The 270710-nt window shown below is 48.4% G+C and overlaps 13 protein-coding genes, 2 long non-coding RNA genes and 2 pseudogenes across 57 annotated transcripts; 6 read left to right on the top strand and 11 right to left on the bottom strand.

The window, feature by feature from the left end:
• Nucleotides 1-4035: 4035 nt before the first annotated feature.
• On the top strand, nt 4036-26726 carry LOC137229455 (GTPase IMAP family member 4-like). 2 transcript variants are annotated; one of them, XM_067747395.1, is made up of 4 exons: nt 4036-4387; nt 21315-21413; nt 22500-22553; nt 24992-26726. In XM_067747395.1, exons 3-4 carry the CDS (start codon nt 22514-22516, stop codon nt 25915-25917), a joined length of 966 nt encoding a protein of 321 aa, XP_067603496.1. In that variant the 5' UTR covers nt 4036-4387; nt 21315-21413; nt 22500-22513; the 3' UTR covers nt 25918-26726. The 2 variants fall into 2 exon arrangements, with proteins under 2 accessions (XP_067603496.1, XP_067603497.1); XM_067747396.1 differs by lacking the exon at nt 4036-4387 and adding an exon at nt 19580-19627.
• Nucleotides 26727-38142: 11416 nt separating this feature from the next.
• GIMAP6 (GTPase, IMAP family member 6) lies at nt 38143-45187 on the bottom strand. Of its 2 annotated transcripts, none has more exons than XM_067747394.1 (3): nt 44862-45187; nt 42724-42805; nt 38143-40430 (listed from the first exon to the last, which is right to left on the bottom strand). In XM_067747394.1, exons 1-3 carry the CDS (start codon nt 45021-45023, stop codon nt 39637-39639), a joined length of 1038 nt encoding a protein of 345 aa, XP_067603495.1. In that variant the 5' UTR covers nt 45024-45187; the 3' UTR covers nt 38143-39636. The 2 variants fall into 2 exon arrangements, with proteins under 2 accessions (XP_067603495.1, XP_067603494.1); XM_067747393.1 differs by having other exon boundaries at nt 42724-42808; nt 44862-45180.
• A 13793-nt stretch (nt 45188-58980) lies between these two features.
• On the top strand, nt 58981-59674 carry LOC137228676 (GTPase IMAP family member 7-like; annotated as a pseudogene).
• A 15265-nt stretch (nt 59675-74939) lies between these two features.
• On the top strand, nt 74940-80191 carry GIMAP2 (GTPase, IMAP family member 2). Of its 10 annotated transcripts, none has more exons than XR_010945686.1 (4): nt 75007-75035; nt 75920-75955; nt 76097-76307; nt 76967-77105. XR_010945686.1 is itself a non-coding variant. In XM_067747384.1 (3 exons), the coding sequence occupies exons 2-3, from the start codon at nt 75928-75930 to the stop codon at nt 77926-77928; spliced, it is 990 nt and encodes a 329-aa protein (XP_067603485.1). In that variant the 5' UTR covers nt 74940-75035; nt 75920-75927; the 3' UTR covers nt 77929-80191. The 10 variants fall into 10 exon arrangements, 8 of the variants coding, with proteins under 8 accessions (XP_067603485.1, XP_067603483.1, XP_067603482.1 ...); XR_010945685.1 differs by lacking the exon at nt 75007-75035 and adding an exon at nt 75058-75650; XM_067747384.1 differs by lacking the exon at nt 76097-76307 and having other exon boundaries at nt 74940-75035; nt 76967-80191.
• A 7754-nt stretch (nt 80192-87945) lies between these two features.
• LOC137229452 (GTPase IMAP family member 5-like) lies at nt 87946-103101 on the top strand. Of its 7 annotated transcripts, none has more exons than XM_067747386.1 (5): nt 87946-88153; nt 90623-90671; nt 92853-93044; nt 98635-98683; nt 100598-103101. In XM_067747386.1, exons 2-5 carry the CDS (start codon nt 90654-90656, stop codon nt 101482-101484), a joined length of 1146 nt encoding a protein of 381 aa, XP_067603487.1. In that variant the 5' UTR covers nt 87946-88153; nt 90623-90653; the 3' UTR covers nt 101485-103101. The 7 variants fall into 7 exon arrangements, with proteins under 7 accessions (XP_067603487.1, XP_067603488.1, XP_067603489.1 ...); XM_067747390.1 differs by lacking the exons at nt 87946-88153; nt 90623-90671; nt 92853-93044 and adding exons at nt 94621-94690; nt 96420-96487; nt 96555-96636; XM_067747387.1 differs by lacking the exon at nt 92853-93044 and having other exon boundaries at nt 87947-88153.
• Nucleotides 103102-107569: 4468 nt separating this feature from the next.
• Nucleotides 107570-109090, top strand: LOC137228754 (ubiquitin-conjugating enzyme E2 C pseudogene; annotated as a pseudogene).
• Nucleotides 109091-114815: 5725 nt separating this feature from the next.
• Nucleotides 114816-126808, bottom strand: GIMAP8 (GTPase, IMAP family member 8). Its single transcript, XM_067747377.1, has 6 exons — nt 126413-126808; nt 125801-125986; nt 123490-124150; nt 121817-121862; nt 118946-119572; nt 114816-117234 (listed from the first exon to the last, which is right to left on the bottom strand). The coding sequence occupies exons 3-6, from the start codon at nt 124099-124101 to the stop codon at nt 116558-116560; spliced, it is 1962 nt and encodes a 653-aa protein (XP_067603478.1). The 5' UTR covers nt 124102-124150; nt 125801-125986; nt 126413-126808; the 3' UTR covers nt 114816-116557.
• An 8897-nt stretch (nt 126809-135705) lies between these two features.
• On the bottom strand, nt 135706-146506 carry LOC137228675 (uncharacterized). Its single transcript, XR_010945333.1, has 3 exons — nt 146227-146506; nt 136381-136571; nt 135706-135907 (listed from the first exon to the last, which is right to left on the bottom strand). It is a non-coding gene; the product is annotated as an uncharacterized lncRNA (long non-coding RNA).
• A 2553-nt stretch (nt 146507-149059) lies between these two features.
• LOC137229448 (zinc finger protein 22) lies at nt 149060-159361 on the bottom strand. Of its 9 annotated transcripts, XM_067747367.1 has the most exons (4): nt 154736-154888; nt 154312-154459; nt 151490-152377; nt 149060-149803 (listed from the first exon to the last, which is right to left on the bottom strand). In XM_067747367.1, the coding sequence occupies exon 3, from the start codon at nt 152347-152349 to the stop codon at nt 151738-151740; it is 612 nt and encodes a 203-aa protein (XP_067603468.1). In that variant the 5' UTR covers nt 152350-152377; nt 154312-154459; nt 154736-154888; the 3' UTR covers nt 149060-149803; nt 151490-151737. The 9 variants fall into 9 exon arrangements, with proteins under 9 accessions (XP_067603468.1, XP_067603474.1, XP_067603471.1 ...); XM_067747373.1 differs by lacking the exons at nt 154312-154459; nt 154736-154888 and adding an exon at nt 159246-159361; XM_067747370.1 differs by lacking the exons at nt 154312-154459; nt 154736-154888 and adding an exon at nt 158813-159114.
• Nucleotides 159362-161586: 2225 nt separating this feature from the next.
• Nucleotides 161587-181854, bottom strand: ZNF775 (zinc finger protein 775). Of its 2 annotated transcripts, XM_067747364.1 has the most exons (4): nt 181760-181830; nt 171717-171797; nt 170280-170452; nt 161587-164312 (listed from the first exon to the last, which is right to left on the bottom strand). In XM_067747364.1, exons 3-4 carry the CDS (start codon nt 170332-170334, stop codon nt 162790-162792), a joined length of 1578 nt encoding a protein of 525 aa, XP_067603465.1. In that variant the 5' UTR covers nt 170335-170452; nt 171717-171797; nt 181760-181830; the 3' UTR covers nt 161587-162789. The 2 variants fall into 2 exon arrangements, with proteins under 2 accessions (XP_067603465.1, XP_067603466.1); XM_067747365.1 differs by lacking the exon at nt 170280-170452 and having other exon boundaries at nt 161589-164312; nt 181760-181854.
• Nucleotides 181855-185468: 3614 nt separating this feature from the next.
• REPIN1 (replication initiator 1) lies at nt 185469-191309 on the bottom strand. 7 transcript variants are annotated; one of them, XM_067747358.1, is made up of 3 exons: nt 191187-191309; nt 189796-189981; nt 185469-188247 (listed from the first exon to the last, which is right to left on the bottom strand). In XM_067747358.1, exons 2-3 carry the CDS (start codon nt 189938-189940, stop codon nt 186533-186535), a joined length of 1860 nt encoding a protein of 619 aa, XP_067603459.1. In that variant the 5' UTR covers nt 189941-189981; nt 191187-191309; the 3' UTR covers nt 185469-186532. The 7 variants fall into 7 exon arrangements, with proteins under 7 accessions (XP_067603459.1, XP_067603456.1, XP_067603453.1 ...); XM_067747355.1 differs by lacking the exon at nt 191187-191309 and adding an exon at nt 190958-190975; XM_067747352.1 differs by lacking the exon at nt 191187-191309 and adding an exon at nt 190654-190847 and having other exon boundaries at nt 185469-188244.
• Nucleotides 191310-204366: 13057 nt separating this feature from the next.
• On the bottom strand, nt 204367-224096 carry LRRC61 (leucine rich repeat containing 61). Of its 2 annotated transcripts, XR_010945683.1 has the most exons (5): nt 223931-224096; nt 221593-221745; nt 221018-221170; nt 210936-211172; nt 204367-208350 (listed from the first exon to the last, which is right to left on the bottom strand). XR_010945683.1 is itself a non-coding variant. In XM_067747360.1 (3 exons), the coding sequence occupies exon 3, from the start codon at nt 211009-211011 to the stop codon at nt 210235-210237; it is 777 nt and encodes a 258-aa protein (XP_067603461.1). In that variant the 5' UTR covers nt 211012-211172; nt 221593-221745; nt 223931-224093; the 3' UTR covers nt 209705-210234. The 2 variants fall into 2 exon arrangements, 1 of the variants encoding a protein (XP_067603461.1); XM_067747360.1 differs by lacking the exons at nt 204367-208350; nt 221018-221170 and having other exon boundaries at nt 209705-211172; nt 223931-224093.
• Nucleotides 207285-209463, top strand: RARRES2 (retinoic acid receptor responder 2). 2 transcript variants are annotated; one of them, XM_067747362.1, is made up of 5 exons: nt 207285-207458; nt 207689-207793; nt 208747-208842; nt 209020-209146; nt 209344-209463. In XM_067747362.1, exons 1-4 carry the CDS (start codon nt 207285-207287, stop codon nt 209134-209136), a joined length of 492 nt encoding a protein of 163 aa, XP_067603463.1. In that variant the 3' UTR covers nt 209137-209146; nt 209344-209463. The 2 variants fall into 2 exon arrangements, with proteins under 2 accessions (XP_067603463.1, XP_067603462.1); XM_067747361.1 differs by having other exon boundaries at nt 209011-209146.
• On the bottom strand, nt 211179-221011 carry LOC137229443 (putative protein ZBED10P). The gene is given in 3 exon segments (XM_067747359.1): nt 211179-214711; nt 216013-216682; nt 216685-221011. Coding segments are annotated over 2 exon segments (780 nt in total). The 5' UTR covers nt 216920-221011; the 3' UTR covers nt 211179-214711; nt 216013-216137.
• A 195-nt stretch (nt 224097-224291) lies between the features above and the next one.
• Nucleotides 224292-229049, bottom strand: LOC137229446 (uncharacterized). The gene is made up of 2 exons (XR_010945684.1): nt 228901-229049; nt 224292-228681 (listed from the first exon to the last, which is right to left on the bottom strand). It is a non-coding gene; the product is annotated as an uncharacterized lncRNA (long non-coding RNA).
• A 3059-nt stretch (nt 229050-232108) lies between these two features.
• ATP6V0E2 (ATPase H+ transporting V0 subunit e2) lies at nt 232109-237438 on the bottom strand. The gene is made up of 4 exons (XM_067747350.1): nt 237189-237438; nt 235353-235400; nt 234179-234296; nt 232109-233773 (listed from the first exon to the last, which is right to left on the bottom strand). The coding sequence occupies exons 1-3, from the start codon at nt 237290-237292 to the stop codon at nt 234203-234205; spliced, it is 246 nt and encodes an 81-aa protein (XP_067603451.1). The 5' UTR covers nt 237293-237438; the 3' UTR covers nt 232109-233773; nt 234179-234202.
• A 130-nt stretch (nt 237439-237568) lies between these two features.
• Nucleotides 237569-270432, bottom strand: ZNF862 (zinc finger protein 862). Of its 9 annotated transcripts, XR_010945682.1 has the most exons (11): nt 270125-270432; nt 267880-267970; nt 263838-263949; nt 262521-262625; nt 260326-261023; nt 258724-258880; nt 245594-245698; nt 242634-244748; nt 240832-241018; nt 240047-240230; nt 237569-239935 (listed from the first exon to the last, which is right to left on the bottom strand). XR_010945682.1 is itself a non-coding variant. In XM_067747341.1 (10 exons), the coding sequence occupies exons 1-10, from the start codon at nt 270430-270432 to the stop codon at nt 240218-240220; spliced, it is 3891 nt and encodes a 1296-aa protein (XP_067603442.1). In that variant the 3' UTR covers nt 237569-240217. The 9 variants fall into 9 exon arrangements, 8 of the variants coding, with proteins under 8 accessions (XP_067603442.1, XP_067603443.1, XP_067603444.1 ...); XM_067747341.1 differs by having other exon boundaries at nt 237569-240230; XM_067747342.1 differs by lacking the exon at nt 267880-267970 and having other exon boundaries at nt 237569-240230; nt 263799-263949; nt 270125-270297.
• Between the last annotated feature and the right edge of the window lie 278 nt (nt 270433-270710).

Raw genomic sequence — 270710 nt, 5'->3', positions numbered from 1 at the left:
AGTGGTTAAGAGTCCGCCTGCCGATGCAGGGGACACGGGTTTGTGCCCCGGTCCGGGAAGATCCCACATGCTGTGGAGAGGCTGGGCCCGTGAGCCATGGCCGCTGAGCCTGTGCGTCCGGAGCCTGTGCTCCGCAGCGGGAGAGGCCACAGCAGAGAGAGGCCCGTGTACCGCAAAAAAAAAAAAAAAAAAAAAGAAGCTACAAATCAGAGACTTGTTTTCCACTGTGGCTTTTAAGTTCAAAGATGACTCCAGCAGAAGGGGCTCCAGAGATGTTGAGTAATGAGCCCCAAGGTCAAAGGAGGCACGTTTGAGACAGAGCCATCATTTGTAAAGTGCTGCATGTATAATCCACGAACGACCAAAAGTTCATTGGAAGGGTAATTTGTTGAACATAGAGGCAAAATCGCATCCTTTCTGGAAGGTATACACACAGAGAAGCCCTTGGTAAGTTCACCCAGCAAGTCTTGAATGAGAGCCAACAAAGCCTGTCCTTACTGAACGCTGACATTTCTCTAATGAGAAAAGCCGCCCTCCAAACTAGAATGGCCTTGGACGTGATCCCTGCCTGGCAAGGAGGCACCCGTGCCATTGTCCAAACAGAATGCAGTGTGTTCCTACTGATGAGACTGTTAATGTATCATCTTTATTGAGTCACATGAGGGCACAAGTGAAGCCCCTGAGTGATCCGACCCCCCTACCTGGGGACCTAGTAAATCAGTGGTTCCGATCATAGGTTCTTGGTAGAAAAAGTTGGTCATTGATTTGGGGAATCATTGTCTTAACCTGCGTTTTCTCTTGCATGTGACTGTATTGTTGCTGTGACATCTGCCACCAATGCAGCCAGGGAGCTACCAAAGGAGCCACCTCCGTGCTAGCGAAAGCCCTCGCTGACCGCCAGGGCGCGTTGCGCGAGCCGCGAGCCTGTGACATCGCGAGAGCGGGTTACGGGGCTTGAGAGTTGGACCTAAGAACTAGACCCAGCCAGTTGGGGGCTCCCCACCTACTCCGCTGTCCGTGGTATGTGTGTTCTGCTTGGCTTCCCCACTCCCAGAAGCCTCCCCAAGGATACAGCCTTGAGTAGAAATTGACACTATCTGGATGCTAGACAGGACCGAACCCACTGAAGGCCTCTGTATAAAGGTTGACGATTCTGGCAGACACGGGTGGAGAGCTATTCTCCTCGTGGCCACTCAGGACAAGCCTTGTAAGTTCCTTGCTTATTAAACCTGCCGGCTGCCCACCTGGAGTGGTCTGCCTCACCGTCGGGTTCAGATGACACCTGGGACGATCCCGAGGACGTTGCAAACCAACTTATATTTTTAAACATCAGTCTCATCTATATTTATAAACAAATATAAAAAATGGAATATCCAAGGCAATTGTTCTCAAAGTTCTCTCTTCTTGTTAAAAAGCATCTCGATTATCCAAAACTCTTCCTAGATTGGGTTGCATTCTCTGAGATTTGCAATCAGCAAGTTGCCATGTTGCAGAATAGGACTTTGTAGGTATTCCCTTTCCACACTGTTGACGTTTAACCTGCCTTCTCACTCTTGGTCCTCTTTACCGTATGTTCCCTGATTGTTTTTTCTTACATAAGTGAACATCTTCTATACTTATTTTATAATTCACACACTATTCCTTTTTTGCTTCTTTTCTGTCCCTTCAAGGAACGCTGAAAGGCCCGGAGGGCAAGGATCTTTACCTTGCTATTGCCTAAAACGGTGCTTGGCACGTAACAGGATCGCAAGAAACACTGAATGAAATATCTCATTTGATATTGAAATATCTCATTTGATATTTCACTGAATGAAATATCTCATTTGATATTTTGCTCTTGTTTGTTTAGAATCGGATTGCTGTATTTGCCTCTACTTCTGCTTTCAGCCTCTCAAGTTTCGTGTTTTAGATTTGGCTCTCCTTTGCAATCCACTCCAAACAATATTTATTTTTGATCGGAAATCTTTGATGTATTTATCGTAGTTATAATTTATGATCTATTTGGATGCATTTGTACTATTTTATTTTTTGCTTTCCACTTGTCCAACCTGTTTCATAGTTTGTTTTTCTTTCTTCTTTGTGCCTTAAGTTGGATTATTTGGTTCTTCTTTTCACATTCTATTTTGTTTTCTACTCAGTTGGAAATTATATACACTCTTCCTAATTTTCTTAGTGGCCACAGCACATATTCTTTTTTCAAAATTTTTAAATTTTTTATACCATTTTTAAGGGTTACATGCCATTTACAGTAATTACAAAATATTGGCTATATTCCTCATACAACACATATTCTTAACAAAGTCTAAAAGGAATCTATATTTTAACCTTCCTCTTATACAACAAATTACTATAGAACATTTAAACTCCGTTCCCACCTTCCACCCCATCTATGCATTATTGTTGTGTATTTTTTTCCTTTTTAAGCCCTAGAAGTTATTACCATTATCTTCTCTCCCTTTCTTTGTCTTTCCTTCCTTCTTTCTTTCCTTCCTTCCTTCCTTCCTTTCTTCTTTCTTTCTTCTTTCTTTTCAACCTCTGATCTACTATCTGATTACTTTCCTCTTGCCTCAAGCACACTCTTTACAAATTCTCTTAGTGAGGTTGTGCTGGCGGCAAGAACTCTCAGTCTTTGTTGTCAATGTGGTTTTGAGAAGCAGACTTTAAATTCTCCAGGGCTGGTGAAATATCCTCAGAGTGACAGCTAGCTGCTGTGCTCCACTTGCCCACCTTCACTTAGTTCCGCGTCTGAGAAAGGTTATTTTCTTGCCTGCTCACCTGTGCTTTTAAGAAAATGTGTGTAATATTTTTCAGTATTGTTAGTTGATTTCAGTGGGAGGATTAGTAATCTAGATATCTGAAAGAGAAGTTGATTTTTATGTTCGGTTAGTCTTTTCCTGGTTTTGTTTCCTGTGTGTATGGCTCCCTGTGGGGTTATTTTTGCTGTTTATCGTTGTCTCTTTCAACTGTCTCTCATATCGCAGTTTTTCGTCAAACAGCAGCTCTCCCTGACTGCCTCTTCGTAGTTTGGAATAAATCATTAGAAAACCTGGAAGTTCCACGTCTGAGTGAGGGTGCCGACTGCAGGCTTCACCTGAGGTGACCGCAGGACAGGCTGTTATGTAGAGGGAATGCAAAATGCCAGAATGCAGAGGATTTTCTCTGGAGATGCTCTAACCTCTAGGCGAGATTCCTTCAATTACCCACTCGGGAAGAGAGACCTTGAAGTGTGAGGTTCTGAATGAGGGGGAAGTGAGGAGATGACTGGATCATGTGTCTCATACTCACTTCTTCCACGAATGCCCTGCTTTCAGCCCTACAGCCCCATCCCCTTGGAGTGGAAATTTCTGAAGCCCACCTCCCCGAGGTGCTTCCGTCAACATCCGCGGGCACCTCAGGACAGCCTCTCTGGGGCCATGTTAGCCGTGGGTGTTCTGCTCCGATGCGTCCTTCCAGAAATCTGTTGAAACCTCTTGTCTCTGATACTTATACTCCTAATTGTCTATGGCATCCTGGTTTTTATTAGGGTTTGCAGAAAGAGAACGTCTGTGGTCGATAACTGATCTCAGTTCATTATCCAGAAAGCTTGGCATATGGCCAGTTTGCTATCTGGATGCTGAAATCCCTGATCTCCTGTTAAATAGAAGTAAAATGTAATGAGAGAGAATGAGCAACATTTACATATATATATTTACACAGAATTATTTGTGGCCATTTACAACTTGGAAATAGAGAAATTCTAAGACAAATTTCAAGTTGCTATTACTTCCAAATGGGCAATGATAAAAAATTGACTTGTTAAGTTTTCTTTATAAAGTTTAGGCTTTTAAAGTGTAGTGGAATAACTGAGGACATGGAAAGGGGACGTGACCCATAGGCCAGAGCCCCTCTGCAAGGCAAGGGGCTGGCACCCCTCGGCAAACCGAGGGCGGGCGAGTAAGCCAGGACTGCAGGCAGTCCTGGAGACTTTGGGCACTGATGCATGAAATGACCTCAGTATAATCAGAACACAAGGAAACGTCCTTGTGCTGCTTCAGTATAATCAGAATGATGGGAACACACGGAGATGTCCTTGTGCCGCTTCTGAGCTCAAGGACGCGTAGCACGGCATGTCTTCAAGAAAGCCCCTTGTTGCTTGTATAAGCGATAGAAGCATATGTTGCTGCTTTGGCATTTCTGGAATGTTAAGAAAACAAGTCTTAAGATGTAAACATAGATAATGCGTAAATAAAAGCTACCACAGCAGGACAGACGGCGCTGTTTTGCCTGAGCGAGAGGCAGCCCTCTACTGCTGTGCTTCGGCACAGTTCATCTCGAGTGATGAGGTTGCTTTCGGAAACCCTGTCATAAGATAAACTGCAACATTTGGCGCCCGAACAGGGACCTGAAGGTAAGTAATCGCGTGATGGCGGGACCGAAGGGGAAATTGGTCCGCTCAGAGCGAAACCTTCGGCAACAGAAGAGTAACTGAAAGGGGGAATTCCCATTCAGTAGAATTTCAATACATTAAACTCCTGAAACAGTTATTACGGAGTTCAGGAGTGAAAGTGAAACCAGAATCTTTTGATGAATTGATGAATTGTTTGCGCTGGTACGTAAATATTGTTACTGGTTTCAACCTACTAGTCATAACCAGTTGAGTTTAAAAGTTTGGAAACAGGTTATGCGAACCTTAAGAAGAGCTCATCAGCATGGAGACCTTATATCTGTCCGTGTTTGGTGTAAATTAATTTCCCTTGCCCTGGAACCATTACAATCTGAAACTGAAAGTAAATATAGGCGCGTCCTCAGCGTCCGAATCCTGCTCGCGATCACTCTGCTGCTTTTCGTACTCTGCCCCGTGAGTCTCCTATAGAGGACCTTCCTCCCCTCCTCCTCCCCTTGTGTCTGAGACAGGAGAGGATTTTTCGGATTCCAGTGATGAAGGGGCTTTTTCTGATGATGATAAAGGTTAGGAGCAAGCTAGCAAACAAAATGAAATGCCACTTTCTCAACAGAATGAGATTTCTGATATACTTTCAAAGTTGGAAAATTTGATGGCTAAATTGGAAGAAAATAAAAACAATGCTACTGAACCCCAACATGTAACTAAAACAGGGAAAGATTATGCTGGGCTTGGATATCCAAATTTAGGATAGGGGCCACTGCTCGAAAATTTGCATTACCATTAGAATGGTTGAAGGATACCCCTATATGGACAGAGCAGTGGCCCTTAACTCAAGAAAAATTACAAGCATTACACCAATTAGTACAAGAACAATTAATAGCAGGACATATTGAAGTATCCACTAGCCCTTGGAATTCACCTGTTTTTATAATCAAGAAAAAATCAGGAAAATGGAGAATGTTGACAGATTTACGAAAAATTAATGAGATTATTCAACCAATGGGGGCATTACAACCTGGAATTCCACCTGCTGCAATGCTCCCTCGCAATTGGGAACTTATGATTATAGATTTGAAAGACTGTTTTTTACTATACCATTACAACCTCAAGATTGTGAAAGATTTGCATTTACTGTACCAGCCTTAAATCAAGAACATGCAGCTCAGAGATTTCAATGGAAAGTTCTCCCTCAGGGGATGTTAAATAGTCCAACTATGTGCCAATTTTTTGTTAATCAGCCTTTGGAGGAATTACTCACATGTATCCTGAGGCACGTAGTCTCCATTATATGGATGACATTCTATTTGCTCATCCCCATCAGCAAACATTACAGCAGATGTTACAACAAGCAGAGTTGAAATTTAAAGAATGGGGTTTACAGATAGCTCCTGAAAAAATTCAAAAATGTGCTCCCCGGCAATTGCTTGGACAAATTGTAACCAATACTCAGATTATTCCTCAGAAAGTACAAATTAGACGAGATTCTCTTGTAACATTAAATGATTTTCAAAAATTACTAGGAGATATTAATTGGTTACATCCTAGCCTAGGAATTCCTACTTATAAGTTACAAAATTTATTTCATACCTTGGAAGGCGATCCAGCATTGAATAGTCACCGTGGTCTTTCTCCCCAGGCGGAACAAGAACTTAAATGGATAGAAAAACATATACATGATGCACAATTGGATCGGATTGAATCTCTGGATCATTTATGACTTATTGTATTTCACACTCCTCATTCCCCTACTGGATTACTACAACAACACAGTAATCTCATAAATTGGATATTTTTAGCTCATAAAGCTCAAAAAACATTACAATCTTATGTACAAAAAATAGCTGATGTTATTATTAAAGGTAGGTTACGATTAAGACAATTATGTGGTCAGGACCCCCATAAACTTATAATCCCTTTTTCAAACAAAAAAATACAAACTCTTTTTCAGCTGGAGGATAACTGGCAAATGGCCTGTGCGCATTATATAGACAAAATACATAATCTTTATCCTTCTGATAAACGTTTACAATTTTTAAAAAAAGACTAATCAGATTTTGACAAAAATAGTTCAATCAGATCCTGTTATAGGACCAACCTTTTTTACTGATGCCAATAAAACAGGAAGAGCAGGATATGCTAACAGTCATGATCAAAAGGTATTATAATCTCCATATGTTTCAGTTCAAAAAGCAGAACTATTTGCTGTAATACTATTGTTACAAGATTATCCAATTGCTCTTCATATAATTACAGACTCACAGTATGTGGAATTTACAGTTAAAAATACTGAGACCGCTTTTATCCCAAATGATGGATCAGAACTGCACTCCTTATTTTTGCAACTACAACAGATACTTAGACTACGTACTGCACCACTTTATATTACTCATACTCGTGCTCATACTCATTTACCCGGCCCATTGGTAGCTGGAAATGATTTTATTGATACTTTAGTGGGTACTGTACAATTAGCTACAGCAGAACATCACAGATATCATACTAATGCCAGAGGATTGAAAAATAAATTTAATCTTACATGGAAACAAGCAAAAATTATTCTCCGTACATGCCCGCAATGTGCTGCCATTAATCAACCTTGTTTGAATATTGGAGTTAACCCTAAAGGCTTATCTGCTAATGCTATCTGACAAATGGATGTAACTCAATATCCTGGTTTTGGAAAGTTAAAATATATTCATCATTCTGTAGATACCTACTCTCATTTCTCATGGGCACCTCCATTATCTCCTGAAAAAGCTGATGCTGTAATAACTCATTTATTAGAAGCTTTTGCTGTTATGGAAATTCCCGACAACATAAAAACCGATAATGCTTCTACATATCTTTCTCAAAAATGTCAAACCTTTTTTGCAACACATAATATACAGCATGTTACAGGCATCCCAGGAAACAGTACGGGACAAGCAGCAGTTTTCAGCTTTATTGAATTTTAATTTGCATAAAATAAAATTCATGCATTTTTTTTCAGTAGATTCAATAATCAGTTAAACAATATTTCTAAGCTTGGTATTGACGTATATATGTGAGCTTATATATGAGCCTGTAATGAGCTTATATATGTGTATACACATTGCAACGAGTATTCATTTTATTTACTTATTATTTAGTTATTTATTTACTTATTTTTACCTTTTGATCCCTTTCACCCACTTCTCCCACTTCCACCTTCAGCCCCCGCCTCTCGCAACCACCATGCTGTTCTCTGTATCTATGAGCCTGGCTTTTAGTTTGTCTAGATTCCACATATAAATGAGTTTGTACACTATTTGTCTTTCTGTCTGATTTATTTCACTTAGCCTAATGCCCTGAGATCTATCCATGCTGTCACAAATGGCATGATTTTCTTCTTTCTTGTGGCTGAATACTATTTGTGTGTGTGTGTATCTCCTTTATTCTTCCAACCATCAGTGGACACGTAGGTTGTCTCCATATCTTAACTATTGTAAATAATGCTGCAATGAACATTGGGGTGCAGATATCTCTACTAGTTAGTGTTTTCATTTTCTTTGGATAAATACCCAGACGTGAGATGGCTGGATCGTATGAAGTTCTATTTTTAATTTTTTTGAGGAACCTCCATTTGGTTTTCCACAGTGGCTGCACCAATTTATATTCCTACCGACATGCATGAGGTTCCCTTTTCTCCACATCCTCACAACACTTGTTATTTCTTGGCTTTTTGATGTAGTCATCCTAACAGGTGTGAGTTCATATCTCATTGTGTTTTCTTTTAATTGGAGTATAGTTAGTGGACACTATTATATAAGTTACAGGTGTACAATATAGTGATTCACAATATGTAAAGGTTATACTCCATTTATAGTTATTATAAAATACTGGCTATAGTCCCTGTTTTGTACAATATATCCTTATATCTCATTTTATACCTACTAGTTTGTACCTTTTAGTCCCCTACCTCTATATTGCCCCTCTCCCCACTGGTAACCACTAGTTTGTTCTCTGTATCTGTGAGTCTGCTTCTTTTTTGTTCTATTCACTAGTTTGTTATAGTTTTTAGAGTCCACATATAAGTGATATTACACAGTATTTGTCTTTCTCTCTCTGACTTATTTCACTTGCATAATACCCTCCAAGTCCATCCATGTTCTTGCAAATGGCAAATTTTCTTTCTTTTTATGGCTCAGTAGTATTGCGTTGTGTCTATATATATACCACATTTTCTTAATCCATTCATCTGTTGATGGACACTTAGGTAGCGTTCATGTCTCGACAATTGTAGATAATGCTGCCGTGAACATCGGGGTGCATGTATCTTTTCAAATTAGTGCTTTTGTTTTTGTTTTGTTTTTTCAGATATATACCCAGGAGTGGAATTGTGGGGTCACATGGTACTTCTATTTTTAGCGTTGAGGGGCCTCCATACTGTTTTCCACAATGGCTGCACCAAGTTACGTACAGGAGGGGTCCCTTTTCCCCACATCTTCACCAACTTCTGTAATTTGTGTTCTTTTTGATGATAGCCATTCTGACAGGTGTGAGGTGATCTCTCATTGTGGTTTTGATTTGCATTTCCCTGGTGATTAATGATGTTGACTATCTTAATGATGTTGGCTATCTGTTTGTCTGCTTTGGGAAACTGTGTATTCAGGTCTTCTGCCTGTTTTTAAATCAAGTTGTTTGTTTTTGATGTTGAGTTGTATGAGCTTCTTCTATATTTTGAACATTAGCCCCTTATGTGTCATATCATTTGCAAATATTTTCTCCCATTCTCTAGGTTGTGTTTTTGTTTTGTTGATGGTTTCCTTTGCTGTGCAAAAGCTTTGAAGTTTAATTAGGTCCCATTTGCTTACTTTTGCTTTTATACTATGTCCTCTGCTTTAGGAGACAGATGCAAAAAAATATAGCTGCGATTTCTGTCAAGAGGGTTCTGCTTATGTCTTCCTCTAGGGATTATATGATATCCAGTCTTACATTTAGGTCTTTAACACAATTTGAGTTTCTTTTTGGATATGGTGTTGGAAAATGTCCTTATGTCACTCTTTTACATGTAGCTGTTTAATTTTCCCAGCACCACTTATTGAAGAGAACGTCTTTTCCCCATTGTATATTCTTGCCTCCTTTGACCATATGTGCATGGGTTTATTTCTGGGCTCTCTGTTCTGTTTCATTAATCTATGTGTCTGTTTTTGTGCCAATACCATATTGTTTTCATTACTGTAGCTTTTTAAATAGTATAGTTTGAAGTCAGGGAGTGTAATTCCTCCAGAACTGTCTTTCTCAAGATTGTTTTGGCTGGACTTCCCTGGTGGTGCAGTGGTTAAGAATCCGCCTGCCAAGGCAGGGGACATGGGGCGTAGCGCCCGCTTGCTGCAACTAGAGAAAGCCCGCACGCAGCAACAAAGACCCAATGCAGCCAAAAATAAATAAAGAGAAATAAATAAAGGAATTTTAAAAAAAGATTGTTTCCACTTCTCTGGGTCTTTTGTGTTTCCATACACATTTTAAAATTATTTGTTCTAGTTCTGTAAAAAATGCCGTTGACATTTTGATAGGGATTGCATTGAATCTGTAGATTGCCTTGGGTAGTACGGTCATTTTAACAATCTTAATTCTTCCAATCCAAGAACACAGTATTATCTTCCATTCTGTTTGTGTCATCTTTAATTTCTTTCATCAGTGTCTTACAGTTTTCAGAGTACATGTATTTTATCTCCTTACGTAGGTTTATTCCTAGGTACTTCATTCTTTTTGATGCAATGGTAAATGGGATTGTGTTCTCAATTTCTCTTTTTGATAGTTCATTGCTAGTGTATAGAAATGCAACAGATTTCTGTGTATTAGTTTTGTATCCTGCAATTTTACTGAATTCATTGATGAGCTCTAATAGTTTTCTGGTGGCGTCTTTAAGATTTTCTATGTATGGTATCATGTCATCTGCAAACAGTGACAGTTTTACTTCTTCCTGTCTGATTTGGATTCCTTTTATTTCTTTTTCTTCTCTGATTCCTGTGGCTAGGACTTCCAAAATTATGTTGAATAAAAGTGGTGAAGGTGGGCATCTTTGTCTTGTTCCTGATCGTAGAGGAAATGCTTTCAGCTTTTCACTGTTGAGTATGATGTTAGCTGTGGGTTTGTCATATATGGCCTTCATTTTGTTGAAGTATGTTTCCTCTATGTCCACTTTCTGGAGACTTTTTATTACGAATGGATGTTGAATTTTATCAAAAGCTTTTTCTGCATCTATTGAGATGATCGTATGATTTGTATTCTTCAGTTTGTTAATGTGGTATAACACACTGATTGATTTGCAGATGTTGAAAAATTCTTGCATCCTGGGATAAATCCCACTTGATCATGGTGTATGATCCTTTTAATGTATTGTTAGATTTGGTTTGCTAATATTTTGTTGAGGATTTTTGCATCTGTTTTCATCAGTGATATTGGCCTGTGGTTTTCTGTTTTGTGATATCTTTGTCTGGTTTTGGTATCAGGGTGATGCTGGCCTCATAGAATGAGTTTGGGGGTGTTCCTCCCTCTGCAGTTTTTTGAAACAGTTGAGAAGGAGAGCTGTTAACTCTTTCATAAACGTTTGGTAGAATTCACTTGTGAAGCTGTCTGGTCCTGGACTTTTGTTTGTTGGGAGTCGTTTAATAACTCCTTCAGTTTCATTACTGGTTATTGGTCTGTTCATATTTTCTGTTTCTTCCTGGTTCAGTCTTTGGAGATTGTACCTTTCTAAGAATTTTTCCATTTCTTCTCTGTTGTTCATTTTATTGGCATATATTGTTGTTCATAGTAGTCTCTTATAATCCTTTGTAACCTTTTATATTTCTGTGGTGTCAGTTGTAACTTCTCCTTTTTCATGTCTGATTTTATTGATTTGGGCCCTCTCCCTTTTTTTCTTGATGATTCTGGCTAAAGGTTTATCAATTTTTTTTATCTTTTCAAAGAACCATTGTTTAGTTTCATTGATCTACTCTATAGTTTTTTAAGTCTATTTTATTTATTTCTGCTCTAATATTTATGATTTCTTTTCTTCTCCTAACTTTACGTCTTGTTTATTCTTCTTTCTTTAATTCCCTTAGTTGTGAGGTGAACTTGTTTATTTGTGATTTTTCTTGTTTCCTAAGGTGAGCTTGCATCATTATAAACTTCCCTCTTAGAACTGCTTTTGCTGTGTCTCATAGGTTTGGGATTGCCATATTTTCATTTTCATTTGTCTCTAGGTATTCTTTTCATTTCCTCTTTGATTTCTTCAGTGATCTATTGGTTTTTAGTAGACTATCATTTAGCCTCCACGTATTTGAGTTTTTTAGTTTCTTTTCTTGTAGTTGATTTCTAGTCTCATAGCATTGTGGTCAGAAATGATGCTTGATATGATTTCAGTTTTCTTAAATTTACCAGGGCTTGTTTTGTGGCCTAGCATGTGATCTAACCTAGGGAATGTTCCATGTGCACTTGAAAAGAATGTGTATTCTGTGGCTTTTGGATGGAACGCTTTCTATATGTCATTGAGTTCATCTGGTCTAATGTGTCATTTAAGGCCAGTGTTTCCTCATTGATTTTCTGTCTGGATGACTTGTCCATTGATATAAGTGGGGGATTAAAGTCCCCTACTATTATTGTGTTACTATCAATTTCTTCCTTTATGTCATTAATATTTGCTTCATGTATTTAGGTGCTACTGTGTTGGGTCCATGTATATTTACAATAATTTTTCTTCTTCTTGGATCAATCCCTTGATCATTATGTATTGTCCTTCTTTGTCTCTTGTAAGAGTCTTTAAAGTCTATTTAAGCTGATATACGTATTGCCACTCTGACTTTCTGTTGATTTCCCTTTGTGTGGAATGACTTTTTCCATCCCCTCACTTTCTTTTCTTTTTTTTTAATTGGTGTATAGTTGTTTTACAATGTTGTGTTAGTTTCTACAGTACAGCAAAGTGGAGTTCCCTGTGCTATACAGCAGGTTCTTATTTGTTATCTATTTTATACATATTAGTGTATATATGTCAATCCCAATCTCCCAATTCATGCCCCCCTCTCCCGCTTTCGCCCCTGAGTTTACATACATTTGTTCTCTACATCCGTGTCTCCATCTCTGCCTTGCAAACCAGTTCATCAGTACCATTTTTCTAGATCCCACATATATGCCTTAATATACGAAATTTGTTTTACTCTTTCTGACTTACTTCACTCTGTATGACAGTCTCTAGGTCCATCCACGTCTCTACAAATGACACAATTTCGTTCCTTTTTATGGCTGAATAATATTCCATTGCATATATGTACCACATCTTCTTTATCCATTCGTTTGTCGATGGACATTTGGGTTGCTTCCGTGACCTGGCTATTGTAAATAGTGTTGCAATGTATATTGGGGTGCATGTGTCTTATTGAATTATGGTTTCTCAGGGTATATGCCCAGTAGTGGGATTGCTGGGTCATATGGTAATTCTATTTGTAGTTTTTTAGGGAACCTCCATACTGTTCTCCATAGTGACTGTATCAATTTACATTCCCACCAACAGTGCAAGAGGTTTCCCTTTTCTCCACACTCTCTCCAGCATTTATTGTTTGTACATTTTCTGATGATGCCCATTCTAACTGGTCTGAGGTGATACCTCATTGTGGTTTTGATTTGCATTTCTCTGATAATTAGTGATGTTGAGCAGCTTTTCATGTGCCTCTTGGCCACTTGTATGTCTTCTTTGGAGAAAGACATTAAGGTCTTTAGGTCTTTATTTAGGTCTTCTGCCCATTTTTGAATTTGGTTTGTTGATATTGAGCTTCATGAGCCATTTATATATTTTGGAGATTAATCCTTTGCCCATTGTGTCATTTGCAAATATTTTCTCCCATTCTGAGAGTTGTCTTTTTGTCTTGTTTATAGTTTCCTTTGCTGTGCAAAAGCTTTTAAGTTTCATTAGGTCCCCTTTCTTTATTATTGTTTTTATTTCCATTAGTCTAGGAGGTGGCTCAAAAAAGATCTTGCTGTGATTTACGTCAAAGAGTGTTCTTCCTACGTTTTCCTCTAAGAGTTTTATAGTGTCCAGTCTTACATTTAGGTCTTTAATCCATTTTGAGTTTATTTTTGTGTATGGTGTTAGGGAGTGTCCTAATTTCATTGTTTTACATGTAGCTGTCCAGTTTTCCCAGCACCACTTATTGAAGAGACTGTCTTTTCTCCATTGTATATCCTTGCCCCCTTTGTCATAGATTAGTTGAGCACAGGTGTGTGGGTTTATCTCTGGGCTTTCTATCCTGTTCCATTGATCTATATTTCTGTTTTGTGCCAGTACCATGTGGTCTTGTTTCTTGTAGCTTTATAGTCTGAAGTCTGATGTCAGGGAGTCAGATTCCTCCAGCTCCGTTTTTTCTTTTTTTTTCCCCTCAAGATTACTTTGACTCTTCGGGTTCTTTTGTGTTTCCATACAAATTTTAAGATTTTTGGTTCTAGTTCTGTAAAAAATGCCGTTGGTAATTTGATTGGGATTGCATTGAATACATAGATTGCTTTGGGTAGTATAGTCATTTTCACAATATTGATTCTTCCAATCCAAGAACATGGTATATCTCTCCATCTGTGTTGTCTTTCACTTCTTTCATCGGTGTCTTATTGCTCTCTAAGTAGAGGTCTTTTACCTCCTTAAGTAGGTTTACTCCTCAATATTTTATACTTTTTGTTGCAGTGGTGAATGGGATTGTCTCCTTGATTTGTCTTTCTGATCTTTTGTTTTTAGTGTATAGGAATGCAGGAGATTTCTGTGTATTAATTTTGAATCCTCAAACTTTACCAGATTCATTGATGAGCTCTAGTAGTTTTCAGGTGGCACCTTTAGGATATTCTATGTATAGTATCACGTCATCTGCCAACAGTGACAGTTTTACTTCTTTTCCAATTTGTATTCATTTTCTTTCTTTTTCTTCTCTGATTGTATTGGCTAGGACTTCCAAAACTATATAGAATAATAGTGGCAAGAGTGGACATCCTTGTCTTGTGCCTGATCTGAGAGGAAATGCTTTCAATTTTTCAACATTGAAAATGATGTTTGCTGTGGGTTTGTTGTATATGGCCTTTATTGTGTTGAGGTAGGTTCCCTCTCTGCCCACTTTCTGGAGAGTTTTTATCATAAATGGATGTTGAATTTTCTCAAAAGCTTTTTCCGCACTTATTGAGTTGATCATATGGTTTTTATTCTTCAGTTTGTCAGTGTGGTGTATCACATTGATTTATTTGTGGATATGGAAAAATCCTTGCATCCTGAGGGATATCCCACTTGATCATGGTGTATAATGCTTTCAATCTATTGTTAGCTTTGGTTTGCTAATATTTTGTTGAGGATTTTTGCCTCTATTTTCATCAGTGATATTGGCCTGTAGTTTTCTGTTTTGTGATATCTTTGTCTGGTTTTGGTATCAGGGCGATGGTGGCCTTGTAGAATGAGTTTGGGGGTGTTCCTCCCTCTGCAATTTTTTGGAAGAGCTTGAGAAGGATAGGTGTTAGCTTTTCTCTAAATGTTTGATAGAGTTCACCTGTGAAGCCATCTGGTCCTGCACTTTTATTTGTTGGAAGATTTTAAATCACAGTTTCAATTTCATTACTTGTGATTGGTCTGTTCATATTTTCTATTTCTTCCTGGTTCAGTCTTGGAAGGTTATAGCTTTCTAAGAATTTGTCCATTTCTTCCAGGTTGTCCATTTTATTGGCATAGAGTTGCTTATAATAATCTCTTATGATGCTTTGTATTTCTGCGGTGTCTGTTGTAACTTCTCCTTTTTCATTTCTAATTTTATTGATTTGAGTCCTCTCCCTCTTTTCTTGATGAATCTGGCTACAGTTTTATAAATTTTGTTTATCTTCTCAAAGACCAGGTTTTAGTTTCATTGATCTTTGCTACTGTTTTCTTTCTTTCTGTTTCATTTATTTCTGCTCTGATCTTTATGGTTTCCTTCCTTCAACTAACGTTGGGTTTTGTTTGTTCTTCTTTCTGTAGTCCCTTTAGGTGTAAGGTTAGATTGTTTATTTGATATTTTTCTTGTTTCTTGAAGTAGGACTGTATTGCTAGAAACTTCCCTCTTAGAACTGCTTTTGCTGAATCCCATAGGTTTTGGATTGTCATGTTTGCATTGTCATTTGTCTCTAGGTATTTTTTCATTTCCTCTTTGTTTTCTTCAGTGATCTCTTGGTTATTTAGTAGCATACTGTTTAGTTTCCATGTGTTTGTGTTTTTTATGTTTCTTTTTTCCCTGTAATTTATTTCTCATTTCATAGTGTTGTGGTCAGAAAGGATGCTTGACACAGTTTCAGTTTTCTTAAATTTACTGAGACTTCATATGTGACCCAAGATGTGATCTATCCTGGAGAATGTTCCATGTGCATTTGAGAAGAAAGTGTAATCTGCTGTTTTCTGATGGAATGTCCTAGAAATGTCAATTAAATCTATCTGGTCTATTTTGTCATTTAAAGCTTGTGTTTCCTTATTAATTTTCTGTTTGGGTGATCTGTCCATTGGTGTAAGTGGGGTGTTAAAGTCCCCCACTATTATTGTGTTACTGTCGATTTTCTCTTTTATAGCTGTTAGCATTTGCCTTATGTATTGAGGTGCTCCTATGTTGGGTGCATATATATTTATAATTGTTATATCTTCTTCTTGGATTGATCCCTTGATCATTGTGTAGTGTCCTTCCTTGTCTCTTGTAACAGTCTTTATTTCAATGTCTATTTTATCTGATATGAGTATTGCTACTCTAGCTTTCTTTTGATTTCCATTTGCATGGAGTATCTTTTTCCATCCCCTCACTTTCAGTCTGTATGTGTCCCTAGGTCTGAAGTGGGTCTCTTGTAGACAGCATATATAGGGGTCTTGTTTTTGTATCCATTCATCCAGTCTGTGTCTTTTGGTTGGAGCATTTAATCCATTCATATTTAAGGTAATTATCAATATGTATGTTCCTATTACCATTTTCTTAATTGTTTTGGGTTTGTTTTTGTAGGTCCTCTCCTTCTCTTGTGTTTCCCACTTAGAGAAGTTCCTTTAGCATTTGCTATAGAGCTGGTTTGGTGGTGCTGAATTCTCTTAGCTTTTGCTTGTCTGTAAAGCTTCTGATTTCTCCTTCAAATCTGAATGAGATCCTTGCTGGGTAGAGTATTCTTGGTTGTAGTTTCTTCCTGTCGATGAACTTTAAATATATCGTGCCACTCCCTTCTGGCTTGCAGAGTTTCTGCTGACAAATCAGCTGTTAACCTTATGGGAGTTCCCTTGTGTGTAGTCATCTTTCCCTTGTTGCTTTTAATAATTTTTCTTTGTCTTTAATTTTTGTCAGTTTGGTGACTAAGTGTCTCTGAGTGTTTCTCCTTGTGTTCATCCTGCCTGGGACTCTCTGTGCTTCCTGGACTTGGCTAGCTATTTCCTCTCCCATGTTAAGGAACTTTTCAATGATAATCTTCAAATATTTTCTCAGATCCTTTCTCTGTGTCTTCTCCTTCCGGGACCCCTATAATGTGAATGTTGGCATGTTTAATATTGTTCCAGAGGTCTCTTAGGCCGTCTTCATTTCTTTCCTTTCTTTGTTCTTTATTCTGTTCCGCAGCAGTGATTTCCACCATTCTGTCTTCCAGGTCATTTATCCGTTCTTCTGCCTCAGTTATTCTGCTACTGATTCCTTCTAGTGTACTTTTCATTTCAGTTAATGTATTGTTCATCTCTGTTTGTTTGTTCTTTAATTCTCCTATGTCTTTGTTAAACATTTCTTGCATCTTCTCGATCTTTGCCTCCATTCTTTTTCCGAGGTCCTTGATCATCTTCACTATCTTTATTCTGAATTCTTTTTCTGGAAGGTTGCCTATCTCCACTTCATTTAGTTGTTTTCCTGGGGTTTTATCTTGTTCCTTCATCTGGGACATAGTCCTCTGCCTCTTCATCTTGTCTGTATTTCTGTGAATGTGGTTTTTGTTCCACAGGCTGGCGGATTGTAGTTCTTCTTGCTTCTGTTGTCTGCCCTTTGGTGGATGAATCTATCTAAGAGGCTTGTGCAAGCTTCCTGATGGGAGGGACTCCATCCCCTCACTTTCAGTTGGTGTGTGTCCTTATATCTGACATGAGTCTCTTGTAGACAGTATATATATGGGTCTTATTTTTGTATCCATTCAGCCACTCTGTGTCTTTTGATGGGAGCATTGAGTGCATTTACATTTTAGGCAATTATTGATATGTATGTTCTGACTGCCATTTTTTTAATTGTTTGTGTGTTGTTTTTGTAGGTGTTTTTATAAATTTCTTTTTCTTTTGTCTCTTCTCTTGTGATCTGATTATGATCTTTAGTGTTATGTTTGGATTCCTTTTTCTTTTTTCTCTTTTCCTTTTTCCGTGTGTGTGTGTGGGGTGTGTGTGTGTGTGTGTGTGTGTGTATCTATAATAGATATTTGGTTTGTGGTTACCATGAGGTGTATATATATATATATATATATATATATACGTATATATATATAAGATTGTTTTAAGTTGCTGATCTCTTAATTTCCAATGCATTTTTAAATCCCTGCTTTTGCACTCTCCTCCTCTCATTACTGTTTTTGACATCATATTTGACATCTAATTGCTTTGTGTGTCCCTTAAGTGCTTACTGTGGATATAAATTATTTTACCGCTCTTCTCTTTTAACCTTCCCACAAGCTTCGTGTGTAGATGATTTCCCACCTTTATGTTTGCCTTTACCAATGAACATTTTCTGTTTCGTAATTTTCTGGTTTCCAGTGGTGGCTTTTCCTTTTTCTCCTAGAGAAGTTCCTTTAACATGTGTTATAAAGCTGGTTTGGTGGTGCTGAACTCTTTTCCCTTTTACGTGTCTGTAAAGCTTTTGATCTCTCCATTAAATCTGAACCAGAACCTTGCTGTGAGATCCTTTGTAGGTTTTTCTGGCCCCGTTGGCTGCCAGGCCCTGGCTTGTGCTCTGGCTGCTGGCCTGCTGCTGGGTGGGGCTGGCATTCGGTGCAGCTGGCTGTGGGACCTGTGGTGCTCCAGGGCTGGTGCTGGCCCACTGGTGGGTGGGCCCAGGTTTGGGGTGGCTGCCTGAGTGTGCAGGGCTGGTGCCAGTTTCCTGGTGAGTGGCATTGAGTCCTCTCATGGCTGGCTGTTTGGCTTGCGAGGCTCCGGGACTGGTGCCAATTGGCTGGTGGGCAGGTAAGCCCCTGGCAGGAATAGGCTAGAGGGAAGACTCTAAGAATGGAGAAGACTCCATTCTATGACAGGTGTCCTTGTCATAGAGTAAACTCCCCAAAACAGCTGCTGCCAGAGTCTACGTCGCTAGGGGAGTCCTCCTTGCCTCCTGCCTCTCTGGGAGGCTCTCCAGGATCAGCCAGTGAGTCTGCCCCAGGCTCCTTTGAAATTACTGCTTCTATGCTGGGTCTCAGAGCATGGAGATTTTGTCCGTGCCCTTTAAGAATGGGGTCTCTGTTTCCCACAGCCTTCTTGCTCTCCCACGTGCAAGCCCCTCTGGCCGTAAAAGTCAGATATTTTGGGGACTCGTCATTCTGGTGCAGGATCCCCCAGGCTGGGGAGCCTGAAGTGGGGCCCAGACCCCTCGCTCCTTGGGGAGAACCTTTGTAATTGTAATTATCTTCCCATTTATGTGTCACCTACCTAGGTGTGTGGGCCTTGACTATACCTCTTCCTGTCTGTCTTGTGGTTCCTTCTTTATATCTTTAGTTGTGAGAAATCTTTTCTACTAGTTTTTAGGTCATAATTGCTTTCTAAATAGCTGTAATTTTGGTGTGCCCATAGGAAGAGGTGAGCTCAGGGTTTTCCTACTCCACCATCTTGGCCACACTCTGAGTGGCAACTCTCTGGTTTTGACCCAGTGGTTTTTTCTCAAACTTCACAGCATGACCCATATTTCTTCCCTCCCTATAGAGTCTTTGCATGGTCTGATATGGTAGCAACTAGGCAGATGTGACTATTTAACTTTAAATTAATCAAAATGGAATAAAATTAAAAATTCAATCACACTCATCACATTTCATGAGCTCAATAGCCCATGTGGCTCAGGGCTACCAAACGGAGTCACACAAAACAATCTCATCATTGCAGGAAGTTCTGGTGCTGCTAGGTGATAAGGTGGGCAGGTCTCTTGCATGAGCAAGTTTGGACAGCTCCTCCCCTCACTTCCTCTCTCCTCTTGCTTCTTGATAGCTTAGTGTCACCTCCTGGTTTAGCATTGCTTTCAAAGTCAGAGGAGGGAGCAGGACCCAGAATTCTTTTAGGTAAGGGAATAGGGGTGTTTGTGGGGGTGGGAAGAGAGGGAGGGAAATGTGTGATTTGGTGGAGGGGGGACTTCTCTTCTGGATCTATAGCTTAAAACTCCCTGCAAACTTGCTCTCAGAATATATTTCTCATTGGTTCCTGCTTCCCGTCTTTGCTGATTTTAGGCAGTAATCTGTTTTGAAGGCTGAGCTCTACAAATTGATAACTCTTTCAGCAGTCACTGCTCAGAGGATACTTGTATGAAAAAATGATTGTTTTCACCATTGATAGAATTTATAAGTAAAGTTGAAGCTTTCACGGTTTGTGTTGGCTGAGCAGACAGAATTAGCTGTGTGGGGAGCTGGTGGTGAAAAGAGCACTAGGAGATGTAAGAGGCGCAGTCAGCAGCCCCGTGTCACAAAGCCAGCACACGGTCAGGATCCAAGACTCTCTTACCTAGTTAATGATCTGCTCAGAGCTGCCCCTTTGGACCTTCCTCCTCGGAACAGTCCCGCCGTGGACTTCACCCAGAGTTGGGGAAGGGGAACTTTTAGGAGATAGGAGGAGGGAAATGCCAGCCCATGTTACTATCTACAGTTCAGGAGAATCTGGGGATGCATGGGTGCTTCTTCCTTAGGCAGTAGGAGGAGAATTCAGCCATCCAGTGTCAGTATGGAGAGAAGTTCAGACCTCTGGTTTTACATCAGATTTAGGAGAAAGAGAACAGCATTAAAGAATGCTGAAGAGAAAGTCCACAGACTGAATGGAAACACCATTCTTAATGGTGTTTAAGAAACACCCCAAACCTTTTGTTTTCCTAGTTCTGGTATCTTACTCCTTCTCCTGAAATCAATCACCAACATCAACTATGTGACCAAAGCTGATTTTTTAAAAATTCTGTGATTTCTCCTCCCAGTTTACAAGAAGCTGTTTCCTACTTCCTATTCCTAATCCACTTTCAGAGGAAGTGCCTGTCTTTCTAACAGTGTTTGAAATTTGTATTTGTTGGCTTCCTATCAGACACGCTTTCTTTAACAACTAGCATTTCAGCCTGTCCTACTTAAAATCTGATCTGCTAAGAGTTCTTCAAATGGCTTTCTCCGTTGCCCAACGTTAGTAGGTAGCAATGAAAGAAAACCTTTAAAACGTATTACCGTGTTTCAAGGATGCTAGGTGTTGTTAATAAGGAAAGGATAGGGGACTTCCCTGGCGGCACAGTGGTTAAGCATCTGCCTGCCAATGCAGGGGACACAGGTTCAATCATCGGTCCGGGAAGATCCCACATGCCATGGAGCAACTAAGCCCGTGTGTCACCACTACAAGACCTGAGCTCTAGAGCCCATGAGCCACAACTACTGAGCCCACGTGCCACAACTACCGCAGCACACGTGCCTAGAGCCTGTGCTCCGCAACAAGCGAAGCCCCTGCAATGAGAAGCCCACGCACTGCAATGAAGAGTAGCCCCCGCTCGCCGCAACTAGAGAAAGCCCCCGCACAGCGATGAAGATCCAATGCAGCCAAAAAATAAATTAATTAAGTTTTTAAAAAATAAGGAAAGGATAATCTTTTTCACAAGCCGGATTAGGCTGGACGTAAAGCTCAATCAGAGAGAAGGCAAGAATCAGGGGGATTTGTTTTAATCAATTCATTTATTTAACAAATACTTATTGAGATCCATGCTTTGTCCAACATTGTGCTTGTCCCTAGGGAATAACGGGGCAGACAAGACACAGACGGTTCACCATCACAAAGCTTACAGTCTACGAGGAGACAGTAAAAAAATCAGACGAACAACTTCCTATTGTGGTACGTATTCTGTAGAAACCCTTGGAGTGTGGCTAGCACAAACTCCACACCAGAGCTAACTTGTTGGTTGGTGATGGGGATGGAGAAGCCCTCTCTGGAGAAATAACAGAACACTGTGGCCTCAGGGCTGAGCAGAAATGAGCTGGGCACTGGATGGGTGTGGGAGTGCTCCAGGGAGGGGGAAATATTCCCCAAAGGTCTAGGAGCTGGAGGGAGCTTAGAGGATTCATGGGACATTGAGGAGACCAGTATGGCTCAAGTCTTTTGAAAGAGAGAGAGAGAGTAATTGATCATGCAGGGCCTTTTGGACCATTCCAAGGGTTTTCAACTATTTGAACAATAAAAAGCAAAAGGAATCCATTAGGGAATTTAAGCAAGGAAAAAAAATCAAATTTCAGTTTTAAAAAGCTGTCCGATTATTGAGTGGAGAAGGGATTGAAGATGCAGTATCAGTTGGGAGCCTATTACCTTTACAGTCAAATGACAGTGGGTTGGATTAACATGGAGATGCAGAGAAATGGAGAGTTTTGCATTTTTGGAAGTAAAATCAATAGGATTTGGTGACAGACCGATGAGCAAGTGAGGAAGGAAGTGTTGTGGATGTGACCCCAAGATTCTGCATGAGCCATTTGGGGGTGCCGTTTACTGAAATGGGGACCAGGCTGGGGATGGAGGTCAAGGGCTCCATTTTGTCTGAGTTCTCTGTGAGATGCCCATAAAGTTGCCAACTGGACAAGTTGAATGGGGATTTGACAGTTTGGAACTCTGAGAAGGGTCTAGGCTGCAGGCTACGTACAAATGGCATTCAAAGCAATAATTCACTGAATAGAGTGGGCGAGGGCACCCAGAACCAGTGCCGAGGAAGGCCCTGAAGCACTTACATTTGTGTAAAGAAAAATGAACAATCTGAAAGTGAGACTGAAAACAGAGAATGGAGAAGTATTGGGAAATAGAGGAAGAGAAATCGAGTAGCAAGCAAGTTTATGAAAAGAAAAAGAAACTGTTGGTTACATGAGGTTGACATTTCCAGTTTCCAGTTACTCTCCATTTACCTGAAATGACATAGTTGTTTTTCTTTATTTCCAGGAATTCAAACTACAATGGCAGTCCTTTACCCCAGCAACTCCAGGACCAGCCATGGTGAGAGGCTGCTCGGGGTTAGACCGGCCAGGCTTGGGGGAGGAGGGCTGGGTCTCTCCTGTCCCGTCAGTCAGCCCCCCTCTGCACAAGAGCAAAACATTTTCAACCACATTTCTTATTTTCCCTTCGTTTACTCTGCTCTCTCATTTCTCTCGACCCTCTACGCCTTCTTCTTGTGATGTAGCTAAACAGCTAAGAGGAAGAGAGTTAGAATATCCTGATTGATCCGGACTTGGTGAGGTTTCTTAGGTGCTACTTCCTACAGCGTGGACACACCAGAACAGTGGGCTGTAGCCTCCCTGATTGTTTCTCTGCCCCTCTCTTCAGCCCAAGAGAGGATTGGGAAGGAGGAACGTGGATGTAATTAATTCCTCATTCAGTTCCTTAAATTCCCTGCTGCTGGTGGCCTCACTATAACCAACAAATTCAACAGACTGATCACTCCATTCCTCACATAACCCTGCCTCTACTCCCTTATCCATAGACATTGATTATATCGTTTGAGCTTCTGCTGGTTTAGCAAACCACCCCACAATTTAGGAGCCTAAAACATCAACCGTTTAGCTGGCTCTTGGTTTTCTGGGTCAGTTGGGCAGTCTTTGGGTCTGGATCAACTTGGCTAATCTCAGCCAGACTCACTCATGCATGTGTGGTAGGCTGGTGGTTCAGGATGCAACTGGATAATCTTGGGTAGCCTCATGGACATGTCTGGTAGTCAGCAAGCTCTTGGGCAGACCAGGGGGACAGGGATAACAGGCCCTTGTGTCCCTCATCTAGTAGGCTAGTCCAGGGCAGTCGTAAGGTTCCGAAAAGCAGAAAGAGAAGGCAAACTACAGTAAGTCAGCACTTTTGGAGTCTGCTTGATCATGTTTTCACGATCTTACCGTCCAAAGCAAGTCACGTGGCCCAGTCAGATTCAAGGGTTGGAGAAACGGATCCAGCCTCTTGATGAGAGTAGCTGCAAATCCACATTCCCAAGAGGCATGAGTACAGAGAGGGAATAATTCATGGCTGTGTCTGCCACCTATTGTAGATCGCCGTCCATTTGCTGTCAACACTGGCCAGTTGTTGCAGTGTTGGCACTGGCCCTTGGGGCCTTTTTATCTCGCCAGCCATGATTTTCCTATGTCCTGTCTCTAAGGTCAACCAATGCCCTCAGGATATCCCTAGGTTGGAATCTTCCATTGTGATGCTAACTACATAATAGTCTGAACTCCCATCCACATTTTTCCGTAGGTAATCTTAGCCATCCGTATCCAGTGTTCTCAGCTTTGGGAAATTTACTTCCTTCACCCCAGGATTCTGGTTATCAAATGTGAGAAACTCTGCCTTAGGGATCCAGGGATCAGCAGAAGCTTCACCATAAAGTGTGTGGGAGATGCGGATGAACTACAGATTTTGTGGAAGCCAGAGTGGGAGGTTCTGCGATTTCCCTCTTCTGTTTGATTGATATTTTTAAAAGATTATTCCACTTTACGGAATAGACTGAAAGGGCCAAAGCGGAAGTAGAGAGACCAGTTAGCAGACCACTGAGGCATGGACGGGGATGTAACTTGGGCTAGTATGATGATCTTCAAAATAGAGAGAAGCGAATGGATTTGGAGCCAAGAGAACCTGGTGATGGGTTGGATATGGAAAGAAGGGGAAAGAGAGTAGTCAAGGGTGATGCCTAGATTTTTAGCCTGAGGAACTGGGTGACTGGGGATGAGAGCTCTGAAAACGAATTGGAGTTTGTAACAGTGTCTATAAGGGTGTAAGCGGGATAGTGTATGGATTGTCTCAAAGCAGAAATAGGTAGTTATAACACAGGATTCCTCACGCAGGAATCAGTCTTACATTCAAGGGCCGGCTGGCAGGGTCTGTCTTCTCGGGAAAACAGCCTCTCAAACGTGATTGCCATTTCTCTTCCCGCCGGTCCTGGGTCTATGCCTAACAAATCGGGCAGACTTTGACTTTATAGACACGTTAAAGAGATATGCAGAGACCTGCTGAATACAAACACGGAAAGAGCTATCAGATGACTTGGTATGTTACTTAAGGTTTCAGTTGCTGTGCTCTGCTGCTCTGATTATTAACTTCGAACTTTCCTAGGAAGTAAAATACGCAAGTCAATTTTGTGTTACTTCCTATGTTATCTTATGAAGAACAGCTACCAGTAGCAGCTCAGAGTTCTCTTCTTAACCATTTTGTTTCCTCCTCTGTGGGCCACTTACCTACACAAGGTCACAGTAAGAAGCTCAGGGGGGATGCTGAAAAGTACCTGGGCAGTCCCCAAAGGCTGCAAGAGGAACACGAGCCCGGAAGGCTTTCTATAGACATCCCTTGAGTGCGGAGGACCCTAGCAGGCAACAGAGAAGGGCACCAGTGGGCAGGAGCCTTGCAGGGGAGACGGTTGAAGTTCCTTCTAACACTACGGCTTTTGTTTCCTGTTGTGCCAGGGCTTGGAAACCAAGACCCCAGAGATTCACAACTGAGACTCGTCTTAGTGGGTAAGACTGGGGCAGGAAAAAGTGCAACAGGAAACAGCATCCTCGGAAAGAAAGTGTTTCCTTCGGGCTTTTCTGCAGTATCCATCACCAGGTCCTGTAAGAAAGGAGACAGCACCTGGAACGGGAGGGAAGTCGTCGTTGTGGATACGCCAGGCATCTTTGACACAGAGGTACAGGATGCTGACACTTGCAAGGAGATTGCTCGCTGCATGGCCCTGACCTCCCCAGGGCCTCATGCTCTCCTCCTCGTCATCCCACTGGGCCGGTACACGCCGGAAGAGCAGAAAGCCACGGAAAAGGTCCTGGAAATGTTTGGAGAGAGAGCTAGGAAACACATGATTCTCTTATTCACCCGGAAAGATGCCTTGGAAGGCACCGATTTCCGTGATTACTTAAAGGAAGCTCCAGAAGTCATTCGAGAGCTGATGGACAAGTTCGGAGACCGCTACTGTGTGTTCAACAACAGGGCGACGGGAGCTGAGCAGGAGGACCAGAGGCAGCAGCTGCTGGCCCTGGTTCAGCGCGTGGTCGCAGAGCGCAAAGGCAGGTGCTTCACGAACAACACGTATCAAAAGGTCGAGGAGGAGATTCTGAAACAAATCCTAGTGATACAAGAAAATTACAGAGCAGAGCTAGCGAGACAGAAAGCGCAGATAAGACAGGAGTACGAAGAGAAAATCAGAATGCTGGAGGATGAACTAGAACAGCAAAAGCAAGAGATGCAAATGAGGAGGCAGTTGGCAGAAAGGGAGGCTTTCTGTGCTGCAAGGCAGCAAAATGCCAGACACGAAGTTGAGAATCAGAGCGGGATACTTGAATTCATCTTAGGCCTGTTTAAGGTGGTTTCTTTTGTTTTCTCTCTGTTTAAGAATTAAACATTAAGATCCAACTTCATGAAAATGTGTCTATACTTCCTGCATATTTTCAGCTGGCCCTGCCCCATGTAAGTCAGAGCATTCTCGTTTTTCTGTCTCTCAGACTCTCAGGACTAAGGAGAGTAAAGCTCACTGCTGGGAATTGGTATATGTCGATTGATTTAACAGGGGAGGGACAAACTCTCAATCTGTGAAACTCCAAAGCACAATGTATTGATGCTCCCTAATTGTGAATTCTTTCTCAGAGACACAGAGAGAAGGAATGCAGGAGACCAAAGAAAATGACCCCAAGCTTTCTCTGTTTATCCCTAGTAAATGTTTCTCCTCTAGATTCTTTCTAGATTGGTAGGTAATCTCCCCCTGTGGTTTCGTCTCACTTATTTTACCCTCAGAATCACAGTGATCATCTTAACCTTATAGTTTATGAGAAAGATCAATTCTTTGCATTAGTTAAGCTTATAGATGGAGACGTTTATAGAATTCTTTGTAGATGAATGGAAATTTGTTTACTTACAATTTTACAGAAGGACTCAATTGTTCCTTATCGTCTGCCCATTGACGAACAGAGTTGTCCGGAAGATAGATCTTTCAGAACTCAACTATGTGAAATGCGAGAAAGAGTGAAAGAGATTCAACAGATAAGAGAACAATGTTTGGTATATTCAGATGTATCTGTAGAAACTCTTTGACCAACACCAACCAATTTGCTGAATAACCAGTTCTCTCCTTTTCTTGGGAAACTAACTGCTGTCCCACCCAGTTGAATTGTTTGCTTATTGTTATTATAATAAAACTTTTCTGTTCTCTCATATTTGTACAAAATGGAATCTTTTTTTGGAAAATACTACCACTATTTCTTCTAACAGCACAGGGATGAATTATAGTCTTTTGTAAAAGTTCAAGATGCTTTTGGAAGTAGGCTTGGTCTACCCTCTAGACTTCTCCCTTTCTCCTTTTCCCTGGAAGGTTTCAGCCACATTCTCAACACCTCTGACAGTCAGAGACTACATTGCCCTTGGTCTCATTCATTATGTGTTGATAGAAATTACACGTGACCTACGTTTCTGAGACCTTTGTGGCTTTCCTGATGCAACAATTCTTTTTAATATATGGATAAAAATAGCTAAGTCCCTATCCCTTTTCTACTCTTCTACTGAATACTCTTCACCTAATAATTTCTAGGCTTCCCCAAAGCACTTTTCCATGTTCTACCAACGTGTTCTGGTGGTCATATGTGACCTATGCCAACTCTCCTTGCTCTGTCACCTTAAAATCGTCTTCTCCATGTCCTAACCCATTTTGCTCAAACTAGGGCATATGTCTCTCCATGATTTCCCCCAAACACAAGGAGTTTAGACTGTACACTTAATAAAAATCAGCAAAGGCTCACGCATATGAGAAGCACCGTGCAAAGAAGCACATGACTCCTTTAGAGGTAGTCGCTCTGAGTAGAGAGATTTGGATTCACTCTGCAGAAGGTGGGTGATCTCTGTCTCTACTGTTTTCATCATTGGCGTTGTAGTCAAAATTCTGAGATATGAATTTAATGTGCTATTGTATTACAACCTTCTATTAACAAATATTTAACCAAAGAACCACATACACCTCCCAAGAAAAAGTAAATACAGGCTTAATACGAAGAAAATTCTAACGTCAGTGGTTATTTTCTGTGTAAATGCATTCAATTATTCTTACCCTTGCCTCCGAGTTAATGCTGTAGATGAGACAAAGAAAAAGGTTTTGCTCTTGACTAGCAGTTAGGAAATGAGAAGCCCGTGTGACATATCCTGAGAGCAGTTTTGCCTATTTGCCTCCCAGGGCAGAAGGCAGACAGATTAATGAAACTGTGCATTGTGACTAATACAATAGAAGAATGAAGCATGTTCTCTTCTCTCAAGACTTTTGGGAGTTCATACCTATTCATCTATTTATTAACATTCATTGGTTGTTTGTACTTGGTGGTAGGTTTTATACGAGACACTGAGAATCTAGAGATAAGTAAAACAAAGTCCCTTTTGAGACTGGCTTCATTCACTTAGCGTAATGATCTTGAGAATCATTCAAGCTGTGTGTACCAAGAGCTTGTTCTCCTTTATTGCTGACTACTATTCCATCTTACGGATGTCCCACAGTGTATCACTTCTCCTTTACTTATTCTTATACCCCTAATTGATTGCTCTTGTCAAATTGCATTTGCTAAAACCTCCATTATAATGTTGATTAGTAGTGGGTGGGTATACTTGCTTTCTTCCTGGATACGCCCTCCGTGTTTCCCAATTAGGTAAGTGAGATAGCTGCTGAGCTACAGTAGTACATGTATTTGTGTGTGTGTGTGCACACGCGTGTGTGTGTGTGTAATCATGTTAAACAAGTATCCCCCAATCACTATTTTCTTGAGGGTTTTTATCATGAATGGCTGTTGAATTTCATTAAAGGCTTTTAAAAAATCATCCATGAGAATTATCATGGTGAATGATATGAACAGATTTCCCAATATTGAACCAATTTTTCATTTCTGTTTTCTATCCCTCTTGGTCAGGATGTATCACATGCTTGATGTGTTGGCACCTGTTTGCTAATATTTTATTTAGTATTTTTGTGTTGATATTCACAAGAGATATGGCTCTATAGTTTTATCTTTTTGTACCATCATTATCAGACTTAGGTATCAATGTTATATTTGTTTTCAAAAAGCAATTTGGAAATTTCTCATCGTTTTCGACGCTCTGCAACAATTTAAAGAGCACTGAAACTATCTGGACTTAGAAGGTTTGGAAGAATTTCCATGCATAACAGTCTGTCCCTGGTGCTTACTTTGTGGTGTGGTTCCTTAATAGCTTTCTCTAATTCTTCCATGCACACTGGTCTATCTTCTCTCTCTAGGGACTTCCCTCGCAGTCCAGTGGTTGAGATTTCACGTTCCAATGCAAAGGGTGCAGGTTTGATCCCTGGTTGGGGAGCTAAGATCCCACATGCCTTGGGGCCAAAAAACCAAAACATAAAACAGAAGCAATATTGTAACAAATTTAGTAAAGACTTTTAAAATGGTCCACATCAAAAAACCTTTTAAAAATGTTTTTAAAAATAAATTTGTCTCTAATGGAGATAAGTTTGGTAATCTGCATTTCCCTAGGAAATTATCCATTTCTTCTAGGTTTTCAAATTTATTTGCAAAAAGGTTCTAAATTTTAAAATTGTCTTCAATTTCAATGGTTGTTCCTCTTGTCATTTTGGAAGTTTTATTTGTGCCCTTTTCTCTTTTTCTCCTGAACAAGTTAATGAGTAGTTTGTTAATTTTAAATTTTTTCAATAAACCAGGATTTTGATTTATTAATTAGGTGTATTTTTTTCTCCACTACATTAATTTTTGTCTTTCATACTTGTACTTTCTTTTGGTTTACCTTATTGTACTTTTTCTAGCTTTTTTGGAAGTGAGAATTTAATTCATTTTCTTCTTTTTTTTTAGTTGAAGAAGTTTTTGGTGCAATGCTTTTTACTCTGATCACTTCTTTTTTTTTTTTTTTCTGTACGTGGGCCTCTCACTGCTGTGGCCTCTCCCGTTGTGGAGCACAGCCTCCAGACGCGCAGGCTCAGCGGCCATGGCTCACGGGCCCAGCCACTCCGCGGCATGTGGGATCTTCCCAGACCGGGGCACGAACCCGCGTGCCCTGCATCGGCAGGCGGACTCTCAACCACTGCGCCACCAGGGAAGCCCCTCTGATCACTTCTTTAAATGAAGCCTATAGCTTCTGACATTTAGTATTTTTATTAGTATGATCTGTAAGAAATTCTAAAGCCTCAGTTTGTATTTTTCTTTTCAACAAGAGTTGTTTAATACAAGGTGTTTTCATTTCTCGATGGAAGGACTTTTTTCCAAATGTAATTTCTGGTTTTATCTCATCATGATCAGAAAGTGTTGTTTTTATTATTTCTACTTCATGGAACTCACTGATGTTTGCTAACGTATATTAATATATGATCAATATTTGTGAATGTTCCATGTGCGTTTGAAAAAGGGCGTATTCTCTGATATTACGCAAAAAGAGTGTATTTTCCATAAATCCAAGAGAGCTACTTTGCTCATTATGTTTATTCTTCTATCTCCTTACTTATTTTTTGTCTACTTGATTTGTCTTTTCTGACAAGTTTATATTAAAGTCATATTATTAGGACCTGTTAGTCCATATCTCCTTGCATTTTCTGTACTTTTTGCTTCATATACACAATGGCTATGCTATGTAGTGCGTACATTTTCTTAGGCATTATGTCTCTGATACAGGATTTGTGAGAAAGGATAATGAGATACGGAAATTTTAACTCTATTTTTAATTCCTCTTGAGACAATAGTTGCATTTGCAGAAAAAATGCTTTGAGCGAGCTTGTGGAAATGAGTCCTCTGAGAATATAAGTCAGTTGCTTCTTGTGGAACAATTTGGAATTCACTGGAAACAGCCTACGAGGCAAAACTAAACATATACTACATTTAGGACACAAATAGAAAATGTACCTGTTTAATTTGTCTATAATTTTATACTCTTTCCTAGATCCCATCCATTACTTCTAGGGAAAATATATAACTAAATGTTTACTCTTGTTTAAAAACCAGTCCAATCGGATCTGCTAAAGAGCCGTGTTCAGTCCCCATTTAGGTGACTTAGAGACTCCTTGCAACCATCGTATTTCTTTCCTTCAGTGGGGGATGGGTTTCTTCTGTGACATCGTGATCTGCGGAGAAAGATGGGGTCTCCAAGCCTCAGTCCCTGTCTCCTCTACTTGTTGGGTGACATCCCATGTCTGTCAAGCCTCTGCAGCCCTGCTGGTCCCCAACAAGAAAGTCCACAAGCTGGTGTAAAGTCACCAAGTGAATGAATTTCTCACTCCAGGCAGTGCCCTTTGAGGGTCTCCTGGCTGACTTCACCACAGCTCCTGATGGTCTAAAATCTCTGTGGCTGGTCCGGCAGTGACGCTCATTCAGCCCTGGAATGTAAGCTGGAGGCTATGTCTGGTTGCATGGAAGAGAACTTCACCAAAGCAGCTTAACAAAGGGTTCAATTGTGATACAAGGCGTTTACGGCTGGTAAGTCCAGAGCCCATGTAACTACCCAAAGAACTTGATTTTTTTCTCCACCATTACTTGCAAGTAACTTTTGTCCTCAAAGTGGTAAGACGGCTGCTTCACCTTCAGCCTCATGTCTGAATTGCGGGTGGAAAGAACACAGACACGAGAAGGAGGACAGAATGCCACATCTATTACAGAAGCAAAGGCTACCCAGAAATGTCCACAGAGTTTCTGCTACTACCTCGTGGTCATATGGTTACCCCCAGCTGCAAGAAACACTGTGCAATTCAGTATTTCACACGGGTACGTTGCAGTTATAAGCAAAATTGTAGTTTTGTTAGTGAACAGGAGGGGTAAATGCTAGTAAGCAGATGACTAGCAGCACGTGCCAGAGGCAGCTGGGGCGAGTTTGCTCTACACCTGGCTCTAGAGCGACCTCACTCCCACCCTCGTGGTGAATTCCTTTGCCAATTCCCAACCAGACTTTCCTATAATCCTAAACTCTTGTTCATTCTACATACAAACCAAGAAAGAGAATACAACGTCAGAACTTGAGTCTGGTTCCAAAAGGACAGAGGCTTGTAACATACTAAATATCCTACAGATAAACTTTGGATAAACTACGAAGAATCAAATGCTAGAAAGTACCGGGGAGCAGCCAAACCAGATAGAAACGGAAAGTGTTTCCATCCTTGAGACGAGGACCACATAGGGTGACATCCAGGTTTAAAGGCTTTTCTCAGAGGGTGTTCCCCAGATCCTAGCTCAAGAAGTGACCGGAACTTAACTATCTAATATACCTCTTGTTTCCTGAACTTGGAGACACAAAATTTAGGACACATATCTGATGGCTTGATTCCTCTGCCTTCCTGTTTCCTTTCCCCTATAAGAGGAGCTGTTCTCATCTCTTATCAGCTGGACTTCTACCGTGTAAAATGTTATCGCTTAGTGCCTAAACCTTTTCATGCAAATTGGAAAAGTGATAGAATACAGACCATCCATTCTAGAGAAAATACCCAGCTTGACAAGGTTGTCATCTTTCGACAAAATTCTATTAGTATTTTTAAAAATATTAAAATCTGATTATTCAGGTTTTTTCCTGTATTTTGTGGAGCATTAGCATGCATCAGAGTCGCCCGGAAGACTTGCTAACGTACAAAGTTTCTGAGTCAGTGGACCTGAGAATCTGCATTCCTAACAAGTTCCCTGGCATTGCCGATCTCGCTGCTCCAGGAATATACTTTGAGAGTGATTACACTGGAGCAAATATCCTGTGCTTGAATAAAAAGGGAAAGTCACTTCAATAATTTTCAAGGCATTTCCCCTGCTCCAAATGTTACCAGCTAGAGCCAGGGAGCCAAAGACCCTTCTCCCCTCCAGGATTCTGCAGGAAAACTATACACACAAAGAACTGAATCAAATAAAGCTAAATACCATCTTGTACCAGAATTCTAGGACTCCCTGGTAAACATGAAGTGGAGACCAGAGCAGGGATGAAAAACCTAAGTTAGGAGTCTTCCTTCTTTTCCCTGAAATGGAAGAGAGCTAGTTTCACATAATGGGGCCACCTGACAACCAAAGAGTCATAGTCTGAGAAGGTGAAACCCAAAAAGCAAGACTCCTCTGGACCACCAGAAAGAGGACTTTTTTGGTCTGCTTATAGGATGAAACAAGGAACCAAAAGTGTTGGTCATATCTGATCACAGCAGGTCAAAAGGTTGAGAGGGCCGTTTGTTTCCTGTTTCTGAAAAATGAAACTCATAGCAGGAAGTGGTCTAATGGGTCTAATGGCTCTCCTAACATTCTTAACATCCCCAAACAGGTCAATCCCTCTGCCTTTCGTGAGAGGGAGACCGTTTATGAAGTGTCACTCCAGAGTTTCTCTCTCCTGGGTTCTGGAGGGATTAGCACTTCCTCGTTCCAAGCTAGAGGGAAGGCAGTCGAGTTGATGTAATAACGCCCACTGCTGCCTGTGGGACTCGCCCCATGAGTTTCAAAATCACTAGGAAAGATGCCAAAGCGTACAAGAAGCTTAGTATCCATGGTTATTGTGGAAACCAGCTAAAGAAGTGAATTTTGAGTCTTCATGAAATTGAGTCAAATAGAGAACAGTAGTACACGACTGAGAAAGTAGAGGGAAGCATAAAGAAGTGAGCTCAGGAAATTCCCAGAAAGAACAAGAAAGATTCGGGGCTCTCCATGCTGTGGAAATGTAGCTTGAGCCAAGTTTCACCAACTCTTCAAGGGGTAGGGTGAAAAAATATTTAGTGAGGGCCTCACGTATGCCAGCAAGTTGGTGCAAAGGAGTGAACAGGAAGAGTTAGCTGCCACTCACTACTGAGGGAGTACATGTTGAAATGAAAATTCAAGATAATATTTTAATACTTTGTCCCAGGCATACCCAGCATCAAATAGGTGTAACTCCTATTCGATGTCGCGGATGAGCTAGGAAAGCTTTCCCTAAGGTCAGATGTAAGGTGAATCCTTCCATCTGAATTATTCAGCTGTGCTGAATGCTGTAAACGTGGCACCATTGATTCTTCCTGGGTCCTCTGCATCTCAGGGAAGGAGCCTGGGCCAACGTTCCTTATCATCCCTTTCCCTACAGGTCCGCGTTACAGTCTGCCAATGAGAAGCACTCCCACAAGATTTGGAACTTGCTGGAGAAGGAGCACATGGCAACCATTGCAAATAGACTACGGGAGACGGCGGTGTGTTTCACAGCTCATAGCTGCTGAAAATCACCCAGGTCAGCACACCACCTCGCTCCCCAGGCCAGGGCAAGCCTTTCATTCCTTGGACTAAAAGTTCATCCAACTTTTAGCATGGACATATATACACTACCAAACGTAAAATAGATAGCTAGTGGGAAGCTGCTGCACAGCACAGGGAGATCAGCTCGGTGCTTTGTGACCGCCGAGAGGGGTGGGATACGGAGGGAGGGAGGGAGGGAGACGCAAGAGGGCGGGGATATGGGGATATATGTATACATGTAGCTGATTCACTTTGTTGTACAGCAGAAACTAACCCAACATTGTAAAACAGTTATACTCCAATAAAGATGAAAAGAAGAAAAGAAAAAGAAAGATGTGGATGAAAGTCATACACTCACCAATCTGCTGTAACTAAAGGCAACTTAAAAAAGTTTTTTTTACCATTTTAGAAGGAAAAACAAAAAGTTCATCCTACTTTTAGTACCTAGGTTGGCTTCAGTTTTCCTAACCGAATACTCTGTATAAGTGGAGAGAGATGAAATGTTACTGGAAACAGTCAAGGCAAAATAAAGCAGGATCCAGAAGTGGAGAAGAGCATATGGTCCAGGAATTCTGGGGCGCAGAGTACAAGTGTGAGACTGGAGATGACTGCATGTGCTTCCATCATGAGCAATTTGTGCCAAGTATCTATTAAAATTCTCCTCTGACAGGTTTGAAAGATGTAAAAATATCTATACCCCTAATTTGATTTTTTTTTTTTTTTTTTTTTTTTTTTGCCCTGAGTTTACATCTTTTCCTAGACGTGGGACGACTTTAAGACATACTCAAAGTATCATTCGGATCATGTCTTATGTCACACTTCTCATATAGCTCTAAAGAAAGAGACTTGCAATTTTTCAAACCTTAAATCAATTCATCTTTGATATTATTTTAAAAGTCTTGCCTTCTCTGGGCAATTGTTTGGTGCCTTGATGGAAGGTCTTTCGTGTTTTGCATACTTTAGAATTTTTAGTCTTTTCTTTAAAAATTTGCAGTAAAACTTTCCATAGGGCTTCCCTGGTGGCGCAGTGGTTGACACTCCGCCTGCCGATGCAGGGGACACGTGTTCGTGCCCCGGTCCGGGAAGATCCCACATGCCGCGGAGCAGCTGGGCCCGTGAGCCATGGCCGCTGAGCCTGTGCGTCCGGAGCCTGTGCTCCGCAATGGGAGAGGCCACAACAGTGAGAGGCCCGCGTAACGCAAAACAAACAAACAAACAAACAAACAAAACAACTTTCCATAACCAAAGTAATAAGTTGTTTTCACCATCTCTCCAACTAAAAGTGTTTTTCTTTTTCATGCAGTAATCCAAACTGTTTTACACCTGGCCCAAGTTATAAGCTCAGAGCCTATTAAAAGTTGTCTAGAGGTTTTTGTTGGACATTTAATTCTGCCTTCAGTTGTCAAGTCTGTTTTTGATGGTTGAGAGGAAACATTTTATCAAATCCTGTATGTGTTTGCTGAAAAGGTCTCTAATAGCTTTTTCTTTCTTTTTTGGTTTTGCTACACGGCAGCAAATTGCAGTTGCCACTGTGAATGTTATAACACATCTTCCAGCCTCTTTCTCTCTCCTGTTCCAGTTTTACTACCTGCTTAGTCATCTCCATTCATTCTGCATCAATATCATGCCTTCATTTTAAAGTTTAAATATTGTCCATACTTATTTTTAAATTAAGATTTAACTCAACCCCATTATAAATAAAATAATAAACCGTATTTAAATTTAATGGTCATTATCTACTACAATGTAGACAGGTATCACGATAACTCATGCTGTCTACACAAAGTATTCGAATAAAAGTATTACATCACTGCATTAGGAAGATTGTTCAAAGGGAATCAATCTTCTGACATTGACTAGATCAATGATGTACATATGTTTTCATACTAGAAACAATAAATGTGGCCAAAATTTACATTGCAATACAGCAACAATATGTGATACAACAGTTAGAGTGAAGTGTATTTCTACCCAAACAACAAAGCTGTGTTTCATGGTAAAATAGTTTACAGTGTTTCAGTGTTTAAATTTAAATTAAAACAAATTATCATGAAATAAAAGTTAAAATTCAATTTCTCAGGTACACCAGCTACATTTCAAGTGCTCAATAACCACATATGGCTGGTGGCTACCATATTGGATATTACAATTTCTAGAAAATACTCAAATATTTGGAAATTAAACACATACACCTAAATAATCCATGAGTGAAAAAAGAGATCACAAAGAATATGCAAAATGTTATAAACTGAGTGATAGTGAAAACAGAACACACAAAAATTTGGGAGATGTAGATAAACATGTGTAGAGGGAAATTTTATTGCTTTCTATCCTTATGTTAGAAAAGGAGAATGTTTAATAGTTTACAGGATATTGTCGATAGTATGTTGTAGAGACTCTGGGTATTATTATGGTCTTCTGAATAGTACTGTGTTCGCTCTAGCAGGCACTTAAATTCCTGGCAGATCCCTTTGAACTTGGGAAGGCTTGGCTGTCTACGTCATTAGCGAGGGGCCATTCCAATCTTGCTCTTTTAGGGCAAGTCCCTTAGTCCTGATGTGATTTCACTCCCGTTGGTATTTCAGTGGAATACGTGGTGGACCGGAATCTCAAATTTTGTCTTTGCTGCTGAGGGCAACTGTTGAAATCTCTAACTAGCTCTTTCAGCCTTCCAGAAAAAGTTTCCCCTGGACCCTTCAGAGACTGCCATTCATGGGTCAGCCAAAGACTTGAAGGGAGTTTATATGAAGAATTTCTAATGCTCCCACCCAACCCCCTGTGTGGCTCCTTTTGGGAGTTCTCCATCAATTTCTACCCTCTCTGGCTGCCCCCAAACTCAATCCTCTTACTCTCAGGTCACTGTGAATTTCTGCTTGAGCGATATCCCTGGCTCAGCAAGATGGGGAAGTGCTCTCGGGGGGGGAAAAGCCACATAAAAGTGGCAGCTCGGGCTTCCCTGGTGGCGCAGTCGCCAGGGAAGAGAGTCCGCCTGCCGATGCAGGGGACGCAGGTTCGTGCCCCGGTCCGGGAAGATCCCACATGCCGCGGAGCGGCTGGGCCCGTGAGCCATGGCCGCTGAGCCTGCGCGTCCGGAGCCTGTGCTCCGCAACGGGAGAGGTCACAACAGTGAGAGGCCCGCGTACCGCAAAAAAAAAAAAAGTAGCAGTTGCATGGCCCCTTATGTTAACTGTCAAGTTCCTTATAGTGTCTCCCTGTATTTGGTCACTTTTCCGTATCTTCTAACAGTTGTTTAGAAATTCTCATTATTTTGAATTTTCTACATAGTGTATGAATGTCATTACGGGAGGATTGGGAGCTGGAAGCCTTCCCTGGGGTTTTTAGCCGCTGCTTTGACCCACCAAGGAGGAAGCAACCCACGTGCTCACTGGGCACTTCGGATTCTCCAGATCTGTGTTTTTCATGCTTTGCTCCAGTGTAGAGATATTTTTTGAGAATAATGAATTCCAAAGTTCACTATCTTCACAGCCTTGGCCAAGACAACCCTCTCTCCTCCCCCTGCCCCCACCCTCACCCACACCACTTCTTTCCTATTGGTACACAGACCATGGAGTTTCCAGAACATACCGACACATGCCTTCCCCGTTCTCTGATGCTGAGGGAGTGATGGCATGAAGCAACATCTATCCCTCCTTCTGAAAAGTCGTGGGAGGTATTTTCCCTGATTTTTAGCAATAAAGGAGAGAAAACCCCATATTCGATATAATTTTAAACAATTCCTTTAGAATTTTTAATGAATGACATGTTTTGAGTGGCGCGTCATTTAGAGTCACTGGATGGGTGTCATTTGGTCAGGTGCTTGTATTTTCCATTATGAAATCAATCAAGCCAGCAGAGTTCAAACAAAAGTACCTAAATTAAAGAAATGTATCTTCTTCTCCTGAAGGAAATGCAAATGATTTTAGCTTTTACTTCAATAGCTCTGAAGTCATGAGTCTATTCTCTTAGAAACAAGATGGCCTTAATTCACTTATCCTGGAGGCATTTACCAATTCTCTCAACTTTTTTTGTTTTAGGTTTTTAATGTAACTGAAAGATTTTCTTTTAACATTGTGTAAATTTAAGGTGTGCAGGGTGTATGGCTGCTGTAACAATATTCATCACACCACATTCTTAGAGTACAATGTTACTGTCTACATTCAGTATACTGTACCTTAGATCTCTATGGCTTATTTCGTGCTTGTTACGAGTTTGGACCCTTAAGTACCACCAGTCTTATCCCCTGTGCCCCTACCTCCTGGTAACCACCGTTCTACTCTTTCTTTAAACAGGTTTGACATTTTAGATTCCACATATAAGTGATATATATTACACAGTACTTGTCTTTCTCTAACTTATCTTACTTCCAATCCTCCCAAATTTAATACATAAATGTAAGACAATTCCAACTGGGATCCCAACAAGATTCTTTTATGAAAATTAAACAAAGTGATTTTAACTTTCACACAGAAGAATAAATGCCTGAAAATAACAAAGGAAATACAAAAATGGAGACTGGGGAGGAAATCAGTGTGTCACATTATAATCAAAGCCACTCTAATCAAATCCATGTTTTATTCATGCAGGAGTAGAAAAGTCAGAAGACAAGATCAGAATCGAAAATCCTGACAGAGATCTTAGGGAATATGAAAAATTAACATATGATAAACGTTGCGTTCCAGTTCAGCGGGACGCGGATCACCTGCTTAATAAATGATCTGGCACAAAGGCTATCGTAAGCATACACCAAAATAAGTCTCGTTCTGCCTCGAGACACTTGTCTGAATCTTTTAGCAAAAGAAATGCTTAAGCTTTCTTAGGCGTCCGCTGCATCTGGAGAAGACGACAGCCGCGTGTTGCAGGGCTCTCCCCATCAGCCCGGCAGGCTGTTCCCTAGGACATCTTACATCATTCACCTGCTTCTTTGCTTTGCAGCTTCCCTTTCTTCTCTGCCTCCTCCCATTCTGTGCACCAAAATACCTTGCTGGGGACCCACCTACACACCAAGACACACCCCACCCACACTTTCTCCCCATTCTCAAGGGAGAAGGGAAACAGTTGCAGATGAAGCAGAGGCAGGGCTGAACATCGCCTCTGTTCTCTACAGGCGGACGGCAGGCATCACAAGGGGCAGTAACAGGTGTGTGACCTCCCTAGTCCGAGTCTGCCTCAGGGAAGTGCTCCTCTCTGCCCAAGCCCACTTGGCACCTCCGGGGGCCTCCATGTCCTGCAGCCAGGTCTAGGCTCCATTTCTTGACCAGACCTGGCCCCCTGGATACCCCCACCCCGCTCTGCTCATCATCCCACCAAGAGGTTCCCACGGGGCTCCTTTGCTGCGATTGGGTGGCCTCTTTCAAGAGTGAATAAAAGGGCTGCATCTTCTACCCCTCCCGTTTCTACTTGCTTTCTCCTCCCCAGCCCAGTGCCTGTCCTGCCCCACATGGCACAGGGCCTTAAAAGTCATCATGCCTGCCCCCTTAGCGGGCAAGGACACAGCCCAAGAGATGCAGAGGCACCTGGTCGACATCCCACACTGATTTGCTACATCGACGTTTAAGCGGTGACTCCAGTGGCCAGGATGCTGTGGGAGTTACATGGGCGAATGAGGCACGGGCCTGCCCGCAGGAAGCTGTGGTCCTATCGGTGTTCTATTGCAGACTCGGAATGCCAAGGAGACGTGAGGATGGAGGGGCACAGAGGAGGGAGGGCCCGCGTGTTCTGGAAGGTGTGATGAAGGACCTGCGAACTCAGGAGCCCGCACACCGCTCGCCACCCCAGACCCTGCCCTGGACACTGGGAGGGTCAGTGACCTGTGGGACGGAGAGAGCAAGTGAGGGGCTGGAAGGCAGACTCCGGGGCCGAGGGAGGCTGGCAGGAAGCAGCCGTGGCTGCGTGGAATCCAGCGCGTCTCAGATGGGCAGCCTCCCCAGGAGCTGTGTGTCAGTGTGCCCAGATTCCTTCCGGATGCGACACAGTCCCTGCCACCAGGACTCCTCGCTGCGCCCTTCCTCGGAGCCCTGGCCCTGGGGGACCTGCCCCGCCGGCTCTCGATAGAGCAAAACGTAGCACGGGGACTGACGGTAAGCCTGGTGGCTGTAATAACGGCCTTCGTGTTCCCACAGGATGACTTCGATTTGTTCCATGAGCTCCTTCAGCTGGGCGTCCTGCTCCGCCCCCTGCACCCTGTTGTTGAAGCCACAGTGTCGCCGCTCACACAGGACGTCCAGACTGGCAAGCTCCCGGTTGTCGGTCTCTCGCAGGTACTCCTCCAGGGTGCCGCCGCCCAGGTCTTCCTTCCGCGTGAACACCAGGATGGTGTGGGCCAGGATGCCCGCCCCGAAGAGCTCCTGGAGGCGCCTGACCCCCTCCCGATCCTCCTCGGTGAAGCGGCCCAGCTGCGTCACCAGGAGCACCGCATGGGGCCCCGGCGAGGAGGCGGCAATGACTCCGCAGGGGCCCCAAGCGGTCCCTCGCGGCGCCGCCCTCGGGGACAGGATGTCGGGGGTGTCGAGGACCTCGAGCTCCTTCCCCGCCCACGCTCGGCGCCCCCGCTGGAAGGCCTTGGTCACGGGCCCGGCGCTGACCTTGGACTCGAACACTCTCCGGCCGAGGATGCTGTTTCCTGTTGCGCTTTTCCCGCTTCCGGATTTTCCCACCAGGATAAGCCTCAGCCTCTGCGGGGTCCCTTCATCCTCCCTCAGCCCTGGAAGCATCAAGAGAAGGTGGGAGACCGGGGTTAGAACCCATCCACCCACTCTAGCCTCACCAGGGGCAGAATGTCCGGGGGGCGGGGATCAGGAGCAGGGAAGACCGGCGTCAGCATCTGAGACGTGCCCTAGACTCACATTCTTTCCTTCCCTCTCTCTTTTTGTAACTTTTAGAAAAAAAATTATGGTAGAATATACGTAGCATGAAGTTTACCATTTTTAGGTGTAGCATTAAGTACCTTCATATTGTTGTGCGATCATCACCACTATGCAGCCCAAGAATTTTCCATCTTCCCAAACTGAAGCCCTGTCCCCGTTAAGCGCTAACACCCCATTGCTCCCTCCCGCTAACGCCTGATAGTCCTGTTCTTTCCGTCTCTGTGTGTTTGACTCTTCTACGGACCTCATGTAAGTGGAGTCAGGCAATGTTTGCTCTACTGTGTCTGGCTTATTTCACCTAGCATAATGTTTTCAAGGTTCATCGACGTTGTCACATGTGTCAGAACTTCCCTCCTTTTTAAGGCTGAATAATATTCCACTGTAGGTGTAGACCACATTGTGTTTATTCATATGTGTATATATATATATATATGGACTTTGGGGTTGTTTCCACCTTTTTGCTATTGTCAATATGCTGCCATGAGCCTTGATGCACATATGTTCAACATCTGTTTCCATTCTTTGGGCTATATTCCCAGAGGTGGAATTGCTGGATGATGTGGTAGAAAAGCTACATTTTATGTTTAGGTTTTGAAACTTCTTCTCAGGGTCACCTTTGTGGGAATCATCCCATCATGACCTGGGACCCTGAGCTTCCTCAAGTACCTCTGATTGGAGACCCTTCTCAGGAAGAGTGGTGAAATTGAAAGCACACAGCCTCTGTGTCGGTCCTCTCCCTGACGTGATCGACCACGTCACATTACCTTTAGTTTTCCCAGCGAGGAGTGTTGTGAGGGTGGGTTCTTTTCAGCCTGAGCCCCAGCTCCACAGCACAGCTGCACACTGGGGTCACATTCTTAAGCTACATCCTTGGAGCTGGGGCTGGACATTCTCACCCAGCAGAACGTTCAGAGCCATCAGCTGAGAGAAGCTTTGTCATGCCAATCTAATACTTAGAAACCCAATGTCCAGATGTTTTAGAAACGACCGGAGCTGGAGGGCAGGAAGGGAATTCCCTTCTCGTGGGCTCCCAGGAGCCAGAGCACATAGAGGAGCGCCCAACCCCAGCCGGCTTCCAAGTCTGTTCCACATTGAAGACATTGATGTGTCTCTGTGACAGAGCCCCGGCCTCCTGAAAGTAGGATTGGCACCGCCTCCTTCCAAATCTCCCAGCAACGCGTTTCTGCTGCCTTTCTCCCTTGGCTGCCTGACCCTCCGACCAGTTTTGACTGGATGATATTGGCTCCCTCCAGCTTCCCTCAGGTGGCTTGAAAGGAATTTGAGTGAATGGGTGGGAGTTTCACAGAAGCAGGGAAGGTGCAGTGTTCATCTCCACCCTCCAATGCGAAGCTGGAGGGAGACAGGGGTCTCCTGTCTGGGCAAGCCTGGAGGCGCCCACGTCATTGGACTTTAAAGCCAGATTTTTAAAGTAATGCTTAATCTCGATTGCTGCAAAAAAAGGGAAATCAGGTGTCAGCACTTGTATTGTAATTTTCCTGTGCAGCTTATTAATATGGCTTTCTCTCAATGGCTCAGGTCACTGAAGTTCATATAGTAAAAAAAAATCAGTCCTGTTGAAATGCATGGTGAATCGCAAATCAATTCTTCTGGCCAGGAAAGTGGATGGATTTCCGGCATTCCTATATCCCTAAGTTCTGTGTCCTCAGGCTAGACGGTGAAGTTGAGCCCATGAAAGTGAAGCCCTGACCCTGATGCAACAGCTTTCGTGGGGAGGGAGCCCCTTGGGAAGGCGGAGCCCGGTCCTGGGGGCACCTGAGTGCATCCTGCTTGTTCACTAGTGCTTTGCAGTCCTCGTGACCCTGAGAGCTCTCACACTCGAGCCAGCGAGATGCCCACACGGAGGCCGGGGGCGAGCACATCCTTCCTGAGACCCAGTGAAGGGGCGGCTGGCGCTGTGCGTCACCCCCTCGGCCCACTGCGCCCATCAGGGGCCTTTCCCTCCTATCTGGCCGTGTTGAAGAGAGGCCCAACCCAAACGCCCTTCGATGGCCGCCGGGTGGGCAAATCTCTGGCAGGAGGAGCTCCTGCTGCCTCTCCCAGCGCGCCCTGCACCTACGGGTCCCCCGGCCATGCCTCTCTAAGTTTATGTCTGCTGGAAAGAGGTTTTACCTCCGGACCCGTCTTGTGTAGGATCCTGAGACAGCCCTTCCTCGCGATTCTCCGGGAGAATGAGTTCATAATCTTCTTCTTCCTCCTGAAAAAAGAATCATATGTCTCACTGACTTTTCCACCGAGTTTTAAGAGGCACCTGACTTGTGCCTTTCTCTTGCCAAAAGGAAGTTGTTTGCATTGGTTTGGGGGGGAGAGACGGAGTGAGGGGGAGTCTAAGACACCTTCTACATCCTTTAGGGACCCTGTTTCCTCCTTTCTCCCCCCTGCACTGTGGTCTCCATTTTGGGGTGATTCTGTGATGGAGAGAAAGGATCAGGGATGCATCCTGACAGATACTGTCCTGGGAGCAGTGGCCAGCGTGCCTGGGGGGCGTGAGCAGGAAGTTGCTGGAGGGGCTGGTGAGGGGCTCTTGGGGCCAGATGATCTGTGGGGAGAGCCCAGCAGCAAGGGCCGCAGAGGCCAAGAGCTGGACGGTGAGGAGGGCGGCAGACTCGGACAGGCTCCCTCTCCACGTCGGGCCCAGTCCCGGTCCTGCTGGGGGCCCAGGGGACTCGGCACTCCTCCCCAGGCCAGCAGCTAGGTGGTCGCACCGCCTGGGCCTCAATGTCCCTGGAGGTGTGAGTGCTGGGCCACAACTACATGTTCGTGACATCTCTTCCCTGTAGAAGATTCCAGCACATTTTTTGACCTTCTGTAGAGCGATTCCTAGTCCTCTTTGCGAAGGAGGGCCGTGTCACCCACCCAGGAACTCGCGTCATCCTGAGGAGAGAGCAGCGTATCCTGCCTTCAATCCGTTCCACCCTGCAGACCAACACGGTTCCCTGTTTCAGGGGCCCATCATGTTGTAGCTGCTTGGTAGTCTTTGTGGGATGGGGAGGGAACCGTGTGGCCCCATGACTGTTTTTCTGGAATGTGTAGGACACTCAGAGACAATCACAGTCAGATGACATTCTCCAGATGGAGGCTCTGAGTTGAGGGGATGGTAACTCCGGGGGAACGTCCACAGACATAGCTTTCCCGTCGCCACAGCATCCCCGGGGGGCTAAGGCTCTCTGCTCACCTGGCCCACCGCCTCAGTCCTCGCCAGATCCCAGGGGCTGGCCGGGGACCTGCGGGGCTGTGGCTGCAGGACTGGGGGTTCAGTGATGTCAGCTCTAACGTGCCAGCTGAGAGTGGACCCAGCCCAGGAGGTTTGGTGACTTTCCAGGGAGAGTGACCAGGCCAGGTGAACATCTTCACCCAGACCTGTTCAGCCGCATTCTTGTGAGGACACAGGCTTTTACCTCTCAAAGGGGCCCCCTGTCTTTGCAAAGTGGAGATCCCTCAATCTCTTTGTCCTTGGCGCCCTTACATCACTGGTGGAAGCGGAAGCAGCACTTCACCCAGGAAACCTCCTTCCTCCTCTAGACAGAAGGGTGGTGAGAAGAAGATACAGGCCGGGCCGGGACCAGGGCAGGTGGGTGAGGCAGACCCTGCACTCCACCCTCGCGCCCAGACAGCGCGTCTGCCCGGCCCCTGGCCGCCTCAGCCTACACCCTGCCCAACAGGCATCACATGTGTGCCACGTGCCACAGTGTTTGTCTCCAACACGGAGCAGACACGTCACCTTTGTGAGGTTTCTCAGGAAGGCAGCGAAACTCACAGAAGCGTCTTGCCCAGGAGTAAGCAGTGAGTTCCAGGCAGAGCACAAAGGGTCCAAGGTTCTCCCGACTCTCAGCCCTGGCTCCTCTCATTGTACCTCGGACATGCGTGCGCGCGCGCGCACACACACACACACACACACACACACATACACTCACAAAAGTACGAACACACACAAACATAGCACACACGCCTACACAACACACATGAACATATATGTTCACAAACGCAACACACAAACACATACACAAACACGAACATAAGACACAAACACCACTCACACACATATACTCACAAACGTATAAACATACCTACCACACACACACACAAACATAACACACACAGAAAACACACATATACTCACCTACACACAAAGAGACATACACAAAAACACACTACCCACACCATCCCCACTACACACTCTCAAAGATGACACACACACAAACACAAGTACACATCACACACAGACACAGTCCCCACACACTCGGACTTACCGCCCCGCTGCCCGCTGGGCAGGACGAATGGCCGTGTTCTGTGTCTCCCGGGGTCGGAGGCACTCGTGAATTCTTTGTTTCCCTTTCGAGAGCTGCCATATTGCAGGGTGAATGGAGAAGGTAAAAGAAGGTGTCCCGGGCGTATGAATAGATAGAGGACATAGCTTATAGTTTTTCAGCAAAATGTGACCTGAAAGCTCAGCTCAAAAACTGCCCTTGAAAGTGCAGCCGTGAGCTGTGAGATGAGGGAAGAGGAAGTGGTAGGAACACCCAGGAGGGGCCCTCATGACTCAGAAAGCTCTGCCGGCTGCACTTCCTCTGCAGCCGTGATAACAGCCACAGGAAAAACAACACGCGTATTATGATTTTTATTCTGCACTAGCACAACTAGAACTCAGAGACTTAAAGGAAAGCAGCAGATCTCTCAGAAAATGTTGCGCCGGGGGAATGATTTTTACGGATTTCCTCCCTTTTTTGAGAATTACCCACTTCCTGCAGACATCCTCTGTCCTCCGGGTCATGACAGATATTCATTGTCTCTCTTTCTCCCCCAGGCTCCTCCTTTGGCCACTCCACTGGCTGTCCAGGGTCTCCAGCTTGCTGACCCTACATCTTGGGACTCATCAGCTCCATAATCCCATGGACCAGGAGCCACACGAGCCAATTCTTTATAAGTCTTTCTACATGCGTGTGTGTATATACACACACACACACACACGCACGGCATGCATACATGCACACACACACATATGCACACACACGCCCACACACACATTCTGCGTCTGAAAATTCCCAAATCTGTGTCACATCTGAGTCTGGTCCTAGTGCTTGCTTTGTGTGTTTTCTCCTGCCTTGCAGCAGGCCCTGTAATGTTGCTGAAAGCCAGACATGATATGTCAGATATTAGGAACTGAGGTGAATAGGCCTATGGTGTGAGGTTTGACGTTGATCTGGCTACGAGCTGTGTTTAATGTTTGTTGTAGCTGCTAGAGGCTTCAGTTTCCTCTAGTGCCCTTGTGTTGTCTCCCCCATTGTCTGTGGGTTTCCCTGAAACCCCTTCTTAGAGCTTGTGCCTTGCTGTTCTCTCAGCTTTAATTCACCGTTTTCATACTGGACTCCTGCTAATGTGGGGTAGGGAGTGAAGGAGAGGAAGCATCATGTTGGGATTGAATCTCACTCTTAAAGTGGGTCTGTGTTTTTTGACAGCGGTCCCCAACCTTTTGGCAACAGGAACCGGTGTCATGGAAGCCAATTTTTGCACGGACAGGGAGGGATGGGGTGATGGTTCATGCAGTAATGCCATTGGATGGGGGGATGGTTCAGGCGGTAATGCCATTGGATGGGGGGGATGGTTCAGGCGGTAATGCCATTGGATGGGGGGATGGTTCAGGCGGTAATGCCATTGGATGGGGGGGATGGTTCAGGCGGTAATGCCATTGGATGGGGGGATGGTTCAGGCGGTAATGCCATTGGATGGGGGGATGGTTCAGGCGGTAATGCCATTGGATGGGGGGATGGTTCAGGCGGTAATGCCATTGGATGGGGGGATGGTTCAGGCGGTAATGCCATTGGATGGGGGGATGGTTCAGGCGGTAATGCCATTGGATGGGGGGATGGTTCAGGCGGTAATGCCATTGGATGGGGGGATGGTTCCGGCGGTAATGCAAGCGATGGGGAGCCATGGGGAGCGGCAGGTGAAGCTTCGCTCGCTCGCCCACTGCTCACCTCCTGCTGTGCCACCCGGTTCCTAACAGGCTGTGGACCAGGACCGGTCCATCACCCGGGGGTTGAGAACCCCTGCTTTGGGGTGCCAACAACATTCTGTGTCTTTAGCTGAGTGCTTGTTACTTGGATGTGTTCAGTTTGTGACAACTGACAATTTAGTGAGCTGTAAACATATATGAGCTCTTTCCTCTATTAATACTACACTACGGGGACTTTCCTGGTGGTCCAGTGGTAAAGAATCCACTTTCCAATGCGGGGGACGCGGGTTCCATCTCTGGTCGGGGAACTAAGATCCCACATGCTGCAGGACAACTAAGCCGGTGCACCACAACTACTGAGCTCGCGCACCACACGAGAGAGCCTGCATGCCGCAAACTACAGGGCCCATGTGCCCTGGAGCCCGCGCGCTACAACTAGAGGGAGAAAACCCGCACGCCACAACTAGAGAGAAGCCCGCACTGCAACTAGAGAGAAGTCCAAGCAGATTGCGCACTGTAATGAAAAGATCCCGCATGCCACGACAAAGATCCTGAGTGCCGCAACTAAGACCTGATGCAGCAGCACCCCCCAAAAAATAAGGAAAATAAATAAATAAATATTTTAAAAATATACTATACTGCACAAAAACTTAGAATTGAAAACAAAAAGAAGAAAGTGACTAATGAACACACACAAGATCATAGATCAGAAAATGCAAGTGTATGCAACACGCCTGGAAGGAACGCTATCGTGAAAATGTCAGTACATCCTTCCTAGGTTTACTGATGCATCTAATTCAATGCCGATTTTTTTAAAGGTCCTTGTAATTTTCTTTTTTTATACTGGTTAGGGAAGTTGGTTCTAAAGTACAGATGAAAATACACCTGTAAGTAAAGCCAGCTTCCAGAAGGACTAAAACAATCTCATACGATGGAGTCACCGGGAAATGCCCCGAGCCCTACGTTCCACAACCTGGGTGCCCCCGATGCTAAGCCAGGACCCCTTCTCCCCAATTCTTCCCCGCTTCCCTCCCAACTCAGAGAGGAAGATTACACTGTGTGCTTCGATGGGAATCACTGGCTGAGTTCACCAGGAGCGGATTCTGAGATGAAAATGTGCAGGCGTGAAATTCATTCAGGAGCGCTCTTGGGATCAAAACCTGTGGGGGAGTGAAGGAAGAAGGACTGGGCAGAAGGAGACACTGGGCTGCGATGAGTCACAGCAGAGGCCTCGGTCAACCTTACCAGGAGCTGGAGCTACGATGGCGGCACAGAGCTGTCCCAAACTGGGGCCTTTATACCTCTACATCGACCAGTCAGGAGATGTGACTGCCCTGGGATGGCGGGACGATCTTGCAGGAGCTGAATCTCTTCAGCGGACAGTAATCCTGAGGGAATGCCTCAAGGTTATGGGGAGTGGGTCAGCGGTGAGTTACCCTCCATCAACACTCCTATCAGCTGGGAGGCTGGGGGCTCCAGTCCTGAAATGGCGGTGGGGGTGGATCTCAGTAGCAGACCAGAGCATATACTAATACTGAGGAGCAAAATTTGGGCTCCTCAGTATTTGGGCTCCTCACCAAAATGTCCACTGCTGTAAACATATATGAGCTCTTTCCTCTATTAATACTACACTACGGGGAATTTCCTGGTGGTCCAGTGGTAAAGAATCCACTTTCCAATGCAGGGGACGCGGGTTCCATCTCTGGTCGGGGAACTAAGATCCCACATGCTGCGGGACAACTAAGCCGGTGCACCACAACTACTGAGCTCGCGCACCACACGAGAGAGCCTGCATGCCGCAAACTACAGGGCCCATGTGCCCTGGAGCCCGCGCGCTACAACTAGAGGGAGAAAACCCGCACGCCACAACTAGAGAGAGGGTGTGGAGAAAAGGGAACCCTCCTACCTTGTTCATGGTAATCTAAATTGGTGCAGCCACTATGGAAAACAATATGGAGTTTCCATAAAAAACTAAAAATGGGGTTACCATATGATTCTGCAATCCCAATCCTGGGCATATATCTGGAAAAGACGAAAACTCTAATTTGAAAAGATTCATGCACCCCAATGTTTATAACAGCACGATTTACAATAACCAAGACATGGAAGCAACCTAAATGTTCACCAACAGATGAATGATAAAGACGATGTGGTGTATATATATATAGATAGATAGATAGATATACACAGTGGAATATTACTCAACCATAAAAAAGAATGAAATAATGCCATTTGCAGCAGCGTGGATGGACCTAGAGATTATCATATTAAGTGAAGTAAGTCACAGAAAGATGAATATTATGTGATACCAATTATATGTGGAATCTAAAATACAATTGAACTTATTTACAAAATGGATATAGACTCACAGGCAAAGAAAACAGAGTTACCAGAGGGGATGAGGGGAGGCATAAATTAGGAGTTTGGGATTAGCAGGTGCAAACTACTACATAAAAAATAGATAAACAACAAGGACCTACTGTATAGCACAGGGAACTCTATTCAGTATCTTATAACAACCTATAATGGAAGAGAATCTGAAAATCTGATATATACATCAATTTGGTATACACCTGAAACTAACACAACATTGTAAATCAGCTGTAGTTGTGTTTTTAAAAATTGGGGCCATTTCACAGGGTTTTCTGGAGCCAACACTAAAATCCAAAGCAATGACTAAGATTTTGGGAATCTCAGTAGTACAGCAGGTGCATGGAGGTAAAGGTTTCAGCTAGGCAACCCTGAAGCACCAATCAAATTACCAGGCAACACTTTCTTTTTCTGTTTCAATACAAAATGTTGTCTTCATCGGCTGCACCCGATCCAAGCTTCTGTGGTCAGAGATTTCAGAAGGAGCAAACACACTTTTCTTTAACTGAAAGCAAATACCAGTTCAGATAGTTTTCTTGGAGAGAACTTGAGATCTCATCAATTTTGCAAGAGAATGTGACTGGCCAAGAAGAGGGCCAATGGAGCTTGTGAGTGGGCTGGGGAGAGAGAGGGGCGAGAGGAAAGAGCAACAGATAGGGGGCCTGAGTGAGAGTGGAAGGGTTGTAGGAGGAGAAGCTCAGAGATTTATTTGTGTGATGTCCATACATATCATATTTAATAGGACAGACCTTTTTTTTTCTATGCTTACAAAAGTTTTAGTTGTTATAAGAATTCTTTATGATATAATGTTAGGTATAAAAATCAGGATATAAAATCATTAATATATTACCGTTGAAAAAACAAGGCACACGAAAAAAGGAAAGATGTTCATATTAAATAGCCTCTAATTTGGGAGTAGAACTATATATAATTTTTATTCTCTTCTCAAACTGCTCTCTATTTTACTGAGTTTTCAACAATGTGCCCCGATTTTAATGACAAACATTTATTGCAAAATGTAGACAAAAGGTTAGTGTTTTTATAAAATTTAACACTTAAAAGTTTTTTTCTGGCATGATATATGGAAAATTCTGACTCTGAAGCAAAGGTGCCCAAACTACCCTCCAAGGGCTATATAGAGCCTGCTGCCTGTTTGTAAATAAAGATTCAGTGTAACATTGCTACCTCACCCATCTACTAGTTTACTATGATCTGGGGCTGCTTTTGTGTTCCAACACGAGAGCTGAGTGATTGTGACTGCAAAGTCTAAAATATTTACTGCTGGTAAAAATGGTTACATATTCCCACTTCACATGGTAATATATATATGTATATTGAGGTGCATGAGCTGCTTGTATATTTTGGAGATTAATCCTTTGTCAGTTTCTTTGTTTGCAAATATTTTCTCCCATTCTGAGGGTTGTCTTTTCATCTTATTTATGGTTTACTTTGCTGGGCAAAAGCTTTTAATTAGGGCCCATTTATTTATTTTTGTTTTTATTTTCTTTACTCTAGGAGCTGGGTCAAAAAGGATCTTACTGCGACTTATGTCAAAGAGTGCTCTGCATACGTTTTCTTCTAAGAGTTTTATAGTGTCTGGCCTTACATTTAGGTCTTTAATCCATTTTGAGTTGATTTTTGTGTATGGTGTTAAGAAGTGTTCTAATTTCATTTTTTTACATGTAGCTGTCCAGTTTTCCCAGCACCACTTATTGAAGAGGGTGTCTTTTCTCCAGCATATATTCTTGCCTCCTTTGTCAAAGATAAGGTGACCATAGGTGCATGGGTATATCTCTGGGCTTTCTATCCTGTTTCATTGACCTATATTTCTGTTTCTGTGCCAGTACCATACTGTCTTGATTACTGTAGCTTTGTAGTATTGTCTGAAGTCAGGGAGCCTGATTCCTCCAGCTCCGTTTTTCTTTCTCAAGATTGCTTTGGCTATTCGGGGTCTTTTGTGTTTCCATACAAATTATGAAATTTTTCGTTCTAGTTCTGTGAAAAATGCCATTGGTAGTTTGATAGGGACTTCATTGAATCTGTAGATTGTGTTGCGTAGTATAGTTGTTTTCAGAATGTTGATTCTTCCAATCCAAGAACATGGGATATCTCTCCATCTGTTTGTGTCATCTTTGATTTCTTTCATCAGTGTCTTATAGTTTTCTGCACATGTGTCTTTTGCCTCCTTAGGTAGGTTTATTCTCTTAGGTATTTTATTCTTTTTGTTGCAATGGTCAATGGGATTATTTCCTTGATTTCTCTTTCTGTTCTTTCATTGTTAGCGTATAGGAATCTTTGTTCTACCATCTCCTCTTGGTAGTTTGTTTTCGTTTTTGAGTTTGTGTTCTTATGATAGTGTTTCATAGTGTAAAGCACTTGTGGGAATGTTCTCTACTTTGGGTTACATTCTACTGTGATTGGATTCCATTTTATGTGTCATATACATGTGTGCATGTGTACGTGTGTATAGATGCACACACACATTTTGACTAACTTCTTCCTTTTTCATTTTTTCAGTGGCATTTGCCCAGTTGATGCATTGGGTTTTTTGGGGTTTTTTTTTCATCTTGATAACTTTCTCTTTTCTATTATATAGTATTGTGATCTGTTGGCCTCTTGGTCCTATGGTTCTATAGCCATTGCTATAACTACTACATCATGGTTTTAGATTTTTTTAATTTTATTTTTTTATGATAAGAACATTTAAGGTGAAATCTAACCATAAAAAGGTCTAGAGGTGTCTCAAAAGGTTAAACATAAACATACTATATGATCCAGCAATTCTACTTCTGGGCATTGATCCAAAAAGTTGAAATCAGGATCTTGAAGCAATATTAGCACTTGCATGTTTATTGCAGCACTCTTCCCAATAGCCAAGATGTGGAAACAACCTGAATGTCCATCAACAGATGAGTGCCTAAAAAATTGTGGTATCTATATACAGTGGAATATTATTCAGCCTTAGAAAAGAGGAAAGTCATATGCCATATGAGACAATATGGATGAAATGTGAGGACATTATGCTAAGTGGAGTGAGCCAGTCACAGAAAGACAAATACTGTATAATTCCGTGTATATACAAAATAGTCAAAGTCATAGACTCAGTGAGTGGAATGGTGGTTGCCAGAGGCTGGGGGATGCGTAATGTATTGTACACTTACAATTTTGTTAGGAGGGGCTGACCTTGTCTTAATAGTGCACTTTTTCAGGCTCGCAGACTTTGAGAACAAACTTATGGTTACTGCGGGGAAGGGTGGGGGAAAGGGATATTCAGGGAGTTGGGGATCAACATGTCCACACTGCTATATTTAAAATGGATAACCGACAAGGACCTACCGTATACCACAGGGAACTCTGGTCAATGTTCTGTGGCAGCCTGGATGGGAGGGAAGTTTGGAGGAGAATGGATACGTGTATATGTATGGCTGAGTCCTTTACTGTGCACCTGAAACTATCACAACACTGTTAATCGGCTATACTCCAATATAAAATAAAAAGTTAAAAAAAATAGTGCACTTTTTAGTCGGTGGCTGTTGTGATAGTTTTACCTGGAAACCTGTCGTTTTCCTTTACTAGGTAGTTAGTGTTCCCAAGGCAGACCTTCAGACCTGGAAGGCAATTTAGAGAGCATTCCATTAAATCTACTCTAACTCCCTTTACTCACTGAAAAAGAATCAAATTCCGGAGTACTGGTGACTCTCCAAAAGATTCAAATTCCAGAGAACTGGTGGCTCTCCAAGGCTCGTGGAGGTGGACAAGGAAAGATTAGAACCTTGCCCACTGAACTCTCATCTGGATTCATCCAACACTTCACAAGAAGGAGGCTGTGTCCCTCCAGGTGCAAGGTGTGGGGTGCAGGAGGGGTGCTATAGGGAGACGATTAGCTACTCTGAAGAAAGAATATAACCTGTAAATCCAGCTGAATCTCTAAGTTGCAACGTGTCTCTCAGTCACTCAGTTAAGTTTCTTTCCCGGGTTTTCCTATATTTCAATGCACTTTGTAGCACTACCTTTTTATTGAGTGGCTGCCATGCTCTAGGCAACGTAAGAGATCTTTATAGAGATTTCTATCCTACGAAAGCCTCATGGCAACCCTGCAAGATTGGCTTTATTGTCCCTTTTCATAGCAGAAAGAACTGAACCTCAGGGAGCTGAAGGAATTTTCTAGAAGTGGTGGATCTGGACTCACAGTGTAAGTTGGTTCTTTTCTGAAGCACATGCCTTTTTCACTTTGCAGCCTTTCTTTCACCTGGAGGTCCTCTAGATCTTCCAAGAACCACTGGAGAAACATTTTTAAATGTTTTTTTTTTCCCCTGACTATGACTCCCACCTTTGGCTTCCCAAGGTGGAAGAGAGAGAAAAACGATCTGTGAAATGTGAACCCTCCTCCTTGCCTTCCCTAATGACAGGCTTGCTAACAGTTTACCATTTGGGAAAGAGTGTGGACTATTTTCCCCTGATCCGCCTCTGACCTGATGTAAAGTGTAGAATGATGGGTCCGAGAAGGAACAAGAAGAGGCCGTAGTGTGCAGCGGTTAAGAGTGAGCATGGTAGTCAGACAGCCTTTGACTCAAATTCCTGTTCAGCCCAGTACTTTTTAGCACCATGACCTTGGGCAAGTTTCTCAGTACTTTTGAACCACAGTTTCCTTACCTACAACATTAGAAAAATAATACTACCTTCACCCTAGAATATTTATAAGTAGTAAATATTCCTATGAAACATGCATATCAGAGTGTCTGGAATATAGTATATACTCAGTAGTGGTTGCAAAGGCATACATACATCTTAAACCTTTTGCTATAGAACATTTCAGACATTTACAGAAGAATAGTATAATAAACACCCATATATCTATCACCAAGTTTTGACAAATATCAACTCCTGACCATTCATGTTTCCCGTATATCCCAACCTACTTCCCATCCCAACCCTGGATTATTTTGAAGCAAATACTAGACATTGTATCATTTTACCTGTAAATATTTTAGTATGCATATCTAAAACAGAAAGATGATTTTTTAAAAATATAACCACAGGGCTTCCCTGGTGGCGCAGTGGTTGAGAGTCCGCCTGCCGATGCAGGGGACATGGGTTCACGCCCCGGTCCGGGAAGATCCCACATGCCGCGGAGCGGCTAGGCCCGTGAGCCATGACCACTGAGCCGGCGCGTCCGGAGCCTGTGCTCCGCAACGGGAGAGGCCACAACAGTGAGAGGCCCACGTACCACAAAAAAAAAAAAAAAAAAAAACATAACCACAGTATCAAAGGTACTATAAATCTTGAATTTTATCAAATATCCTCTCATTAGAGTTTAGATTTCAAGGATTATCTCATAATTTATTTACAGTTTAGTTTGCTTGAATCAGGATGGAAAAAGAAAAAAAAAGGTCCTATAAGATGATCCCAGGTCATTTCATGCCTTTCCTGCCTCAGACTTTGAATCAGTCATTTCTCCAAGAATCCCTGGTTTCTTTGAGTAGAAACTGGTCCTGAAGACTATAATCTGGTTGGTCTAATTAGCCCATTACAGACATTCTTCATTTCTGTTACATCGCTTTTTGTTTGTTTTGTTTTGTTTTGTTTTGTTTTGCTCACGGGCCCAGCCGCTCCGCAGCATGTGGGATCTTCCCGGACCAGGGCACAAACCCGTGTCCCCTGCATCGGCAGGTAGACCCTCAACCACTGTGCCACCAGGGAAGCCCTGTTACATCGCTTTTGATCTCAAGCATTTACTTTTGGTTCTTTCTTAGGATTTCCATGTCTCTGCTTACATGGCTCATCTGTTCTTACATTATAGTCCGTGCATATTCATCTTAGTTGTTTTAAATTCCTGGTTTAATAATACCAAGATTTCTGCGTGGACAAAACAATCTTGCCTGCCATTTCTATAAACATGAATGTTGCCCATCAAGCCATCAGCATTGCAGCCCCTGGACAGTGGGCCCTGAGGGGAATTCAGAACAGAGGAAAGCAGGATACTTGCCCTTAGATAGCTAAGATGAATATCAAAGGAATGGTTTCAGTGAGCCCAGACTCTTGCATCTTCCCGGACATAGAATAGCTACATCACTAACTTGAGATGTCTGGTTTTTGTGTGACTAGCAATAACCTCTTGACGTTTGACTACATATTTGTTTTGTTTTGTTTTCAACAAAAACTCCTATATCTCCAGGCTCCTCCACTACCTCTTTGGAACAGTCCCTCAGAACTATCTGAGAGGCTGTCTCCCCGGCTATAGTCCTCAGTAATTCCTCAAACGAAACAGAATTCTCAACTTTTAGGCTGTGCACCTTTGTTCAGTCGACACCTACCATGTCTGGTTCTGATGCTTGCTCTGTCTCTTCAAATTATGTTTTTTGCTCTTTAGTACACCTTGTAACTTTTCTTGTTAGCTGGACATGAAAAAGAACTGCTGTAAAGAAGCCTTTAGTAATGGGGTGACGGGGTGGGGGAGGAGAAGTATTCTATAGTCCTATGATTATATCTCAGTTCTAGTGAGACTTTGCCTCTGGACTGTGGACCTCACAAGTGTTTTTCAGTTTTTTTCTCCCGACTTAGGTGGGACAGTAGGGTTCCAGTGGTCTGGAGGTGGGTATTTCCCTTTTCTGACATGAAAGGCTTAGTGCTGACTGTAGTTGTAGAGTTTTCTTCCTCCAGGTTAGTGAGGCTCTGATAAAACCCCTGCAGGTTAGGCTCTGGTTAACTGGTTTCCCCTGAGGGCAGGCCTTCTTGAGAAGAACAAGATGCTCTGCTCTATTTCAAAATGGTTCCTTTGCCCCTCCCCCTGCAGGAAGCCACAGGGGATTTTTCCCCCCGATATTTACTGTGAGAACCTGGTGGAGCTCTTAGAAGTGAAACTCACAGAAGTGTGGTGACGCCCCCCATGACTGGGTTCTCCTGGAGTTTTAACTCCAGGCTGACCATCGAGTAATTCGTCAATCACAGTTCGGGGCTTCCTGCCCAGCACTGCTGCCCATGGTGAGTCTGGGCTCTGCAAAGCCAGGACTCCCTGCATTTACCTGTCTGTTCTCCAGTCTTGGGGGCAGCAGTTTGCCCTGTGTCCTCAAAGGATCTCTTAAGGATTTAAGAAGAGTTGCTTTTTCAGTCTGTTCAACTTTTCACTTATTCTTAGGATGGAGTAGTGACTTCCAAGCTCCTGACATGTAACTGGAATCTGGAAGTCAAATTTATCAATTGGATTCCATATTGCATCTGTATTTTGTTGTTGTCTAAAACTACAAAGAATTGGGGCTTCCCTGGTGGCGCAGTGGTTAAGAATCCGCCTGCCAATGCAGGAGACACAGGTTCGAGCCCTGGTCTGGGAAGATCCCACATGCCGTGGAGCAACTAAGCCCATGAGCCACAATTACTGAAGCCCGTCCACCCTAGAGCCCGTGCTCCACAACGGGAGAGGCCGCCACGATGAGAGGCCTGCGCACCACAGCGAAGAGTAGCCCCCGCTCGCCGCAACTAGAGAGAGCCCACACGCAGCAACGAAGACCCAACGCAACCAAAAGTAAATAAACAAAATAAAATAAATTAAAAAAAAAAAACCTACAAAGAATTAACTTATTTTCCTGGTAATTGTGAAATCGCTGAGTAATGAAAACATAATAAGGAACCAAATATATAAGTCCAGTGACAAAGCTTGAAGTGAAAAGAGAAAATGGTTACAAATTAACCTGTACTTGGAGTCCTAAGGCCTTATTACTCCCTTCTAATGCAATACGTTAAAAATAATTCTAAGTTGCACTCAATATATTGGATACGTAGGTACAACTCTTATCATTTTTGATAATGATTTAATTTGCCTTAGTTAACTATTTCTAGCTGATAAATATGATCATTGAAAAACCTGATTGCTATGAACGTGTTTACAGAGCAGATATGCATCTGTACTTTGAGTTCAATTTAGAAAAGTTTTCCTCACTCTCGGGTTTTGAAAGAATTTTTCTGTTTTCTTCTAATAGTTCATAGTTTACTATTTTAACAACTATCTGATGCATTTGGAATACTTCTTGGGTTGGTATGAGGAATGAATCCAATTTTAACACTTTTTCAAAAGATTATTCAGTTATTTCAATACTTCTCATTATAAAGTCCATCTGCTCTCCCCTGATATGGGATGTTGCCTTTGTTATACACTAAATTTCCCTATGCCAATGAGTGTTTCTCTAGATTTTCTGATTTTCCCACTGGTCTTTCTATTCATGCACCAATACTCTAAGGGGCTTTACAATATTGTGTACTATCTGGCCTTCCCTGTTGTTCTTTTTCTAATTCTCATTCCTATAATTACTTCTTCTCTTTGCATGGACTGATTTCTCAAATACCATGAGAAAGTGAGTTGAAGATGGTTTTAGTTTTAGTGAGAAAGTATTTCCCCACTGTAAGTTGCTGGCTTTCAGGATGAGTAGAGAAATAGATAAGAAAGTATGTGTCAATTCATATTTTACAGAATGTTTTTACTGAGAATGGCTATTGGTGAGTTATGTTAATAATTTTCCTCTTAATGAACATCCCCCCGCTCTCTAGTTTTCTAGAGTAAATCCCACTTTGTTATACTGTAACCCTTTTAAGAATGTTTCAGATTCTGCTTTTGCTAATATTTTTTTAGGATTTTGTATTGATATTCATAAATGTGATTCATCTGTAGTTTCTGGTAGAATCTTTGTGAGATTTGCAGCTCAAAGTTACATTCACTTAGAAAGAATTTGAAGGTTTACCTTATTTCCCTATATTCTGGGATAATTTAAGTAAAATTGGGATTCTCTGATCGCTGCAGGCTTAATAGAATTCTGCTGTGAAGCCACCTGGGACTTGATAATGTTTTGCGGGGAGCACCTCGACTGCTTTCTCTGTCCATTCTTCCATGATCACTGGTCTACTTCAACTTTATGTCTCTAACGGAGTCAATATTTATAAGCTCTATTTACCTACAATAGATGTACGTAATTTAAAATTTAAGACATTAGCCAATCTATTTTCTCAGCCGATGCAGGATTGTCGTCTAAAATATCAAGCCAGATAACCATCAACCCACTTGAAACACTTTATGTTACTATAGGCCATAAGGGACCCGTTATTGTTTCTAAATAGTAGAGTATTTTTAGAAGAAGAACATCAAATTTATCTTCCATTCTCTGTGCAGTGTAAGAAAATCAGATTAATTTAGCTCTGTGTGGCATACACAAATTTCAGGACAGTTTTCACATGTCTCACCAAAGTGTTGTTTTCCTTCCGTGCCGAGAGTCCCTGCAGTGGGACTGTTTTGCTGTCTCCTCCATCCACACTTTCTTTCTGTTGGTGTCCAGATTGTTAGTGCTTTTTTAAAAAAAAATATTTATTTATTTGTTTGTTTTATTTTTGGCTGCATCGGGCCTTCATTGTGGCACAAGGGATCTTTGCTGCGGCATGCGGACTTCTCTCTAGTTGTGGAGAGCACATGGGATCAGTAGTTGTGGCACGCAGGCTTAGTTGCCTCTCGGCATGTGGGATCTTAGTTCCCAGACGGGGATCGAGCCTGTGTCCCCTGCATTGGAAGGCGGATTCTTAACAACTGGACAACCAGGGAAGTCCCTGTTAGTGCTTTTTAATGAGCATTCTTGCATAGGATAGGATGCTAACTGCTTCCACTGGGATTCCTCAGATTCGGTATCTTAAACGAACTTGGACCTGTTCTACAACAAAATGTATATTATTTTGTTAAATGGAAAAAAACAGTTTAAAAACAACCCAGATTTTAACATGGCAAATGCTGCTTTCATCACAGCAACACAAGAGGGAAATGCGATGGGAATTAGAATAGTAAGTAGAAGATATCAGGGAGAGTAGCCTACGTAAAATACAACTTCACCTGACTTGGAAAAGTTGGAATGATGTATATATACAGGAGAGTAAGAAATAAGGAAGGGCTGGGAATTGTTTCAGCTTTATCTAAATACATTTTTTCGTTCCTTTGTGATCCGTAGCTGAGTTGCCTGCAATCCACAGCCTCTGATGCGGACACAGCCTCTGATGTGGACACAGCCTCTGATGTGGACATGGCTGATGCCCAGGACAATGCTCTGAGGATCCTGCTTGTCGGGAAGACGGGAAGTGGGAAAAGTGTGACGGCAAACACCATCTTCGGGGGAAAAAGTGTTCGACTCTAGGATTTCTGCCAAAGCTGTTAGCAAAACTTGTCAGGAAGCATCCGGGAAATGGAAAGGGAGAGACCTTCTCGGTGTTGACACCCCAGGGCTCTTCGACACCAAGGAGAACCTGAGCACCACCTGCATGGAAATCGCCGCTGTGTCCTCGCCTCCCGCCCCGGGCCTCACGCCAGCGTCTTGGTCGTGCAGCTGGGCTGCTTCACGGAGGAAGAGCAGAAAACCGTGGCGTTGATCAAGGCTGTGTTTGGGGAACCAGCCATGAAGCACATGATCATCTTGTTCACTCGCAAAGAGGAACTGGAGGACCGCGGCCTAAGCGACTTTGTGCGGGGTGCGGATGTAAAGTTACGAAGCATCATTTAGGAGTGTGGAGACCGCTGCTGTACCTTCAGTAACAGGAGTACAGACCGGGCTGAGAAGGAAGCTCAGGTGCGGGAGCTGGTGGAGCTGATAGAGAAGATGGTGCAGAACAACCAGGGGGCTTACTTTTCCGACGCCATATACAAGGACACAGAGGAAAAGCTGAGAAAGTGGGAGGAAGTCTTGAAGAAAATCTACACTGATCAGAAATAGAAATCCAAAAGTGGAAGAGGAGTGTGCTCAGGCATGCAGGAAAAAGAGAGAAAAATTAAATTACTAAAGATGGAATACGAAGAAAAACTAAGAAATGTTAGGGAGGAGGCCCAAAACAATACTTTTAGCCATAAACATGATGGAGATATGAATTTGCTTTTAAAAGTATTTCATTTGTTCAGGAAGTAACTATTTTTTCGCAATTTACTATGGTTAGTGGAGCATCTCTCCAGCTCACTCCCAAGCACTCTCCATGCCTGCCCCTCCCCACAAACACCAAGAAATTCAAGAAATTACAAAATTGCTAAGTTTGAGCCCTTGTTCACTGGGCATGGTTTTAAGACTCAAATGGAAGGAATTTGAAGGCCGAAAGGCATCCTGTACTGAGTGTTGACACTACCTGTGAAGCACATTACACGGGCCCCTTGTGAGCATTTCGTAACTGTCAGTAAATTATCCAGTTACCCCAGCGGCATTGTTCTCTGGTTTCCGAGAGACGAGTTGATAAGTGTTCGTTGTTTCAAGCCACTAAGTTTTGGGGTAATTGGTTACACGGCAGTGGATAACTAGTACAAGATGTATGTTTGTTTATGCATATATAGAAAATATGTCTTTACATACTGGCCACTGCACTTGCCGCTGGGGAAAGAATTTCAGATTCTGGGGATCAGGGTGGGAGGAGACTTACTTTTTACTATAGATCCTTTGATCTATTTCAGTATATTGTTCATTCAACAAACAAACAAAGAGACAAATAATAACATTTGTAATATCCTCCAATAAACAATAATTCCAAAGGCCCATTTCAAAGAACAATTGCCCGAGTCTCCTATTTTTCTCCGCTTTCCTTTTCTAGGTGCCAACTTAAAATTCTCCTGCCTATAAATTCAAACAGCTCTGTGTCAGAAATGTTCCAGTTCCCCCTGCAGATCCACTCTCTTCCCTTTTCGGTCCTTCTTTGGCCGGGGACCACCTCACTGGGCTCCATTGTTCTCTGTCTGTCTCTCAGGCCCCACCAGTGGGGCGGCCAGCAGAGGATCTGTGGGAGCTAGAGAACTAGATGCGGGAATTTGTCTCCTGGATCCCTCTCTAGCTGGTCCGATCTGAGCAGATGCCACCTCCAACCCAAGGCCCAGCCACAGGCATCAGGGGCTCTCAGATCTGACCAGTAAAATATACCCGTGTAGGAGTGTTGTCACGCCAAGCCTGTGGTGTATCTGCAGTAAAACTTTTGACTGTTCTCTGGGGTCACAGCTTGACCTGGGAATGAATTTTAGGTTTCAAAAATGCCCCAGTCTGGTGATTAGGGTCAATGGTAAATCTGTAAGAGGTAGCCATAAAATAAACAGACTAATTCTCTTTTGGCCCCCCTCACTCTAAGGTGCGTGCTACCAGAAGAGTTCCAGATGTATTGTGAGAAGGGGAAAGAGGGTTAGATCGCGTGCCTTAGCTCAAAGGGGGCAGATTTGAGTGTTGGTAATAATCTGACAAAACAACACAAAACCTTGTTAAAATAAAGTAATTGTTGAATATGGATGCATAGTCTCTGGTATGTTTCCTAACACATTGGTCTTGTTTACAGTGGCCTATATTCCTAAAACATTTTAAAGGAATCAAATATTTAAAGGATACAGTTTGGGAAATAGCAAGAAAGTATTTCTTCCCATGGGATTAATAATGTCATTATTTTCTTTCTTTTTTTTAATTTAATTAATTAATTTATTTATGGCTGTGTTGGGTCTTCGTTTCTGTGCAATGCTTTCTCTAGTTGTGGCAAGCAGGGTCCACTCTTCATCGCCGTGCACAGGCCTCTCACTATCGCTGCCTCTCTTGTTCTCTGTGGAGCACAGGCTCCAGACTCGAAGGCTCAGTAATTGTGGCTCACGGGCCCAGTTGCTCCGTGGCATGTGGGATCTTCCCAGACCAGGGCTCGAACCCATGTCCCCTGCATTGGCAGGCAGATTCTCAACCACTGCACCACCAGGGAAGCCCACCATTATTTTCTTTGTTACCTGAAATTCTATAGTTTATTTATCTATCTTTTTTTATTATCCCTTCATCTATATTTTCAAATTTATTGGCATAAATTTATTCATGGAATTCTCTTAAAATTTTTAAAATCTCCTTTGAATATATAGTTACAATCTTTTTTTTAATGCTTAGTATTTTTATCGTGTTCACTCTTTTTTTGATTTTGATCCATATTAGCAGAACTTTATTAGTCACTCAAAGAATCAGCTTTAGTTTTTAAATTTTGATATGCTCATTTGTGCTCATTTATATTTCAATAATTTCTGTTCCTTTCTTTATTATCTCCTTTCTTCTGTGTTCTTTGGTTTTACTCTGCTTTCCTTTTTAATTATTTTGCTTTTTATTTTCAAGTATACATATTTAAGATTATGAATTTCCCTCTAAATACTGCTGTAGCTTAGTCCAAAAGTTTTGATTGTTTCATTGTTATTCAGTTCTCAAAATAGTTTCATTCATTAGGGGAATTACAAACTACTCTGCTCTGATTTCTGATAAAACATGAATTCCTTGAATTCAGATGTACCTTTAAAATTTCAGTGAGAAGTTTATAAATTAGGAGAAGACCTAGATGTAGTTCAAGGATATACACAGTGTGGGAAGGGGTGGAGGGCCTGGTTTATTCACACAACACTGACTTGAACTTCACAGCTGTTCTAACTGGGGTGCTTTCCCTTCAGCCCCTCCTGCAGGGCCAGGGCAGGGTGATGTGCAGAAAGGAAGGGAAGGGGGATTCAAGTCTGAGATTCTCAGAGCCGCCAGCAGGGCCCTGCTCCCTGAAGAGCTATCAGCTGCCTTTTCACCTCACCCGCCCGTCCCATGTAATACAGGCCAGCTTCCTGCTGTTCTCCTCCCCTAGCCCTTGAGCTCTGTTCCATGCATCCTGGGTCCTTACATGTATTGCCGCTTTATTTTATCCTGTATTTATGTCCTGTGGGTGAGACTCATCCGCCTCCCTAGACTGAGGTCTTCTCTTACAAACACCACTGCACAGAGCTGAACACACAGAAGGTGCCTGGTGAAGAGCTGTATGAAGGAATGCGATAAAATGGGATGAAATGGAAACGGGAGGGATAGGGTGGCATGGACAGAGCCAGTCCTGTCTCTGAGCAGAGGCATGACTTTACACTGACTACTGCAGGAAGCACCTTGCTCATGAGGACTGTTTTGTGCTGACACCATGGCCTCAGTGTCCCTTATGAGATATAAACTTGCCCACAAAGAGTAGCCACGGGCAAAATATTGTAAGGTGAGAAATGCTGGTCTTGAGCGTGGATCCTGTTCTCTGGGCTGCCCCCACTGCACCCACGCCCCATCCCTCCCACCTTACAGTCTAACCAGGACCCCTTGCCCGCCACACAGTCCCCCGGGCCTCCTCCCCTCTGACGGCGCCAGGTCCCCAGGACTTCCTGAACTGAGGTTCGAATAAGGTATTAAGGTCCGTTCTTGGCCTCAACATCCAAGTTGCTCTGATCAAAGCCTCAGGACCTCCAGACCAGGCTCCCTCTCTCTTCCAGAGCCATCTCGTTCTAGAAAGGCTACCTCAGGTGCCCTAACAATGGTTTCCACGCCCTCTCTCTTTGGGAACCAGGACACCAAAAGAGAGCTTGTGAGCTCTGGGTTTTCAGGGGTAAAGATTGGGAGATGAAGTGTTGGCATCAGGAACAGAAGTGCAGAAAGGAGGATGAAAAGATAAGCCAGATGTTCTAGAGAGTTCTCCCACAGCTGTTCCTGGTCACAAGCCAAGGTATGGGAGTTCTCATCACAAGCCATGGAACACATTCTACAACGTCCCATTCCATGATCAGTAGTATTCTATCTATTTCCTAAAAATTTCTTCTAATTTGGATTGCTTTCTCCAGGCTTTGGAATCCCCAGATTACCATGTTGGAGAAGATGGTGATGAAGGCAAAGAATATCGACAGTTTTATATCAATATCAACTGTCACCATCATCATCTTTACCACTTTTCTAGTTATCCTTCTCCATGAAGCAATTTATATTTTTGAAAATTCTCTTATCTCCACTGTTTTAATCGTTCTTCCAAGATCCCTGTGATGCGGTCCAATTAGATTTTACAATTTCTGTTAAAATATTAGGAACCTGGGGCTTCCCTGGTGGCGCAGTGGTTGAGAGTCCGCCTGCCGATGCAGGGGACACGGGTTCGTGCCCCGGTCCGGGAAGATCCCACATGCCGCAGAGCGGCTGAGCCCGTGAGCCATGGCCGCTGAGCCTGCGCGTCCGGAGCCTGTGCTCCGCAACGGGAGAGGCCACGGCAGTGAGAGGCCCGCGTACCACAAAAATATATATATATATATTAGGAACCTGAGGTTCGAATGATGTATTAAGGTCAACAGTTTGTTATGGAGTCGATGTCTAGTCCAGGCTTCTCTTTTACATATGTTCTCCTTCATTCTCCAGAAAACAACGAGTACTCTAAATAATATTTGCAACAAGACATTATAGCCAGGAACCAAAGTGATATTGACAAGCTAGCATCCTGCACTAAAACCAGCTGAATAATTATTTTAAAAATTCTTAAATGATAACTCTTCCAAAAATAAATTTAGAAGAACAGACTGGAGTGTTAAAAATAGGATATTTTCACTGTATATTAACCTGGACATTTTCTGTGAGCTAACACGGAAGACGAACCAATGATGCTAAAAAGCTTTCATCAAAAATAAGCCCCTTTAACCCAGACTTTATTATCAGAAGTCCAGATCCGACAGGAAATAATACTGCCAACGGTTTGACTTGAGCCGCCAACACATAGAAACACGTGGCCAATTCAGGGACTAGGTCTTGGATGGTATTGACAATTTGGAGTATTCAGGGGAGTGTAGCAAAGAATATTTTTAAAGTGTATAAAATAACTATACAGAAAATAATGAAGGAACTGAATAAGAGTTTCCAGAAGAAGATACTTGGCGAGGAGGCGGATCTGAAGAAATTTGCGGGCTGTTGATGCGTAAAGCAGAAAACAGACAAAAGGGCTCATATTTCAGGATTTCTCCACCAAAAGGAGAATCTAAATAAGGTGTTCAAAAATGGAAGAGGGTACCATCAGCAAGAGAAGGTTACAGTTGAACGGAGACCTTGTAAAGTTTGATGATTTTAACCATGTGTAAAACAAGGTTAGGTCTTGCGTAAGAGAGTAATGTAAATGAATGCTAATATGTTTCTCATTTTATAGTTGATAATTCTGATTTCAGTCTAGCAGTAAGTCATCTATAGCATTAAGACAATATATGCAGGATTTGAGAGCCAAACTCTTTGATCTGCCCCCTTCACCCTCAAAAGTAACTCTTCTGCAAATATGCTCCAGTGCTTACATTTTTAACTCTTAGGAATCCCTTGCTTAGGGTTTCATTAATTATGACTCCACAAACCCCTGGTTTAGCACATGTGAAATATCTACTAATACAAGATACATGGTTGTAGGGAACGGAGCACGGGTGTCAGGGGGAGAAAGGAACGGGCCTGAGAGAAATGAGTGCGCACGAGAAGGTCAGGTTCGGATCTCTGTTCCAAGTGATAGGAGAGCCGTCTCGCTCACGTGACCCTCAGGAGACCTTATGAAGACATTGCCCCCTCCAGTCAAGCTTGATGTGCAGGCTTGAAGGGTGAGCGGTGAGGTGCTGAATGGGGAAAATTGCACCCCATAGCCCCAACTGGCTACGAAGGATTCTGTTGTCTGGTCTTCTGGTGACATTTACCCATTTTTGCACTGTGTTATCTCATGAGGCTCGAATGAGAAATGGAAAGGACTGTTAACATTTTTAAATGGTTAAACAAGGACAAGAATAAAAACAAACACATACTAAAGGAACAGTTACTGCCCAAAGCGCCAGTAAACAATATCACCCAGAAACGTGGCCGACAGATTCCTTCACTAACTCCTAGCGTGGACAACTGACGGTGAACATGTACCAAACTATGGCCACCTGTTCAGGGATCGCTTGTCTCTGAACCAGCCCTGCAGAGTGACAACTGCGTTCCGACCGGCTCTCTGAGGATCGAGTCAGCTTTGATGGGTTTGTGAGCTGGGGACCGTGCTCCTGGGTGAGCGGGGGTGTCAGGCTCACTGGATATGGTCAGAAGTGTTGGGGAGCTCTAATGTCACAGGCCTTAGATCATTGGCCACAACCCTAATTTTAACCATAAACAAATGAGGCTCAGAGGCCTTATGAGTCTTGCCCATAAACCACAGTGGCAGCCTGATGCCCACAGTCTGCCTCTTCTGACCTCAACCCATGTTCTTTTCACTCTGCTTGTGTATTAACAGGAGACACAAGTCCTGAGGTGACAATGGGAAAGTCCAACACTGAGGGGGTTCACGGGGAAAACCAGCAAAGCCGAGCTGACGGGAAAGTCCTAAAGCCACTCACAGGTATAATGAGTACTGTGGTGACACTCAGAGAGGGAAGGTCTAGTGTATTAGTAGGAAGAGGCGGAGACGATTTTAGGGAAAGGCTAGAAAAAAGCCCTTATATATCTTAATGCAGTAGAACAAGGGCTTTTGGAGTTAATACACTCCCCTCTGTTAACCCCAGTATAGTTCTCCAGGTAGGAATTCAAGTTCCTGTCATTGTGTGTGTGTGTCTCACTGCCAGCGGGTCACATTTATAGGAAAGGGGGCCTTGCAACCATCTCTAACCACCCTAGCTTAACAGTCTACCTGCTGCCTGAAATGTCCTCCATCTCTAGGAAAAGGAAATCATGGCCCAGTGGCCAGAATAAATTACCCTTTGAAGCAAATTCCTCCACAGAGGTGCTAATCCTTAGAAAGGGTAAGACCTGAGAGCAGAAGAGGCTGGGAACAGACTGGGGGCTGAGCGCCACAGTAGTGGTGTGTATGTGTGTGTGTGTGTGTGTGTGTGTGTGTGGGGTGTGTGTGTGTGTTTGTGTGTGTGTATGTGGGGTGTGTGTGTGTGTGTACTTCGGTTGCAGCACTCTCTAAGGAGCAGCCTGGGCAGAGTCTAGAATGGCCTTTCCAGAAAAGCTACTGCCTCTGCTCTACTCTTTGTGACCCTCAGACTCATCAGTTCTGGAATCTGTCAAGACTGGAAACCAGGATTGAAGGGACGTGTGTTCTCCTAATACTGGGTACTTCAGACTCCCTGATGTAGTGGGGTAAGGAACTGCGGTCAGGAGTGTTAAAAAAGACATTGTGAACCTAAATGTCCATCAACAGATGAATGGATAAAAAAGATGTGGTACCTATATACAATGGAATTCCATGTAGCCATAAAATAAAGAATGAAATAATGCCATTTGCAGCAACATGATGGACCTAGAGATTAGCATACTAAGTGAGGTAAACAAGACAGAGAAAGACAAATATACGATATTATGTATATGTAAAATCTAAAAAAAATACAAATAAGCTTATTTACAAAACAGATACAGACTCACAGCCATGGAAAACAAACATGGTTACCAAAGGGGAAAGCAGGGAGGGATAACTTGGGAGTTTGGAATGAACAGATAGACACGACTATATATAAAATAGATAACCAACAAGGACCTACTGTATAGCACAGGAGACTATATTCAGTAGCTTGTAATAACCTATAATGGAAAAGAATCTGAAAAAGAATATATGTGTATGTATAACTGAATCACTTTGCTGTACACCTGAAAACTAAGACAACATTGTAAATCAACTATACTTCAGTTAAAAAAAAAAAAAGACATTGTGCGAGAAAGAAGGAGAGGAAGTGAAAGAGACTGATACTGGGTAACACAGGGTTGGGAGGAGTACGGAAAAAAAGAGGGAAGGAGAGGGAAATGGGAGTTCACGTAGATAGATGGTAACTTCCCTCTTGTCCCAGTTTCACTTCCTTAATTTAATCTCCATGTACCAAATCCAGATTATGCAACTCAGCTTTCTCATGTATCTGTTGCTCAAGAGACCCCCCACTATAGGTCACAGTTCATACTTCTTGGCCTGGAATCGACAGATTTACATCAGGCTTCAGACTTTCTTCGCAGCCCCATCTCCTTCTATTCTGCTACCTTATAAAGGACACAGCCATAGGCTTGGGGTCCTGAAAGTTCCCTTCCCCACTCTGGCCCCAAACTCATTCTCTAAGTAACGTTGTTCAAGTTATTCAATTTTCTGAATCTTATTTTTACTTCTTTAGATGTGGAGATAATAATCTTTACTTCCCAGTGTGGCTGTGAAGTATTAAATGAGAAGAGGATATGAAACACAGTGTTCAGCCAGAAGTAATTACATGGTAGCGTAGTTCGCGCCACCACGTAGCGCAGTTCACCTGTGCACTTTTCCCCACCCATGCAATGCTTACTTCTACCTTCAAACCATCGTTCATGCCATTTCCTCCCACTTGTCTGTTTGTCTCTCCACGTATCCCGTCCTCCCATCCTTTAGAGAAAACCTCCTCTCTGCCCTCCTACACAGCAACTTGAGATCACTGGGCTCCTCTTTTCCACAGGTATCAGTCCTTGTCTTCTCATCAATATACGAGGACACCTGCAGAGATGAAGCCACATTGGTTTCTTCTTTTTTCCCTTACATCGTCCTCTGGCGCATGACAGGCACATCAGAGACACCTGAGTACTTACTGGTTATGTACATGGCCACCGACTCTGATCCCCAGAGTCACGGAAACTACCCCCAGCAGCTACTTTGCAGAATTACTGTGTACGAGGCCAGAGCTGCTCAACGTGCGGGCCAGGAAGCAGCAGCAGCGGCGTGAATTGGAAACTCGTTAGAAATGCAAAGTCTTGGGCTCCCTCCCCAACTTACTGAACCAGAAACTCTGGGAGTCCAGCAATCTGCGCTTTTTCAAACCCTCCAAGTGAGTCTGATGCAAGGTAAAATCCGAGAGCCACTGGGCTGAGGCATTTTCTGTAGAAGGTCTTTCCCCTCGGATTAAATCAGCTAACGGGAGACCATAAGCGGGATAGACAAAGCACATCTGAAACGTAAAGGTTTGGGGTGCGAAAGTCAGCATTGGACCCTCTCATCTGAGATGAACTTAAAAGAAAGAAAATGTAGAAGTGCTTTGGGCAATCAGGAAATGTCCTAGATGTCCTATGTAGGGAGAAAGCCAGAAAGTTAAGGTGCCTCAGACATAACCCCCCTACTTCTGTTTATAGTTGGGTAGAGGGCACATGATGGTAACCCCACTTCAACAATACAGATGATGACAATGCCCTAGGGCAGCAGTCCTCAAAATGAGGTCCTTGGGCTAGTAGCTTTAGTATCACCTGGGAACTTGCTAGAACTCCCACTTTTCAGGCTCCACCCAAATCCTACTAATTCAGAAACTCCAGGGATGTTGCCCTGTGTTTTCCCAAGTTCTTCAGACGATTCCGATGCAGGCTAAGGCTTGGAAACCACGGTGCTAGGTGCTGGGGCTACCTGCTTTACATATATTTTTCCATTTAATTCTGACAATCCTATCAGTAGTTTAAGTTTTTTCCCATTTGAAGATGAAGGAAATTAGAGTCAGATTTGCCTAAGGACACATAGCTGGTTAATGGCCAAACAGGAATTGAAACGGTCAGATTCCAAAACCCCATTGAGTATACGGAGGATGTCTTTTGGTCATCGGTGGTCACTGATGGGTAACTAAAAATGACGGAGAGGTTTGGGGGGACATGTGGAAGACAGGAAGTTAGAACTAGAGCAAATAGAGCCATCTCTACAATTTCAATGGATAATATTTGTAGTGGAATAACTGAGGACATGGAAAGGGGACGTGACCCATAGGCCAGAGCCCCTCTGCAAGGCAAGGGGCTGGCACCCCTCAGCAAACCGAGGGCGGGCGAAGAAGCCAGGACTGCAGGCAGTCCTGGAGACTTTGGGCACTGATGCATGAAATGACCTCAGTATAATCAGAACACAAGGAAACGTCCTTGTGCTGCTTCAGTATAATCAGAATGATGGGAACACACGGAGATGTCCTTGTGCCGCTTCTGAGCTCAAGGACGCGTAGCACGGCATGTCTTCAAGAAAGCCCACTGTTGCTTGTATAAGCGATAGAAGCATATGTTGCTGCTTTGGCATTTCTGGAATGTTAAGAAAACAAGTCTTAAGATGTAAACATAGATAATGCGTAAATAAAAGCTACCACAGCAGGACAGACGGCGCTGTTTTGCCTGAGCGAGAGGCAGCCCTCTACTGCTGTGCTTCGGCACAGTTCATCTCGAGTGATGAGGTTGCTTTCGGAAACCCTGTCATAAGATAAACTGCAACAATATTCAAACCCAGGACCTGGCAGCATGTTAGATCTGAGGTGCCCATCTCTTTTAAAATATCCTACACATCTGAGCGCAATGGGTCATGGGCTACACTAACCGAACCTTCCAGCCTGTACCTGGTGTTTGAGGACCTGAAGCTTTACCTCTTCACTTGAACTACTTCAAGCCCCTTGGGCATCCTTCTAAGTCTCTCCCTGTGTGCTGTTTTCTCGGCCTAAGCAAAGAGCTTTACTCAGAAGAGAGGAGCGACAGTTCAGGGATGGTGGGCTGCAGCTGAGGCATGGCAGAGGGGATTTCAAATCCATTGGATTTGAATCCATTCGATTTCGAATCCATTCTTCACGTAACTCACAATCGGGGCCGTGGCACTACAACCCCAAGTCAATGTCAGAGTGAGTTTCCATTGTTTTGCAAGAAAACATTCAGGATCCAAACTTGACAAATGCCTACTTCAATCTCCAGCCTCATTTCTACACAATCTGACTTCCTGCCTGTAGGTTCTAGCCATCCTTGCCTTCCTTAATACCTGAGAGTGCCGTGCTGTCACTTGCCTTGGAATATGCTGCTACTTATTCCTGGAAACACCTCCAATCCCTTTCCTCACTCCCTTTTCAAGTTCAGCTCAAACAATTTTACTTTTTCTCAGAAGTCTTTCCCAGCTACCCCCCTCCCATTAGTTTAGTTTATCCTTTATACATTCCCAGTGGCACCCTGGCATTTTCCTTCATAACATTCACTATGCTATAGTCTTTGTTTAATGTCAGGCTTGCCTAAGAAAGGAAGAGGTGATGGTGAAGGGTAGTGATGGTAAAAATCTTGTTTTCTTAAAAGATAGAACCAGAATTCTTCTGGAGTGCAGGTATCTATTTGAGAAAAACACCATGGTTGATACGTTTGGAAGGAAAATGAGACCCCAAAACCAGATACAGCTAGAACCAGGCCAATCAACGGGAAAAGAATTTCTTTGTTTTAGAAATGCATAAGATCACTCATGAAGAAATGCAAAAATTAGCTATTATCAAATAGAAGCCAGCAATGACTTAGATGAGAAAGATTAGTCCCAAATATGCAAAGAAGGTTCAACATCAGGAAATATTTTCATATAATTTAATGCATTATAAAGCTATGGAGCAACATAATCCAGTCATCACCTTAGTGTTGGAAGGTAATTTGGTAAAATTCAGCATCTAATAACTGGTTACTTTTTAAATTTCCATCTCAACCTCAAAGCCCACACCTTATTTAACTGGAAGAATTGAGGTATTGCCACAAAAGTTAGAAACAAGTTAAGGAGGCCTACTATACTGGGATTATTGAACATTCTTCTGAATACTAGCCACAGAAAACAAACAGTGGACAAAATTGGATGGTTATTTTCAAAACTCCAAGAGGAAGAGGTAAAACGATCATTTTCGGCCACATAAAGAACTTCTACAAATCAATGTCAGAACGATTAACAACAGAATTTAAACATGAGTAACAAACATATGAGAAGATAATAAAAGAGACATAGTTCTTTAACATACGAAAAATAACTCGACCACATTCATGTTGAGTAACGCATATAAAAATCACATGAATACAAGTTTTCATTGATCAGATTGGCAGATAAAATCATGAACAAGGATATGGGGAAATTAACAAAATGCTGGTGTAACTAGTTTGGTTAAAATTTTTATTGTGGACAATCCAGTAATATCTATCAAAATTACAAATGCATCTACCAATTGTCTAGAAATTCCATTTCTAGGAATCTATTCAGGTGATCCAATCATCTATTGCTATATAACAAATCACTCCAAAACTCAGTGGCATGGGGCTTCCCTGGTGGCGCAGTGGTTGGGAGTCCGCCTGCCAATGCAGGGGACGCGGGTTCATGCCTCGGTCCGGGAAGATCCTGCATGCCGCGGAGCGGCTGGGCCCATGAGCCATGGCCGCTGAGCCTGCGCGTCCGGAGCCTATGCTCCTCAACGGGAGAGGCCACAGCAGTGAGAGTCCCGCATACTGCAAAAAAAACACAAAACTCAGTGGCAAAAGCAGTTTTATTATGCTCGTGATTTTGTGCCTCAGGAAGTCGGGCAGAGCACAGAAGTTCTCCCCTGCCTCTTCTCCACGCAGACTGGGGCTTCAGTTGGTGGGGACACTGGTCTAGCTCCACACCTCTGTGCCTCCCTGCTGGTCAACTGTGTTCCTTGATTCCTCCCTGTTGCATCTTTTGGGGCTGGAATGTTCCAGATGGCTTCTTCACGCCTTCACCAAGGTGACAGCGCTTTACTCCTGGTGGTTTCGATTCCCGAGTTCACCATAGTAATGTAAAGTCAGAGGAATTTAAAGGGATTATTGTCAGCTTGTCCACTGAGAGAGGAAGCAGATCAAAGAGCGGTCACTGTGGCTACTGAGTGGGGGTGACTGTGTGGGACTGAACTGGTGAAGGAGTGGGTAGAACAGTCCACACCTGAGGTATGTCCATGTCCAATTCCAAGGAGCTGACAACTATCTTTACCTCATGGTACGAGATGTTCCACAAGGAGACGATTGTGAGCCATCATTTGAAACCATAGACAAAGCAATGTGAGGGAAGGAAACTCGAAATAGACATCTCTTTGGGTTCCCTTGCTTGCAATATACCTCTTTTTGTAATGTAACACTGCTGATAATTGCATCTTTTAGTGGAATGCTCCTGTTGATGTCTTGTTTGATGTAAAATGTCTTTAAAACTTTTTAACTTAAAATTTTAGCCATTAGGGATTTCCCTGGTTGTCCAGTGGGTAGGACTCCGCAGTCTCAATACAGGGGGCCTGGCTTCAATCCCTGGTTGGGGAACTAGATCCCGCCTGCATGCTGCCACTAAGAGTTCGCATGTCGCGGCTAAAAAGCCCGCATGCCGCAACTGAGACCCAGCACAGCCTAAATAAATATTTAAAAAATTGTTTAGCCATTAATCTTTACAGTTATTCCATGAGATGACCCTTCTTGCAACTCTGAGCATCCTTTGGAAGTAGGTCTTCGGCAGCTAGTCCTTTGCAATGTGAAGCTAACACTTCCTCACACTTTTCAGTAGACAAGTCGCTCAGTCCAGCCTCTTCGAAAAGCTCCAGGTTGGGTCTTTTGTTGTTTGTTTGTTTGTTGGGGTTTGTTCGTTTGTTCACTGAGTTGTTGTTTTGCACCCATCACTTTGGTGAAACTTTGAAAGTCAGGCGTCCGTCGTTCCTTCCCTGCTTCACCAGTTCACCCCACACACTTTCACCTGCACTGAACAGCCATTGTGACTTGTTTTTGATTTCCCTCCACCCTCCACAAAACCTCTTTTCTTTTTCTCTTCTTTTTTTTGCGGTACGTGGGCCTCTCACTGCTGTGGCCTCTCCCGTTGCGGAGCACAGGCTCCGGACGCGCAGGCTCAGCGGCCATGGCTCACGGGCCCAGCCGCTCCGCGGCACGTGGGATCTTCCCGGACCGGGGCACGAACCCGCGTCCCCTGCATTGGCAGGCGGACTCTCAACCACTGCGCCACCAGGGAAGCCCTATTTTGCATTTTTTTAGGAACCTCCATACTGTTCTCCATAGTAGCTATACCGATTTACACTCCTACCACCGCGTGATTTCTCCACATCCTCACAAACACGTCTCTCCTGTCTTTGTGATGATAGCATCCTAACAGGTGTGAGGTGATAGCTCATCGCGGTTTCGATCTGCATTCCCCTGATGATTAGTGATGTTGACACCTTTTCATGGACCTGTTGGCTGTTGTATGTCTTCTCAGAAACAATATCTATTCAGGTCCTTTGCCCATTTTTTAATTGAGTTGTTTGTCAGGATACTTATCCAATAACTTTCTTTTATAAACCAAAAATATTTGGGGTATTCAAAAGAGCAATATTTTAAGCTTTTGTTCTGAAAAAAATGTTTTTATATAGGTACTTTAGTGAATTTTACATGTGATTTAGAAAATCGATGGGCTTTGAATTTGATATTGCATTATATGTGTTTTCATAAAAAACAATAAGAAATAGGTCCCTGTTAGTATTTTGACACAGAATCGTTTGTTTTTAGGAAGAGATTACTGATATTAAGTAGAAGATGCATAGTAAAGGATGTGGAAGAATGCAAAACGGTGATAATAGTTAGTGTGTGACGAAGCAGTGGTGTCCACCCGCGTCCCGGGACTCCACTGCGTTTCCAAACCTCTCCTATAATGAGGTCGGGGCCTATGATTGTTTCTCATCAGTGGTTGGGAGAGAAAGCAAAGTGCACCACTACTAATCTGGGATATTTAAAGGCTATCTAAGTCCCACATTTTCTCTGCCCCTGCTGTGGTGAACGTCATATAAATAAGGGAAAAAAAGCATTTGAGTGATTTCAGCTTTAACCCCTTGGGTCATTCTTCCTGAATGTAGAGACTCAGATTATTATTGTAGACACTGCCTAGATCATTGCTTCCCAGGGGTGCCTCCCTGACATTGCAGAGCTGGACAGGAAGGAAAAGCAGGGAAACCATGAGTGAGTTATTTCCAAATGCACTGATGGACGTGACTGTTACAGTCAGACAGACATGGGCTTCTCCCGGGTTCCCCTTTCTGTACCCTCCCCGCTCTGCACAGTGCCCTGTCCTGTGCCCCTCACACCCACGCTCTTTCTGCCCCCAGCCCAGCGGCACTTGCCTTTAGGACAGTCACTGCTACGGTGTGGATGAGGTGTCATTCCTCCTGGGAGGAGCTGAGGGGTGTTCATTCAGGCAAACCTGTAACTGCGGGGACACAGCCCGGGTGGGAAGGAAACAAATCTGCCAGCATCCCTGGCGCCCCTTTTCTTCCTGTCCAGTTTAAATGATTCAAACATTGTTTTTTTCACTATTGAGAAAAGACAGTCCATGCGACAACAAATTATTCATTAAACTTTGCCATTTTAACTATTTTTAAAAAGAGAATCAGACACAGACGTGTGCTGGGGCTCACTTGCAGTGAGGAAACTCAGTGGAGATTCGAGAGAGGAAGAAGCAGACTAGGTTTCCGGTTTTCTGGTTTGTTTGGTTTTTTTTTTTCTCTTCAAGCTGAACGGGCAAGTCACAGATTTCACTGGGGAGGCTTCTGTTTCTTTCAAAAATAACTCAGGTAAGTCCACACTCAAGAAAGTTCTGCAGTGTTGATTTCTAGTTCCCAGGCTAAAGAAAAATTTTTTTAACAAATTTGCCCTATTTTCAGGGAAACAATTTAGAGTGATGGCATCTGGCTTAAGTGAAGCCACTTTACAGGACCTGTAAACTTCATGGAATTTAGATTACCCATTACTGGCAAAGAGAGCTTCGTTTGCATAGAGCCAATAAAAAGTGCTAACTGGGAAGAATTTGGTCATTAACTCATGCATTTTCTCTGCCTTGTCGCTTGGTACCGGCTGCCAGTTTTAAGAAACGTTTCTCTGAGTAGGAAAAGGAACTAAATGGCAAGGCTTCTACGTGGAAAGAGGAAAATTCAAGTAATTAACGGATCAAATGAAGTGTATTTCTGGTTTAAAGGACAGTGTACTTTTCTGGAGTCGTGTTCTTAATTCATTGAGCCTCTCAGCAAGGACGCAGCATGGAGGGAGGGGCTGGGCGAGCTGGAGAAAGATCGAAAGAAAGAGCAGTCTGAACCTGGGACCCAAGGCAGACCTAGAAAGGACGCAGAGGGAAAGGAAGGTGTGTGGCCACGGAAAGCAAGAGCGGGCGCAGAGGTCCTTCAGGGAGGAGGGTAAGTGGAGGAGAGGTGGGCATGCAGATAAGAAGAAGTAGGTGGGGCGACAAGCCAAGCCCATCTTCTGACTCACTGGGTTGACTCTGAGCAAGTGACTAAACTTCTCTGTAAAATAGAGATAGTACTTCTTTCCACCCACCTCCTCAGCTTTGTGTAGACAAATGAGGCATGGTTGTGAACGTGCTCTAGAAATATAAGGTTCTCTCATGAGTCGTAACTCAAAAATGATAGTTTTTTAATTGGTCTCTGGTCTCTCTGTCCCTCAGGAACTGCCATGGACCGAAAGGAATGCAGTCACTCTGGTAAGAAAGCGACTTCCTCTCTGTGCCTGTTTACCCATCCTGTGCTTATGTTGTATAAAAATCATGCTATACTTTGAAGCAAAGCATAAGTGAGCAGCAGTTTCTTCACTAGAGAGGATCATTTCACAATGTTCATTTCAGTATTTTCCTGGTCTAACCATTTCGCTGGTGGTCGGGACCACACCTCTGCCCAGCCACGGTCAGAGGAGCCGTCTCTGGTCCTGGAACAGTCAGGTTACTTTCCCCACCTGAAGACGGAACCCACTGTCTTGGCTACCCGTCTCTCATCTCCAGAAAATTTGCCTTTTACAGGGCCAGAACTGGATGATATAGGCAAATTTTGAATGACAATGTATGTTTTTAATTCTAACTCATCCTCCAAATATGTTTTTCTAGGAGCCAACATGGCAATGCCCTGCAGACCTAGAGAAATCTAGAGTTTTAAAAATCATTATTTTATTTGATAATAGAGTTAGCTTCTATTTCAGAAATACCATACATTGTGAGAGTATCTTTTCCCAGACTTTTCCTTATCATTAAAAATATTCCATTGGCATGATCAGTGTGGGAATAACGAAGCAAGCTTCTTCTTTTTTTTTTTCCACCTTTGTTTTTTTTAATTGAAATATAGTTGATTTACAGTGCTGTGTTACTTTCAGTTTTACAACAAAATGATTCAGTTACACACACACACACACACACACATACGCATATGAATAGATTTTTAGATTCTTTTCCATTGTAGGTTATTACAAGATATCGAGTATAGTTCCCTGTGCTATACAGTAGGTCCTTGTCGGTTATCCATTTTATATATAGTAGTGTGTATATTTTAATCCCAAACTCCTAATTTATCACTCCGCTGCCTGTTTCCCTTTTGGTAACTGTAAGTCTGTGAGTCTATACCTGTTTTGTAAATGAGTTCATTTGTATCATTTTTTTTAGATTCCACATATAAGCGATATCATACGGTATTTGTCTTTCCCTTCTAAGTAAACTTGCTCTTAGCAGGACCATATACAAAGAGTCAACAAGCTCAACATGCCGGAGGATCAGAGCTGAGAGTCATTCTGGTGGGCAAAACAGGAACCGGCAAAAGTGCTACGGGGAACAGCATCCTCGGGAAGGAAGCATTTGAGTCCAGGCCGAGTGCCCAGTCCTTGACGAAGACTTGCAGTAAAAGTCGGGGAAGCTGGGGAGACAGAGAGATGGTTGTCATTGACACACCAGACATGTTTTCTGGGAAGGGCCCCTCTGAATCCCTGTACAAAGAGGTACAGAAGTGCTACTTACTCTCCGCACCAGGACCTCACGTGCTGCTCCTGGTGACACAGCTGGGCCGATTCACCACGGAGGACCAGCAGGCTGTGCAGAAGGTGAAGGAGATCTTCGGAGAGGATGCCATGAGACACACAATTGTCCTCTTCACCCACAAGGAAGACCTCAAGGGAGGCTCCTTGATGGATTACATCCATGGCTCAGATAACAAAGCCCTAAGCGAGCTGGTGGCTGCGTGTGGGGGGCGAGTGTGTGCCTTTAGTAACCGTGCTAAAGGGAGCAATCGGGATGACCAGGTGAAGGAGCTAATGGACTTAACTGAGAGCCTAGTGATGGCGAAGAGGGGTGGCCACTACAGCAATAGGCTGTACAGCCTAGTAACAGGGTCAGAATGTGCAACTGTGCAGTCAGAGGAAAGATTACAGGACTTCAAAGAGAGCTTTGTAAAGTACACGGAAATTCAGAGACGTTCAGCCATGGCCAAAGCCCTAATCCTAATAGTGATGTGTATTCAGGTGTTTGTCAGATTGCAAACTCTGTTATTTCGTGTCTTGCACGGAATGTGCAATTTCTTTTACCACTTACTGTTTACCATGTGCCATTTATTCTGTCGCTTACTGTTAATTATACCCCAAAAATTAATGGTAATTTTTAGAAAGACCATTAGACGGGAATGCAAGACTCCTATATTATAGTTACAATCAGTGGTTCTCTATCCACTGTCATTTAGTGGGTGAATCACACACTGTACCTCCCTGTAGAACACAGTGCCTGACAGCACCAAACGTTTGAGATTCTGTGAAGTGCTTAAATCTTAACATCATTCTATTTGTCAGTAAACCAAATGATTTTAAAAGTTACTGTTTGTATTGAAATATAGCTTTTAAAACTTTTAAACATAAAATTCCTCTCATTTGCAAATCTCTAAAGTCAGTTTTAGGTCCCTAAAAACTCCTTTTCTTCTTTATACTTACTATTTCTACTGAATATAACAAAAATAACAATAAAATTTCTACTGGGTACAGTACAATAACAAGTAAGCTGTAGAATTCCTGAGATCACATGTCTTTAATTCTGTGCTATGGTTTTATCTTCAGAAGATGGTAAGTGAACACGTGGCTCATTTCTGTAACACAACCAATGCGTGCTCAACAATCACACGTGGACACACTCACACACCAATAGTCTGTTGTATGTGCATCAAATTTGCTTAACATTGAAAGAGGCTCAGCCAGACTTTACCCCTGGTGCCCATTCCCAGTTAGCATTGAAACTCACACAGACGCTTACGCTTCAGACAAGATGGTGGACTGAATAGTTCGGAGCACCATCCTGTTAAACGCAACTAGAATTTTTAAAAATAAACACAGGGCTTCCCTGGTGGCGCAGTGGTTGAGAGTCCGCCTGCCGATGCAGGGGACACGGGTTCGTGCCCCGGTCCGGGAAGATCCCACATGCCGCGGAGCGGCTGGGCCCGTGAGCCATGGCCGCTGAGCCTGCGCGTCCGGAGCCTGTGCTCCGCAACGGGAGAGGCCACAGCAGTGAGAGGCCTGCGTAGCGCAAAAAAATAAATAAATAAAATAAAATAAACACAATCTTTATGACTGATGAGCTCACTAGAAAATTAGGAAAACTCCAAGCATGAAGCAGACAATACACATAAAAAGGATGTGGAGCTAAAAGGGGAGTTGAGAGCCATGAGGACAGGCAAACCCAGAAGGCAAGGTTGACCTACAGACAAACGCCTACATCAATCCCAAGATGAAGAAACTCAACCTTGGATTGTTGGTAAAGTTAGAGAGCTGATTCTGAGGTCTCTGATCCCCAGACCCAAACCTATATTAAACCTTCCCTAATATTATAAATTCTAATATTATAAATTAAATTTAAAGTATTTTTTAACCAAATGTAAAATATTCTGTTTTTTTATTTCTTCTTATGCTCATTTTTGTATGATGTGCTTTTCAAGGAATTTTTCCATTATACTTAAGTAGTTGAATTTATTTGCAGAAACATAAAATATTTTATCATCCCTTTAATATGTACAAGAGCTAAATTATTGGGTTGGCCAAAAAGTCCGTTTGGGAACCCAATACTTGTTCCTCTTCAAATTCTGATATTGGCAATTTATGATTATTTCTTTTTGTTTGATCAGCCTGGCTAGAAGTTTAATTTTATAAGTTTTACAAAAATCTAACTTTGATTTTCTCCTTTATATTTTCTCTGTTCCATGCCATTGAGCACTTTTAAAAATCTCTTTTGCCCAGAATGTTTTAATTTCAAAGAAGTTCAACTCATCAATTTTTTCTTTCATAAATCATGCTTTTAGTGTTTTATCTAAAAAGTCATGACCAAACCCAAGATCTCCTAGATTTCCTCCAGTGTTATCTTCTAGGAATTTTATAGTTTTACATTTTACATTTATATCCATGATCTCTTTTGAATTGATTCTTGTGAAAGGTATAAGGTCTGTGACTAGATTCTTTTTTTTTTTTTGGCATGTGGATGTCCAGCATCATTTATTGAAAAGTCTATGCTTTTACAACCTAAGTGTCCATCAACAGTTGAATGGATAAATAAGATGTGGCACGTATATACAATGGAATATTACTCAGCCATAAAAAGAAATGAAATTGAGTTATTTGTAGTGAGGTGGATGGACCTAGAGTCTGTCATACAGAGTGAAGTAAGTCAGAAAGAGAAACACGAATACCATATGTTAACACATATATATGGAATCTAAGAAAAAAAATGGTCATGAAGAACCTAGGGGCAAGACGGGAATAAAGACATAGACCTACTAAAGAATGGACTTGAGGATACAGGGAGGGGGAAGGGTAAGCTGGGACAAAGTGAGAGAGAGTCATGGACATATATACACTACCAAACGTAAAATAGATAGCTAGTGGGAAGAAGCTGCATAGCACAGGGAGATCAGCTCAGTGCTTTGTGACCACCTAGAGGGGTGGGATAGGGAGGGTGGGAGGGAGGGAGACACAAGAGGGAAGAGATATGGGGATATATGTATATGTATAACTGATTCACTTTGTTATAAAGCAGAAACTAACACACCATTGTAAAGCAATTATACTCCAATAAAGATGAAAAAAAAAAGTCTATGCTTTTAGACAGACTCACAGTTATAGAAAATAAACTACTGGATACAGTGGGGAGAGGGAAGGGGGGTACAAAATAGGGGTATGGGATTAAGAGGTACAAACTATTATGAAGCAAATAGATAAGCAACAAGGATATATTGTACAGCAATGGGAATTATAGCCATTATTTTGTGACAACCTTAAATGGACTATAATCTATAAAATACTGAATCACTATGCTGTACACCTGAAACTAATATAATATTGTAAATCAGCTGTACTTCAATTTCAAAAGTAAAAATAAATAAAAAATTTAAAAAGACTATGCTTCCTCCATTAAATTACCTTTGCTTCTTTGTCAAAGATCAGTTACGTTTAAAATAGCTATAGCTGGGCTTCCCTGGTGGCGCAGTGGTTGAGCGTCCGCCTGCTGATGCAGGGGACGCGGGTTCGTGCCCCGGTCCGGGAAGATCCCACATGCCGGGCAGTGGCCGGGCCCGTGAGCCATGGCCGCTGAGCCTGCGCTTCCAGAGCCTGTGCTCCGCAACGGGAGAGGCCACAACAGTGAGAGGCCCACGTACCGCGAAAAAAAAAAAGAATTTAAAATAGCTATAGCTATGGTTGGATTTACATCTACCTTTACCATCTTGCTCCTGCTTCTTATTTGCCCCATATTTTCTTTTTTTTTTTTTTCTTTTAACAAGTTTATTTTCATGGACGTTGCAGAGAACCCTCAGAAGCTCCTTGCTGTTCTTGCTACTCCTCCTTCAAACCTGGGTCTTCTGTCTCTCCCTCCCCTAAGAGCTGCCTTTGTTGAATGGCGGCTGTGACTCAGACACTAGGCTGGGCACATCATTCCTCATTCCTGTATCGCTTGTTTATTGATGGTGACGGTGTGCCAGACACCGATAGGCACTTTAGATATGCTTTCTCGTTCATCCCACAGGGCAAGCCCTAAGGGACCAGTTATTATTATCCCGTGTGACTAGTCTGGCCTTCTGCAGGGCTTGGGTTGCTGATAAAGTACTGCTCCTGAGCCCCTAGAAGCCGTGCATTATCTGAGTCCCCTCCCCTCCACATGCCCATCTATTTGTCTTCTCAGCCACACAGTAGGATTTTGTTTTATTGGAGTATAATTGCTTTACAATGCTGTGTTAGTTTCTGCTGTAGAACAAAGTGAATCAGCTACATGTATACATATATCCCCTCCCTCTAGAGCCTCCCTCCCACGCACCCCCCCATCCCACCCCTCTAGGTCAGCACAGAGCGCTGAGCTATACAGCAGCTTCCCACTAGCTGTCTACTTTACACATGGTAGTGTATATATGTCAGTGCCACTCTCTCAGTTCGTTCTGCCCTCCCCTTCCCGCACTATGTCCACAAGTCCATTCTCTACATCTACATCTCTATTCCTGCCCTACAAATAGGTTCATCTGTACCATTTTTCTAGAGTCCACATATATGCGTTAATATACGATATTTGTTTTTCTCTTTCTGGCTTACCTCACTCTGTGTGACAGACTCTAGGTCCATCCACGTCTCTACAAATGACCCAGTTTTGTTCCTTTTTATGGCTGAGTAATTCCATTGTAGATCTGTACCACATCTTCTTTATCCATTCATCTGTTGATGGACGTTTAGGTTGCTTCCATGCCCTGGCTATTGTAAATAGTGCTGCAATGAATATTGGGGTGCATGTATCTTTTTGAATTATGGTTTTCTCTGGGTATATGCCTAGTAATGGGATTGCTGGGTCATATGGTAGTTCTATTTTTCGTTTTTTAAGGAACCTCCATACTGTTCTCCAAAGTGGCTGTATCAATTTACATTCCCACCAACAGTGCAAAAGGGTTCCCTTTTCTCCACACCCTCTCCAGCATTTATTGTTTCTAGATTTTTCGATGATGGCCATTCTGACTGCTGTGAGGTGATACCTCATTGTGGTTTTGATTTGCATTTCTTGAATAATTAGTGATGTTGAGCATCTTTTCATGTGTTTGTTGGCCATCTGTATGTCTTCTTTGGAGAAAGAAGTCTACTTAGGTCTTCTGCCCATTTTTTGATTGCATTGTTCTTTTTTTAATATTGAGCTGCATGAGCTGTTTATATATTTAGGAGATTAATCCTTTGTTGATTCGTTTGCAAATATTTTCTCCCAATCTGAGGGTTGTCTTTTCGTTTTGTTTATGGTTTCCTTTCCTGTGCAAAAGCTTTTAAGTTTAATTAGGTCCCACTTATTTATTTTGTTTTTATTTTCATTACCCTAGGAGGTGGGTCAAAAGGATGTTGCTGTGATTTATGTCAAAGAGTGTTCTGCCTATGTTTTCTTCTAAGAGTTTTATAGTGTCTGGCCTTACATTTAGGTCTTTAAGCCATTTTGAGTTTACTTTTGTGTATGGTGTTAAGAAGTGTTCTAATTTCATTCTTTTACATGTAGCTGTCCAGTTTTCCCAGCATCCGTTATTGAAGAGGCTGTCTTTTCTCCATTGCATATGCTTGCCCCCTTTGTCAAAGATGAGGTGACCGTAGGTAGGTGCGTGGGTTTACCTCTGGGCTTTCTGTCCTGTTCCATTGATCTATATTTCTGTTTTTGTGCCAGTACCATACTGTCTTTATTACTGTACTTTTGTAGTATAGTCTGAAGTCAGGGAGCCTGATTCCTCCAGCTCCGTTTTTTTTCCTCAAAATTGCTTTTGCTATTTGGGGTCTTTTGTGTTTCCATACAAATTGTGAAATTTTTGGTTCTAGTTCTGTGAAAAATGCCAGTGGTAATTTGATAGGGATTGCACTGAATCTGTAGATTGCTTTGTTGCCCCATATTTTCATTGTTCCTCTTTTTTTCATTTTTGTGTGTTGATTTTTTCAAAATTATTCCATTTCCTCTCCTCTTTTGGACTTTTTTTTTAAAGTGATTGCTCTCAAACTAAAGTATTTATCCTTAACATATTATTCTCTACCTTGACCTAAGAGTGGACCACTTCAAAGAAGATATTAATATAAGAACCTTATGAAAGTGTACTTGCATCTAATCTCTACCCTTCCTTTGTGATATTGTCATTTTTTGCTTCTCCATATGTTAGAAACCCACAATAGGTTATTAATATTTTGCTTTAGTCTATTTCATTTTTAAGAAACTAAGCAATAATCAAAATAGCAGTCTTTTCATATTTCCCACATATTTAATTTTTCCAGAAAACTTTATTCTTTCCTGTTGATCCAAGTTTCTATCTGGTATCTTTCTCCTTCAGCCTGAAGAATTGTGGGACAAATTTTCTTTGGTTTTCAATCTTAAAATGTCTTTTTTCAATCTTCATTTTTGGAGGGTAGTTTTGCTGGGTCGATCTTTCATTTTCCTTCAGCATTTTAAATATTATTGATATTCCAGTGTTTGCATTATTTCTGATAGGAAAGCAGCCATTATTCTTATATTGTTCCCCTCTGTGTGATGTGTCTGTTTTTCCTCCCCTAGTTAATTTTAAATTATTCCCTCTCTCTCTTTCTCTTTTTTTGGTTTTTGTTTTTAGTAGTTTGACTCTAAAGTGCCTGGATTTGGGGTTTCTTTGTATTTCCCACATACAGTTAAAATTTTTGGATTTATGGGTTGAAGTTTTTCATCAAAATTAAAAAATTTTGGTCATTATTCCTTCAAATATTTTTTCCTACCAGTTCAGTCTTTTCTTCTTCTTGGATTCAATTACATTAGACTGCTTGATACTATCCCAGTGATCACTAGTACTGTGTTTGTTTATTTTTTATATTTTCCTTTTATGCTTTAGTCTCAATAAATTCTCATAGGTCCTTTCTTCAATGTTCAATATGTTATGAGGTCCATCCAATAAATGTTTTCTTTTCCAAATATTTTATGTTCTATTTCCAGAATTAATACTTTTGAGTTTATATTTCTCTCATGAAATTCTTCAATTCTTAACCCATTATATTTATTTTTCTATAAATTCTTTAACACTTTTATGATAGCTATTTTAAAGTCCTAAGTTCCAATGAATGAGTCATCTGTGGTTCTGCTTCTAACGTTTAATCTTTTGATTATGAGCCATATTTTCCTGACTCTTCATATGTCACATAAATTTATATTGCAGACAATAAAACTGGTCTAAAGTTTATGTTTCCCCAGCTTTGGATTATTTCATGGATAGTGCAAGTTCATTTATCTGTCTAGTGATTACTCTGATCACATCATTGGCTCCAATGCTTGAGTTGAAATGAGAATGAGCCAACATGAAATCGATTAAGTTCACTTCAGATTCATACTACACATAACCATCTCCTACCTAAGCAACATTTTATCTAATCAACATTTGAACTGAGAAAGGTGTAAGGCTCTAATCTGAAATGGCTTTACCTCACTAGCAGGGCCTAATGGGATAGAAAAATTTCTCATTATTTTCTTGACCCTTCTCCATTGCTGCTTTCTTAGGAAAAAATATTGCGATGAGAACAGGAAAAGAGTTTTCCAGATAGACAATTTAGCATTGCCTTTAGGATCATACAGATTCCAATCTATTTAGATAACCCACATTGTTGTCAAATGATCATCTGACTTCTCCTCCACTCTGCAAAATCTGTCTGTGACAAGCCAATACCTCCAAATGTTTATATCCACACCAAGTACTTACCCCAGGTATAGAAGGCTCCCCAGCTCTCTCCTCATCTATAAACGGCTCTTTCATATCTAGAATTCAGTTCCTCAGTGCTTCCTTGCTTCTACCATCCTTTGACATAGAGAAGTATATTTTCATTCTGTCCAATTTTTGTTGTCAGTGTGGAAGCTGAGGGCTTTTGAATCTTTCTCCAACTTAACCAGAAGCAAAAATCCCCCATTTTAATGGATTCTTTTTCTTTTCATATTTTCTATAGCTTGTCTTTAATAACAACACACTTTTCAGCTAGCATTCCACTTTTCAAACATTTGTACTGTTTTCCTCTTAATGGTTCCAGAACTAAAAGGCCTCTGGTGTTCTATTCTCAGTCCTTTTTTCTTCATATCCTACACATTTTCTCTGAGTGTTTTTTGTCCATTCTTTTGTTTTCTGGCACGCTGGTATTTATTCAAATATACACCCTCCCAGTCCTTTCTCCTGGTCTTTTATTAACTGAAACTCATCCTAAGTTCTTGCACAAGTCTCCGTTTGTGTTAACATTTGCATCTCTCTCACTCGGAACTTTTATTTTCTATCTTGGGCTCCAGTGTCCCATTGTACATAACATTGGAATATGAAACACACAACATTTTAACTTCTGGTTTGGCTTATGAACTTTCCTCTCCTTTTATGTTATGCTGTCAAACTAGGAAGCTTGCCGTGGTGCTTGTCCTATGAAACTGAATCCTGGATGACACCTACTTCACTGGTACTTCTAACAAGTAAACCTTGGTTGCCACAAACTCTCTCTCTCCCACAAAAAAGAAAGTAGGATCTACATGACACTAAAATAGTCCTTCTAAATGCTGGTGCATAGTGGCACCAACGTCTGTCAGATAGTCAGTGTTTCATTGAAGACGTATTTCCCTATAATCTCCTCTCCTGAGATGCTATTTGGGTAGTTCTTATTCCTTTGTAGCCCTGGGGATGCTGAGAGTTGAGCTCTGGCTATGTCAAGAGAACGCAGGGAGACATCAGGCATGAAGAGTGATCCCAGAAGGTTTGAACTTATTATTCTCTTCTGAAGGTCTGTTCAAGAAGGATGTTTTCCTTCTGCATAATTTTTACTGGATTTATAAGGATAGAGAAGAAAACAATGAATATGCAAATCTGAAAGGAGAAGAAAGAAGTGTGGAAATAGGGAGGAGAGGAAGCAGGAGCCCTGGATGGTTCTGAGACCCAGGAGTCTCAGGGCCTCGGCCTTGGATAGGTTTCCACAACCGATGGCAAGTCGGAGAATACCAGGGGACCAAGCCCAGAGACAATGGCAAGTAACCAAAAGCTAATCTAATCAGAATGCAGAGGGAAATGGAGACAGACAGTTACTTTGGGGTAGGAAAGCGATCCCAGAAAGCACTAGTAGGGCCGTGGGAATGTGAGACAGGGAAGGGAAAGGAGCTGACCCAGGTTGTGTTGATGAGCATCTGACCACTGTAGACAATGATAAGGGGGTTTCCACGACAGACAACTGGGTCTCCGTCCTGCCAGGGACCACAGCAGTTGGTCCAGAATATACCTCAGAATTATCTCACTTGGTGGGCAGTGCACAATTTAATAAGCAAGGAAACCGGGGTATTTATCCACTAACTTCTCACTGTCACAGACTGAGGTCTGCTCCTGGGGACCTCAGCTCTCTGATGAGTTCAGGCTGCTCCGTGCACTAGCCAAGCATCTTCCTGTAACCAGGTGAATCCTCAGGCAGAGAGTCACAACTGGTTGAAGGAAGACACCACATGCACGCATGAGAACACTGAACGGCAAGGAGATGTCAAAGAGGCACTGAAAGCATCTTCATGAAATGTACATGTTGGGTGTGAAAGACTTAGCCAAGACTGGTCTATGTGGCTTGGACCGGGGTGAAGCCAGTGAGGAGACATATGCACCTCAGTCTTCAGGAAGTGCTCACTTCCAGGGCCATTCACCTGTAGGGTTGGCACTTGAGAGACCTTGGTAGTGACTGCCTCCTTCAACTTTGTGCCCTGGACACCAAACTTGCCTCACGCTAGTCCTGGCACTGCTTATCTAGTGGGAGAATGAGAGACTCCTGGCTTCAATGATGCTGAATGGAAACAATGGGAGTGTCAGTAATTCGAGAGATTCTGTACCTGAAACAAAGAATGGAAAATAGTGGAAGTTGGGTCTCTTTCCTACCTGAAAAAATGGGCTGGAAAGAAAGAGATGAAAAAGCAGGTCCCAGTCAGTAGATTAGGGCTCAGGACAGCCCTCCTTCCCACACATAGGGACAGTCAACTCCAGAAAGTTTGAGTTAGGTTGGTGACCTGATCAGTCCTAGGGCCAGTCCTTTTGTAGTCTGTTCACCACACCATTGGCTCTTTTGCTGACCTCACTCTCATGACCCTCTTGAGAGAAGACAGAACAACTAGAACTGGTGACACCAGCACAGAGGAGCAGACTAAGCCTCCTCATAAGGCTAATTCAGGAATTGTGTAAAGGTACCCATCCTCAACATACCGGCTAGCTTCAAGTCCTTCAGTAGCTGAGACTTCCTTGCTCAGATAAAACTCTGCTTCTGGATTTTTCTGACAGACTTGACCCCAGAGGAGCCCTGGCCACATGGATGTCCAGTCAATGGACAGCTGTTGAGAAAAGCTATCATGTTCTTTGTTCTGGGGCAGGAGGCTCTCTGGACTTATTTGATATGGGGGGAAAATGCCTACAGGGTAAAAAGTCACTGAAGATTAGATCACTAAACAGTTCTAGAAGGAGAGTCAGGCCTCGGGGTCCTACAACACCCTTCCCTTCCTCAGGTATGACAAGATATTTGGTATCGAGGGGCCCTGCTGGAGACACACACCACATTAGTCACACCAGGAGGGAGGTTTTGTAAGGGAAATGCTTTAAGCCCACAGTGAATGTTCCTGTCTCTTTAAGTCATCACCACCACCTAACCCTCCCTCTGCGCTTTCCAGAGCTCTGAGTCTCAAAGGTCTGAGACTTCCTCTGTGCACACTGGGAGAAAACAGCCTGCAACACTCACAACCAAGGGGAAAGCAGAGATCAGGGCTTTCTCAGATCACCTGTCAGAGTCTGTCACCAGGAAAAGCGAGCCCCGGCAAGGGACAGGAGCTGCAACCAACCAGAAGGAACATGGCTGTGAGGGCATTTACTGTGTGAGCACCTGGGTTCCACCAGGCACCATGTGGGTAAGTGAAAGCTGGAGTCGTTAAGATGGGGCGTCCGGATTTGTAAAGATGTCACAAGTTTCCAGTAGAGGAAGTTCGAAAGAAGGTTTATGAGCATATTCTCCAGTCTGGAGGGCACACATTCCTGTCTGCTTCCACACTCCCTCCATACAGTGAGAAAAGTGTGCGCTGGAACCACACCTAGGAATAAACTACATTTTAAAAGGCATTCAACATTGCCCAAATGGCATTTTCAGCACAGACAGAAGGTATTTCTGTGGCCCAGAAAGCAGTCTAACTTCAGAGCAAGTTACAATGTGGTGAGTCAGGATACCATCAGAATTCACCCCCCAGATTCTCCCTCTCCCCTCTGTCCCACAGGAGGGGACCCTCCAGAAATTTAAGAGGTCCAGAACTAGGTCTTCAACCCCTCTCCGTGCATGACCCCTTACACGTCTGCTCCCTAATTCAGGTCTCTCCCACGCCAGCTGCAGGGACACCTCAATTTCATCATCTGTACAGTGAAGGGGTCTGAATAAATAGCTCATTTCCAAACTCTGATTTGTGGACTGATTACATCAGATACATCAGGTTCATAAATCGGAATTTCTGAGCATGGTCCCCCCAGAATGGACATTTTTAAAGAACACTCAAGTAATTCTGAAAAACAGCAAATCTGAGAGGCACTAAACTACATGAACTTTGAGTTTTCAGACGATTCCGAATACAGGATTCTACACGTTTTTTTGTTTGTTTGTTTTTTGTTTTTGCGGTACACAGGCCTCTCACTGTTGCGGCCTTTCCCATTGCGGAGCACAGGCTCCGGACGCGCAGGCTCAGCGGCCATGGCTCACGGGCCCAGCCGCTCCGCGACATGTGGGATCTTCCCGGACCGGGGCACGAACCCGTGTCCCCTGCATCGGCAGGCGGACTCTCAACCACTGCGCCACCAGGGAAGCCCAGGATTCTACATGTTTTACGTAGCTCAATAACTAAGAACCATTTGTCGTCCCAGATTGCAGTGGGAGCTCACCTCCTTCTTGAAAATTATTTTAAATGATTTTAACCCCCATTTCAAACGATATGGAAAGTCCAGTCGCCTATTCGAGAGTTCTGTGGATTCCCCATAACCCACTTCCTCATTTCCAGCTTTGACAAGGACATCTTGCTTTAGCTAAATTTTTCTTCTTGGCTCTGAACCTTGTGGACTCTTTCTTCATTTCTGCTCTGGTGTCAATTATGGGAGTTTGTTGATTTCTAGACACAAAATAAACTAATCATATTATGTGATTAGTAAACTTTACAGTAAAGTTTACCTGGGGTAAACTTTACAGAAAGCTTTGGATGGGGTGTAACGGGGGGCGGGGTGACAGGGGTGGGGTGGGTAACGGGGGGTGGGGGCGGCGGCAGGAGAGTTACTGCAGACACACTGAGAGCTTTGGCTTGAGCTCTAGGCAAACCTGCCATGTGAGTCCTTTGGCCAAAGACAGGTTACTCAGCCAACCTCTCCCTTTGTTTTTGCGTCGTTGTTGGTGCCAATAGGGGGAGAACACAGTTACCTGTAGGAACCAGGTGGGTGACATGAAGAGGTAGAATTTGAAACGGACGTTGAAGCACAGACAGGACTCAGGCAGAAATGTGCGGTGGGATGAATGGTCCACAAGGTGGGTTGGAAAAGGCCCTGAAATCTGCTGTTTGTGGAGGGGCTGACTGGGGAGGGGATTAGGTGGGAATGAGCCTGGAGTAGACTGAGGGGAGACTGTGCTGTCGTGTTCAGGCACTCGTGTGATCAGGCAAACTTGACCACAGAACGTTTAATTGTATTAAATAATGTTGGAGTGGGTATTTTACTTCAAAAGCCTCAGGTTTGAGGCAAGAACATGAAGAGCTGGAGGGGAGCATCCCAGTCTCTCCCTATTTAGACATATTAGGACGAGCCAAATCATGTGGTTTTCTGAGAGCAGGAGCTCTCCAGACCAGTTTGGGAAATACGTCTGTTTTCCGATTTCCAAAAACAAAATTCCAAGTTTCTTCTTGTTTGTTTCCCAGGCCAACAACCCTAAGGCAGGTCCTAAGTCAGTGAGCAAACCTTCTTGTTCTCAGGGTTTGACAACCGCCCCACCCCCGGCTGCTGAACCTCCTGGGAAAACTTACTTTCTACCACTTACGTCACTAACATAAAATTACCTGGGAAAATTAATATCTAAAGCTTACTCATCGACATAGAGTATTGTCAAATGCACTCTGCTCCGTGCATTTCAAGGTCCTGAAAGACAAAACAAGCTCGCCAAGTGTTCTCACAGTATCATCCCAGCCCCAGACCAGGCTCTTCCAATGTCTTCCCTAAATTCTGATGCTCGGAGAGGGCAGGAACTATGACATTTTCACTGTGGTGTCACCAGCTCTTTGGATTTTGCCTGACACATTGGAGGTAGTTATACTTATTTGATGAATGAATGATTGAACAAATGGTGTTTGGGACACTTTCAGGGAATCATGAGAGGACAGAAAACAGCAAGAGATGAAGAAAATGACTATGGTAAGAACATGCCTCACAACGCGTGTTTGCCCCCAGGTGTGAGCTCCGGGTAGTAAGGGGGATGGGCTATCTCAACACTGAATGGAGGGAAGCCCCAGAGCTTTCTCGATGCTGGGATGAAACAGCAAGAGCCCTGGGGCTGGCATTTGACCTAGATCTCTGCCCCTGACCTGCTGTGAGATACTGAGTTCTTTGACGAACCTGCACCTCCGTTCCCAAAGTAAAATGAATAAACCTCCTCTGATCTCCACAGAAGGGGCTGTAGACGGAATCCAACTATATACTAGAGGGAACATGATTCACCAGGTAGAAGGTGTTAGGGAACAAGGATGGAGGGTTAACCAGGTATCTTATTAGGCAGCAGGTCTAAGAGAGAGGAGAGGATGAGGAGGGAAAGAGGGAGGGGAGAAGAGATGGTCTCATCTTATCCTCCCAACAGCCCTATGAGGACGGCGCTACATTAATGATCCCATTTGTGCAGGAGAGGTTTAGCACTTAGATTAAGCATCTTCCCAGGGTTACACTGCTGGCCGGGGGTGGGGCTGTGATTCAGACCGAGGGTGTGGGACACCAGACAGCCCTCGTGGCCAGGCCCACTGGCCCTCCTGCCTATCTTCGGTAAGAGGGTATCTGGGGAAGTAAGGCAGAGGCCACTGAAGTTGTCAAAAACGGTCCAGCTCTGCCCAGTGTGGATGACAGATAATTTACAGCCTTTTATTTGAAGAGGAAAGTAATGTACTGAGAGTCAAGTGATTTTCTAAGGGTAAAACATGGCAAATCAGAACTGGAACTTATTTTTCCTTACTGTCCTATAGGAAGAGTTTCCTTAACCAGATACAGAGTCAAAATACCAAAATTTCTCAAAAACTGTCTAAGTGAATATATATGTATATATATTCATATCAACCACATACATCTCCTCTCACCTTTTCTTTGATCTCTTCAAGCTTAAAAATTCCTTGATCGTGTGCTGATGAAGTTTCTTTCATATTTCCATGCCCTGTTGCCTGGATCTGCTCTCATTTTATCTAAAGAGGTTCATATTTGGCTTACTTACGAGAGTTGTTTTTGGCCATGATGAGTTTTTCAAACAGAAGATTTCAAACAATGCATACCCTCTTACATAGTCTTGTACAATATTCAGTATTGTACAATATCCAATATTCTGGTACAATATTCAATATTCAACTGCCTGGCTGGGCAGATGCCACTACTCTTTCCAGAGAATACCCAATGGATTGAATTCCCTAGAAGAGGAATTCCTGTAAGTCCTTGGGGAAGCCAGAGCTAGGCTATGATTCAAGACTCATTTTTTTTTAAGCTTTTTTTAAATTTATTTTAAAAAATTTTTATTGGAGTGTAGTTGCTTTACAATGTTGTGTTAGTTTCTGGTCTACAGCAAAGTGAATCAGTTATGCGTATACATATATCCCCTCTTTTTGTAGATTTCCTTCCCATTTAGGTCACCACAGAACATTGAGTAGAGTTCCCTGTGTTATGCAGTAGGTTCTTACTAGTTATCTATTTTATACATACTAGTGTATATATGTCAATTCCAATCTCCCATTTCATCCCACCCACCCCCATCCCCCCTTGGTATCCATATGTTTGGTCTCTACACCTGTGTCTCTATTTCTGCTTTGCAAATAAGTTCATCTGTACCATTTGTCTAGATTCCACATACAAGCAATATTATACGATATTTGCTTTTTTCTCTTTCTGACTTACTTCACTCTGTATGACAGTCTCTAGGTCTATCCACATCTCTGCAAATGGCATTATTTTGTTCCTTTTTATGGCTGAGTAATATTACATTGTACATATGTGCCACTTCTTCTTTACCCATATTCCTCTGTCTATGGACATTTAGGTTGCTTCCATGTCCTGGCTATGGTAAATAGTGCTGCAATGAATATTGAGGTGCATGTATTTTATCTTTTTGAATTATGGTTTTCTCCAGGTACATGCCCAGTAGTGGGATTGCTGGGTCATATGGTAGTTCTATTTTTAGTTTTTTGCGGAACCTCCATACTGTTCTCCATAGTAGCTGTATCAATTTATATTCCCACCAACAGTGCAAGATGGTTCCCTTTTCTCCACACCCTCTCCAGCATTTATTGTTTGTAGTTTTTTTTTTTTTGGTACGCGGGCCTCTCACTGTTGTGGCCTCTCCCGTTGCAGAGCACAGCCTCCGGACGTGCAGGTTCAGTGGCCATGGCTCACGGGCCCAGCCACTCCGTGGAATGTGGGATCTTCCCGGACTGGGGCACGAACCCGTGTCCCCTGCATCGGCAGGCAGACTCTCAACAACTGCGCCACCAGGGAAGCCCTGTTTGTAGATTTTTTGATGATGGCCACTCTGACTGGTGTGAGGTGATACCTCATTGTAGTTTTGATTTGCATTTCGCTAATAATTAGTGATGTTGAGCATCTTTTCATGTGTTTGTTGGCCATCTGTATGTCTTCTTCAGAGAAATATCCATTTAGGTCTTCCACCCATTTTTTGATTGGGCTGTTTGTTTTTTTGGTACTGAGCTGCAGGAGCTGTTTGTATATTTTGGAGATTAATCCCTTGTCGGTGGCCTCGTTTGCAAATATTTTCTCCTATTCTGAGAGTTGTCTTTTTGTTTTGTTTATGGGTTCCTTTGCTGGGCAAAAGCTTTGAAGTTTCATTAGGCCCCATTTGTTTATTTTTGTTTCCATTACTCTAGGACGTGGGTCAAAAAATATCTTGCTGCAATTTATGTCAAAGAGTGTTGTGCCTGTGTTTTCCTCTGAGAGTTTTACAGTGTCCAGCCTTACACTTAGGCCTGTGATCCATTTTGAGTATATTTCTGTGTGTGGTGTTAGGGCTTTTTTTTTTTTTTTTTCTGCCCCGGGAGCCTTCATCTGATAGTGGCAATGTTTGCCTTTTCTTATACAACTGCATTTGGGCTTGCTTATTCCAGCAATAAAATATTTTGAGATTTTTTCTAAATTTGTCTTTTACCTCTTTTTTTTTTTTTAAGTAGTTGTCTTCCAAAATGATGTAGTGTTCTGTTTTAATTATTATTTGGGGTCTTCATTATTTTTATACCTTACATTCAATCTCCTTCTCGGCCCATTTCTTATTTATTTTATATTTCCTTTCACTCTTTACACCATTAATTTCAGGCACTCCTTTTTACTTTGGAAATAGTGTTAAATCGTGTATATCCCTTGATTTACTACATCTGAAAACACCTAAGATCTATTCTTCCACATGCTGGCGAAATAGCTCATGGGTACGCTGAAGAGAACTGCTTACCACTCCTCAAACATCACACACACACCCCCAAGAAGAGACACCCAACCCCAAGAAACAAAAGACAAGGGTAGTCACTTTCTGCCTCCCAGCCCTGGGGAGTTTCTGGAAAGGAGGAAGGCTCCATTCTAACCTGTTCCACATCTGGGCTCCAGCTTTTCACGAAGGTAGACAAGTCCTCCTTCCTGAAAAGCCAGTGATTCTTTCCTGTACCAAAGAAAATAACTAATTTTCTCAGTAGATCTCTTTGTAGGTGCTTTCACAGGGAGACTCAGGTCAGCGTGGTCTGTGTTAGAGTGAGAGGTACTTGGACTCAACAGGAGAGATGAAACGTTGATCTTCCGGGAATGGTGGCCGGAGAGCACGACACGCCCGCGGAGGCAACAGGGGTCTTTAGCAACGGGGAAACTGGGGGGATTGGGGCCCGTGTTCTTCTCTTTCACGCTCCAAACATCACTTCTTTGCACACGTCTTAAAGAGGAAATGGGAGTGGGCGAGGGGCTCGCGGGCTCCGACAGGAAGCATCCCATTAGGGGGGAAGCACGCTCCGAACTCGCTGCTTTCCGGTTTCCGCAGCAGCAGTTTCGCCCCATCCGGAGGGGGTGTCCCCAACTGCGGGGACAGGGGGCGCACTCCGTCAGCCCCATTTTCCTTCTTGCCCTGCAGCCGTGCCCTGGAACCTTCGGCCGCGCGCTCGCGCCGACCCGCCGGCACCCAGCCCGCAGCGCCGCGCCTGGTAAGGGGAACCCGGCGGGGGTCCCAGCGTCCTGGGTGGAGGCCCGGGGAGGCGGGGCGCGTCCTGGAGGCCGCGGTTGAGTCAGGGCTACTGATTTCTCGTGGGATCTGACACCGGTTACCATACTTCTGGGCTCTCCCATCAGTGAAACGGGGCGCCGATGGTGAGCGTTACGGGCAACCGCGGATTCCTAGCGGGAGGGAAGCGGCTTCGGGAACCGCTCACCCCGCGTTCACGGCCCACAGCTTTCCACAGCGTGGAGGTCTTTTCCGTCTAGTTGCCTACTTCTTAGCTCTTCTGACTTTCATAAGCTTCACGGGGTTTCACAAAGCTTCACTAAGATTCTCAACCCATTTGACAGATGAGTAAACTGAAACTCACCAGGTGCCCGAACTAGGTGGGGCGGACGTCTCAGTTTTAGCTCTTCACTTCCCCGCACCAGCCCCGCCCCATCCCTGACAAGCACCACGCCCCCTGAGGCCTGGGTACCGAGAGTCTATTCCTAGGGGTCCACAGGACAAGTTCGGGGTCATTATGTTCCCGCCCTCATTGAGCCACGTGCTCCAAACGGAACCTCTCAGTGAACATTGTTCCATTGATCTGAAAACCAGCCCATTCTCTCCCAAATACCCACACTTTTCCTACGACACGATGTCGAACTCGACCGCATGGCAGACAGATTCCAGTGTGTACAGGAACCAACCCTTTGCTAAAGCTCCTGTGAGAGCCGCGTTATGAAATGACAACGCTAAACTCTGACACAAGTGATACCAGGAAACAGCGGGAGGGGGCAGATGGGCGAAGGAGAATATGAATCAGGCAGACAGAAAATATTTTTATCTTTCCTAAAACAGCATGAGAGAGCCTGCTTTCCAATGGTTTGATAAAGTAAGGTGCCGTCAAGATAAAATCAGGTTCGTGTAGTGTACAAATCAGGAGGTACATTATATGCTCATTGGCTTCAACCTCCTACCTAAGCTACATCCTCCTGCTGCTCCTGTCAGATACTCTTATAATCTCTGCCCGCATGCTGCCCGCGACTCTCTCACGATTCCTGATCCCACCTGGGGGAAGATTAAAAGGGTTTTCCTTGTGGAGAAGAAATCTGCCTCCACTCCCGATTCTCCCTCTTCTGTCTACTATGTGATTGACACGTGTCACGTTCCTTCGAGTTTAGGATGTTTCCCGATCTTTTCCTAGGCTGATTCTGTCCTTTTAATATTCTGTGACTCATTTTAGCATCTCCATCAATATCCTTTCTGACTAGCCTCTGCACACTTTATTATTTGTTAATATCTGTCCAAAATAATCTACTCCTCGGTGGGACGTGTCTCCCCCGGCAGCCTGAGCCACTCAGAAGACGGTTCAGGAGGGCCGTGCGCGCCTCTGCTAATGTCACCTGGACTTTGACTGGCTTTTGTGAGGTCACAGGGCTCCATTTGGGTCACACTGATCATCCAGCCATGGGAGAACACCAGATTGCTTTAAACTGAAATACTTCCATTCCGAGCAACTTCTGGCCCTGCGATTTTACCTTTGAATAATCTTTTTTTTTTTTTTTGAAAACGTGCACTCAAGATTTTGCAATACAGTTCCCTTTGTTAGTTTTAGGGTAAGCTTCCAGCCTGCCTGCCTCAGTTTATGTCCTGACCATGGATGGCAGCATGGTATGTGGTGTTCCAAGAGGTTCATTGACTGTATCATCTCTTCTCCACCCTGATAAATCTAGGAGAATACACAGGCAAAATGAGCCATGTTTTGGTCTTAGCTCCATGGAAGTTGTGTGATCGTGGGCAGGTCAGTTGAGGCTCAGTTTCCTAATATTTTAATAGAAATTTTAATACCTATCTTGATCACATCATAGGGAATTTAGGAGAACGATTCAAAGAATGGACATGAAAGAAACTTGAAAATTACAAACGGCTGCACAGAGGATTATTACCATGGTAAAGTTATCATCAACATTGTCACCACTGTCGTCATCGTCTTTACCACATCGATATATTGATTCCAATATATAGCAACTGCCGTCTGAAGTAGAAAAGATGTCAGAGGATTTGAGCAGTTTTAGCAAAAGCTGGAGTGTTATTGACCAGAGGCCAGGACAGCGTGTGGGAGAACGTGGTGAGGAAAATGCTCTTCTCTGGGCTTAAGGAAAGGAAAGTGGTGCAGAAGGAAAAGGAAAGGAAGGAAGGAAGTTGCCTTAATAAATTCTGAGCATGTGACAAGGGCTGGTTTCCCTAATGAGGGCCATTTCTAGTCTTCCCTCCTGAGTGAACAGAAGCATGTGAAAGAGGCAGAAATAACAGAATCGACCTGAATAGCAAATGAACTATGAAAACCGTTTTGAATTCAATGTTAATCAATAAACTGCACCTTTAAACCAATTAAGACATCCTAAGATATGCCCATCAGGGTGACCAAAAAATTAAAACCCTAATATCACCAAGCGTAGGTGAAGATTGGGGGGATTCTCACCCATGGCTGCTGCCAGTATGACTTAGCACAAGCTTCTTGGAGTCACATTTGGCAGTATCTTGTCAGGTGGAAACTACATATCCCAGAGCAATCGTCCACGTGCACAAGGAGGCGTGTAGGGGGATTCTTCTGCAGCGTGGTTTGTAGTAGCAAGCACGTATCTTGGCACACCAAGTGTTTGTTAATAAAATTGAGTTGGATAAAATGCTACATAAATAATGTCACTGACATAAAAGATTAAAATGCCAAAAAGTACTATATATTACCTATACATACATGTGTATCTCAGAATATTGGTTGCCTCTGAAGGGAAGAGGGAGAATGAGACGGGTTGGGGGGAGTCAAAAAATAAATAAATGGAACTATATGTGTAATGTTTTAACTTTTTCAGTCAAACCAAACAGCAGCAGTGAAAATGCCAAAATACTTAGATCTGTTCACTGCAAGTAGTGGGCATTTGTTTCATTACTCTGTGTATTTCTCCCCTTAAAATGTTTGCTTCAGAACTGCATAATCTTTAAAACTGAATAAATAAAATACAGTCTCGGAGATCATCTTAATTATAGTGGCACATTGTATGCTTGCCTTTTCTAATGCTCACCTTTTCTAGCACCAAGAAGAACGACACAATATTATGTCTCATCTGAATGAAACATTTATCCCCATAGTTTTGCCAATTTCTGGGTATATCTACTGGAAAATTTTCTAAGTGGTTATTGGGAGACCCACAAGGAAAGACATGTGGTTTAAAACTGAGCAGGAAGTGAATTTACCTTGAATTTGTCCTGAATGTTGACTCTGTCCCTCAGTCATGGCACCAGCTTCTCTCCACCAGCTGCTCAGAGGGGAGGGAGGGTGGTGGCCGTGCTCCTCCGTCTTCTACCTCGTCCTCTAATGTCCGTCCTCACAGGAGCCCTGGATCCCCAATTCCACACTCCCACTGGAAGGTACATTGTACTTTCCTCCTTGCCACTGGGATATCCATCTGGTACAAAGAGTTTCTGGGGCTGGAAATGGCCAGTACTTCAAACAAGCCAATGTCATTTACAGCAAGGCAATTTTTATTCTCTAGTCTAGCAAGTTTGCTTACTTTGATTCCAATAATAATAGTAATAATAAAACAATAAACAAAATCCTGCTTCTCATTCCACAGAAGAAGACTTTCTTTATTTCATGCCTTTTCAGGTAGAGGGGAGATAATCAACTGACTTGTTTTCAAACATTTCATGCTTTCCTATAGGATGAGGAAAAAGCAGGAGTTCATTGTGTTAATATAACCTAGAATCACCTGGCTTGCTTAAAGTTATATATGGATATTTGAAAGTAAAATATAAGTTAGAAAATTAGCGATGGAAACGGCTCATCTAAGGATAATTATTCTTGGCTGTCTGAATTGGAGGTGTTCTCAGGCCTTACCAAGTCCCATATGGACACCTGCTTTTTATTCCTTTCCTTTTTTATTCCAGAAGAGAATGGAAGGGCTTCAGAGGAGCAGATACGGGACTATGGCTGAAGGTAAGAAAGCCTCCAAATTCTCAAGAGCTCTAGGCATCACGGAAGAGTCACTGTTTTCTCTCCTCCTCTCCCTCACCTCAAACACAGTGACAGAAAAGAAACCCAGTTATTTTCCACTGCAGAAGAAAAGGCAGCTATCATGTTCTTATCTTCCCCACCATCATCACAGCACACACACCCGAGTGTGAAGCTCTCCCCTGTGCTGTGATGTATGGGAAATGAGGAAATGAAACTTCAAGTCAGAAGTCAGGGGACTTGGAAAGGAACTGTGAAAATGATATCCTTCCCTGCCTGCACTCAACTGAAAAGAGGAAAACTTCCCCATAAAGATTTAGTAAATGGTGTTTGCTAAAAAAAAAATCCAGGATACTTAAGAAAGGGAAGAACCAACACAGGGTAAGAGGAATAACAATAACAGATTTTAGGAGACTAAAATGAACTTAATTCATCTGAGCTCCTAAGAACTCCAGAAATCCTCGGATTCTCACTCTCTTCATCCCTTGAAGATTTTAGCTCTTGATGCACGGTCACCCTTGACAACACCACTTTTGTTCTAATTTCCTGTCATTGTATCAGCCAAATTGACGATCTTTCCAACGCACGTATTTCTTATACATGATGGTCTTATCATCTCTTCCTCAGCCACCGATCCAGGGTCATCTGTCAGACTGTTGCGGTCTCACACACACCTGCGAACTTCCCTCGGAGAGGAATCAGAACCAAGACAGAACACCAATATCCAGTGCAAATCCAAAGTAGATTAGTGATAGGCGTTTATTACGCACAAAAGCGCAAACTGATCGGGGCCTCACCAAAAGCAGGGTGAGACCCCGAGTCTTGTACGGGTGTGGTTTTTATATCCCAGGGTAACAGGATGTTCGTTCTAATTTTGAACTATTGGGTCGGCCATCCGGAACCCAGCGTCTTCCTGTTCACATTATGCTGGCAAGAAAAGCTCAATTTCACAGCAGCCAAGTCAGGCGGTTAGCAATAAAAGCAGTTACGGTGCAAACAGTTTTAAACCAAAACATTCCATCATTAATTCCAAGTATTACAGTCGAAACTGTATGTTCTGGGACAGCGTGTCCCGTCACAAGACTCCGTCCTTGACTTTAACGACAAGCCTTCTGTAGGCTCACATCCAAACATCCAACTCCCCACCCAAAAAGAGGAAACCCGGGGACATTCAGCTGGTCCTCGGTGGTAGGTCACTGGAGCTCTGACATCTGAGACTTCCTTTACCCCCAAGGTTCAGATGAATGTGATTGGCAGCCTGTGTACCTGGGAATTAATTGGTGGGGGAAAGAGAGGTGATAATAGTTTCTCACTGATGACTTCTCATCCTCCACCTCTTTCTAATCTCACGTTTATTTAGCATGAAACTGGGCTAAGCACCTTCCCTGGAAAAGCTCAGGGACCAGCTTTCTGAAAGCTGTCTTTTCCCTGGTCCTGACGAAGACCCTGGAGCATCCTTCACAGTGTAGCGGTTCTTACTCCTGGCTATGGGTCCAAGTTCGGGCTCCCAGTGTGGGCTTCCTGCCATTCAAGAGTCGCCTCAAGTTGTCTGCAAACATTTGTATGTATTTAAATATCACTGTTTGGCAGGGAGAGAGGTCCATAGCTTTCATGAGATACCATGAAAGGTCCGTGACCTAAAAATCTTAAGAATCACTAACTTTACCAACAAGGACCTACTGTATAGCACAGGGGACTCTGCTCAATATTCCGAAATAACCTAAATGAGAAAAGAGTTTGAAAAAGAATAGATACACGTATATGTATAGCGTAATCATTTTGCTGCACACCTGAAGCTAAGACAACATTGTTAATAAACTAAACTCCAAGATAAAATAAAAAATTTTTTAAATCACTGACTTAGTAAAACACGAAAAACTCTTTTTTTTTTTTTTATAGGCGAGATAGAACATAAGCTGTTTGCAACCTCGTCCTCATTGAGGATCATCCTGGTGGGCAAAACAGGCAGCGGGAAGAGCGCCACCGGGAACAGCGTCCTCTGCCAGCCAGTGTTTGAGTCCAGGCTGGCGGCCCAGTCGGTGACCAGGAAGTGTCAGGGCGCAACGGGCACGTGGGATGGGAGGAGCGTCCTGGTGGTGGACACGCCCCCCATCTTTGAGGCGAGGGCCCAGGACCAAGAGGCGTACGAGGACATTGGGGACTGCTACCTGCTCTCGGCCCCGGGGCCTCACGTGCTGCTGCTGGTGACCCAGCTGGGGCGCTTCACAGAGCAGGACGTGGTGGCCGTGACCAGGGTGAAGGAGGTCTTTGGGGCGAGAGCCCTGAGACACACGGTCATCCTCTTCACCCACAAGGAGGACTTAGCGGACGGATCCTTGCATGACTACGTAGCAAACACAGACAACGTCAGGCTGAGGGCCCTGGTCCGGGAGTGCGGGCACAGGTACTGCGCCTTCAGCAACCAGGCCTCCGGGGACGAGCAGAGGAAGCAGCTGGCCGAGCTGATGGCCGTGGTCGAGGGGCTGGAGAGGGAGCTCCAGGGCGCCTACCTCAGCAACGACCTCTTCTTTGATGCACAGCGGCTCCAGCAGGGCGGGGGCGACCCCCATGGAGAAGGTCACGTGCGCTACCTGGCCAAGGTGCGGTCGCATATTGCAAAGCAAAAGCAAGACCTGAGAGAGGCCCAGAGAAACGGCGCCTTCAAGGCGCTCCTGCGAGTCAAACACTGGATCGTTTCTCACATCAGAATATTTGCTGTTTTTGTTATATGCTTTTTGAGTTTGCTTGCCATTTTAATTAGCTTGTGTAGCACTCGCGAATGCTGAGCATTTTCAGATGATACCTGCCATCAGCTTCCATTTTTTCAGAGTCAGTATCTTTGTCTACGTTGATAAGGAACTTTATTTGCTTTTCGTGTAGTTTCACTTTCAATTTCCCTTCCTTGCACCAGACACACCATCCATTTTCTTCAGTTGCTTTATATTTTCTATCCACCTGACCCATCCATAGATCAGTCCAGAACAGGCTGTTGTCCAATGTCTGGAAACAGTTCTTTTATGCAGGCATACCTCGGAAACATCGCAGGTTTGGTTCCAGACCACCACAACGAAGTGACTATCAAAAGTATCACACCAAGTTCTTGGTTTCCCCGTGCACATAAAAGTTATGTTTATGCTACACTGTAGTCTATTTAGGGTGCAGTAGCATTTTGTCCAAAAAACAACGTATATACCTGAGTCTAAAATTACTTTACTGCTAACCATCATCTGAGCCTTCAGTGAGTCATAATCTTTTTGCTGGTGGAGGGTCTTCCTCCATGGTGACGGCTGCTGACGTTTGGGGCAGCTGTGACAATTCCTTAAGATAAGACAGCAGTGGAGTTTGCCACATCAATTGACTCTTCCTTTCACAAATGATTTCTCTGTTGCACACAATGCCATCTGATAGCATTTTACCCACCGTAGAACTTCTTTCTACGAATGGGTAGAAAGAAGAATTGGAATCAGTCCTCTCAAGCTCTGCTGTTGCTTTATCAATTAAATTTACGTAATATTCTAAATCCTTTGTTGTCACTTCAACAATGTTCACAGCACCTTCATCAGGAGTAGATTCCATCTCAAGAAACCTCTGTCTTTGCTCATTCATAAGAAGCAACTCCTTATCTGTTAAAGTTTTATCATGGGGTTACAGCAATTCAATCACATCTTCAGTCTCCACTTCTAATTCTAGTTCTCTTGCTGTTTCCACCACATCTGCAGTTACTTCTCCACTAAAGTGTTGAGCCCCTCAGAGTCGCCCATGAGGTTTGGAATCAGCTTCTTCCAAACTCTTGTTAATATTGATGTTTTGACATCTTCCCATGAATCATGAATAGTCTTAAGGGCTTCTAGAATGGTGAGTCCTTTCCAGAAGTTTTTCAATTAACTTTGCCCAGATCCATCAAAGGAATCACTATCGATGGCAGCTATAGCTTTACGAAGTGTATTTCCTAAATAATAATACTTGAAAGTCAAAATTACTCCTTGATCCATGGGCTACAGAATGGATGAAATCTCAAACTGCTTAGAACTGCTTTTACGGCATCCCATAGGTTTTGGGTCATTGTGTTGTCGTTGTCATTTGTTTCTATGTATTTCTTTATTTCTTCTTTGATTTCTTCAGTGATCTCTTGCTTATTTAATAGCGCGCTGTTTAGCCTCCATGTATGTATGGCTTTTACAGCTTTTTTCCTGTAATTGATTTCCAGTCTCATAATATTGTGGTCAGAAAAGATGCTTGATATGATTTCAATTTTCTTAAACTTTCCAAGCCTTGATTTGTGACCCAAGATGTGATCTATGCTGGAGAAAGTTCCACGTGCACTTGAGGAGAAAGTGTATTTTGCCACTTTGGGGTGGAATGTTCTATAAATATCAATTAAATCTATACGGTCTGTTGTGTCATTTAAAGCTTGTGTTTCCTTATTTATTTTCATTTTGGATGATCTGTCCATGGGTGTAAGTGGGGTGTTAAAGTCCCCTGCTATTATTGTGTTACTGTCGATTTCCCCTTTCATGGTTGTTAGCATTTGCCTTGTGTATTGAGGTGTTCCTCTGTTGGGTGCATAAACATTTATAATTGTTATATCTTCTTCTTGGATTGATCCCTTGATCATTATGTAGTGTCCTTCTTTATCTCTTGTAACAGTCTTTATTTTAAAGTCTTTTTTATCTGATACAAATATTGCTACTCCAGCTTTCTTTTGATTTCCATTCGCATGGAATATCTTTTTCCATCCCTTCACTTTCAGTCTGTATGTGTCCTTAGGTCTGAAGTGGGTCTCTTGTAGACAGCATATACATGGGTCTTGTTTTTGTATCCATTCAGCCAGTCTGTGTCTTTTAGTTGGGACATTTTTTTTTTTTTTTTTTTTTTTTTTTTTTGCGGTACGCGGGCCTCTCACTGTTGTGGCCTCTCCCGTTGCGGAGCACAGGTTCCGGACGCGCAGGCTCAGCGGCCATGGCTCACGGGCCCAGCCGCTCCGCGGCATGTGGGATCTTCCCGGACCGGGGCACGAACCCGTGTCCCCTGCATCGGCAGGCGGACTCTCAACCACTGCGCCACCAGGGAAGCCCTGGTTGGGACATTTAATCCAGTTACATTCAAGGTTATTATCAATATGTTTGTTCCTATTACCATTTTCTTAATTGTTTTGGGTTTGTTTTTGTGGGTCTTTTTCTTCTTTTGTGTTTCCTGCCTAGAGAAGTTCCTTTAGCATTTATTGTAAAGCTGGTTTGGTGGTGCTGAATTCTCTTAGCTTTTGCTTGTCTGAAAAGCTTTTGATTTCTCCATTGAATCTGAATGAGATCCTTGCTGGGTAGAGTAATCTTGGTTGTAGGTTTTTCTCTTTCATCACTTGAAGTATATCCTGCCACTCCCTCTGGCCTGCAGAGTTTCTGCTGAAAAATCAGCTGATAATCTTATGGGGATTCCTTTGTGTGTTTTGTTGTTGTTGTTTTTCCCTTGCTGCTTTTAATATTTTTTCTTTGAATTTAATTTTTGGTAGTTTGATTATTATGTGTTTTGATGTGTTTCTCCTAGGGTTTACCCTGTATGGGACTCTCTGTACCTCCTGGACTTGGATGACTATTTCCTTTCCCATGTTAGGGAAGTTTTCTACTATAATCTCTTCAAATATTTTCTCAGACCCTTCCTTTTTCTCTTCTTCTGGGACCCTTATAATTCAGTCAGAACACACACATTTATCAATTAAGTTCACTGTCCTATATGGGTGCAGTTCGTGGCACCCCTAATCAATTATAACAGTAACCTCAAAGACAACTGATCACAGATCACTGTGATGGAAGGGGGCATGGGGAAGTCATTCTGGCTTATACGTGATTTAACTTGAACTTTATGCGAGCTAGAACAGCCTGTTTTGTGGCGTATTAAATGTACATTGTACATCTGCTTTAACCATTAAAGAAAAGAATGCATTTAAAAATCACAATGGAGGGAATTTCCTGGTGGTCCAGTGGTTAGGGCTCTGCACTTCCACTGCAGGGGGCATGGGTTCAATCCCTGGTCGGACAACTAAGATTCCACAGGCTGCACAGTGCAGCCAACAAATAAATAAACAAAAATAAAAATGGAATAACTGTGGTTCAGGTATTCAAAATGGAGCCGGGTGGCCATCGTGGATGTGGTTTCAGACACACTCTTGCATCACTGAGAACTTGAATCTGCTGAAATGTATCAAACTCAAGGATACCACCAGCTGTTCTCAAAATATATCTGCTAGCCACTGCCAGCTGCATCTTTATGGCTTCAAGGTCCCCCTTGTAACTATGAAACCATTTTGGTCCCCAACCAAAACTTGCTTAACAAGCGCCTTTACTTCTTGCCAGCTCCAATTATAATTCTTGACAAACAATTATGTAATTTTACGATTCTTGCCTTTATAAGCCCCCCATTTTGTAGTAGCAGAACACAATTTGGAGCAGAACACAATTCAAATGCTTTTGGATCTGTGTCTCCCAGGCTATAGTTCTCAGTTTGGCTCAGATAAAACTCTTTTCTATTCCTATTGTAGACTGTTTATGGATTGCTCCCATCAACACCATAACAAATACAATAATATTGAAAAAAGTTATAAATATTGTGAGAATTACCAAAATGTGACATAGAATGAGCAAACACTATTGGAAAAGCGGCACTGATAGACCCGCTCCACGCAGAGTGGCCACGAATCTTCAATTTGTAAAAACCACAATATCTGCAAAGCACAATACAAAGAGGTCTGCCTGCATATCTTTCTCTAGTTTTCTGCTTGTTAATGGAAAAAGGTAAATAATAATACGAGTTACTCCATCATAGCCAAAACCAGAAGACTCCTCCCTCATTTCCTCTTTATGCAAAGTATTAATTGAAGACACTAGACATTTGTACTGTTGATTTCCCCACATTCTGAATTTTGCTGCTTACATCGTTATGATGTCATTTAACGTGTTCCTCTGCCTCACCATTTTCGTAAACTGGAAGTTAGTTGTGGTTAGTTTGATCAGACAGATCAGAATAAAGTTCAATTTTTTTTACAATGTTACTTAGAGATGATAGTTTATATTTCCATAGGGGGTACTCAGTGTCTGGTTTTCCCTCTTTTTATGTTACCACTCATTGGTGATCATTGCGTAGATCCATTATTTTAATAGGTATTAAAAATGGTGATATCCTGGGCTTCCCTGGTGGCGCAGTGGTTGAGAGTCCGCCTGCCGATGCAGGGGACGCGGGTTCGTGCCCCGGTCCGGGAAGATCCCACGTGCCGCGGAGCGGCTGGGCCCGTGAGCCATGGCCGCCAAGCCTGCGCGTCCGGAGCCTGTGCTCCGCAACGGGAGAGGCCACAACAGTGAAAGGCCCACGTACCAAAAAAAAAAAAAAAAAGGTGATATCCTATTTTAAAATTTCTTTTTCATTAAGTAGCTAGAATATTTCTATTAGGATATTCTTTCCTTCTTCATGTATTTAGTAACCTGAAGTATAGTTTATGCAGGAAAGACAAGATAAATGCTTGATAAGCACCAGGATATATTACAAATGAATAAATGATTTAAATGTTAGCAAAAAGGAAAATTTTAAAGTCCTAGAAGGAAACAGAAAAGTGTTCCACTACATGTAATCTGTACATGTGGAAGGTCTTTCTAATGGTGACTCAAAACCCAGAACACACAGATAAATTTATTGATTAATTTGCCTATATAATAGTGATACATATCTACATTACAAAAGTAAAATTTGGGGGACTTCCCTGGTGGCGCAGTGGTTAAGAATCCACCTGCCAATGCAGGGGACACAGGTTCAATCCCTGGTCCGTGAAGATCCCACATGCCGTGGAGCAACTAAGCCCGTGCACCACAACTACTGAGCCTGAGCTCTAGGGCCCGCATGTGGCAACTACTGAGCCCACGTGCTGCAACTACTGAAGCCCGCACACCTGGAGCCCGTGCTCTGCAACAAGAGAAGCCGCTGCAATGAGAAGCCCGCGCACCACAACGAAGAGTAGTCCCCGCTCGCTACAACTATAGAAAGCCCGCATGCAGCAACGAAGACCCAACACAGCTAAAAAGAAATAAATAAATTTAAAACGTTAAAAAGAACATTTTTTAAAGTAAAATTTGAATGACAAGCTAGAAAATCGTATTTGTAACTCATCTAATAGGCAAATGTCTAGCCTCTCTAACATGCAGAGTTCCTAGGAAATTGAAAAATAAAAAACCAACAACCCATTGTAAAAATGGACAAAACAATATAAAGAGAATCAACAGAAAAACAAATATATTAAACATATGAAAATAGGCTTAATGCCACTCACATGGAAAGAAGGGCATATCAAACAATTCTTCGATGTGCTTTCTCTCCTATTTGGTTTTCAAAACTCGATAGTATGAGACAAACAGGTGCCTTCGTACTTCATTAGTAAAAATACAAAACTGCATAACACGTGTGTAGGGAAATATAGCGAAGAATGCAATATTATTTCAAATAGCAAAGGTTGGAACAATCCCCAAAGGGCCATCAACTGAGACATGTGAAAAAATAACCCCCTGCATAACTACACAAAAGACTACTATGCAGCTGTATAAAATGAATAAGCAAGCACTCTAGATACTGATATGGGAAGATCTCCATGACATATTGTTACATGAAAAGAACAAGATGTGGAGCTGTAAAAATAGTACACCACTTTTTACGTTTAAAAAGGAGAATAAATTAAGAATATATGCTTATATTTGCAGAAAGAAACAGTGTAAGTATACACAAGAAATAAAGTGATTAATTGTAGAGAACTGTGGGAGAATCAGGTGGACAAGGTAGAACCCAAATCTCTTAATATATGCTTTTCCATAATTTTTTATTATGGTAAAAACACGTAACATGACATACACCCTCTTAACAGAGTTTTCAGGGTATAGTACGATATTGTTAACTATAAGAACAAGGTTGTGCAGACCTCTAGAACTTTAGGTATGAGAGCAGGCTGCCCCAATAACCAGAGGTTTTTATTATACCTACATATGATTATTCATACGGAATTTGATTCTCAGATTGAACCTCAAGACTTTTACTATCTGTTTTATTTTAACTCACAAATGTAAGAAAAAAACATAGATTTTTCAGAAACTATCACCCATTAAAACCTTAAGTCTAACACAAACATCAGAAGCCCTAGAAATCATTAAAAGATTTTTGTACTGGAAGGAATTAAGTAGTTGGTAGCTGGATTAATTCCTTAGTTCATTCATTTTTTTAAGAAAGGAACATATTATAATGTAAACAGTTGAAATCAGAGCACATTTTTTTTTTTGCGGTATGCGGGCCTCTCACTGTTGTGGCCTCTCCCGTTGCGGAGCACAGGCTCCGGACGCGCAGGCTCAGCGGCCATGGCTCACGGGCCCAGCCGCCCCGCGGCATGTGGGATCTTCCCGGACCGGGGCACGAACCCGTGTCCCCTGCATCGGCCGGCGGACTCTCAACCACTGCGCCACCAGGGAAGCCCCAGAGCACATTTTGAGGAAGACAAATGAAACTGAAATATTTTGATAAGTTCTTGCAGTGCCTAGGCCACCAAACATGACCCCTGACAGCCTTAGAAAAACCTTAGCTTGCAATGCCGTTGGCTTTGTGCAAAACCATTTTTTAAAATATTTGAATCTGAATGTTACCTTGATTTTTCTCTTTGCTTTTCTCTTGTAACTAAACATATCTTACTTCCCTAAGGACAGATGGGTGCCTCAGACAGACTTTACCCACGTTCACGTGCTTAGAAAGACAAAATAGTAAGCGTGTTAATAAAATTTGAACTACTATTCACATTCCAGATGTTACTGTTTAGATTCAGAGCGTCAATGAGCCCCTTCTTCCCTCCACAGCTTTGACTCACAGCCATGCATACAAAGAACTGGCACCGCAGCCCTGCAGCTCCTGTCTTCCTAGCAGCACTGCCTGGGCCTCCAGAGGCAAGAGGCTATGGCAGGAGCTGATGACCCTCAGACTGTCTGATCTGACAGAGGAATTTCTACCTTCCCTGAAGCAGACAACTTTTTCAAATGGGTGGGGACCATCCATGGCACAGCTGGCCAGTATATGAAGACCTGAGGTATATGCTCTCCCTGGAGTTTCCCAGGGGCTATGTGTCCACCACAGTGACGGTCCTCAAACCCTGCTGCCACCCCATCGGGGACACACAGGGTAACATCTGTCTGAACATCCTGAAGGACAAGTGGTCCATCCTGTACGACGTCAGGACCATTCTGCTCTCCATGCAGAGCCTGCTAGGAGAACCCGACACCTGTAGCCCTTTGAACATATGCTGGCAACCTCTGGAGAAACCCCACAGCCTTTAAAAAATATCTGCAAGAAACCTACTCAAAGCAGGTCTCCAGCCAAGAACCCTGACCCAGCTGTCTGGCTGCTCTCCTTGTATTGTCTTTTTGATATTTTCCTTAGATGGTCTGTCCTTTCCTTGATTTCTGTATAGGACTATGTATCTGAAACTGTGCTGTTGAGGATAGGTTGGGACCTGGGACGCTTTACCAAAGTGCTTGCACTTGGCCCTGGACAAACAGCTACTGCAGCAACAGCGTACAAAGAAACCATAAGGAAGTAAAAATAACTGCACGCATGTGCAGTCGAAGTCGGGGCAATTATGAACAATACGATACACTTCTGAGTAGGGTACTGGCATGATCCCTGCACACAGCATCACCAAGGGAGAGGGCAGACCACCTAAGCCACCCCTCCAGCCCGACCCACTGATCTGCCTCTACCCTCACCACACTTAAGGGACCAGCATGCCTTCCTCGGAGAGTGAGCAAGGGCACCTGTTTCTTGTTCACACTCCCTCCTGCTGTAGCACGAGTCCCAATAAAACTTTGCCTGAGTTTCTCATCTGGCTTCTTATCAGTTTCTATTGATTAAAGTGTCCAAGGACCTGGGTTGGTAACAGTGTCATCTTTGTTTTGTTTCTGTTTTTTTTGTTTGTTTGTTTTTGTTGTTTTGCTTTGTTTTGCTGTCTTTTGAGATGATTTTTTTGAATTTTATTTATTTTTTATACAGCAGGTTCTCATTAGTTATCTATTTTATACATATTAGTGTATATATGTCAATCCCAATCTCCCAATTCATTGTTTCTGCTTTTTAATTTTAAGTCTCTGGTTGAGCCCTTGTGATGAATATATTAAATCAATACATTTTGGATTTGGAAAAAAAAAAAAGACGAGTCAACTGGGCCAACTATCACCTTTTCATCCTAGTGCTGGGGTGAAGAAGTGCAGCAGGAATCAAAGGTCATAATGGCATTTCGCAAACCACCTCCCTGAATGGGAGAGGGCTGGACCAGAGCTGGTCTAACAAACATCCAGACCATGTGAGACTCAGAAGACTAAACCTGAGGAGGAGAGACTAACCTGAGTCTGCCAGAAACAGATCTTCTCTGGTCAACTTAGAGCATGGAAACAGGGAGCACCAAGCAGACTGCACATGGGCACAGGGGGACCCAGGAACACAAGAGAGGGGATGTGGAGCCTGCTTCCTGATCTGAGGCAAAGAAACTGTTGCAGAAACTCAGCCTCTGTTCACCCGTGCCGAATAGAAACGCGGAGACAGGGTTTTGGGTGACGTAGAAAAGAGTAGCTTTTATTGCTTTGCCAGGCAAAGGGGACCACAGTGGGCTAATGCCCTCAAGACTGTGTGACCCACCCTGGAGGGGGTAGTGAGGAGTTATAGTGTTCAAGGAGCAGGTGTGATCAGCTCATGGACAATTCTCGGATTGGTTGGCATCAAGGTGAAGTTTCAAGCATCGTCAACCTTCTGGTTCCAACCAGTCTGGGGTCCATATGCTTGTGGTCAGAAGTTTTCATCTGGTGGGTCAGCTTCCTGTACAAACAACTTAGGAATGTGTCTCAGGACTTTATCTATGTCTTTCAGGGAACTGGGAGTTCCGTGATTCTGCAATGTGGCAGCATTATAGTCTAAATTGTTACCAGTTCCCCAGCCCAACAGCTATTGTCTCTACATCTTCACATTTCCCAATCATTCACTCTTGAGTCAGCATTTTGCTTCAAAAGACAAGGACTTTTGTACACGGTTTCAAAACACTAGTCCAATGTCTGGTTCAGTGGATGTCAGGCTTTCCCCCAAGTTCTTCCCCCTAAATTACTCCTCATTCTATGACAAAGAGTGAATACTCTTCCCAGGGAGTGGAATTTAAATACGTATTTCTCTCCTTTGGAAACTGAGGTGCAAGCAATTCTCTCTGAAAAGACTAGGGGGTTCTTGGAAAGCTGTTCTTTGAACAGTCCCTCTCAGAACCCATCTGCCATGCTATGAGAAGCTCACACTGTATGAAAGACCACACACATGTGGGCCCTAGGGTAACATCCCAGGCATCACTGACCAGCCATGTGAGTGATGCCTCTTGTACATTGCAGCTCCATTGAGATCCCAGATAACTGCAACTCCAGCCAACGTCACATGGAGCAGAACCAGCTCCTGTCAATCCACAGATCCTTGAAAGATAATAAAACGTTGGAAATGTTATAAATAAATTATGACTATATTAGATTATATATTACATATAAATTTAGTTGCCAAAAAAGATCAATGCTTTTGTATTATCCCCAGGACCTCAACCGTACAATCGGATGTATGTTCCCGAAAATAAGGGTACACCTTATTTTATTCGAGTAAATCTGCACCTGACTTTGGTGGATATCATGAAACTTTAGCCACAAAAGTGTCTACAGCCAATAAAAATTCAGAGCTGTAGAATGTAAAACTACTGCTGTGCTGCTAATAGCTAGCACAGATGTTGACAAAACAACAGTTTCCAACTGTGGATAACAAACATCCTTCTACACTGCAACAAATGAAGCAAGTGCAGTAAAGCAACTACAAAAACATGACGCCATTTATGATGAGTTTGACCTTCTAGCCAAACTCTTGTCAAAGCAAAAATGTGCTTGTTGCCACTTGCTATGTGATTGTAAATCTCACTTTGGAACCGGTTTTGTAATGCAGTCTAGTGAAAGCTTTCATACAGCCATTAGTACTAGATGGGTTTGGAAATCAAGGAGACAAAGGGAGGTGCGGGGTGTAAAGAAAGATATTTTCAAACCAGTGGCCTGTACTTTACAGACTCTGCAGATGAGGAGGGGCACAATGTAACTGCCTTCTACCAGCTTTGTTTTGCATAGGCACAACCTGTAATCAAATGCAGAAATACAGCCGCTTTCTTAGCAAACATTTTCTTAGTATTTCCAGTGGAATCAGTAATTCACAAAGCAGTTCTAAGTGAAGTACCCAGTGAAGAGCTTGGAATGACTTTTAGAAATTCAGCTCTAAGAAACAAACAAGTACTCTTCTCAAGCTGCATGAGAAACCACCCCAGAAAATGAAACCACAAAGGCAAAATAACGAGCCATTATCATAAACAGCCCCTACAAAATAAAGAAGAATGAGACCGAAAGCTGCAAAACAGGAAGCACATCGCAAAATATCTTCTCTCAGTCAACATCGTGAGACCCTGAGATCGAGGGGGAAAAAGCAGGAACCTGGAGAAGAAACTGAAAGTGTTACCGACCAGGGTTCTTGACCTTCCTCAGTCAATAGAAATTGACCAGAGGCCGGAAGAGAAATTCAGGCAAGGCTTTATCGGGGCCCCTGCTGCAGCAGGGGGGAGGGGGGGAACAGACAGCAGGTTCCCTTGCTTGCTCGCTCCCCGAAGGGGGGCAAGCTTGTTTCTTACGTGGGGTGAGGGTAGGAATGTGTCTGGGGGTCGGGCCAGAGGGGTGGCTTAGATGTTTTGCCCACCCCTCTGGTGGCGTTGAGTGCAGGGGGCATGCACAGTGGCCTGCTTTTGCTCCCAACACCCTGTTTTTGCTCCAGGCTCTTCAAAAGTGGCAGTTGTGGGTTTTTTGGTGTTTTGTTCTTTTTTTGGTCTCTTTGTATCCTTTGGGTCCAGAATTTGCCCCAACTGGGCATGCACGCAGTTATTTTTAGTCCTATATAGTTTCTTTGTATTTTGTAGCTTGAGGAGAGGTGTGTCCAGGTGCAATGTTTGCAGCATTGTAGCAAAGGGTCTCAGGTCCCAGCAGAAGGTCTCAGGTCCCAGCCTGTCTCAAAAGCAATCAAACAACTTGAAACAACAGGCAGCAAACAGAAAAAAACAAAAAAAAAAACAGTTGGAGAAAATTCAAAAAGAGACAGACCTTCTCCAGGAGCTAGAAGATTTAGAATTGAGTCTTTTAAATATTCATAGAAAACAAGTTGGATACCAGAAATAAGTACAAATATATCTTCTTGTTAAACCTCATGGAGTACCTCAAATATTCTTTGGCCCACATTTGATGTTCATCTTAGTTTATTTAGTATTCTGAATACACGGGAAATGTTTCAATGTTCAATTGATTTTTCCAACCTTTCAATATAATGTGGGAAGGATGAGGAGTAAGGTTTTTTTTTTTTTTTTGCGGTACGCGGGCCTCTCACTGTTGTGGCCTCTCCCCTTGCGGAGCACAGGCCCGGGACGCACAGGCTCAGCGGCCATGGCTCACGGGCCCAGCCGCTCCGCGGCATGTGGGATCTTCCCGGACCGGGGCACGGACCCGTGTCCCCTGCATCCGCAGGCAGACTCTCAACCACTGCGCCACCAGGGAAGCCCATGGGTTTTTTTTCTATATTGAGTTGTATGATTTCTTTATGTATTTTGAGTAATAACCCCTTATCAAGCACATCATTTACAAATATCTTCTTCCATTAAGTAAGTTGTCTTTTTGTTTTGTCGATGGTTTCCTTAGCTGTGCAAAAGTTTTTAAGTTTAATTAGGCCCCGTTCGTTTATTTTTGCTTTGTTTCCCTTGCCTGAGGAGACAGATCCAAAAAAATATTACTAAGACTATGTCAGAGTGTCCTGCCTATGTTTTCTTCTACAATTTTTACGGTTTCCTGTACTACATTTAGACACTTCATCCATTTTCAGTTTGTTTTGGTATACAGTTTGAGAAAATGTTCTAATTTCATTCTTTTACATGTAACTGTCCAGTTTTCCCAATGCCACTTATTGAAGAGACTGCTTTTTCCCCATTGGATATTCTTGCCTCTTTTGTTGTGGATTAATTGACCATATGTGCGTAGGTTTATTTTTTGGCCCTCTCATCTGTTCCATTGATCTATGTGTCTGTTTTTGTGCCAGTACCATACTGTTTTGGTTACTGCGGCTTTGCAGTATAGTCTGAAGTCAGGAAACGTGATACCTCCAGCTTTGTTCTTTTTTCTCAGGATCTTATATTGTAGGGTAGCTCTGCAAGTAATAAATTCTTTCCACTTCTCTTTATCTGGGGATGTTTTAAATTTCTTCTTAATTTTTGAAGAACAGTTTTGCTAGATAAAGAATGTGGGGTTGATAGTCTTTTCTTTCAGCATTTTGAATATACCATCCTATGGACCACTTGCTTCTATGGTTTCTGATGAGAAATCAGATGTTAATCTTGTTGAGGATCCCTTGTATGTTATGAGTCACTTCTCTCTTGCTGTTTTTAAGATTCTTTGTCTTTTGTAGTTTGATTATAATGGGTGTGGGTCTCTTTGAATTTTGAATTTATCCTACTTAAAGTTCATTGAGTTTCTTAGATGTGTACATTAATGGTTTTCATCAAATTTTGGAAGTTCACAGCCATTATTTCTTCAAATATTCTTCCTGCCTCTTTCTTCTCTCCTCTGGCAATGTACATCACATTGCTCAGCCCACACATTCCCCACCTCATGCAGGTCCAGTGTCACCTGCTCAATCATGGGTAGCACTCTGGGATTTGTTCCTGCCTTCAAGCTGAAGGGAAGCTCTGGGAAGAGGCACAGAATGTCTTCTAGACTTCATTCTTCCCAGGTACCTGGCTCTAACACTGGTTACATCTGTTTGTCCTTGCTGTAATGACATGCTCAGAGTAGAAGATTCCTGAACTGGCAGAGGCCTAGTGAAGTGACTGTCACCCAGTTTAAAGGTCTTCAGGCATCAAAGATGCAAAAACTTCACCAGAGTCAAGGGATTTAAACATTTTCATTTCCTCTCCATGGAAGCATGCTCTTCCCCCAAGTCAGAAAAATAGAAATCAGAAGGAGGAGGTGAATTCATAATATAATTCATCTTTATTATTTCACTCAACTGAATATATTTATACACACTTACCAGAATTTGTCATATTAAGGGTTATGCAGAGTACAAAAGTATTAATGGTGACAGTCCATGCTCTTATAAATGGGTTAATCTTGAGGTAACCTGATACTTTGAAATTTTTAAAAAGCAGATGATGACATAGATCATGTCCTCAAAGCATGTGTAAAGCGGTTAATATTGAAAACATCTGACCTTACATCTAACTGGGAGAAGACTCCATAGTTCTCATATGTCACCCACACCAGGCAGCTCTCAATATAACCTGCTTAGCCGTGAGTAGGACACCACCATCTTGGAACCGTAAGAAGCAACCTTAAGTATGGAGGCTGCATGCCGATGGGTGGGGGCAGAAAGGCAGAAGGAAGCTGGAACGTTGATGCCACACTGGTCTCAGACTGCCTACTCCTGGACTTCTTAATGTAAGACACTATAAACCCCTAATGTGTTTAAGCCATTATTATTTGACCTCTTGGAGTTTTTTGGGATTTTTTGGTTTTTTTTTTTTAGCGGTACGCGGGCCTCTCACTGTTGCGGCCTCTCCCGTTGCGGAGCACAGGCTCCAGACATGCAGGCCCAGCGGCCATGGCTCACGGGCCCAGCCGCCCTGCGGCATGTGGGATCCTCCCGGGCTGGGGCACGAACCCGTGTCCCCTGCATCGGCAGGCAGACTCCCAACCACTGCACCACCAGGGAAGCCCCTCTTTGAGTTTTAACCTAATTCCTAAGCCTCAGGGACAAGGAGGGTGGGGGAGAGAGGGAAAAAGAAAGGGAAAGAGAGAAAGAAGTATAAAGGAGTTCTCAATAACTTTTTCTAGAGGAAATCTAGAATTTTACTTAGAATTTTAAATTTTTGCAAGATCGTCTAATCTTGGCAATTTTACCATGCTTCTAATTTTTGTTCTAGTCTATTTCACTGTGAATGATTGGCAATAAAATCTTTTGATACTTCACAGACTCCTGTTCATTTCCTCAGGGACAGCAAAGGAAGGTAGACTAGGTCCCACTTTCCATTCCAGCTTGGACTGGGGAAAGAAGTAAGGAGTAGCCATCATGTGAAGAAAGGAAGGCCCTGAGTGCTGCCGCAGTGGAGATGGAGAGCTCAGGGCACCTGGCAAGCAGTGCTGGGCATCAGAGAGGCCCACAGGAGTCCAGCTTCTCCATTCTGCCACACCCAGGAGTTGACTGGACATTGTCTTACCTTCATGTATCTGAATCCTCTGGTTCTTGTGTGACTCTCTGTATTCTGACCCCAGGCTGGCCTTGGCCTCAGTCCCAGTGTCTGTCCTGACTCTGATCTGTCTACACAGATGAAGTGATTCTTGTGACTTGATTCTGATCCTTAATATCAGCCTAATTAATCTCTGAAGCCCTTGCTCAGATTTTCCCACCTTATTTTTTCTTTCTCCTTTATTATCCCCTACTACCAGCCCCAGCCTGATAATTTATTTACCTACAAAGAGCTGAAGCACCACAGTGTGATATGCATTCACCTCTCAAGCCCTCAAAGTCATGGACCCTCTTCCCATCCCACCAGTCCTACCATGCCCCCCCCCCCCCGCCATGCTTGTAGCCTGAGGGTATCTCTAACTTAAAGAGACCTCAGGCATTTCAGCTTGCTATAGCAACTTACCTTTTAAATTATTTAATAATGTGGGGCTTCCTACACTAACTTACCCTTTAAGTTATTTAGTAATTTTATAGTAATGTACTTTTAAAATTATTCAGTAATTTTAGGGGCTGAAAATTTTTCATTGTTTTGCCTACATTCCCCCATGGATGGCGATATTCATGCTCTCCACGGCACTTTATCAGGTTAGTAACCTCTGACAAAAGCTCTCTTGCCTGCTCTTCCCTGGCTTGGCCAGTTTCTCTGTTATTAAAAGCACAATATCTCCCCTTACATTTTTCAGTTATGTCCCTAAGATATCTGTTATTTGTGTTTTTGACATAATCTTCAAGCTTCCCAGTCCCTAAGTCTTCCTTCCGGGTAAACAGCACAATCGTGTATTTCATAACTTCCTCTCCAAAGATGGTCTTTAATTCCGCCACTGCCTTTTTGTCCTCTCGCGTGATCCGTCCTAGCTGTAATACCAGGACCAGAACCGTACTCCCTTCTTCATAGTAGGACAAACAGCGTTTGACCTCCTCATCGACCTGGGATGGATCCCCTTCAGCTTCAGACACCAGGCAGGGCAGGGGAGTGTCCACAACCACAACATCCTGCCCATCCCACACCCTCCAGCCGCTCTGGCATGTCTTGGTGACCCGCTGTGCTCCCAGCTGAGATAGGAACTCCGGCCTCCCGAGGATGGTGTTCCCACTGGCACTCTTCCCAGTTCCGCTCCTCCCCACAAGGATAATGCGCAGGTACTCTGCAGAAGAGAAAGCAGGAAAGATTCGTGACCATGGGCTGATCTGGCTACAACTTTCATCTCAAGACTACTGCCATTAATTACAGCAGAGGACGCTCAGAAAGTTCCACCCCCAAGCACTGGCACAGCCTGTCACAATTACACAGTCTGGGGCTTCCCTGGTGGCGCAGTGGTTGAGAGTCCGCCTGCTGATGCAGGGGACGCGGGTTCGTGCCCCGGTCCGGGAGGATCCCACGTGCCACGGAGCGGCTGGGCCCGTGAGCCATGGCCGCTGAGCCTGCGCGTCCGGAGCCTGTGCTCCGCGACGGGAGAGGCCACAACGGTGAGAGGCCCGCGTACCGCAAAAAAAAAAAAAAAAAAAAAAAAAAAAAATTTCCCTATAAATGAGATGATAGATGCAGAAAGATCTTGCAATTTGTATTACTGGGGTTTTCCTTATGACTTTGCACTTGTACTGTGATCTCTCTCTTCCGTTCAGGTCTCACAGTTCTCGATTGTGAGTTTTTACCAAGTTACTGATATCTGCCTCAAAACAAAGAGAGAGGAAAGCCCATCCCACGTTCTTCCTTCTGGGAGAAATTACTCAATTGCTTATCCTGAACCCACAATCTCATAGTTAAACATACAGGATTTAAAAATAGATTAAGTCCCTCTTCCATGCCCTCGGACAGTGTGGTTCTCACCCGCTCTGCAATCTGGTCTAAACTCCCCATCCCACATCCAGAGGTGTGAGCCCTCATCTCCATCAAGACCACGCCCCTTTGTCCTCTCACAAGTATACGCTCAGTTCTGCCTCCTTGCTTCCAGTTGCTAGTGTACTCTCTGGAGCGCTGTACTCAGCCATGCAAACTCTACCCATTCTCCAAAGCCTGTTTCAAATCGTGCTTCCTCCACACAGTCCCTCCCGACTTTCCCACATGTCTGTGCTTTTAGGAGGCTGCCCAGCACCCGGCTCCCCATTAAGAATGTGAAAGGGCACAACAAACAGATACGCCCCTTTTGGTCTGATGTTCTTCCCAGGTGAGGATCTTTGAAGCAGAAGAGAACGGGATGAGTAGAATGGGAAGAATCTCAGCTCAGGTAATAGAATTTGTAGCACTGAGTGGACTACAAGGGGGCTTCTGCTTAAGCAGTAGGTAAGGCAGTGTGGCTGGACTAATAAAGCCCACCTAGTGCCATGTGGGGCATGACCTTCATGAGGATTCAGGCTCCCTGTCCTTGTCCGGTCAAAACAGCCCCCCTTCTCCAACAGAGGGAAGAGTAAAGGACCAAGAGAATAAACAAAGAGGTCAAGAAAGGCGGAGGGCAGGGAGGAAAGGAAGAGGCGGGGGGTGGGGGAAGGGGAGGAAGAAGGGAAGGGTAAAACCAAGGAACCAGGACTGTCTCAGCACCACCACTGAGCGCTAAGCCCCGGGCAACAGATACGCTGTGGGGAAGACAAGAGACCGGAAAAGGCCAACTCCTTCCCTCAAGATGCTCACCACCCAGTTGAAGAGATGGGAGAAAAGTCAGGAGAAGATTATAGACCAGGTCAGGACAGTGCACGCACAGGTACATACATTTAGTAAAATTTGAGACAGAAAGGAGAAAGAGTCGGCTAACAGAAGAGACCTGTCCTTTGGACCTCCGCGATGCCCTTCAGAAAACAAAGTTCCTGCACATTTATATCTATTTTTAAGTATGCAGAAAAGGTTTTCTAGACAGCGTTTACCTTTCCCCCTGAAGGTGCACGGCTTGCCCCCATGCTGCTGCACCACGCTCACAATGTTTTGCAGGAGCTCGTCCACGTGGCACTGTTCCTGTTCTCCCGTTGCGCTATAGTTGAAGATGCTGCGCCGGTTTTTACATTCCTCGATGAGCTTGTAGAGACTTTTAGCTCTGATTTTTAAGAACGTATCTAGATCCTGATTCCCTAGATCTTCCTTCCTGGTGAGGAGAACAATCATGTACTGAGTGACTTTATCTCCAAAAATTCTGCGGATGGTACTCAGCACCATGAGATCTCTCTCATTGAAAGAGCCCAGTGGGGTCACCAGCAGGAAGGCATGGGGACCTGGAAAGGTGTTGTTCAAAAGGTCTTGTTCAACATCCTTTGCAGATGAGAGGTCTGGAGTGTCAATGATCAAAACTTTCCTCCCTCTCCAGGTTCTGCTCTCGGACTTACACCTCTGGGTTACTGGCTTTTCGCTGTATTGGGTCTCAAAGACCCGCCTCCCCAGAAGGCTGTTTCCGGCTGTGCTTTTTCCCACACCACGCTTCCCCACGAGCAGGACCTTCAGTGCTGACGGCTCATGGTTCGGCTCACATCCTGTAGCCCGGTGATGCTCCGCCCCTGGCCCTGGGACAAAAGGACAGATTCAGAGTCTCTTCTTACATTTGAATACAGAGATGTGGATGGGTTTTAGGATTTCTCATATATCTCTTTTGAGATTTTAGAAATCTCTTGTCAGATTTTATAGAGAATGGCAGTGGTCCTCTGAACCAGTAGAACTCTAGACCCAGTCAGAAGCTACCCATCAAAGTGAAAGCCATGAAAAGGGCCATGAACAACTTAAGAGAGGTGTAAAGGGCTTCAGATTTCCCAGGAACATGAAAATGTTGAACTTGGCCTTCACTGGTCATGAGCGTCAGGATCTCTCTTATTTTGCTGCAGAAGTTAACTACTGGGGTGTGAAGCTCATGGGCTAAGGCAGAACTGGGGAGAATGAGTTTAAAATGCATCGTAGTGGGGGGCTTCCCCGGTGGTCCAGTGGTTGGGACTCTGTGCTTCCACTGCAGGGGGGCACGGGTTCGATCCCTGGTCAGGGAACCGGGAGTCCCACATGCCGTGAAGGGCGGCCAATCCAAATAAAAAAATAATAATTCAATTTTTTAAAACTTAAATAAAAAAATGCATCTCAGGGGTATGTTCATAAAATAGAATACAACTCGGCAAGTTAACAAAAAAGTGATGTACTGACATGCAGCCTGGATGGATCGCCAAAACATGCTAAGTGAAAGGACCCAGACACAAAACCACATGCTACAATGATGTCATTATCTGAGGTTGAAGAACACACAAAATTAATCCATGTTGATAGCAGCCTGGAGAGCGGTTCCCTTTGGAGAGGGACAGTAAGAACTTCTAAGGTGATGGAAATGCCCCCTATCTTTATCTAGATGACGTCACATATGTGTAGATACGTAAACAACCCTTGAGTTGTACACGTAAGATTTGTGCATCTCACTCAATGTAAATTATACCTCAGTAAATTACTGTAATAACCTGCAGCACAAAACTGTCTCTCCACACGTACACTGTCCCCACCACTTCTCCCATGATCCCAAGTCAATACCAGACCCACTGGGCACATGGCAGAGCCCACAGTTACGAGGATAGTCACCGAGTCTGTATCACCCAGGGCGCTATCAGAGCGGATGATACTCAGCGTCTGAGCCCCAAGTCTGGGAAGGGGAAAGAACACAGCATTTAAAGAAAGCAGCTGAAATGCTAGTGACACCATGTCCGTGTTATGCTGCCTTGGGAGGGTTTCTACTTCCCCCCAAATCACTTCACACAAGCCCACATCCTATAAAAAGTCCTCGCCAACACCCTCATTCTGAGATGCTCCTTGGTCCCCATGATGTGCTATAGTCCCTCACTGCCACAAGTCATTCCACCCAGTTTTGTTCAGTAACAGGAATATTCCTGGGGGTCTTGGCTGATGGGCATCCACAAAATTTTAACTCCCTACTGCTGTCTAAGTTCACGTGTTTCTGGCTAAATTTACTCAACTGTAAACCGAAAATAACACCATCTTTATAGGATTGTTATTAAGGGCTATATTGTGAGGTTATGGGGATTATATATTATATGCTACTAGGATTGAATAATTTATATTCTATATATATATATATATATCCCAGCATATAATGTCAGTTGCAATAATTATCATTAAAATTTTAATTATTATTTTGGGAAGTCCTACAAGGACAGAGATCTCATCTACCTTATTCACTACGAAATATTCAGTTCTTGCACAGAGCTGGCCCAGAAATAACCCGAAAGTCCAACAACAAAGAGATGGGTGAATCTGTCACGTATGCGCATACCATGGACCACATTACGTCCACCGAACAGAACAAGGTAGATCTACGTGTATTGACGTGTGCAGTGTGCACGAGGAACCATTAACGGCAGTCGTCACACAGATACTGAGCTCCATCACTGAACTCTGCAGGTGTTATTCTGTTTAGTGTTATCCATGAAGAAGTGATTTCTGCCTCCCGGTAGGAGTCCAAAATTGGGTAGTGCTGGGTCCCAGGCTGGGGAGAAGAGGCTGAGTCAGGAAAGAAGCTGCAAGAGACAAGCCCAGCTCTGTAACATTTCAGGGAAGGCCGGGGACACCCGCACGGGTGCCGCACCTACTCACAAGTGTTAGCAGTTCCCTGGGAGACAGACTGTGGGCACCGACCTGAGCCAGGGCTCCAGGGTGCATTTTTGTTCTGACTTATCTAGATAATTTTTCCACTTCATTTTGATGCATGATGCATTCAAAAGAATACAGATATGAGCTTAACATTTTTTTAAGAATTATCTTACCATGTGGACGGTCCTCCCTCTGAGACGTAGCTTCATTCACACAATCCTAGAAAGAAAATAAAGAGGAATATGATGCACACAGACCTAAAATCTCAGCTCTTCACAAAGTAAAGGAACGGAGACACAAGTATATAATTCAAAGTAATTCGATGATTAGGATGTGGTCAAATGAACGTCATGGTCATGGTCATGGTCATGGTCGCTGCTGGCACGTGTAGTCCTGTCCATGATGAAGCTGACCTTGAGACCCCGCTGCTGCTGCAACGGATTTCCCAGAGGTAAGAAGGTGGGTTTTGTTCTCAGAGGAGGAGCCCCACAAATGCCATCTAACCCAGGCATTGTTCCTGAAGCGCTTTCTAACTTTACTTCTCCGCAGCCGCCAATAGTAACAGTAATTCTTTCCAGTGTCTCCCAGAGTTCCTGCTATTCCTGGAGAAAATCCAGACGCTTAAGAAAAGCTTCTGGACTCCCTGGAAGAAGAAACTAGTCAAGTGATGGACGTGCGGTGCATTTGAGGGACAGGGGAAGGGAGGAGATTGGAAATCAAGCTCCCCATGTATCTCCAACGTCTTCTTCCCTTACTGCACCCCCAGTAAAGAGATGAAGCTTCTTCAAACGTGAGATCCAGTAAAATTTGGAACGTTCCCCATCCACATGGGCAACTGGAGACAATGAAGGATGAAGAGCTAAACACATAATTAACATCCCCTTCACCTGCCTGGGGAAGCCTCACTCCCAACATTTAAATTGGCATGAAATCAGAAGTTTTAAAATCAACTAAAATATCAATCTGGCTATCGTGTGTGACATGGATGGGGGTGGGGAGGGTAAGGCACAAGAATAAGTGAGGGGAAAATTGTTATGCAAATATGTGTAAAATAGTACCGGCAAGAAAAGAGGTTGCCCTGGACCAGATGGTGGTAGTGGAGACAGAGAGAAGCAGGCGGATTCCAGGTGTCTTAATCACACAAGACGATGATCTCCTGGAAGTCAGATGCAAGCTGGCCGTGGTATCAAAACTGACATCTGGGCTTAGGTTTGAACAGCATGATGGGCAGGACAGCCATTGACAGAGCTGAGAGGAAAACTGAAGTCTCAGAGATTCAAGAGGGAAAAACAAAAGTCTGGACGTGTTAACCCTGAGATTCTTTAAGAGAGCGATGTCAGATAGCAATTGGATGGACAAAGGAGTCAGAACTCAAGAGGAAAGACCTGGACTGGAGTTACTAATTTGGAAACTGTTCGCAACAGATGAAGCTCAAAGCTGTAAAAATGTGGAATCACGTGAGGACACAAGTATAGAGAAGGGAGGAAGGGCGAGAACAAAGCCCTGAAGATGCCAGCTGTCGGGTCATTAGAGGAGGACTCAGCACTCTCTGGAGTAGCAAGTGAGGACGAAGAAACAAGAAGGGGATAGTTTTACTGAAGCCAAGGGAAGAGAGGGTCTAATGAGTCATTTGTGTGTCTGATACTATGAGGGGTAAAGTCAGATAAGCTCTTAAATATATCCATTAATTTGCCAATAAAGTATAATACTCAAAGTAGCCTCATCTTTCCAGTTTACAGATAAATATCCCTTTAAACAGAGCCTCTGCAACATTTCATTTATTTGTGCTTTTATCCCGCTAGCTCTAACAACAGAGACCCTTGGAGACCTTCACAAGAATCCTCACCTGGAATCCACTGTCTTCATTTCTGAAGTTCACCCAGTATGGTCCTTGGTTCTCATCCACCAAACACTGGACCTTGCAGAGGAGGTCCTTCACCTGGGCGTCCCGCTCATTCTCACTTGCCTTGTTGTTGAAAGCGCAGTATCGGCCGCCACAGTTTTGAACCAAGTCCCTAACAGACTCGTCACTTTCAATGTAATCTTCCAGCAAGCCATCCATCAAATCATCCTTCCAAGTAAAGACTATAATGACGTGCTTCCTGGCTTTAGCTCCAAACACCTTCTGGATGCCCTTGATTGTTTCTCTGTCCTCCTCCTTATAATGGCCGATGGGAATTACCAGAAGCAAGGCGTCGAGGCTGGGAGCTGAGAGCTCCAGGCAGCATTCAATGTAGCCTCCCTTGTCATTGGCACAAGCTATTGAGGAGAAAAGGTCAGGGGTGTCGATGACCACAACCTCCCTCCCCTGCGTGGCCCCACTCTCTCTCTGGCACGTTTTAGTCACCATCTGCTCACTGAACCTGGACTTGAACACAGCTTTGCCCAGAATGGTGTTTCCTGTGGCACTTTTCCCTGCGCCATGTTTCCCTAAAAGAAGAAGCCTCAGTTCCGACATGGAGCAGTCTGGCTCTGGCTCTCTCTCCTGACACAGGTTTCCACTGGTTCTGTTGGGACAAAAAGCAACACAACAACGTTCAACTCACAAACAGAGTGGATAGAGGAACAACAAGAAAGTACCTTCTGGGCTTCCCTGGTGGCGCAGTGGTTGAGAGTCCGCCTGCTGATGCAGGGGACACGGGTTCGTGCCCCGGTCCGGGAAGATCCCACGTGCCGCGGAGCGGCTGGGCCCGTGAGCCATGGCCGCTGAGACTGCGCGTCCGGAGCCTGTGCTCCACAACGGGAAAGGCCACAGCAGTGAGAGGCCCAAGTACCGCAAAAAAAAAAAAAAAAAAAAAGAATTACCATATGACACAGCAATCCCACTACTGGGCATATACACAGAGAAGACCATAATTCAAAAAGACATGCACCCCAATGTTCATTGAAGCACTATTTTCAATAGCCAGGTCATGGATGCAACCTAAATGCCCATCGACAGACGAATGGATAAAGAAGATGTGGTACATATATACAATGGAATATTACTCAGCCATAAAAAGAATGAAATTGGGTCATTTGTAGAGATGTGGATGGACCTAGAGACTGTCATCCAGAGTGAAGTAAGTCAGAAAGAGAAAAACAAATATCGTATATTAACGCATATATGTGGAATCTAGAAAAATGGTACAGATGAACCGGTTTGCAGGGCAGAAATAGAGACACAGATGTAGAGAACGAATGTATGGACACAAAGCGGGGAAGGGTGTGGTGGTGGGATGAATTGGGAGATTGGGATTGACATATATACACTAATACGTATAAAATAGGTAACTAATAAGAACCTGCTGTATAAAAAAATAAATAAAATAAAATTCAAGAATTTTTTTAAAACTTCAAAAAATGAAAGAAAGAAAGCTTTCTCCAGAACTCTTGTGAGACTCTAAGGCAGCCTCCACCTTCTTCCCAGGATAGAGCCCAAGGGGGACGAGGCTTCAGGCACCCAAGCAAAGCTTCCAGTGATGTAGGGATTCGTCCCACGTCAGGGGCAGTTCAGGTGCACAGAAAAAGGTGGTCAGAGAAGCTTCCGGAGCCCGGCCTGGAGAGAACTCAGTCCCAGCCCGGCAGGAGGAAGGAAGAGAGTTCATGGGTGAAAGCCCAGGAGGCTTAAATTTAGATAAAATCAGAAAGAGTGTTTTTGGCAAACACTGACCACTTTCAATGATCAGTTAATGGAATCCTGATGGTGCAAGGGTTGGGAAATATCGCTAGAGTGAATGTGGAAAATCAGTGTCCAAACGGCCAGCTTCCCTGCCCGCTTCTGCTCAAGGAGGCAGGCAGCTCCTGCTGACTTCCCCGGGGTGAGGGGGGGGAGTTTGCTTTGTGTCACAGTCGTGAAGTCAGGGGATGCCGGAGGAGCGGACCTACCCCCCTTTTTCTTCCAGGCCTTCATCTCAGCCCTGGGTGGGGCGAGCAACCCCCTCCCAGACCCGCCTCTTCCTAGGAAGGCTGCGCACAGACACGACTCCCCGGGGAGGGGGGTGACCTCTGTGTCCCCCCCCCCAGGCTGGGGAGACCTGCGAAGGGGCGGGAAGAACACCCCAGAGCCCCTGAAATCAAGCCTTCCAGGTGGCTGTCTCCCCTCCCTGCGTCGGCCGCCTTTCCCATCCTCATGTTCACGTGTCCAGCACAGAAACCGCCACCACGCACACACGTACCTCGGTCCTGTCCCCTGAGCTGTCACAGTCTCAGAACCTCCAGGTTCCGCGTGCCTCCGTCTCTGCAGCGCTCGGCTGGGTGAAGCGGCTACTCTATGCCCTCAGAGGATGGAGCAGCGGCGCGGGGAGAGGAAAGCAGGGTCTGGACCAGCTTCGCAGGGTCAGGATCTTCCTGACACAGTGTTTCTGAGGAGGAAGAGGTTTTTAGAAATACGTGTCCAATGCAGTCGGAGGGGAAGTTCAGAAGTGATGCCGGATCACAGGGCGAGAACGTCTGGGTCACGGCCGTCTGAGCCAGGAAGGGACCGCGCCCATCTACCCGGCGCGGTCAAAGGCTGGTGGGAGGTGGAGGGCGGAGGCTCCGCTGGGGCTGAGGGGACCCGGGCTGAGCCCCAGCCGAGCTTCGGACGTGTCCCTCGAGAAGGATCGCTGTGCCGACACAGGCGGCCGTGCGGAAAACAATCGGGGGCCTTTCAAGGCTTTGCGAGAGCTGGGGGTGGGGGGAGGGCCCGGAGCCCGGAGCAGGTGTTTCTGCCCCAGCAGGTCCCAGCCTTCACCGCTCAGCCCTGCCCTTTCCGGAGATTGGGGTGAAAACCGAAAGACATAGTTTACCTTCTCCCACCAACTCCTCGCCCTCCGTCTGCCCTGCAGCAGCCCGTACAGCTTCCTGTAACAGCTCCTCTCCTGCCTTCCAGAGGGCTCTCCCCGAACGCCCCCTCCGGATAAACTCGGGGCCTCGGACAAACGCTGCTTCCCAGGAGAAAGTGTTCTTTCCCGGAGCTAGACAAACATTTGAAATGCTAGAACGTTGATGCTTTCCAAGAGTTCATAAAACGAAACCCTATTGTGAGCCGTAAGCGTTCAAAGATTCCTTCTAGAGAAGGAAGTGAAACACAGAAAAAGACCTTATTTTATTTTATTGTGCTAAAAAATAAAACAACCACACATGTAACATTGACCATCTTAGCCATCTTTAAAGGTACAGCTCAGCAGCTTCAGGTGCCTTCTCGACATCGTGCCGAGAGAGTTCCAGAACGATTCCATCCCACAGCCTGGAGCTCTGGCCCCATTAGATGCCAATACTGCTCCCCCCTCCCCAGCCCCTGGTAACCACCGTCTACTTTCTGTGTCTATGATTTAGATACTTCCTGTGACTGGAATCAGACAGTATTTGTCCTACGTGACTGGCTTTTTTCACTTAGCTTAATGTCCTCCGTGTGAGAGGACTTTCAATCACGGTGCAGAGGCCCTTGAGCTCACACTGTCACTCCAGGCTGGGTCTGTGAATGGTCTGACGTGGGGCTGAGCCTTCCAGAGACCCCATGGAAGGAGGAGCAGTGGGGGCTGGACTGGGCTTTGAGGGGCTGCCGTGTCTCCTGGGGTCCCCCTCCCCTCTGGTCTTCAAGTTCAGTCTGCTGCCACCGCTACCAAGGGCTGGGGTGACACGGCTACACCTTGGAGGGGAAACCAAAAGAGGTCTCCCATGCCCCCACCCTCTTAGTAAGGAGGACCAGGTCCAGGAAGAATCCCCACCCTCCCTGGGGCACTAGATCAATTCACATAAGATCAACACATCAAAACCATCAGACAGGGGCTTCCCGGGTGGCGCAGTGGTTGAGAATCTGCCTGCCGATTCAGGGAACACGGGTTCGAGCCCTGGTCCAGGAAGATCCTACGTGCCGTGGAGCAACTAGGCCCGTGAGCCACAACTACTGAGCCTGCACGTCTGGAGCCTGTGCTCCGCAACAAGAGAGGCCGCGATAGTGAGAGGCCCGCGCACCGCGATGAAGAGTGGCCCCCGCTTGCCACAACTAGAGAAAGCCCTCGCACAGAAACGAAGACCCAACACAGCCAAAAAAAATTAATTACTATTAATTAATTTAAAAAAACAGCCATCAGACAGAAGCCACATGGCCAGTCAGTCATCCCAGCTGTGTCACTCCCAGCAGTGGAGGTCAGGTGAAGCCAGGGTCACAGGCCTGGCGGGATACCATATCCCCAAAACAGAGAACACAGTAAACTGAGATCAAGAAAAGCTCCGTCTTTCTTAGATGAAATATGAAACTTTGGGCAGCACTCTGAATAAAACCAAAGCCTCAGGTAACTCCTCGATGAGCCAGCAGGTGAGGATTCGCTGCGTCAACGATTTTGCAAAATGACCCTCAGCACATCAGCTTCCGGAGAACGGACTTCTGTGGGGCCCGGATCTGGGGAAGGATGGGGCTTTCCTGCCCCCTAGTGGCTGTGTGGGTAATGACAAGGGCAGCAAAAGCCCTCCCCAGGTGGCTCTTGCAAGGACTCTGCAGGTAAGACACCCCTCTTTCCCCTTCCCCTCCGAGACTCTCAAAGGGGGCGGGAGGGAGAGGGACTGGATTTCCAGAAAGTACATATGTAACATGTGTACTTCCTCCTGGAAGGCACAAGTTATGCGAACAAGGAGGAAGCTACCAGGACCCAGCACTGTATCACACAGAGGTTCAGAGACTCTCAAGACACATCCCTGGCTCAAGGAGCTCAATCAAATGATGGGAAAAGAGACTAAAGCTGTGGATATGAAAAGTGTACATGCGCTGCCATGGAAGCGTGTTCAGGAGGCCATGGGAGCAAAGAGGAAGGCTGTCAACTCCGCAAGATGGAGAAACAACCAAGTGGGAAGCAAACTTCTCAACAAACCCATAAACCAGCCCTTTACTGTGCCAGGGACTTTAATGGAGGAGATTAGCAGGCACAGTAGAGGCAGAAGCTACACAGGGGAGCTTAAGCCTTCCCCGCAGTCTTGAAGGGCAGGTAGAAATTTCCCTGGGAAGGACACTCAGGCAGAGGGAGAGTGGCAAATGCCACAGGCAGTCAGAGTGATGAGAGCAGCTTGGGCACGTGGAGGAAATGGAGTCAGGCTGCAGGACCACCGAGAGGCTACTGCAATCGTCCAAGCTAGAAACAAGGACATGAACGAAAATAGTGACAGTGAAAATGGACGTGGAAAAAGGAACAGATTTATGATAGATTTAGGAGCTAGAAACAGCACAAGAATAAAAAAGAGTCATTCAGGGTTGCTTTTACAAGTGTTCCAAGTTGTCACATCAAAGGGAGTGCTACTCACAACACAGACATTCCTTATTTCGAAAAAAAAATTTTTATAGGTTGTTTTATTTCCAAGATAGGACATGTGTGCTTACTACAATTTTGACAGATGGCAGTAAAAGTGTCTTGTAACTAAATTTGTACATGTTGACAGTTTCCAGATGTAATTAAAATGTCTTATTCAAACAGACTCCTTGTTTGTTACAATATTTATTATTAAGAAATAATATGCAGCCCTGAACCAAGATGGCGGAGTAGAAGGACGTGCTCTCACTCTCTCTTGCGAGAACACCAGAATCACAACTAGCTGCTGGACAATCATCGACAGGAGGACACTGGAACTCACCAAAAAAGATACCCCACATCCAAAGACAAAGCAGAAGCCACAATGAGACGGCAGGAGGGGCACAATCACAGTAAAATCAAATCCCATAACTGCTGGGTGGGTGACTCACACACTGGAGAACACTTATACCACAGAAGTCCACCCACTGGAGTGAAGGTTCTGAGCCCCATGTCAGGCTTCCCAACCTGGGGGTCCAGCAACGGGAGGAGGAATTCCTAGAGAATCAGACTTCGAAGGCTAGCGGGATTTGATTGCAGGACTTCAACAGGACTGGGGGAAACGGAGACTCCACTCTTGGAGGGCACACACAAAGTAGTGTGCGCATCGGGACCCAGGGGAAGGAGCAGTGACCCCAGGGGAGACTGAACCAGACCTACCTGCTAGTGTTGGAGGGTCTCCTGCAGAGGCGGGAGGTGGCTGTGGCTCACCATGGGGACAAGGCCACTGGCAGCAGAAGTCCCGGGAAGTAGTCCTTGGCGTGAGCCCTCCCAGAATCTGCCATTAGCCCCACCAAAGAGCCCAGATAGGCTCCAGTGTTGGGTTGCCTTGGGCCAAACAACCAACAGGGAGGAAACCCAGCCCCACCCATCAGCAGTCAAGCAGATTAAAGTTTTACTGAGCTCTGCCCACCAGAGCAACAGCCAGCTCTACCCACCACCAGTCCCTCCCATCAGGAAATTTGCACAAGCCTCTTAGATAGCCTCATCCACCAGAGGGCAGACAGCAGAAGCAAGAAGAACTACAATCCGCCAGCCTGTGGAACGAAAAACACATTCACAGAAAGACAGACAAGATGAAAAGGCAGAGGGCTACGTACCAGATGAAGGAACAAGATAGAACCCCAGAAAAACAACTAAATGAAGTGGAGATAGGCAACCTTCCAGAAAAAGAATTCAGAATAATGATAGTGAAGATGATCCAGGACCTCGGAAAAAGAATGGAGGCAAAGATCGAGAAGATGCAAGAAATGTTTAACAAAGACCTAGAAGGATTAAAGAACAAACAAACAGGGATGAACAATACAATAACTGAAATGAAAACTACACTAGAAGGAATCAATAGCAGAATAACTGAGGCAGAAGAATGGATAAATGACCTGGAAGACAGAATGGTGGAATTCACTGCTGCGGAACAGAATAAAGAAAAAAGAATGAAAAGAAATGAAGACAGCCTAGGAGACTTCTGGGACAACATTAAACGCAACAACATTCGCATTATAGGGGTTCCAAAAGGAGAAGAGAGAGAGAAAGGACCAGAGAAAATATCTGAACAGATTATAGTCAAAAACTTCCCTAACATGGGAAAGGAAATAGCCACCCAAGTCCGGGAAGCGCAGAGAGTCCCATACATGATAAACCCAAGGAGTAACACGCTGAGACACATAGTCACCAAACTGACAAAAATTAAAGACAAAGAGAAATTATTGAAAGCCTCAAGGGAAAGATGACAAACAACATACAAGGGAACTCCATAAGGTTAACAGCTGATTTCTCAGCAGAAACTCTACAAGCCAGAACAGAGTGGCATGATATACCTAAAGTGATGAAAGGGAAGAACCTACAACCAAGATTACTCTACCCGGCAAGGATCTCATTCAGATTCGATGGAGGAATCAAAAGCTTTACAGACAAGCAAAAGCTAAGAGAATTCAGCACCACAAAACCAGCTCTACAACAAATGCTAAAGGAACTTCTCTAAGCGGGAAACACAAGAGGAGAAAAGGACCTAAAAAAACAAACCCAAAACGATTAAGAAAATGGTCATAGGAACATACATATAGATAATTACCTTAAATGTGAATGGATTAAATGCTCCAACCAAAAGACACAGGCTTGCTGAATGGATACAAAAACAAGACCCATATATATGTTGTCTACAAGAGACCCACTTCAGATCTAGGGACACATACAGACTGAAAGTGAGGGGATGGAAAACGATATTCCATGCAAATGGAAATCAAAAGAAAGCTGGGGGATTCCCTGGTGGCGCAGTGGTTGAGAGTCCACCTGCTGATGCAGGGGACACGGGTTCGTGCCCCGGTCAGGGAAGGTCCCACATGCCGCGGAGCGGCTGGGCCCGTGAGCCATGGCCGCTGAGCCTGCGCGTCCGGAGCCTGTGCTCCGCAACGGGAGAGGCCACAACAGTGAGAGGCCCGCGTACCGCAAAAAAAAAAAAAAAAAGAAAAAAAAAGAAAGCTGGAGTAGCAATACTCATATCAGATTAAATAGACTTTAAAATAAAGAATGTTACAAGAGACAAGGAAGGGCACTACATAATGATCAAGGGATCAATCCAAGAAGAAGATATAACAATTATAAATATATATGCACCCGGGCTTCCCTGGTGGCACAGTGGTTGAGAGTCCGCCTGCCGATGCAGGGGACATGGGTTCACGCCCCGGTCCGGGAAGATCCCACATGCCGCGGAGCGGCTGGGCCCGTGAGCCATGGCCGCTGAGCTTGCGTGTCCGGAGCCTGTGCTCCGCAATGGGAGAGGCCACAACAGTGAGAGGCCCGCGTACCACCAAAAAAAAAAAAAAAAAGACACATGCATCCCAATGTTCATTGCAGGACTATTTACAATAGCCAGGTCATGGAAGCAACCTAAATGCCCATTGACAGACGAATGGATAAAGAAGATGTGGTACATATATACAATGGAATATTACTCAGCCATTAAATTGGGTCATTTGTAGAGAGGTGGATGGATCTAGAGACTGTCATACAGAGGGAAGTAAGTCAGAAAGAGAAAAAGAAATATCATATATTAATGCATACATGTGGAACCTAGAAAAATGGTACAGATGAACCAGTTTGCAGGGCAGAAATTGAGACACAGATGTAGAGAACAAGCGTATGGACACCATGGGGGGAAAGCGGCGGGGGGGGGTGTGTGGTATGATGAATTGGGCGATTGGAATTGACATGTATGCACTGATGTGTATAAAATTGATGACTAATAAGAACCTGCTGTATAAAGGAAGAAATAAAGAAAAGAAATAATATGCCTATTTATTTATTTATTTTTGGCTGCCTTGGGTCTTCGTTGCTGCGTGTGGGCTTTCTCTAGTTGCAGAGAGCAGGGGCTACTGTTCATTGTGGTGCGCGGGCTTGTTGCAAAGCATGGCCTCTAGGTGGGCGGGCTTCAGTAGTTGTGGCTCGTGAGCTCTAGAGCACAGGCTCAGTAGTTGTGGTGCACGGGCTTAGTTGCTCTGCGGCATGTGGGATCTTCCCAGACCAGGGCTTAGCTGTGGGATGTCAGGGGTCACGGCACTTTCTAGTGGCCTTTGTGCAGCTGCGGCTGTGAGAGACTGGGGTTTTCCAGGAAGACAAGCGCCTCAGCTTGGGGACACTGAGTCTGAGGCACTAGAGGCAGGGCAGGCAGAGAAAGCCAAAAGGTCATGACTGATTCCTGTTTCCCATGTTATTCACGCCAACCCTCCTACTGAAAACAACTAAAACAAAACAGGATAAAGATGAGTATGTGTGTATAACTCAATCACTTTGCTATACAGCAGAAATTAACACAACATTGTAAATCAACTCTGCCTGAATAAAATAAACTAAAACAACAACAATAGCAACAGCTGCAGCAGACAAAGGCGACCAGGCCAGGAAGACTGTTCAAGGCTCTGATAACAAGGGAGAGAGGCCAGAACTAAGACGGAACCCACCGCTGAAACACCAGGAAGGATGTTCAAGGCTGGGGTGAGCTGCTGGAAAAGTACTGGAGGACGTCAGAGGAGCTGTCAGTGTAACAAGGCCATGTGTGCTCACTGGAGCCCATCAAAGTCAGGCTTGACCCTCCCAGGGAGAAGGGAGATGGGGCGCTATCTCCCTTGGTGGTTACATTTCAAAGGGATGGACCGCTCCCACATCCTTGAGAAAGATAGATCTGGGTTGTAAAACTGGCAGGAGGCTTTTAAAAAGAGTTACATCTCAAAGGGGCAGAGAAAGAGTTTGCAATTACAAGTTTTCTGAAGTAAATGCTTCAAGGAAAGGGAGGTCAAGAGTCAGGAAGAGGGCCGTCTAAGGCTGTCAGGCGGAGGAGAACATGAACGTGCTGGGTGAAACGTGGCGCCGATCCATCAACACCACGCCTGCGCCTGCACCGCTGAGGGCGCCGAGGGGAGACACACAAACCTACTGGCGGAAGTGACTTTACACTAGGATCACCACCCTCAACGGGCTCTAACGGGGCATCATCCCTCTGTGTTGTAGTCCATTCACCTCCCCCGCCCCCCAGCCCCATAAGTCTCCTACCTTCTCCTCTCCCATCTTTAAAAAAGAATATTCTCTCACCCCGCTTCCCCCTCCAGCTGCTATCTAACTTCTCTCCCCGTTCCGGCACATGATGCTGACGTAGGTGTCTAGACTCAGCGTCGCCTTGGGAAGAGACGTCTCTCGGGGCTGTAGTCCCCTCGCTGGGTGGGAGGCTGGATGGTGAATGCCAAGGGCTGCTGCTCCATCCGCAGGTGCTATCATCACTTCTGGTAGGACTTTTCTACCACCTTGCTATTATTAGAAGGACATCTGTGTCTGCCACCCAGGCTGCTGGCTGGTGGGGAGGCAAGAGCAGGATTTTTAATGAGCAGAGGAAGGCGACATGGGTGCACCAGGAACAAGTGGGGCCAAAACACAAGTGAGAAGCCAGGGACTTCCCTGGTGGGGCAGTGGTTAAGAATCCGCCTGCCCATGCAGGGGACACGGGTTCGAGCCCTGGTCCGGGAAGATCCCACATGCCGCGGAGCAACTGAGCCCGTGCACCACAACTACTGAGCCTGCGCTCTAGAGCACGCAAGCCATAACTACTGAGCCCGCGTGCCACAACTACTGAGCCTGCACTCTAGAGCCCGTGCTCCACAAGAGAAGCCACCACAATGAGAAGCCCGCGCACCTCAATGACTGCTCACCGCCCGTGCGCAGCAACAAAGACCCAACGCAGCCAAAAATAAATTAATTAATTAAAAACAAAAAAAGAAACAGGTAAAAAGCCAGGAGCCAGAAGGGACCTCAGAGGCCGATTACTTCTTGCATCTTAAACCCAGGTGCTCCTGCTTCATTGGCTGAGGGCCAGCGCCTGGGCTCAGACAGACCACAGCCCAGCCATGGCCCACCTTCCAGAGCATTTTATTTATTTTTTAAATATTTATTTATTTGGCTGCGTCGGGTCTTAGTTGTGGCACACGGGATCTTCTTTGAGGCACGTGGAATCTTTCATTGCAGCGCATGAGCTTCTCTCTAGTTGCAGCATGCAGGCTGGAGAGTGAGTGGGGTTCAGTAGTTGCAGCACACGGGATCTTCTTTGTGCCACACGGGATGTTTCATCGCAACACACGGTCTTCTCTCTAGTTGCGGCATGCAGTCTCTAGAGCATGTGCACTCAATAGTTGTGGAGGGCGGGCTCTCTAGTTGTGACACGGGCTCTAGAGCATGCAGCCTTAGTTGCTCCGTGGCATGTGGGATCTTAGTTCCCTGAACAGGGATCCAACCCGCGCCCCCTGCATTGGAAGGTGGATTCTTAACAACTGGACTGCCAGGGAAGTCCTCCAGAGCATTTTAGATAAGCATGTATAGATAATGAAGAATAATTCAACACTCCTAAGAACTTTTTTTTTTTAATTTATTTTATTTATTTATTTTTGGCTGCATTGGGTCTTCGTTGTTGCGAGCGGGCTTCCTCTAGTTGTGGAGATCAGGGGCTACTCTTCGTTGTGGTGCACGGGCTTCTCATTGCAGTGGCTTGTCCTATTGCGGAGCACGGGCTCTAGGCACGCGGGCTTCAGTAGTTGTGGCGCATGGGCTTAGTTGCTCCACGGTATGTGGGATCTTCCCGGACCAGGGCTCAAACCCATGTCCCCTGCATTGGCAGGCGGATTCTTAACCACTGTGCCACCAGGGAAGCCCTCCAAAAGCCTAGCTTGCAGCCGGTGGCCTTGGGGTCCCCACAAGCCTCTCTCTTTGGTGCCCAGGACTGAGTCAGCACCTTCTGAGAAGCAGAGAATGAGGTTAGCCTCATAATATACTTGAGAGTCGTTAAGAGATTAGATGATAAACGTTATCACTACACACACAAAAAGGTGAGGGGCAGAGGTGTTAACTAACCTCATTGTAGTAAACATTTTGCGATATATACGGTTATGAAATCATCTCATCATACACCTTAAACTTACATATATAATATGTCAAGAATATCTCAATAAAGCTAGAAAAAATTTAAAAGTCACCCTTCTATTTAATAAAAAATAAAGTTCACCACAAGGTGTGACACCCAGGTCCCCTGACTTCTCGTCACAATGCTTTCTGCCTTTCACTACATGCGTTCCAGAAGCCTAATGAATTATAAGAGAAGCCGGGCATCAGGCATCCAATCTTCCTGCAGCTTCTCCAGGGCCCCACAGAGCACCTGGAATTAGTTGTTCATCGGAAGATGTTGGCAACTCTCCTAAAAATAACCCACCAAGTAATCACAATCTACATCAGTGAAAACAGGAAGCAGGTTTTATTATCTTGCTTTTAGAAAGGGAGCGCTTGCCTGGGGAGGTACAGAAAATCCCGCGGGGTCCCAGCTGGCAACAGTGGAGCAGGTGTCTGGCCACTTCCTGCAGCTCTGGGCTTTCTCCAGAAGTGACCCCTTGGTCGCCAACTTGAGGGCATCACCCCTTCTTGCAGTTGGAGGACCTGTGGATCCAAAACACTCCTCAGGCTCAGCGCCTCTCTGCCGTCTCCCACCAAGGGGATCCTGGCTTTGGGCCCTAGCATCTTCCCCGCAACCTCCAATCCCACCCTGTCTGGAGCAGCCTTCCAGGCACACTTGGTCTGACTTTGCCCTTCTCTCCTCCAACTGCCCAGGGCCCAGAAACCCACTGGGCTGGGCCTGTTGCAAGAGTCTAGCTTGGGTGGACCCTATTTTGGGTTGGTTCAGGCGTTTCCCCTGGGAGCCCAGCACTAGGATCTCTCCACACCCACCTCCTGCATCCTCTCTCCATCTCCACACCCACCCTCCTGCATCCTCTCTCCATCTCCAGGACTACATTCTTTGCATCCTCTCTCGGTCTCCTCCACACCAGCCCTGTACGTAGTTTTACTTTTGTGCAATGAACTTACAGCACTTCCCTCAAACATCTTGTACATTGCCTTCAACCAAGATATACCTGTTACAGGTGAGGCCTCAGACCCAAACAGACTGGGGTCTTTCCAGCCCAATTGGACCCCCTCGGCTCCCCTGTTTCTGGATGGCACGGTGCCCTCCACAGCTCACGGCCTTCCTCGGATCTCATCTGGCCCCAGGACAATTCCAGCCAGAAAGGAGGGATCCGGGCCTCACCAGGTGGGACTGCAGTATCTGGAAGGGGAAGATGAGGTGCGGGGGGCATTTCAGACTCAGCATCCCACCCAGTGGGGGGGGCTAACAGCTGGAAGGTGGCACCAGTAGAAGGGTTTCAGGCACTAAGTCCAACCCAAGGAAAAGTTGCCTCCATTCTGTTCACTGTGGAAGCGAAGAAACGTCTGGAGTCCCAACTTCCATTTCTAAAATCCCTCAAATTAGAGAAACAGAAATTCCTCATTTTATTCTTCCAGCCTCGAGTGAAAGTTCTGGAGGGTTTATTGGGGCCCTTTTAGAAGTCCTGGAAACCTCAACCCACTGACAATTCCATTTGCATACCCCTACCCAGGTTCAGAACCCTGGGGCCAGCCATGCCCCTCCGGGCCCGAGGGTCCCCCTGACTTTCCCCGTCATGCAACCCCTCCACCTGCTGGGTGGGAAGCAGGTGGCCAGGAGGGGGTGGTGCCTGTGCTCAGCTGGGACGGAGGATTGAGGGGTGCAGCCTGGAAACGGACATCGAAGGAAGTGCTTTGGAAAGAGGGGGACGCATCATACTGAGTGAAGTGAGCCAGGCAGAGAAAGACAACTATCATATGATAGCAGTTACATGTGGAATCTAAAAGGATGCAAATGAACTTATTTACAAAATAGAAATAGACCCACAGACATAGTAAACCAACTTATGGTTACCAAAGGGGAAAGGTGGGGAGGGATATTTTGGGAGGATGGGATTAACATATACACACTACTATATATTAAATAGATACCCAATGAGGACCTACTGTCTAGCACAGGGAACTATACTTAATATTTTGTAATAACCTATAAGGGAAAAGAATCTGAAAAAGAATAGATATATGTGTATATATATGTGTGTGTGTGTGTGTGTGTGTGTGTGTGTGAATCACTGTGCTGTACACCTGAAACTAACATGGCATTGTAAATCAACTGTATTTCAATTTTTTTTAAGTTAGCAATAAACAACAAAAAAAGAAAGAGGGGGACGCTCACCAACAGGCACTTGTGCCTTACTTCAGGCAACCTTTGGAGTGCAGAGAACCAGACAATTCCTGTTAGGAGCCAGTTTCCCCAAGATCGCAGCTAGAAGTGGCAGAGCTGGGATTCTAACCCAGTTTTAACACCAAGACCCATGCTCTTCCTACCACAGCCGTTTCTGTCTAGTGGCCACTGAAAAGTCAGCTGAAGCCTCTTCAATCCAAATACCTGCTTCTACCAGTCCCATGGCATCACCCCCCGCCCCACCTTGTCCAGAAAGAAGACCCAGAGCGTGGAGCCCAGAACCTGTCTCTACTGGAAGTTGACATTAACGCTGCATTTCTTGATGTGATCCCTAGTCATTTCTAGTGTTCCTCAGAATTTTTCTAAATTAGGGCAAATACGGAAATTACTTCCAAAAATTCACTCACAGTATTGTTACAGCTGGGCATCAGTCTCTGAAGTACTGGCAGGGGCTCAGTGTCCCCCACCTGCTCTCTTACTGTTCCAGAGGCACCGCGCTGCCCTCCCCCGCGGGATCAGAGCAGGAACATAGTCACTCTAAAGAACTGGGATTCTCTCAAAAATTATTTATGTCATTTTTCCTTTTAAAAACATTTAGTTCAAAAACAACAAAAAAGGGCCTCCCTGGTGGCGCAGTGGTTGAGAGTCCGCCTGCCGATGCGGGGGACACGGGTTCGTGCCCCGGTCCGGGAAGATCCCACATGCCGCGGGGCGGCTGGGCCCGTGAGCCATGGCCGCTGAGCCTGCGCACCCGGAGCGTGTGCTCCGCAGCGGGAGAGGCCACGGCAGTGAGAGGCCCGTGTACCACACACACACAAAAAGAAAAACAACAACAAAGACCCTCAAAGCATTCCAACGTAGAATTAACATTCTAGAGGTCAAAAGTCGGTTCATACTCAACTATCTGATGCACAGCAAAGAGGTCTTTGCTGCAATTTTATTTCCTCAGTAGCATTTGGAAAACTTTTCAGATTTTCCAGTTAATCTATCCGTAAGTCAATCCGACCACAAAATGATTTGGCTCAGTTATCTAATGAGATCATCTTTCCCCATCTTGAAAGGACTAGTAGAATGACATTACCCCCTATGTAAATTAAGCAGGGCACCTTCTTAGCCCCTCCCCCTTCTCAGCCATTCTGATCTCTTGGACAAAAGGAAAGGGCTCAAAACCAACATTGCCAGTCAGCCTCAAACACCTCCTCTGCCCCAAAACATCCACAACACTCCCGTTTCTTCGGGAGTATTAAGAAGGGATCTTTCAAAAAGCCAGAAGGATTAGGCAAAAACATACCTCAACTGGTTATTAAGGAAGTTTTCCAACACACGACAATGGTAGACAGAGGCTCTAATGAGCCCGGTCCCCTCTCGCCCAGCTTCAAATCATCAACACACAGTCAACACTGTTTCATCTCTAACTGCACCTTCTCACGCCCATGCCCCAGACGATTCTGAAACAAATCCCAGAGAGCATTTCATTCCCTATGTAGCTCTGAAAGCTAAAGATCCTTTTATTATGTAAGCACAATAACCTAATTGTAACTGAGGAAAATTAACAATTCTGTATTATCGAGTATCCAATAAGTGTTCAAATTTCCTCAGTAACATCTACATTTTATCAATATTTTTTATTGAAGTATAGTTGATTTACAATGTTGTGTTAATTTCTACTGTACAGCAACGTGATTCGGTTATACATATACACATTCTTTTTTCATATACTCTTTTCCATTATGATTTATCACAGGATATTAAATTTAGTTCCCTGTGCTCTACAGTAGGACCTTGTTGTTTATCCATTCTATATATAAAAGCTTATATCTGCTAACCCCGACCTCCCACTCCATCCCTCCCCCAAGCCCCCTCCCCCTTGGCAACCACCAGTCTGTTCTCTATGTCTGTGATTCTGTTTCTGTTTCATAGATAGGTTCATTTGTATCATATTTTAGATTCCGCATGTGAGGGTAATATCTACATTTTAAAGATTTGCTTACAGATGAAAACAGCCCACAACTTTTCAGCTAGTGGTTGTTTTTCCCGCTCTTATTACGTGCTTCCTTCTCTCACATCCTGTGGTCGACTCAGCCAGCTGATGGAGTTGGCGTATCAACCCCTTTGGGGTCTACTCCCTTTTTAAAAGTCCCTCTAACACTTTCATGAGCAAACTTTCATTGCCGGCTTTTTGGCTCATTCTGTTTGGAAAGTTACTCTATGTTTTCTCCTTCTCCCTTCTGGAAACTCAGAAAAGAAACACGTGTTGAATTTCACTACCTCCAATTTTCTCCCCTGTATTAGCCATCAACCTTCACTTCATCTCTAAGGGGACAGTTAACTTTACAACTCTGCTTTTATTTATTTATTTTTTTACTCACTTCCATAGGGCACTCTGCAAAGCCTCATGGTTCCATTTATTCATTCAGAAAGTATTTACTGACCGCCTACATGGTCCCTGACTTGTGCATTATAATAAAAACGTGGCCAGGCTGGCCTTAAGAGAACAAAAGTCCAATTCACTCAGCATCAGTTCTCCAAATGTGCGCTAGAGGGCGCCACTCTCCCATTGACATCTGTTAGAAAAGTCTGGCGTGACTAGCTCACTACGCAGCTTATGTAAGCTCTCTATACCTCACCACATAGTCAACCAAATAAAGAATCTCACACAACTTTCCCCTTAAAAACGAAATAAGTTCCATTTATTGGATGCACAGACAAAAAGAGAGAGAAATTACATAATTCCCCCAAATAGGTCCATTTTTCCATTAGACATCATAGACAGAAAGCCTAGGGCTTACAGGTTTTGCAAAACTATAAAAATGTTGCAGACTATTTTTTCATTGCAAAATACCAAAAGAAAACTGAAAAGTTAAAATCAATAAATATCTACAGAGAGCAACATATCAACTTTGCTGTTACATGTAGTCTCAAAAGTATTTCATTACATTTGAAACTATTCATAAGTTTAATTTGCTATGTTATAAAATTTCCTGAATATGTCCCAGTAATAGCCAAAAACCCCGTGTCAGTTAACACAACAAATATTTATATAGCACCTGACGTGTGCCAGGCATTGTACTGTCCTTGGTGCTTATATATGAAGGGGGAGATAATGAACAAGCAAACAAATAAATAAACAAGGTCATGTTTGTGATAAACGCAAGAGAGAAAATAGAGCTGGTTGATGTGAAAAAGAATAGATGGGGAGTTATTGACCTAGAGTGTTTAGAAAAGGCCTCCATGAGATGACAGCTCCACTCATACCTCAGTGGCAAGAGAGCCCTGGGAATATCTGGGAGCAGAATATTCCAGAATATTCCAGGAAGAGGGAACAAAGGCAAAGGCCTAGTGGGAGGGAGACGCAAAAGGGAGGAGATATGTGGATATATGTATATGTATAGCTGATTCACTTTGTTATCAAGCAGAAACTAACACACCATTGTAAAGCAATTATACTCCAATAAAGATGTTAAAAAGGCCTACCCATGAAAGTGTGATAAAGAAGAGTAGGAAGAGACCACAACAAACAAGTGCTGCAGAGGGTGTGGAGAGAAGGGAACCCTCCAGCACTGCTGGTGGGGAGGTAAACTGGTGCAGCCACTATGGAAAACAGTATGGAGGACCCTCAAAAAATAAAAATAGTGTTACCATATGACCCAGTAATCCCAGTCCTGAGTATATATCTGAAGAAAATGAAAACATTAATTCAAAAAGATACATGCACCCCAATGTTCATAGCAGCATGATTTACAATGGCCAAGATATGGAAGCAACCTAAATGTCCATCAACAGATGAATGGATAAAGAAGAAGTGATGTATATATACAATGGAATACTACTCAGCCATATAAAAGACTCAAGTTTTGCCATTTGCAGCAACATGGATGGACCTGGAGAGTATTATGCTCAGTGAAATAAGTCAGACAGAGAAAGAAATATACTGTATATTATCACTTATACAAGGAATCTAAAAAATAAAACACGTGAATGATATAACAAAACAGACTCACAGATATAGAGAAATAGTAGCTACAAGTGGGAAGAGGGAAGTGGGGAGAGGCAAGATGGGGCAGGGGGACAAGAGGTACAAACTACAAGAGGTATAAAATAAATAAGTTACAAGGATACATCGTACACCACAGGGAATATAGCCGATATTTTATTATAATAACTTAAAGTATAATTTATAAAAATTTGAATCCTTATGTTGTACATCTGAAACCAATATGATGTTGTAAATCAACTATACTTAAAAAAATGTTTTTTAATTAAAAAAAAAAAGCAGCAGAGGAGGAAGGTATAGTGTAATGGGAAGGGGGAAGGATTGCACAGAACAGACAACAGAGGTAACCCTAAAAAGAAGCTCTGTTTGGGCTTCCTTGGTGGTGCAGTGCTTAAGAATCCACCTGCCAATGCAGGGGACACAGGTTCGAGCCCTGGTCCGGGAAGATCCCACACGCCACAGAGCAACGAAGCCCGTGCACCACAACTACTGAGCCCGTGCTCTACAGTCTGCGAGCCACAAATACTGAAGCCCACGCACCTAAAGCCTGCGCTCCCCAACAAGAGAAGCCACCGCAATGAGAAGCCCACATGCCGCAATGAGAAGCCCGCGCACTGCACTGAAGAGTAACCCCCGCTGGCCGCAACTAGAGAAAGCCCACATGCAGCAACGAAGATACGGTGCGTCCAAAAACAAATAAGTAAATTTTTTTAAAAAAGAAGCTTTGTTTGGTTTTTGTTTTGTTTTGTTTGCTTGTTTGGGGTTTGGATTTTTTTATTGCAAATAAATTGAATTTTAGCAAATGCTTTTCCTGCATCTATTGAGATGTTCATGTTTTTTCTCCATTACCTGCTGCAGTGGTATATTTCTTTAATAGAATTTTCTGATGTTGAACCATCTTATATATGTCTGATAAAGCCTTTTTGGTCATGATGCATTTTAAAATATATTTCTGGATTTTATTTGCCAACATCTCATTTTGGATTTTTGCGATTCTACTTATGGGTGAGATTGGCTGAAAATTTTCCTTCGTTGTCCTGCCCTTGTCTGGTTTCATTGTCAAGGTTTTACCAGCCTCATTAAAAGAGTTTGGGAGTATTTTTCACCCTATTCTCTGGAACAGTTTGTATATGAAGAATTACCTCATCATTAGAGGTGGACAAGCCTTCCCAGTTAAAGCTATCTGGGCTCCTATCTTAATTTACTTTTATCTTTCTTATTATTTTTCTCCTTCTTTGGGCATATTCTGTTGTTCGTTTCTTAACTTCTTAAGTTAAACTCTTGACTTTTTGATTTTCAAAATGTCCTCTGTTCTGATGAATACATTTAAGAGTAAAATTTTCCTCTTGCATGACACAAGGTTTGAAACATAGTGTTTTCATAGTCATTCATTCATAAATATTTTATCATTTCCATTGCAATTTCTTCTGTAATCTGTAAATTATTAATAAGTGTGTTTTTACATAAACACATAAATTCCTGAATATACAGAAGCTTTTGTGGGTTTTTTGTTAATTATAGGTACATATCGTTTTATGGCGCTTCACAGATAATGCATTTTTTACAAATTGAAGATTTATGGCAACCCTGCGTCAAGCAAGTCTATCTGCGTCATTTTTCCAACAGCCTTTGCTCACATCACGTCTCTGTGCCACATTTTAGTAATTCTCGCAATATTTCAAACATCTTCATTATTATAATATGAAATAAGATGTTAATACTTATGTTACAGTGATCTGTGATCAGTGATCTTTGATGTTACTACTGCGACTTACTGAAGGCTCAGGTGGGAGTTAGAAGTCTTTAGCAATAAAGTATTTTTAGATTAAGGTGTGTACACTGTTTTTTTAAAGACATAATGCTACTGCACACTTAACAGACTACCGTCTAGTGTAAACAGAACTTTTATATACGCTGGGAAACAAAAAAAATTCATGTGACTTGCTTCTTTGCGATATTTGCTTTGTTGCGGGGGTCTGAAACCGAACCAGAAATATCTCAGAGGTGTACCTGTATTTCTAATTTTATTGCATTCACAGAATATTCACAGATTGTATTCACAGAATACGGTCTATCAGTGATATCTGGGTTTTTTTTAACGTTGTCCAATAAGTGGGACTGCTGTATTCACTGGCTCTGTTTCTTGATTTTCTCATATTGCAAGATTTCCTTAATACGCCCCAGTGATGGCCAAGAGAGCAGTCCCATTTTATATAACCCTCTCCAGGCATTAGGGAGAAGTGACTGTAAACATATACCAACCGGGGAGAGGCAATAGGAACAGAAAGAAAATCCAAAGGGGATATTTTTGTTCCAACTCCAGCATCCTACGCAGAGCATGAATCCAATCAAAACCAACATCCATGCAACAAGGCCATCTCCCTGGTCACTGGGGGGCTGCAGAGAGATTTGCACAGTAAAAGTGAGAGAGAAACTAGAGCACCGGCTGGACCAGCCAGACAGCCCCCGACCCTGTCAGCCCCCTCCTGGGAACATGTGCTCAGGCATCCCTCAGAGTTCCCGGGGTTCATATTTTGCCATCACCCTGGCCGGAGCTACTGGGTCTGGAGTGTACCTGCCCCCGGCATGCCAGCTCAAGGCTCACAGCCACATCGAAGTGTGGGGAGAATGAACTCTGTCCAAGAGATGGTGACTAGTCACACCAAACCTGTCTCTGGGATTCTGTGGGGGAGACAGAGAGGGACACACAGAGCAGAGGGCGGAGATGTCAAGGGCAGTAGCAGAGAGAACAAGCATTATCCTCGAAGCAGCAGGCACCGTGAGCTAGCGCGGAGACGAGGTAGGAAAGCGACGGCCATGGTGTCCCGCTCCACCAGCCTGAAACATGCTGCTTCTTATGTGCAAATAAAGATTGAGCGCTCCCCAGCCCCCAGAACTCTATGGCGTCCATTCCTCCTGCAGGAGACCACAACGCACACACCCCCAGTAATTTCTGGGAGTGCTTGCATGCAGTGGAGGCTGCCTGTCCCCTCTGTCCCTCAGCCACTGTCTCTGCCACCTCTCAGGACCCACATGCACCATCATGCCACCTGGCTCCGGAACGCCTCTTGTCCCACACACGGACACAGTTCACGCTGCTCCTATCAACTAAGGCTCTCTTGAACCCACGTGCTTGAAACCTGATCTCAGGAGTTGCTGCTTGTCTCCTAGCAGATTTCCACAAGCTGGGGAAGGACCAGCTCAGCCCCTCGGGTCTTTCCCACATCTCAGAGGCCCCTGTCCCCAGGCGTTCGGACCAACAACAGCCTTTTTAAAATGATTATTATTAAACACAACAGCTAACATGCTTGGTCTGAAGCATCTGCGTTTGAAATGCTACCCAAGTCTAAAGCTAGGTCGAGAAAAGCAGTGGGTATTTGTTCTACGTGGGTTTCACCATCTCACAAAGCACATGGCCACCTCCAATCTGTCCATCTACCAGCAGCTCTTTGATCAAAGCCTACAGCACCACGCAGAACTAAACAAAGATGCTACTCACGATCTCTTGTCTGTGCAAGAGCCTTGGAGCGTGTATCCCGCTGAGACACTGCCTTAGGTTGCGGTCCTTGGAAGCAAAGCCTGAGTCAAGGATTCTGTTCAAGGGGAACGAGAACTGTTGGGAGGTGCTCTCTGCAGAAGGGAAGTGGGAAGTGGGCTCTGGTGGAGGAAGGAGCCAGGGATGTGGTCTCAGCAGGACCCCAGGGTCGCCTGTTCCCTCGGCAGCCCCGAGCAGAGGCTGCACTTGGAGCTGGCCCCTCTGGGGTCAGCAGTCACTCGCAGTGGTAGGGGTGGGCTGGGGGCAGCCCCCTGAGCTGGGCAGCTGTGAACCATTAACAGCCGATGCCCACGATAGCTTGGAAAGGGGATCCAGCGGGGCACAGCCACAGCACACACCCTCTCACTTGGGCATTATTAGGGTGAGGAAAGTGAGGCTTCATGATGTTTTGAAGGGGGGTCATAAGGTGGGTGCAGAGACCAGGTGGAGGAACTGCTCTGCTTTCTCGGGGCTGGCCTTTTCCTGGGCTTTTCTCTTCTGTGCTGTGTTCTGTGTTAATGGAAAATTCTCATAAAGCCAGGCTGGACCGGCCAGGTCAGGATGGGCACGGCTGATGAATGCTCTGCTCCCCAGGGCGGGGGTGGGGGGCGACTGTGGATGGGATCCTGGACCCTGGTGGAGGCAGCGTCTCGTCTCTACACCCCACAAGCTGCCTAAGAAAAACCACGCTTCAGTTTGCTCCCTTTGGACAGTAGGGTCGATGGCATGTCAGAGTCAAAAGGTCCCCCTCAAAGAGGGGGGAAGTGAGGTAGGGCAGACCACCTGCACACACGATGACGGCCTGGGCATCTTGTTAAAAGGCAGTTTCTGGGACTTCCCTGGTTGGTCCAGTGCATAAGACTCTGCACTCCCAGCGCAGGGGGCCCGGGTTTGATGCCTGGCCGGGGAACTAGATCCCGCATGCATGCCACAAACTAAAGAGTCTGTGTCCCCAACTAAGACCCGGCACAGCCAAAATAAATAAATATTTTTGAATAATAATAATTATAAAAAACCCGGTGGTGTTTCTGTATGTATTTTTTTAAATGCCGTTTCTGATTAGAGTCGGGAGGGGGGCTGTGATCTTGCGGTTATAACAAGCCACCGGGTTGCTGGGCTCCTACCTGGAGTCCACTCGCCTCTGGGCTTCCCTGGTGAACCATCCCTTCCCCACGCGCAGACCACGGGCTCCAGGCGGGGCTGACCCTCTCCAGGCAGTGTGTGCCCAGGCCTGGCCATCCAGCGCGTGCCGTCCCCCAGGCCTGGTGCGGCCTCTGCCCCTGGCAGCAGGCATCGACCGATTCCAGCCGACGACAGTCAGCCCTGCAAGGGGTTCAGAGCATCAGGGAAGGAGCTGAGCCTGAGCTGGCGGAGGGCCCAGCTACCGCCCGCGCCTTCCTGCCCCGAGGCGGGAGGCAGCTGACATGAAGGAGGGCGGAGCCGGCGTCACGGTCAAGTCCCCGCCCTTCTCAGTTACGGAGCCTGCGGTTCCCCTTTATGGTGTTCCTGGATTTGAGTTGAACAAGGATCCTGCCTGATTCACCTACATCAGCCCCGGGTCTCAAAAGACCCTGTCATTGCGTTACTACCGCTCAGGACCCTCTTTGGCTGATAGAGACAATTGATGCAACCCCAAATCTGAATCAAAGAGGAAGGCACAGAAGGAAGGTTCTGGAGTGAGCCTTGGCCACGAGCAGGCCCAGCCCCTCACCAGGAACAGGAGGAAGATCGCTCACCCGCGTCTCGGCAGCGCGGTGGCAGGCCGGGCGTAACTCCAGTCTCCAGAGCCTTCTGCTGCGGAAGACTCCCGGGCTGTGAAGTGGCAGTGGCCGGGCCCACCCGCGGCAGGAGACAGCGGCAGGACAATGACGGCACACCTGCCCCTACGTGGGGCTTTGCAGCGCGCACAGTGTATATACACATTCATCCGATTCTCACAACCCACGAGGCAGGAGGAACAGATAAGGAGACCAGGGCCAGGAGAGAGACGCGACCAGCCAGGGCCTCTGAGTGGGGATGGGCCAGCCCTGGAGCGGCCCAGCACTCAGGTGCTGAGGGAAGCACCTCGAAGGTTCTCAGCAGGCCTGCCTCGCTGTGCACCGAGCAAGCTGCCGGGGGACTGCCCCAAGGGCCCCCGGTATCCATTACCCACATCCAAGTAGTGGCCATTATCCCTGTGGGGGAGCCCGAGCTGACTCACTGCTGTGGCTTTGGAGCTATGCGACCTTGAACGTAACTCCTCAAGAAATGATGGAGGCGGAGCTGGAGGCCACCTCCCTGCTCCCAGCTGAGCCCCAAATGACCACTCCTCACATGAGCTGATGTTGAGAGAACATTGATTCCCCTTGGTCAGCTCCAGCAAGCGTCAGCAACCTAGGGAGACGTCCAGCCTGGACATCCATTGACACACGCTCCTGCGGAGTCGGTGGGGGTGGGGTCTCTCCTGTCCCACTGCCCCGAGGAGGGGAGAACCCAAGGCCTCCTGCAGCTGTTATTGCCCAGGAAAGCCAGCCCACAGCCAATAAGAAACACTCACCAGAGGACCCACATCCCCCTCCCCGTCACACCTCCCATCACCTCCCACCCCACAGCCTCCAGCACTGGACCCACCAGCCAGTCGGCAACTACTTCCTGAGTGTTGTGAGCCCAGCCCTGTGCTAGACCCTCCTGGGGTTCAAGAAGGAATGACACAGCCCTTGCCTTCAGGGAGCTCCCAGTCTCAGTGGAGGTTTCACATGCGCACGCGCGTGCGCACACACACACGCACACACGGGAAACGGGAGTACCGTAAGTCCCCTACATACGAACGGGTTCTGTTCCAAGAGCATGTTCGTAAGTCCAATTTGTTCATAAGTCCAGCAAAGTTAGCTTAGGTACCCAGCTAACACAATTGGAGGGCAAGCTGCAATTTCACTCACGCCTGACGCTGATGGAATGCACGCTCACATCTTTGAAAGTTCGCAGTTTGAAGGATCATGTGTAGGGGACTTACTGCATAAGACTCCACACGAATTTCAGGCGTGTGATAGTGTGTTAACACGGGGACTGTTCAGAGGAGGGCGGAACGTGGGCTTGGTGGTCGGGAAGGCAGCCTGGTGGAGAAGAGGGCTTAGCCGGGGGTGGGGGAGGGGGGCACAGGCCAGAGCAACAGCAGGGGAAACAGAGGCAGGACCGAGGAGGGAGATGAGAGGAGAAGGGGCATCTGTGAGGGTCCCCTGGGTTGGCCAAGGATCAGAGAGAAGGAAGTTCCGGAAGCACAGGGCCTCATTTCTCTGACCTCCCCCAGAGCAGCCTGTTATCCCAGAGCCTGGCATATGGCAGACGGTAAGAACCTACAAGCAAACTGCACTGGAGACAGGAACCCATGGGGGCCTCCTGGCAACCCTGACCAAACCTCAGCTCAGCCCTGGGACCTCTCACCTCAACACAACTCCCCCACGCCCCGCAGCACTCACGTCCCTGGGATTTGACCTACATTTCAGGACTAAAGGCCTCTCTCCACCTCCAAGGGTTTCACTAACTATAAGCTACCTCATGAAGTCTGGTTGTCATCAAAACCCAGGCCCGCCCTAGTCGGTCCCACCTTTTCTGATGGGTGGTCCAGTCTGGGGAGGCTGGGGAGCTCCAGGCCAACCTGCGCAGGTGTGAAGCCCGGAGGAGCCCTCGCCCTGCTGCTGGCCCGGCACCCCTCCTCCTGTTCCGCTGTGAAGTCCGGACACACAGAAGCTTATCTGCCAGCCTCTCTCCCTGCCCGGAGCCGGGGGGCCCAGCAGGGAGGCTCTACTTCCTCCCCAGCCCTCCCCCTATCCTGCCGAGCGCCAGCCAGGTACAGCCCCAGCAAGCAACCACAACCCAGAGAAGACCAGCCCAGCCCAGCGAGCTTCCAGCAACATCTGGGGAAGGGAAGAGAGGCTCCAGAAACCGGATGCGCTGTTTGTTAGGTCTGGGAGAAAAGAGTGACTAAAAGAGGCCCCTCCTCAGAATTCTTTATTCTGAACAAGGGAAGGAAGGGCAGGGGTTGGGGAGGGCAGGGGATGAAATGCTACTCGAATGGAGGCCCTGACCTGGGGCTCTGTGTCAGGTAAGGAAGGAGTGGCGGGTTAGTCCCGGGGCCGAGGATCTCGGCCTGGAGTCCAGGAGCTCCTGGGATTGCTCGTAGATTCTTGCATCTACGTGACTATCTGTGTCTTCCTGGGGAGAAGGTTCATAACCTTTGCCATCTTGTCAGAGGGCTTCACGACCCCAAAAGTGTTAAGAACGTTGCTCTGAAAGGAGAGTGAAGCCTGCAGGTATGTGCACACCCGGGGGAAGGTCTTGTCTCTGGAGCCGAGTCTGCTACCAACTTGCTGTGTTCTCCTAGGCAGTTCACCTCCCGTCTCTGGTGGGCCAGGCGGGAGCAGAGAAGCAGGCGTCCCACACAGGCACCGTCCCTGCTGCCACGGGAGAGCGGAGGCTCACAGCCAGGCAGTCAGCACGAGCTCTTCTGCGGCTGTGACTCCCAGCAGGTCCAGGGAGTTTCTCCACCAGGGCGCAGAACCTGCCTCCAATTCCAGGCTCCGTGTGTCCCTCTGCTGTCAGCTCCCGAGGTAGGTCTTCTTAGGGGACGTGTCCTCATGCCGGGGCACAGGCCCAGGGCCCCATTCCTAGTCACTGTGTCAGACGTGCCTTGCACACAGCCCAGAGGTCCTGTAAAGTCCTCATCTGTTCACAAAGACAGAGACCAGGGTCAGGTCTGGGGTGGGACGTGGCCCTGCCCAGCCCCCGTCAGCCATCTCTCCAGGGCTACGAGGGAGCAGTCATGGGCCCCCTGCACCCATCCAGGACTTTGAGTCCTCTTAGCCCCTACCAAGCACCCAAGCATTACTAATCCCATTTACCAATGAGACAACGTGGGTTCAGGGCACTTGGTGACTGGCTCCAGATGACCTGGGTCCCGATTTAATCTCTTAATCTCCACCACTAAGTACTAGTCCACAGTGCAACAGCCACCTAGGGGCGGCAGGCAGAGGACAACTGATCGCTGAGAAGCCCCGTGGCTCTAAGGAAGGGCAGAGCGCAGGGATGGGTCTCCAGCGCTGAGCACGAGACTAGGTGTGGAACAAGGGCTCTATGAGAGCAGGTCCTCTGCCAGCCCCCAGCTTCCTTCCTCCCAACCCACTACCCAGGATGCCATGTCCCCTTCAGACACCCACAGCCCCTAGCAATGCCCCTGCCCAGGCTCACATTCCCACATCCCCAAAGTCCCATTTTCCCACCTGTAAGAGCCTCTCTTAACAATGATACAGTAGAAATGAAGGGTCTTGGGGTCCAGAACCCAAAATGAGGTCCAGGCTTCTACCGCTGCACCGCTAGCTCCTACGTGTGATTTAGGGCCAGCTTGGGTGAGTCTCAGTGTCCTTGTCTGCCAAATGGCTGAGAAGCCCAGGCCTCCGAGCATCAACTTGGAATCTGAGGCCCGGGGGACGGGTCCTGGCTCTCCCCTTTCTCACTGCATGACCTCGGCCAAGCCTCCTGGGGAGCCTCCCTTTCTTTTGCCCGGATGACCCCAGGACCTCGAGGCTCCTGCCCGTCCCACTTCCATCTCTCCTCAGTGCTTCCAGCTGTCCCTGAGCTGCACTTGAGATCACTGGGCTCTTCCCATTAAACATCTCAGTGTCCCCTCTCTCTGCCACAAAGTCCTTTGTAGAGCAAATGTGAACCTCCAAGGTAGGACCCCTGCCTTGGAAACCTTCCACACCCTTGTTCTCCCTATTCGTCCCCAGGACCCAGTTCAAGCCATCAAATTGCCTTGGGCGACACCATTCACCTCGCCTCCCAGAGCACTTTGCAGTCCGTCCCCACAAGAGCCGACAGTCGGCATCACCCTGTATGAGCGAGCACCCCAGGGGACAGGGCCTGTGGCTGTGCTCTTCCCAAGAGCCCTGCGCAGCACACTGCTTGGCACACTGGGGCGCTCAATTAATGACGTCACCCTCTCTTGTCTGCTAACAGCAATTACAATCCTCACAATATACCAGAGAGGAGGACCCCTCATCGTTAGCCCCAACTCACAGATAAGCAAACTGGGCCATGAAGTGCAATGACTTCTCAAGGGTACCAAACAGTAAGTGCTGGCGCCAGGAGACCCTAGGGGCTGCGGGTGGGCTTGCGGACTGTGGAGAGCACGCCCTCCGGGTCGCTTTCAGGAGACCCTAGGGGCTGGGGGTGGGCTTGCCGATTGTGGAGAGCACCCCCTCCAGGTCGCTTCCAACTCTGACATTCAGGAAATGAAGATCTAGTAAGAAGCTAGTCGTAGACCTAGGAGCTCACTACGCCCCACCTACCTCACCTGTCCCCACCTGACCCCGAACAAGTCTGAGACGGGCTCTGGCCAGCGCCGGGTCTCACCTGCTCTAAGCCGGGTGGGCCTGCGGAGGAAAACCAACGCAGGGGTCCAAAGCAGCCGTGTGCAGCCAGCCAGAGGGTCCTGGGGAAGGAGCGGAAGGAGGCGGCCCACTCCTTTGAGACCCCAAGCCAGCCCTCCCAGTCTCCCGGGATCCCAGCCAGAGAGGGGGCCGAAGCCCAGCGCCATCTCCAGAGGTCACGGATGCGGCTCTGGGGCAGAAAACAGCCGGAGGCAGCAGGTCCAGCGCGCATCAGAGCACGCGGCCTAAATGGGCCGCCTGGCCCTCGGGCCCGTGGCCGTGGCTGCGCTGGTGGGTCTTGAGCGAGCCTTCGCGTGCGAAGCTCTTGCCGCAGCGGGCGCAGAAGTAGGGCCTCCGCTCCCCGAAGACGCCGGGGCGGCGCGGGTGCGGCGCGGGCATGCGCGCGTGGGTGCGCTGGTGGTTGAGCAGGAAGCGCGGCTCGCGGAAGCAGCGGCCGCACTGCGTGCACTGGTGCGGCTTCTCGCCGCTGTGGATACGCTGGTGCGTGAGCAGGTTCTGCTTGAGGCTGAAGCAGCGCCCGCACTCGGGGCAGGGGAAGGGCCGCTCGCCCGTGTGGGTGCGCTGATGCACCTCGAGGTTGTGCTTGACGCTGAAGGCCTTGCCGCACTCGGGGCACACGAAGGCGGCCACGCGGCCCACTCCGGCATGCGCCTTCTGGTGCCGCACCAGGCTGGGCTGCTGCGAGAAGGTCTGGCCGCACAGTGGGCAGCGGTGCGGCTGCTCCTCCGCAGGGTGGTGGATGACCAGGCCTCGATCGTCCCCCAGGCCTTCCTCCCCGTCCCCCACAGGGGACCTGTCCCCGGAGGACGCCAGTTCGGTCATGGGCGCTTCTGGCTGCAATCACCGGCCCCTGGGGAGGCAGAAGCAGAGAGAGTAGTCAGGGGGCACCCGAGGATCACCCAGGCCCCAGCCTCAGGGAGGACACTCCCCTGGGCTCCCACGGCTTCCAGAACCCGCCACTCTCCAGTCCTGTTCGAGCCTGCGTCCCCCTGCTGGAATGCCCTTCTTTCTCCTCTACCCCTAATCACATCCTACCCCTCCTTCAGGCCTTTCTAAAATGACACTTCCTGCTAGAATCCTTCCTTGACCTCTCCAGCCCCTCCGGAGCCACGTGACCCAACCCTATGACCCTCACTCATCACACAGCATGCTGGTCTGTCAGCCCACCTCTGTCTCCCTGCCCTGTGAGCATCTTAAGGACAGAGCTGCTTGCTTTTTTTTTTTTTTTTTTTTTTTGCGATACGCGGACCTCTCACTGTCGTGGCACAGGCTCTGGACGCGCAGGCTCCGGATGCGCAGGCTCAGCGGCCATGGCTCACGGGCCCAGCCGCTCCGCGGCATGTGGGATCTTCCCGGACCGGGGCACGAACCCGTGTGCCCTGCATCGGCAGGCGGTCTCTCAACCACTGCGCCACCAGGGAAGCCCAAGAGCTGCTTCCTTTTGTGCCCCGCATCAAACACTGTGCCTGCCATACAAGGCATTGAATAAATGCTGATGAGTAATATTCAGGGACTCCTAGTATTGTAAGTTATACTGAACCTGGATGCGTCTTATCTCTCCAACCAGATTCTCAAGAAGGGGGGTAGGGAGGTGCATCCCCAATCTGGAGGGAAGGGCGGGTCAACAGTGGTTTAAAGATATTTTTGCAAAGCTTCAAAAAAGAAACAAAAGCCCCGTAAACTTGAAAGTAACCTCAGTTAAACATTAAGGCAGCAGCTCTTTGTTTATCAAAATGAGGCATGCCTGTAAAAGGTTTGCAAGTCACTGAACCACACTGTGAGCTCCCAAAGGGCGGGTCTCAGCTTGATTCCTCTTGGCATCTGGCATCGCCCCAGCAAAGCCTGGCCCAAGGCTGAGGAACACTCAAAGCTCAACAAACACCCCCAAGTTCAGTTCCATCCCGTTCACACTGGTTCTCCTAAGGCTCCTCTTTCCCAGGGCACTGTGTTCCTCTTAAATTGTTTCCCACTGTCCTCACAACAGCCCTGAGGAAGGGGCAGGCTTATTGAACCCCATTTTATAGATGGGGAAACTGAGGCTCAGTGAGGCCCACTTACTTGCCCAGGGCCACACAGCAAGGTGAACCAAGACTAGGCCTTAAGTTTCCTCACTGTCAAAATCTCTTTTCAACATAGTAGTTGCTCACCAGCTAAGTTCCCCTCAAAACACACAAACACACACACACACAAGACCACCACCCTCCTGGCCACCATCACAGCACCATCAATACCCAAAGGACCACTGCTTCTGGGGCACTGTCTGCGGCCACCACCCTCACGCCTCCCCAAAACCCTAGGCTCCTGCTCTGTAGAGCGCTGGGGCCTGCTGGGAGGGAAGGAGCTGGCCACTCCCCTGCATTCCCCCACCCCCAACAGGGAAGCTTGCTGGCCCTTCCCCTGGTCCTCCATGCAGACCTTCTCCACACTTCCAGATCTCTCTGCTAACCACAAGCTCAGTGGACCTATCGGCAGAGTGGGGTCCCAGAGGCACCCCCTCTGTCTCCCCCTACCCTCAGGCTGGGGTGGAACGCCACTCACCCAGGAGAAGGGGACAAGTACTACTTGCAATAGACCCCACCCACAAGTCTTTCCCCAGGCAGCTGCATGGACGTTTGCAAAGACAGATCATCGCTGTCCCCTTGGCCAGTCTCAGCCCGGCCTTGTCTCTGGGCAGCCTCCCCACTCCCCAGCTATACCCCTGACCAAGGGCCCCGCCCGCCGAGAGGGTCCAAGGCCTTGCCCCTCCTGTCTCCCCAAGATTCCTCCATCCCAGCCCACACTCACAGACCAGGCTGCGCCCCAGTTCCTCCGGCCTCCAACAGTGGCTCTTTCCTCGAGTCTGCGCTGCCCAAGGCAAATACGGTAACTCTCCGCAGCGCCTCCCGCGCCCCTTCCACCCTCATAAAGACGGCCAGCCTTCCGCACCGCTGTCCTTTTCAAATACCGGCATTAATCAAAAGAGCTGACCCCACCCACCCGACCCCCCCGCGCACAGCCTTGCCAATTCCTGAGGCCGGAGCGATCCTGGAGAAATATGGTAAACTCTGCGTCGCAACCCCACCCCCACTAAAATATGTAGGCCTCCCACTCTGCTGCAGCAACCCACCCCATTCCGCTACAAGCACCGGCTCCCTTAGGGAATTCATGCAACCCACGCCCTCCCGCTCCCGCAGCGCCCGGGAGGAACCACGCAACCATGGATAAATACATAATTAAGTCGCCGCGCTCGCCACTCCCGGAAAGGGTCTGCGCGGCTCCCGGCAAATACGGTAGCGCGCCTGCAGTGACCCGCTCCCAGGGGCCGGCACTGGCCTCGGTAAATACGGTAATCTCCCGCCGAGGCCCCAGCCCTGGCCTGGCCCGAGACTCACGTGGCGCCGCCTCCCCAGCCCTCCGTCTCCTCCGCAACGCCGCAGTCGCCGACGTCGCCGCAGCCGCACAGCAGCCCCGTGAGGCTGGGAGGTCTCACTCGCCAGCAACCTGGCTGGCGGAACAAGGAGGGCTGCGAGCCCAGCGCCCGCCGGGACAGGAGAGGGAACCAGGCGGGGGCCGGTCCGGGGGCAGAACGCCCCAAGGGCCGGGTCGCCCCAACTCCCTCCGGGCCCCCTGCCCCAGCCGTTCCCGGTTCAGGATTCCCCGAGGCCCCAGTTCAGCAGTTAGAGCCTCATCCTCACCTCCCTCATCCTACGGCAGGGCTAACAGCCTGGTCAGGCCCGCAAACTGACCCCGGCGCCTAGGAAACTGGGTCTGGGGGCGCTGGAGGGACAGAGCCTTTCCTTGCAAGAGAGAGAAGGGAGTGAACGCAGGAACGCCCCCGGCAGAGCCTTTCTGAGCAGGGGTTTCATGGGTGGGAGACAGAGCCCACCCTACCATATGGCTCGGGTTATGCTATTAGGATGAATGGGGGAATAGAGGAGACACACCCCTACGGTCCAGTCCTCTTCAGAACTGAGCCCATTATAGTCAAGACAAAGATATTCTGTGAAAGAGCCATTTATAACACCCAGGGGAACCAGCTGGCGTGGACAGGGCGGGGCTGAATTCGTTTCCAAATGTCATTTAATAATACCCCTTACTTATATTTCACTTCTCTTATTACAATGTCCTTTGTCACATATTATCTCGCGGGAGCCTTCCAATAATCGTGTGCCGTCTAAGTTATACAGGTATTATTATCCCATTTCATAGATGGGAAAGTAAAATAAAACTGAAACACAGAGCGGCTCCCCCACCCTCCCTACTCCCCTGCAACCCACAGCTCTGAGTGGCAGAGCTCAGTGGAAAGGTAGGCTCAGCTCACTCTCCCTGGCATCACCCTGGTATCTTGACCTGCAAACAGAAACAGTGTGCCGAGCAGGATGAGAAGTAATCATCTCATCCAGAGTGAGAAAATGCCTCCAAATTTACATTTTGTAGACAAAGAAACTGAAGCTGGAGAAGGAAAATGATTTTTTAAATTAAAAGTGCTAGAGGAACATCAGCTAGCCTTTTCTTCCCCGGCCCTCTGTAGCTGCCAGGTGGATGAAGCAGCTGGGATTCCGGAAGGTCCAGGCAGGGCTCCTTACAGCAGACAGTGGATATGGCTGTTAGGGTGGCATTATCCCTGATGAGGGGCTCTAGAAGACACAGGCCTCCCAGCCTCAGGAGGTCCCTCCTGCAACTCTGCAGGCGCCCAGTGTGCCTTTCAGAGCCTGGGAAATGAATTCCAGGTGGGGTCCCACCCTCGGAGTAAAACCAATCCCTTTCTCCCGACACCAGACCTGAAGGTCAGGCCTGCCAGCTTTCACAGCTCGCCCCGTGGACCAGTCCATCCCAGCAGGTCCGCCCTGGGTCACTCTCAGCCTCTCAAGGACCCACCTCCACCCCTACCCCCATCCATGCTGCTCCTGTGGCCCCTCACCGAGGTATGTGGAGCTTCATGAGTGAGACATCCCAAGGAGATTAGTATTTCAAATAGAGGCAACAGGGAGGGAATTCTGGGAAGCCCAAAGAAATGAATCCACCAGGATAGATGTTTACCCCAGGGTGCTCCCCTGGCATTAACAAAAGGACCCCCTAACCACTGATGATAACCCGTACCCACACTCTGCCCCGGGGCCTGTGGAGCTTGGCCCATGGAACAGCCATGCCTCCCAGCTCTCCAGCTCTTGTTGCAAAAGTCGTCACCTGCCAGAGGGACCAGCTTTCATCCCTCCCGCAGGCCGCAGGAGAAATGGGGACACTTAATAAATGACCAGAATTTTTCAAAGGCAAAATCAATAATATACCTGAGGATGTCACCTATATTTTTAGCAGCATTTTCTAGGTAACCTGTGCCAACGTAGAAAGGAACACAGCTGGGGATGGGGGAGGGGGAAGCCGACAACACCACCTATAACTCGTCTCTCAGTGGGAATGCCGAGGGCTCTGGGAGGCCTCCATCCCCTGCCCTGCGTCTGTGAGTGTGACTTCTGCTGAGTCACTTCGTTTCTCTGCTTTCATACACATACACTCCCACACGCATCTCCCCTTCCGTTTTCACGTGCTGTGGTGAGCACAATAGAATGGAAGCGCAGAGATATTCTGCAAATGCAGCCATGCTTCTTCGCACAGGCAGGGCCAGAGGCTGGCATGGCAATCCCCACCACTCCACAAGGCTCATGTGACAGCTGCACTCTGGCCCTAACAAAGGCCTGGGCTTCTCACAGCCGAGAACAGCTGGCCCGTGACCTCATTCTGGGAAGAGGCATGTGCAGCTCAGCCGAGTCCTGCCCAGGGCACGGTATTCCCTCCCCCACCTCCAGGGTACACCGGCTGGACAAACGATCCCCAGGTACTCTTCCGGACCCGCGTGGTCCCTCGCAGAGATCAGCCTGGTCATCCTCTGGCTCCCCCGGCTCTGGGCTGCATCCCCAGGGCTTCTGCACTCAGCTAGGTGACCATGCTGCCCCCTACCAGCTCCTCCCGTCTCCCCAGATTGGACGGTGATCCTTAACATCCCTCCCTGAGGCACCTGTGCTGACTTCAGATAGGGATTTAGCTCACTTTTGTTTTCCCACCGGGTCCTGAGCTCCAAAGGGCAGGGACTGTGTTTTCAGCATCTCTGTATCCCAAGTGCCCAGCATATCATAGGCCCTTGGTCAATGTCTGCTGAATGAATGAATGCACGTCTGCAGATTCCACCTAAGAGTGGTGGAGGGAAAAGGTGGCCCCTCAGCCAGCAGGTGTGCCGATGTAATGTAAGGGATGAGGGGCCCCAGACATGGCTCTGAGGGCTGGGAGGCACTGCGAGACCGGAATGGTGATGTGGGGCTCTGGGCACGAGTTCACATCTGCTTCAAAGTTCTTTTTCCTTGAAGTTAAAACCCAAGATGTGACCTAGGACATCAGTTCAACCTCTAAGCTTGCAGTGTGCTTGATACCAGTTAATTTCTATGGCGACTGAGCTCTGTTTGGGGAAAGTCCTTTCCTTCTTCTTCCGTGGTACAACTTCCATTGCCACAAATGCCGTGCAAGTAGCCACACGGGGAGGTTATTTTTAAAATGACCATGGCTCTCATTTATTGCCTGCTGTGTGCCAGGTACTACACTGCATGCCCTACCTAGGTCCCTTGCCCAAGGCCCCGCAGCTTACATGGTAAAGCCAGAACTCAGCCCCGGAACTGACTCTACCCACGATTCCCAACGTCGAAAGCAAGTTCTAGATTGGGGTGAGGGGCAGGGCTGAGAGAAAACATTTCTACTTCTTCTCAATAGGAGCATTATTCCCAGGGCTGTACTGTCCAATAGCCACGCATGGCTTTTTAAATTTAAATGAATTAAAATCAAATAAAATTGAAATTTCAGGTCCTCAGCCTCACCCGCCACAGGGAAGGGCTCGACAGCCACACGTGGCTGGTGGCCATGGTGTTGGGCAGCACAGATCCAGAACATTTCACCATCACAGAAAGGGTCTTGCCCCCTCCAGATCTGAGTGACCCGGGAGACACCATTCCCTTTTTTTTTTTTTTTTTTTTGCGGTACGCGGGCCTCTCACTGCTGGGGCCCCTCCCGCTGCGGAACACAGGCTCCGGACGCGCAGGCTCAGCGGCCATGGCTCACGGGCGCAGCCGCTCCGCGGCATGTGGGATCTTCCCTTACCGGGACACGAACCCGCGTCCCCCGCATCGGCAGGCGGACTCCCAACCACTGCGCCACCAGGGAAGCCCACCATTCTCTTTTTAATCCAGAGTTCAGCCCACGGGGACCCATTCGTTTCCCGCCCTCCGCTAGGATCTAGTAAGAGCAGTGATATGAGAAAACATACCATCTTCAGCCACAACACTCCTCCTCTTGCCAAAGGTCAAGGAGAGTTCTTTACCAAACCCAAATTACTTTAAAAAGAAAAACCAAAGGCCTCAGCAGCAGCCCCTACTCCTGCCGGGCGCTCTCTACGAAGTCCCTGCCGGTCCCGCTCTCTCCCCTGGTCAGGGCACCTCTCCCTGCAGCTCCCTCGGGCTGGGCAGCCTGGAACCACACCCTCCCAAGCAGGCTGCCGCCTGGCCAGCTGACTCAAAGCTCACGTTCCTTGCCAAGGAGGAGCATTTTCCCCGTACCTAAGTCATCCGTCTTAGCTGCCAGGCTGCTCCTAACAAAGGACACAAGGGTGACGAGGGCAGTTCCTGGAACTCCAACCCCACCAAGCTCATCTGGTGCGCTGCAAGCTTGGCCCTGGGTCCCCATCGCAGACAGGCACTTACCTGGCTGTGGACAGGCTATAAATAAGTCTTTTAAGATCTTGGTTTATTTACTCATGGTTGTTTTCTGTTCCTCCATGCAAGCTTTTAATCTCAGCATGCTCCGGAACATTTTGAACTGCAAACCACAAGGGTAGGTCTGACCTTCTTGTCTTTGATTTTTATGGCGTGTCTTTTCCTAAATTTTCTCTGACCTAGTTTATTTTTAAATGAAATGGAATTAAAATTGAAGTTGACAATGCCACGCCTCCCTCGGAGAAGACTGCCATCGTGACAGCGGAAGAGGTTTAGGCTAACAGGAGACCTGGGACATGCCATCCACTTGCAACATGACCCACTGGACTAGTCCCACCGTCCCCCTCCCCCTCCCCTGTATCACTGCCCTGCCCAGGTCATAACTCGCTGTGAGATGGTGAATAAGAACGCCTTGCTGACAGAGCTGGGGCTGGGAACGATTTGTTGAAGAGTTGACCGTAGAGATTGTTCCAAGCTGTGTATCAAAATGAGTTTCCACAAAGGCCCAAGAGCTCCTCAAGGGCGGGGTCTGCGACTGCTATGGCCTGCATTGTGTCTCCGCAAATTTATATGTTGACGCCCTACCCTCAATGTGGTGGCATCTGGAGATGGAGCCTTTGGGAGGCAACTAAGAATTAGCTTTAAATGAAGTCGTGAGAGTGAGGTCCGCCTGGTGAGATTAGTGTCTAAGAAGAGGGAGAGAGAGACCAGGTCCTTTCTCTCTCTTTTACTTCTCCCCCACTCCTTCCCGCCCTCCCACCATGTGAAAACACCGAGAGAAGGTGGTCATCTGCAAGCCAGGAACCGAGCCCTCACCAGGAGAAGACTCTGCCAGCACCCTGATCTTGGACTGCCAGCCTCCTGGACCGTGAGAAATGCACGTCTGTCATTAAAGCTCCCAGCCTGTGGTGGTGCTATGCTGGCCCGAGCCGACTAAGACAATGGCTTATTCATCACGGCATCCCTGAGGTCTGACACAGTGCCTGGCACACTGGAGGCTTGTTTAGTAAATCATTGCTGTGCCACCGTGCCATCCCAACCTGGTCGATGGGACGCGCACCTCGGTAATTCTTCACCCTGATGGACTTGGCCTTGTCCCCATTGTGACCCACAGCACCCACTTTTGAAGAGGTAGGTCCCCTGGGGTCAGTGAACAGGCATCATTCTCATGACTTTGGTGGGAGAGGGGAGCTGCGATCAGACCTCATCGACCCCGAGTCTTACCAGTGCAGCTGTTTGATTGGTGGGAGAGGGGAGCTGCGATCAGACCTCATCGACCCCGAGTCTTACCAGTGCAGCTGTCTGATTGATCTGATCACTAAACACAGGTCATTTGTGAACGATAACACATCCTATTGTATGGAAACTCCTGCTCAACTGATCTCTTCAGTATCTGCCTGCCCTGCCGCTCAGGAACGTGGTTTAACAGGCCTCTAATGCAGACATGGTACCTCTGGGATGCTTCCTGGAGGAGCAGGGCTTGCTTGAGTTGGCCTCAGAATTTCAGGAAGCAAATACCCCATCATTACAGTGGGTTTTGATGAGATCCCAAGCGTTTTGCTTCCCTGAGCAGGGCCGGCAGGAGAGGGGCAGGGCTTTGCAGGGAGATAGGGCAGCACCCAGGGCTGGGTCAGAGCGTGCTTAGGAAAACCCTTCTGATTTGGCCCCCGGCTGGTCCTCAGACCTGAACTCCCAGATGGGCACACCTCACCCATTTGCGAGGTTTCACACAGCAGGGTTTGTGATCAAAGGCCTGGACCACGAGTCAGCGGCCCTGGCTGAACATTAACCATCACCAGAATTGTGTTACCCGGGTAAGCTGGATCACCTCCATGTCTTTTTTTGTGTGTGTGGTACTCGGGCCCCTCACTGTGTGGCTTCTCCCGTTGCGGAGCACGGGCTCCGGACGCGCAGGCTCAGCGGCCATGGCTCACGGGCCCAGCCGCTCCGCGGCATGTGGGATCTTCCCGGACCGGGGCACGAACCCGTGTCCCCTGCATCGGCAGGCGGACTCTCAACCACTGCGCCACCAGGGCAGCCCCTCCATATGTCTTTTTGTGATGCTACAACACTTCAAGCTCCTGCCAGATGAAAGGGATTAAACAAAACCTGAGAAGAGGGGTGAACGGAAGCCAGGGTGACCGCACAGCTCCTGGAGAAGATAACACTTCTCTGAGTTCAAGGGAGAACCAGGCGGGCCCCTGCTGGTCCTCCCTGCAGGCAGGAAGGCACAGTTTCTCCTCCTACAGAATCACCCTAGGGTTCCCCTTTTTCCTCCCACTTCCCAGCTATCCAACCCTGGTACCCCGATACCCACGCCCTCTGCAATCCCCTCCCCTCCTGTGGGAAGACATGGTCCAAGGCTACAGCCAGGCTGGAGCCCCGGGCTCTTCTGCTAGCACTAGGGCCCCAGCCGACCCTGCTTTTGGAAGGGTATGAGGGGTGACTTTTGAGGGGCTAGAGGTCAAGGGGGGTATGTGGGAAGTGATCAAATTGTCTTGGAGAGGGAACAGGGGAGAGAATACTGCCCTCCACCCCCAGCAAGAACTGGCCATGGGGACTGGCTGTGCTCATGGCCAAAGCTCCCTGCCCTCGTCCTGGGGCAAATGGATCCCTCCGAGCACACAAGGACCCAGAGAAGAGGAAGGGCGGCTTAGAAAGGAGACCACATGAGACAATCAGTCCTTCATTTCTCTCTTCTGCAACACCGGCGTTGATAGGGATCCCGGGCAGTGCCCGCCGACTCAGGGCAGCACATCCGCTGCTCTCCCGCTGCAGGTCCCTCCCCAAGGTACCAAACCCCAGCGGAGACCACCCCCGCCCCCCAGTCCCAGCCCCTGACCGTCACACACACACACACACACACACACACACACACACACACACACACACACACACCGTCCTAGGGTCAAGCCGGCCACCACAGCACCCTGGGCAGCGGGGCACTTGGTGTTGAGGACCATCAAACCATTCCCTCCTTCCAAAAACATGTCTTGAGTAGCCATTAAGTGCTCAGCACTGGCCTCGCACGGGCATAGGCGTGCCCCTCCCCAGCCCCAGCTCCCATCTGGGTATCACTCAGTCTGTTGAGACTCCCCCACAGGGACGCCCCTGGGCTATCTGGCAGCTGAGCGCAGCTGGCTGGAGCCACAGCTGACCAGTCCAGACCTGCGCCATCTCACCCCGGGAGCCTCGCCCAGGGCCGTCGACAGCCCCCGCACTCAATGCCCGAGGGCTGCCGTCCCACCTCCAAGGAAGGACACAGACGGGCCTCAACCATCACAGACACATCCAGGCTCCAGGGTGAGGATGTCTGATCTTACCTCCTCCCTCAGCCCTTCCCGGGACTTTTCCCGGCCCCCGTTTTGGGATGCTTGTGGAATTCTGTTCTCAGGTCTGAGAGCCTTGAAGAAAGCACCTTTTGATAGGGTCTTACCCCCTGGGGTTCTAAAAGCCACCATTCCTGGTCATTCCCCACACGCACCACGCAAGCATCCCATCCCGCCCATGGGTCTGCTTGGGTCCAGGCCCCCTAGAGCGCCGCGCCCTTGGCGCTGGGGGTGGGCGCCAGGGCGCCCCGGTGAACGCGCTGGTGCTTGAGCAGGTGCTGCTTCTGGCTGAAGCCGCGGCCGCAGGAGGCACACAGGTAGGGCCGCTCGCCCGTGTGGTTGCGCCGGTGGCGCGTCAGGTTGGGCTTCTGGCTGAAGCGGCGCCCGCACTCGGGGCACGGGTAGGGCCGCTCGCCCGTGTGGATGCGCTGGTGGATGGTGAGCGCCGACCACCACGAGAAGCTCTTGCCGCACTCGTTGCAGATGAACTGGCGCGGCTCGCCCGGCCCACCCGCCCGCGCCCGGCCCCACGGCACGTCCCCAGGCCCCCGGGCCGGCGAGGGGCCGTGCGACGGCGGCGGCAACAGGCCGGGGGCGCCCTGGGCGGGCGGCTCGGCGGCGGCGGCGGTGTGGGCCTGCTGGTGGGCCCGCAGCGCGGCGCGGCTGGGGCGGGGCGCGGCCGGGGCGCCGGGCAGGTGCGTGCGCTGGTGCTTGAGCAGGTGCTGCTTCTGGCGGAAGCTGCGGCCGCAGTGCGCGCAGGGGTGCGGCCGCTCGCCCGTGTGGTTGCGCAGGTGGCGCGTCAGGTTGGGCTTCTGGCTGAAGCGGCGCCCGCACTCGGGGCACGGGTAGGGCCGCTCGCCCGTGTGGATGCGCTGGTGGATGTTCAGCGACGACCACCACGAGAAGCTCTTGCCGCACTCGTTGCAGATGAACTGGCGCGGCTCGGGGGGGGTGGCGGTCCGGGCCCCGGGCTGGCGCCACCAGCTCTGGCAGAGCCCCAGCCAGGCCCACTCGGGGCGCCCCCGCCGGGGCCCCGGCCGCGGGCGACAGCCCCGGTGGGCCGTGGCGTCCCGGAGCAGCGTCTGCAGCCCAGCGCGGGTGCCCTGGCGGTCCCGGGCGTGCGCGCGCTGGTGGATGCGGAGGCCCACCTGGTGGCGGAAGCAGCGCTCGCACTCGGGGCATGGGTGGGTGGCGGGCCGGGAGTGGGTCTTCTGGTGCTTGAGCAGGTGCTGCTTCTGGCTAAAGCGCCGAGCGCACTCGGGGCAGCAGAAGGGCCGCTCGCCCGTGTGGTGCCGCTGGTGGCGCGCCAGGTTGGGCTTCTGGCTGAAGCTCTTGCCGCACTTGCCGCACGGGTACGGCTTCTCGCCGGTGTGGGTGCGCTGGTGGATCTTCAAGGTCGACCACCAGCTGAACCTCTTCCCGCAGTCCGGGCACACGAAGTGACCCTCGCCGGCAGAAAGAGCGGGGTGCAGGGGGCTGGGGGTCACCCCCGGAGCCCGGCCTGCCGGCCCGCCGTCCTGCTCGAGGGGAGGGGCCCACCTTGGACCCCCAGTCTCCTCCTGTCCCCCCCAGGCTCGAGGCTTCCCCACGGTCTGGCATGGCGGGAGGCTCCGACGCTGCTGGAAAATGTTCTCCTTATCCTTCTGGGAAAGCGCGGCCTGTGGCCCCAGCGTCTGCAGCAGCCACTCTGGCTTCTCTTGCTTGATCTTCATGACGAGCACATCTCCTGCCGGAGGCAGAGCGAGAGAGAGACGGCGAGAGTCATTCGGTGCTCGGTGGGGTGGAGGGAAAGCGCGGGAGGGAGGGAAGGCGTCGGGAGGGCAGAGCTTGGCAGAAAATGGGGCGGGAGAAAAGGATGCAGAGGAAGAAGAGAGGAGGGAGGGTGGAAAGGACAATAAAGGGGAGACTGGGGTGTGCAGGAGGGCAAAGAAAAAAGACAAGGAAGAAACGATAGGTGAGCGTTGCTGTGCCAACGACCCCGCTGCCCGCCTCCTCCACCCTGAGGCCCAGGGGAGTCTTCCGACCCAGGAAGCAAGCAGAAAGTGGCCAAGTTTCAAAACATCTCCTTCTCTTCCTAAGGGGACGGATGTGCTGGACACTCGCTGGATGAGTGCACGTCCAGTCCCCCCAGGGGTTGGGCAGCCAAGCCCCGCATCACTGCCAGGCCTCTCCGGGGCAGCAGCCGTGGTGCGTGCGCACCTTACCTTCTTGGCAACCTCACCTTTCTTCAACGAAACCATGAACAAGACAGTAGGCCAGAAAGGTCTCAGCACCCAGAATACGTGTTGCGTCGTCCTTGTACTAAACGAATCCTACGCAGCAGCAGCGCACTCTGCTGCAAACCCACCCCTTACACTGTGCTCAGGTCAGAGGGTGCTTTGCTTCTGCGCTCATGGACATAATAAGCCATGATGGAAAAGGTTTGCCGTAGACACTGCATCCAGACTGTCTGATTCCATTTATACGTAGGTCAAAAGCTGGCAACTAATGGACGAGTTAGAAGGGTAACGGCCCCCTGACAGAGGGCACTGTGGTTGGAAGGGGGCCTGGGGCACTTCTGGGGCTCTGGCAATGTCCTCCTTCTGGACCTGGGTGCTGGTTACATGGGCGTGTTCACTTGGGGAATTTATACAGCCCGCGACCTGTGCACTTTTCTGTGTTACACTTCAAGAAAAAGTTTATGTTCAATAAAAAATAAATGAAACAGTTGGGAACAAAGAAGAGAAACTCTAAACAACAGTTGCCAATCCACCTGCCAGTGCAGGGGACACAGGTTCGATCCCTGGTCTGGGACGAGTCCACGCCCCCACGGAGCAGCTAAGCCCACGCACCACAACTGCTGAGCCTGCGCTCTAGAGCCTGAGAGCCACAACTACTGAAGCCCGTGCGCCTAGAGCCCGTGCTCCTCAACAAGAGAAGCCACCACAATGAGAAGCCAGAGCACTGCAACGAAGAGTAGCCCCCGCTCGCCGCAACTAGAGAAAGCCCGCGCGCAGCAACAAGACCCAACGCAGCCAGAAAAAAGAAAAAAAAAAAACCGCTGCCAATATTAAAAATACAACAAGGCAAACCCTAAGGAAGTAAGAGGAAGGAATTAATAAAGACAAAAGCAGAGATGATAGGATAAAGGGAACATAAAGATAGAAAAAGGATTCTGATAAATCCCAAAATACCGTGTATAGACATTACATCAATTTGAAAAATCTATATAAAATGGATGATTCTGCGAGGAAAAATAAATTAACAAAACTGACTCAAGAAAAGGTAGAAACCACGTCTATAGAAACAATTAGAAGAGACTGAAAAGAAAGCTAGTTCAACCTCGAAAATGGGTAACTGGCCACTGAACCGTACAAAGAGGTTCTACTAAAACTTCACGGCAAGGACTATTCCCAGCTTACATAAACTGTGACCATGACTGGGGCAGGGGGCGGGGGGAAGCTCACATGTTAACAGGACCCAGAATAAGACAAGGGTGGGGTAGCAGGAAATTATAGGTTTATTGTTCTTTGAAAGTAGATGCAAAAACACGGGCAGAGCAAGTGTGGCGGTGTTAAGAGAACGATCTATCATGGCTTTGCTGGGTCTTCTCCAGGAAAGTGAAGATGACTCGACACAGTTCATGACATTAACCTTTTAAACATTAAACACCTTATGCTATCTCAATAGATGTGAAGAAGTCCCAGGATAAAATTCAACATCACTTCTGGAGGGAGAGAAGGAAAAGGGAAAGGCGGGAGGAGAAGAGAGGGAGGGGTAAAGAAAAAAGGAAGGAAGGAAGCTCTTAGCAAACTAGGAACATAAGGACATTTTCTTAGGTTGACAAAGGAGCTGTATTAGAAACGGCAGCAAATGTTATAACCGAAGGCAAAAGATTAGAAGCCTATTCAAGTTAGGAGCAGGGTGAAAAAAGAAAGATATATATAAATCTTGGAAAGGAGGAGAGAACTGTCATTTGCTGATAATTATTAACCTAGAATGTGTATGAGAATCCACTGATGAAGTTTTAGAAATAAAAGTTTCAACAAAACTGCCAGATAAAAAACATTAAAATTCATAACTTTTTAAAATGGCAATAAAGTAACTGTAAGTATACCTAATATATCAGCAAAACATAAAGAAAACTATTAAACTTTACTGAAGGGATAAAATGTAAATAAAACAACAGGTATATCATATTCCTAGATAAAAGCTCTCCATACCAAAATGTTTAAATCCAGTGTAATCCTAATTAAGTAAATTATAACATTTACTATGTGTGCAAATCACCCAGAAATTCTAAAAATGAGCAAGGAAGAATTTGGCTTATGCAACATTAAAAGCTAAAATACTATCACCACACATCCATTAGAATGGCTAAAATCCAAAACACCGACAACACCAAACGCTGACAGGGATGTGCAGCAGCAGGAACACTCATTCATTGCTGGTGGGAATGCAAAATGTTAAGGCCACTTTGGAAGACAGTTTGTCTGTTTCTTACAAAACTAAAGATACTCTTACCATACGATCCAACAAATCACTCTCCTATGTATTCACCCAAAGGAGCTGAAAACTTATGTCCACACAAAAACCTGCACACAGATGTTCATAGCAGCTCTATCGATAACAGTCAAAACGTGGAAGCATCCAAGAGATGTCCTTCATTGGGTGGATGGATAAACAGTGGTGCACCACACAATGGAGTATTATTCAGTGATAAAGAGAAATGAGATCTCAAGTCATGAAACGACATGGAGGAAACTTAAATGCATATGACTAAGTGAAAGAAGCCAATCTGAAAAGGCTACACACTGTATGATTCCAACTGTATGACATTCTAGAAAAGGCAAAACTGTGGAGGCAGTAAAATGATCAGTGGTTGCCAGGGGTTGAAGGGCCAGGGGCAAAGGGATGAACAGGCAGAGCACAGAGGATTTTTGGGGCAGTGAAACTCCTCTGTATGAGACTGTAATGGTAGGTACAGGACATTAAGCATCTGTCCACAGAATGTACAACACAAAGAGTGAACCCTAATGCAAACTATGGACTTTATTTAATACAAATGTGTTAATAAAGGTTCATCTATTGTAAAAACTGCACCATTCTCATGCAAAATGTTAATAACAGGAGGAACTGTAGAGAAGGGTATAGGGCACTCTTTGTCCTTTCTGCACATTTTCTCTGTAAACCTAATACTGCTCTAAAAAATAAAGTCCATTTAATAAAAGTCTCGACTGATGCAGTTGTATTGACATGGCTGTTCCATAGTGAGCCAGGTGAGGTGAGGCTGTAAGTGAGAGTCCCTCCCACCACTAAAAAAAAAAGCTAAAAACAATCATTAAAAGTGTAGAATAGGGCTTCCCTGGTGGCGCAGTGGTTGAGAGTCCGCCTGCCGATGCAGGGCACACGGGTTCGTGCCCCAGTCCGGGAAGATCCCACATGCCGCGGAGCGGCTGGGCCCGTGAGCCATGGCCGCTGAGCCTGCGCGTCCGGAGCCTGTGCTCCGCAACGGGAGAGGCCACAACAGTGAGAGGCCCGCGTACCACAGAAAAAAAAAAAAAAAAATCATTTCCAGATGAATTTAAGTGCTGGTTTAAAAGAAGCAAATACAGTATTAGAAGAATTAGAATTTGTTTCGAATCTAGAGGTAATTGGTAATCTTCTTCAACAGGATGCAAAACATAAAAACTAAATTTAAAACCCCTGTACGACAAAGGATACTGCATATGAGCAAACGAGAAATGATCGTGTGGGGCAGCCTTTTCCAACAGAGCTTTCCACAGAGTGAAAATATTTTACATCCAAGCTGTCTGATACACGTGGCCTCTAGCCGCAGGTGGTTACAGAGCACTTGGAATGTGGCTAGCACTACCGAGAAACTGAACTTACTTTTTTTAATTTAAATCTAAATTTAAATTTAAATAACCGTATGTGCCTACTGGCCACCTACAGGACAGCACACGTCTATCCCGAGTATATAAAGGACTAATAATATCCAGAGTATATAGAGGACTCCTATAGATACGCTGGAAAGAGGTGCACCCTCGCTAGTAACCAGCAAAGTGCAAAATAACCGTGTAGCATCTTTTCACCCACCACAGCAGCAAATGCTGAAGAGGTTGATAATATCCCGACTTCACAATACACATGGAAATTACATAGGAGGATAAGTACAACATGGATATGCTGGGGGCCTAAACGAATTCAGACTCTTTGAGGAGACTTGACAGTGCTTATTAAAGTTATAAATGTGTACAATCTTGCACGTCTTCCACCCAGCAATTTCACTCTAGGTGTTTATCCTAAGAAATACACGTGAGTCCAAAGAGGAACGCCTAAGTATAGTCACTGAAGTGCTATCTGTAATTAGGAAGAAGGGGGGAACAACCTAATGACCCATCAATAATAGTCTAATAAAATTTTCACTCCCGTCATAATGTGGAATACTACGCAGCAACTGAAAAGAGCTATATATGCTCATGTGAAAAGATTTCGAAAACATTTTAAGAGAAAAAAACAAAACTGAAAATCAGTATCAGTCGTCTGATCCAACTTATGGAAAATAAAACCATACCTCTCTGTACATACACATGCCCGATCCAGGACGGTTCACACCAAACGCAAGGTGGTGGCCACCCTGCAGGTGATATGGACCACGGCAGGACGAGATGGAGAAGTCAAGGGGGACTGACACTTTATATGTCTTATTTGAATATTCTCATAAAAATTCAAACATTATAATTTTTAAGTCTTTAAAATATCTTAGGAAATAAAGAGAAAACCTCCCCTCTAATCTGGTGGCCTTTAGTTTTGAGGCCAAAGAGCTCTGCTCCACTCCACAGACTCACTGGCCACGTGGGGGCAAAGAAACCGATGTGGTGCCCGTGGGGGCAGAGGTGGCAGGGTGGGAGGGTCACAGAAAGCACCTGCAAGGGGCCAGCTTTCCACCTGGCGAGACGACGCTGTGAGGCCTCCCCAGATGCTCGGTTGTGAGAGGTCATTTTATCAGGAGGAATAATTTGAAAATGAAAGTAGTGATTTAAATTGTGTACGGCAGGAATCGAAAACCCATGTGTAATGAGCTTCACTGATTCAAAGAATGTTTCCTTAGATGCACTGAACTGTTGGCCAGCGGAAGTATTTAACAGGGCTAGCTGTCCAAATTGGTGGTCATGTACTGAATCCAAAACATACTCCAGTCAGAGGGGCACCACTGTCCCCAAGCGACAGGGCACCCACTAGTGCCCCAGAGCCCCACAAAAGCCACTGCCTTCCCCTGATCAAACCTGGCCTTGATATCCATCACAGTGGCTGGGTTGCATGAGGAGGCCCTGAAGCCCAGGGGTGGTGCGTGTAGACCTGTGACGTGTGTTGCTGGGACTTCAGTCGTCACGGGCACCTTCCCGTAGGGATCAGGCTTGTGCCTGCCTGTCCCAAAGGTACTGGTCCTCCGTCAGCGTAAAAAGCTCTAAATGGTTCAGATATAATAAAAAGGTGCTAAAAGGAGAGCTATTGCTTAATGGGTGGTTTCTGACATTATGGGAAAATCTGAGAAATGGATGGTGGTGATGGCGGTGCCACAACGTGAATGTCCCTCATGCCACTGAACCGTACCCTTAAAAGTGGTTAAAATGGTAAATTTCATGTTATGTATAATATATTTCACCACAATTTAAAAAAACATATAAAATAAATACAAAGTAAAAGGTACCTGAAAGAGGTAAGCTCCCAATTATCTGAAAACTCTGGCTTTCTAGAAGAGTCATTCCTTCAGCCTGGCCAGCAGGCGTGGCAGCCTGTGGAGGCTGAGCTCACGGGGGCGCCCAGGCCCCAGTGGCTCCAGGGTCCAGGCCGGTGTTTTTCTACCTCTTCCCGAAGCTGCAGCTGCGGTACAGGGCAGAGAAGGCCCTGGTGGAGCCCATCTCTCACGTCTGCATTAGGATCTCCCTTATGAGTTTACGTGGGCAAAAGGGTCCTTCAGCTGAAATGTTTGGAACCGTCTGCCCTAGGTTTTCCTGTAATTACTGTAATGTCAGCCACACACACACACACACACACACACACACACACACACACACACACCTCGAGGGCTCTCAGCGTTCAAAGAGACAGCCTGGGGCAGGGGTTGGGGGGGACTGGGAAGTGGGGTGGCTGAACTCACTGCCCAGAACAGTGTGGTGTCCATATATCATACTGCCTCCTTTGAGCTGGTGTTTTGTCTCTTTTTTATCCAATTGCCTGATTTTTGCCTCATCTTAGGCCCACTGCAGGGATTGTCCTGGGAGGGCGGGGGCTCTGGGGTCCATAGGGCAACTCCCCTGGAAGGGGTGGGAGGTAAAGGAGCCTGGTCACTGTGCTGAGCGAGGGGCAGAGTTCCCAGGCCTGGGCCGGTCCCCTCTCCCGGGGCCAGAGCCACCGTGCAGCCCGGCTACACCCAGAACAGGGCCTGCCACAGAGGCTGAGAGCGGGTCTCAGACCAGGGGCTGCTCCATCCCAGAAGCGGGAAGCAGGTGGCTGGGGAGGGGTCTCCACAGGGTACTTCCCACTCTCAGCGGCACCTGTCCCCTGCCCAGCAGACGCCAGGACTAACTGCTGTGTTTCCTCACCACCGGCTCCAAGGGCATCAGCTGACACAGACCATGAACTGTGTGACCCCGGGAAGCTTAATGGACTGAACTGGAGACACCCTCCTGACCAACCACCAGCAGGGCTTGTTGCGACCACGTGTCCTCCCCAGAGCGCTGGCTTTCGGCGTGTGATCAGCGCCAACACCACGCACTCCCTGATCTAGCGCTTGACAAACACCTGATCTTCCCCCAGCAGATTTCTGCACGGGGTGTGTGTGTGTGTGTGTGAGTGTGTGTCCGTGTGTATGTGTGTCCGTGTGTGTGTGTCCGTGTGTGTGTGTGTCCATGTGTGTGTGTGTGTCCGTGTGTGTGTGTCCCTGCCTGGCAAGCACAGGCCGGGCTTTGTCAGTTCTTAGCCCCCTAGTCTGTGTTTGCTCCATCCTTGGACGTGACCTCAGTGTCCTGGTCCCACCGTGGGGTTCTACAGGCCACCAGCAACTCCTGCTCAGCTACAGAGAGATGGGGAAGACAGGGCTGGGGAGGGGACCGTGGTGGGCTCCCGCCTGCCCCTCTTCTCTTACCTGTGCTGCTGTCGCCAGCCAGGCCACTCTCCATCCCCGGAGGCCCCTCGGCATCAGCACGGCGGCTCCCTGCCCGGCCGTCTGTGGGTGAGATGGGAGCAAAGGAAAGAGAGTTGGCCTGTGGGACAAGGACGAATGCCACTCACGGGAAGCAGTCCCTCTTTTTCAAAAGCTTTTCTATGACCTCTGTCGAAATGAGCAGGATTTTTTTTAAAGCACATATACCTGCTAGGCAGGTAAAATGTGTATAATTCCCACTTTATGAAGAATAAACCGAGGCCAGAGAGGGCTGCTGACATGCCCCAAGTCACAGAGGTGGCCGAACGGCAGAGCTGGGCAAGGTCCCTGGGCTTCTAACTCCCAGACCAGAGCCTCATGCCCACACTCTCGTCACCTGCGGGGTGGGGTGTGAAGGATGCCACAAGAGAGAACCAGGAAACTCAAATAAGTTTAGAGACACCCCCTACCCTGCAACGTGGTCACGAGGACACCCTGGAGGGAAGAACTGTCCCTCCAAAATCGCCAGCCCCCCCATCTCTCAAAGCCCCCGTCCAGGTTCCCCCGCAAACCCTTCTGGGGCCTCACAGCCACCCCCCACCCCCGGGCAAGAACACACGTGGCCAACCTGGGTCCTAGGGACCTGATTCCTCATCCACCAATCTGGGGCTCATCTTTTTTTACTCTTCAGTCTTTTTTTTTTTTTTTTTTTTTGCAGTATGCGGGCCTCTCACTGTTGCGGCCCCTCTCGTTGCGGAGCACAGGCTCTGGACGCACAGGCTCAGCGGCCACGGCTCACGGGCCCAGCCGCTCTGCGGCATGTGGGATCTTCCCGGACCGGGGCACAAACCCACGTCCCCTGCATCAGCAGGCGGACTCTCAACCACTGCGCCACCAGGGGAGCCCCCTATTCCGTCTTTTGAACATCTCCCGACTGGCTCATTTGGTGCCTGGAACGTGACTGGGACGGGTCCTGCTGCTCTGACCCCTTGGCGCGGCCCCTGCCCCTTCCAGGCCCCAGCCTAAACGTCACCTCCTCTGAGTGGCCTTCCCTGGCAGCCCCGTGTAAAGTCACAACCCTAGCCCCACCTCCCATTCCTCCCTGACACTTTTCGCCACCGGACAGGATATTTACTTCTCTGCTCATTCCCCGACAGGAATCGAGGACAGGACTTCCCGGGCTCACTGCCGAGTGCCAGGGTCCGGGCCAGAGCCCACACGTGGAGGGCACCAAACAGCCGTGTGTGGCACGAACATGCTGCTGGTTACGTGCGCTCAGGGATGTGGCCGCTGCACGTGGTGCTGCGGGCGGCCCACCCCCCGAGGTCGGGGATCTCGTTTCCTACGCCTGCACCCCCGGACCCCCTGCACTCCCAAACAGGCCCCAGCCTCTGCCCCACGAGACGGGAGGCTGGGCTCATGCTGCAGGACCAGGAACCTCTCCTCGGCCACCGCTCGGGCTCGGGGAAGCCAGCCTCCCCTTGCTCCACACCTAGGGCCCCGGAGAGCCTCCCAGAAACCCCATTCTAAGGGTCTCCCCGCTTCCTTCTCCCAGGTCCCCTTCCAGCGGCTACTCCGGGGACAGGGACCCAGGCTGGAGATGTGGACCCTGCCCGGAGAGGTGGGGGGCAGGGGTGTCAGGGAGATACAAATCTGAGAAATAGAAAACTCACCCTCCCTGGTGCAGAAAGGGAAAGAGAACCCTCCCCTTTCATTCAGAGTATTTTCTTTAGAAAACTTCTAATTGGAAGTTCTTTCTCTGCCCCTTTGAGGTGCATGTAAATCTTTTTAAAGCTCACTAAGCCTCTTGCCGGCTTTACAACCCAGGACTGCCTTTCTCGAGGACCTGGGAGCCGTCTCTCCGAAATGCAAACATCAAGGGAACAGCGGCCAGTGTCCCCTGCCCGTGGGAGGTGGGAGCCTAACTCTCCAGCAGCGCCGGGCTCCGGGCTGCAAACCTCCTCCCGTCACCAGGATACAAGAAGTGGATGTTTCCTTTGCATAAAGGCAATTAGCTATCACGGGTGGCCTCCCAATTCCAGGCGAATTTAGGGTGGACTCTGTGTGACAAACGGTCAAGTCCTCTTACCCGAGGACTGGCTGTGCTTTCCCTGGAGAACACGTGTGCAGTGGGGTCGCCCCTGCTGGACTGTGTAACAGGTGAGATTTCTGTCTACAGTCTCTTAGCAAATTGCCTGTGATGTGCACCACATTCCAGTCTAATGCTTATTCAGTTAAAAACTTGTTTTCTTTCTCTCCTACTTTTGCGGGGAGTTTTTCTGAGTTGGCAGGAGATTTGGTTCTTAATTCTATTTCCCCAAAAGGGGTCTGTTACGCGCTCCTGCTGTGGGTTACTATAGACACTGAAACCTGCCTGTGGTGCAGAGAAAAGGGGGCCACAAATGAGGGCAGGAGAAGGCCCCCCTTGGGGCCCCTGACGGGTGCCAATGCTCCTGCCTTAGCACCACATTTTCCTTCCGGGTCACTCTGCACCCCAGGCCGTGGGGTAGCCTCTCACCAACTGGAGATTTAATGTCTGCCTAAGGAGACTCAGAGGACTGGCGGACAAAGAGGCCGCTTTGATATGGGGAACCTCAGACGGGGGGGGGGGGGGGGGGTGGAGGCTCGGGCCACAACTCAGGGCAAGGACAGCGGGTGGGACTTGGGCTCATTCACAAAACCCCTACACAACACAACTGAGGCCCCTTGAGCCAAATCAAATCAGTCCTACTTGATCCGTTCTGTCTTAAGAGGTATTATGGACTCAAAATCGCCTCGGGTGGCAGAAGGGCTTCAATTCTTGGTGACCAGTTCACAGGGAGTCTCTGAGCTGCACCAGAGCTCATGGTCTGAGAAAGAACAGACGTGGAAATGGAAGGAAAGGACCCTCGTGGGCCCAAGGGGAAGAAGGAAGAAAGGAGAGGGCAGGGGACAGGAACAGGGGGCAGGGGCTATGTCTTGGGGGCCCATCTCCACCTGTGTGCTCAGGTGGGATGTGTCTGGAAAACAGGCCAACAGGTGTCCTCAGACAAACCCCGAGACAAGCCGAACGGCAGAAGGTCCCTGCGTGTGGCAGCGTCTTTCCAGGCCGACCAGGCCCCCGCACACCCCACCCTGATGCACCGCACTGCACACCTCTTCTCGCCCCACCAGACACATCACTCAGCTGACTGGAGAGAGAGAGGCCCAGGGACACGGCGAGCAGGCCGCCCAGCAGAAGACCCTGGCCAGAAAACAGGAGGCAACGGGGGCCGATCCCCATCCACCAGTGCCCACACCGAGTCCCTAAGGGCCACCTGGTCTATCACCCAGCTCCCCGACCCCAATCTCTGATGACCTTTGCCCTCCCTGCCCAGCAGGTCCCCTGGAGGGTGGGACACACGCAGGGGGTGGGTCTCAGGACAGGGCCCCAGTCACCTCCTCCTTCCCAGCCCCTGGCTCTGGGTCAGGCCGCAGTTGGGATGAGAGCCCCTTGACGGGGAGGCTTTGCGGGACAGCTGCCGTGACAACTGCCGCGTCACACAAGGCGGGACTGTGGCCTGGGGCAGGTGCTGAGGTCTGGGGGCAGGGAAGGTAACAAAGGGGCTTCGATCTTAGCAGAAATCTGGGGGGAAGGCAGACAGCAGCTGGGGGTGCACAAAGGCCACGGGTCGGGAGGGGCGGTGCAGGGACACGTCTCCAGATCTCAGGGCCCTGGACCTTCTCCACCAGCCAAGTACACCTCTCTTCACAGACTCAGGCCCCACATGAGGAGGAAGGAGATGGCGCCTCGTGTGTCCTCTGTCACCAGTGGAGTGGGGACCGGCCACGTGCCCTCCACCAGTAGCTCAGACTTTGAGGGATGCATCTCCCCAACTCCAGCCGAAGGCCCAGCTCACAGGCCCTGCTCAGCTAGGAGCCCCACCCAGGGCGACACCATGTGCCACCGTCCACCCATGCGCACAGTCCCTCCCCACAGGAAACCGCGCACAGGAGGCAGTCTTCCCAAGGTACGCTGCCCACCAAGCTGACCGCCCTCACACCAGTAGCTCAAGTCCCCCGGGGAGCAGCCCAGGCCAGTGTTTGGAAGAGGATGGGCGAGGGCCCGCAGGCTCCAGCTAGCCCTCACCCTGAGGGTGTGCTCTCGGAGTCCTCCGGGGGAATGGAGACTGTCTGTCCTTCCCTCATTCACTGAGAGGGCGGGGGCTTCCCTGGTCACCTCGGTATTGACCTGGCTCTGGAAAGAAAAGGGGGTGACGAGCCAAGCCTCGGTAGGGACAGGGAGACCAACTGTGTACCGGGCACTCAGCAAGCTCCGCCCACTTCGTCCTAAGGAGGCACGGCTCTGAGACGTTAAGCGGTTTGCTCAAGGTCACACAGCCAGTAAGTGCTGGAGCCAGGACCGGTGAACTGGGGTGGGCCTGCCCCACCCAGAGGCCCTGCTCCTGGACCATGCTGCCTCCAAGAGAAGGTGCAGAGTGTCCCAAACCTTAAGCCACCAGGGCCTCATTTTCAGGAGGCTGGCCTCTAGACCCACATGTTGGTTATTTAAGTGTGTATAAATTAAGTTTAACATTCAGTTTCTCATCTACACTGGCCACGCTTCAAGTGTTCAACAGTCACACGTGGCTAGAGCCACCGTAACATCCAGCAGAAAAGAAGACTTCCAGGTTCACGAAGTTCTGCTGGGCAACACTGCACTAGACATAAAGCTCCAGGATGGCGGCGGCCCTGCCTGCCGGGGCCTGGGACGCAGAAGGCGCTCAGTTTATACTGGGTGAATGAATAAATGAATGAACGAATGAAAGAAATGGGAAGACGGGGCCCCTCTGGCCCCAGTGCTTCATCACCAACAACAAATACCTCAGGACAGGTTAATGATGTCCCCGGCCTGGGAAATGGATCTCAGTTAATATCAGTGGATATTTCATTTAAAATATACAATCATAGGTGGTTGCCAAGGGGGAGGGGGTTGGGGGAGGGATGGAGTGGGAGATCAGGGTTAGCAGATGTCAGCTTTTATATATAAACGGATAAACAACAAGGTCCTACTGTAGAGCACAAGGAACTATAGTCAATATCCTGTGATAAACCATAATGGAAAAGAATATATAAAAAAAGACGGCTGCCCTGGTGGCGCAGTGGTTGAGAGTCCGCCTGCTGATGCAGGGGACACGGGTTCGTGCACCGGTCCGGGAAGATCCCACATGCCGCGGAGCGGCTGGGCCCATGAGCCATGGCCGCTGAGCCTGTGCTCCGCAACGGAAGAGGCCACAACAGTGAGAGGCCCGCGTACCACAAAAAAAAAAAAAAAAGAATGTATACATGTATAACTGAATCACTTTGTTGTACAGCAGAAATTAACACAACATTGTGAATCAACTATACTTCAATAAAGAATATTGATAAAATACAGTCATAGGCATACGCGAAGAAACTGATCTAAACACTAAATGCACACAAACATATCCAGAGACGATCATATCTAACATCCAAGGCGGCTAAGTACACAAACGTTCAAAGATACAAAAATACAGAGATACTCATACACATGAGAATACCTGCAAAATTGCATATGCAAAGTACAGAGAGGTTGAAATATTAAAACATCCACCCATACACCGACAGATCCACAGACACAAGTGTGCCCACGTGAACCGCACGAGCACAAATCACTCCCCTTTCACACTGGAGAAAACAGCAATGGACTCCCTGCTGACACAAGTAACCTCACAATCCATGACCATCCCTCCAGGTCCACTGCTCCGAGGAACGGAACTCAGGGGATGATGCAACCACCGGGAGAGGGAGCGACAGCGGGTGATGGGGAACAGTCACCTGCTGGGGTACCGGTGGGGTAGGCTGAGGGGAGGGGGGCGGCGTGAGGCAGCAGTGCTGCAGCTGGAGGGGAGAAGCTGGAGGGGCACAGAAAGCCCTAGAAAGAGGACAGGGCTCTGCCCGGCCGGCCAGTGCAGCCCTAGCCCCAAGGCCACGCTGCAGGGATCTGGCCAGGAGGCGGCGGCAGGCCGTTCCCCTCTCCCCTGGGAACCGGAGCCCAGACTCCTCGGCCGAGTCTGCCCCTCGCAGTGCACTCGCATTGGCTGCCCCTCTCCTCAGACCCACGCACGCCTGGACCCAGGATCAGGAGCCCTGAGTTCTAGCCCGCCTGTCCTCTAGGCCTAGGTTCCCAGGGGCGAAGGTGACTGAAAACGCCTGCTTCGGGGGCTTGCTGTGAGCATCAGGTTGGGGTACACACTAGACTTTCGAAATGGTCTTTTCTCTCTTTCTCGCGGTCTGAGAGCAACCCACACCCGAAGGTTCTGAGCCCTCTCTCCGAGCGCCCCATGGCCAGCCCACCCTTCCTAAACCGTTACCCCTCAAGCTGCTTCAGAATCTCTGGAGGCCCCCCGCGCCCACACAGGAACCCCAAACTCTGCTCAGCAACGGGAGCCCGCCTCACAGAGGAACCGGGCGTGGACAGCTTTCACGGTCAAGGCTACCTGCAGAGCTGTGCTGACAGAGCAGCTCCAGGTACCGCCTCTCCCGGGAGATGGAGACTGGGTGGGGAGACGGCCTCCTCCGGGCCAGGCTGTGGGCCAGGGGTAAGGAGAGCAGGGCCGGGTCTGGGCCCTGAGCGCCAGGCAGGGGGCTGGACTAAAAAGAGCCGCGGACGCTCTGCCGGCTCAGCTCAGGCGATCCCCGCGGCCTCACACCCCGACTCCGTTGCGGGGAGGAGCTGGTGTAGCCTTTGTCTCCCAGGACTGACTGCACAGCGCCCAGGCCCTCTCCCAAAGCCAGTCCTACGCAGGCCACTCCCGCGCGAGGCTGGTCCCTGGGCTTGCGCTCTGGCCCATCTCTCGATAATCAGCGCTCTCTCCAGGCGTCGGTCCCCCACCCCTGCACCCACTTCACCTTCCTCTCCTCCAGCGTTTCTGACCAAGGAGGAAATGCAAACCATCCCCAACAAGTGGCTTTAAAATGGTATTGGAAAGGCAGGGCAACTGCTGTTCCCACCTTCTATGGCCCGGTGCCCGAGGACAGACAGGCAGGCCGAGGTCCTAGCCCAGACCAGGTGAGCGTCACCTCCACCCACCACCTAGAAGCCTGCCTCCACCACACATCCCAGCATAAGGCATGCCCGGCATCCTTCTACAACTCCCAGAACAATCCCCGAGCCCCTCCAGGGCCCCCACCCCATCCTTCTCTCCCATCAGCCTCCCTGCTCCTCCCTCATTCCTCTCCGACTTCCCAGATCTACTCACCACCGGATCAGGTGTCCCCATGCACCCTCACTGTTACCTCTTCTAAGCCCTCGCCCGTCCTCCCCCTTCTCCCCATCCCCCCCTTCCTACTCCAGCATCTGCAGACCTCAGCCTTCCAAGCACCGTGGGGTCCTCAGTCCCAGGAGAGGGGACAGCGGTGGGGAGGAAGAGGGCGGGGCAGGCCATCGTCCCACAGAAAGACCACACGTAGCGGAAGGAGCCCAGGACAGGGAGGCCAGAGACCCTGGGACCGGGTTTGCTTCTGGTTAGTCACGTGACCCCGGGCCAGCTACTTTCCTTCCCTAGGCCTCAGTTTCCCCATCTGCAAATGGAAATAATGCTTGGTCCTCTGTACAGAACTGTTATATCAAGCAGTGGGAGGGAAACATTGCGAAAGGACTCGAAAACGTTCACAAAGGTGCAAGATGAATTCTTTTTAGGTCACTGCATTGCCATCACCCCCTCCCCACTACCCAGTTGTCAGAACTGATAGGAAGAGCCCAATTCAGTGACTTCAGTTTGCTTCCGCCAGCACTCCCTGGGAACCAGGTCCAGGGCCGGCCAGGGCAGCTGCCTTATCCCATCATGCCCGCCCACCTCCCAGAGGTCCCGGATTCAACCCCTTGCCAGTCCCCAAGGCACCTCCTTCCAGGACCCCTGCCCCACCTGCCCTGCCCAACATGCACACCTTTGCTGGGACTGTCACTCCCCCACCTCCCCGCTCCCAGGCCTGTCCCCCACCCATGGCATCCCCATCCCCAGTCTTTGCTCACCTGTCTCCCTTTAGAGGATAGAACGTCACCCACATTCTTCTGCCCCAAATCTAAGACTCAGGAGCCCGCCAGGGCCTGGGGACCCCCATTACCTGATCGAAGGCAAGGGATGAAACCAACTGCTAACAACACTTTGGACAATTGTCACATTTTGATTTATAAACACTTTTTCACCCTTGCTGCATTCAAAGGAGCCTGGCAAGGATAAGGAGTGTTTCCCCCTTTTTGGATGAGGAAAGCAAGGCCCAGAGGGGACATTCCCTGCCTCAGAGAAAGTTAGAACTCAGGTCTCCTGCCCACCTGGCCCACCCTCCCTTGCAGGCCACCCCCATCCTAGGAAACCTTAGACTCCTCAGCTTAACCCTCACCAGGGGAGCAGGTGCCTGGACCAGCTCTGCACTTGGCCCTGGGCATCCTTTGCCCCTCCCGGCGGGACTCACGAGGCCTCTCAAAACTGCCACCACCTTTCACTACCGCAGAGCACAGCCCCCACAATCCACAGGTCACTAAATCATACCAGCGCTGTTTTAATACCTCCAGCGTCTGCCACCGCTGCTGCCTTGGTTCAGGCCTCAGCACTGCTCACCTGGAGACTGCACTGCTATCATACCTCATCTTGCCCCGCCAATCCATCCACCACCCAGACTCAAAGCAATTTTCCTAAAATTACAATTTAGACATGTTACTACTTTGCTTAAAACACTTCAGTGGGTCCCCAGCACTTTCAGGTACTGCTAAAAATTTCTTGGCAAGACCATTTAAAATCTGGCCTCTGCTCACCTCTCACTGTACCACCAACCTACCCCCATTGTCCCCAGATGCAACCCCCTGACCTTGCCGTGTCTAGGGACACCTGTGATCAGTCTTGGAATACCCTTGCCCAACTCTTCTCTGCCCAGCCCAGAGCCACGATCACTTTCACCAGGAAGCCTTTGTGGATACACCAGGCTCAGTTAGGGGCCCTTCTCTGTTTAACCTGTGCACCCACCCAACCCAGTACCATCTACATAGTATCATAATAATTTGTCTCCACAAGAAGACTGTAAACATCTTAACACAGGGAGTGTTTCTCTCTCCCCAACACCCAGCACAAGGTCCAGCATGCTGTAAACCATTCATAAAAATTTTAACAAAGGAACATTTAGATGAAAGAAACTTAAGTCCAAAACAGATTAGAAGCATAGAGTCATGGAACCTTAGTATTGAAAGGAGACTAATACCCTCTAATATTCTCATTTTACAGATGAACACCTGGACCCAAAATGCACACCTAATAGTGGAGCCTGGACATAGCCGGCCTCGAGTCGGGGCTCTGACCACACCCCACCCCAGGTCTAGTGGACCAAGACACACACCAGGCTCCATCCTCCCAAAGGGCTGGAGGGGGCGGCATCTCTATACCCTCCACCTTCACGAGGGAAGAAACCCCCAGCGCCTACCCCCAGCCCCACTGAGATCTTGGCTCCTATGCCTGTCTTCCTAGGATGGAGGTTTCGGGGAGACCCCTACACACACTCCTCCAATTTCTGTGGTGCTTCCCTCTCATTGTTCTCGCCCCCGATCCTCAGGCCCACTCATTTAATCATTTATTAAGCACCTACTATGTGTCACTCTGCGGCGAGCACTGGGGTTCCCTCCCTGCAGGAACTCGATCTTTGGGGGAGGCTGACACCGCTCCCGAATATCGGGACAGGCTCTGGCAGAGCGCGCCCGGAGGAGCCGGGGGGCAGTCCCCGCGCTCACCTCCGCGCCTCTCCCGCTCTCACGCCCCGCTCCAGCTCTGACCCGGCCTGAAGCCCCTTCCCACGCACGACCCGGGCCCCTTTCCCCGTGAGCTGTGCGGGGGTAAAGTTCGGGGCTGAGAACGCGGGGGGCTCGGGGGACCCCGAGGCCGCCTCCAGCCCGAGTCTGGGTGGAGACAGCGCGGGAGGAGCGGGGCCGGACGCTGGCCCCGCGGCACGGTCCGTCCCTCCGCACGCCCCTCCCCGCCCGGATTCAGAGGGACTCGGAGGGAGGGGACGGGAATAAATACCTTTGACTTTGTGGCTAAGGTTAACGGGAACTGCCACCCCGGGGCGACTTGGGCACTGAGCTCCCCGGCCCCGCCAGTCCCGGGGCAGGCGGGGCGGGCACGCGCCCCTGATTGGCTGGCGGGCCTGGCCGTCCCCGGGGCCGCCCCGCCACCTAATTGGCTGCACCTATCAGATGACCAGCTCAGCCCTATCGGAGAAGTCTGCGGGGCGGCTCCTTTGTTCTCCGGAGCCAATGGCCTGCGTGGGCGGGCTGACCTCGCCTCCCGAGGGGCCAGTCGCGGCCCCACCAGGCATTAAAGCGTCGGCCGTGGGGCGCTGGGCCCGGTCTCCCAGGGGAGGAGGGGCGGGGGCAAGTCCGGAGAGCTGGTGACCCGACGGCGCGGCAGCACCCTCTCCTTCTCTCCGTGGAGCTCTCCCTCCCCATCCAGACCGCGCAGACGCGCGCTCTGAAACCGATCCAGTCGCTCGGCAACTCTCGGTCCGACGCCTGCGACGCGCCCGCACCGCCCTTGGTGCCGGGATCCGGGGGAACAAGACGCACGAACCCCGATCCGACGGTCACAGTCGAGTGTGCATGTGACATGGTTGTGGCACTTGGCACTACGGCACACCAGGTGTTAGAGTGAGATGTGCGAGTCTCGTGCGACGGGAGAGAAATCGCCCTCCGCACTCACGCGGCCCTAGGCACGTCGTAGCCGCGTGATAAATGAACCTGGGGTCTCCAGGAGAGACTTAGACATCATTAAATCCAACCCCTCCCTTTTTGTTGAGGAAAGAGCGACCAACGTTCCTAGGTCGAGTGTTACTGCTGATTTAGAGGCGGGGTCCAGATGGCCAAGGAGAGTTTTCTGTTCCCAGAGACCGTCAGGAAAGAGAATTTTCACATCTACTCACCCAGATCGGAAGGAAATGCTCCTTTATGTCAATAAAATTCCTCGCACTGCTACCTCAAAGGGGGCCGGCCAGCCAGGGCAACTCCCACTGGCAGATTCTCTCCGGAGCTGCCCAGAAACCGCCTTTGGGACGGGAGGTTGATATCAAGAGAAGCTGGCCTCACTCTGAGAGTTGCTACAAACCTTACTGTTAAGCCTATGGACCTTATTCTAATGGGTCAGCAGCTGCCTACTAGGCGTTTGCCATGGGCCCAGCTGCCGTTAAGCCTCATAACACAACAGAAACGGGGGACCCAATTCTATCAGTTTTGCCACAATCTTCTTGTGCAGTTTTTACGAAAGATACTTTCTGTCCCTGGACTTTGACTTATTCCTCTGTAAGAGTTAATAATTTTCTAGTTACAGTCGGCCTTCCGTATCCACAGGTTCCATGTCTGTGATTTCAATCAACAGCAGACTGAAAATATTCGGGGGGGGGGGGAACTCCAGAAAGTTCCAAAAAAGCAAAATTTGAATTTTCCCAGGCACAGGGAACTATGTATATAGCATTGACACTGTATTAAGTATTGTAAGTAATCTAGAGGTGATTTAAAGTATACAAGAGGACATGAGTGTGTAGGTTATATGCAAATACAATGCCATTTTATATATAAGGGACTCCAGAATCCAAAGATTTTGTTATCCACGGGGGGGCGGGGGGGGGGGAGTGTGGGGGGGGGGTTCCTGGAAACAATCCCCAGAGGATACTGAGGGACAACTGGGTTTTTCAGGACCCTAATTGGTTCTATCCTCTACAGAAGCATTTGTAAAGTATAAAACCCTGCCCAGAGGCCAGAAATCACTAGGCCATCAACTCTTCAAATAGAGTCTCATTCATCTTATTTTCTGAGTACCTAGTGAGAGTTCAACCAAGACTTGTGGAATTCCAGCATTGTAGCTCCACATCTGCCCCTGGCTATGAGTGGGAAAGTCATTTCCACTCTCTGGGCCTGTTTCTTCCTTCCACAGAGTGAAAGACTTCCTCCAGATTGACATTTCATGACCAAGGGTACTTCAAGGATGGAAAAAATGAAGCACACCTGGGATCCTATTTCCATTAAGCAAAAAAAGGGGAGGCTGCACCTGTGAGTTTGCAGATGCACAGGAAAAATGTCTGGAAGGCCACCCTCAAACTCTTTGTGGGATTCAAAGAGAAAAGCCATGGGGTCGGGGGAGTGGGGGAAATAAAGAACTTTTACATTAAAAAATAAATCTACATTTTGTCCGCATTGTTTAATTTTGACAAGATAATTTAATACTTTTGTGATTATAAAAGAAGGAGAAACAAAAACCAAACCTGAACTCTAGAAGAGGGCAGCTCCCGTCAGCAAAGGGCTGACCCCTCCAACGGGGCAGTCCCTCCTTCAAGACTGCTGTCAGCATGTGCTCTGCTGAGCAAGGACTTGGGACCCACTTGGCCCCCTAAGAGACTTGGGGAGGAACCATGGGCAAGTTCACTCTGTTCTTACTTTACCAGCCCCTTCAAGGCCCCTTCCATGGCTTTCCCTGAACTTTGGTCCTCTCCTCACCATCTCTGCCCAAAAGCAGCGGGCAGCATAGCATTAGAGGACACAATGCCGGGGATTTCCTTTACAAGTAATGATTTTGCGAAAAGTCAGGAACCCTGATGAGATTCCCTCTACTTCACCCTTCCCCTCCCCCATCCTAACCCTGGATCCCTGAGGACCTGTGCCCTGTTCCCTGCCCATAATCCCCAGACATCTAGCTACTTTCCTGTCACCCCGCAAAAAGCACTGCTCCCGTCACTTGAAGCCCTGAGCTTCCTTAGAGAGACATATTGGAGACAATGCTCCCAGGCCCTGAGAGAGAATTTGCCATCAATTACACAGATTTGTGGGTTTTTTTGTTGTTTTTTTTAACTACACAGGTTTTGAAGTGGCTCCTAACCCCATAAAGCAACATAAGGCTCTGTCTGCTTCCATCCTACACACCTGGAACCCCACCAAACCCTCATCCATCTCTCTCCACTCACGATCTGTGTACAGGTATAAGTCCCCCCAGACTTAGGCCTCTTTGGGGTAAGACTCTTATTTTTGTAAACCCCCAGTTTCCATCACATCAAGCACACAGTAGACATTTAATACTTGTCTTCACCAAAAGCAGCAGCACTGCAGTTGCTCAATAAACATGCAGCGGTGGTCAAGAGCCTGGGTTTTGGGTTGAACACACCCGGGTTTGTATTGCCTCTGGTGATTACCAGTTATATGACCTTGAGCAAATGTTTTCATCTGTAAAAAAAGAGTACCTGCCGAACTCTAAATTGTTAGATAATTGAAGTAAACTTCTTTGCAAGGTGCCATGATATTAACAAACTGTGGTTGCACCAGGCTCGGTGCTGGAAATCTATGCAGAAACTACTAAGACAGACAGGAAAAGGGCCTATTGATACCTGCCGAAAACAGGCACTCAAATGCACATGAAGCAACCAGTGCAGGGAAGCGTACACGTCTGCTACAGATATGGGAACCGTAGCAGGCCAGCCAGGGAGGCATGGCAGGACAGAATCAAGTCAGACGTTTTCTCCCTGACAACTGACACCCAGCAAGGCTGACTTGACCCCTAGAGAGGAAACCCCACTTGCTGGGTGTGCCTGACCCCACCTCGGGGAAGTACGGGCGGGTGTGCAGAGAAGCTTGACAAGCACGCCACTTGGCCTGTCACCCACCCCAACACCCAACCCCGGCGGAGGAGAGCTGCTGCCCCTCCCTCCAACTCCACAGCTCCCCAGGACAAAGGAACACTTCTCAGCCACCGGTTCTAAAACCAGATCTTTATTCTCTAGTTTGAAAAGGAGGATAAGTGGTTGTGTTTAGTTCCAGAGAACAAGGCCCAACAGTAGAAATTACAGGGAAGCAGACTTCATTCATTATAAGGAAGAATTTCTAACAATCAGAATTATCCTACAATAGAACCAGGGCCTGGGGCGGTGGGGGGGGGGAGACTCCCTGTCACCTAAGTATTCAAGCAGAAGCTGGGCATCCAGACGCTAGAAGTGCTGAAGGGGAAACTCACCCCCATTTCCCATAACTCCGTTATCAACGGGGCAGTCCTCCCCACCTACATGCCGAGTTCTGAAGGGAGTGAAGGCAGGCTGCGGTGTTCAGACAAAAGCCCTGACGCAGGGTGGCTGACAGCCAGGGGATGCCCTAAGCACTGGGAGGCTGGTGGGTAAAGCAAGTCAGACAGGTGGGGAGATGCCCAGGGCAGGGGACTGGATCCTCTGGGAGGAAGGCGAGCCAAGCACTAACAGTAGATGGGTCTCTCCAAACCTGGGTGCCTGTGCAGGGGGAGGACGGAGGGGATGTGGTGAGGCAGGCTGGAGCAGCTCGGCTTCGCCTCCCAGTACTGGAAAAGGCCCAGGTGCCGCCCGAGGCCGGCAGGTTCTCCCAGGTATATCCATCTGGTCCACTTTTCCTCCTGGGCGCTCATTCACTAAGGACTGAACCACACCTACTTCCAAAAAACGAGCTGAAGGAACTCATAACAGACAGAGACATTAAGGCGTTAACACCAGAGGAGAGGGGTCTTCCTGTCCACTGGTGGCCCCTCCGGCCGGAGGGCTCTAAGGGGTGGGTGGAGCTGCTATTGCTACTTTTCCAGGACGCAGGGCAGTCAGGACTGAACCTTAGCAAACACCAGCTGGAGGCCGGGGCCCCTGCTCTGCAAGTGGACTCCCTGACTGCAGGGGTAGAGGACCCCCCTCTCTAACGGGGCAGGCTCACTCCTCCTCTCCCCTCCCTGCCTACAAGCAGTGGCACAGGGCACAGTATGAATGATGCCCAGGCCCGACCTCCCTCGGCCCCCGCCGCCCCTGCCCCTTCAGACATCATGCTTCTTCTGATGGGCCAGGAGCTTCTCCTCGTCGTCAAAGGTCTGGCCACAGATGGCGCAGCAGAAGGCGCCGTCCCGGATGTGGCTCTTGCGGTGGGTGATGAGGTTGGACTTCTGACTGAAGCTGCGATCGCAGTCGGGGCAGGCGTAGGGGCGCTCGCCCGTGTGGATGCGCCGATGCGACACCAGGTTGGACTTCTGGCTGAAGGCTTTGCCGCAGTCGGGGCAGACGTAGGGCTTCTCGCCGGTGTGGATGCGCCGGTGTGCGGCCAGGTAGGGCTTGTGGCGGAAAGCTTTCCCGCAGTCCGGGCAGACGAAGGGCCGCTCCGGCGCGTGGTCGCGCCGGTGGGCGGCCAGGTGGCTCCCCTGGGAGAAGCGGCGCCCGCACTCCTCACAGGCAAAGGGCCGCTCGCCTGAGTGGACCCGGGAGTGGGCCACCAGGTGGGTCTTCTTGCCGAAGTTCTTCCCGCACTCGGCGCAGGTGAAGGGCCGCTCGCCCGTGTGCTGCCGCTGGTGGGCCCGCAGGAAGCGCTCCAGCCGGAAGCTCCGCCCACAGTCCTCGCAGCTGTATAGAGAGGGCGGGGCCTCCGCCTGGTGGCCGGGGGGCTCCCCTGGGACCTCCAAAGGCTCCGGGGCCGGCTTCAGCGGGGGCTCCGGGGCGGGCTCTGACGAGGGCTCCGGGGGCCCGGCGGGAAGCTGGGGGCTCCCCGAGCGGGGGGCACCCTGGGCAGACCCTTCGGAGCGCTTGTGGATCTTGCTGTGCGACAGCAGGTTGGGTTTGTGGCGGAAGCGGCGGCCGCACTCGGTGCACGGGTAGGGCTTCTCGCCCGTGTGGATGCGCCGGTGCGAGGTCAGGTAGGGCTTATTGGTGAAGCGCTTCCCGCACTCAGGGCACTGGTGGGGCCTCTCGCCTGTGTGCACGCGGCGGTGGGCGATCAGGTTGGGCTTGTGACGGAAGCGCTTCCCGCAGCAGGTACACTGGAAGGGGCGGTCGACGGCGTCTCCACCGGGCCGGGGCGCGGTCACCGCAGGACGGCCCCGAGGCCGAGGCCCGAGGGCCTTGGCCGCCGCTTCCTCCAGGGCTTCGGCCACGTGAACCCGCTTGTGAGCAACCAGCTGGTCCCACTGGGCGAAGCTGCGGCCGCAATTGCCGCATATGAAGGGCCGGGCCTCGGGCGCCGGGGGGTGGCAGCGCCGCAAATGGGCCCTAAGCTGCTTTCTCCGCCAGAAGCGTCTCTCGCAGTCGGGACAGGCGATGGGCCGCTTTGCCGCCGAGTGGGCCAGCAGGTGCAGAACCAGGGCCACCCATCCTCGGAAGCTCTGCCCGCAGAGGTGGCAGGCAAAGCCCAGGTCTGGGGTGGCGGCGGCATGGACCTGGCAGTGCAGTGCCAAGAAAGGGGCGTGGCGGAAGCGACGGCCACACTCGGGACAGGGCAGGGGCAGCCGGGCCTGGCAGCGCCGGGCATGAAGCCAGAGGGCCACCCAGCCCGGGAAGTGCCTTCGACAGTGGGCACAACGATGGGCCCGACCCAGGGCCTGGCTGCCCGGCTGGGCCACGGCAGTGCCTTGTGACCTCAGCCCTTGGGGCTCCTTCTCCAGGGTCTGGGGCGACTCCTGGGAGGGCCCAGAAAGGAGTCGCGGCTGGGCGGGGCCCATGGCCACGGGGCCCCTGCAGCGACGTTCCAGCATCGGTTCTTCCTCTGCTGGGGGTGGAAAGGCACAGTCACTCTACAGAACCACACAGCCTGCCCCCAGCTCCTCCCCTGCAGACCCCAGGCCCAAGAGGAGCTCGCCCCTCTCCACTCCCAGAGCCCTGGAACCTAGACTACTAGACTACTCTTCTATTTCCTTGTATTATATGATTTAAATCTTGGGCTTCCAGATACCATTTCAAATATATGTCTTTCTTTTTTTTTTTTAAGTTGGAAGATATTTAAATTTATTTTTACTTTCCCACATCACTAATCATGGGTATGAGTGGCTTGTATCTCCATCCGGAAAACATAGCACTATCAAGTTACTATTATATCCAGTGAAGAACTCAGTCTTTGGGTTAATTAAGTCTTTACTGACCCTGGAAACTACCAGAAGGAAGAACCCTGACACTCCTTGGAATCCCCCTCAGCCCGTGTCTGGCATGGAGTAGACACTCCGGTGCTGGCTGTATGAACATTCCTGCCTTAGGACAGAGCAGAAAACGCAGTCACCTCTCCCTACAGCGCTTTACGCTTTTCCAAGTTTTTCCCTTCTGCCCTCTCCTTATTTCTATTTCCTGTTGCCGTATCGGAGCTTCACAGCAACTCAGTGAGGCTGGACCAGAGGTATTAAGTTCCCTGTTTCATAGATGGAGCAACGGTGAGGCATAACAGGGTGATGGGACTTGCCCGAGGGCACAGAGTAAACCAACAGCAGAAGCAAGACTAGGGGACAAGTCTTCTAAACTCCCAGGCCAGTGTTCTTTCCTCTAAAATACCTGAGTTTGTAAAGATCTCACAGAAAGAAATTCCAGTGGCCTCTCATTCCTATGATCCTCTCCTGGGCTCTAATCTAAGCCAATCTTGGGGAAGGCACTTTGGCCTCCCTAACCTCGGTCTCTCACGGGAGCAGCCTGGAGCGCCAGTGAAAGCGGCTCTTCTCAGGACCAGGAGGGGAACACCGGATGCTACCGCCGGCCCAGCATGATGCCAGGCCACTGCTTGCCCAGACTGTGCCCACATTCTCCCCGCCTGCCCTCCTCCACCCCCACACACAATTAGGCCGTTTAAGGAAGGAGAGCGCTCTTGAATCCCAGGAACGCCCGCAGCCTGCTGCCCTCGGGGGCGCTCCTGTCTCTGCCTCCCTCGGGTGATAGGCATTATTGGGGCAAGAAAAGGGGAGAAAGGAAGAGACTGTAATCTCTGGCCCCTACCGGTCCTGCCCCAACCCCGCCAGGGGCTGCCCCACATTCGGCTCTTCCAGAGTCTGGGAGCGCAGATTCCTGCAGGGTGGAATGACGGATAGACTCCTCGGGACCTTCACTGCCTGCTCACAAGTTCCAGACACATCCTCCTCATTTCCGCAGAGCCTGTACTCCTCTCCAGAAGCACAGACATGACTCATTCCCAGCGGTCAGAATGAGCACAGGGAAGACTCCCAGGATGTGAGAACGTGACCCCTTCCCCACAGGCACCCTCCTTCCACCAGGATGGGGAGGCCTGAGCACAGGGGCCATGGAATGGTTCGAGAACCCAACAAAGAAGGCCACACTCTACCCTGCAGGCTGTGGAGCTGGAGATGAGGCTTTTTCCAGCTCCTCCCGGGGATGTTCCTGCGGCTGGAGCGCCTGCTTCCGCCCACACTCTGGTAGTCCCCAGACGTCAGAGAAAACTGCAGCAGTAAAGACACCCCTACCCCCATGGTAGAGCTCAGACCTCTGAGGGCAGAGAGGCCAGCCTTACCTGTGGGGAGGGGAGAAAAAACGTGCGTGAGGCTGTGAGCTCCCCTAGGGCAGTCATCTTTGTGTCCTCGCCAGCCTCCCCTCCCCCACCCTGCCCCACACCCCGCCTGGCAGTGACCTTAATGGATACTGGATTAATAAATGAACGTCCCCCTTCACCAAGGAAGCACAGGGCCGCGTTTGAGGGTCATTTCCTCCACTGCTAAGGTCACAGCATGAATTATCCAGGCCGATGGCGAAAAGGCCAGCCTATGGCAGGAACTCTGGAATCCCTGCTGGCTCCCCTCCCCCCACCCTCCTCCCAGCAGGAATTCCAGATCTGTTTCCCAGGGGGCTGCGCAGGCGAGCTCTGGTGACAAGGACTCGGTCAGAATCCGCTGGCGCGTGCTGGGTGGCAAAGGGCCGTGGAGACCCCACACCCGCCTTCTGTATTCGCGCGTGTTCCCCCCGTCCACGTTCGTGGACACACTGATCCGCGCTCCCCGAGGGGGCCCTTTCCGGTCCCCACGCAGAGCGCAGCTCGCGGAGCCTGTGCGCAGGTGCGCGGACTCGCCCCCCCATTCGGTCCAGCAGTGTGCCCCCCCCAAACAGCGCGCACTCGGTCACGCGCCCGGCAGGTAGGGCCGCCCCACCACGGGCCTGCGTGGAACCCCGCGACCTGCCCGGGTCGAACCTCTCTGGCGGGGAGCGCGGAGGCGCGTCGCGCGTCCATGAGGCCGGAAAGCCGGCGCCGGCGGCCGCGCTCCCCACCCCGCCGCGGCGACAGCAGCAGGTTCGAGTTCACCACTGCCAGGCCCGTGCCCAGCCCCCCCGCCGGTTCCCAGCGCCACGTGACTACAGGAGCTGCCGAGGGTCAGTCGCGGGCTCGGGCCGGCGGTCGCGGCCGGAGGGCGGGGCGGCCGCCGCGGGCCCGACTCCGTTGCCATGGCGACCACAGCCCGGATTTTCCGGGATGAGCCCGGCTCCAGTTTCCCGACCCTTTGTCCCAACGGAGGACGCACGTCCCTGGGCGACCGCGTGGTCAGCCTGCGGTCACTTGGCTAGATCCGGCTTCGCTGGCCTAAGCGCTCCTAGCTGGCCCGAGCCTTCGAGAGGGCGCCTCCCACCCCCGGGCCGCCTCCTCCTCTTCTCCTGCCACCTCGACCTTTGGCCGCGCCGCGGAACCTGATACCGCAGGGGCTGAGCCTGGCGGGGGGCGCGGCTGACCCGAAAGTCTGCCTTGTGGGTTGTTCAGAGCTGGAGGAAGGAAAGGCCCGATCGGGTGAACTTTGAAACGGGAATGCCCTCGCTTCCAGAAATTAGCGGAGCGCAGGCGTCCCGGCTTCCGCGGCCGCGGGGCGCGGGTCCGGGTCCGGGGCGCAGGGCGGTCCTCGTCCCCGGGGCGTTTCGCTTGGAAACGCACCGCAGCCAGTTGGCGAGTGTGGAGTCAGGTGCGAGTCTTGCGTTCGTGACTCATCGGCTAGCAGGTGGCCTTGGCTTTCTGCACGAAACACTTCCTTGATTTTCCAGGCTTGTACACTTTCACGTACTTTTATGTTTTGCAACACAGGCAACTTTCTAATTATACAATTATTTTTAAAGCACAAAATCTGGTGCATTAATAGGAAATGAAATACAAAAATCTCTCATACTTTACCTCCTAGAGTCAATTACACTTAATATCTTAGTATGTATTATCGGGCATTTTTTTTTAATGCTTATCTATGCTTGTTTGACGTTATTGGGATAATGCCTTACAAAGATGTATTCTGCCTTTTTCACTGAACAATACTGTGAATTTTCTGACATTTTATTAGATATTCTTTTTTTGATATTCTTTTATAACATGATTCTTAATCGCAGCATAAATGCACACAAATTTTCTGCTTTTCTGTATCATTGTGGATTCATGATACAGGAGCTGCCGAGGGTCAGTCAGCATATGCTTTTATTGCACATACTTGATTTAAAAATTCTGGAAGTGGGGAACTGATAGGTCAAAGGCAAAGTATATTTTTCAAATGTTTTCTAAACTATCTTCGAGGAAAATGTATTGGTTTTCTTTTGAGAAATGCCCCTTTTTCCATATCCTTGAAAACACAGGCTATTTTTTCAAATTTAATTTAAAGTTGTTATTTCTCATTGTTTTGAATGTTGTTTCTTTAATTACTAGTTAACTGGCTTGTTTTTTCACGTATTTATTTATTAACTGTTTGTATTTTCTCTTGTGTGAATTTGCTTTTGTCCCTTTGCCCACTTTTCTATTTGTCCATTTTAAAAAGTTGGGAAATTGACTCCTGCGTATATATCTGAAGAAAACGAAAACATTAATTCAAAAAGATACATGCACCCCAATGTTCATAACAGCATTATTTACAATAGCCAAGATACAGAAGCATCCTAAGTGTCCATCAGCAGACAAATGGATAAAGAAGTTGTGGTGTACATATACAGTGGAATACTACTCAGCCATAAAAGAATGAAATGTTGCCATTTGCAACATGGAGGATATTATGCTTAGTGAAATAAACAGAGAAAGACAAATGCTGTATGTTATCACTTATATGTCAAATCTAAAAAAAAACACAAACTAGTGAATATAACAAAAAAGAAGCAGACTCACAGATATAGAGAACAAACTAGTGGTTACCAGCAGGGAGAGGGAAGGAGGGAGGGCAAGATAGGAGTAGGGGGTTAAGAGGTATAAACTATAAGAGGTATAAAATAAATAAGCTACAAGGATACCTTGTACAGCACAGAGAATGTAGCCAATATTTTACAATAACTATAAATGGAGTATAATCTATAAAAATTTTGAATCACTGTGTTGTACACTTGAAACTAATATGATATTGTAAATCAACAACACCTCAAAAAAAGTTGGGAAATTGGTTTTACAATATTTCACATTGTTTGGGGGACACTCCTTATACAGTAAAAAGCCTTTCATGGTTTCTGCCTTCGGTGTTATGTTTAGAGCACCCACACCATCCCTCCCCAAATGAAATTTTATGCTTGTATTTTTGTCACAGAAAGTAAGTTTTAATATCTAGTAGTGTAAGTACTCCCCCTATGACACAGGTTCCTTTTTTTCCCCACAACTTTCTTGGCTAAAATCACTCTCTTATTGCCTCTCGCCTTCTGAGATGGCCCACACTCTGTGGAGTATGTTTCTCTCTAAATAAATCCACTTCTCACCTAAAAAATTAAATCACTCATTAACCTTCCAAATGAACTTTAGAATTTCTTGTCAATATTTTAAAATGTTTCTTGACATTATTTTAAAAATCCACTTGAAGAGATTTAAGATTCACGTCCCTCCGTTGGTTCGGGTCTTATTTTACCTCTCACAGTCAAGTTTTCTTATTTGTAGATTAAATAGTATAACTTTTGTACTTTTCCTATAATAAAATTTACAAATATGAAAAAAACTTTGTCAGATACGTTGTCAGAGTTTTAAGGTTCAGAAAATATGGTAGACTGTATATTGTAGCATGTAGGTCAAGTTTGGTGGTTACAGAAGAATGGATTTTTCTATGAGTGCAATCAGAAGATATTCGAGTTTTTACCTAAATACTTAGTAATAATAGTTAATATTTAGGGAGTCCTTATTTTCTGTCAGACATGGTGATAAACTTTTCACATATGTATCTCATTTAATCCACTTAACCCTAGGAAACATACTCTTCTAGTGCTCATTTTACAAATCAAACAACTGAGACTCAGAGATGTTGAGAAATTTGCCCAACGCCACACAGCTGGATCATGGCTGATAGGAACCTGGCCTCACTTTTCACCACTAAAGTTGTGTGTCTGGGAAAAGCACCAAGTGCTGAGCCCAGCACAGAGTAATTGTGAAATACCTCTTAGTTCATGGGTAGATGTGGCACGTCAGTGCTCCTGGATATAATACACTCCGGCAAGAACCCTCCAGGGGAATTCCTTCACAGACACACAAAGTGCCTTCATCTGTCTGTCATCGGTCTCTCTGAGCAGAAAGGCTCTTCCCTTAAACAACGCCTTAACTACTCCCCAGTCCCCAGCCCCCACTAGAAGTGTCCTCATGCCCCGTTAGGAATTATCCACCTGCTGTACTTTGCTCTTTTGGCAAAGACAAAGGACACTAAGTATAGAACGACGGGGCCTTCACTCTGCAGAGAGAAAATGCAAAGGAGTGGTGAGGGATTCCTGAGCCTTTATGCCAGTCAGAGATTCTAGGCCTTGGTATTCAGGACTTCACCCCTCAGTATGCCTTAGAGAGGGATGTGGCGAGGGATGGCGCTGTGACCGGCCATACGGTCAAATGGCCGAGCCCCATGCAGATTGCCTCAGCTTTGACGCGCCTGCAAGAAAAAGATAGGGCTGTACAGGGTCAGGGGCCCACTGGACAGAGAAACTTGAGAGGGGCCCTGGGAGGGTCCCTCTTCCCCTCCAGCAGTACCTGACACCCCCCCCCCGCCCACTACCGGATTAGATGGCAAAGTAGGTGGGTTTGCCAGGGGATGAGGGGAACGATGTTTCCAGAAATCCTCTGTGAAGATATTACTGAACAAAACTTGGGTCCACTCGCCTGCTCAAAAAACCCAAACTCCCCGCACCTCGGGGGCATGTGAAACTTTCCTGGCCGGGGATCAAACCCACGCCCCCTGCAGTGGAAGCCCAGATTCTTAACCACCCGACTGCCAGCGAAGCATTTTTAGAGGCCAGGTGAGGGAGGGGACTCGCAGCGTGTGTGATCAGCTGTGGACAGGTCTCTGGTTGACGGCGGTTAACAGGACGGTGTCACAGGGGTTAACACGATCAATCCTTAGGCTCCAGGAGGTCTGGGAGCTACGTGCTCACGGTCATCAAGTTAAATGCTTGCATTGGGGGGATTTTAGCATCTGTAAAGCAACTCAGGAAATGTGCGTCAGATACTGTAATCTAGGTACTTCGGGGAGGAGCTAAAGCAGAGGATATGGGGGAGGGGTCTGTCCCGGGAAGGCCCCATACGGTCCTGCTCGGTTCCGAAACACCCAGGTATTGGTTAGCAGCAGTCCTGTATCTACAAGAGGGAGAACTGCATCTATGTCACAGATAGCCTGTGCCTGTCCTCCCCACAGGACTCACTCATAACACCAGCAAATATTTAATCAGTGCCCACCATCTGCTGTGCCAGCTGCTGGGCCTACCGCGAGCCCGACAGAAATGGTGCTGCTGGCTCTCCACAGTGTGGGAGGGTATTGAGAGGAGCTGGTTTAGCGATGGAGGTATCTCTTGGGTTAGTACTTCGTATGAAACAAAACCAAATGCTTGTTGCTAATTTCTGAATGGATGACCAGGGGAGTGAGAGAGAAGAGAGGAAATCTTCCCTCCAGTGGGAACCGCCGTATTACTCACTCCGGCTTCAGACGGCCTCCCCAAGGCGGGTTTGGAACATCGCACAGAGTCATTCCCAGCGGTGGCGGACCGTGTGGGGAGGGGGCAGGAATCACACGCACGCTGACCTCGGCGGGGCCACGTCTGCAGGGAGAGCCTCGCGCGGGTGCTGTCACCCGTAGGTGCTCACGCAGCCTCGACCCCGGGAGCCCTCTCAGCTGCCCACCTGGAGAGAAAGCCCGACTGTCCAAGGCCGGCACCATGGGTGAAAGGAGCCTCTTCAGGAAGAGATCAAAGTGCTCCTCCTTCTGCAGTCCCCAAAATGTCCTTAAATGCAGGAACGTGGCCTGCAGGACCCAGGCAAGAACAGGCACTGTAAAGAAGCCCTAGATGGAGATCAAATGTCATCCCCCCAACTCTGCTGCACAAGACACTTCTGTTGCATATCTAGTTCCAGGAGTCCGGGGTTTTTTTGTTCTTTCTGTGGTTTTTTTGCGGTACGTGGGCCTCTCACTGTTGTGGCCTCTCCCGTTGCAGAGCACAGGCTCCGGACGCGCAGGCTCAGCGGCCATGGCTCACGGGCCCAGCTGCTCCGCGGCACGTGGGATCTTCCTGAACCGGGGCACGAACCCGTGTCCCCTGCATCGGCAGGCGGACTCCCAACCACTGCGCCACCAGGGGAGTCCAGGAGTCCTTTTTTTCGTTTTGTTTTGCTTTTTTATAAATTTATTTATTTTATTTTTATTCATTTCTGGCTGCATTGGGTCTCCGTTGAGGTGCGCGGGCTTCTCATTGTGGTGGCTTCTCTTGTTGCGGAGCACGGACTCTAGGTGAGCGGGCTTCAGTAGTTGTGTCTCACGGGCTCAGTAGTTGTGGCTTGCGGGCTTAGTTGCTCCGCAGCATGTGGGATCTTCCTGGACCAGGGCACGAACCGTGTCCCCTGCATTGGCAGGCAGATGGATTCTTAACCACTGCGCCACCAGGGAAGCCCCCAGGAGTCCGTTTTTTTGGAAAGGAAAAGAACATAGTGGGTCAAAAGGAAACCAGGTTGCCCGCAGCGAGAGCCTCTCCTGCCACCTGCTGCTCCTGGCGCCTTCTGGCCGCCCGGAGCCTGACCTCCCGGACCATTTGATCCTTTTAAACAGAGATCAGGTTGCTCACTCCACATTTTGACGACATAGCAAAGGGCTGCCGCGGCCTCTAAGGTTCCGCCTGGTCTGACCGCCTGCCAGCCCCTCCGCGCAGCCACAGAAGCTGCATCCCACCGTAGGGCCTTTGGAGTTGCTGTTTCATCCGCCTGGGACGCCCTCCCTCCTGCTCTTTATAGGCGGCACTCCTTCACTTTGTTCAGATTTGGACTCAAGTATCCTCTCCTCAAAACATGCGCCCCGATGACCTTCTCTCTCCTCCGTACTCCCACCCGGATGAGGAGGTCCCTGATGCCACTGGGACAAATTGCCCCAAACTCAGTGGCTTAAGACAACGCACATTTATTCTCTTACGGTTCCGGATGTCAGAAGCCCCAGATCAGTTTCACTGGGTGGACGTCAAAGTGTCAGCAAGGCCACGTTCCCTGCAGAGGCTCTAAAGGAGAAACTGTTGGCCTGTCTTTTCCAGCTTCTAGAGCTGACTGTGTGTATTCTGTGTCTCAGGGCTCCCTCCTCCGTCCTCAAAGCCAGGAGGGTAGCATCTTGCTTCAGTTATCACATCTGTCTCTGCTGTAGTCAGATCTCCCTCTGCCTTCCTCTTACGAGGACACCTCTGATTACACTTAGGGGCCACCCAGATAATCCAGGATAATTGTAAGGGAAGACGCAAGTTAAAACTAAGAAAAGTAAGTTTTAATTCTCCCTGGTACAAAAAGGGAAAAACTCTCCCCGCCCTTCCCTAAGAGCATTTTCTTTAGAAAACTTCTAATTGGAAGTTCTTTCTCTGCCCCTTTGAGGTGCATGTAAATCTTTTTAAAGCTCACTAAGCCTCTTGCCGGCTTTACAACCCAGGACTGCCTTTCTCGAGGACCTGGGAGCCATCTCTCCGAAATGCAAACATCAAGGGAACAGCGGCCAGTGTCCCCTGCCCGTAGGAGGTGGGAGCCTAACTCTCCAGCAGCGCCGGGCTCGGGGCTGCAAACCTCCTCCCGTCACCAGGATACAAGAAGTGGATGTATCCTTTGCATAAAGGCAATTAGCTATCACGGGTGGCCTCCCAATTCCAGGCGAATTTAGGGTGAACTGTGTGTGACAAACGGTCAAGTCCTCTTACCCGAGGACTGGCGATGCTTTCCCTGAAGAACACATGTGCAGTGGGGTCGCATCTGCTGGGCTATAAAATAGGGTGAGGACTTCCCTGGTGGTGAAGTGGTTAAGAATCCACCTGCCAATGCAGGGGACACGGGTTCGATCCCTGGTCCGGGAAGATCCCACATGCCACGGAGCAACTAAGCCCGTGCACCACAACTACTGAGCCTACACTCTAGGGCCCAGGAGCCACAACTACTGAAGCCCGTGCGCCTCGAGCCCGCGCCCCGCAACAAGAGAAGCCACCACAATGAGAAGCCCGTGCACCGCAACAAAGAGTAGCCTCTGCTCGCTGCAACTAGAGAAAGCCCACGCGCAACAACAAAGACCCAACACAGCCAAAAAAAAGAATTAGGGTGAAATTTCTTTCTGTCTTTGCCATCTCTTAGTGCATTGCCTGTGACGTGCTTATCCAATAATACAGCTGTTTTCTTTCTCTCCTACCTTTGTGCAGGGCTTTTCTGGGTAGGCAGGAGATTTTCTTTTCAATTTTATTTCCCTGACATAATCTCCCCATCTCAAAATTCTTAGGTTAATCACGTCTGCAGTCCTTTTTGCCATATAAAGGAACATTCACGGGTTCTAGGGATTAGGGCCTGAGCAGGGACTGAAGCCTGGACAGGGATTAGAGCCATTATTCAGCCCACCATCCACTCCTACCCCATCACCTTCTAGTCCCCCTACTCAACTTTATTGCTCTTCGTAAGTCTTATCACCTACCTGAAATTATTTGGATGTGTATTCAGTTAGATAGTTTTTGTCTAGTTACCCAGCACAATGTAAGCCACGTGAAGGCAGGGACTGAGCTGTCTTTTTTAACCACCGCGTAGCCACAGCCCCTAGAAATGTGCCAGCCCCTGGCAGGAGCTCCATGAGTGTTTGTGGACCAAATGGAAGAGGAAATACGAGTTCTTCATCCCATGGTGAAGCGAGCTGGATTAGACCACTCGGAGCTGCCGAAAGAGCAGCCCCAGCCAATTATCAGCCAGTGAACTTCAAACCTCCTCCCTCGGCTACTGCTTGTTAAGCAGGCGATGGAGTCGGACAGAACTTTTAGGGAGACAGAAAAAAACACTTTTTCTTACAGAAAAATTCCAATCGGTATGTGAGTGAGGCAAAGAACAAGGAACCTGGGAGAAAACTTCAGTCCATAGCTCTCCCACTGGAAGGGCTCTGATTGTGGGCAGCAGTGCCTTGAACATATTCCTTTATCTCGAACATTATTGCAGAATAACTGGAGGGCAGGAATCCTTAGGGAACCTCTGACACGGCCAGTCGCATGTGCAGCAGCGGGGAGGGTGCCCCATGCTCGGGAGACCGCGACTACCACCCGCTAGGGGTTTGGTCTTAGGACCACACATCGCCAGGAGAAGCTGCCACAGATCACCTTGGTGTGTCAGCCGAGAGAGAAAGTACTCGCTGTCCCCTAGAAATCGACATTTTTACCCTTTCAAGGTCAAATCTCATCTATGTCTTTTGTACTCCAGACTGGCATCAGGCTGTCTCTTCTTCAACTAAATTCAAAAGATGGACTTAGAGGCCAGTGTGTATCCGTTCTTGGTTTAAAATCTACTACAAGCCAAGCTTGATTTGGAAACGCAAGACAATTCTAAACAGAATCTCTGTGAAGCCTGTGATTTAGCAGAAGCAGGTGTATTTTCAAGTGTTTTGTTTCCTGTGAGTGCCATGTGCTGCTGTTTGTGAACTCCATCTGTACCTGTTCACCAAATAACAAAAATGCTGCCTCTAACCTCAGCTCATTCCTACCCAGACTCCTCTTGAAAAAAACCACGCGAGGTAGTTGGAGGGATCAGAGTGTAAACCTGGCTTCAACCTGATGCCTTCTGATCGGCTCCAGGATCAAATCCGGGTCACAGTTAGATGTGGTGCCTCCGGAGTTGGCCCGTGAAGTCTCTGATGTTCTCAGAACTGGTTTGCCTTCGCTGTCTCAAAACATGAGAAGAGAGTTTCCCCTTACCAGGATTTCAGGTTTATTTTGGGGGTGTTATGAGAAATTAAAACAATATAGCATGTTTAACTACTGCACAGTAACATTCTATTAAGTTACTACATCCAACAAATAATATACCAAGTAAAATTCATTTTAAAAAAGAACACTTGAGGGCTTCCCTGGTGGCGCAGTGGTTGAGAGTCCGCCTGCCGATGCCGGGGACACGGGTTCGTGCCCCGGTCCGGGAAGATCCCACATGCTGCAGAGCGGCTGAGCCTGCGCGTCCGGAGCCTGTGCTCCGCAGCGGGAGAAGCCACAACAGTGAGAGGCCCGCGTACCGCAAAAAAACAAAACAAAACAAAACAAACACTTGAAAAGTATTTAATTTCAGGGATTCCCTGGCGGTTCAGTGGTTAGGGCTCCGCGCTTCCACTGCCGGGGGCCCAGGTTCAATCCCTGGTCGGGGGAACTAAGATCCCACAAGCCACGCGGCGCGGCCAAAACACAAACAAAAAAACTGTTTAATTTCATAGTATCTAAACTACCCTATGTGCCTTCCACTGGCTGAGATGCGGCTTATCCCTGCTGTGCGCTGGTTTAGGGTCATAACAAACATGCATATGATATATGAATACAAAACCACTGCAACAAATTGGCGTGATTTATGGGTCAGATGGAGTTAAGAGAAGTTTTTAGGATTAAATCAGGGACCAAAAAGTGATGATAGGCTACCGCAAGTATGTAAGAAAAATAGTTCCACAGCCTTGTTATTTAAAAAAATAGGGAATTGTTAAGGGCAAAGACCTAGCTGGTGCTCACCATCGCCATCTAGTGGTAGATCATGGAGTGCCGTCTAATGGGCTCCTTGGTATCTGTTGGACATTCAGCTTGATATTTGCCTTCTGACCACTCCGATTTAGGAAAATATTTTGCACTCATGAAGCGTCTTTTTAAATGTATTTGATAAAGGTGCAAGTTCCTTTTATTAGTTTGCTGAATTTCCTTTAAAGCCTCATCATAATGGTATGTTACATTAATGGTAAAGTGCATCCCAAGTCTTAGGACGTGGACTCTGCTGGAGACCACAGGCTTTGCTCTGTAAAAATGGAATCAGGTGAGTGCAATGGCTCAAATGAGAGCAGAAGGGCAAAGTCAAAGTCCCCATGCTAATGATGGCTCTCAGCCCCCTGACCCCACTTGGCACCCAGAACACAACCAGCCTAGCACTACTCACAAGCAAAAGCTCACAGGACTCTTGGAAAAATTGGACGGCTACAAAGAAAAGACCTATGGATAATACCAACACTGGGGATCATTCAAACAATAACAAAAAATCAGGCTTACTACCCGATCGCCCTACAGTGCAGTCCGCCAGTTGACAGGGCCCCAGACTTTCCACAAAACTTTCAAGTGGGCATTTGAGGAATGCTTCCGACACGAAAGACCAAAACTATGAGCTGAAATAAGGAGCAGATAGAACTTTTTAAAAGAAATCCCATAAATACAGCATGGTATTTTTAAATAGGAAAGAGCTTTTGACACTAAAAAACACTGAAATTTTAATTTAAAAGTTCAATAAAAGGTATGAAAGATAAGGTCAAGAATATCACATTACTAAAATCAGAAATGAAAGTGGAGACATTACTACTGATCTGACAGAAATAAAAAGTATTATGAGAGTACTACGAACAATTGTATGCCAACAAATTGGATAACAGATGAAATGGACAAATTTCTAGAAACATAAAACCTACCAAGAGTAAATCACAAAGAAATAGAAAATCTGAATAAACCTATAACTGGCAAGGAGATTGAGTCAGTAACCAAAAATATCCCAATGAAGAAAAGCCCAGGACCAGATGGCTTCACTGGTGAATTTTATCAAACATTTTAAAGAAGTAATATGAATTATTCTCAAACTTTTCCAAAATATTGAAGAGGAGGGAACACTTCCTAAATAATTCTATGAAGCCAGCATTGCCCTGATACCAAAGCCAGAAAAAAAAAAAAAAACCTGCAAGAAAACTATAGACCAATATCCCTTATGAACATTGATGCAAAAGAAAAAACCTCAACAAAATATTAGCAAACAAAATTCAGCAGCTCTTAAAAGGATTATACACTATGACCAAGTGAGATTTATTCTTGGTACTTTCAAGATATTTCAACATATTAAAATCCACCAATTTAATAAACCACAATAACAGGATGAAGAAAAAAAATACATGGGGAATTACCAGGCGGTCCAATGGTTAGGACTCTGCGCTTTCACTGTGGAGGGCTCGGGTTCAGTCCCTGGTCAGGGAACTAAGATCCCACAAGCCTTGCGTGCAGCGTGGCCAAAAAACAAACAAAAACAAACAAACAAAACAAAACCCACATGATCATCTCAACTGAAGCAGAAAAAGCATTTGACACAATTCAATACCCTTTCATGATAAAACCACTCAACAAACCAGTAATAGAGGGAAACTACCTCAACTTAATAAAAGCCATATTTGAGAAACCCATAGTGAACATCATACTCAAATGGCAAAAAACTGAAAGTTTTTCCTCTAAGATCAGGAACAAGGCACGGCTGTCTGTTTTTACCATTTCTATTCAACAAAGTACTGGAAGTTCTAGCCAGAGCAACTGGACAACAGAAGCAATAAACAGATAAGCTGAACGTCAAGAAAATTGAAACCTTTGTGCATCAAAGTACACTATGAACAGAGTGAAAAAGCAACCCATAGAATGGGAGAGTATTTGCAAATCCTATATCTGATAGGAACTAACATCCAGAATATATAAAGAGCTCCTACAACTCAACAACAAACAAACAAACAAGTTAAAATATGGTCAAAGGAGTTTCATAGTGATTTCTCCAAAGAAGGTATACGAATGGCCAAAGAGCACAAAAGAGTAACCAAAAGGAACAGGAAGATTTGAAAAAGAAGCAAATAGAATGTCTAGAAAATTTTTAATGGAACCTAAAATTTAATAGAATGATTAAAAGCAGATTACACATAACTGAAGCAGAAATTAGTACACCTGGTAAATAATGAATGAAAGATTTAACCAGAATGCAGCACGTAGAATAAAGAGATGAAAAATAAAAAAATACAGAAGGGATTAGGAGATAAGGAAGCTAGAGTGAGAGGGTCTAACAAGCATCTGATCAAAATTTCAGAAGGAAATATTAGGGAGAATGTGGGAAAGGAACTATAAGGCATAATTCAGAGAGTTCCCTGGTTTTTTGTTTTGTTTTGTTTTGTTTTGCGGTACGCGGGCCTCTCACTGTTGTGGCCTCTCCCGTTACTACGCGGGCCTCTCACTGTTGTGGCCTCTCCCGTTACGGAGCACAGGCTCCGGACGCGCAGGCTCAGCGGCCATGGCTCACGGGCCCAGCCGCTCCGCGGCATGTGGGATCTTCCCGGACCGGGGCACGAACCCGTGTCCCCTACATCGGCAGGCGGACTCTGAACCACTGCGCCACCACAGAAGCCCTCCCAGGTTTTAAAAACAAGAGTGTGTGGAACTTCCCTGTGGTCCAGTGGTCAAGACTTCACCTTCCAATGCATGGGGCTGCTGGTTCGATCCTTGGTTGGGGAGCTAAGACTCCATATGCCTCGCGGCCAAAAAAACCAAAACATAGAACAGAAGCAATATTGTAACAAATTCAATAAAGACTTTAAAAAATGGTCCACATCAAAAAATAAATAAAATAAATAAATAAAAAGAAGAATGTGAACTCAGAATTCTTTAGAGTAATTCTTCAGGCGGAAACCTGGAATTCCCTCCTGATACCCCTCTCCGTGGAGCCCACGTTTGGTCTATCATCAAACCCTTTTACTTCCCAGGCGCTCCACTTATCCGCCTGCTTTGCTCCATCTTCACCACCCCCATTTCTGCCACGTTCATTGACAACTGCCTTTGTCTCCTACCGAGGGCGTCCTGCACCTGGACATGTCCCCTCTCGTCCACTCTCTACATACTTGCCAGGGTGAGTTTTCAAAAATGCTGTTTGTCTTGTGATTTTTAAACTTCTGAAAACGAATTTTACACTTTACGCAACAAATTACCCAGACGGTATGAAATTGTAAAAATACGAAGGGCATGCAGTTTCCTCACTTCCCTTTACTTCAGCCAGACAGTTCCTCTCCTCAGAGGCAACCGTTGCTACAAGTTTTTTGTTTTTCCTTCTAGAAATAGCCCACGCATTTATGAACATATATAGACACCATGGTTCATAATGAGCACTTGACATGTGGCCAGTGTGACTGAGGTGTTGGAATTTTCAAACAAGAGACCGATGTTTCCCACATTGCTTCATTCCACTGAATACTGAAAATATTTGGGCTCGCTTTTCCGAACGGACTCTGTGCAAGCGTCATGGACACAGTTGTTAAAATTGTTCGGTACTTAAGTGCAAATACTATGAAACATCAGCAGTTTAGGGGACTATAGAAAGGAGTAGGAGATCATGAATTTAAGCAGCTTTTCGTTGCCAACACTCATTGGTTGAGTCATGGAAGGGTTTTACTAAGGTTTACTGCACTGTTAACGCCAAGATTTTCTTCTTTTTTTTTTTTAACGCCAAGATTTTCTTGAAACAAAAAAGAATGTTAACCAAATATTCAGCAATCAAAGATTTTAAATGTCAGTGTAAATGTTCTCACCAATATCACACTACGTATGATCAAGGTACGTCTGAAGCTCCAAAGAAAGGAAAAGTTCATTTGTGACCTGTCCAGACAAATATAAGAATTTCAAATTAAATCTTTTACTAATAGAGATCAATAATTATGACTTTGCATACTTTTCTCACATGAATCAATACGTAAAGGGTTTTCATTACAGTAGACAGCATGATGTAAAGTGGCTGCAAAATTTACAAGCAAAAATTGAAGAATAGTTTGTCGATTTGATACATTTATAGTTGCTTTTGAATTCATGCAATATTCTTTTGAATTTATGTCAATTATACTGAGTTGATACAAAAAGTAGTGAATGTACCTAACTCAGACAGGTGTAGTTTTGAAAGTGATATGCTTTTGCTTCAAGGTCAAATTGATTCTCTGAAAAAACATACACTGGCTTGTCTCTGTGGCAGCAAACATTAAAGGAAAATGTTTTAGGTACTCAGTTCGGTTATTGGAGAACTTTGCCAGAACGACTCGGATATGTGAATCTCCACTTTCAACTGTGATGCCCGGGAGTATCATTAACCACTACTAAGTAGCTAAGTGCTGTCACCGCTCCCCTGGGCTGGGACGTGTCACCTGGTGCTGAGCTCACGGATGTGCGTTAAGTAGCCCCTTCACATGTCCCCACCCGTGACTGCCCTGCAGTGCGGTTGCCCGCCCCTCACGTTCCTTTCACCCAAAGGGAACTTGGTCTCGCTGTGTGACCTACACTGTATTTGCACCCAGCCCCCGGCCTCCTTCCTTGCCGGCTGCCACCAAGCTGCGCCAAGCCTCCCTTGCCCCCCCAGGCCTCCTACGGCCCCTACCAAAGGCAGGAGGACTTCTGTCCCAGCTTGTCCTCAGCTCAAAGTTTTCTCTGGTCACCCACCCCCAGGACGTCCCCCAGCACGAGGCCCTGGGCTGGGAAATGTGTTCTGCATGCCTATTGTCTCTCTAGCCCCCACCTCGGAAGCTCCTGGAGAACAAAGACCCCAGCTCTCATCTCTGCTTAATGATTGTCCACAGCTCACAGATGGGACTGAAATGTCGATGGTGGGATTTCAGCCACCAGAACTGGCTAACTGAAGCCAAGGATCTTTCTGGCGCCCCCAGAGCACACTGCAAAGGAAGGTTTCAGCTCCACGTGGAGAATCCTGGCAGGCGTACATAGGGAAGGGAAGAAAAAGTTGTGCCAAACACTGGGTCATCTGTCACTTTCCACTTTGCTCATTTAATCCTCAAAACAACCCCTAAATGTAGGGTCTCTGACCCCCCCCTCACAGAGAAGGGAGCAGAAGTTCCAGGGATTTGGGCAGTTAAATGAGGTCCTCTCTGTGGGAGATCAGCCCTGGTGGCGGACACACCAAGTCCCAGAGCTTGTTCTTATTTGCTCAGGACCAGCAGGAGTTGGGACCCCTGTCTTCCCTGACTCCCCATCAGCCTTGTGAATCCCACCTCACCCTTCACCCACATGAGACGCTGCAGTCTGTCGCCACCATGGGTGGGACGTGATCCTTCACGACTGGACACGTTTGCTGGTGTTGGAGGTGGTCAGACCCCAGAGTCACCTCTAAGGAGACGCCTTCCCTCTCAGAGCGGCTTTAGGGCGCGGGAAGCAGGGGGAGGGATCAAATGACTCAAGGTCTCATGTGGTTTTGAGGATGTCTGTGTTTCTGGCAAGAATTTCTTGAAATCCGTGTCTCGGGGACGCGAGGGACTGGTCGCCCGGGAAGGGCCTAAGGAAAGGGCAGCCCTACCTGGGGGGCAGGGCAGTCCCACATCCCGCTGCGAAGCCTGGCCAGCCGAGCCCAGCCGAGAAGGCCAACAGCTGGGGCTCCTCTGCGGGGGCAGCGGGAGGAGAGGGGAGGGGAGGGTGGGATGGGGAGGGAAGTCCCGGGAGGGCGGGCGGTCCTAGCGGGGGGGAGGAGCCTCAGCTGCTGGGAGCTGGAGGGGCCCAGGAGGTGGGAGGGGAGGAGATGGGGGCCGACCCGAGAGACGCCGGAGAGGGTGCCGGGAATAGACTGACAGCCTGGCCAGGAGTAGGCCTCGGCCGTGGCCTCGGGAGGGGAAGCGTAGGAGAGACCCCAAGGCGCAAGAAAGGAGGTGAGGGGGGGAGAATGGCAGGACAGCTGGACGGGAGGATGGGGCGGGCAAAGGGCACAGCTCCAAAGGGCAAGATTGGGCAACTTGTCTGTGGGCCCTCGCTTCACGGCGAGACCCTGGTCGCTTTTCACTGCGGGGGTCTCAGTTTCCACATCTGTGGCCTTCTGGTCCCAAGAAGACTGTACAGGCAGAGTTCCCGGGGAGGGTCCAGCCCTCAGGAGACCCCAGTCATGGATTGCGGGAGGCGGGATCAGAGGGCTGGGAGAGGGCTGGTGGCGAAAGCTCCAGAAAAAACAGCTAGGGAGGGAGGGTCTGCTCTGGAAAGAAAGCCCTGGTGGGGCCGAGGCCCCCATTTCTGGGGTGGGGGGCTCGGAGGGCCAAGGGCACCGGTCCATTTCAGCACAGGGAGGGTTAAAGCATCCTCCCACTTCCCACCCGCTCTGGGCCCCTCCCTCGTGTTTACGTCCTCCCCAAAATATTCAGCCTCCAGCTGGCCTCCATTCTGGGCCTGTCCCTCCCCACCTCCAGTAGAGGGGCGGGGGCCGCAGGCTGAGGGTCAGGGCCCGGGACCCCACAGAGCCAGCAGTCTGGGGACTGGAGTCAGAGAAGATGGGCCAGAAAAGCAGGGGAGGGCTGGAGGGGGCAACAGTGCTGCCCCCAAGGCTGGCCTGAGGACCACAGCCAACTCAGCACCTACCCAGGACAGGGCCAAAGCCGCCCTGAGCTGGACCTGGGAACAGTGGGGGCAGGGGAGGGGAGGGGAAGGGCCAGGGGAATACCAGGGGAATCTCTGCAAAGCGCCACTCCCTGTCCCTGCACCTCTGCCCAGAGCTCTACCGGATGTGGTCCCCAAGCCACAGGGCCTGGGAGTTGGTGGCTCCGCGGGCTGGCACATGAGCTGAGGATCCACACATACCCTTCGCAGGGTCAGGGTGACTAAGGTGAAGCCATGTGGCAGCTGTTGCTCCCGCTGGCCCTGTGGCCGGGCGTGATGGGCTTGGGCAAGGATGAGCTCACGGCGGCCCAGCACCTGGGCCTGCAGGTGGCCCTGGAGGAGTTCCACAAGCATCCGCCCGTGCAGTGGGCCTTCCGGGAGACCGGTGTGGACAGTGCCATGGACACGGTGAGCGGCACCCCAGGGAGGGGAGGGGGATGGTCGGCATGTTCCCAGGGAGGAGGTACAAAGGCGCTTGGGCCCCGGAGGCGCCCAGCTCTCCAGAGAAGGGCCAGCCAGCCCAGCCATCTCCAGGGACGTGCTGTCTCACGGTGGGGGGGAGGGAGGAGGGACAGGTCACGTCCAGGAAGGGCGCTGCCTGCTCAGCTGACTGCTGGCCTTCCTCTGTCTGTGGGTAGCCCTTCCCGGCCGGGACCTTTGTGAGGCTGGAGTTTAAGCTCCAGCAGACGAACTGCCGGAAGAAGGACTGGAAGAAAGCAGAGTGCAAGGTCAAGCCCAGAGGGGTGAGTGAAGGCACGTGCATGCGATGGGGCATGCGCTCAGCGCGGGGGTGTGCGACTGGGGTTCAGGAGGAGATCCAGCGAGAAGCCTCAGGTTGGGGACCCCAGGGCGGAGCAGCCTCCCTGGCAGCTGACTTGCCTGTCTCGGCTGGTGGTTGTGATGGTTGCAGGTGGGCTGGGGGCCTGGACAGGCAGGAGGAGGGACGGCTGGGCTACCCCCGAGGACACATGCTCTTCAGAGTGGGTCCACCTTCCATGCCATCTAAGTTCCTCTCTCAGGCTTCGCGTCACCGGTGGAAGAAGGTCATGGTATGGGCTTCGGGTGGTCCCCACCCTAGGCCTGGTGAATGCCCCATTTCCTGTGTGTTTTCAAGTGGAGATGGCCCAGCCCGGGCTGGTTCCTAACAGGGCTCGATTGTCATCAGCCACCTTGGGGGCAAAGTCACTGCCATGGGGGCGATCCTGGGGCCGGAACGCAACCATCTGGTGTCCAGTCTCAGCTCTGCCAACCACCAGCCCTGTTACTTCCCAGGTTCTCTGAAGGCCTCAGTTTCCTCCATCTGTTAAGGGAGGGACTGGATTATACGAGTGGTTTTCTAGACTTTTATACCAGGACCATTGTGTTCAAATCTTACAAGAAAATACAAATAAATATAACAGATGACAGCAGAGCAGCTCAGGTGGAAGTCAGGTGGGGAGAACCCACCTGGACGAGGACTCCCACCTACACACACGCGCGCGTGCGCACACACACTCACTCAGGGTTCATAGAAAACTGCAGGATGGTTTGACTTCCGAAATTGCCCGGTCTGAGGGTGGGCTGAGCCTGGAAGCACCTGGCCTGCCAGGGGAACCCCCATGGTATGCTGCCCCCCAGCTCCCACTCTCACCCTCGGGGCCGCAGGCCTCCCCTCACTCACCCGTCTCCTCTCTGGGCTCTATGCGCCCCTCCCCAGAGAAAGCGGCAATGCCTAGCCTGCATCAAGCTGGGCCCTGAAGACGAAGTCCTGGGCCGGATGCTCCACTGCCCCATGGAGACACAGGTTCAACAGGTAAGAGTGCGCGGAGGAGGGAGCAGAGGTTGGGGAGGGAGCTGGTGGACAGAAACGGCCTGTGGGAGAGGTCGGAGGCGGAAGCCTGCATGGAGGGGCGAGGAGGGCTCTGGGCCTGGGGGATGGGGGCGTGGAGGGGGCACGGCCTGAGCGGTGCGGCTGCCGCAGGAGCTGCAGGAGCTGCAGGAGCGCCAGGAGGCCCAGTGCAGCAGGGTGGAGCGCGCCGGCGAGGACCCTCACGGCCACTACTTCCCCGGGCAGTTCGCGTTCTTCAAAGCCTTGCCCCCCAGCTGAGGCCTGACTGGTAGGTGGCCCGCCAGGAAGGAGGGAGGAAGGACTAGGCGGAGGCCAGCCAGGTGGGGCAGGGATGGAGAGGAGGCTGGAGCTGCGGCTGCGCTGCGGGAGGCAGGAGGAGAGGGGCCGGGAGCCTGAAGACAGCTGGGGCGGGGCCCAAACAGCCCCCGTCATACCCAGTCTTAGTTTCTCTTCCCTTCCCTCTAGAATTTCACCCGGCTTCCTGGAAGCAGCGTGAGGGAGGTTAACAAGTGAAAGCCCGCCCTCCCTTCTCTGCGCCCAGGGAGGACTGTCCCATTGTCCCTAATAAAAGTGCTCTAGAGCTGCGTTCTCTCCTCCCCTCGCATTCCTTCCCTCCCTCCTGAGAGCAGCGGGAGGAAAGGGCCCCAGTGCTCCAGCCTCACGGGGAGGAAGCAAAGCCCCGAGAGGGTGAGGGCGAGGGCGAGCACGATGCCTCCCATCAGAAGGACACCCAGTAAGCTGTGTGCTCCTCCTTCCCCAGGACAGGCCAGAGGCAGCAGGGACCCAGGCTCGTTTTCAGGGGCCCACACGCAATGACAGGCAGAGATGCAAATTAAAACACGAGTATTTAATGGGGATTGGCACGGGTGGGCATGGCAGTGGAAGCTTCAGGGAGACCCCAGGGGGGCACAGCACAGGGTCACTTGGACAGGCCAACCTGGAAGATACGGCTTCCACGCTCCGAGCTCCGCCGCGTCCTCTCCCAGGACGGGCCGGGCAGGAGGCTCGCCATCCTTGCCTCTCACCTTTAGCCTTAGGACCAAGCAACTTTATTCCCCTAAGCCTCAGGCTCAGGCAGCCGGGAGTGGCAGCAGCTACGGACACGAGGAGGCCGGGCCTCCTCCCAGGAGCAAGCGTAGGTGCAGAACAGCCTCACACGGTGCCAGCTGCCTGAGGAGGGTCCAAGGGAGCTGTGTCCCTGATGGATGGAGGTGTGAGAGGGAGGGGGGCTGCTCTTAGGCAAGGGGGCCCATAAGACGCCCGTGTGCAGGGCCAGTGGCCAGCATGATGAAACCATGAAGAAAAGCAGGGAGGCCACAGCATGCCAACCCCAAGGGCCACGGCCACAGGGTGCATTCAAAAGACAAAGGAAGTGGCGCGGGCGGGGCTGAGCGCCTGCTCGGCCTGGGCCAGGCTGTCCCTGGCCTGGCGGTCCAGGTCGTGGCACTCTTGCAGCGTGTCCTGGAACTGGCGGCAGGCCTCCTCCAGGATGGAGCTGCTGCGCGTGGGCCAGGACTCCCAGTAGCCGGGCTCCACCCAGGGCTGGGCCTCCACGGCTCGCGGGCCGGAGCTGGAGCTGGGGCGCAAGGAACTGTCCAGGTCCCGGCACAGCTGATAGAAGTCACTGCCGCGCCCGCTCACGCGCTCGCCGTCGATGACCTTCAGGCCGGGCAGCAGCTCTCGGACCGAGGCCCAGTAGGAGGGGCTGGCGCACAGCGGGTTGCTGAGCCGGGCCGAGGGGTCGCGGAGCCGCAGGCGCTCGAGGCCCGGCAGCGCCGCCAGACACTGCAGCTGCCCGGGGCCGGCCAGTAGGTTGCCTGCGGCGTTGAGACTCTGCAGGTTCTCGCAGGCGGCCAGGGGCTCCAGCCCCGTCAGCCGGTTGTTGGCCACGTTGAGCACGGCCAGCTGGCGCAGGGAGGCCAGCGGGCCCAGCTGGGTGAGCGCGTTGCCCGAAAGGTCCAGCCACTCGAGGCCCAAGCACTCCCCCAGGCAGCCCAGGTCCACCAGCCCCAGGCCCTGCAGCTTCAGCAGCAGGATGGACTCCAGGGCGAACTCACCCGAGCGCGCCTTGAGCAGCTGAGGGGTGACGCGCACCCCGTCGGCCTCTCCCGACTTCTCACCCCGAGGCTCCATGAGACGAAGTGGGTCCAGGTGGCTGGGGCCCCGGCAGCTCCGTCACAGTGACGCAGGTGCCACTGGCGGTCAGCGGGCTGCTCACCCCAAAGGACGCCCCGTCCACTCGGCCTGGGCTGGACGCCTGTCTCCGACACCCCCGCTCAAGGGCCAGCAGGTCCCTGAGGAGAAACAGTCAAAGAGTAAGCGGGCCTCTGAGAACCTCAGTGACCGCCCAGCCTCCACCGCCAGGGCCAGAGACCTAGACGGCCCGGCGGGACCTGAGGACAAGAGTCCAGGGCACAGGAGGGTCAAGAGCCCCTCCGAGGGAGGTGGGCCAGGCACAGGCCCTTGCCTAAGGGGGTCCTGACTCGGCCCTGGCGGTTATGGCCATGCTGGATGGGATTCAGGCCCGCCTTTACCAATTCTTCCCGTCTGCTCCGGCGACAAAATCTCATTACTTTCCTTTCTCGTAACTGCTCACGATTACCTGTATTAACTCTGAGGTGTTTCCTTTTAACCATTTACACTTATTTTTGAAGAGATAACAGGTCACCATCATCGCCAATCTCGTTTCCTTCCTGGGAGACCCATGCATTGGCAAACACAAATGAGAGCACCTGGGCCTTCTTGACAATTTTTTAAAAAATCAGCAATGAATTCAAAGTGGTTTTCACGTTCCATGGGCCAACTTGTGACCTCTGGTGGCAGCTGTGGGGCCTGAGGGCTCAGCCTTCAGTCCTTGATGAGGAAACTGAGGTCGAGGGAGGGGAGGGACAGCGGAGGCACAGGGAGTAAGTGGCAGCACTGCCAGGCCCCTCACCTTTGCTCCCCGAACCTGCCTGTCAATACCAGCTCTTCACTGTGGCACCAACAGAACAGTGCCCATCGCTGCCAGCCAGATAGCATGGTTCCAGCTGCAAACACGGGCAAAGGGGGGTTGGGGAGGGGAGGCCGGGCAGTCAAGGAAGCCGTCCTGGAGGGAGGGGCAGGGTGGCACCTATGTTGGATCCCGAAAAGGGGAGGGAGGGTACTTTCTAGTCGCCAGTGGCCGTGGGGTGGCAGAAACCCAGGTGTCAGTGCAAGACAAGAGCGCGAGGCAGGAGGCCAGGGGGAGGGACGCCGGCGATGCGAGCAAGCGCAGAAGGCTCAGGGTCTAGGAGAGGAAAACAAGCAGACCTCGGCTCCAAGTGGCAGCTCCCCAACCCCACAGACTCTGGCCGGGCGCAGGCCGGGCTGGCTGAGGCCTGCAGAGAAACAAGGAGCCATTCACTCCTGCTGTTTGCAAAACCTGGGGCTCCAGAGCCCCCGCCAGGCCCCGAGGCTGCGTTTCCATAGCAACGCCGCTCCTCAGAACCCCTCCAAGGAAATCAGACCCAGAGCTCCTCCCGCACGCCCCAGGACGCTGGTGAGGCTGCTAACACGTCTGACCCCCACCGTCTCTGAGAAGGAGCCCTACGTCTTTCCCCAGCCCCCTCCAGTCTTCAGCAGCCCAGCTCCTCCTTCACTTCTACCAATGTTTCTGTCCAAAAGGCATGGAGGTACCCGCTAAGAAACCTGGTCACTCTGGGGAAGCACCTGCTGGGTTTGTAAGCAGCGAGCGATGCAGTCACCTCCACGTTGGTTAAACCTGCTCTGGCCCACAGGGCACCGGGCACCAGAGATGGGCCATAAAAGCACTAGTCAGATAGCCAGAGACGAGGAACCCGCCTGAGGGCGAGGAGGGAGGAGAACGTGTGCCCGGAACCTGGCCATGTGACTGGAGGCCGGGCTCCCGTCTTGCACTTGGGGTGTCCTGTGGCATCGGCCTCAGGAGGCAGCGGCGAGTCCAGGATGACGGGGTCCAGGCACCGTCTGTGAGAGCGAGGCGCAACGGGCCAGCCTCGGGGGGACACCACCTCTTCCAGTATCTGCGGGCCTCTCTCCAGGGGCGCGCACATCCTCCCAGCCACTACGTTGGGGGTGAAAGCGGTCAGGGAGCCCTGGGGTACAGCCAGGGGCTGAAGTCGGGCCAACACCCAGATGCTCGAGGCTGAACGGAGGGGACCGCTGAGCAGCCGGGGGTGGGGAGGACAACACGCCAGGCCTCCAGGCAAGAGCCACCAGCCCCGTGTCCAAATGCCCCGCCGCCGCCGGGGCGACGGGCTGTGGGGGAAGCGGTACCCTGAGGAACCCCGCCAGCGATGGGGATGGAGGTGGTGCGCAAAGGGAGAGAAAGAACAAGGGGGCGGGCAGAGAACGGTGTGCGCGCGCCCACGTTCTGCGGAAGAGGACAGGGGTGCGGAAAGATGGCACTGGGACTGGACATCAGGCCTCCTGTGCCCCCAAGGTCCCATCTGGCAGGAGACACGTGCCCCGCCAGCACTTGGCTCTGTGCCCTCGGCCCTGAGTCCCACGCCCTTGTCTGCAGTTAGATGAACAGCACCGCAGTCAAACCCTGATTCTCCAGCGTGTCCATGACCTCTGCTCCACTCCTGTGCCCCACTTTACCTCAAATCTGCACACTTCAACCAGGCCGGGGCCCACACGCCTGTGCAAACCCAGCCAACGCAGAGGCCAGCAGCGGACAGCAGGCTCCGCGCAATGCGAGAACGGCTCGTCCACATGCAACGGCGTCAACGTTCCTCCAGAAAACCAGAATCACCCTGGTCCTCTTATGGAAATGAGCGAACAGAGGCACTGGCCCAACGTGTGTCTGTGAAAAGGACTCGGTCACACAGACAAGGCTATGACTGAAACAGGTAACTCCGGATCTCCGGGGGGAGGCCCATCTTCCCTTGTTCAGAGCCAGCAGTTCTGAGTCTCAGTTTACCTATGTAGGGAATGGGCCAGAAGAGGATGCCGTGAGTCGCCAGGGCAGGGCAGAGCCAAGTCTAGGGAAGAAATGGTTCAGCTCGGAGCAGCCTCAGGTGGACAGTCACCGGGCCGCTTCGGTGAACTGGGGCCCCTTCCTCCGCCCCATTCCCTCCCGACCACAACCTGGCACAGGGTTCTCGGACCCGGCACTGCTGCCACCTGGGGCCGGGGTAAGTCTCTGCCGCGGAGGCTCCTCTGTGCATCCCTGTCTTCCACCCGCGAGAGGACAGTGGCAATCCCCCCACAAGCTGTGACAACCAAAACATCTCTAGGCGTTGCCCAATGGCCCCTGGGGGACAAAAATGCCCCCGGTTGAGAACCACCTCTCCAGAGCCCAAGCCCCCAAGCTCGGGACCGTCAAGCTTCTCATCTCCTCCCTTTCACTGCCCTCGTCTTCCTCACACCCCCCAACCCTGGTGCCTCGCCGGTTCAGGCCTCCCCTCTCCGAGAACAAGGAGAGCCGCTGAGGGGAGGCCAGAGAGCAAGGGGACAGTGCCTCTCCCAGGAGGAGCTCGAGGGGTGGCAGCACTGACCAATACACGACCCCCTGGACTGCTTTAGTTAGGGCGCATGACATCCCTGCCCCCACCTGACCTACTACACCCGAACCTGCGAGGGAGGGACAGGACGCCTCAGCTTTAAGATGCTCTCAGGTGATTCTCGTTGAAGTCTGAGACCCACGTGCAATTTAAGGAAGGGAGGCAGGGAGACAGGGAGAGGTCCAGGGCCAGGCCCTGATCTCACCACCCAAATGCACTGGATGCAGAGTCCAGACGTTAAGGGAGCGCAGCCCTAGTCCCAGCCTCTCCCCCAGGCGCGCTGGCCTCTCCTCACAGGGAGCCTGTGCAGACATGCCCTGCAGCAGCTGGGGAAGAAGACACGACCTGAGCGGTGTGGAGGTGAGACTTCACTTCCTATCGTGGTGCTCTGACCACTGAACACGATCTGTATAAAGCCTTATTCAAGAAAATGCCATGTTACACTGTTAAACTGAAAATACAGCATACTAACTAGCACAGAGGATGTGACCTCAACGTAAAAAAGGAAATACGTCAAAGTTTTCATAGAGGCTGAGTGAAAGGATTACGGTGAATTTTTCCTGCTTCCTCACATTCTCAGTAACTTCCGAACGTCCTACAGTGAATTAGTCACAGTGACACAGGGGAAGCGAAGGGACAGGCTCCCGGGCTCAACCGCACAGCCAGGGCCAAAGTGCAAGTTAGGCCTTGGTGCCTCTGCACGCCCCCTTCCCTCTCAAAGTCCCTCTGCCAGCGGCCCAGCGGAGCTGGACTTGTGTCTTCTGGGTGTGACGAGCCCCGCCCCAAACACTCCGGCCTCACCCTTCCTTCTTTTCCCATTGATCCCACCAGAGCCTGGGCCCCATGCCCTCAGGTCCTGCACTCGACCCTAAAGGAACTCAGGCCGGTCAGTCACTGGGATACATGCCCTTTCTTGCTTCCTCAGACTGCTTTCACTGTAGAAAGAAGAAACCCCAAGGCTTCCAGTAGTCTGGAAACAAACTACAGGCGACAACGGCCACGTGATGACTGGGCGTCCCAGCTCTCCTCGATCACACGCTCGCGGGAGCTGGGCGGTGCCCTCCACCAGGGCTCTTGGGAACCCCAGGATCCACGGGCAAGCACAGACCCTAAGAAGACCGGTGTGCGTGTGGGCACCGCCCTCCATCATATTAGGGTTTCTTTCCTTTCCAGGAAGAGTGTCCACGGCTTCCCCAGGCCCTAGGTGGCTGAGGATATCCCGCACAGCGCCTGGCTGCTGAGAACACAGACCTCGAGGGCCTGCCGCCCCGACACACACGGACAAGCCGCGTGTAGGGCCCTCGCCCAGCGACACTTTCAAGGAGCACCGCGGTCCATACGCTGCGTGGTACAACTCAGAGTCACCGATGACCAGAGCCCGCCCTCCCGCCCCCGTACTGCCGGCAGTGACTCCAGCAGTGGGCAGATGGAAGATGACATCTCCGCGAAAACGAAAATGACGATCTGTCAAGAAATGAGAAACTGTCCTCATTCCTTCCAAACAAGTTTTGGAGCCTGGCTGTCCCCGTCTAATGTCCTAGGACGCGACACTGTGCCCCCTCCCGTCATCTACGCAGACTTCCCACAGGCAGCTTCTCAGGGCATCGGACCCTGCGGTCAGACTCACCGGCCTGCGCGCCTCGGCCAGGTCCCTGCTGGGGAAGATAAAGGGCGTGGGTGTAGCTTGGGAGATGCTCCAGGTTGGTCTTCAAGAAGAGAAGACGCTCAGCCATCTCCCCTGGGAGAGGGGAGTCATGCTCCACGATGGCGGGGCCGCCCAGGGATGCAAAGACACTTGCAGAGAAGGCGCCCGTCAGGGCGCAGGATAGATGGTGGCCAGTCTCGCCAGGTCTGGCCGGACGTCCCGCCGCTTCTGCCAGTAAGCAGGGGGTCCTCCTGGGCACCCACTGTCTCGTTCTCACGCAGGTACTTCTTGCGGATGATGCTGACCAGGTGGCTCTCCGTGGAGAGGGAAGCGCCGCCCCTCTCTGAGACCAGCAGCCCCCCGCTCTCCACCTGCTCCAGGAGGCTCCTCTCCCTCTGGCCCAGCAGCAAGGACCCAGAGGTCCCGCTTCTCTGCTCGCGCGCTTCCCGGCCCTTCCCTTCGGCCCCAGGGCTCCTGGCTCCTGCGCGGCTCAGGGGCGTCCACACGCACAGCAGTGGGGCCCTGCAGGGAAGGGGAGGGCGGCAGGAGTACTCAGACACCACGAGCTCCTTCACCTCGTACACGAGAACTTGCTTCCAATGGTTGATGTCGGCCCCCTCGGGGAGGGCAGCCTCTATCCTGCCCTTGAAGCGGGGTCCAGCAGGGTCGCCAGCACGAACTCCTCACGGTGGAAGAGCTCAGGGAGCTGGTGGTCTGTGGAGAGCTGCAGGGCCAGGCCCTCGGCCAGCCGCACGGCCGCGCCCATCTCCCCGGTGCTCCGCTCCTCAAAGCGCCCCCGAACCTGCGCCAGGAAGATGTGCAGGTAGCACAGCTGGGGCAGCACCAGGCTTAAGGCGGCCTGCGCGGCGCTCGCCTCCTGGACCTCCATCCAGAAGGGCTGCGGGAGCTTGACCAGACTGTCCGTCAGGCTCCGCAACACAGCCGACAGCGCCGCCCCTGCCTTCCCCAGCTGCCGCTTCTCCAGCCACTCCAGCAAGTGGTAGGCGGACACCCAGGGATGCGAGAGCCCCAAGAAGGGCTGGTGGGCTGGGAGGCCGCACTGCCGCTGCAGCTGGGAGGAGCTGCCGGGCTTCCGCAGAGCCTTGGAAGTGGCTGCAGATGGCCCTAGCCATGCCCAGCATGATCTGGACACTATGCTGGTGACACAGAAGTTTCCCACCAGGGAGTCGAGGCAGTGGGTGAAGCGAGGGGCGTGGGTGTAGCCCCCCGTCCTCACAGCCTGCTCCAGACTCGGGCAGCCGCCCGACACCAGGAAGCCCAGGCACAGAGCTGTGGCCAAGCCACAGAGGCTGAGCGGCCCCTGCAGCTCCCGCGGCCCGTCTCCGCAGCCCTGTCCAGGGGCAGGTGTCGGACCCAGGCGTGGCCTGCCTCCTCGGGCTGCCTGACGCCACCTGCCGGCCACCCGGCTGCGTCACCCCACAGTGGGCAGTGATAGCCACGTAGTCCACATCCGCGACCCGGGCTGCCATGGAAACAGTGAGGTGGACGCGGCTGCCCTCGGTCCACTGCATCCCGACGCACCTGCTCGCCCATCGCCCCGTGCAGCAGGGGCAGGGCTTCACGGGAGAAGGCGGTTGGAGACGGCAGGCGGTAGCGACGGTCCACCTGGGCCCTAAACCTCCTGAAGAGCGGGGCCAAGACAAAGGAGAGGGGCAGCGCCGGGCTGCAGGGCAACTCGGCAGCACTCTGGCTCCAGGCCCGTGCTCGGAGCTGGCTGGGGGCACATACGCCACCTCGGTCCTCCCCAGCTGCCATGGGTGGGAGTAGGCGGGGGAGGCCGAGCCTGTACCAGCTGCTCGGGCCCGCCTGTCCGTCACCATCTTCCAGAGGTGAGGCACCTGGCGGCAGCATGGTGAATGCAGCTCCTCGGGGCACGGCTGGTGGCCCCCGTGGGCAGGTCCTTCTGCTTCTTTTCGGGCACCCCTCCCCGCTCCCCCCCAGGGCCGGCTGCAGCTGGCTTCCTCCCCACCTCCCGCCCGCGCTTAGTTGCCAGGTGGCAGACCAGAGCTGAAGGCTGGGACCGCCCCTTAACTCTGCCCTGTCTGATGCTCGGCGGCACAGAGTGCACGTGACACGGCAGACATTCCTGCAGTTGATGGTAAAGAAGCGTCTCACGTCAGGCACGGTCTCTGACCCAGGGTGTCCAGGGGGCCCAGGGAGTGCCCGGGAGCCCAGCCCTTGGTCTTGGCCTGCGCAGTCCTCCCCAGGAAGCAAGCGCCTCTTCTTCCGTGTCTTGAGGTGACGCGCCTCTCCGGCCAGATCGGCTATGAGGATGTCGGCTGGCCTCGCCACTTCATCCTCGCCAGGCTGGCCTGCCTCCAGCCTGTCCGGGCTGGCTGCCTGGAGCAGCAGCAAGTCAGAGGCGACCGGACTGCAGCTGAGCTCTGGGTCCCTCGACTTCCTTCCTGCCAGCTCCCCCTCCTCTCGCCTTCCACTTGGACACGTTCTTCTCAGGCTGCACCGGGGGCTCCTGCCCCAGCACGGACTGGAGGCCACAGTGTCCGGAGTCTCCCTCTGGCTTATCCTGCCCAGCACTGGGGTGGCAATTTGCACAGGGGGCAGCCAGGCCAAGACCAGGCCTCTCCAGGGCTGGCTGCTCTCTTCTCACTGCAGACACGCAGCCCCAGGAGGCCTTCCTCCTGCTCCTCCAGGAAAGCCTGGTCAGGTGCTGGGACCCGCAGGCTGCTGCCGAGGCGCAGGCTGGTCTCTTCCCCTGCAGGGATAGGTCCCTCCCACTCCTCCTTTGGGAGCCGGGGCTTCTGATTCTCCCGGGGCCACTGCAGCCTCCTCCCCTTCGCGTACAAACTCAAGTCTGACCTCAGCCTCTGGCAGGTGCTCCCTGGCGCCCCGGCCAAGTTCAGAAGGGGTGTTGAGAGCTCCGGTGTTGAACTTGGAGCCAGGAGAAGCCAGCGTGGCAGGTGGGGTCTTGGCTCTGATCACGGAGGAGTCAGCACACACAGGGGGCTCTTGCCCCGTGGATCCTGAGAGTGTGTGTTTCTTGTGGGGCTTTTTGACTTTTCCAACTTCTGACGTGCCTGGGAGCTTGGGGCAATGAGAAGACAGGCCCAGGCTGTCCTCTGGCAACGTGACAGAAGACAAGGCAAGATCTAAGGCAAGATGAAGAGAATGGCTCTCAGCCAGCTGCCTACTCACTTCGGGGCCCACTGACGGGACAGTGAGGCCGGAGGGGAGAGAAGAGAGCAGAGGATGTAAGGCGTAGTAACCATATGAAATCAATCCCAGGACAAAACTCTCCAGACGCCACCTCCTGGGTGAAGCCTGACATTCACTCCTCCAGACCCAACGGAGCAGCCCTCGACCGGAGCCCCCAGCCCTCTGCACAGGAGTGGTTTCTGTGTCCATCCTCTTTGCCACGTTAACTCACATCTCTTTTTTCCTTCAATGTTTACCCAGAGCCTAGTAGGCACTGGCAGTCTTCCTGTGCGATGGATACAGTAGAAGGTAGGCCAGGCCCCTGTGTGCACGTGGCCCCCAGGCTGGCGGGGGGCAGATGAGAATAAAATGTCCCCCCACACACGGCAGGGAAGACAAGAGCCGAGGTGCAGGGCGTGCAGGGGCGCTGCAGTGGCGCTGCAGGGCTGGGGGACCGCGGCGGGAGGGACCTCACCAAGACGTCAGGCAGGCTTCCCGGGAAGAGCTGCGGATGCTGGTGCTGTCAGTACAGGCCACGGGGGTGCGGAGGCCAGTCTCTGCGTCCTGGGCACCCGGGCCGTGCCTGGCACCCGCAGGGCCTCACAAACAGGCAACGTCGCTCGGTAGCGGGGAGCGACGCGGCCCGAGGCTTCCCGAGCCTCTGTCAGAGCACGTGGTACGGGGCAGCTCCTGATGCCAGTGACGCAGGCCCCCAGCGCCCCCTCCCCTCGAAGCCCACTCCTCTCTGGCTGCGGCCCCTGCTGCTCCCTGAAGTGCTCCCGCTGAGGCCCCAGGGACCCCCGGTGCCCCGCCTCAGCGCGCTTCTCCGCACTACAGCACCTGCCCACGCCCCCCACCTGGAATGCTGCTACCCGCAGCTACGGGACAGCACATCTCCTCAGCTTTCCTGTCACCGGCGACTCCTTTTCAGTCTCTGTTCTAGTCCCTCTTCCTCTGCCCGCCCCTTAATGGTGTTTCCTGGGCTTCCTCGTCTCCAGGCCTCGTCTCTCCTCCCACACCCTCTCCCTGACCAGGGCCACCTTCACCGGCTGAGCACCGCCAGCCCCTCTCGGCTCACGACTCCCTCGCAGGCTTCCCCTCACCTGCTCGGCCTACAGTCAACTCGAGCTCAGTACACAGGACTCCTGTTCACCCAGATGCTCAGACCGCACACCTCAGCACAGTCCTCGACTCCCTTCCCCACCCCGTTCATTCTCCTGCAGATGAGGTCAAATCCAGGGCTCTCAAAGAAAAGACACATGAAGAAGTCAGAGGAGAAACATGCGGAAAGAAGAAAGCAAATGAGAGGGAAGGAAAAGCCCAGTGAGCTAGGCTGTGTCTCCTTGGGAAAGAGAAGATTCAGAGTAAGATGGCGCAGATCCTGCCCCAAACAGCTGAGAGTGAGCAGCGTGCATCTCTTCAGAACAGAGCGAGATACAGCTTAAATGAGGAGGTTTAAACCAGAACATTCTGACACTGAGTGATGGTAAACATTCAGAAGGATCACCAGGGATGGCAGGACGGCCTTTACTGGGGACGAGCCCGCTGGGCAGCTCAAGCGAGACTCAGCTGTGAACCAGGGTGGACAACGCGACACCAAGGAGCCCCTTCCAGCCACAGGGGCCTCGGAAGAACCGAGAGGCAACCACCCAAGCCCATCACTCGACGACCCAGTCAGCCACCACCAAACCAGGGGTCTGAAGCTCACGGGAGGTGACGCGGTGGAGGGGCTGGATCAAGGGGTAAATGAAGTACAAGACACCGTCGTGGTCCAGGGGAAGGGCTCTAGATGTCAGAGCCAGAGGGGACTAACCTTCGCTCTTATCTTGACTGAAGAAACAGAAACCCAGAGCAGCAACGTGATGCTCGGTGGCAGAGCGGAGGACCAGAGCAGTCCACAGGCTTCACTGCTCCCGAGAACACAGAACACGGTACTGAAACCAGGCCTATGTCCCACCTGCTCTCACTGATGAGGGCAGAGAAAAAGAAAATACCTGTGAGTTAGGCTGCAGCCTGGGCTACACCCCAAAGCCTTCGCCTGAGGACGCACTAACTGAACCCAGGGCACCAACCCTGTTCTGTTCCCCGACCAGCCTTGTCCCACCAGCCCACCTGTACTCTGCAGATACCCTTGAGCCACTCGACCATTTAACAATACTTCGTCAAATATCTACCATGAGCCAGCACCGTGCCCTAAACATACAAACAGGATAGTCACTGCCCGGCTGGCACGTGGGGCGCAGGACGAGAAGACAACTTGGAAACGGCTACTGGCACCAGGGCAAGGCAAGCAGGGTAAGTGCTGTGGAGCCAGGCCACGGGCTGACCGAGAGGCAAATCGAGTCTGTGACACGGGAGTTTCGATTCTGCCTTGGCAGGGTCGCTTACCCCAGGCTACTGCTTGAGGAACCTCATCCCGACAGTCCCTGGGGCAGGTCTGGGGTCTTGGGCAATGACCGGCACCCCTTGCTCTTCACTGAAGCACATCAGGATGACAGCGGGGTGGATGCTGTGGAGAGCCAGCCTGGAGTCGACACGAATCTAAAATGTAAAATTTAAAAAGAAAATCACCCATAGACTCCAGGACTTTGATTATTAGTAAGAAGTTGTTTGTGACACTTCTCATAAGAGCTGATACACGCACCTGATACAGCAACAAGGTGGAGACTCCAGGGCTGCATCAGGTGGGACCACATGAGGCAGGCAGCAGGTGCAGCCCTGGGAAGCAGGTGGGGAGGAGGGCAGGAGCAGGTAACAGAGGTGGGACTGGAGGGGAAGGGACAGTCTGGAGAGCCATGCAGATAATACTTGGGCTGTGGTGTGGAGGAGGAGGGGATACAGAGGGACACCCCAGTCCCTGCTAAATACAGTTCAGTTACAGATATAGTGATTTTGAGGTTCTTCTGGAACAAATCTTCAGGAGTAGATGTGACAGATACAGGGTCAGGGGACAGAAGTCTGCGCTAAAGATACAGATCCGTGTAAAAGTCTCCGTAGAAACTGAGGGGAAACACCGGTGGGAGAAGAGAGTGGAGGGTGGTTGCCCAGGCAACACTGACACTGTGGGCAGGGTAGAGGATGAGCAGACTCCAAAGATGCCTGACAGGCAGAGGACAGAGACACAGAAAAACCTAAGTAATGTTAGGGAAGCCAAGGGAAGACTTTCCAGAAAGGACAGACAGGGTCCCTTCAGCAGATGAAGCAAGTGGAGCCCCGGGGCTATGCAATGAGAAGCAGGGGACGCAGGCACTTGCAACGTCAAAGGGTCACGCTTTGGGGTGGGAGGGAAAAGGCTTGGCTCGGTCTCAAAAGAGAGAAAAGGTACAGTGGGAAGAAAGGGAGGACTGACAGCAGGAGTTCCTGAGGGAGAGGGACTCAAGGCACAGGTGGGTGGGTTTATCCTTGCAGATGAGAAAGAAGTTTTTTTATTTTTCCTGACACAGCAAAGAAGGACGGCTATGGTGGCAGGCAGGTCCTTGAGTGTGGGCACGGGGAGGGCCCAAGGCAGTTATGCCCAAGAGCCTGTAGATTCCCGAGGGATTAGCAACCTGCTGGCTGAGCCTGAGACAGGAAGTGCCTCAGCACTTACACGTGTGCTGGCTCCATGGATCAGAGATTTCCTCCTCACTGCGCTCATCAGGCCTTTTCTCACACGCATGCCCAGAAGCACAGTGGTCACTTTTCTGTTTCTCCTGGGCCTGCCTCACCCCAGGGCCTCATGCAGAGCTCAGTCCACCCTGGGCATTCGATACCTATGCCAGACCTTTCTCCGAGTTTTCACTCTGCCCAGTCCTACCAGCCCCCTCTTCTCTCAGCCCCTGCACTGGGGGGGGGGGAGGAGGAGGTGGTTCCTGTCTATCCACCAGACCCCAGGAGACTTCAAAGCACTTGGTGAGCCTACAAGTCCTCGGCTTCTCATTCCCCCACCCGCTCACCTATGAGGAGATGGAAGATGAAGAAAAGCATGGGACCAGAGGAACATGTGGAAGAAAAAGAGTAGTGCAAACCACTACACATTTTGGGGTTTTGTCGCACATGCAAATTTGGCTACTTTTAAACCCTAAGGGAGAGATTTTAAATAACCAAGCTTCATTAGATTTCACAATATGCAAAAGTGACATAAAATGAGATGTTTTAAACCAGCAGAACCCTTTGCTCTTTTCTGCGAGGCTGCTCTCCACAATGGATTGAGAGCATGAAGTCCAGAGCCGGGCTATGGGGGTTTAAATTCTGGCTGCTACCCACCAGCTGTGTTCGTCTGCTACGTGCCTCGGTTTCCGAGCCTATACGACAGGGATAAAAGCATCCACCTCGCTGGCTTGTGAAAGATTAACGGAGTTAATGTACGCATACAGCAGCAGTGTTTAAAGACACTTTTTGGCACAGAGTGAGTGATGGATACGAGCCGCTGTCCGGTTCTGGCCTCACCGGGTGTTTCAGGTGCGGGGCACTGGGAAAGGGAGGGAAGCTGGAAGGGGGACACCTGGGCCGCCCGACGGGCAGGGCAGGTCAGGGAAAGCCGCCTCGCCCCCAAGTCTACGTCTGTGACCACAACGCCCCCTCCCCGGCTTACCTAGGGCCAAAGGTCTGGCTGGCTAGTGGGGCTGGCGAAGCTGTGAAGCCGGCGCAGCTCCCACGGCGGCCGACCGCGCCCCCGCGGCGGGTAGTAAGCACAAGCCATCCGCCGCCCCGCTCGCTCCCACCCCCGCACCGCAGCGGGACCTACCTTGAGGCGCTAAGGGCCCTGCAGAGCTTGGTGGGCGGTCCAGGTTCCTGGGCGACCTCCGGTAGCGATAGTCAGCAGGTCCTCCGCACCCACTCCTCTCCAGCCGTTGGTACGTTCCTCCAGCAGGAAGCCAGCACCGAGTGCGCAGGCGCAGTGCGCAGGCGCAGTTTCCCAGTGCGCAGGCGCAGTTTCCCAGTGCGCAGGCGCAGTTTCCCAGTGCGCAGGCGCAGGCGCAGCGGCCGGAAGCAGTGGTGTTACATCGCCTCCTCCGCCGGAAGTCGCGCGCTTTTCTCACCTGACCGGGACTCGTTCGTAGAAGTTTAACAGCGCAGGGGTTTTTTTTGTTTTTTGTGGGGGATTGGGGGGGGCTTTGTTTCTTTGTTTGTGTTTAATAGTGCTTGTTTAGCTGTATGGCCTGGGAGGAAGCACTCGCAGGCGCTCCGGGCCGACGGTGGCCTAGTCTTCCTCCTCCACTGGCGGATTCGTAAGGCCCCTTCCATCCCCGGCTCTGCGCCGCAGCAGTCTGACCGCCCGAGCGCAGCCCGCGGTTTGTGCGCACGTGCGGACGGAAGGGACCACGGTAATGCTAATGATCCGTGTGTTGGAGTCTCTTCCCGCCTTGCGAGCTCACCCAGCATTTCATGACACCCACCCAGGGTATCTCCTGGGGCAAATTCCCGGTGACACCGCGGAGGCCTCGCCGACAACCAGGGGTCGTCCGTGCGCGCCTCCACTGAGGTGCTCTGCCAACTCCCCAAACTGAATTATCCCGGGGCCAAAAAGGCCGCGTTTCCTGGGCTGAGCGGAGAATGCCTCTCCTCACCTGGTCCCACCTGGACACCAAAGTACCCAACTCTTGTTTCATAGGCTACCTTGAGCTTCTTTCCACCGCCAGAGTCAGACAAATCCAAGGGCCTAAGCTTGGGCACCACCGGGCCTTGGGTAGTCCTCCCTGCTCACTTTCCCAGGGCTGATCTCAGTTCTTTCCATCTCCTTCCAGCGCCCCCGCTCTGGGCCCATCAACTCCAGGCTGGTGCAGTCCTCCAGCTTGAGCTAAAACTAGGACCCCTGCAATAAGAGTATATATCTTTGCCCTTTATCAAAGTGATTTTTAATCTTATTTGATTCTCTCCATGCCTCAGAGATGGAGGTATTGGTTTCTCCATTATACAGATGAGGAAACGAGACTCAGTCACACGGAGAGTTAAAGTAAGAGATGGAGGGAGCCACAGATGATTTCACAGTTGTACTGTCGCATGAGGGTCCGTATAAAATGGGCTCAGCTGGTCCTTTTGCAGTGTTAACCCAGAGGCACTCTAGAACCAAGGATGACTTGATTGCAAAACTGGGAGATACAAATAATAAAATGAGAAAACTGTTGTGAAGTGTGGGTTCAAATTATTTGCCCACTTTTAACAACTGGGTTTGTCTTATTGTTGAATTCTTTATGTTCTTTATATACTTATATTTTGTTCAGCCCTTTATATATTCAGGATACAAGTCCTTTGACAAGTATGTGCGTTGCAAATGTTTTTTCTTAATTTGTGATTAGCTTTTCATTTTTTTAACGATGGTTTCAAAGAGCAGTAGAAAAGATGGGGCTGTTTTTTATCTCACCACCATCCCCTCCAAACACACCGTCTTCTTCCCTCTCTCTTCCTGGCACTAGATTCTCTAGGATTAGGGGGACTTGTAGCTAAAATACATAAAGAAATTCTATAAATCAATAGGAAAAATACCCCCCAAAAAAAGATAATAGAAAAGCAATCAATATGAACAGGCACATTAGAGAATTGGAAACCCAAATGGTCAACAAACATGAAAGAGAGTCAGGCTCACCATTGATTATTAGGGAAATGCAAGTTAAAACAAGATACCATTTCACACACATTATCTGATTGAAAAAATAAAAAAGGCTGAATAACAGATGAAGTCCAGGAGTTCATATAATGTTAGTAGGAGTGTAAACAATCTCTTTGGAGGGCCATTGGGCAATATCTTGTGATGTTGAAAGTAAACATCACCCAGAACTCCGCTCTTTACATGGAGACATACATCCTAAGGAAGTTCCAGCACATTTGCACAGACACATCTAGGGATGCTGATTGTTTATAACAGGAAGACCTGGAGTAATGCAAGTGTCATCAACAAGGGAGTAGAAACATAACACGTATATCACCCTGGGCTAGATCTATCTGTCATAACACTGCATCAGTCAGCTATGTCACCATAATCCTGCATAATAAACACCTGAAAACCCTGACTTGGAGCAACAAGCATTTATTTTTTTGCTCATTTGACTCTGCTTCTGCTGAGGTTTGGCCAGACTTGGCTCCAGGTCATTTGGGGATCAGTCTGTTCCCCATGTTTCTTCGCTGGGTAGGCTGCCCAGGGCATGCATTTCTCATGGTGAAGGCAGAAGCGCAAGCCATCTGCTCTATGGGCGCCTGGAGCTGGAGACACCCTGGGAGCATGTACATACAAGTCCCATCAGTCATTGGTTGAGGAGTGTGCTGATGGCAATAATTTCCTGACAGCACTTCCAGCCTTCAGCAGAGGACATGAAGACTGCTGGCAGTGGGAAGTTGGCTGGTATGCGTGGAAGTACTCAGAGCATGGGGAGATGCAGGGGACGTTGACTGTGGCTACTAATATACGTGTCTAGTCTATTATCAGTTTTGATCTTTGCTAATATAATAGGTACTGATGGGGTTACATTGTTGTTTCAATTTGCTTTCCTTGATTATAAATGATGGGAAGCATCTTTTCATGCTCAAAAGTCATTTCTACCGCTTCTTTTGTGATCCGTCTGCTTGACTCCTTTTCTATTTACCTACTCTGTCCTTTTTATCTTGTTGATGACCTCTGTGTCTGTCATGAGTTGTAAATCGTTTCCCGTTTGTCATTTATCTTTTTTATTTAATTTTTTTCTTTTCGCCTTGCAGAAAATCTAAATTTTAATTTAAATTTATCAAACTTTATCTTCATCACTGCTGGATTTCTTGTTTCCCCCTCTTAGTTAGATCTTCCCCATTACAAGATAATTTCTTTTCTTTTTCTTTCTTTTTTTAAGCAAAGGAGGAACAGGTTCAGAGCAGTTATTTAACTGTGACCCAAAGTCACAGTTATGCAGCAAGTTGGAGGGTCTGGATTGAAGATTTTACCCGACTCCAAAGTGCATGTATCCTATTCAGTTTATATGATTAAAAATTCAGGGGTCCAATCTGTCACAGTATCTTCGACTCAAACAACAAGCAAACAAAATGCAAACTTTAACATACTTGTTAATCACATTAGTGTACATGGTCGCCTTGCTCTCACCATAATTTTCACCCTTTCCTCCACTCTCATCACCGTAAATCATTCAGCGTCTAAGGGTTAGCAATTATGCTAACAGTTGATCAGGAGAACAGGCTGGCTTCTAAATAAAAATAACAGTGAAAATCTGTGGTGTGGGACTAACTCCGAACACCTCAAGAAAAAAAAAATGAGCTCTTTGAGATGGTAATCCCTCATTCACGGCTGGGCGGGAGGGAACCTCCCCACACGCTGGTCCCGAGGATTCCCAGCGGGCGCGTCCCTCCGTCCCTCGGAGCAGCCCGCGGGTTGGCGCAGACCACGCAGGCGCGAGCCCCATGATAATTTCTTTTTTAACTCCCCTGTGTTTTCTTCTGGTACATTTATAGTTTCATTTACATTTGTTAAATCTCTGATCCAGCTGGCATTTATTTTGTTGCCGGGAGGGAGAGAGTCCCGACACTGTTCATTGCCTTTATTCATCTTTTCCTCACGGATTAGCTTTGCCATGTTTATCAATTTATTTCTGGACTCGTTTTCTTCCATTGATGTGTCTATTCATGTCCCAGCACCACTGTCTTCATTTCTGTAGCCTTTCATATTGTGACTGTATAATACTTTTAAACATCTGGGAGGGCTAATGTCCCTGTAAATACTCTGCTTTTTTCAGAAATTTCCTCTTTCTTTCTTTCTTTTTCTTCCTTTCTTCTTCTTTTTTTTTCGGCCGTGCAGCGAGTCTTGTGGGATCTTTGTTCCCCAACCAGAGATCGAACCTAGGCCCTCGGCAGTGAAAGCTTGGAGTCCTAACCACTGGACCGCCAGGGAAGTCCCCATGGTTATTTCTTACATGTTTATTTTCCCTGAGAACTTTAGAATTCAGCAGATCTAGTCTAGTACCCATTCTCTCTTCTCCCCTCACTCCCCCAAAGCATTGTTTTCAACAAGAGGACACTACGTTTATAGATTACATGAAGGACATTTGACGTGAAGCACAGAAACACAGATGCATACACAGGCCCCAGGTATTTTTCATGGTGCTTACTTCCCAGGTCCTATCGCACACTTCGAAGTACCCAGGGGGCTTGCCACTTCCTTTTCCACAGGGTGGATCAGTGTGGTGTCCATGGTGGGAACAAGAAAAGGTGAAGGAAGCTGAGATCCTGGCAGAACGAAGGGGGCCATCGAAGTAAAGAGTTACTACGTAAAAGTCGTGTGATTTACTGATGGCATTTTTGTGACGAGGCAGGCACTTTAATCCGTTCCCTCAGCTCACAGTCAAAACCTCTACGAAGCAGGCACTGGTGCTATTATAAAACTGAGGCTCAGAAAGACGAACTTTCACTCAACTAATAATCGGGAGGAGCTGGACTTTGAACCCAGGGAGCCCAGGTCTCGATTCTCTATCTCGACCTTGAAGCTGAGCTGAGGCTGTTGGGTCAACAGCTCCTGGAAGGCTGGGCAGAAAGAAAAAAGAGAAAAATATGTTTGCCAAATCAATTGCTGCAGACCAAGGGCACGGCCGTTGCACCCAGGATCACGACGGATCAAGGCTGCAGCCTCTGCAGTAACCCTTCCCGCCTCCCGTATTCCTGTTTAGGAGACGGACAGTGGGTGGGCGCAGAGAATCATCTCCCTAATGTCTGCCGGGCTTTGTCAGGGGAAGAAAGACTGACCTTTGCAGCAGGGGGGAAGCCATGATACAATCCCAGCCCTTAATCCTGTGGTTAGGAAGCTGAGGTGGGGCTTCTGTGGGTTTCTGAGAATATCTGTCCCAGCCCCTTTCCGGACAGATGCCTGCAGGGTTAGCCAAAGTTCTACTAGGCTTGCGCGATGCTCCCACCGCCCCCCCCCCCCCACCGCCGGCCGAGCCCCCGCCCCCGGACCCCTGCCCCCGCCATCTGGCCTCTGCTGGACCACATGGTGCTGGGATTAGAGTCCGCTCAGGCACCCAATAATCCTCTAAAGCTTCAGTGCTTCCTTCTCCCCAGGGCATGGTCTCCAGGTCAGAAGCTCCAGGTCCTGCTGGGAATGGCTCACGGGGAACCCTGGTATTCAGGATACCAGCTTCCCTCAAGGTTCCCCAACCTCCTGTCTGGGTTGATAAACTGATTAAATTTTTATCAATCACTTGAGGGGTTGAGATTCTAGAGTAGTGATTCCCAACGTAGGGGTGGGGGAGAGGGACTTGGACCCCCAGAGAACATTTCAAAATGGCTGCAGACGTGTGATTGTCAGAGCCAAGGGCAGGGACAGCGGTTCTGCTGGCATCCACTGGGCAGAGGTCAGGGGTTCTGCTCAACACCCTACAATGCACAGGACAGCCCCGCCCCCAATGGTCCCCAATAGAGAATTATCCAGCCCGAACTGTCAGCAGTGCCGAGGTAGGGAACGCCTGTCCTAACAGACGTGCGTGGCTTTGGTCCCAGCGTTCTATGGGTTTGTTTGTTCCAAGTGATTCTTACGCAGGTTCGTTACACGGAGTGTGGGCTGAATTAGCATAGACTTTGGTCACCTGCCCTCACTCTTCTGGGTCCAAGTCAAATAAAACTGTGGTGGCTGCCAAGTGACTTCATTCCTGGAAACCCCACGGTTTTTGAACAGACGTCACGTCCAGCACATGGCCAACCCCACTTTGTTTCTCTGCTCCTCGTATTTCCAATGTTATCAACGAACCGACTTCTGTACAAAGCAACCCAAAGGCCCTCATCAAGGGCCCTGCTTTAGGTGCTTTATCAGGGAGGGGTGACCCTGCGGTCTGCAGTGACAGCCATCTTCTGTATGTAACTTTTCCTCTCCATTGAGAATCTGGGCTGACGGGTGTCCCTATTATAGGCTGGAATGTACCAGATCTCAGGTTGCTGAGGTGGGAAAAAGTCGCGGAAGATTGCTGCGAAGCTTGGCCTCAGAGCAGCATCCAGTTGGCAAAAGGCCCCTTAGTTCTTGCCCTTTGGATTCCCCGAGCAATACCTGGCACCTTGCTGTTGTCATCACACATCCTTCAAGGAGGTTTCATCCAGGCTCTGGTACCACCTGGAAAATCATCCCTGTTCCCAATAAGGGCCACGCTCTAAGGCCACAACCTCTCACATCAGTGCAGGGCGTTGCACTCCCAGGGGCAGCACAACCTGGTCTGGAGGTCTCCGTCCCTTGGGCGGCACTGCCCTCTGTCGGCCACCTTCTGTACGTGCAGCTGAGCTAACCTCACCTGCCTTGTCTTCTCCACAGGCTTGTCCGGTCAGTCCCAGGAGGGTCTCCCAGGCTGCTTCCCGCTCTGCCACTAGGGTTGGTGCAGGGGTATCCCACCCCCAGCCACTACCCATCTTCAGGGATCTTGTGCTACTTGTAGTTGCTCTGAGCATCTACGTCAGAGGCTGACATTTACTGATGTGCCTCCCACTTGGCAGGGGAAGGGGGGTGGGAGATACTTCTTGCCTGAAACAAACAACGAGTCCGTCCACACCAGGCACTAAGAGACTTGTCCAGCCAGGCCTGGCTTCGGACCGCCTACGGCCGTAACCCAGGGACGACCTGGCCCCATCCAGTTCCTGTCTGACCAAGCTCTGGGCTGTCAGAAGAATTTACCGTTTGTTCTAGCCAATACCTGACCACAGGCCTCTGGCGCCTAGCCCCTCCACCCTTTCTGAGAGCATTCACGACCGTGAATCTTTCCTCTGCCCTCTGGGATGTAGATGTACCTCCTGCAACCCAGGAGTGGCTCCCAAGGACCCTTCCTCTGAGATGGAATCAGGAAGGCTCGGGCCTCTGTCCCCCGGTCTCTGTGGCCTACTCACACTTACGCCAACCCATCCTTTGTGGCTTTTCACTCTCCTGGCTCTACTTGGCCCCGCTCACCCCTCCCCTCCGCTCTCGTTCTCCTGTTAAAGTGCCCAGTCACCCTGCAGGGGCACGGACCCCACGGAGCTCACATTTCCCTACTGTCAGTCGTTTCGGAATAAAACCTGATCTCCCGTCTGTAACTAATGTCTGGTTGTGTTCATTTCTGACAAGACCTGCTCACCCTGCAGTCCCCCTCGGAGTGGGGTGAGAGCTTTGAGATCAGCGCCATCCACGCAAAGCGGGTGGGCACGGATCCTGGGAGGGCGTCCCAAGCTCCCCCTCCCTGAACGGCTGCACAGGCAGAAAGGGAGGACGGCAAGATAGTGTGCTGGGAGGGGGTGTGCCAGCCCTGAGTTGCAGAAGCTGCCCAGAGAGCAGGGGGCGCGCCCCAGGACCCGGGGAACAGAGGTCGCCACGAGTGGTTCCATGAGAACTCAGGGACAGACATACACTGCACGTCTTCAGGCCACATCTTCCTCCTGAAGACCAAACCCATGTATCCTACCACTAGCTGGGTGTCTCCATGGAGATACCCCGGACACAACCAGCTCACCAGGACACACAGGAAACCCCAGGTCATCACGTGCCCTCTGTGGCCTGTCACTGAGAGGTTCCAGCCGCCAGGTACTGGGCACCGCATTTGCCCACTGCTCACCACAGGGTCCACCCCGCCTCCCCCCTCCCCCCATGGCCAAGGCGCTGGCCCCCTTCAGCTCCTAACTAGACCTTCCATTCGCCCACTCGTCCCCATTCTCACCACCAATCTCATCTGAGGCCCATTATGCACCCTGTAGAGATCATCCTGGAAACCAAGTTGGGTCACGTCACTCCCCTGCTTCATCCTTCTGTGGCTCTGCATTCTCTCTGGATGCACTCCTCAGGGCTCAGGGTCTCTCCTCCAAGCACCTTCCAGCCCCAGGAGCTCTCCCATCGGCTCACTCCATCCCCCTGCCCCAGGCAAGAAGCTGATCCCCGCCCAGGCCAAGCACAGGCCAAGCACCCGGGTACGTAGGGGTATTAGGAACATGCAGGCCACGCTCTGTGGAATGTTGGGGACCGGCTTTATTGCAGAGCTCCGGGGGCCATGCACTCTGTAATCTGGGGCACAGATGGGTGGTGGGGCAAAGTTCCACTTGAACGAGTCCTCCGTCTTCCTCCTCCTGCCCGGCCTGGTTCTGGGCAAAATCCAGGACAGCAGGATTCTCGCTCAGGTCTCAGGAAAATGTAGTCTCAGTGTCCACATCCCAGAGCTGCAGCTCCAAGCAGCTGCCATTCCCTTTCCTGGGCCCCAAATCCACCCACCGAGGGAATGGGAATCAGGTGGGCAGGGGAGCGGCAGCCAGCAAACTTGGCCAGGACTTTGACACCAAACAGGAATTTCCTCACCACTCATTAGTCACTAGACACGGGTCAATCTAGCCGCCAATCGAGACTCAACAGCCCCACTCCAGGGGGGCCACAGAGGTCAGCACAGGAAGGGAGTTGGAAAGGGGGTGGGTGGGATGTTCAAGGGAGGCCCCGATCTGAGCAACAGGCCAAGCCCAGAACCAAGAAATCCAGGTGAGACATACCACGTTCTACCACCACTCCAAAAACGATGCCTACTAAACAGAATGCCAATCAACTCAACCGTCAATAAATACAAGAGACTGGCTTCTTCCCCAGGGAGGCAACATGGCACAGCAGAGGGGGGGGGACTCCAATTAGCTCCGGGGCTGCGGGCAAGTGTCTGAGGTCTCCACCCCAACTCTCCAGGCGTCACCAGGCCAGGGGCTCCCCCACCCGGCAGCATCTCAGCAGAGCCCAGCCCACACCTCGCCCACACCTGTCCCTCTGCGCCCTCCCTCGCTCCAGGTGACCTACGTGCTGCTGTGAGGGGCTCCGAGATCCACCCTCACCGCTGCCAGAGTCTGGGCCCGGCCTCAGCAGGAGCTGCCTCCAGTTTCTTCAGCTCCTGCTGTGCTCAGGCTGCGCCTCTGGGAAGGGAGGGAGGCGATCCAGGTGGGGAGGAAGGAGGAAGAGGATATTCTGAGGAGATCCCACTTCCTGAGCAAGACAACGTAAGTGACTTCGTGACTGTAAAGGACGCTAAGCATACCTGTTCCGACCTTGATCCAAATTACTGTGACGCTTTGGATCGTGATGTTTTGTGGGACTGTTTTTCCACTTCGTCAACAATTCCAGAAATTTCACATCGAAACGTGTCAAAAATTAAAGGAGAACTCCAAGAAAGGCCTTTGCCACACCTGACCGAGCCCCTCCATCTCACAGGTGAGGAGGCCAACACAGGCAGACGCTTCCTGGGGTCACACAGGAGGACGGTGGCAGGGCTCTGCCTCTTCCCCCAGGGCTTCCTCCCCGGCCCGGCCCACCTGAGCTCAGAGCATCCTGGGCTGAACGGCCTCCTCCCCAGGACAAGCAGCCTTCTCTGGCTGCCCCACTGGGTAAAAGGCGCAGCCCCACCCTTGTCGGTTCCTGGCCTGGACCCACTTGGGAGCGGGCAGTGGGAACTTGAGGGCTGGACATCTGCTCCGGCCTGGCTCTGAGCTCGGGGCTTCCTGAGACCCAGACTGGATGGGGAGGGTGGTACTTTCCAGAACCAGGCAGGCCTTGGGGGAGGGAGCACGGAGGGACTGGGACATAGTTGTAGGGGTGACAAAAGGGTCATCAGGGACAGCGGAGCCGAGGTCATCCAGAGAGCTGGGGCACCTGAAAAGCACATCACAGAACAAGTCACGGCCTCGCTGTGGAGACCCTTCTCCCCCAGCCCCGCCCTGGAGAGCCTGTGCCCGTCACCCAGCTCACCTCAGACCGCTCCCTGCCCCCACCCTCCCCTCACTCAGAACAGATTCTGCAGCCGGCCGCCTCCTCTGGGGCCTGCAAACCCGCAAACAAGGCTGGGCCCACATGCTCCCCCGCAGGACCCCGAGTCTTCCGCCCGTCCCGGCCGCCCAGAGCACCACTGGGCAGGAAGGGAGCAGGCGCTCAGCATTCTTTTTTTTTTCTTAATAAATGAATGCCTGAATCCACACGCAAAGTCTTACAACCCTGCCTGACCTTGTCCTCCCCCCGCCCCGGGCCCTTCCCCACCCCTGCCCGTCTGCCCAGCAGTACCTGGGGCCGAGGAGGCGGCAGTGGTCACTCCCACAGGAAGTGCACATACCAGATGGTCTCATTCTTCAGCTGGGGCCCGAACAGGGGGTTCAGCTGGGCCAGGATGGCGATGAGCCAGCTGCCAGGGACAGCACCGTGAGGGCGAGCCCAGACACAAGGAGCTCTGCCGTGCGCACCTCCCACCGCGCCTTTGGTCACATGACCGACCCAGCAGCAGGGTCTGGTTCTGGAGGGAGGGGTCTCATGGAGCCACCCACACTGCGGCCGGCACGGGGGCTCAGTCTGGGGCGTGTGGGTTTGGGTTTAGGTTTGGTTTGATCTGATGTTTTGTAGATTTATAAGATCCCTGCGCTGGGGCTGGACCCTGGGATTAGCGAAGAGGTAAGACGGCCTCCAGGGGCACAAAGGGAAGCCATACGGCTTAACTGAGCATGAGAGAGGCCTCCCTCAAAACCAGAGCTTGGATTTATTCCTCAGTTTGGCAGCCAGGGTGATTTAACACGGAGCAACCTAACATAGGAGGATTGGGGAGGGACAGCAGAGTGCCTTTTTTGTAAAAGGGGAGGGGCTACCATGAACGGCAGTTTTAGAAAGAGAACCTCTAGACATGAAGGACCTGGAAATTGATTCCCTCACACTGTCCAGGCACTCGCATCTCTTGGAATGTTTTCTATATTCCAGGGACCTTTTCCAAGTTTGAAGACTACTGCTCATCCAGTGGTTCTAAACTGGCTGCATCACAGTCACCCAGGGGCATGCATTAAAAATATGGATTCCCAAGTGCAGATCATGAGAACTGTGATTCAGTGGGTCCAGGGTGGAGCCCTAAAGCTGTGTTTTTATAATCTCTCCAGGTGATTCTGATGTCCCATCAGGTACAAAAGGCACTGAGCTGGCCCAACTCACTCATTCTGTAGATGAGAAAACTGTAGCCTATGAACATGACAGAGCTTGTCCAGGTGCTACATTCAGAACCAGAACCCAGAGTTCATGACTTCCAGCCCATCGCTCTCTTTGCCTCTCCAACTGCCTCCTCTTCTGTGCTTTACAGCCTCAGCCTTTCAAGAGCTGAATGTGCCAGTACCAGGACAGAGGGGAGAGCAGGGCTGGGAAAGGAGGAAAGAAGGGGGCACAAAGGCCCCAGCTGACTTCGAGCTGGGAGAGCAGTACTTACAAGAGGTAACAGCAGACAGCGGTGGCCACCAGCATGGTGATGGTCACTCTGCAATGGAAGAGGACGTCAGGTCAGGACGGATGGAAGCATTGCCCCCAGGAGGCCTGGCCGAGGCCAGAGAAAGAGCTCCTAGTGCCAGCCCCTTTCCCATCTGATGCCACCTGAACACAGGGAGGCTGAGTTCTACTCAGGGTAAGAATTGCTAGATGGAAAATAAAAACGCCAAGTGTCACCTCTTGGGGACGCCAACCTTGATCACATCCAAGTTACATTATGCATCTTTCCCTTCACCTATCTGCCTTCTCAGTCCCACTGTTTCTCCATCTTAATGCAAACATGTTGGGAAAAGACACTGCACAGAGCTGCACTTGCAGCCACCCACCATGGAGTGGCCTCTGGAATCCAAAGTTCATTGGGCAAAGGGAAGGAAGACAGGAGACCAGAAGACAGGGCAGGAGGCAAGGAGACCGTGAGCCATCTCTGAGGCACAATGGGCAGTTATAATGACAATAGCAACTGGCTACCTTGAATCTACTCAAATGCTGGAGACAGAGGCTTTAAATGCAGGAGGAAAACTTCAGAAGGAAGAACTCACCAAGGTCTGCAAGGGAGGCGAGGCACTAAAATGGTTTACAAAGTGAGGCCATGGGACCTCAGCCCTGCAGGTCCTTTTTTTTTTGCCACTCCGCGCGGCATGCAGGATCTTAGTCCCCCAACCAGGGATCGAACCCGTGCCCCCTGCAATGGAAGCCTGGAGTACTAACCACTGGACCACCAGGGAAGTCCCTAGCCCTGCAGATTTTTAAGAACAGAGGCAACACCCAAATGCAGCCTCCAGCCAAAGCTAAATCTAACCCAAACCAGGCCCTAGGACCTCTGATCTAAAGTACTTTAAGTTGGTGCCAGAGCAATTAGCATTTGATCCATTCTTTCAACATTACCAAGCGCCGTGGGCCAGTCCTGTACTGGGCAATGGCGTCTACAGTGGTGAACAGGACAATCTTCCACCTCGAGGAACTTGTAATCGAGGGGAGAGAGTGCTTTACAGCTGAGGATGGTATGAAGCAGAAACTGGTAAATGGTGCAAGAGATAGAGAAACCTGCTAGGGGACCTTCAAAAAATAATGATACTGGGCTTCCCTGGTGGCACAGTGGTTGAGAGTCCGCCTGCCGATGCAGGGGACATGGGTTCGTGCCCCGGTCCGGGAAGATCCCACATGCGGCGGAGCGGCTGGGCCCGTGAGCCATGGCCGCTGAGCCTGCGCGTCCAGAGCCTGTGCTCCGCAACGGGAGAGGCCACAACAGTGAGAGGCCCGCATACCACAAAAAAAAAAAAAAAAAAAAAAAGATACTGGCTAAAAATTATTCAATATAATATGTGCCATGCACTAAGAGTCTTATATACATTATTTTGTGTAATCCTCACAGCAACCTTAAAAGGCAGGTATCATCATCACCCCCAATTACCTAAGAAGAAATGAGGCTTGAAGGTGTGATAGACGCTCAAGGTCACAGCTGGGCAGGAGTGGACAAACTGCATCAGTGTCTAGCCACAGCCTTTACCTTTACAGGCTGGAGAGGCTGACCCGTAACTGTCTCCACCTTTCTAAAGCACGAGCATCTCTGCCCTTTGGCCCCGACCGCCTGCCTGTTCCCTGCTGAACGCGGCCCAGCACAGACCCGAGAGGAGTGGGGCGCCATGCGCGCGCCTGGACAGTGCTCGCTGCACCGCGGGCCGCCGCCGCCGCCGCCGCCGCCGCCCGCGCAGCCGCCGGGGGAGGGGGAGCGCGCGGCCACGAAGGTGTCCACAGGGAGGCTGGGCCGCGCGATCCTTACCCGCGGTTGGGTCCTTTCGGCACGAACCAGGGCCCGGCGATGCCGATGAGGCCCCAGAACGTGGTGAAGATGATGACCGGGAGGGCGAAGGAGTGCGCCGTCATGGCCCGGCGCGGGATGCCCAGGCCAGGATGCGAGTCAGAATTGCAGATGCTCCGGTGCGCGGAGGTCCGGCCCAGGCAGTGGGCGCTGAGTATGCGCAGCAGGACCCGGCCGCCTAAGAAAGCCCTTTCAGCGAGCCCGACCCGCGCAGGCGCTTCAGCGTGTCACTCGGGGTGGGGGCGTGGGCGGGCTTTGCTCTGAGCCAGAGATAATTAGCTTTGAGCAGCTCCTCCAGTTTGCTAGTTTTGGTTACGGGATTAACAGGACTGAGGCATGTGTCGAAATAAACTCTGCTTTATTCAAATAGAAAAAGGTTGAGAATCAGACATGGTTTTTTTTTTTTTTTTTTGCGGTAAGCGGGCCTCTCATTGTTGTGGCCTGTCCCGGTGCGGAGCACAGGCTCCGGACGCGCAGGCTCAGCGGCCATGGCTCACGGGCCCAGCCGCTCCGCCGCATGTGGGATCTTCCCGGACCGGGGCACGAACCCGCCTCCCCTGCATCGGCAGGCGGACTCTCAACCACTGCGCCACCAGGGAAGACCCAGACATGGTTTTTTAAACCATGTTTTGCACATCTTTGAAACCAGAGGAGGAGAGAACATCCCTGGGCCAATTACCTGGGGTGACCTCGTCAGCCACTTGGATGAGGGAAACGGCCCATCTTCACACTGTCCTGCTAAATACTTAGCACCCTGGGAACTGATCCTGCGCTTCGAGGGAAGCAAAGTGTCTGGAGTAGATTACATTCCAACGCTCTGGCTAGAACAGGGGGTCGGGACCCCTCCTTCCCACCTGGTCTCTATGGCTATCGAACTCAAACTGTCAGTTAAAATGCTGGTCACTCAGAATGTCAGCCCTGTGGGCATGTCTATGGAGATCACAGGTAGGGAACGAGGGTGGAGGCATGGCTAGGACTCTGGCCAAAGGCAAAGAGCTTGCTCCTTCCATCCCCAATGCCCTTCAGCTTGTTTTTTTGTGAGGCAAAAATAGGAAGGCTCTCCAACAACAGGGTCTCCAGGCCCTGGGGTCTGAAATGCTGCAAGTCTCTTGAAACAAAATGAGATGTCAGCTTGGGCAAGGGGTCTCACCAAGCTTCAGCCTGGGGTCCTGCACAAAATGGTCAGCGTCCTCTCTGCCATTAGCGAACAGAGGGGACCCAGGGCATGCCTGTGCCCCTCGAGAAAGCGGGTAGTGCAAATCCCTGTGACAAATAGCATTTTCAGTCACCCCCCGCCCCCGCCGCCAAGGGGCCCAAGTTTCTCACGAGCTGGCATCGGAGGCTTCCTCAGAGCACAGATGTGGAGAGGCTGGGGCGTCCCTAGCTGGCCTCCACCTCCACGACTAGACTCGCACAGGGAATCGTGCGTGTGGCACTCAGGCACGGCGCTGCTCGCAGGACTAGCCTCTTGCTCTGAGGATTCTTAAAGGACAGAAGGTGCCATGGGGAGGATGCCTACGAGAAAGTCACCTCAATCTGAATCGCTATGGATAGGGTGGGGGGGCCCACTTTAACGGGCCCTCCTCCCTTCCATCCCACCAACTCATACCCGCGGTGCCTGGCCTAGTGCAGATTCCTGAACTCCCCACGGTGACCTATGCGAATGGGGGAGGGAGGCCTGGGCTCCATCTTGGCCATGTGGACAGTAACACCGCCAGGGTTCAAGCTCTAAGGGCCCGTGGTACACCTCAGCCCCCAGAACACGGGGCTGTCAGGGAGACAGTGCCACAGGTGAAACAGCAGAAAGCGAAAACGGAATTCCTGGCTCGAAGCTGAAGAAAACAGGAAAGCGATGGCGCTAAGGCTAAATGCTAAGGGTGGGGTGCTGGGAAGGGAGAGTCAGAGACACTGGGAAGCAGGGGTTCTGCCAGACAGTGAGACACTCGCTACCAGCATCTCAGGGGCTCTCGGCACCTTCTAGGAGTGGGAAGTGGACAGATGGCTGCTTGAGGGCCAGGCCACTTGGACCTGCATCACAGAGCAGGGACCCCACCTAGGGCCAGGCAGCATGGCCAGGACGGAGCACTACTTCCTGCCCGTCTAAAACAAGAGAAAGGCAGCGGCAAAGAAGCCCTTCCCTCTAACCTGCCCTCGTTTCCCACCTGTGGTTAGGAAGGTGGGACCCAGACACTACATCGTCCTCAGCCGGATGAGCAGCCTAGGAACCTGCCCAAAGCAGCTGCCCTGGAAGGAAAAGTGCTTTACTTCCGGGTGGAAGAGGAGATGGGCTGATGCAGGGAGGGCAACGGGAACCAAATAGCGTGGGACACCCTTCTCTGCCGCCAGGGTGGTGGTTCTCATGCTGAGTGAGCCCACAAAGTTCCTGGAGGGCCTTGCTGGAAACAGTCCCGGGGATCTGATCAGGTGGGTCTGGGGCGAAACAGATTTAAACAGACACCCCTAGTGATTCCCAAGCTGGTCCCCAGAGCAACTTTGGGAAGAGTGGACTAGACCATTATGCTGAGGGCACGTTGAGAGAGCACCTCTTCCCGTAATAAGGACTTGGGTGGCAAGGGACAAGGACAAGGGCTGAAGGCAGCCAAGTCCACTCTGCAGCCTGAGGGCCGTCTTTCAGAGCTGGAGGCGCTGTCATCCATCAGTCCTGTGGCAGCTGGGGCACCAGCAGGCACTTGGCTTCTCTACTGCCACTTCATGGAGAGGGACACCAAGGCATAGAAAAGAGGAAGGGATTAATCATGGCTGAACCACTGCCTGCAGCAGAGTTGGGACAGGATCCCAAGCCCCCCCCCAGTGCAAACCTGTCCTGTCCGCTCTGCTCCGTAGAAGACCCGGGCTCAGCACAACACAAGGGCTGCGACTGGTGGAAAACGCCAGGCCCCCTCCAGGGAAACACTCCTCCCCTGTCTGGGAGCTGAAGGAGGATAACCTTTCTTGATTGCTCTGTGCCAAGGGGTTCTGCTTGCCTCATTCTAAAGGAAGGCCCTGGGAGGAGATAGAGAAAGTCTCTGATGCAAGTCTCCCATTTGAAGTTGAGGCTTCCCTGCTTCTGCCATGGAGCCAGGGGGATAGATTCCAGAGCCAGGCCGCTGTCCCTAGACCTGCTCATCCCAGGCCCCTCACCACGTGTCTACCCCACGCCACTCAGGCTGTGGGCAGCCCGCTGGGATGCTCCCCAGCTACCCAGGGGCTGGAGGGCTCCTTTAAGCCCCCTACCCCCAACCGTCTCTCCCACTTCAGAAAAGTCCTCCTGCCACCAAAACATGGGGTGAAATCTTTCATGATGGAATTGTCTCCTGAAGCACCTTTAAAATGAGCTTGAGACGCGAACCCTCCTGCATACTCAAGTGCTGGGAGGTCGCGCCCAGCCTAGGCGGGGCCTCGGTAAGCAGGCTGTGCGCCTCCTGACCCCCGCCTCCCTGGGATGTGGGCTGAATTATCTTGTCACTGCCGCTTCCCAGTGCTTAGGGAGTCCCCACCAAGCGAAGACTCTAGGGCAGCCTAGAATCCCAGGGCCTGTCACCATGATCACGAGGGCCAGGGCAGCAGGGGGCTCCAAGGCAACCCCTCAGGGTCCTGCTCTTACAGGAGCGCTTTATCAGGACAGCCCAGGGCCTCTTGGCTGGGGTGGGGACACAGGAGTCCGTGGCGCGGCTCTAGGACGCAGTCCGTCAGGACCTCCATGGGTTCCCTGTAGGACGGGATGGGCGGCTTCTGGGTCACAGCCTCCTCCACACGGAGTGCTCCCATCTTCTCCTTCCTGAGCCCCGCCCCTCGTGCGGGAGGAAAGGGAGGGTACAGTCAGACAGAGAAAACAGATCAGATGATAATCCCCTCCCCACAACCAACTGCGCCCCAAGGTATGTTTGGTGAAGAACCCCTGGCAGAACAGACTGGAGACGGACAAGGGCTGCTCTCTGCAGGCCTGATGGAGTCCCACTCTGCTGACTTTCACCCTGGGGCAGCGGAGCTCATGCGGGGGGGGGGGGGGCAATTTTGCTCCCAGGGGACATCTGGCAGAGTCCGGAGACCTTTTTGACTGCTGCAACGGGAAGGGTGCTACTGGTATCCAGTGTGTGTGTAGTGGGAAAGGCCAGGGGTGGCCAGGCGCAGGACAGGCACCCACAGCGAAGAACTACCTGGCCCTAAACGGCAGCAGTGCTGAGGCTGAGAAACTGCCTGGGAAAGAAGGCTTTTTCATATACAACCTGGCCGTGTTCTCTGTTTGCTTCAGACGTACTAGTCCCATCGCCCTATGATTACAACTTGCAGAAGCGCACAGCTGACGGCGTCTTCTCCTTCACCTTCACAGATCGGGCACTGAGAGCAACTCACTCACCAAATGCGTGGGTGAAGGACTCCCATGTTGGAATCACCCTCCTTCCTTCTCTCCACTTCTACTGCCCCCTCCCTGCACCCCCCCCCCCCCAGCTGCAGGTCCAGGGCCACATGCTTCCTACAGAGCGTCTGTCAGCCCTGAGGCCAGTCCACTGCTGCCGATCACAGACCCTGAGGTAAGATGACAGCAGAAGCAAGAGGACGGAGACCCGCTATAGGAAGACGCCAAGGGAGGAAAACCATGGCTCTGTCACTGTTCAGTGACACAGGAGCAGCCTGGAGAAGCTCTGGTTTTCTCTGGTGTTCAGTGACTACTTGAAAAGAGGAAAATTTCTTACTTAAGACTTCCAGTAACTTGGCCTCCAGGATAATGTCACCTCCCTCTCAAGCCCAGTCCCCACCTGGCCTTCCAGGCTAGGTGGGAGGCTTTCCTCACGGACCCCTTCACTGCCTGAAACCCCCAACCTTCTCCTCCGCACAGCACCGTCCTCACAGCCCCTGTGACCTGCACCGACCTCTTCCCTCTGCAAACAGGGTCCGCACAGCCCCACGGGGATGTGGTGTCTCTGCCCTCGCTGGCCCAGTCCCCGCGTGATTTCTGGTACTAGTCTGCACCTTTAAAGACTGCCGTGGGCACTACTGGCCAGACGCTGTTCCAAGCCCTTCATGTCTATTAATCCGCTTTACAGATGAAAAACCATAGCACAGAGAGATTAAGCTGCCCCAGGTCACGTGCTAGTCAGCGGCAGGACGAGAATTTGAACCTGGGCAGCCTTGCTCTGGAAAGTCCTGCTCTTAGCTCTATGCCCTGTGCCCTGCAGGGTGGGCGTCCTGCCTGCTAGCTGGATCATAATCTCCTGGAGGGCAGGTGTCCCGCCTTGAGCACCCACTGGTCTACAAATGGTAGGGCACGTGACACCTTAGGGCAAGCCCACTGTGACAGCTGCCTTGAGCAGACTCTACCAGGCTGTGGGCTCAGCATGGGGTTGGGAAGCTAAGATTCTCTTCCTTTGCTTCCCCATGTCCGGGAACTCTGCCACGCATACTTACTTGTGTGGGAGCGGGGTGGCACTTGGGCACAGGTGTAGACGTGGCTGAAACGCCGACCCGAGGAGGTCAGGTACCAGTGCTGGATGGCGGGCTGGGGGTTGTACTCTGCGACCGCCACACCATTCACCGCTGTCATCATGAGCATGTTGATCACCTCGTTGGAGAGCTTGGTCCTCTCATCGGTCCTGATCCGGTTCATGGCACTGAACCCGCGCTCACAGCAGGAGGTGGAGACTGGCACACAGACCACCACTGCCACGAGCCTGCTGAGCAAGGGGAAGCGGCAGTCCTGGGCCAGGGCGTTCCTGCACAGCATGGAGAATGGCAAGTTCTTGGCGATGGCTTTCAGGCCCAGCCACTCCTCCAGCAGTGCTTCCTCGCTGTATCCTGGGGGCAGTGAGAGTTCAAAATATCTGGCCAGGGCAAGAATATCATCATTCCCAAAACCGGCCAGTTCCATCCCACTTGGCCAGGCCATGGCGTCAAACACCTCCATGTTCTTGAGCTGAGGGGGACGGTCCACGTCAAACCTTTGCTGGAGGTATTCAATCCCAGTCAGGATCATTCTCTCCCTGTCCACCTGGAACCGCTGTTCTGCCATCTCCATTCTATCCAAGAAGATGCCGTGGAGCCGCCCATCCCTGAAGCCGGCATTGAACTCCTCCTCTTTGGGTCCTGCCTGGTGACGGAGGGTCTCCAGTGCTACATAGGCCCGGCCCAGCGTGGAGTTCACCTCCGTAATCAGCACGATCTCCTTCTGGCACACTTCGGACAAAGGCCTGTAGATGCTCAGGAAGTCCAAGAGGAAGTGGCAGAACTTGACGAAATGGAAGCCCTTCATCAGCTTCAGCACGCCCTTGGCCCTGTGCCCGACCTGGCCACCTGCTTCCGCCACGCTCTGCAGGTGCCTGGCCAGGGCGGGCCAGCTCACGATGAGCGCACTCAGCGTGCGCCTCTTGCTGGCCACCCACCTGACAGCGTTCAGGTCCTTCAGGCGGATGATTTCCTGCTCCAGCGGGGCCGCGCCTTCCTGCAGCTCATTCAGCCTTTTGTTCGAGGACTGATAGAACTTGAAGACGGTTCGGATGTGCCGGTCACACTTCTTGACCAGGTCGATGCCTCCACAGGCGTCAACCACGGCCAGGTGTAGCCGGTGGGCCACACAATGCACCGGCAGCAGCTGGGGGACGATCTCCTGGAGCTTCTCCACCAGACCTCCTCTGCAGCTCAGCATGGTTGAGCCATCGGTTCCCAGGCCCACTACCCAGCCAGGCTTCCGGAAGGGGATGTCCAGTTCGTCCAGGGCAGAGATGATGGTCTCAAAGTATCCATCCACCGTCTCGCTGTAGAGTGGGGCCAGAGTGATGTAAGACTCCTTCACCTCCATCCCCTTAAAGTAGCGGATGTAAATGCCCACACAGGACTGGTCGGAGGTGTCTGTGGCGCTGTCCAGCAGCACGCTCACACACGGGGAGTTCCGGACATCCTCAAGGATCTCCTTCTTCAGAGTCTCGGAGATGTATTTGATGAACTGAGTGCAGGCGGTGCGATTTCGGTACTTGCCCAAAATCATGGTCCCAGTGCTTTGGAGGAGTTGCAGGATCTTCTCAAAGTCGTTCAGGGGCCTCGAGTGGTACGCGATGGAATAGGCGGCATTGAAAAAGTGCTCCATGTCGGCCATCAGGTCACTGGAGATCTCGGGGACGAGGGCGGCCTGTGGGGTGTCTTCCTTGACTTCCACGGTGTTGACACAGAGCTTGTGTGCTTTGCTGACTTCATGGTACTTTAAAGTCTCCACTTTAAAAGGACCCGTGTAACCTCGGACTAACCGGGATGATTTGTCGTGGAGACTAGGTCTTTCTTTGCAAGCTGAGCAGAAAAGCTTGGTCTCTTTGGCGTCAATTACTAACCATGGGAACTGCCCAAACCACGACCTCTGAATTGAGCGGGGTCTGTAAGTCCTCTTGATTTTCCTCCGTCCATCTGCTTCTACTTCACAAAGGCTGGGATTGCAGTAGGAGGTGCACGTCTCCATGGCAGGAGCTGGGAGCAGTGCAGATTCTTCAGCTGAGGCCTGTGTGTGTGCCTCTCTGATGGCCACCGTCGTCTTCTTCCCTTTGGAGCAAGTCAAACTGTCCTCGGTTTTGCTGCCCAGAACTCTGCAGCCTCCTATCAGCTAAGACACCCCAATTCAGTAAGTACCCCTTATGCAAAGCAGAGAGGATGAATGTCATCCACCTTTCTAGAAATCAGTAGTGGCTTCTATTTAAACCCTTTCCCACTAGTTTCTCTGAAAGCCAGTCTGTCTCCCCAAGAGTTGTCTGCTAATCCTTGTGGGTTCTTTAGCCAGCCTCCCCCTCCCTATCCACATATCTACCCTGAGATCATGTGACATCAGATGCTAATAAGCTTACTTAGCACCTTGGCCACAGATGCTATTGGATGGTTTTAATCCTCTTTCGAGGCACCACAAAGAAATGAGGTTAAACATCCAGAAGTCTTCTTATGAGTCTTGGAAACAAGGGAGGCATAGAAGTATACGCAGTAGCTATTAGCCAGTAAGTTACTGACAGAGATACACGAATTGCTAACTCTCACAGACCAACAGTGTTGTCACTAAACACCAGAGGAGCGGGGAGAAGGCAGCAGAGGCTCCCAGCCGTGGGTCACGGGGCTCCTCATGGCCCGTGTCCACCACGCACCACCCCCATCAGCTCTACCACAGTCTCCCCGTTTCACTTCTGCTCATCAAAGCTCCTTATTTTTCCCAAACCGTCCCATTTCTCAGATTCTTCTACACTGTGAAGGCACGGTTAGTTTCTTATTCACGTTTTTCTACCAATACAGGGCCTGGTGCACAACAGGTCCAGCAGGAGGATGGCGGAACTAGCACTGTGTGACTTGCCAGGGCTGCCTGGGCCCCCGGACAACCCTGCAGAACCCAGCAGGTCAAGACCCACCTGGAGGACGGCCTTTCCCCCACCTTGGCCCGTTCGGGTCCTTGGTCCAGGGTGCAGCTCTCCGCTCCAGTTTTGAGATCAAGGCTGGTTTGGCAGCAGCAGGCCCTGTTGCAGGGACGAAGAGTCACAGCGACATCACAGCTCTGGACTGTCAAGTCAAGCAGCCCATCTGAAAGCCCCAGGGAGGCCTCTGGGCGCATCTCCTAATGAAACCTTCCCACCAGGGGCGCGACGAGCACACCCATCTAGGGTGCCAGTTTATTTTAAACCCACAGAGGCACCGAATTAGGGTGCATCCCTTAGCCCCACGGCTCACGCATGGGAGCGTGACTCAGCTAAACGGATCTGGAGGGGAAAGGGTGAAAACAGGAAGAAATACGGAGGACAAAATAGAAGGAGAGAGGACAGGGATGATAAAGAAAGCCACACAAGAAGTGGGAGAGGGCCACCAACAACTGTCCCACGCATGTGGCCCTCAGCAACACCCACAGCTGGCCTTGGTGTAGGTAGCTAACTACACGGGGCACCTGGAAAGCCCCCTAACGCTGCCTGCCACCTGCAGTGGAACCTGAAATCCGACTAGAAGAGGTTCGTGTCCTTGGGTTAAGCACTGCCCTTTACTGAAAATATGAATATTCTGCAGGGCTATGCGAAGAAACTGCTTTCTTGATTTAAAGTAAAACCCATTAATCCCTACTTACATGCTTTTTACGCATCGATGTGAAAGGGTGTATAGCCTTTGTTTGGAAAGACATATACAAGCCACTGGTAACTGCGGGCACCTCTGTGGAGGGACTGAAGGACAAGGTGAAAGGGAGATTATTTCACTATTCACCTTTGGATCATTCAAATGTATTTATATGTTCATGTGTGTATGTATCCACATATTTACTACTAATAAAAATATAATACATTATTAATCTGTGGTAGATTGAACACTTATTCATCTTCAAACGTCTCTAAAATGAGGGCAAAGGGATACTAATAAAAAGAAGCGTAAGCCCAAGAGAAACATTGTACTAGAAATGTTAATACATTTTTAGATGAAGGAAAGGAGATAAAAGAGAAGAACTAACAGAGCTGGACACCAAATGCCAGCAGAGTGGGTAATAAGGACAAAGAAGTGAACTTGACCCCAGAATCCCCAAGAGCCAGTACCTGGAGGCACCAGGTGCAGCAGAAGGTGGTGGGTAAGGAGAGACCGGTTCAAGGCCAGGTCCGCTCACCTATTCCGGGAAGCCAGAAAATACCACCACCCTCCCCCAAGGAGGAGAGAGAGGTTGGTCTACAGAAAAACTTAACCAGAAAGGTTCTGGGCCCTGGGACGGTGGGGTGAGTGAAAGATGAAGAAGAGCTGTGATGCAAACAGATGGAGACAGTCTACAGACCAGAAGCTGCGTTACCCGGCTCCGAGAACACCAGCTTGGGGTACAGCCAAGCAGGAGACTGGAAGTTTTCTTTGGAGAAATGGAATTGCCCCTCCCCAAGCCTCCTCCCCAAAAGACCTACGGATCCAGACCTTGCCGGGCTCTTCAATGAAACATCCAGGTTCACAGCTGGTCACCCTACAATGTAACCTACCCCTTGAGTCCCAGCCATGCACACAGAGCTTCCAGCCAGTTTTTAAGGCTTTACTCTTAAATGTGAATGAACCTAAAGATATTTATTTAAGACAAACTGCTAACAAGTAGGGAAAAGGATTGAAGGAACTAGAGATACTGCAGGAAGCAAAACAAAATTTCAACCCCCTCCCCTCAAAACTAGAACATTCCCACAGAGAAAAGTCATGATAGTTATCCATGAAAAGAGCAATAAGGGCTCTTAGTTTAAAATATGATAGAAAAAAATGTTTTAACTTAAATAGAATTGTTAGAAAATAAAATGGAGGAAAACTCCAGGAAAGTAGAACAAAAAAGACAGAAGCAGGAAATAGGAGAAAAAAATAAAACAAAACCAGAGGCTTAATTTAAGAAGTCTAATATCTAACTAATAGGACTTTTTTGGAAGAAAGAAAAGAGAAAATATAAAGGAAGAAATAATACAAGAATGTTTCCCCAAAATGGAAACTGTGAGTTTCCACATGGAAGGGAAGCACCAGATATGCAGAACAAAAGATGAAAAAAAATCCGTATCATTAAGCACTAAGTACTTCAAAACACTGGAATAGGCCTTAAAGCTTTTCAGAGTGGAAAAACAGGCTGCGTTCAAAGATTTAGGAATAAAAAGGTATTTAGACTGCTCAACAGCACCTGTAAAACCTAAAATCAATGCTTTCAAAATGCTGAGGAAAAACATTTCCAACCTGGAATTCTATACCCAAACCACATTATCAATTGTGAGAGCAGAATAAGGGCATTTTCAGATATACAGAGTCTTTAAAAAATTTCCTCCCATGAACCCTTTCTTAGGAAGTTACTGAAGGATGTGCTCCAACAAAATGAAGACATAAACCTAAAAGAAGCAATAGATCCAGGAAATAGGAGAGAGATGAAGGAAAGTCTAAGCCCACAGCTGTGCAGCAGGCCTAAAGTATAACTAGTTTAGATAGAGCAGAGGAATGGAAGACCCAGTGACAGAAGTTTCCAGAAAAAAAAGTGAAACGGATAGGTCACAGGATGTTTGATGATGTGGAAAAGACTCTTCAAAGGAGTTATATAATTCCATGGAGAGTTTGAGAAGAATTGGTGATAGTACAGAAAGCTAGCAAAGTAAAAAAATAAGAAAAAATTTCAATTCCTGGGGGGGGGGGAATCCTACAACAAAGGAAACATCATCATAATATGTCACTTTGATTAGAAGTAAATAATACATAATCATAATTAGGCAAATAATTTACATTGAATTAACCAAAAAAGTATGATATACCTGTTCTGAGAGGATGGAGGGAAGAGAAGTGGGGGCCTGGGGTGATGTAAGAGGGCCATATCTTCATCCTCCACAGTAGGAATCAATAGATAATATCTAAAATCAATAAATCAGGAATAGCAATAAACATATGCAACAGGATATTAAAGTGTGATTCTGTCTGCCTGTTTCGGCTGAAGGCCCCCCCAAAATAGGAGCCAACTCTCCCCCATTCCAAAGCTAGACCACCGAAGCCAACTTGGAAAGAGTGGCTGAAACACTGGGCTGTAACCCAAGCACTTGCCACTAAGAGGGAGTCAAAGCACTGGGAGTGAGGAGGTCAGGAAGTTGGATATTAGAGATGCTTTGGAAAGAGCTGTCAAGTGTACTGTGAACCTTCCACAGTCCCATGGGGAGGGGTGGGGTGGACTGGGCTACTTTCCTCTGACCTTAAGCCTAATGGGAATGACATCCTGACCTGTATTTCCTGGAGCTGTGGGGCTGCTCAGGAATCCAGGCCTGGAAAAGACTAAAGGCATAAACTGACCGATGGTTCCTTGGTGGTGGCCATGTTGGGAAGAGCCTACATTCACAGGGCTTGTCACACAGCAAAGGATATGTAAGTGTTTTCCATGGTCCAGATGTGAGCCCTGGAGGGAAAGAGAAGAGGCCCAGAGCCACTTAAAGGGGCTGCCCCTGTCTGCCTATTGGTGATGCTCCCCTAAGGAGCCCATATGGGGCAGACTGCCAAAGCAGACATTACCCACTGTAGCGAGAGATCTCCAGTAACGGGGGTTTGGGGGAGTGCAGAACCCACAAACACACTTGGAGAATCAGCTTTCAATTATCCCAGCTACATGTAACTGGTATCAGATTACATGGATGTAATTCTTGTACTTCTCCTCCCCACCTACACACCACCATTCCCAGCCAGGATGCAGCAGAAATCCTGGAACAAGCTGGGAGGTAGGAGGAGAACTTCTTTCTTCCTATCACAAGATTCCGGATTCTAGACCTAAAGCAGGTTGAGGTGGGAGAGGCAAGAAACTTCAGCTTTAAATGAAGTCCAGATTTTTAACCACTACACAAGGACTGGACTTTTGTTTCCTGAATTTTTTTTTTTGGTCAATTTTTGATATCATTTAAAACCTATAGAAAAGTTTTAATAATAAAACAAGGAACTCCAATCATTTGCATTTTGTTCCATTTGCTTTATCATGCCCATGTGCCCTCTCTCCCTCCCTCCTTTTCCTCTCTCTGTATGTATAATATATAAATACATATATATGTATATGTGCAGGCTGCACACTGGAGTTACCTGGGAAGCTTTAAAATATATAAGTAATATATATATATAATATTTTTCTGGACCATTTGAGGCTAAATTGTTTTCATTCCTCCCTTTATCCCTAAATACTTCTGTGTGTAGCACTCAAAAAAAAAGACATTCTCTTATCGGGTTTGCAAAATTCTAACACGAGCTCCATGACTCTAACCCTTGCCTAATCCCTGCCCCTTGGAGTGTGACTGAAATGTGTGAACTGATATCACACCCGTAATTACATTACATAGCAAAAGAGATGTTGTCTGGGTGATTAGTTAATGTAATCACACTAGCCGCTTAAAAGCAGAGGAAGTCAGAGAATCAAAACACCAAAAAAATTCAATGTATTATTGCTGGCCTAAGGATGGAGAAGGCCATGTGCAAAGGACCTGGGAGCAGGCCCTAGGAGCTGAGAATGGTTGGCAGCCAGAAAGAAAATGGGGACCTCAGTCCTACAACCACAAGGAACTTGATCCTGCCAACAACTCAACAGCCCAGTGATTCTTCCCAGAGCCTCTTGATAAGAGGCCAGTCTGGCACACTTAATTTCAGCCATGTTAGACCCTAAGCAAAGAACCCAGCTAAGCCCACCTGGACTTCTGAACTCCAGAACTGTGAGATAATAAATAGGTGTTTTTTAGCCATTAAATTTGTGATAATTTGTTATGCGGCAACTGAAAACTAATATGTCTTATACAGTCAAAGTATAATGATCAAAATCAGAAAATTTAACATTGATATAACACTATAATTTAATCCACCATACTGTTTTCCACAGCGACTTACCATTTTATATTCCCACCAACAGGGCATAAATGTTCTATCCTCAGCAATAGTTGCTGTTTTCTATTTTTTTGATAGTAGGCATCCTTATGGGTGTGAGGTGGTATCTTATTGTAGTATTGATTTACGTTTCCCTAATGATTGTGATAGAGTATCTTTTCATATGCTTATTAGCCATTTGTACATCTTCTTTGAAGAAATGCCTATTCAAGTCCTTTGTACATTTTTTAATCAGGTTTTTTGTTGTTGCTGAGTTTTAGGAGTTCTTTATATATTCTGGATAGTAAACCCTTATCTGATATATGATTTGCAAATACTTTCTCCCATTCTGTATGCTGTCTTTTTATTATATGTCTGTCTTTTTTTTTTTTTTGCGGTATGTGGGCCTCTCACTGTTGTGGCCTCTCCCATTGCGGAGCACAGGCTCTGGACGTGCAGGCTCAGCAGCCATGGCTCACAGGCCTAGCCGCTCCACAGCATGTGGGATCTTCCCAGACCGGGACACGAACCCGTGTCCCCTGCATCGGCAGGCGGACTCTCAACCACTGCGCCACCAGGGAAGCCCCACGTATGTCTTTTGATTCACAAAATTTTACAATTTTCATGAAGCCCAACTTGTCTATTTTTTCCTTTCTTGCCTGTGCCTCTTAGTCCATCTAGCTAAAGGTTTGTCAATTTTGTTGATCTTTTCAAAGAACCAACTTTTGGTTCCATTGATTTTTCTCTAGTTTTTCTATTCTCTATTTATCTCTGCTCTCATCTTTATCATTTCCTTCCTTCTGCTAGCTTTGGGTTTAGTTTATTCTTCTTTTTCTAGCTCCTTAAGTTGTAAAGTTAAGTTGTTGATTTGAGATCTTCCTTGTTTTTTTTTTTAGTAAATTTATTTTTATTTATTTATTATTTTTGGCTGCGTTGGGTCTTCATTGCTGCGTGCGGGCTTTCTCTAGTTGATTCACTTCTCTCTTGCTGCTTCCAAGATTCTGCCTTTGTTTTTGAAATTCTAATTATAGTGTGTCTCAGTGTGGGTGTCTGAATTCATCTTACCTGGAGTTTGTTGAGCTTCTTGGATGTTTATATTCATGTCTTCGATCAAATTTGTAGAGATTTTAGCCATTATGTCTTTCCCTTTCTCTCTCTCTTTTCCCTCTGGGACTCCCACAACGTGTATGCTGGTCCACTTGATGGTTTCCTGCATATCCCTTGGGCTCTGTTCACTCTTCTTTGACCTTTTTTGTTTCTGTTTCACAGGCTCCATAATTTCCATTGTCCTATCTTCAAGCTTGCTGATTCTCTATTCTGCCTGCTCAAATGTTTTTGTATTCCTCTAGTTAATTTTTCATTTCAGTTATTGTAGTTTTCAGCTCTCAGTCTTCTTTCTAGATCCTTCTTAGGTTTCCTCTCTTTAGTTATATTTCCATTTTATTCATACATTGCTGTCTTGGCTTTCTCCACATCTTCCTAAATTTCTTTTAGCATTTTTAAGACAGTTGTTTTAAAGTATTTATCTAGTATACCTGCCATCAGGTCTTCTTCAGGGACAGTTTTTATTGATTTAGTTTCTTCCTTTGAATGGGTCATACTCTCCTATTTATTTGTATGCCTTGTGATTTTTTGTTGAACACTGGATATCTGAATCTAATAATGTGGTAACTCTGGAAATCAGATTCTCCCCAATCCCCAAGGTTTGCTGTTTTTATTGTTTTCGATTATTGTTATTATTTAAAAATTTTAATCATTATAGGCTACTCTGTGCCAAGGATCAGCCTGAGGTGTAAACTTAAAGTCTTCTCAGGTCTTTTGGAGTCTTTCCCTGGGTATGCGAAATCACTTTCTAATTTTCCTTCTATACGTTTTTGAATGTCCTAGTCTTTAATGTCTGGTTTTCAAAAGAGGGAAAAGAGGAAAATTAAGAGGAGGGGGAGGAACTTGCAAAAATGGGGGAGGTGCAAAAACACTGGCTGCTTACTTCTTTGTCTGCACCTCTGAGATGAGAAGCAGCGATCGGTGATCACAGCACTGATCCCTGATGCTTAGAGGACAGCATTCTTTTTGCCCGCCCTAATTCCTGCAATCTGTGTGCAAGCAGCTCCAGGAACATCGTAGGGGTGGGAGATGGGCAGCTGCTAAGGTGCTAAGAGCTGAAATTGACCGAACTTCACCACAATTTACTTTCCAACTCTTCTCCTGTAAGTTGCAAGCCTTTGACAGATTTCAGAGTTCCAAAATAGTCACATCAGACAGATTCTACCAGTGCAATTGTTGTCTACATGAGGAGACAGATTCCTGGAGCTCCACCAGAGTCCTCCTCCTAATCAGGACATTTTTGAAGAGTACTGTACTGGACATTTTATTAATTGAAATTAGATCATTAATGTGACTAAAAAGTGACTGGAGGACTTTCTGTTTACCTGAGTGTGACAAGTCATGCGCCCTGCCCCAGGTTTCACCCTGTAAAGAGAAACCAAAATGGAGGCCACAATTTGAACAGACCCCTGGACCAAACACTCATAGTCACACAACCAAATCTTAAGCTGTCCTGATTTCCTCAGAATGCTGACTCTGGTCTTAAACAAAATTGAAGTTTCCTTCATGTCAGTGTGACCTTACAGCTTCCAAGCCAATCAGTACACACAAGAAAAGGTACACAGTGCTACGACCCTAAAGAGAATATAATCACAGTTAAAAAACAATGTACTTCTTCATTCATGTTTTACAAATTGAGCTTTAACTGCTGAGAGCCAAGTTTTTAACCACTTTGGGTTTGAAGTCTCCCAGTTCATGAACAGTTTGTTTCTTGCTCAAAAAAATATTCGTAGCAAGTAAAGCTCTTTGAATTTTCTTTTGGCAACCCAAAGGGTGAGAAAGAAAATCCCCAAAGAGCTGATCCAAACAAGTGCTGATGGAAAAGAATGAAGCTGTTTTATGAGTGCCTCCTACTGAAGTTCATGCTTTTAAAAATAATGTCTACAGGTGTTACTCAGAAATAATGAAACAAGTACTGGAAGAAACAGCTAAAAAATTGGGGGGAGGAGGACCTGGCAACAGACAATGGTAGGACAGGGAACTGTCATTTTTTTTATATGTCTTATGAGAACTACTTTGATTAAAGAAACGTAATTATGAAGAAATATTTTTTAAAGATTTACTGAAAACATACATGATACTGAGTATCCCTGTATGTGTTTGCCTAAGTTATATTACCCTGGGGATTGGTCACTTTTGATTGCCCCTAGCACCACCACACTGGCCCCGGTAGTGCTGTACCCCAATCACACCTCTCTGAAGCTACGGCTGAAATGTTGCCAGAAACCTTGTCTTTTTGTTCTCTTCAGAACAAGTGAAACAGAAGGGAATTTTCAAACAGATTTTCCTATGTCTTAGTAATGGAAAAGTGACTAAGAAGACATAACTATAGCATGGCCATACACACACACACACACACACACACACACACACACACACACACACACTCCATAAAAGCCCATAAAAATGGCTTGGCCTACAAAGACAGATTCTGATCCTTCCAGGCTAACTTCAGCCCAAGGTTGGCAGGCCTGCCAACGAATCAGTTTGGAGATGGCCACTCTGGCACCTTGCCTTGGTTCTTCTCTCTCTAGCTCAGCACGGCCCCCACTTGGAGGCCGTATATGGCCCACCATACAGCAGCTGGCCTCCTAGTCATCATATGAGCCATTCTAACTCCTGCTCATCTCATTGAGGGCTCTCCCGCTTAGTTTTGCTTTCCACTTAGTGACATGACTTCTTCCCTCAGCTATGTGAGGTCTAGCTGTAGCTGATGACCTCACATGGAGAAAAGACACTGCCCATCTGAAGTGAGTGACCTGCCACTCAGCATATGATGACACCTTTCCTAGTAAAAACGAGGGTTACCACATAGTTCCTATATTGGCTTTTCTGTTCTTACTGACAAATATTAGTTTCTTAACAGTGGAATATAACTGAGTTTTCTTTTTTTGCAGGGGAAGCAAGAGACATCACCAAATATGGCCGAAGTTTGAAACCAGAATTTAAAGTACAGAAATAAAAGAACAGTTGGAACTCTACAGAGTGATAAATAGTTCTAAGCAAAAGCAAGTCCACAAAAGTAGAGGTTGACACAGGAAAGCATTAAAAACAACATAAACCTCTTCTTTTCTCCATAAGCAAAATGACTGTCCTCTGCAAGTTCAGTCCTATTGATTAGAGAGCTGGGCAGGCCAAGGAGGCTGTTGACAGGTGAGTGGACCTAACCTGGAAACTACCATCAGTTGAAAAGCTTTAGTCGACGCAATTTAACTGCCACACAACCGACAAATTAATATTAAATTTGACTGCATCAAATTGAGACTGTCTTTTTAAAAACAGGTACAAAAATTATAAAACCTAAAAGAACAAATCTACTAGTTGTAAATCCTAATAAGAGCAACGGAAGAATTAGCTGCGTTTCCTCAAATGATAAGAGCAAAAGGAAATCAACGGCATGAATGTGCTGCAATGTACCATGATGAACACCAGACCACGAAGACCCATGACCTGACCTGAGCTGGGATGAAGCAACCACAGCCTCTCACCCCAGGGCATCAGCCCCTTTCTGCACCTCAGTTCTCATGGAGGCGGAGGCAAGAGCACTAACAGTGACCTACAGAGAAGGTCTGAGACAGCCAGACCAAACTACTAACCCTCTTGCTAGGGGGACTGGGGATAGGAGTGGAGACTTCTAAAAAATCCTAATACTGCTTGAATTTTTAAATAATCTTATATTATCCTTGGTGCTATTGTTATTTTAATATTAACAATGATTAGCACAAACCTTGAAAATAAAAGAACTGGAGTCCAACTGGTAATAAACATATACGAAGCAGGAATTTTAGCCGAGTCTAGTGCACATGCAGTGGGTGGAACAGTAAGAATTTCAGTTTAGCCATTTTCCAGCTAAATGGGTGGGATTCCCAAAGCCATTGGGCTGTTTTCTCACCTGAAAATACTACTACTACCTGCTTTACAGGTTTGGTTTAAGGATTAGAGAGCAGATACGCAAGACACTCAACATAGCCTTTGGTAGGTGTTCAGTCAACAGCAAAAGCGCCTATTATTATTTCCAGACATAGAATAAAAGAAAACATAAAGGCTTCCTGTAACACCCAATAGAAGCAGATCACAGTACTTCAATTAAAAGATAATAAACGTTAAAAATGGATGGGAGTGGACTTTCCTGGTGTTCCAGTGGTTAAGAATCCACCTTCCAATGCAGGGTATGTGGGTTCAATCCCTGGTCGGGGAACTAAGATCCCACGTACCGCGGGGCAACAAAGCCCATGCACCTCAACTACTGAGCCCACGTGCCACAACTAGAGAGACTGCGTGCCACAACTACAGAGCCCACGTGCTCTGGAGCCTGTGGCCACAACTAGAGAGCCCACACACCACAACTACTGAACCCGCGCACTCTGGAGCCCGTGTGCCACAACTAGAGAGGCTGTGAGCTGCCACTACTGAGCCCATGCGCCACAACTAGAAGGCCCGTGTGCCGCGACTACAGAGCCCACGCACTTTGGAGCCCGCAGCCACGACTAGAGAGCCCACACACTGCAACTACTGCGCCCACACGCTCTGGAGCCCCTGTGCCACAACTAGAGAGCCTGTGCTTTGCAACTACTGAGCTTGCGCCACCACAATTAGAGAGAAGCCTGTGTGCTGCAACGAAGAGCTCGCCTGCCACAATGAAAGACCCACGTGCCGCAACTAAGACCCGACACAGCCAAAATAAATAAATAAATAAATAGGAAGGAAATTGAAAAACCAAACCAAACCAAACAAACAAACAAACAAAGATATAAAAAAAAATGGATGGGAGGGGCTTCCCTGGTGGCGCAGTGGTTGAGAGTCCGCCTGCCGATGCAGGGGACACGGGTTCGCGCCCCGGTCTGGGAGGATCCCACATGCCGCGGAGAGGCTGGGCCCGTGAGCCATGGCAGCTGAGCCTGCACATCCGGAGCCTGTGCTCTGCAACGGGAGAGGCCACAACGGTGAGAGGCTCGTGTACCGCAAAAAAAAAAAAAAAAAAGATAATGCCAAATAATATTAGGTTTTCTATTTTTAAAATACTTGTCACAGGAGGATAAAGTATTGGAGGAAAAAAACCTTGTTAAAGCAAAAATAATAATTAGGTCCACTATATTTCAACACTGTTTTACATCCCAATTATCAGCTTGAGGCCCTTTAAAAGGTTATTTTTAAACATACAAATCATTTACGTTTGGCCCCAGTTATATCCTCAAGGCTCCTTAAAATGCTTTTATATCTCAAGCATGAAAAATCATCTCAACTGGAGGACAGTTGAAGGATAAAAGCTGGAGACCTAATTAAAGTAGCGAGAAGGACTCACACACATGCAATTCCGTTCCTAGACCCCTGGACCCATTTTAATTCCACAGACAACTGAAGAGGACAGCCCCATCCTCTATAAAGCCTTCCCTGATTCCTGCCCTCAACCCTCAAGCAAAATTAATTACCCCTCCCGTGGTTATACTTATTGTTCATCCAAACAACACTTAACTGAGGCTGAACTGTCCCTTAATTTCCCCAGTTCGTTAAGATTTCCCCACTTCCTAACATACGGAAGTTAAAAAGAAAATGCTGCTGCCTGGCTGAACAATCCAAGTCAGGCCCAGGTTGTGGGAGACACGCTGTTACACCACTGGTCACCCACCACTTTCCCCATGACTTTCCACAGGGGTCCAAAGGGCAAAGGGCATCACTGCTGCTCACTCCTTCAAAGGAAAACCAACTTCTTGTAAGTGGGTATGTATTTCTTAAAAACGAATTTCCCTCTCGCTCTCTATTTTTATTTTTATTTATTTATTTATTTTTGGCCGTGCCTCATGGCATGTGTGATCCTAGTTCCCCAACCAGGGATCAAAGCCGGGCCCCCTGTATTGGAAGTGTGGAGTCTTAACCACTGGACCACCAGGGAAGTCCCTCTCTCTCTCTTTTAAACGCTGTCAGTGGTAGTGATGCTCTTTGAAGGTGCACTTGGTACAAGTGCCCTGGCCCAGAACACGATTACAGCACCTCTCTCCTCATAAAAGAAACAATTTTTCACAGCCTTTCTGAATGTTTGGGGAGCCATTTAAAAATTGTGAACAGTGATAAAAACAAGTAGTCTATAGGTCAAGTATGTTCAGAAAATAATCCGTATCTCAGCTGCACATGAAAGGGCAGTGTGTAAGCTGGGGATATGACATCAGGTAAGCCACAAACACCCCAATTTCCTATTCCGTAGAAGTCACGATACAGGTCACTGTCGGAATTCCTAAGTTATGTACAGCAGCCTGTTCTGCAAGGTTTCTGTTACAATATATGCTAGTAAAAAAATAGTAAATAACAGCTGTGTAAGATGAAAAGTTGTCTTTTTGGTGCCACGTGAAAATCCTGGGTGTCTGATGGAAAAAGGAGGCAAAGAACAAGAAGCAGATGCAGGAGAGGAGCCTCTTCTGGGAAAGTAATGAACAGCACGTGCTGTTCTTCATTCTCCAGTGCCTATAACCTAGTGACGCCCAGGCCGAGACCGCCCACCATGCTGGCCCCTGATGAAGCAGCCCCAGCACAAAGTAGAGGGCGGAATCCAGGAATCCTCCCGGAGGCCCTTTCTCGCCTCCCTGCCTTTGCTCACGCTGTCCCCACCTCTGACATGTCTAGATGCCCGTCCCTGTGCACCTGGCTTTCAACTCAGTTAAAATATTTCATACTCTGTAAAGACAGCCCTTATCCCTCCCTCGGATGCCTGGCCAAATTAAGTCACTCTTTTCAGCAGCCCCAGGACACTCTTCCTGAATCTCTAATGCAGCTGGTGTTATTGCATACTTTCTTATTATAGTGTCTGTCTCTCCCACAAACCTGCCAGCCCCTTGAAAGCAGAGACCGTGACTCATTCACGCCCATCCAGCACGTAGTAGGTACTCAATAATGTTTGGTGGAAGATGGATGATGGGTGGGTGGATGAAGAGGAGATAAAGCACAGTACCCCAAAGCAGGGAGAGTTCTGAGACGCAGAGATATAAGCACTCTCTGCCTATGCACAGTGAGGGCAGAAATGGGAACACGACTACAAGCCACTGCTGCCCTCGTGGGTCCCCACGTCAAGTGATGGTGGCAAACAAAGCTCTACACGGATCTTTACCCAGGGATGCCAACAGCTCATAATTCATCCGCATCACGTCTCTGTACAGCTCCTTCTGCCGCTTGTCTAGCGTGCCCCACTCCTCCCGGGTGAAATACACCGCCACATCCTCAAACACCACGGGAACCTCCTCAAACAGCCCCTCTTCAGAAGGATCCTGCAACAAAGAGTAGCAGTCACTCAATACTCCTCTCACGTCAGACACCCAGCATGATCCTTCCGGGGTCCTGCTCAAGGCCTTTTTCTCCTGGGAAGCCTGCCAAGAGGCCCCGATGCACTCTGAGGAATTCATTTATTCACCAAAAGTCAAAGAAGCAAATGTGTGTGGCCCAGAATTAGCAGGTAAAAACCAAACGAACCTCAGTGTTATTCTAGAAGGAAGGAATGATCCTTCCTCTTCTTTCCTGGAAGGAAAGGAAAATGCACTGAGGAACAGGGGTCTTGCAGAACCTCATGGCTGCACCCTGTTCTTTACAGCCCCAAGGGGCACCTTCTACTCATCCACGACTGCAAAGGTAGCCAGCTGCCTCTAGCAGCCCCTGCTAAGGTTCCCCACCAGGATGGGAAGGAAGAAGCAGTGAAAAAGAACTAAAGATGCTCATATTCAGTGACTAGGTTAACACACACTTTACTGTTAAAGGAATTCAGATTGTAAAAGGTTAGACCTGTTTATTAGCTTCGAATACTAAAAACTAGAAGGAACATGAACATGAAGGGAAATGAGCTTTGTCACTTTTCTGGATTCCATAAAAATTCGAGCTTACTAACTCGATGTTAGGCACGCGGAACGCCTGAGCTCTTCTCATCGGAACACTAGAGGGGTTGCTCAAAGTGATTTGTAGCAAAATCCTGCTTACATGGAAGAGTTGAGAAAAGGGGCCAGATCTGGTTACTCGAAGATTCCAATTAATACAGTTTCTTTGCAGGACAATTTTCCAAAGAATTAGAAAATAAACCTATTTTATTTTACAAAATAAACCTGAGGTGAGAACTAGAGTCTTTGAGGGCCCACCAGTGCTGCAGGGAGTAGAAGGAAAGCACTGGGCTGGCGGTCAAGGGCTCTGAGGGGAGGTCACTGCCACAAGAGCCCTTGTTCTCTGGCTACATCACTTCCCCGCTAAGTCTTAGTTGTTCCCCAACAAGATGAGTTTAACTAGGTTTGCTCCACCCACCTCATAGCAGCATTAAAAACACTACATAAAAGGACACGTCTGAAGAAACTTTGCAGTGTTTAAAAGTGCTACATGATTTTGAAGTTAACGTTAAAAAATTTGTTTACATTGATTATTTAAGAGCTCTGTGGCTGTTTTGTGGCTGTGGACAATTTCCTGAGTTCTGTGGTCGTTCTGGATTCTGGATAAAGATTACTGTTCTGAATTTAGGTGCTCTCTTTATATCAGAAGTTAGAATATTCTGGTCCACTAATTATGTTTTGTCATCTGCCAAAAGGAGATGATTAGAGTAGGGCTGTTGTCACAAATAAAGGAGATAATTAATACATGCAAAGCACTTAAAACAACACCCAGCACATTACAAGCATGTCAGCTTATGGTAACGCTATACAGAATCCTTTCCCTTGAGCAATCATTATAAACGTATTACCTGGCCACGGGGTTCAGGTGAGTCATTACACAAAATGTTAACGTCTGAGGAGCTGTAGATGTCATCAGCAATTTCTTTTTGCCTGAAATCAGGAATGCAGTCTAGGTACAATGCAGGAATTGCTCCACGCCCTCCAGGGTCCTCCAGTGCAGCTCTCGAGCTGGGCAGGAGCTGGACCATGTTATCATAGATCCCCTGAGGCCCTGGGGGGTAACATATGGGGTAATCTGCAGTGAAGAGGTGTCCCGGACTGGCCAGCACCTCTCTGGACACATCGTGGATGCTCCGGAAACGGGCTGCCCAGCTGGGGTCCCGAGCTGCCAAGGCCTTGGCACAGAGCACGTGGGCCTTGCTCTTGGCATGGTATTTGAGAGTCTCCACCTTGAATGGTCCTGTGTAACCTTCTATTAACCTTGACCGTTTGTCTCTGACGGATGGGTACTCCCGGCAAGCCGAGCAAAAGAGAGCCGTCCGCTCCTCATTCATGACCAACCACGGGAACTGCGCAAACCATGCCTTCTGGATGGACCGGGGTCTCAATGGTTTTCTGCTTCTTCCTGTGCAGTCTCCCTGGAGGCTGCCACCCTCTGAGCTGAAATGCGAAGGACAGGCTTTCTTCTGAGGAGGCAGGTAGAGTCCAGCTTCTCTGGCGGGACTTTGCATGTCCATTTCTTCCATGAAGCCCATCTTGTTTTTTCCTTTAGAAAAAAGAAACACATGGAATTTTCTCTGACATCCTATAGGTCGAGTCACTGCAACTCACAGAGGTGCTTAGATCCATGGACTATCAAAGCTGCAACCACACCCACAAAGTGACAGCCTGTACCCGTGTTCTCTTCTCTCCAGCCCCCAACCCCCAGGTCCACCTTGCCTAACCCAGAAGAAACCAAATGGGCTTTAAGAAAACAGTTGTTTTTTTTTAATATAAAGGACAGATATACCTGGCAAAAAAGAGATCTCTGCAACCTAAAACAGTGGCACAGTCTTCAGGAGAGCAGACTTATTTATGGATAAGAACACTGAACTAAGAGAAGGTAGGGTTAAAAAGGTAATTAAAGCAAACACTGCAACTGCACACTTGGCAGGAACCCCCCTCCTTGGTACTCCTGCCAGACAGGCATCTGCACTTTGCTCATGTACCTTTAGAGCAAGAGAGCAACCTACCTTCCGGGCAGGCAGTTTGGTCCCCGGAGTCTTCCCTGAGCTGCAATCCATCTTTGAGTACCGGCCCCTCAGGAGTGCTACTTCAGCCCTTCCCACACCACAACCCTTCCAAGAAGTGAAAAATCCCATGACGTCACTAAGATTTTTCTTCTTTAAGCTAAACCAGCAGTTTCTTTATTCACTCCTTGGTTGAAATGCAGCTTAGACAACTCTAACTCCTCTGGAGCCATTTATTATGCACCAACAAGTTCAGATGCCCAGTGGGCAAGGACTCAGCAGTACTTTCTCCCCGCCAATGGACCAGTCAGTCTACGAAACTGTAGCCAACCCCGGAAGCACAAAGCTACGAGTAAAGAGTCAATGGGCTCAAAGTTAAGAGCCAAGCACAGGAGAAACAAACCGAAACAAATTAGTATCTGTGACGTCTAGGGCTCCTTGCGGTCCATCTGAGATAAATCACAAGGGAGAGCAAACGTCCACAATTCGATCCATCGGGGAACTCATTCCACCTCCCTTTTCTCCTGTAGAAGGGGCTGGGTTAACGCGCTCGTCTTACACAATGACAGAGGCCATCTGGCCTGGCTCTGGGCAAGCCAATCCCTGAACAGGACATGCTTATCAAAGGAGGAAAGCAAACATCAGTCCCCAGGATTTAGCAGCCATCTGTTTACTCACTCATTCATTCCATGATTGTCTACTACGCAACCACCTGCCAGGCGTTGTTCTTGGTACTGGGACTACAGTAGTAAGTAAGACCAAGTCATGCCTTCATGGAACTTAGAATATATAATTATACATAAATATCTACTCTCAGGTAGAAATAAAATAAAGGGAGATGAGAGTTTGGAGAACAACATTGGGGGAGGTGTGTATATCTTAGACGGGGTGACAGTTGGGGGAAGAACAGCATTCGTGTGTAATTGGTGGGGAACAGGGAGAGGCAGAGGATGAGACTGGAGCCTTGGGACCCAGCTTCCTGCTCCCTCCCTCCAGCTAAGGACCCCTCCTCCCGGGGGCAGGTCCGCACTCACCTCGGTGGAGGCTCAAGAGACTCCTCTGGCCCTGGACCTTGGCTAGCCACTGCTCTGGCCCTCGCTCAAATTTATAGAACAGCTCTGGGTTGGCAATAGCTGGTCCTGAGTCAGGAACAGAGAGATGCACTGCGAGGTCGGATCCAGGTCACACAGGCTAAGAAGGTATGAAAACTACTGGTCCAGAACAGAGGCTCAAACTCAAATGCGGAGCGGGACCAGACAATACTCTGAGGAAACCAGGCAGGGGTGGGAGGCTGTGGATTTGAACCCAGGTGTGCGGTAGCTACTCAAGTCCAGGAGGGACCGCCAGCTGAATACAGGGTCAGCATGGCCTCTAGACCATCCCAGTTTCCAACAGAAGCCAGAAATCATATTTCTATATGAAAACCCCCCCATGGCGAAATACTGACAACTTATTTAAATATTTTAAAGCCAAAGAAAAGAGATGAAAGAAAGAAAGAAAAAAAAGGTGCAGGCCAAATCTGGCCCACAGCTGCTACTTTGCAACTTGTGGTTTAAAAGAATCATTGGTTTTCAAACCATTTTTAGTAGACAGTAAGACCACAACCCCTCCATCCACAGAGAGCTGAGACTGTTGCCCCCAGAACCCTGAGGGGTCAAGAAGAAAAGAAGCAGAGAAAGGCACGGCGCATGGTCATCAAATTGAAATCCGAAAAGAGTACGTGTGCATGTGCACATGATGAAATACATTCCTCTCTGTCCATGGTCTAGGAAGTCTACCCATAGAAGCAGAGAAAGGACATTCAGAAAATAGAAAAGATGAAAACTACCTACATGGGCACAAAGTTTCAAGTTGTTTTATTTCATTGAACCCCTATGACAAGCCTGTGAAGAAAGAAGCCAAGGCTTGAAAAGGCTAATGGGCTTGGTCAGTACCATGTGGCAGAGCTGGGACTGAGACCAGATTTCCAGGCTGCAGATCTGATGCTCGTTCCACCACCACCCACCGCCTCCAATGTCCTCTGGGCACTGAAACAAAATCCACCCCGCAGTGCCACAGTCCACAGGTGGGGCTTCCCTTCTGGCACGCTGGGATATTCTGAAGCATCCAGGTCTAGCCTTGACACGTCCAATTTCCCCACCTCTCTTGGCTAATTTCAGTGGAAAAGAGAAAGGGTGATGTGTGAATCCGTGTGCAGTTACGTCAGATATGGGACTGAGTGGATAAATAGTATAAAGATGCCTGGAAAAAAATGGTCGGATTCCAGAAAATTCTCAAGTATGTCACAGTCAGACATGGTTGGGAATGCTGACCTAGATTCAGGCAGTGGGGAAGTGAACAGGAGCCCATACCCAGTGGTGCCGCCAGCTCATCAGAACCACAGATCTCCTTCTGTTGCTGACTCAGCAGCATCCACTCCTCCTGAAGCAAATACACCGTGATGTCATCAAACGTCACAGGAGCCTGCAAGGAAAAATGACACCAGCTAAGCACCAACTTCTTCCTTAATCTTCCACACCTGAGCTCACAACCACTGAGGACACCCCCACTCTGGGAACAGATCAGACTGGGGGAGGGGGCGTTATCAATCTACATACGAGACCTACACCGCATTACTCTCACCCCCTGGGTGCAAGTCACGGCGGGAATGAGACCCATTCTTCTAGGAACAGCCACACACTGCAACAGAAGTGTCATAACGAAGGCCAGCTCCGGACTCCCACACGCGTCCCCCTGCACACTCCTCACCAGCCTTCGCACGGGATCCATTACTTCTCAGCCAGTGCGTCAGCAACAACCAACAGCACTTCTTTTGCAAAATCTTCAACGTGGTAAATCCTCACTTAGGAAGATGTATCTGATTTCTGGAAGTAGTCAACCGTCACTGAGAACTATGTCTGTGAATGTGGTCAATTATCAAGATGGGCAAAGCTTTAGAGCTGAGAACTGCATTCCATGGGGCTTATAAAGGAGCTCTCTCTGTTCCACCAGAGAAGGGCGAGGAAATTCAGAAAACGTTTCAGGAAGTTCTGAATTAAGATGGCAGATTGAACACGGACACTGAATTTTGCTTCCTCCTGTGAGTTTGAAAAGACACTCTCCCCCCGAAAAAAACTCCAAACAAAACACCCTCTAAGGGCTTCCCTGGTGGTCCACTGGTTGAGAATCTGTCTTGCAATGCAAGGAACGCCGGTTCGATCCCCGATTGGGGAGCTAAGATCCCACATGCCGCGCAGCAACTAAGCCCGTGAGCTACAACTACTGAGCCTGCACACCACAACCACGCACCGCAACGAAGAGCCCATACACCACAGCGAAAGATCCTGCGTGCCGCAACTAAGACCCAATGCAGCCAATAAATAAATAAATAAATGTTTTTAAAAATTGTTAAAAAAAAACACCCTCTGGGATAGACAACACAACAAGGGGACAATAGTAATACAATTTTGTTAACTGAAAAGCAGATGAAAAAGTAATAACTGAGCAGATCCAAGAAAATCATACCCTCAGCTAGCAGTGGGCAAATGGAGAAACAACCCAATTTACATTTGCTAAATCCTCAAAACACTCAGGATCTGGCAGCCCCAGGAACCTCTGGCCTGGGAGTGAACGCAGCGAGGTTAAAATAATAAGAATTTGGGGGAAGCTGTTCGGAACAAATGCCTGCCCAGATCCCCTACACAGGCTCCAAGTTGGCAAGTCCCTCCCTTCCACGTGCTCAGAGCTTCCAGTTAGAGTTCTGGTTTTCCACTGTTAAGCGTCAGCAAACAACTGGACTACCAGACATCTGAGGAAAGGCTCTAACAGGTCTGACAGAGATCCAAACAGACAGGAGATGAGCAAGAGTGAGGAGGAACTGAGGAAATGGAAGTGGGGCATGGAGCAAAAAACCTTTAAAAAACAAAACTATCATCAATAGCCTCAGAGAGGTAAGATATTGCAGCCATGAAAAAAGCGGTTATAAAAGAAATAATCGGAAAACAGAATCTGTTGCTGTTTACCCTTTTAAATTTCATACCACCAACATTTATCAGCTAGTCAAAGAAATAAAAAAAAAATAAAACTATCAACAAAAAGGAAATCCCCGGGCTTCCCTGGTGGCTCAGTGGTCTAGAGTCCGCCTGCCGATGCAGGGGACATGGGTCCGTGCCCCGGTCCGGGAAGATCCCACATGCCGCAGAGCAGCTGGAGCCTGCGCTCTGCAACGGGAGAGGCCACAGCAGTGAGAGGCCTGCGTACTGCAAAAAAAAAAAAAAGGAAATCCCCGAACCCCCAAAAAACAACATTTTGGGAAATAGCATCCTTGTGACATAAGGATGTCCTTCCAACGTGACAACTCTGAAGGGGACACAGTCATTTCCATTTGTAACAAGTTCTAGTACATTTGTTTAAAATCGCCTGTAATTTTATACTCAAACTTAAAGCACATGAAATATCTACTTTAACTTCAACATAGAGGCTTCTTGAGAAAAACAATACAGATAATTATCAGTCACTATTGATTTGTATATTTTAAAGTAAGTTGAGTATTTTTCTTATGAGTCAATATATGTTTACTGCAGAAAATTTAGACAATAAGCAGAAAAGATGTTTTAAGATCACCCCCAATCTCCTTACTGAAAAACAACTACTATTGACATTTGGTATGTAACCTTCCAGTCTTTTGTCTACGAATATGTATAAATGAACAGTCTTAAAAACAAACATGGAATTGTACTGCCAATGTGTATGTGCCAATAGTATGCCAATGTGTATTTTAAATAACTATTTGCTCTCAGAGTGTCTTCCAAAGCAAAATGTGATTATAATTGCAAAAACCTGCTGCAGGATGGGCTCCACTAAGAGCAGGCGGGCGGACGGCAAAGAGGTACACACAACATATGGCCTAAGGAGAGCCAATGTGGGGAGGGGGGAAGAAAACCCTTGAGATTATACTGAAGGCAGATCCTAGCAGGATGACTGTATACTAGGACTACAGGGCAAGCTGTTCTGATCAGGGCAGGTTAGAGTTTGTGACCAAGGGCAAGCAGGGTTCCCTATTCATTCCCACCCACCCTGTCTTCCTGAGGGGACAGGTGGGCATAATGAAAGCCAACAGACCCATCACTTCATGAGAGCCACAACGATGAAGAGTATGGCCAGGGCTGAATGTTTAGATAATGAAGAACTGTCTTCCCAACGAGTAACTATGCTAAGCCTTGAACCTCTCTTTTAACGAGTATTATGGCAAGAGCCTTCAGATGACTGCAATGTAAAGGAAACACAAATCTGCTTGAATAAGAGGAATTTCTTACCTACATAGAAAGCAAGGACTATCTCTGGATGTTCAACTTTACTGATTCCCACTGTCTATAAGGCAGAGCTCCGAGTTCTCAGCCCAGCACCAAGTCCCCTGGATCTGAACCTAACTTACCTTCCTAACCTCAGCTCTAGGTATTGCCCCACCTGGAATCTCTACTACAGCCAGATTAGTATAATTGCAATCACTCAGGGACTTCCCTGGTGGTCCAGTGGTAAAGAATCTGCTTTCCAATGCAGGGGACGCAGGTTCGATCCCTGGTCGGCACGTTAAGATTCCACATGCCAAGGGGCAACTAAGACAGTGTGCCACAACTACGGAGCTGGTGCGCCTCAAACCAGAGAGCCCGTGTGCCAAAAGCTAGAGCCCACATGCTCTGGAGCCCACGTGCCACAACTAGAGAGAGAAAACCCTCACGCCACAACTAGAGAGAAGCCGGTGCACCACAACGGAAGATCCCGCATGCCTCAGTGAAGACCCTCCGTGTGCTGCAACTAACACCAGACGCGGCCAAAAATAAAATTAAAAAAATAAAACATTAAATTGCAGCCACTCAACCTATCTTGTACCTTTCCTCCCTCTTCACACCCAATCTTTACATTCCCTGACTCTGCCTACTTCCTCCCACTCACTCATCAAGTTCCTACTCACATTCCATCTCTTTCTCAAAAGGGACTTCCTGCCCACCTAGCCCAAGCACTTCTACTTCTCCCGAGCAAGGAAGGCTTTATACCCCTCGTGGTGCCTGGTCCACAGGAAGCCTATGCTGATCATCTTATTTTATAACCCCCTTCACCATCACCACCCCTTTCCCCACCAGCACATTATACAGAAAATATTTCATAGGCATTTAATTCATTTTTTCATTCAACATATTCTATTTGTTTCTGTGTGCTTGGAGATCCTAAGATATAAAAGACACTATCTCTATTTGTCAAGGAGAAAAACCCATCAGGAGATGACAGACAACTGTGATATAAGTGCAATAATAAAACTTCTAAGGGGGGGTGGGGTGCCAGTGGTGGCTAGGAACCAGAGATGTTGAGGCAATAAATACATACACAGTAAATGTGTATGAAGCAATAAATACATACACAGTAAATACTCCTACTTGGCAGCAACGACAATAGTCTCCCAGAGGGCACATGAGGTGTCAGACTGCAGTGTTCTTCACAGCACCCATACCTACAACAAAAGGGCTTCTGTATGAGATGCTATCTTGAGTCATTCATTCAGAAAATACTGAGAACCTATTACATGCCAGATACTGCTCCACTAGTCTAGCTGGGGATAGAGTGAAGTCAGCAAACAAATAAATGTGAGAATTTTATATAGTGACAGGGCTGCGAAGAAAATAAAACAGGATAACGGGTTAGAGTGATGGGGAAAGGTCTTTGTCCTCTATCCATTATTCTGCCAATGGCAAGCAAGATACCCCACACTTAATCCAATAGGCTAAGACTGCTTTTAGTTAATAAATATCACAAAATAGCATCTAAGGAAGATTCTAATAATACACCAAGCTACTACCTCAGGTGGACCCCCCAGTCTTCCAGCTGAGAGAAAAAAGTGATATTCAGAATGGAACTTTAGAACAGCACAGCTATTGCACCCAGGCCTTAGTTATTGTCACTCATCTGCAATACCTCTTACACTGCTAGTTTGTTTTGCAATTACTTTATTTCATCTTTGGATAACATCCTCATTCCCTAGGTTAAAAAACTGATGTACCTGGGAAGGGTGTCCTTTTGAGACACCTTACAATCACGATTAGAATCAAGGGTGAAATTTCCAGTCCCCAGTGTTTTCAATTAGTGGTTGGGCCTGAAAAGGACATAAAATTTCTCCTCCACCTCCCCAAATATCTGTATTTCACTCTTCTCACACCAAAGGCTAAGAAATCCTACAACTGAACAGAATACCTTGAAATCAACCTCAAATCACTAATTCCACTTTTCAGTGCCAATTGTGTATAGTCCTTCTGCTACTGCATTTTGCTTCCCCTCTGTCCAAATTCAGGTTCAGTCTAAACGAAACCTCAGGATATTACCTGAGGGTGTGAGCCATTTCCTTTACTTTTCTGGTATCCCCTAAAGTGCTTAGCATGAGGCTGGCATGCAGTTCCCCTTCAATCTTTCTCTGGTTACGTTCTGTTGAGCTTTATCGTCTTGGACTGTTTATAGGTTGTTTCATCTGGAAAATGCATCACGGTAACTTGTGGAGAGGATGGAGTACGGAAGAGATGATTAAGCAAGGAGTAACTTCTTTTGTAATTCAGAGTCCTTCCCAGTCTTTCCAGGAAAAAGTACAGCATCAAAATAACCTCACTATCTTTTCTGTCTTTTGTCTGTTGGACAACCCTTCCAGGCTTGTCCATGTTATTGAAGTGAAAACTGCGGGAAAGCTCCTGGAGGAAAGTAGTCATTTCATATGTACTTCCAGCATCTCCATCAACTTAAATCATGGATCACAAATGTTTATTAAATGAGCAAATTTTTTTTAAGGAGAGACTCAGTATGCACTCGAAAACGTTTGTTGAGGAGGTTCCCTTTGTGCCAAAGAAGAGACAATCCTCAAGAACTGGTATCAAATAACATCCAGAAAGATCTCGGTCCCCAAAGGCTGCCAATGTCTCCGAATCAAGTGCGTGCGACCACGCTCGTCTTTGCTGACACTGACTCCGAGCTCTAGCAATCCTGTCAAACCCACTTAACTCTACCTTCAAGCACTTTTCCCCACCTTTTCTTCCAATTCACAGCCTCTTGCTCAAAGCCTGAAGCAAGTTTATGAAATATGCTTCTAAGCAATACTCAGAAACTCCACGAAGTAGATAAGCTAGAAACGGAAATCGGCAAGAAATGTGCCAGATGCCTTGTCTTTTTCTTCTCAGCCCTTTCTTGGGAAGGGGGGATCCAGGCAGGGCCAAGCCCTCATCCTGCCTCTCGGTGATCCCTATGCCTGGCTCCCAGTGGGGTCCGATCCAGCCTCAAAGCCTTAAAACACACTGGGCCTCTTCCAAACGCCAGTGGTGGTGTGGGAAAACAGGAAGCACTTTCGCACTACTACACTGAGCGGGTCACCCAGCCAGCGTCAACCGGGCGGCGGGCTCGGCGGAGGGCTTCTAGGCCAGCCGCGTGGGGAGGGAGCGGAAGGCAGCGCGGGACTCGCTCGGAGTCGGCCGCCCAAGTGCAGAGGAAGAAGCGGGCAAGCGGGCGAGCGGGCGAGTCCTTCCCTGCAAGGCTGGCTCATCTGCGAGGACTCCGCCCGTACCGCCCGCCTCGCCCAGATCAGGGATCTACGGGAGGGGAGTGGGCGGCCCCAGGGCCCTTCCAGGCCTACCTTCCCCGACTCCCTGGGCTCCATGGCCCTGCTTTCGGTGGCCCGTGCTGACCCCGCCACGGCCTCCAGGCCGCCCCCTCCCCACGCGGCCTGGCCTGAGGATGCCGTAGCCGCGACCACCTTGGGGACCGGGACCCCCGGAAGGGAGGGCGCCCCGGCGGGGAGGGAGCGCGGCCCGGAACCGGCCGTCCCTGGTCAGAGGGGGCGGTGACGCTCGCGGAGCCAGGAGAGGCGAGCAGCTGGTACTCGCGTCGCGCCGAGCGAGCCGCTTTACGGCAGCAGCCTAGCCCGAGGCGGCGGGGCATCATGGGAAGCGCGGTCCAGGCTCGGTAAGCGGCTCCCAAGGCTGCTATTGCTCCGGGAATACGGGGTCCCGGTTGGACGAAGCAGCTAGCTCTCCGCCCTTCCCGCCTCCCTCCCCCGGCGATGGTTACTAGGTAGCGTACCCACGACGCTCTCCCAGGCCCTATAGGAAGGGCAAAGTACTCTGATTGGACTATAAGATTGCTCGTGCTTGCGTCTATTCCCTCGCATTTTTAGGGCGAATGTCAACCTTGAAGATTCCAGACTGTATCTACTCAAGGAG

This window comes from Pseudorca crassidens, chromosome 8, assembly GCF_039906515.1.
Source record: "Pseudorca crassidens isolate mPseCra1 chromosome 8, mPseCra1.hap1, whole genome shotgun sequence".
Taxonomy (NCBI): Eukaryota; Metazoa; Chordata; class Mammalia; order Artiodactyla; family Delphinidae; genus Pseudorca; species Pseudorca crassidens.
This window is presented reverse-complemented; position numbering and strand designations above follow the sequence as displayed.

Coding starts and splice junctions, on each gene's coding strand:
- REPIN1 (XM_067747354.1), bottom strand. CDS start 190,692: ATGGACGCGCGACGCGCCTCCGCGCTCCCCGCCAGAGAG. Junction 189,911..190,653: donor CCGCGCTCCCCGCCAGAGAG/GTTCGACCCGGG, acceptor TTACTGCTGCAG/TTTTCTCTGACGTCTGGGGA. Junction 188,248..189,795: donor CCAGCTCCACAGCCTGCAGG/GTAGAGTGTGGC, acceptor TTCCACCCCCAG/CAGAGGAAGAACCGATGCTG.
- GIMAP8 (XM_067747377.1), bottom strand. CDS start 124,101: ATGTCGGAACTGAGGCTTCTTCTTTTAGGGAAACATGGCGCAGGGAAA. Junction 121,863..123,489: donor ATGAAGACAGTGGATTCCAG/GTGAGGATTCTT, acceptor TTTTCTTTCTAG/GATTGTGTGAATGAAGCTAC. Junction 117,235..118,945: donor GTGCACCTTCAGGGGGAAAG/GTAAACGCTGTC, acceptor TCTCTTCTGCAG/AGTACCTGCGCATTATCCTT.
- ZNF775 (XM_067747364.1), bottom strand. CDS start 170,334: ATGACTCTTCTAGAAAGCCAGAGTTTTCAGATAATTGGGAGCTTACCT. Junction 164,313..170,279: donor TGGGAGCTTACCTCTTTCAG/GTACCTTTTACT, acceptor TGCCTCCGGCAG/GAGATGTGCTCGTCATGAAG.
- ZNF862 (XM_067747341.1), bottom strand. CDS start 270,432: ATGATGCCCCGCCGCCTCGGGCTAGGCTGCTGCCGTAAAGCGGCTCGC. Junction 262,626..263,837: donor TGAGCTGGCGGCACCACTGG/GTATGGGCTCCT, acceptor TTCCTGACTCAG/GACCAGCTATTGCCAACCCA. Junction 245,699..258,723: donor TGAGCTGTTGGCATCCCTGG/GTAAAGATCCGT, acceptor TCCCTGCAACAG/GGCCTGCTGCTGCCAAACCA.
- GIMAP2 (XM_067747378.1), top strand. CDS start 75,413: ATGAAGTGTATTTCTGGTTTAAAGGACAGTGTACTTTTCTGGAGTCGT. Junction 75,651..75,919: donor GAGGTCCTTCAGGGAGGAGG/GTAAGTGGAGGA, acceptor TCTGTCCCTCAG/GAACTGCCATGGACCGAAAG. Junction 75,956..76,948: donor AAAGGAATGCAGTCACTCTG/GTAAGAAAGCGA, acceptor TTCCCTTCTAAG/TAAACTTGCTCTTAGCAGGA.
- LOC137229455 (XM_067747395.1), top strand. CDS start 22,514: ATGGCAGTCCTTTACCCCAGCAACTCCAGGACCAGCCATG. Junction 22,554..24,991: donor CAACTCCAGGACCAGCCATG/GTGAGAGGCTGC, acceptor CTGTTGTGCCAG/GGCTTGGAAACCAAGACCCC.
- LOC137229452 (XM_067747386.1), top strand. Junction 93,045..98,634: donor GCCACTCTGACTGGTGTGAG/GTGATACCTCAT, acceptor TTTTTATTCCAG/AAGAGAATGGAAGGGCTTCA. Junction 98,684..100,597: donor ATACGGGACTATGGCTGAAG/GTAAGAAAGCCT, acceptor TTTTTTTTATAG/GCGAGATAGAACATAAGCTG.
- RARRES2 (XM_067747361.1), top strand. CDS start 207,285: ATGTGGCAGCTGTTGCTCCCGCTGGCCCTGTGGCCGGGCGTGATGGGC. Junction 207,794..208,746: donor GCAAGGTCAAGCCCAGAGGG/GTGAGTGAAGGC, acceptor GCCCCTCCCCAG/AGAAAGCGGCAATGCCTAGC. Junction 208,843..209,010: donor TGGAGACACAGGTTCAACAG/GTAAGAGTGCGC, acceptor CGGCTGCCGCAG/GAGCTGCAGGAGCTGCAGGA.
- ATP6V0E2 (XM_067747350.1), bottom strand. CDS start 237,292: ATGACGGCGCACTCCTTCGCCCTCCCGGTCATCATCTTCACCACGTTC. Junction 235,401..237,188: donor CCGAAAGGACCCAACCGCGG/GTAAGGATCGCG, acceptor CTTCCATTGCAG/AGTGACCATCACCATGCTGG. Junction 234,297..235,352: donor GCTGTCTGCTGTTACCTCTT/GTAAGTACTGCT, acceptor TGTCCCTGGCAG/CTGGCTCATCGCCATCCTGG.
- LOC137229448 (XM_067747373.1), bottom strand. CDS start 152,349: ATGACCGAACTGGCGTCCTCCGGGGACAGGTCCCCTGTGGGGGACGGG.
- GIMAP6 (XM_067747393.1), bottom strand. CDS start 45,023: ATGTCCTCTATCTATTCATACGCCCGGGACACCTTCTTTTACCTTCTC. Junction 42,809..44,861: donor GCCCAGCGGGCAGCGGGGCG/GTAAGTCCGAGT, acceptor TTCTTTTTTCAG/GAGGAAGAAGAAGATTATGA. Junction 40,431..42,723: donor TACACAAGACGGGTCCGGAG/GTAAAACCTCTT, acceptor TGATGCTTCCAG/GGCTGAGGGAGGATGAAGGG.
- LRRC61 (XM_067747360.1), bottom strand. CDS start 211,011: ATGGAGCCTCGGGGTGAGAAGTCGGGAGAGGCCGACGGGGTGCGCGTC.